This window comes from Vitis vinifera, chromosome 2 (genome assembly GCF_030704535.1).
Source record: "Vitis vinifera cultivar Pinot Noir 40024 chromosome 2, ASM3070453v1".
In the NCBI taxonomy this organism is placed as follows: domain Eukaryota; kingdom Viridiplantae; phylum Streptophyta; class Magnoliopsida; order Vitales; family Vitaceae; genus Vitis; species Vitis vinifera.
Window position 1 is genome coordinate 441,780 of NC_081806.1, and position 278,650 is coordinate 720,429.

General features: G+C 35.4%; 35 protein-coding genes, 1 long non-coding RNA gene, 3 other non-coding genes and 1 pseudogene across 61 annotated transcripts; 17 read left to right on the forward strand and 23 right to left on the reverse strand.

Annotated features, from left to right (window-relative positions):
• The first annotated feature begins 2,996 nt into the window (after nt 1-2,996).
• Nucleotides 2,997-13,012, forward strand: LOC100262101 (respiratory burst oxidase homolog protein A). Its single transcript, XM_002277493.5, has 14 exons — nt 2,997-4,048; nt 4,188-4,347; nt 4,515-4,563; nt 4,979-5,092; nt 7,198-7,620; nt 9,687-10,070; nt 10,204-10,299; nt 10,648-10,763; nt 10,987-11,154; nt 11,260-11,416; nt 11,633-11,830; nt 11,911-12,039; nt 12,557-12,635; nt 12,721-13,012. The coding sequence occupies exons 1-14, from the start codon at nt 3,400-3,402 to the stop codon at nt 12,828-12,830; spliced, it is 2,832 nt and encodes a 943-aa protein (XP_002277529.1). The 5' UTR covers nt 2,997-3,399; the 3' UTR covers nt 12,831-13,012.
• A 3,122-nt stretch (nt 13,013-16,134) lies between these two features.
• Nucleotides 16,135-16,680, forward strand: LOC104881120 (late embryogenesis abundant protein At1g64065-like). The gene has a single exon (XM_010660169.3). The coding sequence runs from the start codon at nt 16,135-16,137 to the stop codon at nt 16,678-16,680; it is 546 nt and encodes a 181-aa protein (XP_010658471.1).
• A 3,100-nt stretch (nt 16,681-19,780) lies between these two features.
• Nucleotides 19,781-20,407, forward strand: LOC104881121 (late embryogenesis abundant protein At1g64065-like). Its single transcript, XM_010660173.2, has one exon. It carries the CDS (start codon nt 19,781-19,783, stop codon nt 20,405-20,407), a length of 627 nt encoding a protein of 208 aa, XP_010658475.1.
• Nucleotides 20,408-22,618: 2,211 nt separating this feature from the next.
• LOC100241699 (late embryogenesis abundant protein At1g64065-like) lies at nt 22,619-23,533 on the forward strand. The gene has a single exon (XM_002272606.4). It carries the CDS (start codon nt 22,738-22,740, stop codon nt 23,377-23,379), a length of 642 nt encoding a protein of 213 aa, XP_002272642.1. The 5' UTR covers nt 22,619-22,737; the 3' UTR covers nt 23,380-23,533.
• Nucleotides 23,534-29,046: 5,513 nt separating this feature from the next.
• Nucleotides 29,047-30,074, forward strand: LOC100246818 (late embryogenesis abundant protein At1g64065-like). Its single transcript, XM_059741398.1, has one exon. The coding sequence runs from the start codon at nt 29,162-29,164 to the stop codon at nt 29,795-29,797; it is 636 nt and encodes a 211-aa protein (XP_059597381.1). The 5' UTR covers nt 29,047-29,161; the 3' UTR covers nt 29,798-30,074.
• Nucleotides 30,075-39,111: 9,037 nt separating this feature from the next.
• LOC100251951 (probable membrane-associated kinase regulator 2) lies at nt 39,112-41,195 on the forward strand. The gene is made up of 2 exons (XM_010660192.3): nt 39,112-40,726; nt 40,823-41,195. The coding sequence occupies exons 1-2, from the start codon at nt 39,433-39,435 to the stop codon at nt 40,927-40,929; spliced, it is 1,401 nt and encodes a 466-aa protein (XP_010658494.1). The 5' UTR covers nt 39,112-39,432; the 3' UTR covers nt 40,930-41,195.
• A 392-nt stretch (nt 41,196-41,587) lies between these two features.
• LOC100257079 (glycosyl hydrolase 5 family protein) lies at nt 41,588-44,364 on the reverse strand. Its single transcript, XM_002272498.4, has 3 exons — nt 43,746-44,364; nt 42,253-42,853; nt 41,588-42,169 (listed from the first exon to the last, which is right to left on the reverse strand). Exons 1-3 carry the CDS (start codon nt 44,328-44,330, stop codon nt 41,718-41,720), a joined length of 1,638 nt encoding a protein of 545 aa, XP_002272534.1. The 5' UTR covers nt 44,331-44,364; the 3' UTR covers nt 41,588-41,717.
• Nucleotides 44,365-46,193: 1,829 nt separating this feature from the next.
• Nucleotides 46,194-48,718, reverse strand: LOC100262188 (glycosyl hydrolase 5 family protein). Its single transcript, XM_002272455.2, has 3 exons — nt 48,083-48,718; nt 46,955-47,546; nt 46,194-46,755 (listed from the first exon to the last, which is right to left on the reverse strand). The coding sequence occupies exons 1-3, from the start codon at nt 48,677-48,679 to the stop codon at nt 46,319-46,321; spliced, it is 1,626 nt and encodes a 541-aa protein (XP_002272491.1). The 5' UTR covers nt 48,680-48,718; the 3' UTR covers nt 46,194-46,318.
• Nucleotides 48,719-49,896: 1,178 nt separating this feature from the next.
• LOC100267356 (glycosyl hydrolase 5 family protein) lies at nt 49,897-52,330 on the reverse strand. 2 transcript variants are annotated; one of them, XM_019225937.2, is made up of 3 exons: nt 51,624-52,330; nt 50,961-51,552; nt 49,897-50,453 (listed from the first exon to the last, which is right to left on the reverse strand). In XM_019225937.2, the coding sequence occupies exons 1-3, from the start codon at nt 52,323-52,325 to the stop codon at nt 50,017-50,019; spliced, it is 1,731 nt and encodes a 576-aa protein (XP_019081482.2). In that variant the 5' UTR covers nt 52,326-52,330; the 3' UTR covers nt 49,897-50,016. The 2 variants fall into 2 exon arrangements, with proteins under 2 accessions (XP_019081482.2, XP_002272454.4); XM_002272418.4 differs by having other exon boundaries at nt 51,627-52,327.
• Nucleotides 52,331-57,702: 5,372 nt separating this feature from the next.
• Nucleotides 57,703-59,661, forward strand: LOC100245045 (glycosyl hydrolase 5 family protein). Its single transcript, XM_002272386.5, has 3 exons — nt 57,703-58,356; nt 58,428-59,019; nt 59,113-59,661. Exons 1-3 carry the CDS (start codon nt 57,781-57,783, stop codon nt 59,535-59,537), a joined length of 1,593 nt encoding a protein of 530 aa, XP_002272422.2. The 5' UTR covers nt 57,703-57,780; the 3' UTR covers nt 59,538-59,661.
• A 1,144-nt stretch (nt 59,662-60,805) lies between these two features.
• Nucleotides 60,806-62,842, reverse strand: LOC100250178 (glycosyl hydrolase 5 family protein). Its single transcript, XM_002272350.4, has 3 exons — nt 62,143-62,842; nt 61,475-62,066; nt 60,806-61,399 (listed from the first exon to the last, which is right to left on the reverse strand). The coding sequence occupies exons 1-3, from the start codon at nt 62,734-62,736 to the stop codon at nt 60,975-60,977; spliced, it is 1,611 nt and encodes a 536-aa protein (XP_002272386.2). The 5' UTR covers nt 62,737-62,842; the 3' UTR covers nt 60,806-60,974.
• Nucleotides 62,843-64,615: 1,773 nt separating this feature from the next.
• LOC100255348 (uncharacterized) lies at nt 64,616-67,794 on the reverse strand. Its single transcript, XM_002272311.4, has 3 exons — nt 67,257-67,794; nt 66,923-67,052; nt 64,616-65,226 (listed from the first exon to the last, which is right to left on the reverse strand). Exons 1-3 carry the CDS (start codon nt 67,680-67,682, stop codon nt 65,006-65,008), a joined length of 777 nt encoding a protein of 258 aa, XP_002272347.3. The 5' UTR covers nt 67,683-67,794; the 3' UTR covers nt 64,616-65,005.
• A 3,180-nt stretch (nt 67,795-70,974) lies between these two features.
• On the forward strand, nt 70,975-87,362 carry LOC100267262 (reticulon-like protein B2). 2 transcript variants are annotated; one of them, XM_059742216.1, is made up of 7 exons: nt 70,975-71,148; nt 71,888-72,043; nt 84,678-85,245; nt 86,057-86,237; nt 86,316-86,457; nt 86,805-86,874; nt 86,976-87,362. In XM_059742216.1, the coding sequence occupies exons 3-7, from the start codon at nt 85,050-85,052 to the stop codon at nt 87,143-87,145; spliced, it is 759 nt and encodes a 252-aa protein (XP_059598199.1). In that variant the 5' UTR covers nt 70,975-71,148; nt 71,888-72,043; nt 84,678-85,049; the 3' UTR covers nt 87,146-87,362. The 2 variants fall into 2 exon arrangements, with proteins under 2 accessions (XP_059598199.1, XP_010658515.1); XM_010660213.3 differs by lacking the exons at nt 70,975-71,148; nt 71,888-72,043 and adding an exon at nt 82,021-83,558.
• Nucleotides 87,363-88,334: 972 nt separating this feature from the next.
• On the reverse strand, nt 88,335-98,866 carry LOC100244958 (calmodulin-interacting protein 111). 2 transcript variants are annotated; one of them, XM_010660224.3, is made up of 16 exons: nt 98,022-98,865; nt 95,010-95,131; nt 94,816-94,904; nt 94,711-94,746; nt 94,288-94,381; nt 93,307-93,373; nt 93,107-93,204; nt 92,318-92,382; nt 91,650-92,146; nt 91,485-91,572; nt 91,215-91,355; nt 89,767-90,335; nt 89,385-89,523; nt 89,235-89,303; nt 89,001-89,126; nt 88,335-88,904 (listed from the first exon to the last, which is right to left on the reverse strand). In XM_010660224.3, the coding sequence occupies exons 1-16, from the start codon at nt 98,240-98,242 to the stop codon at nt 88,791-88,793; spliced, it is 2,535 nt and encodes an 844-aa protein (XP_010658526.1). In that variant the 5' UTR covers nt 98,243-98,865; the 3' UTR covers nt 88,335-88,790. The 2 variants fall into 2 exon arrangements, with proteins under 2 accessions (XP_010658526.1, XP_010658531.1); XM_010660229.3 differs by lacking the exon at nt 88,335-88,904 and having other exon boundaries at nt 89,070-89,123; nt 89,231-89,303; nt 98,022-98,866.
• Nucleotides 98,867-100,689: 1,823 nt separating this feature from the next.
• On the forward strand, nt 100,690-100,773 carry TRNAL-CAA (transfer RNA leucine (anticodon CAA)). The gene has a single exon. It is a non-coding gene; the product is annotated as a tRNA-Leu (tRNA).
• Nucleotides 100,774-101,254: 481 nt separating this feature from the next.
• On the reverse strand, nt 101,255-106,021 carry LOC100250094 (uncharacterized). The gene is made up of 4 exons (XM_002276893.4): nt 105,544-106,021; nt 104,634-104,786; nt 103,414-103,485; nt 101,255-101,998 (listed from the first exon to the last, which is right to left on the reverse strand). The coding sequence occupies exons 1-4, from the start codon at nt 105,691-105,693 to the stop codon at nt 101,330-101,332; spliced, it is 1,044 nt and encodes a 347-aa protein (XP_002276929.1). The 5' UTR covers nt 105,694-106,021; the 3' UTR covers nt 101,255-101,329.
• A 419-nt stretch (nt 106,022-106,440) lies between these two features.
• On the reverse strand, nt 106,441-111,568 carry LOC100260429 (potassium transporter 3). Its single transcript, XM_010660241.3, has 9 exons — nt 111,494-111,568; nt 110,251-110,494; nt 109,901-110,149; nt 109,750-109,800; nt 108,673-108,933; nt 108,534-108,586; nt 108,341-108,455; nt 107,757-108,011; nt 106,441-107,656 (listed from the first exon to the last, which is right to left on the reverse strand). The coding sequence occupies exons 1-9, from the start codon at nt 111,494-111,496 to the stop codon at nt 106,542-106,544; spliced, it is 2,346 nt and encodes a 781-aa protein (XP_010658543.1). The 5' UTR covers nt 111,497-111,568; the 3' UTR covers nt 106,441-106,541.
• Nucleotides 108,167-108,238, forward strand: TRNAG-UCC (transfer RNA glycine (anticodon UCC)). The gene has a single exon. It is a non-coding gene; the product is annotated as a tRNA-Gly (tRNA).
• Nucleotides 111,569-113,400: 1,832 nt separating the features above from the next.
• Nucleotides 113,401-122,695, reverse strand: LOC100265650 (calcium-dependent protein kinase 1). Of its 2 annotated transcripts, XM_010660258.3 has the most exons (9): nt 121,828-122,695; nt 118,706-118,849; nt 118,075-118,227; nt 117,128-117,240; nt 116,848-117,015; nt 116,555-116,682; nt 116,313-116,412; nt 113,863-113,964; nt 113,401-113,680 (listed from the first exon to the last, which is right to left on the reverse strand). In XM_010660258.3, exons 1-8 carry the CDS (start codon nt 122,522-122,524, stop codon nt 113,881-113,883), a joined length of 1,587 nt encoding a protein of 528 aa, XP_010658560.1. In that variant the 5' UTR covers nt 122,525-122,695; the 3' UTR covers nt 113,401-113,680; nt 113,863-113,880. The 2 variants fall into 2 exon arrangements, with proteins under 2 accessions (XP_010658560.1, XP_002272270.1); XM_002272234.5 differs by having other exon boundaries at nt 113,401-113,964.
• Nucleotides 122,696-132,000: 9,305 nt separating this feature from the next.
• LOC100243329 (aluminum-activated malate transporter 9) lies at nt 132,001-135,417 on the forward strand. The gene is made up of 6 exons (XM_002272193.4): nt 132,001-132,572; nt 132,755-132,895; nt 133,003-133,272; nt 133,358-133,497; nt 133,601-133,747; nt 134,584-135,417. Exons 1-6 carry the CDS (start codon nt 132,269-132,271, stop codon nt 135,187-135,189), a joined length of 1,608 nt encoding a protein of 535 aa, XP_002272229.1. The 5' UTR covers nt 132,001-132,268; the 3' UTR covers nt 135,190-135,417.
• Nucleotides 135,418-136,963: 1,546 nt separating this feature from the next.
• LOC100248452 (GDT1-like protein 1, chloroplastic) lies at nt 136,964-152,298 on the reverse strand. 7 transcript variants are annotated; one of them, XM_002272155.5, is made up of 15 exons: nt 152,040-152,298; nt 151,759-151,843; nt 150,059-150,355; nt 149,243-149,296; nt 148,575-148,636; nt 148,099-148,167; nt 147,546-147,597; nt 147,302-147,376; nt 146,497-146,626; nt 146,269-146,339; nt 145,922-145,969; nt 144,830-144,892; nt 141,833-144,461; nt 140,526-140,601; nt 139,547-139,619 (listed from the first exon to the last, which is right to left on the reverse strand). In XM_002272155.5, the coding sequence occupies exons 1-13, from the start codon at nt 152,204-152,206 to the stop codon at nt 144,369-144,371; spliced, it is 1,266 nt and encodes a 421-aa protein (XP_002272191.2). In that variant the 5' UTR covers nt 152,207-152,298; the 3' UTR covers nt 139,547-139,619; nt 140,526-140,601; nt 141,833-144,368. The 7 variants fall into 7 exon arrangements, with proteins under 7 accessions (XP_002276602.1, XP_019071903.1, XP_010658581.1 ...); XM_010660285.3 differs by having other exon boundaries at nt 141,833-144,507; XM_019216364.2 differs by lacking the exons at nt 139,547-139,619; nt 140,526-140,601; nt 141,833-144,461; nt 144,830-144,892 and adding an exon at nt 145,608-145,820.
• Nucleotides 152,299-154,009: 1,711 nt separating this feature from the next.
• LOC100253560 (dirigent protein) lies at nt 154,010-154,856 on the reverse strand. The gene has a single exon (XM_002272108.4). The coding sequence runs from the start codon at nt 154,769-154,771 to the stop codon at nt 154,193-154,195; it is 579 nt and encodes a 192-aa protein (XP_002272144.1). The 5' UTR covers nt 154,772-154,856; the 3' UTR covers nt 154,010-154,192.
• Nucleotides 154,857-156,322: 1,466 nt separating this feature from the next.
• On the reverse strand, nt 156,323-157,418 carry LOC100260335 (dirigent protein). The gene has a single exon (XM_002276441.4). The coding sequence runs from the start codon at nt 157,337-157,339 to the stop codon at nt 156,779-156,781; it is 561 nt and encodes a 186-aa protein (XP_002276477.1). The 5' UTR covers nt 157,340-157,418; the 3' UTR covers nt 156,323-156,778.
• A 2,424-nt stretch (nt 157,419-159,842) lies between these two features.
• LOC100265552 (disease resistance response protein 206) lies at nt 159,843-160,612 on the reverse strand. The gene has a single exon (XM_002276412.5). It carries the CDS (start codon nt 160,507-160,509, stop codon nt 159,952-159,954), a length of 558 nt encoding a protein of 185 aa, XP_002276448.1. The 5' UTR covers nt 160,510-160,612; the 3' UTR covers nt 159,843-159,951.
• A 3,461-nt stretch (nt 160,613-164,073) lies between these two features.
• On the reverse strand, nt 164,074-164,820 carry LOC100243235 (disease resistance response protein 206). The gene has a single exon (XM_002276394.5). The coding sequence runs from the start codon at nt 164,739-164,741 to the stop codon at nt 164,184-164,186; it is 558 nt and encodes a 185-aa protein (XP_002276430.1). The 5' UTR covers nt 164,742-164,820; the 3' UTR covers nt 164,074-164,183.
• Nucleotides 164,821-168,687: 3,867 nt separating this feature from the next.
• On the forward strand, nt 168,688-169,720 carry LOC109124358 (uncharacterized). The gene is made up of 2 exons (XM_019226624.2): nt 168,688-168,764; nt 168,873-169,720. The coding sequence occupies exon 2, from the start codon at nt 169,027-169,029 to the stop codon at nt 169,705-169,707; it is 681 nt and encodes a 226-aa protein (XP_019082169.1). The 5' UTR covers nt 168,688-168,764; nt 168,873-169,026; the 3' UTR covers nt 169,708-169,720.
• Nucleotides 169,721-177,297: 7,577 nt separating this feature from the next.
• LOC100263862 (cation/H(+) antiporter 18) lies at nt 177,298-183,758 on the reverse strand. 3 transcript variants are annotated; one of them, XM_059742243.1, is made up of 5 exons: nt 183,602-183,738; nt 181,941-182,207; nt 181,114-181,361; nt 179,083-180,084; nt 177,298-178,972 (listed from the first exon to the last, which is right to left on the reverse strand). In XM_059742243.1, the coding sequence occupies exons 3-5, from the start codon at nt 181,312-181,314 to the stop codon at nt 177,785-177,787; spliced, it is 2,391 nt and encodes a 796-aa protein (XP_059598226.1). In that variant the 5' UTR covers nt 181,315-181,361; nt 181,941-182,207; nt 183,602-183,738; the 3' UTR covers nt 177,298-177,784. The 3 variants fall into 3 exon arrangements, with proteins under 3 accessions (XP_059598226.1, XP_002272080.1, XP_059598224.1); XM_002272044.4 differs by lacking the exon at nt 181,941-182,207 and having other exon boundaries at nt 183,602-183,758; XM_059742241.1 differs by lacking the exons at nt 181,941-182,207; nt 183,602-183,738 and adding an exon at nt 181,463-181,535.
• Nucleotides 183,759-183,809: 51 nt separating this feature from the next.
• Nucleotides 183,810-187,124, reverse strand: LOC100241588 (cation/H(+) antiporter 18-like; annotated as a pseudogene).
• A 1,025-nt stretch (nt 187,125-188,149) lies between these two features.
• On the reverse strand, nt 188,150-192,590 carry LOC100248364 (cation/H(+) antiporter 18). Its single transcript, XM_002276310.4, has 4 exons — nt 192,378-192,590; nt 191,027-191,260; nt 189,591-190,592; nt 188,150-189,509 (listed from the first exon to the last, which is right to left on the reverse strand). Exons 2-4 carry the CDS (start codon nt 191,213-191,215, stop codon nt 188,340-188,342), a joined length of 2,361 nt encoding a protein of 786 aa, XP_002276346.1. The 5' UTR covers nt 191,216-191,260; nt 192,378-192,590; the 3' UTR covers nt 188,150-188,339.
• A 1,097-nt stretch (nt 192,591-193,687) lies between these two features.
• Nucleotides 193,688-198,202, reverse strand: LOC100253481 (cation/H(+) antiporter 18). 4 transcript variants are annotated; one of them, XM_059742250.1, is made up of 5 exons: nt 198,040-198,185; nt 197,492-197,662; nt 196,981-197,229; nt 195,057-196,058; nt 193,688-194,975 (listed from the first exon to the last, which is right to left on the reverse strand). In XM_059742250.1, exons 3-5 carry the CDS (start codon nt 197,167-197,169, stop codon nt 193,803-193,805), a joined length of 2,364 nt encoding a protein of 787 aa, XP_059598233.1. In that variant the 5' UTR covers nt 197,170-197,229; nt 197,492-197,662; nt 198,040-198,185; the 3' UTR covers nt 193,688-193,802. The 4 variants fall into 4 exon arrangements, with proteins under 4 accessions (XP_059598233.1, XP_019071933.1, XP_010658648.1 ...); XM_019216388.2 differs by having other exon boundaries at nt 196,981-197,319; XM_010660346.3 differs by lacking the exon at nt 197,492-197,662 and having other exon boundaries at nt 196,981-197,319; nt 198,040-198,202.
• A 15,872-nt stretch (nt 198,203-214,074) lies between these two features.
• Nucleotides 214,075-218,033, forward strand: LOC109121643 (F-box/kelch-repeat protein At3g61590). 7 transcript variants are annotated; one of them, XR_009467483.1, is made up of 4 exons: nt 214,075-214,379; nt 215,198-215,253; nt 215,523-217,596; nt 217,666-218,033. XR_009467483.1 is itself a non-coding variant. In XM_059742257.1 (2 exons), exon 2 carries the CDS (start codon nt 215,543-215,545, stop codon nt 216,761-216,763), a length of 1,221 nt encoding a protein of 406 aa, XP_059598240.1. In that variant the 5' UTR covers nt 214,075-214,379; nt 215,523-215,542; the 3' UTR covers nt 216,764-218,033. The 7 variants fall into 7 exon arrangements, 1 of the variants encoding a protein (XP_059598240.1); XR_009467484.1 differs by having other exon boundaries at nt 215,198-215,238; XR_009467481.1 differs by lacking the exon at nt 215,198-215,253 and having other exon boundaries at nt 217,649-218,033.
• A 90-nt stretch (nt 218,034-218,123) lies between these two features.
• LOC100258622 (uncharacterized protein At5g41620) lies at nt 218,124-223,915 on the forward strand. Of its 2 annotated transcripts, XM_010660357.3 has the most exons (5): nt 219,360-219,473; nt 220,134-220,227; nt 220,326-220,476; nt 221,182-221,307; nt 222,205-223,915. In XM_010660357.3, exons 3-5 carry the CDS (start codon nt 220,399-220,401, stop codon nt 223,744-223,746), a joined length of 1,746 nt encoding a protein of 581 aa, XP_010658659.1. In that variant the 5' UTR covers nt 219,360-219,473; nt 220,134-220,227; nt 220,326-220,398; the 3' UTR covers nt 223,747-223,915. The 2 variants fall into 2 exon arrangements, with proteins under 2 accessions (XP_002276152.3, XP_010658659.1); XM_002276116.5 differs by lacking the exons at nt 220,134-220,227; nt 220,326-220,476 and having other exon boundaries at nt 218,124-219,473.
• A 2,071-nt stretch (nt 223,916-225,986) lies between these two features.
• LOC100854951 (uncharacterized) lies at nt 225,987-228,350 on the forward strand. The gene is made up of 3 exons (XM_003631325.4): nt 225,987-226,256; nt 227,621-227,753; nt 227,841-228,350. The coding sequence occupies exons 1-3, from the start codon at nt 226,000-226,002 to the stop codon at nt 227,895-227,897; spliced, it is 447 nt and encodes a 148-aa protein (XP_003631373.2). The 5' UTR covers nt 225,987-225,999; the 3' UTR covers nt 227,898-228,350.
• LOC100262093 (uncharacterized) lies at nt 227,632-230,065 on the reverse strand. The gene is made up of 6 exons (XM_019225308.2): nt 229,706-230,065; nt 229,444-229,613; nt 229,236-229,338; nt 228,827-228,943; nt 228,572-228,744; nt 227,632-228,282 (listed from the first exon to the last, which is right to left on the reverse strand). Exons 1-5 carry the CDS (start codon nt 229,961-229,963, stop codon nt 228,697-228,699), a joined length of 696 nt encoding a protein of 231 aa, XP_019080853.1. The 5' UTR covers nt 229,964-230,065; the 3' UTR covers nt 227,632-228,282; nt 228,572-228,696.
• A 3,631-nt stretch (nt 230,066-233,696) lies between these two features.
• On the reverse strand, nt 233,697-235,207 carry LOC132254995 (uncharacterized). The gene is made up of 2 exons (XR_009467485.1): nt 234,269-235,207; nt 233,697-234,101 (listed from the first exon to the last, which is right to left on the reverse strand). It is a non-coding gene; the product is annotated as an uncharacterized LOC132254995 (long non-coding RNA).
• Nucleotides 234,589-234,770, reverse strand: MIR319C (microRNA MIR319c). Its single transcript, NR_127795.1, has one exon. It is a non-coding gene; the product is annotated as a microRNA MIR319c (primary transcript).
• Nucleotides 235,208-242,540: 7,333 nt separating the features above from the next.
• LOC104881174 (BTB/POZ domain-containing protein POB1) lies at nt 242,541-246,996 on the forward strand. The gene is made up of 6 exons (XM_010660413.3): nt 242,541-243,073; nt 244,221-244,367; nt 244,630-244,751; nt 244,838-244,901; nt 245,099-245,378; nt 245,928-246,996. Exons 1-6 carry the CDS (start codon nt 242,812-242,814, stop codon nt 246,739-246,741), a joined length of 1,689 nt encoding a protein of 562 aa, XP_010658715.1. The 5' UTR covers nt 242,541-242,811; the 3' UTR covers nt 246,742-246,996.
• On the forward strand, nt 246,665-248,945 carry LOC109121387 (uncharacterized). The gene is made up of 4 exons (XM_010660404.3): nt 246,665-246,777; nt 247,032-247,124; nt 247,244-247,287; nt 247,366-248,945. The coding sequence occupies exon 4, from the start codon at nt 247,862-247,864 to the stop codon at nt 248,735-248,737; it is 876 nt and encodes a 291-aa protein (XP_010658706.1). The 5' UTR covers nt 246,665-246,777; nt 247,032-247,124; nt 247,244-247,287; nt 247,366-247,861; the 3' UTR covers nt 248,738-248,945.
• Nucleotides 248,946-250,241: 1,296 nt separating this feature from the next.
• On the reverse strand, nt 250,242-252,268 carry LOC100241717 (6-phosphogluconate dehydrogenase, decarboxylating 1, chloroplastic). Its single transcript, XM_002275934.5, has one exon. It carries the CDS (start codon nt 251,960-251,962, stop codon nt 250,478-250,480), a length of 1,485 nt encoding a protein of 494 aa, XP_002275970.1. The 5' UTR covers nt 251,963-252,268; the 3' UTR covers nt 250,242-250,477.
• A 970-nt stretch (nt 252,269-253,238) lies between these two features.
• Nucleotides 253,239-274,815, reverse strand: LOC100244944 (uncharacterized). The gene is given in 23 exon segments (XM_059741666.1): nt 253,239-253,587; nt 253,693-253,945; nt 253,947-254,072; nt 254,249-254,554; nt 254,649-254,863; nt 256,247-256,541; nt 256,751-256,915; nt 256,997-257,584; nt 257,772-257,858; nt 257,942-258,262; nt 258,594-260,694; nt 265,929-266,046; nt 266,133-266,372; nt 266,447-266,510; nt 266,871-267,176; nt 267,273-267,487; nt 268,993-269,287; nt 269,431-269,595; nt 269,664-270,248; nt 270,401-270,487; nt 270,568-270,888; nt 271,225-273,295; nt 274,365-274,815. Coding segments are annotated over 22 exon segments (9,012 nt in total). The 5' UTR covers nt 273,265-273,295; nt 274,365-274,815; the 3' UTR covers nt 253,239-253,468.
• Between the last annotated feature and the right edge of the window lie 3,835 nt (nt 274,816-278,650).

Genomic DNA, 278,650 nt, shown 5'->3' on the forward strand with positions numbered 1-278,650 from the left:
TCATTTCAAATACAACATCACTCCAAATCTATTCAAATCATATCATTTTAAATGAAGTGGACTTTTTTTTGGGCATTTTTTATTTCAGGGGTTGGTGGATAATGTTTGCTACGTGACATTTATATTAGTAAGGGTTGGTTATGCTTTGGAGTTATCTTATGGAAGAAGTCTTTTGCTTTGGTTGGGAAGAGATTTGATATAAACAAATCTCATAGTCTCCACACGCCCATATATCTTTATCTACCATTCGAGGAAAATTTGAGCATAACCATCTTTGACCCTTTTTGGCCATGGTTTTGAATTGTAAACCCTATTGTTTGTTTCTTTTTCTTATTTGTTTACCTATGTTTTGAATTTTCCTTCCATTTTTTTCTCGATGATGTACTCCCATCGTAAAAAATCCCGATTAATTTAATTTTTATTTTCAAAATTTTAGTAAATTTACCATTTTTTAAACAATTTTTTCGTAACTATTTCCTCATCATTGAAAAAAAGTTTAATAAAAGTTCAATGGACTACTATAAGTCTTGACCTCCTAAATACTAAGAAATTATGTAAACGGCATGATTTAATGGTAAACGATCATTAAAATTGTTAAATTAGGTGATGTTTGAATATGCTTCTTATATATATAATTTTTTTAAAAAATAAAAAATCTTATATAAAATATAGTTTGTTTTTTTTTCAAAAATGTAAACTTAAAAATTTTTACTTCCTCAAAATTTTAAATTTTTTACCAGAGTTTTGTTCTAGTAAGAGTTCTTGAATTTTGTATAAAAAATTCCATATTTAAAAATTTTGTATAAACAAAAACATTATTATGGCTGCTTTAAGTGTTAAAATATATTCTTATTGTAGGGATCAAAGGTTGGGTGTTGTGAATGACTTCACGGTTGTGACTTCTTTAGACATGGTTTTTTTTATTTTTATTAGACCTTACAGACTTGTGGTGACACAAAATTGAGCCCATTCCCTTATGTCAACTAGGATTGTATCATTTAACTGACTTCTTGCACCAAACTTTTGTACTAGCCGGTATTATAGAATTCCAAGCCGTATTGAATAACGTCTCTGAGAAATATTTTTTTCCTTTTAAGGGAAGTGATGTTTTTCGTTTCAATAATTGATGCAAGTGCATTGACAATACGTCTCAATACTCTAGTTTTCAATGTTAGGAAGCTTGTAGGTAATTTTGATATAGTTTGGTAATAGATTTGGTTTTTTTAAATAAATATGATTTAATTACAAACAAATTTAAAATAAAAGAAATTATATTTTCAAATATATTTGATTTGCTAAAAAACTCACGATGGTCAATTTTAATATAGTCAAATAATAAAATCGATATTCTTTCGAATGTTAAAATACCACAAATTTGATCACAATTTGAATTTGTATTACTTTAAAGTTTAATTTCATTTATATATATATATAATAAGAATAAAAAAAAGATTTTATTAAGTTGAAGATTATTTCTATTATTTTTTTTTATGTATTTTGAAAATGTTAATTTTAAAAAATTTAAAATTACATAATTAATTAGGTGTTCTAACGTTTCGAATGTTAAAATACCACAAATTTGATCACAATTTGAATTTGTATTACTTTAAAGTTTAATTTCATTTATATATATATATAATAAGAATAAAAAAAAGATTTTATTAAGTTGAAGATTATTTCTATTATTTTTTTTTTATGTATTTTGAAAATGTTAATTTTAAAAAATTTAAAATTACATAATTAATTAGGTGTTCTAACGTTTCGAATGTTAAAATACCACAAATTTGATCACAATTTGAATTTGTATTACTTTGAAGTTTAATTTCATTTATATATATATATAATAAGAATAAAAAAAAGATTTTATTAAGTTGAAGATTATTTCTATTATTTTTTTTTTATGTATTTTGAAAATGTTAATTTTAAAAAATTTAAAATTACATAATTAATTAGGTGTTCTAACGGTGGGCTGATTTGGGCAAAGCCACTCACTTGATGGTCTTTGGATGGGCTTAAAATAGTTTTAAAATCATACCTAAACACAAAGACAAGACTTTGGAAAAAAAAATATTAATCATGCTAAAAATGAAAATAAAATTTCCAAAATATTTTCTTCTAGAGACACTTTCATTAGTCATAGCCACCCACGTTAGTCTACTGATGGGCTTAAAATAGTTTCAAAGTCATACCTCAAGCAAAGAAAAGAGCTATCATCAATTTGAAAAAATAAAATAAAATAAAATTTTCAAAATATTTTCTCTAGAGACACCTTTGATTATTACTTTTAAAAAATACATGTTAAAAATTTCTTCCAGAGACTTCTTTCATATATTTATCCTCAATAGTTTTAATTAATATTTACCTCTATTAATTTTAAATAAAATATTATAGATGTATAAAAGAATTATAAAATATTTAATATAAAAAGAGAATATAGAATCATTATGGTAAGAAAAACAATCACTTGACATTAAAAAATGAGATATAAAAAATTGGAGATTCAAAATAAATTAATTATTTGGAATTAATATTTTTTATAAAAGTTAAAAAAATTATTATTTTTATAAAATTTTTATTTTGATTTATGTAAATTTTTTTATTTAAATATTTAATAAAACTTTCACAATGTTACTATTCTTCTTTAAAAATTATAACTTCAATAAAAAAAGGGAAAATATTGCAATCATTAATCAAGACCTTAATAATTTAAATTAAATTATTTACTCATGCTAAATCTTGACGTTGATTTAACAAACCATCTTGGTCGTAATTTTTTTCCCCCTCCTTTTTCTATAGGTCAAGTGGTGGTAGAAAAGGCTTCCAAACGTGCTTTTCACCCCATGGTGAAAGGAAGTTGACTGGGCCGACCCGAGGTGTGGACTCGTAAAACCAGGATGGGCCCACACCTCAGCCCAAGTGCCCAACCAAACAACACTGAGATATATTCTCATTTCTCTGTCCTCCTCGTCACTCCCCATCTCTTTCCTTTTTCTATATGGCTCCACCAGTGTAAACGCATTACCTCTATAAACATAGAGACAGAGACGGAGAGCCCTCTTTTTTGGTGGTCATATAGCCACAGCACCATTTCCAGAAGTATCCGAGTATAACAGCCAGAGAGAAAAAGCATATTGAAATTCTGTCGTCCTGGTCCCGACTCCCAACACCTCTCTCTCTCTCTCTCTCTGTGCTGCTCCAGCCTCAACTTTTGTTTTTTTCTCTCTCACGCAAAACATACAGTATACTCTCCCTGGTCATTGCTACGCGTACATGTACTTTCCAAGAGATTCTGAACGCGTTGGACGACTCTATTGCTTTAAAAAGTTTGGATAAATCATTGCTTGCTTTTGAATTTGCCTCTCTTGAATTGGCCGTGGGAAAAAGGGGTCTGATCAATCAATGAGGGGGTTGCCGAAGCACGAGCGCCGATGGGCGTCCGATACGGTTCCTGGAAAAGCGATGAGCGCGGGCTCGTCGCCCGCGACCGAGAGTGGATCGGCGGAGGAGTTTGTGGAGGTGACGCTTGATCTGCAAGATGATGATACGATTGTGTTGAGGAGTGTAGAGCCGGCGACGGTAATTAATGTTGATCAGGAGGGCAGTGCCACTCCGGCATCGGCGTCGGGGTCGAGGTCACCGACGTCGATCAGGAGGAGTTCGTCGAGCAGGTTGCGGCAGTTCTCGCAGGAGCTGAAGGCGGAGGCGGTGGCAAAGGCGAAGCAGTTTTCGCAGGAGCTGAAGGCTGAGCTTAAGAGGTTTTCATGGAGCCATGGCCATGGCTCGCGCGCGATGTCTTCTGCGGTTGCTTCCGTGCATAGCGCCGGCGGTCCAGGCTCCGGATTCGACACCGCTTTAGCGGCTCGTGCTCTCCGTCGGCAGCGAGCTCAGCTCGACCGGACTCGGTCCGGTGCTCAGAAAGCTCTTCGTGGATTGAGATTCATCAGCGCCAAAACAAACAGCGTTGATGCATGGAACGAAGTTCAGAGCAATTTCGATAAGCTTGCCAAAGACGGTTTTCTAAACCGTTCCGATTTCGCACAATGCATAGGTTTTATTCTCCTTCATCATGAAATTAAATACTCTCCCATCTTAGTTTTCTCGGCAAACAAACGCATCAAAAACCCTTTCACATATTCGATTGTATTTGTTGACTTCAATTTCTAAAATGTTGATATTTTCCGTCAAAGGTATGAAAGATTCCAAGGAATTCGCGTTGGAATTATTCGATGCTCTGAGTAGGAGACGAAGATTGAAGATGGACAAGATCACCAGAGACGAGCTCTACGAGTTCTGGTCTCAAATCGCCGATCAAAGCTTTGATTCTCGACTCCAGATCTTCTTCGACATGTACGCATTAAACAAAACAACAATAAAATTAATTTTATCAAATAATTAGTCCACCAATTTTATAATTATCAAGTCACTTGCTCCCAATTATAATACTGCATGGAATGGAACAGTAGAAGAAACAGATAAGGACAAACTCATAATTTTTGTCTAATCTTCTCCTACAGGGTGGACAAAAATGAAGATGGGCGCATCGCCGAGGAAGAAGTTAAAGAGGTAAATATATATATTTGATATTTTTAAAAAAATTTTATTTCATCATTATTATATAAAAAAAAGAAGTCATTGTTAGGCGAGATTCGGTGAGCCTAAACCGGCGAAATTTCAAAACTAACTACTCCGATATTACATGACCCTACGTTTCCACGTTGTGGAGCATTCCTATGGTTGTGTGTATGAGGAATTCAAGAATTCCTTACTCCACTGCTGTCGAGGTTTTCGGCTGGACACGTGGAAACATGGACTTGTTTTCTCCCCGATTTTCAATAGTATGGGAAAATGAAATACTATCATTTTTTGTGGAGTTGGTGGGGTTGGTTGGGGGCTTTTTGGTCAATTTCTTATGAAGAATGGGTTTTTGTTGGGAATTTTGATAATTTAATTTTATTTATTTACTTTTTTGAATTTGTAGATTATTATGCTCAGTGCTTCTGCAAATAAGTTATCCAGACTGAAGGAACAGGCGGAGGAGTATGCAGCCTTGATCATGGAAGAGTTGGATCCGGAGAGGCTCGGATACATAGAGGTGGGTCCTCCTTTTTGATGAAGCAAAATATTTAAACTATTTTGGTTGGCGTAGGAAATAAAAAATAAATTTATAGTTAAATGCCATGAAAAAAATAAGATTTTTTTTTTTTTAAAGATATTCTAACTCATTTCTGACAAAGACGGATAAAGTTTGGGAAAGTGTCTTTATCAATTATTTAATTATTTTCTTTTCCTTAAATTTTTTATCCCAAAATTTTATAATTTTTTATACTTTCCTTCCTCTTTTTCAAAGACATTTGTTTGAATAAAAATACCCTTCATCAATTTTTGTTACACCCATTTAATATCAAAGCACTTATTAAAAAATGAGGTATTTTAATCCATTTGACATTATATTTACAATAAAATGCTTAGTGATGAATATTTTAGCCTTTTGGCCTAAAGATTCCTAAAAAAATAAATAAATAAATAAATAAAATAAAATGATTAGTTTTTTAAGTGCATCTCTTATGTATAATTTGTAATCAAACCGGTGTTATTGTAAAATTGAAAAACACTAATTAAATTAATTATGTGTGGGAAGAAAGAGTCTAAAAGAAACAAAAAGCTAATATTACTTAAAATAGGACGTTTACTATAGTCTTAGAAGGAACTTACAAGAACCTTTCTAAAAACTCTCTATATAAAAACTACTCTCAACGTAAGGATTTTGAGCAAGTCAATGTATAAAAAAATTTGATGAACTTTTCCGAATGCATTAATAATTGTACCCAATTAATTATAAATTATTCATAGTAACTTGATTTAAGTTTAAATTGATCCAATAGTATATTTCGGAGTCCCATATCTTTATTCCTATTCAGCAAGCCCTTCAGCCTTTATAGGCACGAATCGCTCGGCTATAATAATAATTTTCTTCCGTCAGTGCGTACTTCCCACCCTAATATTCTTTTATGATTCATGCATCTGCACTGATGAATTCGTCCATCGAGCTTTAAACGTAAAGTGGACTCCTTAGTAGAGGTGGGTCCCCTCTGTTTCACCTTGTAAGGCGCAAATGTGTGAGGTGATATTTTCATACATATACTTTTGTTGTTAGTATGGTGTTTTTATCCCAGCCCATTTAAATAATTATTGCTTATGATAGGGTCTGCTTTTGAAATTTGGTTTCTTAGTTAAATTTCCATATCCCATTAGGGGATTTGGCCTGTATTTTAATCGGTCGTGTTGGACTTTTCTCCTAAGTCCTTTGCTGGATGACCAATGACCAATGACCAAATCTTCTCACATCTGGGTAACCGCGTTGTTGAACACGGAGGCGATGATAGAATAAATTGCACTCTTTTAGAAGTTTTAATTGAATTGAAAAATGGTGTCCACTAGCAATCGTGGTTGTTGAACAGCTCTTTTGTTTCTACTTATTTTAGTTTCTCTACATTTAGCTAATTCTGTCTCCTATAAATCAATAGACGACTGTGGAAATTGAAAGGTATAAATATATATTATCTAATAATTAATGAAGACAGCTACAATTATGTCACAACGTAACCTACATTCTAAAGATTTCAATAAAACTAAGTCATAATACAACCCATGCTGCATGTCACTGCCACTTTGTATTTATATATATTTAAATATATACCACTTTCATTATTATAATGTCTATCTCCCATACCATATTCAGAAAAATATGCTGACTGCTCATAGCCTTAGACTTCTGTAATATTGATCCTAGTCTTGCTATTTTCCATCGTGGCCAGCAGGCTTAGCAGGCTGGATAACTCCTATAATGTGCTATCAAGGAAGTGTAAGAATTCATGGTTAAACTAGTTCACATGAACCATGAAAAATTCAAGAAATAAATATATGATTATAGAAGTGCAGTGACCCTTCTGCCAATGGTAATTTGAACTCATATTCTTGCCACATGGCCGTTCTAACTGACACACAGCCATGGGTTCCCATGTGAACTTTTGGGTTGATCTTTCAGCTATATTTTCCCCTCAATCATATACACGTATCCAACGCGTGCTGGATTGTCCGGCAGTTCTGTAATGAGTAGACATCATTGCTATCATTGTTGTCTGTTGCTTGATTCAAATTTCTGATGAGTTTGTTACATGGTGGTGGGTGATGATGCAGCTATGGCAACTGGAGACGCTACTCTTACAGAAGGACACGTATCTGAACTACAGTCAGGCACTCAGCTACACGAGCCAAGCCTTGAGTCAGAACCTGGCGGGGCTGAGAAAGAGAAGCTCAATACAAAGAATGAGCACGAAGCTGTTGTATTATCTACAAGAGAACTGGAGGAGGATTTGGGTTATTTGCTTATGGGTTCTGATCATGGCTGGGTTATTTATGTGGAAGTTCTTTGAGTACAGGCAGACGAAGGCCTTCCACGTCATGGGTTACTGCCTCTTAACCGCTAAGGGCGCAGCCGAGACCCTCAAGTTCAACATGGCTCTCATCCTCTTGCCTGTTTGCAGGAACACCATCACTTGGCTCAGGTCCACCAAGCTGGGCCTCTTTGTACCTTTTGACGACAACATCAACTTTCACAAGGTACGACTCTCCCTTCACTCTCTCTACTTTTCTCCTTCTACGCGTTAATGTTAGGCCCATTGAGTAAAGTCCCTCTGCTTTGAAAGTCAACATGATGGTCTAATCTCAGCCGTCCCTCCAGGAACCTTCATTGCCCACGCAGCAAACATTGACTAGCAAATAGGTTCTTCTTTCCATTAATTAGCCTTCACTAAGAGTGTGTGCATGGTCTGCCATTATTTTAGTTATTACTTTTCGTGTGAGATGATGATTGGTAATAAAAAATTAATGAAAATAAATCTGAGTAATTTTTTATTATTAATCATCGCTTGTCACAATAATTAAGGACAGAGAAGTGATAATAGAAAGGTTGGCGTGGTATTTTATTTTAGTACTTTTTTTTACGTAGAATATGACAAAATTAGCTGTGAAATAATGAAATGAAGTTACATTTTTGATTTTTCAATTTCCACTAGGCAAGTGAGAAGAAGAAAAAAGGGAAAAAGGACACGTCCCACCATTCGCCCCTTATTCTTACACCAGGGAGAAAAAAAACGTAAACCTCAAGAAATTTAAATTTATGAAATGATTTTGTAGTCAGTGGAAACCAGAATCATTGACTTTTTTGATAAATTCTGCCGGAACCAAAATTGAAGGGGAAAATTTTTTTACTATAGTGTAGACTAAATTTTAGAGGTGCATCAGTGCATGTGCCGACCGCTGACATGTGACGACCACCTGTCGGCTCTCTCTCTCTCTCTCTCTCTCTCCCTATATATATATATATATATATGAAATTGTTAGACAAATGTGTCACGATTGATGTCCATAATGTGGTTGAAGATATGTTTGGATATGTACATCTGTGAGTGAATCCTCCTTCAATAATGTGATCACTTTTCTTTAAAAAAGATAGAAGATAAAGATTCAGGTCCTTGATGACCCAACAAAGAGCAAAAGGGGAAGAGACTAATAGATAAAAACATGGTCCGCTTCGTGGCAAGTTTAAAAAGTTGAAAAGAAATTTAGGATAGGGAGGGATTATCAACCTTAGATTTTTCTAATTTGTGGGTTCTCAGTGGCCCAGCTGGAGATGGTTTCGTGTACCTGCAAAAAGTAATTTCCTCTTTATTTATCCTTTTTTTTTTCTTTGTGTGTGTGTGAGCGCGTACTTGCTTTTTGCAAGATACAAAGAATACGTAGATAAATAATATTTTTCCATTAGTTTTTCAGAAGAAATTCATGGTAGCATGCCCATGTGAATAGCATGGCTTTTATGCAACTATTTCTGCATCATAGGTCAGAAAACCTAATATCCAACTCAACCTATTAAGAGCCTTTTAGGAGGTCTTTTTATAGGGTTCAAAACTTTTTGAATATGTGGTACCCTATTATCATACCTAAACTTGGATTGGCGATTTTTCAAAAATAATACATTACTAACTAAAAGAATCATAGAGAACAACTTCCTCTAGGCTATTATTTGAAAAAGAGAGTACGTGCTCTTATTTACAGAATCCAGAGACGAGTTATTTAGCATAACCAAAACCTGCAAGGAGGTTGAAACGTAGAGGTGGAAGTTGTCGAGATGTTGAGCTAGAAACCTGCTCTTGCGGCTTTTGCTTCTCACTAATAACTTTCAAAGCAACTTTTAGTTTATATCTAACCACTGCGAGATTTTTTTCTGTTTTTTTTTTTTTTAAATGTTTCCAATGAAAACACTATAACGAAAACATTATAAACAAAAGTGGTGCACATTAAATAGAACCATTCCAAATAATCCCCCTTAATTTTAATTTTTGAAAGGTGTTCTTCTTTTATCATATAACTAATTTAATTGTACACTTTTTTTTGTTCTTGGAGTTTGTGATAATGTAATCGTGATTCGTGAATAGTGCCCTCCTAGAACCATGGCTTCCTGAACCTGGTCTATCTTAATTGGATAACCATGCTTAGAAATTTTCCTTCTAAATTCTTGTGATTCTGTTAACATCAAATTCAGCGTTTTGCCTAATTTGGGTGACACCTCGACTTGCATTTCTATTTCACCTCTTTGTTAATGACTTTGTCTTCTGTGCTCTCTACAGACGATTGCTGGAGCCATTGTAGTTGGTGTTATTCTCCACGCGGGAAACCATCTTGCATGTGATTTTCCAAGACTTGAAAAGGCAACCCAAATAAATTATAACGATTACTTAATTGAATTCGGATCAGATAAACCAACCTATGCAGACCTGGTTCGAGGCAAGGAGGGTGTGACTGGAATTCTAATGGTGCTTTTAATGCTGATTGCTTTTACGCTTGCAACAAGGTGGTTTAGGCGGAGCCTTGTTAAGCTACCCAAGCCCTTTGATAGGATCACTGGCTTCAATGCCTTCTGGTATTCGCACCACCTTTTTGTCATTGTCTACATCTTGCTGATCATCCACGGAACTTATCTTTATCTTGTGCACAAGTGGTACCTCAAGACGGTATGGTTTCAATACCCTTTTCTTTGTCATCTAGAATTACCTATAATATAAGGGGTTTTAATGCCTATCAAACCCCCCCCAATAAAAAAAAGGAAAGCATTGGCCATTGAGATAATTAAGTTTGTGCTTGCAGACATGGATGTACCTTGCAGTTCCTGTCTGCCTATATGCAGGAGAAAGGACCTTGAGATTGTTTCGGTCTGGCTTCTATGCTGTCCGGCTTCTTAAGGTGAGGACAACATCTAAACCTCCTTAGCATATTAATTTGATATTTGTGAAACTTGTGAAACTTGTGTTGCAGCATATTCAGACTACTAGCACCATAAAAATAGACAGAAATTTAAATGAATGCCGTATGGGTTGCAATTGAATCAATGTGAGGTCTGTGTGCTTCATTTCTAGGGCAAATAAATAGCCGTTCTATATTTATATCAATATGTATGCCTTGGACCTTTAATATTTAATGATTTCTCTGACTTGCCCTTCTTAACTTCATCCTTGTGGCACCCTTGTATATTGTCCCAAATATGTTTAATTATTTGTGTATAACCTATTCTTCCCATTGCAAAATTGTCAGGTTGCTATTTATCCAGGAAATGTCCTCACATTGCAAATGTCCAAGCCCCCCCAGTTCCGTTACAAGAGTGGACAGTACATGTTTGTTCAATGCCCTGCAGTTTCTCCATTTGAGTGGTAAATCAATGTTAACCTCCCAAAATCTTATTTTTAGTGTAAGTAGTTGAACCAGTAATATTTGCTAGGATGAAAATATATCTAGAATTTGACTATAGATTTTTTAGGAGAAAAATGGAGAACCATCATGAATCTTCAAAGGTTGCCCTATAGGCTGTATCTTTTCACTGGTTAGTTTTCTCCCGGCGTTCCATGTTTTTATGCTATGATTTTCTATTCCCAGGCATCCATTCTCTATTACCTCAGCTCCTGGTGATGACTTCCTTAGCATTCACATCCGGCAACTAGGTGATTGGACACAAGAACTAAAAAGGGTATTTTCAGAAGCATGTGAGGCTCCTATAGCTGGGAAGAGTGGGCTGCTCAGAGCTGATGAAAGTACAAAGAAAAGGTTTGTTTCGTGTTTATACTGATAAATTCTTCACATTTTGATCTATTTTGGAAGGCTTATGTACTTCCGGTGATTGTTGCCTGACAAATTTTCTCCTGGTTTCAGTTTGCCAAAACTCTTAATCGATGGGCCTTATGGAGCTCCAGCACAAGACTACAAGAAGTATGATGTCCTGCTACTTGTTGGACTTGGAATTGGAGCTACGCCCTTCATCAGTATTTTGAAGGATTTGCTCAACAACATTGTCAAAATGGAGGAGCAGGTAATTACTTATACTCCAACTGATTATGAATGCGATCAATTCACTTCCTCAACTAGCAAAATCCCTTCATTCATTGCCTTTATGCTTCTACCCTATCTTGATTAGTCATAACGATGGCAATATTTTGAGAAAAAAGATGAGATTGTGCCTGAAATTTACTACATCAATAAGCTTCTCATTTGAGAGAAAAAACAAATCACAATTTCTTCTTTTCAGGATTCAGTATCAGATTTCAGTAGGATATCAGACCAGAGTGCTGGGACTACTGATTCTCCCTCCCTCAATAGGATCTCCCCGAAAAGAAGGAAAACTTTGAAAACCACCAATGCTTACTTTTACTGGGTAACCAGGGAGCAAGGTTCATTTGATTGGTTCAAAGGGGTCATGAACGAAGTTGCAGAGCTTGACCAAAGGGTAATATGAAAGACAAGGTCATTAATTTTAGTTGAATTTCATGACTTCGTCCATTGTTAACTCTGACATTTTGGATTCAGGGTGTGATTGAGATGCACAACTACCTAACCAGTGTGTACGAGGAAGGAGATGCCCGGTCAGCTCTCATCACAATGGTCCAAGCACTCAACCATGCCAAGAATGGGGTTGACATTGTGTCTGGCACCAGGGTATGGTCTTCAATTTCTTTCTATCATTTTCATTACATTACCAACTTAGACCCCTTGAGGCCATTTAAATTCTTGTGCTACAAAGCTTTTGTGGCGTGCCACCTAACACCAATAATTTCTTCTAGCGATCATTAGCCAGTTCACAACACTTCTGCATATATGATACATTAAATTGTGCCTTCACGGATTTGGAATAATGTATATTATGCTCTCCAATACACTCTCTCACATATTGTTCATATGTGGTCCTAGACCGGCATGTGGAGAGACACATAGGAACTGAGACCCCATTTATACAAACAAATCACAGACAACCTTCCTCGGGTTGTATCCACAAATTAGGGACATAAGTTCCAACATATAACCTCCTGTAAAACCTGACTTTGATACCACGTTGGACTATTATTTTTTTAAGTTTTTAGGATTTGAACCCATAATGCTCTCCAACACAATCAAATTATCTGTCATCTTCGTATCCATATAATGTTAACCAACAGTGCCCAATTTCAATTACCAGGTTAGGACACATTTTGCTAGGCCTAACTGGAAGAAGGTTTTTTCTAAAACAGCTACCAAGCACGCTAATGCAAGGATAGGTGAGCCAAATTTTATCATTAAGCCTTTGGAGAAAAAAAACTGATATTTTGTATTCTTCTGATACCATTATTGTGGTTTTAACAGGAGTTTTCTATTGTGGTGCACCAGTCTTAGCCAAAGAGCTCAGCAGGCTCTGCTATGAGTTCAATCAAAAAGGTTCCACCAAGTTTGAATTCCACAAGGAACATTTCTAAAAAAATCTGAGGTGTACATACACCCCCACTTCAACTCTTCCATCTACTCCTAAAACCCTTCGTCTTGAATTTTTTGTAATAGACTTGAAAGGCAAACCCATATAGCACGAAGCATTTGTACAGTATTGGGTAGAAAGGACAAGCAGAAGAAAAGTATATCTATACGATTATTTTTCTGTGTATAACTAGCTAGCTATATATATTATACCAAGCACAACCAGAAAAAAAAAAGGTGATTCTGGTTGGTGAGATGGCTTGGAATCTGAAGGAAGAGATCAATGTGACTCTGCATTATAGGCGTGGACCCGATGAGGCTGGCAGGTGGCGAACCTCAAAATGGGAATGTGGGGCTCTTGACGGTGGGTTACAGCTACAACGCGAGGTTGACCAAATTGATAGGGGCTTTTTTTTTTTTTTGGGGGGAATTAATTTCCATCTAGAATTATTATGCAATGTGGAAATGAATTTCGCTTCAGCTTTTTCATTTTATAAATGGGCAAAGTGAGGGTTAGTAACAGCAAAAATTTGATTGTTTCATTATCTTCTAAATACGATTTGATATTTGATGGTGTAAAAGGATGGGCTTATTTACTAATTAAAAAACCCTTTTTAGCATGAAGTTGAACTATATAATTAATATTCAGCATTAATTATTAACTAAACAAGCTAGCTCTTTCTTTTTTTCTTCTTTTTTTCCACTGGGGTAGTCAATGATATGGTTTGCTTTATATGTACCTTTGACGCTATCAAATTTGTTCCACTTTGCTTTCGGTTGGTTCCGGTGAGTTGAGGAAGAGGAAGTAGAGATAAAGAACTAAGAAAAATAAAATTGTCCCCTATTTTGAACTATTCACGAAACTTATTTATTTTTAGTTCAAAGAACATAAAATAGTTTTATAACTCAAAAATTATATTTGAAATTTTTTTAATTGAAATTTATTTTTAAAAATTTGTTATAAAAATATGTATATTTTTTTAAAAATAAAATTCAGGTGTTTTTAATTATTTTGTGTATAATATTTTGAAAAATAATTAAAAATATAAAGAATATTTTAAGAAATTTTCAATTATATTTAAGTTTATTGTATATCATGGAGAACAAATAGAGTTTTTTTTTTTTTCCTCCATATTTTAGTTTTCAAATAGATTATTTTTTCTAAGAAGCTGTTAACCGATAAGGGGGGCCTTTCTTTCAAATACATTTGTTTTTTCGTTGCCTCTTCTCCTGCTATTAACTTACACATAGGTGGATCTGTCTGTCTTGGGCCTGGAGCAAATGAATTTTTTTACAATTTAATGTGGGCTGTAGTGATTTGGGCTTTATTAACCCATTGTTTTCGTCCAACTAAGATCGGATAGTGATTAAGGCCCATTTAGGAGAGCAGTAATTTTCTAGTAAAGCAGGAATTTTGAGTCCAATTAGTTAACACTTATCTCATGAAACTATACTTTGAAATGACAGCTTCAATAGAATTAGAAATCATAGTTTCAAAAAACGATTATTAAAGACGTGATTTCTAATTTAAACTATTATTTTGAAAGTGACCCTAAATATTTATATTTTTAATGACCACAAGGACTAGTAAAAATAAACCTGTCTATAAAATTAATATCTCTTTCATCTTTAATCTTACAATATTAGGGTTTTTCTCTAGTTTACAACTCCATCAACGTTGTTGTTGACCAGGTCACTCCACACTAAGCATATGATTCATATTAGCCTTTGCCTGACTCTTTCTGTCAACTACCTATTTGGGCAACAATTGAAGCAAGAATATACCGGGTCTTAATTAATTAATTAATTTATTATTATTATTATTATTATTATTATCATTGTTCTCGATGCTTCATGTAAAAGCCGATTTTGTTTACAACTTGCAGGCAAGCTATGAAGATTGGTTATCAACTCGGGATGAGTGTTGAGTTGGTTGAAAGGAAGAAAGCGAGCAGTGGGCAGGGGTTGTTGCCACCCATGTCCATGACATCTCCAGCTTTCATGTGAACCTTTTGTTACATGGAATGCATGGTTCAAAATCTAAAGCTTACAATTCCATTGGGTTCTACTCCCAAACTAATGAGTGGTCTAGAAACTAAAAGTATGTTTTTAAATGCTTAAATAGACACTAAAAGTATGTTTAATAGTTTTTTTTTTCAAATATTTATAATGAAAGTAATTTTTAAAAAACCCATTAGAAGTTTTTATTTTTTTGACAAAACACAACATTATAAGTGATTTTTAAAATTTTAAAAAATATTTTAAATTTATTTTCAAAATTAGATTTTTCTTTAAAAATACTTTCGGCTTATAAATATGGAAGGGAAGATCATTTTCACGAGGCACGAGAGGCCAACTGCGCCGATGTTAAAAGCCATGTCCCGCAAGGGGGCCAATTGTAGAAGGTGAGCCCACCTCCATAGTTATCCGTACACCTGTGTTAGGAAAGAGTCCAGACCGCTGCTCTACTCCCATTTCTTAACCATTGCCTTCAAAGTGTTAAACTACTCCACCTTTCCTATGTTGATGGTGAGACACAAGACTTGTTCCCCCACAAGCTACGCGTGATTCTTATTATTTCATATCTATCCCCTCTACAACACTCGCAAAACTTTGCGCTTTGCCTTCACCTGCCGGACAATAGATTGTTTCTAAGAAAAATACAATAGCTCAAGAAATAAGATCCCACATTTCATGTGGGGTGTGTTAGGAATTTGTTGTTAGCCCGGGAAATAAGTTTAAGGTTGCGTTGGCTTGCGATTTGGTATTTACTCATAAAGTAAGCTTAAATTGTTTGAGTCCAAGGTCGGGTTGGCTCGAGATTTAGTTTTAGCTCGGAAAATAAACCCGAAATGATTGTGTACTTAATCTAGTTGACAATTAAGATAAAATTGCTAATACGAAATAAAACCTGCTCGACCCAAGCCCAATCGAGATGAGTGAACTTAATAATTTTTATTTGTTAACCTAAGAGGAAAGCTACCTTGTCCTTGGTTATCCCTTGGAAACTTCTATTATTATTATATAGTCACAGATCAGGTACACGCTAATGACCAAAGCAAACAAGAAAAATTATCCATGTTTACACCAAGACTAACTTGACCATGTATTGAATCTTTTACACTCCGCTGCCTCTATAAATATAAACCATTCCTTGCCTCCAAGACCCACAACTACCCAACTGCTTTAAGTTCTTTTCCCAACGGTTCCCAGCTCAAAAGCAAGAAAAAAACAGACCCAAAAGAAAGAAAAAAAAAAAAGAAGAAAAAACTTCTTCAATTCTGCTATTCACCAAGTAAAAGTAGAATCATGAAAAAGGAAGGCGGGAAAAACACAAAATGCATAGCCTATGTTGTAGCTTTTATAGTGTTCCAGACCATAATCATTCTGGTGTTTGCACCGACTCTGTTGAAGATCAAAAGCCCAAAGCTCAGGTTTGGCAAAGTCGATGTTGAGAGCTTCAGCAACAGCACTTCATCTTTCACCATGAAGCTACAAGCTCAAGTTGCCGTCAAGAACACAAACTTCGGCCACTTCAAGTATTCAAACAACACCATCCCCATCACATATGGGGGTGTAACAGTTGGGGAGGTGGTGGTTCCCAAGGGCCGAGCCAGGGCTCGATCCACCAACAGATTCATGGTTGCAGTGGAACTTAGCTATGACCAGCTTTCAAGCAACTCCACCCTAGGAAATGACATCAATTCTGGGCTTTTGCCTTTGGTGAGCCGGGCCAAGTTGCCTGGGAAAATACATCTGATGAAGGTGATGAAGAAGAAGAAAACTGCAGAAATGTACTGCACCATCAAGGTCAATTTGATGAATCGTGTCGTCCAGGATTTGAAGTGCAAGTGACAGTTCTATATACTGTGGTTGTGTAATTTTAGGCTTTTTTTTTTCTTCTCCTTTTGGAGAAATGGATTGTAATAGGTTATGGTATTACTTATTTGCTTTGATTTTTTAGGCTATTTTGTTGTCACATGATCTGCATATTCTTTGTATCGATTGTGATTTTGTATTATTATTTGAGACTATTTTGATTATATGGTTTACTTTGTACTACTGTTTACCTCTGCTCTGCTCTGCTCTCTCTCTCTCTAAAATTGGTATCTGGTTAGTTCAATAACCGAAAACTAGATTTGCCATGCATTTATTTTTGAAGCATGAAAAAGAATAGTATCAAACTAAGAGGTAGGTAAACTTTTAGTCTGCAGTGCTTTATTATAAGTGTTTAATTAGAAATGTTTTAAAAAAATGGTGCAAATCCTTTACCCTATGATGCATTTTTCAAAGCATGCGTTGGGAGATTTTGCCTCCAAGATGCCTTTATGAGTGTCAATTACTGACGCCAACCCAACTCAAAGATAGGTAGAATTCAGACCTTTACTAGTTTCTTGAATTATTTAACATTAAATTCAGTTGCTTCGCGCCTAACCTTCAGACATGAGTACATGTATAGATAGATGCACACACAGAGCTTACAGTCCCCAAACCACAATAGAGTTTGTCTCCACTGCCATTTACAAATATGGACATTGGGTAGGATGAGTTGAGGAAATTGCCTTGATCAAAATATTAAGAGAATTGAACAAATAATCTTGCTGAAATGATAAAAACCAAGAACAAATGAATGAGTATAATCCACCGCCATGTAGTTTGGTAGAAACTTCTGTGGTGATTAATATTCAGTCAAGAGTTTTTCCCAACGCGTTTTGGATCCATGGAAAAAACTATTTAATGTCTACATGACCAGAGCTTCCTTGATGAGGTAAATATATTGTACAATTTGGCTCTTCACTAAAAAACTAATCTCATGTGTGTTGTGCATTCGTATCGGTGCTAAAGTGAAGTGGCTAAAGTGAAGTGACCCAAAGTGGCCTCCTTAGGGTTCGAACTCAAGACCAAGGCTCTTGTGATGATACTCAGATGGTACCAGAAGGGCAATCATAAAGGCTTTGGTCTTGAGTTCGAATCCTGGGGACGTCAATTCGAATCCTAGGGATGTCACTTTAGTCCCAAAGCGACCCAAAGTGGCCTCCCCAGGATTCAAACTCAAGACCAAGGTCCTTGTGGTTGCCCTCCTAGTATCATCTGAGTAAGTTGCTCAAATACGTAACAATGTGTACGTATACCAAAACTTAATCATTTCCTTGATTAGGTATTGTCATTTTTACATTGACAACTTGACTTTTCCACTCTAATGATTTCAACTTAAGTAAGCTATGTCAGTTGGAGATTTCTATTAATGGCTCTTAGCTGACATGATATAAACTATTTGGTTAGTAAGAAAGTCTTTTTTTTTTTAATATGATATGATACCCATATGATATAAATAAACTGACATAAAATGATACCCATTTGATGAATAACACAATAGGTGAAAATACTTACATGGTAAAATCCTCTGATCACAAGGGAAAACTTAGTGAGGTAAGATTGAAAAAAATATACACTATGAAAATAAAATTATGAACTCTTTCCTAATTAGAATGAGAGAATATAAAAATTTAAATGAATAAAAGTATTTTTTTGATGAACAGCATAGGGGGTAGAGGTCTCGTTTTATAACACCAAGAAGCTCCACCTTTTGTCTCCTAAACAATATGAAATGTCTTCAGTATTAACAAAGATAACATATGTTTCTTAATTAATTAATTAATTGAAGACATTGCGTAACATATCATGTACTATTTTTAAACTCATAATCCATAATGTATTTGAAAACACTTCTTCTCATGACTCAAAATCATATATATTATATTTAAATCATGTAACTAGCTACTACTCTATTTCCCCCGTCATTTTCCTTGAATTTGGATATTTACACCATTAAAATGTCCAACAAACCAAGGCTTGACGATGATTTGTTTTTTCCATCACTTTTATGAGTTACAGTCCATTATTAAGAAAATTTGAAACTCGAAAGAGCTTATGACCAGAGCTTATGAGTTCCATCACTCTCCTGGCTTTATTGAGTTGCAATGTGTACGTGCTAGCTGTTGATATCTTGGGAGGTCAAGCTTTATGAACCATTCCAATTTTCCCTTGTCAGGGATGATTTACCAAAGTCTCTGCGAGACAAAAACATCTTCAGATTTTTCTTTTCCCCTTGCAATAAGCTCGTAAAAATACAACAAATCAATCAATGAAAACCCCAATTATATAAATACAAAGACTTAAGTCAAAAAGATTTTAAGCGTAGAATTAAAAATACTTCTTAATGTTTTGAACCACTTTTCGTACTTAAAAATAGTTTTTTTTTTTAATAAAAATTAAGTATTTAGAAAATTTTAAAAAAATTTAGAAATTAATTTAAATAATAAATACATTTTTGCCTATATCCAAATCAAGTTATCAATTTTCCCTAAAATTTTTTAATTGTAATGATACTAATAAAAGTGTTACAAACCACAAATATTTTAATTAAAATCACTCTTAAGCGATTAATTAAAAAGAATTGAATCTTGCAGAAGCAACCCAATAAGGCCAAAAAAAAAAAATTATCATCTTCCAAATGGTGATACCGTACACCTGAACTAATGGGGAGATATTAGTTCATGCCAGTTGCCAAGGGACAGAATCGAAGCTTCATAGAATTATTTAGATTCACGTCTTCACCTTTTCCATTATAATAAAAAGGACTGGCCACAAAAGTCACGACCATCTAGAAATCAATGATTCCAACATTGTACGCGTTTTACATCGTAAATAAAAAGTAAGATAACATCACCTCAAAATTCCCATTTCACTCCCAATTTTCCAGGAAAACGAGGTGTCGCCAATCATACTCCACTTCACCCGCAATGCTCCACTATATATATATATATATATATATGTATGTATACACCTCTTACAACACTGCAATCCCACAAGCATTCAATCCATCTCAGAGGGAAAAAAAGAATTGCAGACTGAAAAAAAAAAAAAAAGGGGAAAACAAAGGAAAAGAAAGAAAATGGCTGAGAAGAGTCTGCAGGTATACCCCTTGGCACCTGCTAATGGGAATCCGAGGAGTGATGAAGAATCAGCTTATTTACACTCCAAGGAGCTGAAGAAGAAGAAGAGGCTCAAGTGCTTTGCATATATCGTTCTTTTTGCTGTGTTTCAGACCCTAGTCATACTCACTTTCGCCCTTATCGTCATGAAAATTAAGACCCCGAAAGTCAGGTTCGGCACGGAAACAGTCCAGGCCAGTAACCTGGTCATTGGCACAGCGGCATCTGGTTTCAATATGAGTTTAGCGGCCAAACTCACTGTGGAGAACACTAATTTTGGGCACTATAAGTTTGATCAGACCACCGGCACCATCACGTACGAAGGCGTGAAGGTGGGGGAGTTTATGATTCCTAAGGCCCGTGCCAGGGCTCGTTCCACAAAGAAAATTGATATAGTGGCGGATGTGAATTCCAACACCCTTAACAGTGATCATGGGACTGGGTTTTTGACACTGAACAGTCAGGCCAAGTTGACCGGAAAGGTGATTCTGATGAAGGTGATGAAGAAGAAGAGGTCTGCAGAGATGAGCTGCAGTTTGGTCATTGATGTGAACAGAAAGGTAGTTAGTAGTGTGATGTGTAAGTGAGAAAATGGAGTTGATTTTAGGGGTTTGGGCTTATGGAATTTTATTTCCGTTTGTGGATATTTGATTCCAGTAGTGTTGCTGTTTTTTTCTTCACTCAATGTTTTTGAGTTTGAAACAGTCTTGGTATGTGTAATATATGAGCTTGTTACTGGGGTTTGATTTCTAGTTCACCAGTCTTATGTGGTAATAGGAGGCGGCTCTGCTCTGACCCCAACCTTTAATTTCAAGTTCTCAACTTCAACGGTGTTTTGTGACGAGCAAACTAATCAAGTTTGAAATATTAGTAAACATAGATATATTAGTATTTGGATTTTACGGATATATTAAAAATATCAAATAAATATAAATGATAAAAAAAAAAAGGATCAAATACAAAATAATCAATCCGATATTGGGTATATATCAATAAGATGAAAGTAAAATTGGGTGTATGTGACATCTTGAGTACTTTAAAAAGGTATCCTTTGATATTATAATTTTATTCCAAAGAAAAGGAGGAAAATTTTTTGTATGGTAGTTTATTAATGGAAATTATGTAGGTAGACTGAGCCACCCAAATGAATTTTTCCAGTGTTCTTATGGCCTAATGAGGGAGATTTAGAAATATCATTTAATAAAGAGATTTTAGGGTGACTGATGACTTGGAAGTCAGGCCCATGGTCAGGGGGCCAAACCCCTTTCTTTCTAATTTTAGGACCTACCTGCCAAGCCAAAAGCTCTCTCCTTCTGAATTAGCAAAGCAGTTGACTGCTAGACCTGTTCCAAACTAATTGTTATCATCGCCCAAGTATGTAACTGTCTTCAAGTTTGGTTAATTGAAGTTAATTTAGGCTAAGTTGAGCTTGGCTTTTGGACTATTAAGGCAGAGCCCCTTTAAAGTAGAGGAGGCTTGAGAAATAAAATGTGTTCCTTTCCTCTCTTACACCAATCCTTTCGAGAAACCTTTTCACCAAAGAGCAAGGCCCTCGTAAATGAGTTCCAACAAAAGTTTTGACCTTGTCAAGGTTAAAACTTTAGAAAAAACATTCGATATTGTTTTGATGCCCTACTAAACTTTAAATCATGATGATCAAGTATATAATTAATTAAATTTGAGTGAGATATAAATCCTATTAATAAAAAGAATTTGGATGATCTTTAAAATTGTTTAAAAATCTTAATTTGAATATTTTATTGATAAGTTTTCTGTCTTAAATTGTGAATAGAATTACGAATAAAAGAATCATTTAAAAGTTTTACAACACAAGATTCTTTATCTTTATTTTTATAAAGAAAATTGAAAAACTTCAAGGCATAATCATTTTTGAGAATAAGAGTGCGTTTGAGAATGATTCTAGAAAACGTTTATAACATTTTTAATACTTGAATGATAAAAATTTTAAAGTAGTATAAATATTAAAAACACTTCCTAAAATAACTATCAAACGAATTCTAACTCTTCTATTGTTTAAAAAAGAAAAATATATTTTTTATTCTTTTTTATTATTATATTTTTAATAGCAATTTTTGGATCATTAAAAAACTCTTTGAAATACTCCTTCCATTTTTAAAATATTAGATGGGTCGGATTAACTTATTTGAACACCAAAACCCATTTCTAATAAAAATAAATTAAAATAAAATGCAAAACAATGATTGAGATGTAGGTGATTTTGTATGTATAAGATGCCAATTATTGAATATAAAACAATAGGATTATAGTGGTGCAAAGTGCATCCACTAGGTCTTGATTGATAATACTTTTCTGGTACCAAAAAGGAAATATTCGATACCTTAAGTTTTTCCCGAAATTTTAAGTGTTTGCTTTGCCCTTGATCCAATCACAAACTCACCTATTTTCGCTGGCATATCGATGAGGGCAAAGATCGGATCTATACCCTGTTCTTTCCATTAAGAACAGAGCTCAGCCGGACCTCCCAGAAGGGCAATATATGTCGCCCAATGGTTGGCCGCAAGAGACGAATCAGCTTTGAGGAAAAGCATACAAAAGGTCAGAGAGCGTGCCCATCTTCATCAAGACTTTAATCCTAAATTATAAAGGCCATTAGAGGGTTAAAAAAATATAAACATTACAACAACCTGAAATCACAGAAAAAGACACCGCCATAACGCACACGGCCCACGACCCAGTCAGATCTATTCAACTCCCACGTATCCACGCGGTCGTTGGCGCACTAAATTATAGATAAATATATACATGTGGGCGCTCTTTACGTTTTACATATCTAGGTGACATCACAACTCCACGCAGACACTTCATTCACAGCCCTTCCCTGCTCTCAATCCACCCAAAAAACCGAACCCAGATCACCCTTTTTCAATCTCAGATCATGCCTGAAGACAACCAGTTCCAACCCTTGGCGCCTGCCCGACTCCATGGTAAGAGCGACGAAGAGTTCGGTGTTTTCAAACCCAGAGCGTCCAAGCCGCCGCGGAGGAGCAGTAAATGTCCGGTGTATGTCCTTGCGGGGCTCGTCACACTGGCCGCGATTGCATTAGTCTTTGCGTTAGCCGTCTTGCGGGTAGAGGCTCCCGACGTTGAATTAAAATCTGTTGCAGTGAAAAATCTAACGCATGGAACTTCACCATCGCCTTCTTTTAATGTAACGCTCACTGCAGAGGTCTCCGTTCAGAACAAAAACTTTGGTGCCTTCAATTTTGAGAACGGCACAGCAACAGTCCTGTACGAGGGCATGGTGGTCGGTGATGAGGAATTTAGCAAGGCTCACGTTGAATCGAGGAAGACGAAGAGGATGAACGTTACTTTGGATGTGAGATCAGATAGGTTGTGGAATGACAAGAATCTAAGCAGTGATATTAGCTCCGGGAGTGTGAATCTGACCACCTATGCCCAGGTGACCGGAAAAGTACGGGTTATGAAGGTAGTTAGGCGGCGAACAACGGCGAGAATGAACTGCTCCATGACTCTTAATCTGACGAGCAGTTCCATCCAGGATTTAGTATGCAGATGATTGTAAGTATGACCATCAGTTTTGGAGATTGAGATTCATCTTTTTCCAAGAGTTTTTGGTTGAGACTTGTGTAGAGTTAGCGTTCATACATGTATGTATTTTTCAATGGAACAGAAACTTGGCCCAAGTGCTGCTTGGTCTGCCAATTCATTGATGATGGTTGATGGGTATACCGTGGATTCTATGCATCTCGTTTATCATTTCTTCGTAAAGTTATCTAAGACTTTATTGTGAATTATATAAACCAAATTATAAACACTATAAAATTAAGAAAAATAAATATAATTTCTTAAATTAAGCGAATGAAAATATTGAATAGAATGGATTTTTACTATATATTATGGGTTTGATTCTATGTATCTCTTGTTAAAAATTGTGTTCATGGAAGAAATGAAAGAGCTGATGGAGCTTCAGACATGACCAGGTAAGGTGAATAGTCGGTTATTAATAATGGTTTTTGAGGTATACCATACATATGATACAATGAGAGTCCAGGCATAATGTTGATAAGGGTTTTGGGCAATGTACTCATGGTTTTATCCAATGTGCAGTTGCATGTGATGATGATTTTCTTGTATCTAATCAATGTGGTTTTGTCTTACACTGCCATTTAATTATCTTCCAAAAACATCCATTTCAATCATGAAACGAGTCACTGTCAAATTGGCCCAGCCGACGTGAAATCTAGATTTATATCATTCAAGCTGTCTGATCAAGAGCCTTACTCGATAAGGGACCAGCAAGAGTGCCATGGCCTTGGTAACTTCAAATTCCATACCAGCATCCAAATTGGCCTCAAAGGATGGCAATACTGATGGGAAAATTCAAGTAGTATTTATAACGATCTGTCCTCGATCATCCTCGATCATGTAGATACTAAATTGGTCTCAAAAGATGGCAGTGCAGATGGGAAAATTTAGAGTACTGTACTTATAGCTATTCGCTCAAGATTAAAAGAAGAACAAATATATATACTACCGTAGCATTATTACCACAAAGGCTTTCGTGGAGATTTCAAAGATGGTTGGGTGACATGACATCAAAATAAATACACGCAACTTGTGCTCCTGGATATTCAAAGAATGAGATTTCTTCATCGTCCTTCGTCCAATCAGTTTTCTTGATTGGTCTATGAGTTGTTAGCAAGGGTCCACCTACCAGCCATATAATCAATTGAGCCTTCACAAATATCTGAATGAGTCTTCTTTTGTCCCCACTTGTTCAGGCTTAAATAAAGGCACACAGCGATTGACCTTGGCAAATAAGAAATATATATCTATCCCATACAATATCAGGTGCAGATCTTTTCGAATTATTAGTGCTTATCCACACAATAAACAGAGCCCCTTGCTCCTACTACTTTGGGTAGAGATGGTCCTAAAATGGCACCAGTTATTTTGAATCTCTTTATGCTGACTTCTAGGGGCATCAGAATTTCAAATCATTTTAGTGAAATTCTTCAGATAATTTGGTGAGCTCAAAATCACTTTGTTTAAAAATATTTCAGGAAAGATGTAAGAGGAATTTGATTTTATTAGCACAAGGGAAATTGACCTTTACAAAGGATAATTTGTCCCTTTCTTTACTCTTATTAACGAAGCTAAATTACTTTTGTTTGTGCTGTGAGAAGAGGCTTGACTTCCATCCTTTCCTTCTGTTTGTGCTTCTTTTGGGTAATCCCTCTGTTTGGATTTTAGGTTTCTTCTAGGAAGTTTCCAGTTTCCTTGATTGGATTTTCCCTCTTTTTTAGGAGTAAGAGTATGGTGGTAATATGATATGCCTTAGAACTATAATTGCTTGCTGGTTTATGCTTGCAATAGCTTTCAGAAAAATGGACTCTGGGCCATGCTTATCACGTACCTTGTCAAGTTTGAGTTTTTTCAACATACCTGAGAAGGAAAATTCCAAGAAAGATGGTTTAGACTTTAGAGATACTAATTCCAAAAAAGTAGAGCTGAAAAATAAATGTTCCATTAATAAGGCTCTCCATAACATAATTCCAAAAAGAGACTCTTGACTCAAATGATCATTATACCCTTTTATTTTTTCTTTTTATAAACATCTTAAACAAAGGAAATCTATCGATCTGAAATTTGAAGTTCGATTGAGGAGAGCTAGAGAGAACGATTAACTAGTATTAGAGGGTTTAACTCATCATATTTTAAACAAACATCAAATTTAAACCAAATTACAATAAAATTGATATTTAGGATTTCAATGTTTACTACCTTTTAAATAAGAAGAATCCACTAGAAATAAGAAGTTGGTGTTCAAAATGGAGGAAATAGAGATTAACAGGTGAGATGATGGGGAAAATAAATTGTTGGAAGCGATATTTTCCCAAAAGTATGACATAGGTTAGTTTAATGTCATGGTGTCAGGTACTTGAACATTAGCTTAAGACATTTTCTTTACCCCTTCTTACCCCAAAAAAAATAGTGTCACTTTGTATCTTTGAACTAATAACCATCTTTCAACAAAACTAACCTCTTCCATCCCTTGGGACCAAGAAGGAATAAAAGAGCAATATCCACTCGTTGCCTATTGACTTATTAATATATATATATATATATCCTTGGGAACCAAGCTTTTTGCTCATTTTTATGAAATTCTTCATTATTTCCAACATGGGTCAACAACACATCAACGAATTATCAAATATTTGCCCAAAAATTTTCAATACCCTTTCATATTTCCCAGTATCTCTTGCAGATCATCAGCTTAAACAAATACTCACTTTAAACGAGTAACTTGCATCCAAAACTCAAATTTCTATTTCAATTTTCATATGTAAATTATTTGCTAAGTATTACCACAATAATAATAACAAATTCAGATATAAAAAAAAGTTATCCAATACCGTCCTTAAAAAATAAATTTCATTGATTTTCACAAGTTAATTATCCTTTTTAATTTTTACCATGTGAATTAAGTCATTAAGTTACTTAATTTCTTACCAATAATAGGTTAATTTAATTCTCAATTCACACAACAAACTGCAGTCTGAAGGCTTATTAATAACGAAGAAATACAAAATTTTAAAGAAAAAAAAAATTGGAATTTATAAATCCAAAAATTTGAAACTCACTGATACTAATCCAATTAATTCCCATGTCAAGTATTTTAAAGAGTAAAAAAAAATATATGGATAAAAAAGGTTAAAGAGAAATATGAAATTAGAAGGTTTAATTTTTATAAATAAATAAATATATATATATATATATATATATATATATATATATATATAATAAAGAAATCTGAAAAACAAGGTTCAGTAAATAAATTACTTAATTTAAGAAATATGGAAAGAAGGCATTTAGTAATGGGAATATGAGAATAAGTAAAGAAATAAATTATTTGAAATTTTTTGTAAAAAGAATAATATACACTTAAAAATAAAGATGAAAAAAATAATAGATATTAGATAATAAAGATGTATGGAAAAAGAATGCATAGGACATTTTAAGAATTTTAATAAATAACTTATATAGTTTGTTTATAAAAAGTTAAAAGAAATATGCAAAAACAATAGGAATTTTTAGTAAATAGACTATTTAATTTTTTTTATTTATAAATGTTAGCCTAAGGGTTCTCCTAATCGGGTTTTGATGATAACAAACCATGGTTAAGTAACCAATTGGTTTAATATTTAAGAATCTCAGGTATAAACTCGAAAAATTCATCAAAGGACCAAATGGATACAAGATCGACATGCTTGGAAGACTTGAGATCATAGGAAATGAATGTAAGATGATAGCATAAGTGCACTTAGGATGTTCATACCTTTTCATGCATCTTAGAAAACTCGGTTTATTATTTAAAACTTGATTTTATTTAAAACCTGAGTTTTATCAAACATACCTTAGGCAAATTGATTCAAAAGTGGTATATTAACTCACCTAAAGACCTTGCCTAAGTATTGCAAAAGAAAGAAATAAAAAAGGATAGGTTTTCGAGGTCAAAAGGCTCAACCGGTCAACCGGTTGAGGAACCGGTCGACCGGCTGAGGTCATCCAGTCGAGAAAGGTTAAAAACCTTTTCTCTCTCCCAGTAGCCTTCTTTTCCTGGTCGAGGTCCGGTTGAGGCAACGGTAACCTGTCATGCATTAAATGCTCCAACAGCTAGTGAACCGGTCGACCCCTAGCTCGACCGGACGAGGTTGCCTTTTATTGTTTTTTACTCCCGAGCTTAGAAACTTATAAATTGAGAGCTACTTTTCATTTATTGATAAGAAAACTATTTCATTTAAAGCCTACCTACCTGTTCTTGATCAAAAAGCTCTCATTTCTTTCTTAGTGCATCAAACCATCACTTGCATATTCTTAGTGCACTCTTGTAATTCATCCTAGTTTTTTCTTGTACTTGAGTCATCCTTAAGCTAGGTTGAGAGTTTCATCTTTGTGTAAACTGAGTGTGAAAGCCTTCAAGTGGTTCAAATCTTGAAGAGATTGTGTAAGAGCCCATTGGAGCCGGAATCCAAGTGTAAGAAGATTGAAATCTTGATTGAAGCTTCAAGTTAGTGGAACCCTCACTCGGTTAGGAGATTGAGGAGAGTGGACGTAGGCAAGGGAGTGCCGAACCACTATAAACCCGAGTTTGAATTCTCTAACTTTATCTCTTTCCTTTATTTATTTTGTGCATATATTATTGTGTGGAAAAAGATTTTGAAAAACCCAATTCTCCCCCCCTTTTGAGTATTTTCCTTAATTATTCATAGCCTTTGTTTTATCAATAAAAATGAATAATATATCATATATTAAATAATAAAGAAATAAGCAAGAAATAAGGAAAAATGATGCATAGAAAATAATAAGAATTTTTAGTAAATAAATATTTAATTTATTATTAAAAAAGTATAAATATATATATATTAAAGAATAATGAGATATGGAAAAAAATTAGATAAATTATTTAAATTTTTTATAAGAAGGAATAATAAATAGTAAAGAAATGAAGAAATAGTAGATTTAAATAAATATGAAAATATAATAAATAAATTGTTTTAAATTTGTTTCAGAAATATTAATATATATTAAAAATAAACAAATACATATATTAAAGAAAAAAGAAAAAATGGTTTACAGAGACATGATAGAAATCCTCAAGAATACTTTAGAAAGAAAAAAAAAAAATAGTCTACAAATATGGATGATTCTAAGTGATATAGATTTCTTCATGAGTTCCAACATGGGGCATCACCAAATTATCAAATGCATGCTTGTGTAGAAATTTTCAACACCCTTTCAGATTTCCCCATGTCTCTTGCAGATCTATTAAAAAAAATGCACATATTAGCTTAAACAAATACTCACTTTTAATTTTTTTTTTTTTTCTTAATTTGTCTTGCATCCAACACAAATACAACCCTAAGATTGAGTATATGGTCAATTATTCAATGTGAAATCAGAAACAAATGAAGCAGACAAATACCTGGCCGTGCCAAGCCACGCCTTCTTGTCCAATGAAATTGGCTGGGTCTCTATTATTAGACCACGAAAGTCTCCTTCAAGTGTATTATATGATCCCATCCCTTCAACCCAAGAAGCTTCTGTTTGATTATTTTATAATCACTCCCTTTTATTTCATTTCCGTATAAAAACAAACTCCAAATTTCCTTAGAAATGAAGCCTCTTAGTCAACATTCAAAGCCGTGCAGACGCGTACATAGACTCCATTCTTCATTCCATTTTTCTACCAAACCCCACTGAAAATTTCAGGGTCATTTCGTGATATCATCAGGATATATTACGAAAAATCTTGGTCACCCCTCTGAAACTCTGGCATGGCTGAGAAGGATCAGTCCAAACCCTTGGCCCCTGCCGGCTACAATCTCCGCAGCGATGAGGAAGAAGCCATGTCCAGGGAGCTGAAGAAGCTTCCCCCGCGAAAATATATCAAGTGCTGCGGCTGCATAACTGCTCTCATACTAATCCAAGCTGTGATCCTCCTAGTTCTGGCTTTCACCATTTTTCGGGTAAAAGATCCGGTGATAAAAATGAATGGTATGAGAATCGGGCCGCTAGAGCTCGAGGATAGTACCAACCTGACGCTGGTTGCTGACGTCTCAGTGAAGAATCCCAACGTGGCGTCATTCATATTCAGCAACGCCACCACCTCCATCACCTACAATGGCACCGTGATCGGCCAGGCTCGAACCCCACCAGGAAAGGCCAAGGCCAGACGCACCCTTCGGATGAATGTCACAGTGGAGATCATTCCCGAGAAGATAATGGCAGTGACGAGGCTGCTGAGCTCCCGAGCAATCAATATTTCAAGCTACACTAGAATCGCAGGCCGAGTGAAGATAATCAAGATCATTAAGAAAAATGTTGTCGTGAAACTGAACTGCACCATGATGGTTAACCTAACAAGTCGAGAGATTCAAGGTCAGAGCTGCAAGCGGCATCTTTGGATATAGATTTTCCTTTTTTTTTTTTCTTTTTGTTGAGGGGTTGGTGGGGGGGGGGGGGGGGGGGGGGGGGGGGGGCTTTTAAGGTTTAGTTTTGATTGATCGTTGTGATGAAATGATTCAACTTTTTATAGGTTTTCTGTATTATATATGAGCAGATTGCGAAGAGGGCGGTCTTCATATACAGAAATTGATTACTACTGAGTTGTTAATGAGCTCGAGGTTGGCGTTTGTGTATAAATATTTTACCAGGAATATGGAATGATTCCCAGAGTAGTTCATATTGCGAAGATATTCCAGTACTAGATTACTGAAAGGAGCTGGTCTCTATTGTTTATCAACTTTATTGCAAGTGTGAACCTAGGATTTACTGAGAAATGAGAATTGATTGTGTGCCGATGGGCTCACCCAGTGGCTTACCGTGTAAGGTGGGGAGTCGAATAAAGAACCGATGGAAATTGAAAGAATTTGGATATCCATATGGCCAAGTCTCGTTTTATTTTTGGCTTTAGTGGGAACATTCGGAAACCCTGCTTTCTTTCTTGGAAAATCAGAGGAAAAGAAAATACAAAAAGGGGAAAAAAGGAAAATATGAGAAAGTAGAAAAGGTGAAAAAATAAATTTAAAATTAATAAATTATTTTATATTTTTATTCAAATTTATTTTACCTATTTTTTTTTATTAAAATTAAATAATTTAAAAATATATATAAATTTTTAATGAATTCTAGTTATATTTTATTTTTTTTCAAATCATATACGACAAAATTATTATTTTTAATATTTTTTTCTTAGGACTTTTATGAAATGGAACATAAGATCTGAGATCATGATTTTTAGGAATTTTAGTATTTTAAAATTTTTATTAAATGTGGCATAATATCTTATATAAGTTAAAATAAAATTGTATGAGAAGAAAATTTGTTCTGCCTTTATATTTAATTAATTTTTTTAAGGTTATAATTAGCTCTTTTCATGAAATTTCCAAATTAAAATTATCAAAAAAAAAAATTAGAAAAGCACCATGAGATTAATGATTATTTACCAAATTGAGCCACGCTGCATCATAAATTAAATTATTATGAAGCAAGGATGCGATGCATCCTATCAAATTTAGGATTTGTATTATTTATTAATAAAATAATAAGACATAAAATAATAAAATCCAAATTACAAAGCAATAGAACATTCTTGGAGACGTGGTTTTTTATGATTGGTGGTAATTTTTGGGTTGGGTATAGAAAAAAAAAAAAAGACCCTTGTTATTAATAAAATTAAAATATGGTAGACTGATAAAGATAAAAGTAGGAAATAAAAAAAAATTAAAAATTATTTTATAGAAAGCTGTTTCAATGGAGGGAGGCAAAGTGGAAATTTGTGAACAGTGTAGAGTCAAGTCAATCGTGTGGAAATCAAAGGCAGACCCCCAAAATTCGAAGGTGGATCCCACCTTAAACCCTTTTCCAAGCTTGAAATTTCAAAATTTATGGCTCAATGTTCTTGGGATGGGAGGCCATTTTCTTATTCCGTCATCATTTGATGTGTGAAGGAGGTACGAACATTTGATTCAGATTCGTCCAGACTTTGTTGAAGTTTCTCTTTCTATGACCCACCCAGCTTTTGCCAATTATTAATCATTTTTAGTTTTTAAAAAATTCTAGTTCTTGACTTCTTGTTAATTATTTTTAATTTATATTTTGCAAGACAATTGATTTATTTTATTTTATTGGATTGGAATGGGCTGGTCCAGGTTTGATTTCTTGAGCCCATTGTGGGCTGATGAATCCACAAAAGACCAAGTCTGAAATAACGGCTTGGGCCGTTTCCAGTCCTTTTCATAGTGGCCGGCTTGGGCTGATGAATCCACAAAAGCCCATTGTTATTACTTAATAAAGTTTTTTTAATAATTTATTTCAAATAAGATATTTTTAAGTGTTTTTATAGTGTATTTGAAAAATAATTAGAAATAGAGAAAATGGGTTTGCTAACTTTTATATTATATTTAAATATATAATACTTTTACATAAAATAAAAGTGTATTTAGTCATGTTTTTTCAAGAAGTGTTTATTTTTTAATCTTGACCAAACGTCTTATTTTCCTTTGAAAAAAATACTTACTAAAAATACTTTTAGAAAACTGTCAAACGGACTCTGAAATTCAATTTAGACGTAGAATTTTGTTCCAAACAAATGACCTTTCAATTTTTTAAGAAAAATTTCAACAACTCTTAAATACATAAGTTGACGAAATTTGATGAAGAGTATTTTGAAGGGGTTAAAACTTAAAAGCATTGGTTGGAATGAGAGGTATGAAATGGATGTAAAGGACGAATGAGTTGGAACTTGATTCCCATATGAAAAGAATCTAAGCACATGAGAGTTCAGAGTGCAGATCAACAATGGTGGCTCCCATCCCACCTCTAAGGTCTTTGTATTCTCAATGGAAATTTTGGAGTCATTCACATTTCAGTCAGCAATTAATGATTGTGAATCAATTGACATCAGAGTTTGAACATCTCCATTCTCTTCTCCTCGGTAATGTTACAACATCATCCTTAACTTCAATTCAACAAGAACAAATTGGATATTGGAAGAGTGGAAATTTTAAATTGGTGAAGACTTTAACTCATATTTGTGAGTGGGCAGTTGTTGAATTGTCAATTTAAGCATTATTGTTAGGTGATAGGTCAATTTTTTATGCATAAAACCCAGTTCAAACCTAGTTTGATCCATCTTATTTAAGCTTGAGTGATTAGTTTAAATGAAGCAAAAAGCATAACAATCATTTTTTTTAATTAAGATATTATTAGAGTCATGCGTGTTTGACAAATAGAGACACTTTATGGGATTAAATAAACAAACTCTCACACTTCTTGCAAGCTTTGGCTTAAAATAAACATCTTTATGGGCCCCAAACAAACACCCTTTACTAGTTCAAATGGACAAACTCCTACACCCTACTATTGATAGTTAGCTCGGCTCTATTATTGATATTTCTTGGCTAAATATTATTTTCTTTGAGCCCAAAAGTCACATGGCTTAAAAATTGATGACTTCCACACGCATTTATGATTGTGCATTTGTTGAATTGTCAATTTAAGTATTATTGCTAGGTGTTATATCAATTTCATATCTATGCATTTATAAAGCTTGGCTTGATAGCATATGAAAAATTCAAACTAAAGACAAGCCTGGACAGGTCGTATCTATTACAGTCTATTTAGTTTAAGCTTGAATTATGGGCAAATAAAAAAAATAATCAATTTCTTTTCATATAAATATTATTGAAACCATGCACAATTGATAAATATATATACCTTACAGGGTTAAATAGACAAATAAGCATACTCTAACTCTTCTTGCAAACTTTGGTCCAGATCAAATACCCCTTACAAGCTTTAAGTCCAAAATAAACTTCCTTTACTCGTTCAAATGGACAAATTCCGACACCTGAGTACTGATGGTCAACCCAATTTTGATATTGATCATTTTTATATAAATATTATTTGCTTTAAATTCAAAACTAACATAATTTGAAAGTTGATTTGCATGTTTAAAAGGAATATATTAGTGTCAAAAAGTTATTTTCTTGACAAATTAGGAATATCACAACACCTAATATTTAATCATAAAATTAAGCATTTTCTTAATTTTATTCATTCTTAGGGCAGTTTAAATTCATTCAACACCATATCTCATACACAATAAATAAATAAATTAAATAGCAATTATATAACCCCACTTAAGGTAATGCCGTATCATTGATAGTTGTCTTTGTACTTGAACAAATGAGAGAAATAAACATCAATCATACTAGATTTGTTGCCAAACATACTGGCACTCAAATAGAATGAGATACCATGTCACATTGTATGTCAAATTGAACCAACAATAAATTAAAGGACACGAGGGGCATGATCAATCTTGGAAGCAGAGAGAATTTATGGTATTGGGAGAAAGCATGAATGTTGGCATTTTCTCCATAATGTACCACTTGGTGCATGCACTCATCCATTTGAAACTTCCTATCACCTCTTTTTCTTTTTCTTTTTTTATTTCTTTTCATGGAAGGGGATGGACAATTGGTGATAGTGCATGTACCATCTTAAAGAATGTGAAGAACAATCCCTCTCACATGGTGGCTTTTGATGGGGGTGTTTGTCCCTTAATGTAGTCACAATTTCCATGATTGCCTAAAGCATGTAGAGAACATCTCCTTGTATATACCTTCCAAAAGGCAAAAAATCAAGTGTTCTGTTCATGAATTTGGTGTGTGCTCTTGAGATTCTTCAATATTGTGATATGAAAAGATCAAACATAGAAAGAGTATGTCTTGTACATTCAATACCAATGTGTATGGAAGAATTCATGAACCATAAATTTTGTAGGGTAGTAGACAAAATTCAACATCCTTTCATTTCAATGTTTTCAAAATAGTTTTGTTATAACCAAGGGGCATGAATCGTGGCTCATGGGTGTGACAAGAATGATTGTTTCACTCACAATGTCATCTACATATATAAAATTAAAATTTTATTTTTCCTTATAATATGAAATATTACAAGGGTTAGGAATTTGATATTCTCTTTCTAAGAAAAAAATTTGTTTAACCAATTTAATGGTATCCTTGGAATACCATCTTCACTCCAAGGTAACAAGTGAAGTGAAGATCCAAACAAGAGAATTGAGGTATTTATTGAATTTGGTAAGGTAAGTTATGCCATCTATACACGTTTTCTGATCATTGTGCCACAAAAGTTAAACTTCCGGAAACATGGACCAACAATATGTATCAACTTAAAGTAAAACCTCGAGCTTTCAACCTATCTATCACCATCAAAATTACAACACATTATATGTACTTCCCTAAACTTTTACCTGCCATGCCCCTGTTGAAGAACTGGCCACCATGAACGCTGGCCCATGGAAGGCTCCAAGAAAATGATGACAAGTATAGGTAATTTCTAAGGACACTCGACCCTGCTCCACCAGACCTCCCTTAAAGTAAAAGAGAGGTAAAGCAAATAACAAAGCCGATTAAAAAGCCCAGAGTTTGGCGAAAAAATTGTGACAATTTACTGAACCCCACACCCTCTTTATAAAGAAGGGATTGACACATTTGAGTGGTACCAGGATAGTTACTACCATTTAAGATGGGCTCACTTTGTGGGTCACTTTTAGGTATGGTTTTCAAAGAGGAAAATATCACTGGTTTGGTCCACATACCACAAGGTTGAGCAATCAATTATCATCATTCCAATTGGGAAAGCTCCTTCATGAACCTATTCCATGGTGGGTCACATACCATTAGTTCTGAAATTGAAAGACATCATCAACAGTCTTTATCTCCATGTATTGAAAGCTCCACCAATCATGTTTGAATTCAAACTCAAGGTCAAAACTTTTCTTTCTTTTATTTTTTTTTAAATTTTTATTTTTTATTTTTTGGGTTTTGGCCCCTTTGACAAGACGGCGATTGCATGCTTGCATGTATGCCACGAGCCAATTGGGTTGGGTGAACCACTGAAGTGTCCCATGGCCGGAGGGTTTGGGTCGGAGCATGCCCTCTCTTTTGTAACTTTCTTTTTGCTTTTTATCCTTTCCATTTTTTTTTCCAGAAATTTGGTCCTAGGCCCAGTTACAAAAGCTCCCATCATAACCAGTCTGTTGATTTCATTCTCATTTGGCATAGTCTTTCATTGTTGCAAGCCACCGAATTGGAAATTTTCATTTAAAAAAAATTTTTAACTCTAAAAAAGAATGAACTATTTCATAGCATATACTTCTTAAATTTAGGTCAAAATTTTTCATATTTTCAATTATTACTCGAAACATTATATAAAAAATTATTTATTTAAAAAAAAAAACCAGAAAGTTGAGTCAAAAAACAAAGATAAGAAATGATAAAAGTAAAAATGAATGCAACTGCAAAGGAGATTGCTAGCAAGACTAGCTACTAAACAATCATACAAGTAACCTACCAATTATTTGAGTACGAAATCTTGACCGTCATCCCTCGTTTAACTTTCACATTGGGAGACATTATTTCAATCTTCTTCAGATAAAACTAGTAGCCTAGTGGGCCCTGCACAAGCAGCACAACAACAAATCCAAAAAAATCAGGAGGGATGGAGGGAGCGGGCCATAGCCGCATAGGCATATAATCAAAGTTTGGGAACTCAAAAAAGGCTCGGAAGAGAGAGAGAGAGAGAGAGAGAGAGGGGGGAGGGGGAGGCTCGTGGGTGTCAACAACAAATCAGAGGAAAAGAGAATTGGACATGTCTGGAAAAAGAAAGATGAGTGGCGCAAAAAATGCCAAATTTGTGATTAGCATCATTATTTGTTGGGAGTTTTATAAGGAATAGTTGTATGCTTTTTTGAGGATCAATGAAATTGTATTGTTGTGGGTATGTGTCGTAGGTGGGTCATCTAACAAATAAGACAAAGATTTAAATAAAGTATGAGCCCAAAAAGTGCCCTCAATATCACAACACCTTAATAACCCTCCCTCTAACGAATGTAAAAATCCCAACTTCCTCCATCATCTTATTATAGATTATGAGTTTATACACCCGTCAAGATATTAAAAATCTCGACTCACTCGATCTAAGTTCATAAACCTATTCAATTTTAACTTAGTTTCTATTTGGATTAATAGCTAAGAAATAAATATTAAAAACGGTATAAAAGAAAAGTTGAGTAATGATAAAGAAAGTGTGTATTTAATACTTTTGTTATGTTATCTTAGTGTGATGATATGTTGCAACCTTTTATTTAATAGGTTGATTTTTTTTTTTTTCTTATTTGCAAATGGAAGGGAAGATAAGATGAGACCCCACATGAGAAAAATGGTGAAACCCCACTTAAGGGCTCAAGTAAGGGACAGCCTAACCTTATTGTAGGACCTTTTGACCTGCTTTTTATAAAGGAAATGCTGCCCACATTGAAAAAGATGGGAGACCTAGCATGCCCACCTTTCATTTTCAGGATATCTTAGACTCCCAAAAACGGCAACCCACATTTATTATTCTTTTTATTTTTCAAAAGTAATACATTTTTAGTTGCCATTTTTTTTAAAAAAGTATTCCACGTATTAAAGTTAATTTTTAAGGAAATATGGAAAAAAAAAGTAAATGGAGAAGAAAATTAAAAAAAATTAAATTAAAGTTTATAAATCATTTATATATATATTTTAAAACTTATTTCACTTATTTTTTTATTATTTGTATAAAAAAATCAATAATCTATAAATATATAAATTTTAATTATATAAAATATGATTTTTTTTTCCTTTGTTGGTAGTCTATTTTCACTTCTAAGATTAGCAACAAATGCAAAAAAATGACTAAATGCGAGCATGTGATTAGAAACCCCAACAACTAAAGATCCCATCCAACAACGATGACCCAACTAAATCTACATTCAATTATAATTGTAGGAAAATAAATAAATAAATAAATAGAAATTGCACCTTCCAAGGCAAGGCAATATCTCCAAATTTGGGAAGCTTCCTCACCCAAACAAATATATGACTTACAACTCCAAATTCGAGCACCTCCTGTCCTAAAGATCTCGTCAATTGAAAACTTGAGAGCAAAATGCGAAAGAGGAAATGAATTATAAACAAGACATGTAAGGTCAATATGTAGTACCCCTTTAACGACAAAGCTTTAATTGGTGTCTCACCGTGTAGAGGACAAGCTAATGTGGGTGGTAAGAACTAAGAAGCCACTGAACCAGAAGTCTTGTGTCCTCATCTCCTGCAATTAAGCTCTAATGTCAGTATTCTATTATTCTCTGACGCATTCCATGGAAGTGATGGGATATTAAAAATTACAAAATAATAATAAAATATTTAATCCATCGAGTATGAGAAGGTGTGACATGCAATGGGTACCTTCATAATTTTTGGAATTTAATGAATTTGATTATTTCTAAGTTTCTTGGTCTTTTTGGACTTAAAAGATTAATTATTTGGTTTAGAAATTCAGGGAAGGTATTATAATGATTACATTATGAAGGAAATCTTATAATTTATCATTGCTATGATTTATTTGAATAATTCAAAATCCCATAGAGGGTTTTGATTTTATTATTTAATATTTAAGTATTCGGCTTAATTGTAGGGAAATCTCTGAAGTCTGAAAATTCCAAATAAGAAGGGGAATGGATGATGTTGAATAAAAACAAGAGGTCAAAGCTTTTAACCCAAAGCCTGCATGCAAGCCACGTGACTCATAGACTCAGTTGGCAAATTAGACTGAGAAGGCGCAGTACGCGGTCCTTTTCGTTTAGAAAAAGCAAAGTGGGCGAACCCAATGCCCTCAGGCCAACCTCCCCTTTCCTCTATCATCCCTTTATTTTTAATTATTATTATTATTATTTTATTTATGGCCTGTAATGTGCTTTTTCCCCTCTCCAGCTCTCCTCTTTTAGGAAATTTCGCTCCTCCTCCTACTTTTATTCTATATTCCACGCTCTCCCCCCACCTTTGCCCATCACCCTTTCTTTCACTTTCACACCTATAAAGTCTCAAGACTCTTAACCCACCCATAAAAATAAAAGCCATTCTTTGGATTCCACAAAAAATATGATAAAAAGCTTCAAACGTATCATAAATTTGAGAATATTTTGTTTTATTTTATAAATTAATTTTAAAATAATTATTTAAACCCTAGCCTTTCATTTTGATCAAATTAGGCATAAATTATATCATTATTATATAAATTAACAATAAAATAATGTGTATTTAAATCCCGCGATAAAAATGTTAAGTGGTATAATTGTTGTTTTTCTTATTTTTATTTTCGTCGTCAAGTAAAATAAATAAATAATTTTTTTGCCATCAAATTATCATTTATTAATTATTAAAATGGTGAAAATAATAATTTTACTAACAAAAAAGTGAAAAACTCACCCGCCTAATAATTAATTATTTAACAATTTTAAAGTTAAATTTTTGAATTTCAAATGAGGATGGCCAAAATTGGAAAGGCACAAAGGGTGGAAAAGTGCGTTTAAGATACACAATTCAATAGTTCATGAAGCAGTTGAAAAAGTTCAAAATTTGGAAAAAAAAAATACTTATATTATAATATAAGCACATTTTATAAATGGATTCCGTTGGATAATGGCATTAAAAAAATATGGATATTTTTAATTTGATTTTTTTTTTGGTTTTTGTGATTGGTTGACGGGGAAAAAGGACACAAGGAAACTGTGGAATCAGATCCGTAGACGAGTCATGTCGCTCTCCCACGATATAAACTCTCTCTCCTTTCCTGATCACTCTCAAAATGTATAAAAACTGGACTGACGTGCGCAGACTGCCCTCACATGACTCGCCTGCAACCACGGCATATCAAAGCTACGAAACGCGACAAATTAAAAGCGAAACGCCTCTCTCACCACCCCCACCCACTCGTTTCTCTCTCTGCTAAAAGCATCCCCAAAGCACACATTTTTTCAGTACTACTCCTACAGCTACTCTGCATTCCCATTCTCTCCTACCTCCTTCCGTGTCTCTCTTTTTCACCCTTTCCCTTTACTTTTTCACCTCTCTCTCTGTAGAGGGTTTTTCCTAGGAAAAAATCTAACCAAATAAATTAGCTGCTTACTTCTGTTCTGGCTCTGGCTCTCCCGACCATGGAAGCTTTCAGTTTGCTCAAGTACTGGAGAGGCGGTGGGGGTGGGGGTGGTGGTGGTGGTGTGGCTGATGCTGTTAGTGTGCGCGCTTCCGGTGCTAATGTGCGCGCGGGGGCTGCTGGGACTACGACCATTGTTACTGCTGTGAGTAACCAGGTGGTGGAGACTGACGACGAGGAGGATGATGACGGGCCGTTCTTTGACTTGGAGTTTGCTGTCCCTGACGAAGAGGAGGAGGGGGAGGGGGAGGGAGAGGGAGAGGAGGGGGTTGAGAAGAGCAGGGGCAATGTGGAGGAGGGAGAGGAAGAAGAGGATGATGACGTGGAGTCCACCGGTACCGAGGGGGAGAGGGAGTTCAAGTTCACGCTGTCGTCATCGGGTTCGAGCGGCGACCGGACGGATCCAAACCTGTCGCTGTCTCCCTCTGATGATTTGTTCTTCAAAGGGAGGCTCGTGCCGATTGAGCCTTCCTCGCTTGTTTTCAACTCATCTGAACCTAACTCCAAGGGAAATCAGTTTCCGGTTTCCTTGTTGAAGTCAGCCACTAAGTTTCGGGTGTTCATGCTGGGGTTGAAGAAGTCAAAGTCGAGCACGGTGGAGAAAACGGAGTCCAATGGATCTGCTTCCGCCACTCCTAAACAGGACAAGCAGGAATCGCAGGGACAGCCGCAGCCGCAGCCGCAGTCGCAGTCGCAGCCGCAGCAGCAGAAGCAACAAGAAAGCAAGTTTTTCACAGTGAAGTTCAAGGTGGAAGAAGTTCCGATCATGTCTCTGTTCACCAGAGACAACAGTTCTCGAAGCTCCACCGGTACTACTAAGGCGCAGAAGCAGAACTCCGACGAAACTGCTTCAGACGAAAAGCGATTCTCCAAGGACGTAATGCAGAAGTACCTGAAGATGGTTAAGCCGCTCTACGTTCGCGTCTCGAGAAGGTACGGCGAGAAGCTGAGGTTCTCCGGCCAGTTGAGTTTAGGTTCAGGAGCAAAGCCAGGGCCTGCGACGGCCCCGGCGGCAAATCAAAAAACTTCTCCGACTAAGTCGAAGACCGAACCCGACCAAGACGTTACCGAAACACCGGCGATCAACGCAAAGAGCCAGAAACAGGGGAATATACCCGCCGGACTACGCGTGGTCTGCAAGCATTTAGGGAAAAGCCGATCGGCCTCGTCGGCGGTAGCAGCGGTGCCTTCTGCGCCTTGTCAGAGCAGAAGACGCGATGATTCGCTGCTGCAACAGCAGGATGGGATTCAAAGCGCGATTCTCCACTGCAAAAGATCCTTCAATGCCTCCAGAGGTATCAGTCACCATTCCGCATCACATTTAAAGTTTAACATCCATTAATCCTTACAAATTCGAAATAATCAACTTTAATATAATCGTTTGTTTCCAGATCTAGATTCCTCTCTCCTGTCCCGGTCCGTGAGCGATCCATCACATGAGAAATCCCTTGATATATCAAGAAACTCCTCCGAACAACTCAAAGACGTTAGTCTCTGAGCTTCCTCTGTGTTTACAAGAACAGGAAAAAAAAAAGCGGGAAAATGGTGCAGATTGATGTTTTTTCAATTTTCTCCCAATCATTCTCAAATCAAAAGAGAAAGTTCGAGAAAATGAATTATTATTACAATCTGCTTCCCACATTATCCCGGTGCTCTGTGTAAAAATTTTTATTAATTTTTTTTCTTTGATCATGACGATCAAGTAGCAGTCTGTAAAGCTTTATCTTCCCATGAAAGTGAAAATAGAACGAGATCTTCGTTGTATCTTTGTAAATGAGTATGAAGCACGACTCCATATGATTTCGCATTATCACCATTGGCATTAACACCAATATGATTTGATATCATGGGGTGCTCCTGGGTCTGCAAATCGAGGCAGAGTGATCTGAAATGGTGTGTCTGTAGTGGTCAGCGATTGAGGAAAGTGGCGACAAAGACGGAAACAGTGAAAAAGATTTTCTCTTTCCCCCTTTTTTTAATTTTCCTTCCTTTTCCTTTTTTCCTCTCAAAGGAAGAGAAGAAGAGCCGAGAAGAGGAGAGCGCAAAGCATCTCTCTTGCACGGCAAAACAACAAACGCTCATTTCTCTCTCTACGCTGTCTAATCATCTTGATTTTGGTGAACGCATTGATGTTGATGCACCTTACCCATCTCCCCTGATAAAACATCGGAGATTCATTTTGTCTCCTTGCGCCGTTTCCATTTATTTATTACGGATACAAAATCTGAAATTATTAAAATGAGTCTCTTTTTGCTTAATTGTTTCTTGCTACATGAATGTGAGAAACTAGGGCAGATTCGAGGGGACGAATTTAAACCACTGCCTTTGCGGATTCGTGAGGCAGTCAAGATCGGAACCATCTCCATCTTGTAATGCACATATACACGTCCTTGTTAAAATTGAAGAGGAGTTTGAATTTTTCCCATCCAAGCACAAGGGCTTCCCCTGCTCATCCATGGCAGCTATGTGGAGTTTGGACTTGGAGATCAGTTTCCACCTCGCCTGGGGGCTGCTGCAGTCAGTTGAGAGCTTCGCAGGAAGCCCGTCCCCAACCGCCTTCAGACACAACCCGCTGCCCATCAGCCTTATCGCTCCTCCATTCCCGTCGTGGCTCCATCTACTTCCCTTCTTGCAATTCCTTCCATGAATCTGGTCCTGGCCCTCTCCCTTAACGCTCACGCAGCGCCCGCTTCGTGGGTGGAAAATTAAGTGGTACTTTGGAACGTTTGAATTGGGATCTACAATGGATTGAAGCTTAAACTATTAGAACTATTAGGTAATAGAACAATGGAATGGTGCATGATGAACTTTGAACACAAACCTTGTAAAATGTCTTGCAGAATCCTTATCCTCTTTAGGAATTTGGGATTCCTGGGCTTGTCCCAGTTGTAATCCAGCACCCCATAAGTCTCCTCCTGCCCCACAACCCCATCTCTGTAGTAATAGCTGCCCTGCAAGGTCCAGAGCGCCCAGTCCAAGTCCCTCTGGGCGACGAACGCAAGGAAGCAGCCGAAGAATCGGTTGTCTCTCGGGTTCACGCCTCTCAAATCTATACCAAACTCACTCAGAAAAAACGGAGCCGGGTTCGAACCGGTGCCCACAAATGCGGCTCCTGACTCGAACCACTCGGTCCGATTGTGGCAGATTTGATTCAGTGGCTGCTCAGTCCACTCCACACCGCCTGTGATGGAGCTGAAGGAGTACCAATGTGCCTCAAATACTACCTTGTTGGGAAGCTTTAATTTCAGGGGCTTTTGCTTCAGGAAGCTGAGGTCAGTGTCGAACTCCAACCCTGAAACAATGACGAGAAGATTTGGGTTGATGCTATGAATAGTTCTGCCTCCTTTTCGGATTTGTTTATACCAGATATGTTCTGTTTGGTTTGGGCCTCGTAGCTCGTTTCGCATGCTCATGGCCACCACCTGTTGTGAAATTGTGGGAAATGGAATCCAAAATTCAGTAAATAATTGGGAGATTACATTGATTCTGTGTTTGGCTGCCGAAAATTCGAGAAAATGTGAGAAAACAAATTAGAAGGATGGAAAAAAAAAAGAAGAAATTATAGAACAATGAAAAACAATTTTAAATTAATAAATTTTATTTACATATTTATTTAAATTCATTTTATTATTATTTTATATAAATATTAAATAATTTAAAATTATATTTGTTTAAAGAGAACCAAAATATGATCATCATAGCAATAGTCAATATATTATGTTAAAAATATTAATTGGGGGAATATGATTGAACGAAATATCAAAATTGGAAATAGCCCTAATAATAATAACAATAATAATTTAAATATATATACATATAAACATAGGATATATTTAATAATCTTAATTTTGACTCTTATTTTTAAAATAAAAAATTTAAAAAAAAAATATTTTCAATAACTTTTAAATAATTTTAAGTGATTTTTTTTTTAACATTTTTGAATATTCATGCGTGATAGTGTTCATTTAATAAAGAATAATGAAATGATAAATATTTTTAAAACAAGTCACAAAAAAAAGAAAATTACACTTTTATTTTTATTTTTTTAATTTTTGGTATCAAACTTAAAATCAAAAACAAAAATGTAAGCAGATAATAAAAAAATTGGTTTAAAAAACAAAAGAAAAAAGAAAAAAGAGAAGAATACAACCAAACTCACCCCCTAAATTATTAGTCTACCCCATCAAATTTCTAGCCCACAAAAACCCAACTTTCTTCTTCTTTTTTCTTCAAAATTTCATTAATTTAAAAAAAGATGCCATATTCTGCAGAAACTCTTTTATGATAAAAACAAAACAAAACAAATCCTTGTACCTGAGACTTATCCTTGAACCGATGGGCCACTTTGGTTAAACCCTGCAACCATTCCTTGGGATGAAAATATTTATCTCCAAAGAACCCATTCCCATCATCTTCAGCACAGCACCACTTTGGCTTGCTCACATGGTTATCAAGCACCACCATCACTCCATGCCTTCCAAGCTCATCTACCACTGCCTCATAGGCTTCTACCAGACTCAGATTCAACAGCTCAGGATTGTTCCTAGCCACCCCTTCCTTGGCCTCACTCAGGCCCAACTCACCAAGACTCTCCGCCACACTCCGGTTCCCATAAGACGGCCTGGTAAACATGTAGGTCGCCCATGTGAGGCGGACGCAGTTAAAACCCATGGCAGTGATCCCACCAGCAATTTCTCTCAGTGGCCTCTTGTGGAGACCCTCCACCACCATGGCCTGCAAGTGGGAAATCCAATTCACACAGGCCAGCTTCACTCTTTGGCCGGACGCATCGTCCACAACCCATCTTCCTCTGGTGGAGAGAGGCAGTGAATGAGAGTCTGAGGCGAAGAGAAGAAGAGAAATGAAGAGAATGGTAGCTATACTTCTTTTCTCCTTCATCTCTCTTTACTGATATGTGTGATTCCAGTGGGGGTTCTGATTCTGATTATATAGAAAGAGGGTTTAATTGGATAGGGATTTGAAACAACTGGGCAGTGGGCACAATGTGTTTGAGCCACGTGCATGGTTGCAGTCCATCAACCCTTGTCTCATTTGGGTAAAATGCCAAAGAGATACCAGCTTTTGTGGTCCGAGTTTTGTAGAAGATTCCAAAAAATAAATTGTCATTTTTTGGGTTGAAGGGTGTCTTATGATTAGATAAAATATAAAGAAAGAAATCAGATGAATAAAAAATTAGTCAGAGATGCTAATGGGTTCAGTATCACATAATACCATGTTGGATGAAAATAAGAAAGTTTGTCTGGTGAAGGTAAGTTGGTGTTATTTTGGCCAATACAATGTTTATTTTGGAAAATATCAATGTTCTTAATTGTCATTTCTGTCATACCATCCCATATTATTTTTCAGATAAACTCATGAGCAATTTAAAAGGAAAAATCTAAAAATAAAAAATTTAATGAATGATAATATCATCCATAAAGTTGAAAGCATTATCATTTCCATGAATCATGCCTCATCTTGTGTGCCAACCTACCTCAAATCAAAATAGGTAAATTTGAAAAACCCTCACCCATCATCACTTGGACTAACAAAGGATTTGGACCCATAATTTCTAGGATTAATTTCATGAATTTTGGGTCAAACCGGTATTTTGTGCATACATAATGTGGATATTGGCTACTTTTGAAATTTATATGTAAATTAGTCTTTTTGGATCCACGACAACTAGAGAATTTTTTTTTTTTTATTCTTTTAATTTACTCTACTTTCCCCCTTCTCTTCATCCCATTCTCACTCGGACAAAATTGAAGCCTTAATTGTTGATTGAGGCTTCATTTTAACTGAAGCCTTCATCAGCAATTGAGACTTCAATTTAAATTTGGAAAAAAAAAATATGATATGACTCCTCAAACACTAATTTGAACATAAATTTTGCAAAGGGGTTTAACCTTATATATATATTTTTTCTATAAAAAGGCTATTTTGCCCCAAAATTCTAATTTCATTCATTTTTCCCTAAATTTCGACTAAATACATTTAGCTCTATCCATTTAAAATTTCATTAAATATATTTCTTATTTTGAGTAAGGAGGAAGGTCAATGAAAATAACAAATAAAAGGAATAGAGAAAATATTTGATAAAATTTCAAATTATTGGAAACTATGTAGATTTAGCCAAAACCATAGAAAAAACTAATAAAATTAACCCTAATGTCTATCATAATCTCTAAGCCCATCTCTTACTAATAAGCTATAAACAAATAAACCCCAAAAATCTCAATTGCTTAGGAAGACACAACGTTACACAAACTATAGATAAATAAAATCCTTTGATCTCACTTACTTGGGAGACACAATAATATACATTGGTCCACGAGCAAACAAACTATAAAGACCTCTCATCGAATGATACCCTGATATCAGACATAGTGGACTACCAAATTTCAAAAATTTAAACCACAAACTATATCATCCGCTCCAACATAGACTCGAAGTTACTTGAAATTCATGTGATTTCATTAAGAACAATGTATAGAATAATAGAAATGTAAAATTTGGCCCCATACTTCCCCAAGGCCAGAAGTTAGGTTTTTTTTATTAATTATGTTAAAATTATATTATATTATTTAATTATGTTAGAATGCAATAGAAACAATTAGGTCAGTAAATAAAATAATGAAAATTAGAAAATGCTTATTCCTCTCTAAGTTTCTTTTCTTAGCAATTTGATTCATATATATATTTACCTCTATTCTTGTGGTATTTCTTTCTTATTCCTTATTTTCCCATTTACCAAACGCATCCTAAAAAGTACACCCCTTTATATTGAAAAATATTATTGTTTGATGCTAAACATAGTGAATTTACTTCCCTAAACAAAACCAATGGAAAACCAAAACAATTTTCTAAAATGTATAAAATCCAAACTAGGGTATATTTGAAGGGACAAGCTGAAACCAATTGCTTTGCTCCTCATGGTGGCAATTGAGATCACCTTCCTTACAAGCACATTTCCTGGTTACAATTGAAGAAGGGTCTGAACTTGAGGCGTCCAGGCACAGCGACTCGGTGTGGTCATGTTCATCTCTCACAGCCAAATGGAGCTTCTCTTTCGAAACCCTTCTCCATCTAGACTGTTGGCTCCGACAATCAGTAGAGACCTTCACTGGCCGCCCATCACCAACAGCCTTCAGACATAGGTTACTTCCCATCAACTCAATAGGCCATCCATCTCCGGAGTGGGTCCATTTTGTCCGGTGCCGGCAGCCACTTCCATGAACCTTTTTCTCACCGTCTACGTTCACACATAAGCCACTCTTTGCATGGACAATTACGTAGTATGGTGAAGCCTCTGAGTTTGGATCTGCATCACAATAGTATATAGTGTTCATAATATAAATCCATATATCTTGTAACCTTTTTCTTTTCGTGATTTAAAATATTCATAGAGATATTTGTAATAATTTTTTTATTTTATAAAAAAAATATAACATTACAATAACATATTAACCAATATTTTATATAATATCCTTTATAAAAAATAAACTTGCAAAAGCATATACCTTGTAACATTTCTTGGAGAATGGTTAATTTCTCTAAGAATTGTGGATTCCGAGGCTTCTCCCAGTTGAAATCAAGCACTGAGTAAACCTCTTCGAGGAAGAGGCTCCCCTGCCTGTAGTAATAACTAGCTTGCAAAGTCCACAGCGCCCAGTCGAGGTCCTTAGCAGCAACAGTGGGGAGGTAGCAGTTGAAGTATCGGTTATCAACCACATTGCCCATTCTTAAATCCATACCAAACTCACTTATAAACAAAGGAGCAGGGTTATCTCCCTCTGTAAGGAAACCTGCGTCTCTATAGAACTCTCGTGCTCGGTCTTTGCACTCCTGCTCCGGCGGCTTGTCATTCCACTGCTCGGTGGCGTCGAACGAGTACCAATGTGCCTCAAACACCACCTTGTTATTTAGCGTTAACCTGAAAGGCTTTTTCTTCAAGAAGCTGAGATCATTGTCAAAATTCAAGCCTGAAACGACCACAAGAAGGTTTGGATTGATGCTGTGAATAGCCTTGGCTCCTTCCCTCATGTATTTGTACCAGTCCTTCTGGTTTGAACGCTGGCCTCTAAGCTCATTCCTCATGCTCATTCCGATCACCTACCATGAAATCAAAATCAGTTGAAACTAAATATGAAAAGTGTTAATCAAACCACAAACTATATTAAAAATAAAGAAAATACAAAAGATTTTTAAGATAATTAGGTGATCAATGTGATCTCTATACCCACCAAGTACATCAATACTCAAGAATTAACTAATCAAATACAAAGTAAAAAAAATAAAAATAAAAAATAAGGTTATGAAGGTGAAGACTTTCCTTCTCCTCAGGTTATAATAGTGAGTGTTTTTCCTCTTCTCTCAATTACGGTAGCACTTTAAATTTTTCTCTTTAATAACGAGGATTAAAATACAATAAAACCTAACTCGTCTTTCAATAAAAATAAAAAATCTAACGATGATTTGCCCTTAAACTCTATGAGTGCAGCTCAATCCCTGCGAGCTCAATTGGAGTTCAGACTCCTAATATCCCTAGCTCAATTGGGAGTTCGACTCCTATTATCCCTGCATAAGGGAGCAAAGACACAATCGAACGGAAAGAATTCTACAAAACATGAACATGGTGAAAAACATACATGGGATTCGTCCTTGAATCTGTTGGCGACTTGTGACAAGCCCTCAATCCACTCCTCGGGGTCGAAAAACTTGTCCCCGAAAAACCCATTCCCATCCTCTCTTTCGCAGCACCACATTGGCTTGCTGACATGGTTATCAAGTATAAGCATGAGCCCACGTCTCCCAAGCTCCCCAACCACCCGTTCATACGATTCCCTGAGGGGAAGACTCAAGAACCGAGGATTCTGAACAGCGATCATGGCCTTGGCCTCAGTCGCATTGAGAGAATCAAGAGACTCCGCAACAGTCTTGTTGTAATAATCCACCCTCGTCCACAAAAAAGTAGGGTAGGTGAGACGAACACAGTTGAAACCCATTTCACTGATTTTATCAGCAATGTCTCCTATTGGCTGAGAGTGAAGCCCCTCGGTTATCATACTCTCTGTGTGTGAAATCCAATTCACACACTTCAGCTTCACGCGCCGCCCAGTCACATCGTCCACTATCCATCTTCCCTTCGTGGATAGAGGCAGTGATTCACATACTGATAACGTTGCCACCACAGAAAGAGAAATTAGCAGAAAGGTCTTCAGAGTTGTCCCTCTGATCATCTCCATATTTTTACTGTTGAATAATATTCTGTTCTTGAACTGAAATTCCTCACACCATATATTACTTATAGCAATCAAATGGAAATTAAAGATCTTTTTTTTTTTTCCTCCGGATTCTAGTTAACAAACAGATAAAAAGGCAAAAGATCAAGGGTTTGTAGTTATAAAGTTAAAAATCTAATCCAACAACTAGAAATTATCAACTCCATTGTACTACTCAAGGTGCGTGGGCTTTTAATGAGGCCATAATTTTTACGTGATTCCATGCTAATAATTATTGTAAAGATTTTATTCATTAATTAATACAAATTATTTAATTTGTAACGTTTTAATTGAAAAATACTTTAATTTAAATAAAAATGTTTAATTTTTTTTTTTATAGTTTATTATTCTTCAATAATTTTTAGTGATTTTTAAAAATTAACCAAACACTTTATTTTTATTAAAAAAATATACATATTTTTCAAGTATTAAAGAACATACCTTACCATTTCAAAATCATTAAATCACTTCAGGTCTTATCATTCTTTGAAATTCTTGAGTTAAATTTTTAGAAGTCCATACCTTTCATATTTCTTCCTACCTCATTTTCTTTCAACACCCACCTCAGCCCTAAGCCTCCCTAACCTAACCCTATCCACATTCATTTCCTCTCTTGCATATGCATATGCAATTTTTTTTCTTCTTTTTTATTAATTTTTTAAAAATTCACAGCAATATCATTATTTGTCGTTAGCCACTATTTAATATATGAACGTGGGTCGGTTAAAAATTCAACTCCCTATTTAATGTTTTCTAAAATAGTCGTGTTATCCTATTGGACAACTACTTTTAACATATATTTGTATCACTACGGGTACAAGAACATATAAAATAATCATTACAAATAACTTAAAATTATAATAATATATAAATTATTTTTCATATAATTTTGGCACCAAAACAATTGTTATATAACTTCTAAATATAAGAATATATAGAATTGTATACTTCCCTTATTTACATAGCTAGCATTCCGTAAATATTTCTTATATATATTTTTTTAAATGCTATAATCCGAGACATATATGTAAATTTTAGAAAGGATATTTTGGTCAAAAAATCATATTTGGTCAAAGTAAGAATCATTTTTAAGAAATTGAAATTTTAAGGAATAGAGGACGATGGCTTAATTCTTTTAAACAAATAAAAGGAAAAGAAACGTTAGAATTTTGGTAGGCGTATGAAAAGAATGTAGATCAATATGCTATTCATTAGTTTAGTAATTGTTAAAAAGAAAATCATGATTACAAAATACCTATCAACAATTTTCCTTCATTAATATTCAAAAACAAGAAGCAAAATTAAGCTATATTTGAAGGAACAAGCTTGAACCACTGGCTGAGAGGATCACAACCAGCCTCATTGTTTAGACAGGCACAAGCCCTGGTCAAAATAGGAGTAGAGTTTGATGAGGGCGTGGCATCTAGGCACAGTGGGTTCCCTTGTTCATCCATGGCAGCGATTTGGAGCATCGAGTCTGAAACCAATTGCCAGGTAGCTCTTGGGCTGGAGCAGTCATCAGAGAGAGTGAGAGGAACCCCATCACCAACAGCCTTGAGGCAGTGCTTACGGCCCAACTTCTTGATGGGTGATCTATCTCCTTCATGGTTCCATCTGCTATTCCTACTATTCTTCCTGCAACTACTTACAGAAACCACATCGTTATGTTTCACATTCACACAAAACCCACTCTGTGCATGGACGAGTAGGTAGTATGGTGAAACATTTGAGTTTGGATCTGCATGTTAAAATCAAGTTTTCAGCAACAAATGAAGAATATATGGAAGAGAATCCATCGAGCCAAGTAAATCATTGACACTGTAAACCATGGAGTAAACAGATAAGACATTTATTTGACAATGTAAAGGGTGTTGTACATTTAATAAAAAGCTAAAATTACCAAATCAATAACTTGGGTTAGGTTCTTATTTTTGGATTTAATTCAAAGTTGCAGATCTTAAGTTAAAAGTTAATCACTTCAAATGGGAAATCTTCAAAAGCTGTTTCACGTATGATTAATTACTTGATTAATACTAAAAAGTTTATTAATAATGTTAAACATTAATTAATAAAAAGTTGTTAACTCCCTAATATCACCAAATCAAGAACTTTGGGATAAGTTCTTGTTTTCGGATTTACCTAATTAAAAGTTGCAGTTCTGAAGTTAAAAAGTTACAGTTTCAAATGGGCCATCTTCAAAAGCTGTTAATATCATGTATGATCAAACACTTAATTAATAAAATACCTTGGAGCAAGTTTTGGAGAATGACCATTCTCTCTAGAAATTGTGGATACCGTGGCTTGCTCCAGCTGTAATCCAGCACAGAATAGGATTCTCCACCCCCAGCATGCCCTTGTCTGTAATGGTAGCTGGCTTGCAGAGTCCACAGAGCCCAATCCAAGTCCTTCTCAGCAACAGTGGGCAGGAAGCAGGTGAAGTATCGGCTATCAACCTGGCTGGTCTCTTGTAAGTTAATGCCATACTCGCTGATAAAAAGAGGAGCTGCCTTGTCTCCGGTGGTCAGAAAGGCTGCGTCCCTCTGGAACTCATCTGCCCGCTGGCGGCAAGCCCGGTTCGGTGGAAGCTGCTGCCACTGCTGGGTGAAGTCAAACGTATACCAATGTGCCTCAAACACCACCTTGTTGTTTAGCGTAAACCCGAATGACTTGCGCCCCAGGAAGCTAAGATCCTTGTCGAAATTCAACCCTGAAACTATCACCAGGACCTTTGGGTTGGCCTTGTGGATGGCTTTTGCTCCTTTTCGCATGTACCGATACCAATCCGGCACGTTAGAACGTGCTCCTCGCATCTCATTTCTCATACTCAGAGCCACCACCTAGGATTGAAGTGAAACCAGTTGTAATTTTATACTCAAGAAAATGAGAGAGCAATGTAAATTAGTACTACTACCTGAGGATTGTTCTTGAACCGGGTGGAGACGTCGGTTAAGCCCTTGATCCACTCCTTGGGGTCGAAGTACATGTCTCCAAAGAACCCGTTTCCGTCCTCTCTGGCGCAGCACCACAAGGGCTTGCTGACATGGTTATCAAGCACAAGCATGAGCCCATGTGCGCCAAGCTCATTGACCACAGCTTCATAGGCGTCGATTATCTGGAGATTCAACAGCTTAGGATTGTTTCGAGCTATTCCTTCCTTGGCTTGGGTGAGGTTGAAGGAATCAAGAGACTGTGCCACAGTCCTGTTGTTATAGTCGGCCCTCGTCCACATGAAGGTCGCATATGTGAGCCGGATGCAGTTGAACCCCATTGCTTTCACCGTCTCAGCAATGCGTTCTACGGGCTGGGCGTGAATGCCCTCTGTGACCAGAGGCTCCAAGTGAGAAACCCAATTAACACAGGCCATCTTCACGCGACCCCCAGCCGCGTTATCCACTATCCATCTTCCCCTCGTTGAAAGAGGAAGCGAATTGCAGAGAGTTGCAGACATAGCAAGAGAAATCAAGAGAATGGTCTGCAGATTGTTCTTCCCTTTCATCTCTGCAAACTTGTAACTTGCTTTGCTCCACTTGAAGATTCTCCCACATTTCGCAAAAGGCCAGCATAAATATAGTCGATAAAGCCTTCTCTGATTTGGGTAAAGTGCAGGCATATTAACTGCAGATTTCCATTTCAGTTTCTGAGAAACTGCAATCTCTCCAAAAGGCAGGTGGCCCGTCATCAACATAGCCGAAAAATAAAAAGGGGGCTGAGAAAAAAATTATGGGGCGTGTTGAAGAATATTTCCTCAATTAACCATCATTCATTTATGATATAATATGACAGCGCTCAGAATTGAAAAAAAAAATGAATTAGATTTATTTTGAATGAAAAATTAATTTAAAGAATTGTAAATTTCAAAAACTTCAAATGAAAAAAAAATTATAAAATTATATTTGGATCTAGTGGTTATATTAAATGTAGTGGGTGAGAAAGATTTTCAAAAAGACATATCAAAACAAAATTACGGCGGAAAATAATAAGATATCATAAAAAAAAAATAAAGTGAAAAAGCAAGATGGGGGTGAAACCGAAGAACACCAGCTGCTTTGTCTTTGCATTGGATGTTAGATAAGGTAACTTTTATATATAATAAGGATAATTGTGTTTTTTACTGAGCCTACAAATTAATATTTGATTCATATAAATTTATTATTTAAATTTAAAATTTTTAAAAAGTATTAAAATTAAGAAAAATGATATAGATTTGTTATTTTTTTTAAATTGATTTTTATTGACTAAAAAAAAATAAAAAAATATTAATTTAAATTTTATTTATTTTATAAATCTCAATAAAATTTAATTTAATTTAATGATTTAAAAAGAAAAAAAAATATTATTTTTAAAAAAAATAAAAATAAATTATTATTATTATTATTATTTAAAAATCAAACTGTAGACCCGTGATGGAGGGGTTTTATTTTATTTTTTTATTATTCTTCTGATTACCTCGGATTAAGCTGCATGGGGCGGCTAGATGGGACGGGGCGAGCTGGTGGTAGCAACCAAAACAGGACGACTAAAGAGAAAAATAGTTGATGGATGGGCTGTTTTGGCGACAGATGGGATGGGAAGAAGGGGCAAAAAGAAGGAGAAAAGCTTGGAGCAGGTGATCTGGGGCTTGGAGTGCCTTTGCTTAGTGAGTAAAGTAGCAGAAGACATCATAAGGAGCCATTTTGGGGTTGACAGCAAACAGGTTAGTGAATGTTATGCTTTCGAAATCAATTCTCATGTTTTATTTCCTCTTGCCATATGTATTTTCATGTTCTGCTATGTTATTATTTGTTCAAGAATTGACCCTTCACATTCTGGTGCATGAGATAAAATATTGGTTTTAATGTTTTAATATCGAGAAGCAAGTTAATGTGACTGTAAGATGGGATTTCCACTACCTATTTATACTATAAATATTCCCAATTCTTTTTTTTTCTACCCCACCTAGACAAACCAAACAATGGAAAATGGAGATGGGAGAAAATGAAAGGGAAGGGGTCTTACGGAGGGGACGTCTGAAAAGAGTATCTGGGTGAGAGAATCAAGGAGAGAAAAAAACAGGGGAATGGGATTTTTCCGGGATTGGGAGGAGGCTCTCCATATGAAAGCTGTGTTTAATTGATTCATCCTTGAGGAATATGGATGCATCATTTTCGGATAATCTCACGGGTTTCATTCTCGCCGCCTTCCACCAAAGCCAAGGATTTTCGCCTCTTTGGACAGGAGAAGCTGGTCCACACAGCTCTCAGCAAAGGAAAACACGCTGATGCATTTTTGTGGAGGAACAAGAAGATCTCGGTCGGAGTGCTTGGCGGAGCTGTGTAGAGATGAGAGGATGCTGGCAAGTCTGCACAGCGGGAGCATGAAACTCTTCTCTCTCATGAAATGTTACCAAGGCTAACTTCACTTTGTCTTTGATTTTGGGAGCAGCATTTAATGAGAGCACCATTAGAAGCCTCCATTTCCAGTTTTCATCATTAGTCAAATGTGTTTCTTTATTGTTTTATTATTTATTTATTTATTTATTTTTACCCATAAAAGCTAGTCACGGTATGAAAAGCTATCTTTCCTTGCACTACTCCATGCTCTCATTTCCATTATCCCCACCGACACTACCACCCACTACCAATCTCACATTTTTTTTTTTTTTTTTAATTCTTTCATATTTTGATGTTCAAATTTAATCTTCCAAATTTTTAATTTTCAAATTTATTTTCTAAAATTCCGAATTCTTTCAAAATTAATTTTCAAATTTTCAATTTCTCTCAAATTTAATTCCTAAAATTCTAATTCCTAAATTTAATTTTCAAAACTTCAAATTTTCAAATAATTTTCAAAACTCCAATTTTTTAAAACTTTCATTTTTAAACAATTCTTCAAAATTCTGATTTCCAATTTCCAAAACTCCAATTTTTATATTTATTTATTTAATCATTATTATTTTTGTTATTATTATCACTCCATTTATTTATTTTTAAAGTTTCGTCTTTAAATAATTCTTTCAAAATTCTGATTTCTAAATTTAATTTCCAATTTCCAAAATTTCAATCTTCACATTTATTTATTTGATCATTATTATTTTTCATCATTATTATTTTGTTTATTTATTTATCTACTCATTTTTAAAATTTCATCTCTAAATAATTATTCGAAATTCCGATTTCCAATTTTAATTTCCAATATTCAAAATCTCATTTTCACGTTTATTTATTTAATTATTATTACTTTCATTATTATTATTATTTTATTTATTTATTCATTCATTCATTTTTAAAATTCCATTTTTAAACAATTCCGATTTCCAAATTTAACTTCCAATCTTCAAAATCCCATTTTTCACGTTTATTTATTTTATCATTGTTACTTTCATTATTATTATTATTATATTTATTTATTTATTTAGTTATTCATTATTTAAGATTTCATTTAAATAATGGGTTAATTGATTAAAAGGGTCTTTCAAAACTCAATTTTCAAACCACTCAATTTTTAAATAAGATTTCATTTGGACAAAAATATCATCTTTCTTTTCATGTAAAAATAATCATTTCTTTTAAAACCTACGTGTAAATACTTAAAATAGAAAAATGCATTTATGTCAAGATGAATTACTTTTCTAGAAAAAACATGAAATCGTTAGATTTCCGATTTTCGGGATTATTTCGTCCCTTTTATTCAAATATTTCTTAAATAATTCCCCGAAATTCCGATTTTCAAATTTAATTTTCAATTTCTAAAATTCCATTTTTCATATTTATTTATTTAATCATATTATTTTCGTTATTATTATTATTATTTTATTTATTTATTTATTTTTAAATTTTCATCTTTAAATAATTCTTCAGAATTCCAATTCTTAAATTTAATTTCCAAAATTCCAATCTTCAAAACTTCCATTTTTAAATAATTTATAAGTTTCCAATTTTCATAATTTAATTTTCTTAACTTCAATTCTTAAATTTAATTTCCAAAATTCAAATTCTTAAATTTAATTCCTAAGACTCCAATTTTCAAATAATTTAAGAGACTCAAATTTTCAAATAAATTTTAAAAATCCGATTTTCTCTCGAACAGTTTTAATTCTACTCTGGTTTTCAAATAATCTTTTGTTTCTCTTGATTTTACATAAACAAGAATGACTTCTTCATAATTCTAAAACAATGGAATTTGTGAGACTAATTCATGTAAGATAAATTGGGTTTTGGTGGGACCCAACATATATGATTTTCTCATTGATTGATTGATTACTATGCTTGATTGGTTTACCTCATTCTATGATATGCATGCGATTATTCTGTGTTTGTACACTAACCTTGTCTCTTATGATACCGCTAAGCTTGTGACTAAGGTATGCCTTGTACCCAATTGTGTTTATTGATTTATTTATTATCATGCATGTCTCGCTTTCACACATTTGATCAATGTTCGGTATTCATGTTTAATCAATCAATTGTTATACTTGCTTCATCTTATTAGTATAGGCCCGTTTTTAGGGACTTAGAGGGGTATTACGGTCTTTATCGTACTTTCCCGATAAGTAACTTGACCTCCGAGCCCAGATTTGGTTTTTCACAGACCATGCTTTTACACAGCAGAAGTCACACTTAGGATTTTTCTTTCTTATTTTGTTTTCCCTTTAAAAATAAAACAAAAATAAGTGGTAACTCTAAGTCTTTAAAAAAAAAAAAAAAAATCAAATTTTCGCCAAACAAATAAAAAAGCAAGTTCGTCATCGAGTGAGAGTGCATGAGTAAAAATACAGGGTCCACACAAACATCTTGGAAAATATATATTTTTAAAAATATGTATGTAAAAATTAACTAAAAATATGTTAAAATAATTTTTTTTTTAAAATGATGTATTTTTAGAATATATTTTAAAAAAAAATTAGTTTTCTAAAAATTATAAATTTTCAGAATAATTATTAAAAAAATTAAGATAACAAGGTTTGTCAAATATTTTGGCAGAAAATACTTAAAATAGTTTTAAAGGGTATATTGGTCTTTTTATATTATTCTCATCAATTATGCAATTTTTATGAACCAAATCTTATTTTTTGAGCCCAATTGGGTCCAAAACACAATTGTTCCTATATAATTTTGAATTTTGGGTAACCTAAAATGGAAATCATAGTTTAGATGAGAAAGATAAGACCAAATAAATCAAGTTATATAGGTGCTTAATTCTCATTCTTTTGTAATGAGTTATGAAAACCTTTTTCGCTCGATTGAACCGTCTTCGATTGACCAGATCACTTGTATCTCTTCAAATGATTACTTCCAATACATGTATAAAGAACTTTTGACTCTTATTATTGTTTTTCCACTGACCTAAAATTGATTTTCATCTATCCGGAGAGTAGTTTTTAGTACACTATTGTTCAAAATCTTGCATAGTGCACCTCAATCTTAGCTTCGTTAGTATTCCTTTAATCAAATTGTAAAACTAAAAATTTGTTTCAACAAGTTTTTACACTTATGAAGATTTTATCATTGTAAAAAAAAATTTAAGTTTAAGTATGAAGTATCATTTAAGGAATTTAAAGTGTGAGAATTTGCTTAAGGATTCTTCGAAAATAAAATATTTCTTAAAGGAAATTGTAAAATTCTCTTAAAATTCAAATGTAAAAGTTTAAAGGTTTTGCCTTGAAAAATCTTGGTGATTTTAATATATTAAATTTGCTTTTCATCTATAATTATAATATATTAAAAAAAATTCTTCTACGCATGCTTGATCATGAACTTAACCTCAACGTTTAAGGACTTCTCACATACACAACTAACTAGCTAGCTAGATTTTAATATTTTTAAATGATTATTATTTTATAAATGGTATAGTTGTTGATAACTTTTTGATTTAATACGGTGACAATAACAGCAATTCCTTTTTCTTTAGAAATTGAAGACTACCCAACTACACTTTGTCTAGAAACAGCAATTTCTTGGATCAACAAATTGAAATCTAGTTGGAAATGTGTGATTAATAAGCTGGCATCTTACCCAAATTGCAGGAGGGCCTATCATTTATCCATTATATAGGTTTTGTGTGCAACTTCAATTCGTCAACCCAGAGGAATGAAAACTCTGCAGATCATTCTCTTGATCTTTCTCTCTCTGTTTGGAGCCTTCTGTTATTCACTGCCTCTTTCAACTAGGGGAAGATGGATAGTCGACAGCGAAACTGGGCATCGTGTGAAGCTGACCTGCTTGAATTGGGTTGCCCACACAGAAACAATGGTGACAGAGGGTCTTCACACACAGCCCATCAAAGATATTGCTGCAAAGGTGACTTCAATGGGGTTCAACTGCATCCGTCTCACATATGCAACCTTCATGTGGACAAGGTCAGACTACAGCAACAAGACTGTGGCTCAGTCTCTTGATTCTTTCAACCTCACACAGGCCAGAGAAGGGATAGCTCGGAACAATCCCCAGCTGTTGAATCTCAGCCTTCAGGAAGCCTATGAAGCTGTTGTTGATGAGCTTGGAGCAAATGGGCTCATGCTTGTGCTTGATAACCATGTTAGCAAACCAATGTGGTGCTGCGCCAGAGAGGATGGAAATGGTTTCTTCGGAGACATGTTCTTCGACCCCAAGGAATGGATAGAGGGTCTAACACAAGTCGCCAAACGGTTCAAGGGGAAACCTCAGGTATATATATTTAATTTCCTCTTTGAGTTTCTAGATTTGTTACTGATTTCAATCTGATAAATTCATAACAGGTGGTGGCAATGAGCATGAGGAATGAGATACGAGGCCCACGCCAAAACCTGCCGGATTGGTATAAAAACATGAGGGAAGGAGCAAAAGCAATTCACAGCACCAACCCAGATGTGCTTGTGCTGGTTTCAGGCTTGAATTTCGACAAGGACCTCAGCTTCTTGAGCACCACACCATTCGGACTGACACTAGACAAGAAGGTGGTGTATGAGGCGCACTGGTACTCCTTCGACTTCACCCAGCAATGGCAGACTCAGCCCCTGAACAGGGTTTGCCGCCAGCGCGCAGATGAGTTCCAGAGGGAAGCAGCTTTCCTTATCACCGGCGACAACGCGGCTCCTCTTATTATCAGCGAGTTTGGCGTTGATTTACGGGGAGTAAACCAGGCTGATAACCGATACTTCAACTGCTTGCTTCCCACCGTTGCTGAAAAGGACTTGGACTGGGCGCTGTGGACTCTGCAAGCCAGCTATTATTACCGAGAGGGGAAGGCCGGGCCTGAAGAGGTATATTCTGTCCTGGATTACAACTGGGACAAGCCCCGAGATCCAAAATATTTAGAGAGATTGACCATCCTCCAACAAACTATCCAAGGTATAGTGAGTAGTAGTTTGACAATTGACGTAGTACCAGAATCTTGATTACTGTCCTCGTCATTCACTAAAACTCTGGTCATGCACTATGCAGATCCAAACTCAACTACCCTATCGTACTACTTAATTGTCCACACCGAAAGTGGGTTTTGCGTGAACGTTGAAGGGGAGGACAATGTTCATGGAAGCAGTTGCCGAGAGCGGAGTAAATGGAGTCACGGTGGAGATGGGTGGCCCATTAGGTTAGTGGGTGGTGAGCTGTGCCTGAAGGCTGTTGGCGATGGAGTTCCCGTGACACTTTCTACTGATTGTAAGAGCCCAAGGGCTACTTGGAAACTGGTTTCAGACTCAAGGCTTCACGTAGCTGCCATGGATGAACAAGGGAACTCACTGTGTTTAGAAGCCACAAGTTCAAACTACTCTTCAATTCTGACAAGGAGATGTGCTTGTGTAAAGAATGAGGCTAACTGTGATCCTCAGAGCCAGTGGTTTAAGCTTGTACCTTCCAATTTATCCTAGTTTATACTCTTGGAAAAAATATGGGATTCATGTAATGATTATAGAGGAAGAAACTGGCTTGTGTGGCTTTAATTATTAATAAAAAGTGTTATTATTCTTTTAATTTCAAAACCATGTGGTTAAATGCTCATCTTTCAGAAGAAAACAAACAAGAGTAGAAGTAGAAAAAACCTTCCTTTTTTTCTTTTTTCCCAAGTGATATTATGATTGAGCTATATGCATTGTCATTTTCACTATTATTTTTATTGCTTTCATGTTTGGATGTCATTAACAAAAAAGTAAATATTTATATTAATCCTACCATGAAATTAATAATAATAGTAGTAGTGGTAATAGCAATTCTATCACTATTATTAAATTATTAATAATACTAGTGGTAGTAGTTCTATCACCATCATTAAATTAATAGTATATAATAATAGTTCTATCACTATTATTAAATTTGTGATATTAATGATAATAGTTGTAGCATGTTGATTCCCATTGTTGTAGTAGTTGCAAATTTTTATGTTTCTTTTTTATTGAATTTATATATATAAATTGAGCAATAGAAAGTGTGGTAGAAAGGTTATCTAGTTCTTTCTACCATACTTTCTATTGTATTGGATCTCATTCAATCTAGTCCACTTATTTCATTTAAGACTCGGAATTGTAATCTCTTTAATTTCTTTCAATTATTGATAATAATTAATAAATAACTCAAGTTTCATTCAAAATAATTATTTTGACTTACTATTTTTACTTAAATGATAAGTAAAAAACACAGTAGAAACTAATATGAACAGTGCAGTAGATGGTTAATCTCAATTCAAATTAAAAACAATCAACCTAAGTTTAACTCAAATCGACTTTAATTTAAGGTACTCAACTCAAGTTCAATTCAACTTCATTTTTGTAAACTTGAATAGATCATATTAGACTCGGGTTAGCTGGATTGATTAGTTGCATGATTCAAAATTCATATATAGTAATTTTTAAATTTATTTATATGTTTATACCAAAATTTAATTAATAAATAAGACAAAATTTCAAAGAGTAATTAAAAATAAAAATAAAAATAAATTTATGTATCTTTTTAAAAGAAATGAAAAAATATATGATATAATTATAATTTGGTATTTTTTTCTTTAAAATCTAAAAAGAAAATTATGTTTATTATTCAAAATAATCAATCTTATAAATATTATAAAAATATTAAATTGTGTCCGGGTTAGACTTGAATTATCTGAACCTCAATCCAAACTTAATTCAAATTGAGTTCAAATTGAGAAAACTTAGTTTAAGTTCAATTCAAATATTGAAAATGTTTCTCGAAACCCATCCAACATTATATTTGGTTGAGATTAGATTGATTATGGAAAAACCCAAGCCCACTCAAAGCCAGTTTCTTCCTCTATAATTATTACATGAATCCAATATTTTTCCCAGGAATATAAACTAGGATAAATTGGAAGGAACAAGCCTAAACCACTGGCTCTGAGGATCACAGTTAGTCTCATTATTTAAACAAGCACAACTCCTTGTCAGAATTGAAGAGTAGTTTGAACTTGTGGATTCTAAACACAGCGAGTTCCCTTGTTCATCCATAGCAGCTATATGAAGCATCGAGTCTGAAACCAGTTTCCAAGTCGCCCATGGGCTCTTACAATCAGTAGAAAGTGCCACGGGAACTCCATCACCAACAGCCTTCAGGCACAGCTCACTACCCACCAGCTGAATCGGCGACCCATCTCCGCTGTGACTCCATTTACTCCGCTCTCGGCAGCTGCTTCCATGAACGTTGTCCTGTCCTTCAACATTCACGCAAAACCCACTTTCGGGGTGTACAAGTACGTAGTATGATAAAGCAATCGAGTTTGGATCTGTATGCATGACCAGAGTTTTAGTCAAGGACAAGAACGGTAATCAAGACTCTGTCAAACTACTACTCATTATACCTTGGATAGTTTGTTGGAGGATGGTCAATCTCTCTAGATATTTTGGATCTCGGGGCTTGTCCCAGTTGTAATCCAGGACAGAGTATACCTCTTCAGGCCCGGCCTTCCCCTCTCTGTAATAATAGCTGCCTTGCAGAGTCCACAGCGCCCAGTCCAAGTCCTTGTCAGCAACAGTGGGAAGCAAGCAGTTGAAGTATCGGTTATCATCCTGGTTTACTCCCCTTACATCAACGCCAAACTCGCTGAGAATAAGAGGAGCCGCGTTATCGCCGGTGATAAGGAAAGCTGCTTCCCTCTGGAACTCATCTGCGCACTGGCCGCAAACCCGGTTCAGGGGCTGAGTCTGCCATTGCTGGGTGAAGTCGAAGGAGTACCAGTGCGCCTCATACACCACCTTGTTGTCTAGTGTCAGTCCGAATGGTGTGGTGTTCAAGAAGCTGAGGTCCAAGTCGAAATTCAAGCCTGAAACGAGCACAAGCACATCTGGGTTGGTGCTGTGGATTGCTTTTGCTCCTTCTGTCATGTTAGTATACCAATCCGGCAGGTTCTGGCGTGGGCCTCGTAACTCATTCCTCATGCTCATTGCCACCACCTGTTATGAATTCATCAGACTGAAATCTGTAACAAATCCAGAAACTCTAAAGAGGAAATTAAATATATATATATACCTGAGGTTTCCCCTTGAACCGGCTCGCGACCTGTGTTAGACCCTCTATCCATTCCTTGGGGTCGAAGAACATGTCTCCAAAGAAACCATTTCCATCCTCTGAGGCGCAGCACCACATGGGCTTGCTAACATGGTTATCAAGCACAAGCATGAGACCATTTGCTCCAATCGCATCAACAACAGCTTCATAGGCATCCTGAAGGCTGAGATTCAACAGCTGGGGATTGTTCCGAGCTATCCCTTCCCTGGCCTGGGTGAGATTCATAGAATCAAGAGACTGAGCCACAGTCTTGTTGCCGTAGTCTGGTCTTGTCCACATGAAGGTTGCATACGTGAGACGGATGCAGTTGAACCCCATTAAAGTCACCTTAGCAACAATATCTTTTATGGGCTGTGTGTGAAGACCCTCTGTCACCATTGTATCTATGTGGGCAGCCCAATTCAAGCAGGTCAGCTTCACACGACTCCCAGTTTCACTGTCGACTATCCATCTTCCCCTAGTTGAAAGAGGCAGTGAATAACAGAAGGCTCCAAACAGAGAGAGAAAAATCAAGAGAATGACGTGCAGAGTTTTCATCCCCATCTTTGCAAACATGTCATTCCTTTTGGTTGATGAATTGAAGTTGCTCACACTATCTCTATATATATAGATTGTGTGGGTGGATAAGGATAAAGGCCTTCTGTAATATGGATAAAATGCCATATTAATATATTATAGACCATATAATTTCCAATTAGCTTTCATTTTCCTAATCGAAGAAATTGCTGTTTTTAGAGAAGAGGGTAGATAGTTTCCAACTTTGAACAAAAAGAAGAAGGAAATGAACAAAATTTAAGTGCATAATGAGGAATATATTCTCACAATTTTTGTTAGGTTTATTAAAGTCAAAATAAAAATAAATAAATAAAAGAATAATATCAGTAATACATACCATATACCAAGTTTATTCTATTTTATTTTAATTGCACATATTTGATGAATGGAACTTGTTGCCATGTTTGGTCCGGTATTAACTAAAGGAGAAGAGTAATGGCAAAAATTATTTTCTCAACCTATATTTGGTTATAAAAAAATATTAAGAAAAGAAAAAAAAAATGTTAAGAGAAATGGTTTTCTCACATTCCACTTTACAAAATATAAAAGAAAATAAAAAATTATTTAAAGTTATTTAAAATTTTATATATTTTAAAATTATTTAATATTTATATAAATAAATAAAAAAGTAAGTGAAATGAGTTGGAAATTCTTTATATTGGAAAAATCAATAATTTAATAATTATAAAAAATTAATATTAATATATATCAATAATTTGCAAATGTGCTAATAATTGTTTAACTCCATTGTCATTTTTTTCAATATTTTCTATAGTTGGATATCATTTTTTCATATCTCAAATAGAAATTCTTTTTCTTTTTTCCTAAAATTACCGAAAAGTCAATAATTTAATAAAGTTAAAAGAATAGAAAATCAACATTAATAATTTGCAAATGTGCTAATAATTATTTAATTCCTTGATTATTTTTTTCAATATTTTCTATAGTTGGACATCATTTTATGTACCTCAAATTTTATTGGTAAGAACTCAATTATCAAGAAATGATATTTTATTTAGTGCTTTTTAAAGACGATATTTTATTGTTTCTTTTTAGTTTTTTCAGTAAGTTTTACAGTATTATTATGTAATTATCTGATAGGGATATTATTTTATTTTCTTTAACAAGCATCGTTTGAATTTCAAGTAATTAATTATGATTTATTTTCTTAAACCAATTTTAATGAACAAAATTTTAATTTCAAATTTACATTTTTTTTCTTTTGGAAAAAGGAAAAGAAACTTGTATCTTTACACACACACAAAATAAATAAATAAATAATAAATTAAATTAAAATTCTCAATTTTTTTTTCTTCCCAACAAACCATCCCCATTTATTATTTTTGCTTTAGCAATATCCAGCACAAGCACTAAATATAAGGTAAAGCAATATCTGTCCATAAAAATGTGATGAATATACAACAACTTGACCAAAACCATGAACAAGGTCAAACACTTGTCTATACAAATGTGATCAAACTATAAAGAAAGATAACAATGGATTTAGATTAGGTTGAAGTCATCAAATTAAACAAAAATAAATAAATAAAATCTAACTATCAAATAAAGTAAAAAGATCATATCTAAAAAAAAAAAAAATCATATTTAAGTTGTAATTATCTTTACAAGTAATCAAAGCATCAAGCAAGCAAGCCTCATTTCTCTGTTTCTTCAAGCCAAGACAAAACTGCACCTAATTAACCCTCAACTACACTTGATTCAACAACACGTGGTCGCAACCTGAATCAAAATCAATTCAGGAGATCGAATCCAAGGATTATACAAAGGCTTGTATTTAAATAAATTTGATTTTGACCACTATTGTTTTGTTCTTTGATTTTGAAGAACTTGAAACTTGTGGGTACATAAGGGATGATCATGAAAGAAGAAATAAGGTATTATTCATTTGATGATTGAGAGCACATAATCAAGGCTACATAAAACACATGCATGATCCCAAAATCCATTCATGCAAGAGTCTACATTGAAGGACAGGTGACTCTTTCAGGGTCACTACCCCTGATCATCGGAAACAGCTCAAATGGCATCCCTTGCTCTCTGCTGCAACCTCACCACTATCCCCGAAAATAGAAACAAAAAAAGAAGGAAAACACCATAGGCCACATTACCATTCCATGATCCTATCAATGGGTAATTTCTAAATCAAGAAATTAACTTACTAAGTCAAAAGAATATACTTTAGCTCAATGATGCATCAATCAAGTGGCCTTTTGTTAAGAATTGCTCAACAAAATCTGGGCATAAGTACTTATTTAGATTTCCTTTGGTCAGAAACCCTTGTTCCCATAATCTTACAAACTGGTTCATCTTTTGACCGAAGAAGCTTCAAAGCTGGATGAACTTTGAGGTCCCCCATAACTATCTTCTGCCCCGCATCCAACTCGCTTAGATCTACATCAATATATGGAGGGATGATATCTGCTGGACAAAGGTACTTAACAGTCCTTTTTATGGTATTCAAATATGCCCCTGTCAAAGCATAAAGCAAACATGTACTCCATAGTTAGATCAACAATAATCAATCAAAACAACCAAAACACAAATATATATATTTATATTTTGATGATCAAGGAACCTTCCATGGACAAGCCCTTACCACTCTACATGAGTACCCAAACCTTAAGGCACTGACCACACTCGCAACAACCAGCACCAAGTAAATCAGGGAATTAAACCAACAACAGGATTTAAACCAGAGGCCATGCGCCTCCACCACACATCCTAGCATTCACCCTAACCAATTGGGCCACACTAGCAGACTCCAAAACACAAAAATATTTGTTTAAGAGTAGCAAACATTCAACCTAAATTCTGGACAAATTCAGGGGCATTACCTCTGAACTAAATAGAATGAAGGATACCAACAAAGTACTCTCCTTTTGGCAAGAGCAGTCTTGACAAAGATAAATTGTAAGGTGTGAATTCCTACTAATAACTACTGTGTTTTCAAGGGCTTCTTTTCAATTATCACTTCTTTCATTTCACATGCATGGGACGCGCCATGCACCGTAGTCCAATAATAAAAAAGATGGGACTGAATTTATTAAGTCTAAACACCAATTCGATCAATTCTCCTAGTTCACCAGGACCAGTTTCCCATCATCATCTCTAACAGCTCTAAGGTTGTTGACTGAATTGAACCTTATTGAAGATATAAAATTGCTTGGTCATTACTTTGTACATCATTGTTTCAATATGTGTTTCCCATATACCCAAATCTTTTCATCTTTCCTTCAAACCTTTTATGCATACCTCATTCACATCATTTCATTCTGGCTGATGAGAAGTTGTAATGGTGAAGAAAAAGAATCTGTGATGAAGAACCACATTGGGATTATTTTAAGGCTCAATGTAATAATGGATGAACCTTACCACATAACATCTATGTAAGGCCACAACTTGCCTCACGGCAAAGCTAGTAGGCTCTCCCATACACCTAGAGTCCCACCAATAATGTCACCACTAAACATCTTGCCTAGGTAAAATCACAACAACTCACCCAATACCTAAGATAGATAGTTCTTCCCTTGAACTAAGCTTCCAACATCTTTGGCATCTGAGGATTTCATTTTTTGCATCAGCCCTAGTAAAACCTATGCTCAAAAGTGACCTATTAGCCAAACCAAGTAGTTAGGAGCAGAAGAGGAATTCTAGAAGTAACTTCAAGTCTCCAACTCCTCATACATAATGGGGTGACAGTTGAGAAGGTTCAATCATGTTCCAGTAAACCAAGTGAAAGGTGGTAGAGCATGGAGACAAATGCAAAAGATGATTTAGCTACAATTAGAAAATTTTCATGCTTTGGGTGGATATGGCTTGTATATGCCAAAATAGTGGGTTAAGATTCAAAGTCTTCATTAGCATGACTCCATCTACTCTACACAAAGAACCAACTTCAACTCCAACTTCATTTTAAATATTTGACAGTATGTCCAAAGAAAATTAATCTTGAGGAAACCCATAACTCTATCTCCCTTTATACATCAAGACTAAATACCCCCATTTGTATTGTTTCACAACCTCACAGTGTTGCATTGCTACAGCTATTCAGTGTTCACCAAGCATGACATATAATTAACCAAAGCTGACTTACTTGTGTTTTTATTAGAATCAAATCTCGAGCGGTCAAAACTACAAACACTTGATAAGTGTCAAAATGCGTTACCTTTTTTCAATCCAGGAGACACATCTTCTCCCCTAAAAACAAGAGGAACATCAACCTTCAATAATGCGTGAGAAGGGGCCCTTATAAAGGTCACATTAAGCACTGCATCCGTGCCTGCATGCAGATGAAGCTGAAAATATCGCAGGAAACAGAAATTCCAAATAATGAGGCCCAATTTCCGATCAACAGGTTTCAAAAACACTTGTTAAATCTCTTGTTTCAGAAGGCATGTTATATTTTGTCGTTTCTCCCAATCAAATCAAAATTTTAAGTTCTTCCCTGTTCCTTTTTTTTTTTTCTCTCAGCAACCAAACAGAACATCTAAAAACCGTACCTTTCGAGGCAAAACCCGAACTTTCTCGATGACCTCATTGGACTCAAAATGGGGTCCGACTTCGAGATCAAACAAACGCGACAAAAAGAAAGACCGGCCCAGGTGGTTGACGAGCTTTCGAATCTGGTTGGTCTTCACAGAAATGAGTCGCTTGTTGCCGCCGTGTTGACCGTCTTCTTGCTCGAACACAATGCTGGGGACGCGGCCGACTTTCCGCTCCTTGGCAGAGATGTTCTTGCCGGAGATGGTACGAGGGATGGCGCGTATGATTTCCGCGAATTTGGGATCGGGTCTAGGGAAGCCTTCCAGGTACGTAAGCGGTGGTGGTTCGAGGGGGTCCTGGAGAACCGCGGCGGCAGCAGATTGGGAGAAGTGGCGGAGGTGAAGGGCGTTCGTAAGGATTTGGCGATGGCGGTGGATCAGCATCTGGCAAAAACTCTGATTCGGGGAGTGAGGGAGAGCAAAAGGGGCTTAAGGAGGGTTTCTGAGGTGAAACAAGTGTAACTCGGACTCGACACGACTCGTTAATTAGGGTGAACCGGAGAGGAGGGACGTTTGATTACTATACATTTTTTTCCCCCTTTTTTTTGGGAAAAAAAAAAGGTTTTGTTAATTATTTGAGCGGTTGATTTATAAAATAAAAAACTAATGAAAAAAAATTAATTCACAAATCCCATTAATACATTAATAAAATATAATTTCTTTTCATGCACTTGAAAAAAAAATGAAATATTTCTATTAATAGCTTAAATAAAAACGAATTATTGAATGAACGAAAAACACTTGAGTGTTCGTTTTGTTTTTGGTTTTTTTTAAAAAACAATTGTTTTCATATTTTATATCATTTTTTTTTACCTTTTATTAATTTATCACTTGTTTTTAAAAAAAAATTATCAAATATATATATAAAAAAAATCTTTTAAAATCATATGAAGAAGCAACAACATCAATCTTACTCATCATCAACCGATCTAATGAAAGGAAGCAATAATTACTTTTAATGTATTGAAAATATTAACAATTGATTTTGAAATCACCTTCATTACTTAGATTTTTAATACTATAGTGCGTCATCAATATGACCCATTCCTCTATAGCAATATTTTTGTTAGACCTATTAGAATTAAGTTTAAGTTGCTATTTGAAATATGACTTTGATTATACTTATGGTTAGATAATAAATATCTTTGCAATTTTATTAAAAAAATTATTATTGACATTAACATTTAAAAAGTATGATAGTTCACAAAAACCATATATTTTTGTTGGTTTATGAAACAATTTGTATTGCAAATGATTTTTGAAACGGTGAATCTCAATAATGGAATACACTTAGTGGGGGGTGAATAAGTGTTGTAGAATTATTTAAAAATTCTCCCAACAAAGAATACATAACTTTAAACTTTCTCAATGTCAAGAAATTTATGTTCCAACAATTATTCAACAAAGTATAACATCCACAAGTTAGAATGTATGCACCAACACTCTCCCAACAATTTATAAATGCAATACACATGGAAATGCTTCACTAATCCTAAAAAATAAATCAAAAGAATAATTATCTCCTCAACTCATATTAATTTACTTCATGATATCATTAATCAAAATGAGTAGAAAAATTATTAAGGATATTTCATGGATCATTACACTTATATCACTTCATATTTCTTTCATTCAACATGTATGCCCAAGTAATCAATAATATAAAAATATAAATTAAATCAAAGTGTAGAGTGAAAGAAAGAGACAATTAACATCGGATTTTAATGTGAAAAACCTCTGAAGAGATAAAAAATTACGGGCTTACCACCGATTGAAAAACTTCACTATGAATAATAAAAACTGAGTACAAGGTTGTACCTAACTTAAGCCAACCAATCATTTCCGAACCACTTGACTAGCACCTTCACTTTCAGCTTCTCACATTCATCTTCCGGAATACACTTGGAGTCCGCATCAAGCTCAATCTCGGTCTCTTCTTGAATCCACATAAGAAGAAAATGGGTTTTTGCTCAAGAATGAAGAAATTAATCAACCTATTTATTGCTCAAGAAAATCTATTAAAAAACTAGTTTGAAAAACATTAAGAGAAGTGGATTTTCTTTGCAATAAAAAACCTCTTAATTAGGAAAAGAGATGAGAAAATGAAAAACACATGGAGTGCCTGCAACTCTCTTCGCGTTTTCTGTAGACTCTCTGCAGAAAATGAGAGAGGATTGCTTTTTAAAGTGTTAAAAGAAGCCCTTAATCTAATGATTGAGATTTAATATAAAAAACAAGTTAGTTGGATTGATTTGTCCCTACACTTAGATCGATTCAGAAACAGGGGAATAAAAGTCTTACACCAAAAACCATTTCTCACGACTTTCTAACACATTTAAATATTAAAAATAGGGTTGATTCACATTCAATCATCACACACTATGCTATATACTTTGGCCTTTTAGCAGAATCTTAGTCTTCAAAGTCAAGTAGTTCAAAGAGGAATTTGAAAGCCGAGTTATGGGACATTTAGGAACTTTGTTCGAAATTGTCAACCTAGCAAAACACTCACAATTCTCCTTATACATAGGGGGTATTTATCAAATCCAAATCAATAGAAAAGTTAATATATATATATAAAGGAAATTTCATAAAAATCATATGCATATTATTTCTTAGTCTCAAAAGATTTAAGTAAACATAATTTGGGTTTGAACAAATCATATGGTCGTGCTCTCACACTAATGCAATCTCATGTCTAATCATATCATGTCGTGATATTAACATGCCCATGGCACATTAATCCATTTCAAAAGAAATTACACCCTCATACTAACCTACCCGAGCCTCATCCTCTCATTTTAAGAGAGCCCTATGTGTGTGTTGTATTGACTTAGTATCGCGCTCTAATCATCGGTATCGTTCAATCTTACAAACCAAACCCCCCACTCTCACTAATTTAAATAGTGTTACGAGTCATTTTTCACCTATGTTGGAGAGACATTGGAAAAAACTTTTCCACACACCACCACATTGGATATTCCACTTAGAGAATGATTTTCCGAATAAAAAATTTCAAACCATTGAATATCTCAACTTTATTTTTTCGGCAAGTCACGCATGCAAATCATATAGCATGCGTATCATGTTGTGACAAGGCTCAAACATGCATCATAGCAATGCATCTCATATCTTCGAACCTAATATATGTTATTAGTTTTCTAAATATGCATATACAATCTTCAAATCTCTAACTCAAAAATCTTTAAATCTCCGATTCAAAAGTTTTGAAATCTTCATATTTTCAATATATGATATGTACGACAAATAACAAAATTTAATAAACTATGATATAATTTTTTGTATACGCGTGATATTTGCATCACATTTTTTTTATACGTCCTTGTTATCTTATATGTTATAAATTTTGTAACACGTGATAAAGGAAAATTTCACTTTCTAAATTAATAATTTGAAAATTCCTGGTAAAGTAACAAAATTTAATCCTATTGGACAATTAATACTTAGAAAGACAAAACAACCCCTGTTTTTATACCCTGAATGACATAATGGCCCTTTTAATACAGATCGCAACAACCGTAGAGACTTGGAACGTAAAAAAACTGACGCCAAACGCAGCTAACGCATATTCCATGATTCGTTCCTGTCCTCCAAAGCAGGCGGTATATGCCCGGGAACAAACCAAAAGAAGCTGCCGCCTCTATTTAAATGGACCAAAATGCCCATCACTCCTTTCAATCTGAAGCCACTTAGAGAGGCTTCAAAATTGAGGACCCACTGAGGATAAAATGGTCAACCTATGACAGCACAGTCCTAGTTGGTCAATAAAGTCTCTCCAGCTGGTGAATCCATAAAAGCTCCGACGAAGTTAGCTCTCGATCAATTTCTGGTAATTCCAATTAATTTCTCGGATTTTATTCCTTTTTTTGCTTTGTTTTTTCAATATGCTATTTGCTGTTTTTTATTCTTCTTGATTTCTGTTTATATTGTTGTTGTTATTATTTTTTTTTTTAAATTTATCTGTTTGTTTGCTGAGAAAATTTTGGAAAAGAAAAAGAGCCGGGAATCTAAAGGCAGTATTTTGGAAAACAAAAGCAGTGATCATATCTTTATCCACTTTATCTTTAATCGCTACTCTGTTTTTATCTCTAGTCAATTCTCAATATTTCTCGATGAAAAAATCACCAGCTCAAAACTCTTTATCAACATTTCGTGTAAAAGCAAATTGGGAAATGCATGATTGTCTTTCCTACTTTGTGGTTGACATGCCCTTCTGTGTTTCCCTAGTTGAAAGTAAGATTCAAATTTCAATAGTGTGGTGCTTCAGAAATCGTTGTGATGTTGATGGTAATCGGTTTGCCTTCTAAGTTATTAGCGGAAGTTGCTAACAAAATGAAAATTACAAGTATACTGGACAATATTGGAATCTTCTTAGGTTTTTAGGGGCAAATTTTTTAGGTATGTTAATGGAACAAATTCTTCCTCATGAATCCTTAGCTTTGAAGGATAGGTTTGGAGCAATGTTGTGAACACTGATTTTCCCATGCCAATTGGTGTGCAAAAATGTTTGGGCATGGGTTAATTTGTTGGACTGGATTTTAAGTGCTTTGAAATTCCATGCTTAACAGGAAACCAAAATGGAGAAACTGAAGTTCCAGATCTTTGAATTTCTTCAATACAGCTGCTCTCCTGTAACCGGCTCAAAACACTCTCCAAGAGACTCATTCCCAAAAACTAAGAGCGTCTTTTCAACAAGGGCATCTAGACCCTCTCCATAAGAACAGGTGAGCTTTCTTTCGACAAGTTAGTTCACAAATATGTACAATCTTGTTGCTTTAATGGCAGAGAGTATTGCTAAGGAGACACTAAGAATATAATGACCAATTAGCTCTAAAAATGGTAGCACTAAGACCAAGTTGGGTTCTAATAAAGATAAGAACAGCAAGCTTGAAGGTGAAAATGATAGTGAGCATGCTAAAGTGTACATGGTTAGTGATTACTACTCAAAAAGTGCTATTTGATAGCTTGTAATTAACTCTTTTAAACACTTTTGAGTAGTAGTTATTGCCTTTTAACCCAATTAACATGTTAAGGACCCTTGCAATCATTTCTAATCAAATTGTGTAAGTTTTGGTGTTTTTGTTAGTAATTTGATCACCAAAACAATCCAAGAATGAGGGAGAATTGTATATAGTTCATGGCAAAGCAATGAAGAGCTCAAATTCATGAAGAACCAAGCTTTGGAGCTCCATAGCCCTTTGCCAAAGTCGTTCAAAGTATGCAAGGAGAGAAGCAAGGAGAGAGGAAAAACAGAGTGAAGAAAACAGAGGACAAGCAGCTGCAGTCTTCTTGCGCACTTTTGGAGCACTTCCCGAAGTCCATTTTCTACATTCTATATACCATTTCAAAGCTCAGGAAGTCAAGAATCCAATGCTTCAAACGGTGCACGATTCGGAGTTGAAACGAAGGAGTTACAGCCATTGCAAGCAGATCACTCCAAAGTGTTGCGAAATCAGCCTTTTGTTGCGAGAATTTCGCAGCCTTTTTGTACAGTGCTATGGAATTCCTCCTGAAGCTACCCGATACATGCCGCAAGCTGGAACACTGAGAACCTCAAGGTGGAAGCCAATTTCGCAGCCCTGCGAGGTTAACTTGTTGTTGCGAAAATATTTCGCAGCCCTCTTGAGTGTCTGCGAAATCTCGCAGACACCATTTTCACCTGCGAAATGTCCTTAGTGCTTCCTGATATTTGTGCACCGACTCTTTTAGATATTTTCTTCAGATATTTTTGTATAAATTTCCATTCTTCTCCTTGTAAGCCACCAACCACAAGATTTCTTAGTTGGGAAGGTTGGAAAAACTCCTCTATATATATTCCCTTGCATCCATTGTAAAAGAGAGGAGGATCAGATATGTAATATATGTAATCCAATATATAGAATCAACGAACAGAGCACTTGCTCTGTTTTTGATATATATTCTTGTCTTCTCTTTCATTTTCATTTTCTAGCCAACCAAACTCTGAGGATTTTTCCACAGAGGATGAGAGGCTAAGCTTTTTGTCTCTTGGAGTGAGGAAAGCCGGGTAAGTTTCCACATGCATAATTTGGAAGTTTTGTTGTTTTAGTTTTTAATGAAGAGAAAGTGTGACCCGTTAGTGATTTCTATGTTTTTAAGTTAACTTAAAACGCCTTTAAATCACCTGGGCCAACACTTGGTAAGGCAAGTGATTTCCAACCATGGAAATGCACTAGTTTACCCCTTGCGAGCCTTTGGGAGGTGACTTGAAGGTAGGATTTTCTAGAATAGCCAACACTTGGTAAGCTTTTGGACTCCAAGGAGACATCCATTAGTTATCTCTTGCGAGCTTTTGACGGGAAGTCCAAGGTTAAAGATCACCTTGAATGGTAAGTGCTCGTGAGAGGCATGAACCATTGCAAGTTGCATCAGTGAGAGGGATTTAGTGTTTGAACCCATTAATGGGAAGCATCTGTACAGCACCGGTTGGAGAAGGAACTATATGTTAATTCTCTAATGCGAGGAAAATAAACAAGTGACCGGAACTCCCTTTTTGTATGAGGAATCTGAGCCTAGTGATCTGAACTCCAAGAAACATCTTTTCTTTGTAAGTAAAATCAGTTACTATTTTTTATTAGTTTAAAACCAAACATCTTTATGTTTTCTTTTAAAGCTAACCTTGAAATGAAAAGGCACCAATTCATCTTTGAATTGATATCATTTGTGAAGTGAAAACCCATCCCAGTGAACGATCCTAGAGCCACTATACTATAGTAGCTTTTTCTTTGCTACCCTAGTATATAGTGTTATAGGTTATAAATTTTGTTGATCACTCCCTCAATCAAGGAGCACCAGCTGGACACGAATCAGCTGAGACACCAATTGGGCACGAATCAAATGGCGCCGTTGCCGGGGATCGAACCTCGAATCAAATGGTGCCATTGCCAATGCCACTGCTAGGGACGAATCAAATGGCGCCGTTGCCGGGGATCGAACCTCGAATCAAATGGTGCCATTGCCACTGCCACTGCTAGGGACGAATCAAATGGCGCCGTTGCCGGGGATCGAACCCCGAATCAAATGGTGCCATTGCCACTGCCACTGCTAGGGACGAATCAAATGGCGCCGCTGCCGGGGATGGTGCCACTTTACAGTGATATCACCTTTTCAGAGTACTTGTGATCTTCATCACAAGTTTGGTGACTTTTCTTTTCCTTTTACTAACTCTTTTTATTTCTTTATTGTTCATATTTTAGTATACCTTTTATTTAGTTTTTAGTTTACCTTAATTTTCTTTCTTTGAATTGTTTTTCTTTTGTTTTCTTTTGTGTTCTCTGTTCTTAATTCACAAATTGCTAGTTGTGCATGCCATATTGAATACGAGATAGCAGAGGAAGCCATGAACTTCATGAGTTATGTGGCTGAAGTCTCAAGAGAATGGGGTGAACCAAATGCTAGAGATATGGGAAGAATGACGTCTCAACCTAAAGCTAAGGGTGAGATGTATATTTTGAATGATGGTATGAACATGAAGGCAGAAATTGCAGCTATGGAAAGGAGATTGGAAGAGCTAGAAATGACAAATATGCAACCAGTGCAAGCCATCTCTCAAACACCATTGCAAGCTATGCCTTGTGCCATTTGTCTATCATATGAGCACTTGGTGGATGAGTGTCCTACCATTCCAGCCAAGAGGGAAATGTTTGGTGATTGCAACACCTACAATTCCAATTGGAGGGACCATCCAAATTTCTCTTGGAAACCACAGCCACCTCAGTATCAGCAACCTGCTCAAGCACCACAGCAAGCCTCAAACCTTGAACAAGCTATGGTGAATCTTTGCAAGGTCGTGGGAGATTTTGTGGGAAAGCAAGAAGCCACCAATGCTCGAGTGGATCAAAGAATGGACAGAGTGGATCAAAGAATTGATAGAGTGGAGAGTACTTTGAATAAAAGGATGGATGAAATGCAAAATGATCTATCTCAGAAGTTAGATATTCTCCAAGATTCAATCTCAAGGCTTGCCAACCTCAACATAGTGCAAGAGAAAGAAAACTCTCCTTCTCAACCTTATCAAAATTCTATGAGTATCCATGAAATGAAGGCTAAGGAGGGAAAACCTTCACAAAAGAAGGAAGTCAAAGAAGTGATCACTCTGAGGAGTGGTAAAGAGGTTGATCTGCCCACATGCAAGCTAGAGCATAAGGTAGAGAGTGAAACAGAGAAAGAAAAAAGGGAGGAAATCAAAGGAAAGAAAAAGGGGAAAAGTATAGAGAAAGATGACTATGATTTTGATATAGATGAAGAACCACAGAGGATAGTCATCAAGGAAGAATTGATGAAGAAATACATGCGTCCACCTTTTCTCCAAGCTTTGTATGGGAAAATCATACAAATCAAGTCTCAATTGAAGGATGCAAACTTCATATGGGATCCGGGCAAGCTAAATCAGGAGCAAATTTTTTGATGGACTTAGTCTTTTTAAAGACTAGCTAGTCCATATCCTTTTGTTTTGTTTTTTTTAGTTGTTTTAATTTTGATTTCAATGCTTTAATTTTGATTTCAATGCTTTAATTCTGTTTGTTTTGATGTAATATAGGTTTTTGGATGATCAAAATCAAGAGGAATTGCAAAGAAATTGAAGAAAAAAAATTGGAGCAAAATCGGAGCAAAATTGGAATCAAATGGCGCCGTTGCCGGGGATCAAACCTCGAATCAAATGGTGCCATTGCCACTGCCGCTGCTAGGGACGAATCAAATGGCGCCGTTGCCGGGGATCGAACCTCGAATCAAATGGTGCCATTGCCACTACCACTGCTAGGGACGAATCAAATGGCGCCGTTGCCGGGGATCGAACCTCGAATCAAATGGTGCCATTGCCACTGCCACTGCTAGGGACGAATCAAATGGCGCCGTTGCCGGGGATCGAACCCCGAATCAAATGGTGCCATTGCCACTGCCACTGCTAGGGACGAATCAAACGGAGCGAAAACAGGGGAGAAACAGGGGTCTGCGAGATTTCGCAGCCTCTGCGAAATCGAAATTTTGCTGCCAAACCATTTCGCAACACTGTAGAAGTCTCTGCGAAAATTTTCGCAGCTGCGAAACCCATTTTGGCACACGAGTGCCACTTCGCAGCACAGGAGCATCCATTTCGCAGCTGCGAAACGCATTGCGAAGTGGTAAAGCCTGATTTCGCAACAAAAGTCCCATTCCGCAAAGGATTTCGCGGCTGCGAAAGCACTTTTGGCACACGAGTGCCATTCCGCAGCACAGTGACCCTCATTTCGCAGCTGCGAAATGGCTGCGAAGCTCCAAAGCGTGAAAATTCTCAATTTCGCAGTCAAAGCTCCATTCCGCAGGGTATTTCGCGGCTGCGAAGCTGGTTTTGGCACACGAGTGCCATTTCGCAGCACAGTGACCCTCATTTCGCAGCTGCGAAATGGCTGCGAAGTCCCAAAAAGTGAAAAATCTCAATTTCACAGCCGCACCCCCATTTCGGCAATTGTTGGACACATCTCGATCACTTTCCGAAGTTCAAATTATGCATGCAATATCTCGTTGGAAAGATTGGGAAGTCACGAGTCCATAGCTTCAAACGGTGCTCGATTTGGATTTGAAACGGAAAAGTTATGGCCGTTTGAAGATGACTGTGCAAACCATGAGCGGAAATGTCGCACCTCCATTTTGCTACTGTTAGATACATTTTTGAAGCACTTCCTGAAGCTCAAATTATGCATACCATATCTTGTTTCAAAGCTTGGGAAGTCAGGAGTCCAGAGCTTCAAACGGTATGCGCTTTGGAGGTGAAATGAAGAAGTTATGGTCGTTTGAAAACAAGCGCGCAAAGCTGAGTGAGAATTTCGCGGTTGCGAAATCACTTTTGAGCTGCAAAATGAGCTGCGAACTCAATTTTGGGCTGCGAAATCACTTTTGAGCTTTGAAATGGCTGTGAAATGATCTCCAAACTTTGAAATGGTTGCGAAATGATTTCCAAGCTTCAGAATGGCTGCGGAAATGCTCCAAGCTTCAAAAATGGTCTGCGAAAATGCCACTTTGCTGTGAAATGATCTCCAAGCTTTGAAATGGTTGCGAAATCACCTCCAAGCATCGAAATGGCCTTCAAATTGGAAAATTGACTTGCGAAATGGAGGAAGGTTTGCAAAAACACCTTGCAAAGCCAAGGGAAGTTGCTAAAATGCCAACAGAGCCCTACGATCATGCATCTGAAGAGGAGAGCCCTGCACACCCTGGGATCACACACACCAAACCTCTCACTCCATTTCTGACCTCCTTAAACCATCAAATCCCATAGCTACCAGCTGAGAGCTCCAGTTGAGGAGACTATGCCATCTAAGGAGACTACCTGAACAGAGGCCAAAGTCCTGATCCAACCCACTCAAGAGGCCATCACAGACACATCAGCTCCACAGGATCCTACCACTACTTGATCATCTCTTTACTTTTTTGTCTCTACTTATTATATTCCATGTTTTGATGTCTTACATTTTGGGATTGGATGTATTACTGATGATACATCATACATAGACATCAATTCTTGTTTAAACTTGGCATTTTTCTATTTCCTCTACTCACTAACTCTTATGTTTTCTTTGAAACATGTGGTTTCTCCTATACAACTCAGACTTCATGTCACTCATGAGGTACCACTTCCTCCCTATTTTTTAATCGCTTTTGTCACATTGAGGACAATGTTCAGCTTGGTTGGGGGGAGAGTTGAGGAAGTAAGTATTGTTAATAATGCTAAGTTATTTTGCTAATTTAGTTGCTTTTTGCTTAATTTTTAAATTTTTTGCTTTAAACTCCATGGATATTAAGGATTAACTCTCAAAATTAAATGAGAGAAGTCGAGTTTCAACTTGATTACATGAGTCTTAGAGTTTGTATTATGCTCTTCTAAAAGTTGATGAATTGTTGAAACTCCAATTGCATGCAAACTTATCTCTTCCACCTTAAGCTATTCGCACACACATACATTAGATTCCGGTTATAAGATGTGAAACTATCTCACCCTCTAAGCTTGAGAAATCATAATTTGACACCTTTAACCTCTCTTTAATAGTGTTAGGACACCTCATAAAGACCAATGAGTCTTTGAAAAAAAAAGAAAGAAAAAAAAAAGAAAAAAAAAATATAGAATAAACTTCTTTACTTGCCTTGAAACCTGAGCATGGTCCGAAGGGGTGGCGAAAGCCTTTAAAGCCTGGTGCCCTAAGCCTTTATTGGTTGGGAGTCACCGATCCTCTGCTTGTTACATGGGTGAATTGGTTAAGTTTAGTAAGTGAAAAGAATTGTGAATAAGAGGTGCGTTCCTAGCCTATCAAGAGATGGTTAATTTTGCTAAGCTTAAAGAAAGACTTAGGTTGGGGGGAGATGATAGTTATCCATACTATACTTGGAAGCTAATCACATTAACACTTAGCTTTTAGTGGAAGCATTTGATTTGGATCGTTAGAGAGTGGAAATTCTTTTGATGCTTAAACTTGCATAATATCCATTCTTTGTACTCTATGATCAAGTGAATGCTTTGACAACTCTTATTATAGGTTGAGTTTCACATCTTTATTGATCCATGGATGTCCATCATGCCACTCATATAATTTTTTGGAGTGATTTGCATGATCCCTTTTATGTATATTATTATAGTTACTTAGTTTTTATCTCCTTTATTGCTAAGGGACTAGCAATATGTCGGTTGGGGGGAGTGATTACTACTCAAAAAGTGCTATTTGATAGCTTGTAATTAACTCTTTTAAACACTTTTGAGTAGTAGTTATTGCCTTTTAACCCAATTAACATGTTAAGGACCCTTGCAATCATTTCTAATCAAATTGTGTAAGTTTTGGTGTTTTTGTTAGTAATTTGATCACCAAAACAATCCAAGAATGAGGGAGAATTGTATATAGTTCATGGCAAAGCAATGAAGAGCTCAAATTCATGAAGAACCAAGCTTTGGAGCTCCATAGCCCTTTGCCAAAGTCGTTCAAAGTATGCAAGGAGAGAAGCAAGGAGAGAGGAAAAACAGAGTGAAGAAAACAGAGGACAAGCAGCTGCAGTCTTCTTGCGCACTTTTGGAGCACTTCCCGAAGTCCATTTTCTACATTCTATATACCATTTCAAAGCTCAGGAAGTCAAGAATCCAATGCTTCAAACGGTGCACGATTCGGAGTTGAAACGAAGGAGTTACAGCCATTGCAAGCAGATCACTCCAAAGTGTTGCGAAATCAGCCTTTTGTTGCGAGAATTTCGCAGCCTTTTTGTACAGTGCTATGGAATTCCTCCTGAAGCTACCCGATACATGCCGCAAGCTGGAACACTGAGAACCTCAAGGTGGAAGCCAATTTCGCAGCCCTGCGAGGTTAACTTGTTGTTGCGAAAATATTTCGCAGCCCTCTTGAGTGTCTGCGAAATCTCGCAGACACCATTTTCACCTGCGAAATGTCCTTAGTGCTTCCTGATATTTGTGCACCGACTCTTTTAGATATTTTCTTCAGATATTTTTGTATAAATTTCCATTCTTCTCCTTGTAAGCCACCAACCACAAGATTTCTTAGTTGGGAAGGTTGGAAAAACTCCTCTATATATATTCCCTTGCATCCATTGTAAAAGAGAGGAGGATCAGATATGTAATATATGTAATCCAATATATAGAATCAACGAACAGAGCACTTGCTCTGTTTTTGATATATATTCTTGTCTTCTCTTTCATTTTCATTTTCTAGCCAACCAAACTCTGAGGATTTTTCCACAGAGGATGAGAGGCTAAGCTTTTTGTCTCTTGGAGTGAGGAAAGCCGGGTAAGTTTCCACATGCATAATTTGGAAGTTTTGTTGTTTTAGTTTTTAATGAAGAGAAAGTGTGACCCGTTAGTGATTTCTATGTTTTTAAGTTAACTTAAAACGCCTTTAAATCACCTGGGCCAACACTTGGTAAGGCAAGTGATTTCCAACCATGGAAATGCACTAGTTTACCCCTTGCGAGCCTTTGGGAGGTGACTTGAAGGTAGGATTTTCTAGAATAGCCAACACTTGGTAAGCTTTTGGACTCCAAGGAGACATCCATTAGTTATCTCTTGCGAGCTTTTGACGGGAAGTCCAAGGTTAAAGATCACCTTGAATGGTAAGTGCTCGTGAGAGGCATGAACCATTGCAAGTTGCATCAGTGAGAGGGATTTAGTGTTTGAACCCATTAATGGGAAGCATCTGTACAGCACCGGTTGGAGAAGGAACTATATGTTAATTCTCTAATGCGAGGAAAATAAACAAGTGACCGGAACTCCCTTTTTGTATGAGGAATCTGAGCCTAGTGATCTGAACTCCAAGAAACATCTTTTCTTTGTAAGTAAAATCAGTTACTATTTTTTATTAGTTTAAAACCAAACATCTTTATGTTTTCTTTTAAAGCTAACCTTGAAATGAAAAGGCACCAATTCATCTTTGAATTGATATCATTTGTGAAGTGAAAACCCATCCCAGTGAACGATCCTAGAGCCACTATACTATAGTAGCTTTTTCTTTGCTACCCTAGTATATAGTGTTATAGGTTATAAATTTTGTTGATCACTCCCTCAATCAAGGAGCACCAGCTGGACACGAATCAGCTGAGACACCAATTGGGCACGAATCAAATGGCGCCGTTGCCGGGGATCGAACCTCGAATCAAATGGTGCCATTGCCAATGCCACTGCTAGGGACGAATCAGTTAGCTTAATCAAGAAAAAACTATTGCTTGTGGACTGATGTGCATTATTTTGATGGCTCGATAGGGAACTAAACTAATAAATTTCACAAAATCTTTGTGCACTTTATCTGCATGTGTTCAAAACTGAACATTGTTTTAGTAAATCTTTGATCCTTTACTTTTCAAAAGGTACAAAGGCAATTTCTGCCTAAGGATTGGGTGGTAATCAGTTTTTGAAGAAAGGTCAAATTGACATTGTAATGGCTATTAAATAGCAGAGATAAAAGTAATTTGATTTTCAGTGTTATTTAAGGCTACACGGAGGAATAAAGGAGATATCTAGGTAGTGCAGACTGCAGAACTAGAAATCCTACTATATGGTGTTGAAATCATGGAGCGGCAATAAATATGTAGGAATGGAGGCCACAGAAGAACATTAGGAGGGTGTTATTATGGCAAGAACCACCCCATGCATAAAGAAGTTAAATTTATGCAGATGTTAAATTTATGCAGATATAACTCATGAGCTCAGTTCCTATTTAGATATTTTTCTTTTAGTCCTTATATCAATGACTGAAACATGAGGGTTAGTAAGTGTGAATTTTGAACTTAAAAGTATGATATCTGCGGTTCACCACATCTTTCCCCCACCCCCTGTGGCAGAGAAAAACAGGTGCTATTAACTGAAGCCCATAAACATTGCTCCCAAACAATAAGACAGCAATAAGATGAGGAGTCATTGAATGTCTGAGATTGATGTCAAAGTGTTTATGCAAGCTAAATCCTATGTCCTTCCAATTTCTTCTGCAATTTGTTTTCCTAATTATTTGAAACAGGATATATCTAATCTCCTCCTTGACTATTATTATATTTCCTTCAAAGAATGAGTTCAACTCTTGCTTTATGAAATGGAAGTGGCTTGCAAACTATATTTGTGATGATTTTTATGCCATCCATGGAACATTTGCTGTCCGTTTCCTCCTTTCATAATTATTACTCATTTTCCTAAACCATTCTTAACAATGTCATATTTGGAGTTCTTTTTTTTTTTCTTTTAATATAAAGGTTCAGCATATTTATTAGTGCCAGTTAATACCGCCTGAAAAGTTTGAAATACAGATACCAATTCTATTATTCATGTTATTGATGACAGTGGCAGTGGTTGTATTTATTAATTATATAATTTTCAGTGGTTGTTGACATATAAAGCCCATGTGTGCACTAAAAAAACGTATGCATTATGCAAACTACATGTTCCCTTCTTAATAGGTCTGAATATTGATAATGTGAGATGAAGTGAAATTCTGCAATTTGTCTTTATTTATATAGATGAAGAACATTTTTGTCCTTTTTTTGGAACAGACTTAGTTTTGCTATTCTTCAAACTACTTGTTTCGCAATCTTCATCTTCTAACAAAGTCATCTAGCATCTGTTTGGGTTCTTTTGTTCGTATTCCAGTGTCACATATTGATCCAAGTCTTTCCAATGCACGATTGTAGACAATAAAACAGGTCCTAGTTCCTTAGTTTCACCAACTTGGCTGAGAACATTCTATTGTTCCTTCATTTGTATTTTTTATCTTTTTATTTTTTTCTATGTACATAAAGTCACTTTATCAAGGGTTCTCATGTTCCTTATGCCAATTCTAGAATTCTGATTCCTTGTACTTCACCCCTAAGAAGGTACCAACCAATTCTGTTAATGGGTCCCTTTGGGTTAGGCCTAATAGGCAGTTGCGCTGATGAAATCCAAAAACTGACAAGCCAACCGATGAAATCATGATATTTACACTCCCCTTTCACTTGACATACCACATGACTCTGCATTCCCCGGCCTCAACTATCATTATTCTACTGTTTTCCATTAGGTCTCATCTTTAGTCTTGTCTTCTTCTTCATCTTCTTCTTCTGCATCAAGGTAAATGCTATAATTTGTAAGGTGAAGACCCACAGAGAGGCTTAATCCTGTCATTCACAATATAGAGGCACGAGTAGGATACTGCTCGTCTATGAGGATCCATGGTGTCCCTACTTATTTCTGTTTCTTCTACTTTTTCTCTTCCAATGTTTCTCTTTATTTCCTGGTGCATTAAGTTCTCTCGCTCTGCTGTGCCAATTTTGCAATGAATTGACCTCCCTCTTAGCTGTCCGAGACTCATGAAAATAAAAGGTGGCTCACTTTTGTTTTCTTTTCCTAACCAAGATTACTTTTCTTTCTGCTTACCCTTCAATAAACTTAGTTGACACTATTTGGAACATTTTCTATGTAACTGTGTTAGATTATTTTTAACATGAAAATAGTCATGAATTTGCATTTCTTATATTATGGCCTTTCTAAGCTGAAAACCACAGTTCTCATAGGCTTGTGGCTCGACATGACTAATCCCGTCTAATTTGTTCCCCAGATTTCCCTTGCTTTGGATCTATTATCCTTCGCTTCTTGCTGTTGTACTTATTCTTTTGTAGGTTTTTTGATGAATGCTTGTGTTCCATAAAGCTGCATGTAGGGCCATCAAAATTATGTTGAAGTCATCCGCATTCTTGTTCCGAAACAGCCTTTATTGTGATCATTTCTGAGAGGTTGGGTGAATTTGTCTAGTTTTCGAGTTTTTTATGCTTCTTTATCATTACCCAGTTGTCCACATCTTCCTATGTGATTGGATTTCACTTGGAAGAACTTGTGTGAATTTGTTCTCATACCTGCACCCTTTAGAAAAACCCTCTTGTGGGTTTTTGGAAAATCAAGGCACATTTGTGTTGATAAAAATTAGGTGGGTGGGGCGGGCAAACTTTAGATGACTTTGCATGTGCAGTGTTAGGTACAAGTGTTGAATTGTTGGGGTCTTTTAGGACAATGGCTTTTACAGGAAGGATGGGGAAAATACCATTAGGATGTGGTGGCTCTGTGCCCTAGGGCATACGCAGAACGTGCAAGTATGATGAAGGCATTTGCCATCACTCCTAATATGTTACCCCACTCTCTCTTGTAGGAGTTTCTTTTCTTTCAATACTTTCATTACATTCATGGACTGAAAACCATGGCCCAGGGATCATGGAGGATCTAGCGTGATCAAAGGGCATCTTGTGATGTTATTGTTCAAATTAGTAATTTTTTACTTCTATTTTCTCTTATATTTTCAAAACATGGGTCCTATAAACATTAGAAACTGAAACCACGATTTTAAATTATTTCTAAATTTGTTATAAAGTATTTTTTTAAGAAAAAAAAATTCAAACTCTCAAAGGGGTCATTGACTCTTTCGCATTTGTCATGATTGCATTTTCTTCTTTCATAATAATTTAATATATATATATATATATATATATATTAAGTTTAATAGGATTTTATTCTTTTGCAATGGTCCCTTTATTATTCATTTAAAAAATGACTAATTGATTTTTTTTTAAAGTTAATTAAAAATTTCTATATTTATTTGAATAATTTGTTAAAAGAATTTATAGTTTAAAAAAATTAATATTAAAATAAGAAAAATGTCATTTTTGTAAGAGTATATTTATATAGAATAGGGTCGATATTAGCCTAACCTGCACGGTATTCAAATATGGATTGAAGTCTTAATTTCCTTAAGAGCGAAGGCAACTGTGTATCTCATATTGGTGATAATCGGACGGCTATTATTTTCACGTGTAACGTTTTGGTTTGATGGATTATGTCACTCCTACACTACTATAACTCAGGATAACTTGCCTTACGACCGACTGGGCTGAATCTATCGCCACGTGGACAGAGGTAGAGTCGCGGCGTGTCCATCAAGGTGAAATCCAACGTCCGTTAAGCCTCGGAGCCATCAATGGGGCAGCTAGAGCTAACTGCTCTTCTTTGGGCTCTGGGTTGCTCCAGAGCAAGAGGCTCGGCACCAGGTTCGGACCCCCTCATTTTGAACGGCTGTGATTGCATCTATGCTGCCCACTCCTATTTAGTCTCTCCGCACAGAGTTGTTACGAAATTCAAGTGAGAATTTGGCCTTGGTCTCAGTCTCTCCTCTCTCGTTGCAAAACGCAGCGTTCTAGGGTTTTCTGATAGCTGAGCTTCTTGTAGTGGCGACGCAAATGGCCGACCACGAGGATTCAACTCCTTCCCCCGTTGAATCGATGATGGAGAAGATCTCCGAGAAGATCCACGGTCACGATTCGTCGTCTTCTGATTCCGACAACGAGAAATCGTCTCCCTCAGCTTTCAAAGCCAAGGTTTATCGGATCTTCGGCAGGGAAAAGCCTGTTCACAAGGTTCTCGGCGGTGGAAAACGTACGTAAAGTGTACACCATCGATGATCTTTTTTTTTTTTTTTTTTTTTTTTTGTGTGGTTGCTAGGAAAAAAAAATGCGGCTTGAGAAAATGGGAATTCGAAATCTGAACAATGATTTCTGATTAATTGTCAATGATAAGTTTTTCATTTTTTGGGTAATGTTTTCAAACCTGATTTTGATGACGGTCTGGGAAATTGCCGGAAAGGGAACGAGGGTTCGGAATCCAAACTCTAGTTTTCTGATTCATCACTGGTTCATGACGAAACATCTGGTTTCTTTTTGTTGTGGGTTTTTTGGATCTAATTTCATTGAGAGTGTCTAGAAACCAACCTTTAGAATTTGGATTCATATTAAACCCTAGTTTTATGATTGTTTTTTTATTACTTTTGTTTAAAATTTTGGCTATTTTTTATTTCTAGATCTAGGTATGTTCTTAGATCAGGCATGCGGATCGATAGTGGTTCTGATAAAGTTTAAACTTTTCGTTCCTTTACCAAAGCTGCTAGGGTTCTCACATCTTTTTGTCATATAAACATTCAAATTTAAATCTAAATAATTGTATGCTCGTCTCTTTGCTTAAAAAAATGGAAAAAAAAAAAAGGGTAAAATGAACATTCGAATCTCAGGTGTCATTCTGGCTTCCAAAATACGAAGACAAACCTTCATCAATTCGAACTGAAAAATCTAAAATCCAAAATTTTCTCAGCAGCCAAATGGGTGCCTGTTCCACACCGTGGGTCCATGTGTAATGTTTTATTGGAATTTGAGGGAAAAGCTCTAATTTAGTTCTATTTGCTCTTTTGTTGTAGCTGCTGATGTTGTTCTGTGGAGGAACAAAAAGATTTCGGCAGGAGTGCTTGGTGGTGCAACTGCAGTATGGATTCTATTCGAGTTGCTTGAATACCACCTGCTAACTCTAGTCTGTCATTGCTCCATACTCGCACTGGCAATATTGTTCTTGTGGTCCAATGCAACCACCTTCATCAACAAGTAAGATGTTCAGATTGTTGTGAGATTCTCTGATTTTAATATAATTTGTTATTCTTAGTTGAGTATATTGTACGACAGGGCACCACCACACATTCCAGAAGTCCACATTCCAGAGGATCCAGTTCTGCAGTTTGCCTCGGCTTTGAGGATTGAAATCAACCGGGGTTTTACTCTCTTGCGCAATGTTGCATCTGGCAAAGATCTGAAGAAGTTTCTCTCGGTATGTTGATTTCTTATAACTTGCTTGGGGAGTCCTACTTTGCAGTTTGTATATAACATTAGAAGTGGACCCCATTCCCTGATTGATTGGGTGAATTGTATTATGAATTTTTTTTTGGCATTCCTAGTTCCATATATCATGATTTAATGTAGTTAACATTAGAAGTGTTATTTGGTGGGAATCTCCCCATTTACTTGGACTCTATTCCCTGATTTGATTGGGTGAATCATATTATGAATTTTTTATTAGCATTCCTAGTTCCATATACCATGATTTAATGTAAACTGTTATCATTTTTAGATCGTGTTTTCACAATGTAATATGGGAATGGTGCTGTGATTAATCAGGTGATTGCTGGCTTGTGGGTGGTGTCAATTGTGGGCAGTTGGTGTAACTTCTTGACCTTGTTCTACATAGGTAATGATTTTTATTTTTATTTTTAAAAAAAATTAATTTATTGATTTTTTAAACATATTTAATAGTTTTTTGACATTGACTTTTATGATTTCCTAAAACAGTTTTTGTTTTGCTTCACACCGTGCCTGTGCTGTATGAGAAATATGAGGACCCAGTGGACTCATTTGCAGAGAAGGCAATGGTGGAGATCAAGAGACAGTATGCAGTGTTTGATGCAAAGGTGTTAAGTAGGATTCCAAGGGGTCCATTGAAGGACAAGAAGATTGCGTAAGAAGGGGTGGTCGTAGTTAGAGCCTTTTGATAGGGTTTTGACAGACATTTGGTAGCCATGTTTTGTGAAGGTGTCGTGAATTTTTATCCATTATTGGCTAGAACCCAATTTTTTATTTTTGTGTTTGTTCTTCCAGCGAGTTTGGGTTCACAATGTGGATGAACATGGATATTTGTTACACTTGCATTTGCTACACATGGGCGGTATTTACGTGATATATCTGCACCTCTTCTCTTCTCTGAATTATATGGTGATGATTCTTATTATATTTCAAATGGAATAGTTTCTTGAATATTGGGTCAGTTTCTCTTCCAGAGTGTTGATTGCCCCATTTGTCTGACTCTGAGTCAGAGCAGGGTTTTGGTTGTTTCAAACATCTGGTTCATGCAAAGCGTGTAAGCGTATTTAGGGTGAAACAAACAAGATTTAAGGTCTATTTTGGTGACCATCTGGACGTATGATTGAGATCCGGGTTTCTCATTAGATGTTTAGTTTTCCGCTATTTGTTTGCACGTTGGTTGGTGAGCATATTTCTTGTGTTCTATGGCATGATTCTTGTCAACATATATGTTTTATGCAACCTTCAATGTATTACTTGCCATAGCTTTTTTGGAGTTATTATGCCCAGTCCTCCTAGTTGGAAGGTTATGAATCTCTCAAGATTGGGCTACTAGACATGTGGGGATCATTTTGTTTACACTTTGGTGGCCATTGTGCAGTTGCAGGGAGGTCTGTTTGCACATTTTACCCCTGGAATGGATCAACTTTGTTTGTCTTTTTTAAAGTGTGTAATTAACCAACATGTTAATTGTCAACTTTCAAGGCATAGGCCCCTGAAAGGAGGTGTACCGTTTTGTGTGCACTTCTTGTGTTTAATGTTAAAATATCAGTGATTTTTTTCATGATTATATTTTACGTGGAGATTTCATTTTTTTTTGAAAAAAAAAAACAAAAAGAAAAAATGCATTCATGTATTTCACATAAAAGTTTTTATTTTTATTTTTATTTTAAATAAACAAGCATCCAAATATTGTTTATTTTTATTTAAGATAACAAATTGCCATGAAAGCCGTACCTACAGATGGATAGACTGAATTATTGACTCTGATTTCTTTGACATTGTTCGACTCAAATGCCACAATGACAGCTTACTGAACTATTACATAAAATAAAAGTAGGCTACAATGCGTAACAATACCACCATACACAGATAACCACCCAAGCAGGATGATTGTTCATATTATATATATATGTGGTCAGCATTTCCTAACTTACAGAACCATTAGAGATTAAAATAGGCTTGTACCATTACAACCATACACATGACCACCAAGCAGGATGGTTATTCATTTATATATATATATACATATATATATATATATTTTCCTAACACTATATTAGGTAGCGTAGCCACAGCTGTCTGGGGACATGGCCTATTAAATACAACAAAGCCCAAGTAGTAAATCCCTTCTCTCCCTCTTTCCTTTTTTTTTTTTTTTTTTTTTTTCCCCCTGGTTTCACCTTCCTTACCCTATGAGGTCTCAGGAGAATGGTTTTTAGTCATCAGCTTTCCTCATCTCCCATGGAATATGATGCTAAAAAGCAGTGTTTGTCCAGAATGAGATGGTTTTGTTCCGCCAGTTCGTTATAGGAAGTAAGATAATTGCTGCTTCTTCCTCGAACCTCCTTCCCCATACGAGTCGTTCCACTGCTTCAGCTCACTCATTATCGATCCCTCTGCAGCAAAGCTTGCCGCAACCTGCATCAAATACCAGTTCAGAATCCACAAATATTACAGAGTAATACACCTTCATCACCATAGCCACCACAAGGAAGGAGGGAGATGGGTTTTTACCTGATTCTTTGCGTGTCTGAAGTCTTCCATGTTTAATGGCCTCAGGGTAATTACTCTTTCCTCTGTATCTTCAAACACGTCATCATCGTCGGGACTTAGCCTTTGCTCAGCTCTCCGTTTTTTCTCCTGAAATGAGAAGTTTATTTTACCCAGTGTTCATGAGGAAAACAATCAGTAGGAAAAACAATTGGTAAATTAGTGGACCAGCTAGCTAAAATGGATGAGAATACTCACCAAATCCTTAAGTCTCTCTTGCTGTATTAACTCCCTGACTGGCCGATAAGCAGCTGTTGTGCACAGGTTCTGTATTAAAAAAGTTAAGCTGCAGTCAAGAACACCTGATTATGCATCAAAGCACAGAACCCCGTTCTGAGAAATACCAACCTTAAGATCACTTCCACTATATCCTTCTGTCATGGTTGCAAGCTCCTTGAAATCTAATCCTTCTGCAACTTTTTCTTTTGACAAAAGAGTCTTCATGATCATTTCTCTGTTCTCCACCGATGGTAGGCCAACCATGATCCTGGAAATCATCTTAGGCGTTAGTATAAGCATACATGCAGTTCAATATCATTGAATTCATTGACATTCATTCCTTGCTTCTAGATTTAATAGAAAATTCTAAAATTCTCTTTTCAAAAAATAATAATAGTAATAATAAAAATAATAATAATTTTGGCTTCTCCTCCTCAACCAAGAAAACATGGAAAGGTGAACTCAAACTTCCATTAAGGTGTGTGGAATGTTCTTGGAAATGCAGAGTTACCTCCTCTCAAAGCGTCTGATTATGGCTTCATCAAGGTCAAATGGCCTGTTAGTTGCAGCAAGAACAAGAATCCGCTCACCCGGTTTTGTCAAGAGTCCATCCCAATGAGTCATGAACTCATTTTTTATCTTCCGCATGGCTTCATGCTCCCCAACTCTAGTCCGCTGTCCAAGCATGCTATCAACCTCATCTACAAAAATAATAGTTGGGGAAACCTTGGCTGCCAGAGTGAACAAGGCACGAACATTCTTCTCATCTTCACCGAACCATTTGGAAGTGATGGTAGACATGGACACATTAATGAAGCTTGCTCCAGCTTCATTGGCAATGGCCTTGGCTAACATTGTTTTCCCAGTGCCAGGAGGCCCAAAGAGCAATATTCCTCTGCAAGGCTTTAGAAGGCCTCCTTCAAAAAGGTCTGGTCTACGAAGAGGAAGCATTACAAGTTCCTGGAGGGATTCTTTAATCTCATCCATGGCACCAATATCAGCAAATGTCACACCAATCTCACTAGCTGGGATGACCTCTGGTCTGATGCGCTTCTCAAATTCATTGTCAGGAGGAACTTCCTGTTAGGAAAATATAGCAGGCCTTTCAACGTTAAAACTACAAAAAAGGTAAGAAAATCAAATGCGATTGAAACAGATTATTTTTTGTAAATTAAACAAAATTAATGGTCATCTGTTAGCTACAATACAATAAAGTCAATCTTTGCAACTTCTTTTTCGTTTTTATCAAAGTTATTTGAGATTTTTAATTTTCTTAAAATTAATGGTCACCGGATAAAGTAATGTGTGCAAGTGTTTGTTTACAAGAAAGACATTCTCAGAATGAACTAACATTTGGCAAGTTTTATGAAAACAGAATTTTGAGTTATAACTAATCTAAACTTAAGCTATGATACAAAGCAAAAATAAAAGACTGACAGAATTGAACCTCAAGAACTCCTTACAGGCATGGTAAGAATTTCTAATTTTTTATTACACATTAACAACACATGAAACACGAGCAGAAGAGCCGAGTGAAAATCTGGAGCAAGTGAAGCGAACTGCAAAGAACCCCCTCAAACCTCCCCACCCCAACCAACAAATTTATTCAGTTTCATTTTTCTTAGAGGTCACAAATGGTGTAAATCTTTGAACTTAATATACAATCAGTCTCCCAAACTGTACCATCAGTTAATGAAATGACATTTCCTTCATCATACTTGGAATTCAGAGGTAAATATGCAGTAGAACTTCTTAAGGTTACCCAATGTGTAGTTTATAATTAAAACCAAGAGTAATAGCAATTGTTACTAGAATTTCCTATAGATTTCCTTTAATAGACATGCGCACTTTCAGATAGAGAGAAAGGCAATCTTAGATATTCTAAAAGTTAAAATAATTTCAACAGAGTGAACCCGACTAAACAGATCAAGGGCATAGCATTAAAGGAACTGAGATTACTGGAGCTTTTGATGCTGGGATTGGATTGTCACCCTCCTTTACTGCCACGATAAGTGACCCTGCTTCATTTTTGTTTTCTGGAGCTGTGCTTTCAGCTTTTGCTGCTGGCTTCACACCAGCACCTTCTTCTCCCCCAGCTTCCTGTAATCAATGAAGGAGAGGCATAAAGAGATTATGTTTTTCTTCAAGTAAGAAAGATAGCATTTAAGCACTCTACTAATTCAATTACTCCCATATTTCCATATGACCACAAGAACAAATATAACTAACCTTAGAAGGTTCAGCATGCGCTTCGAGTTTCGAAGTATCTTTGCTGCCAGACTTACCTTCCTGGAATAGACTCAACCCATGGGCCAAACTGTTTCATAGCCAAACATGATGAGTACCTACTAATTAACATATTGAGAAAACCATTAAAGAACACTATAATCTAACCTCTTGGATGAAATAACAAGTTTCCCATTTTTGTATTCATGATCTTTGTTATTCATCAAATGATAAGAAACTGCTGACACCACAATTTCTTCTATGTAGTTACTGAGAACCATGGTGTCTTCCAGGCAGATCGAATCAAGATCTCGACAGTCAAGATCATTCGCGGCAAGTACTTCAATGATGTGGTTTTTGTTATCCTGAAGCTGTATCATTTTCATATCCTCCTCCAGTTGAGTCTTCCAACTAACAAAGTGGTTTTCATCTTCAGGTGGTCTGATTTCAATGTTGTAAGGGAATAGAGCAGTAAGCCTCTGATCCACATCTCCGTAGTCATCATCCGGATCTATGATTTGTGAGCCAAGGATCAGTATTGATCCTGAAAGTTTGTTCAACATTTTCTGGAACAAGTTGTATATCCTCTGTGATCTAGATAGAAGCTTCTCAACATCTCTAATATATAGAACAAGTGGGCTGGTTTTTGAAACCGAAACCAGAACCTGCGAGTGAAGACAAAATTGATTGCTGCTCATCAATATCATCATGAAAATCTTAAAAGCTACATGATTTGCAAATTTGTGAATCTCATGACAAATCAATGGATGAGTAAAATGAAGCATTAGTTTCAGTGATTGTAGAAATTTCCAAGTTTTAGTCTGAAATGATATTACCTTGTAAAGGGACTGTATAAGAAGCTTCTCATCAAAAGACCAGCTGCTTGTGCGCTTGAGTGGTGCTAAAGAAATCAAGAGAAATCAAAGAATGACCAAGTAAGCAACCTGGTAAAAAGTGAAATATCACTAATGCTTTGATTTTGTTTGGACAGAAAATTAATATGTAACTCACCCACAAAGATTTGTCAAAAGGAAAAAGGAAAAAAAAATGGTTTGTTTATTCCAAAATGGAACAACACTGATTAGATGCATAGACATATGTTTTTCCATTAGCCTAATTGATTCAAAGACCATAAAGTATGCAAACTGGTAAAATTCATCAACCCTGTAAGTTATTCATGTTTGAAAAGTGGCTGGCTCTATAGCCATTTTATAAGATTATCCTTTAATTTGTTTCACATTTAATAAACAAAAACAACATTGATGGTGCAGTTTTTCGTCCTTATAGTTAAAATGATCACTTTTTTCGTATGTGTTATCACTTCTCACTAAATTCATTGCAAAATCATCAATTTGAACAATGTATTTTCCATGTATTAATTTTTGAAAAAGATTTTAGGTTATAATCCTATTTTTCATTTTCAACACACTCAGTTTAGCAGTCTCAACACATGGACTACATAGGGTTTCTGCAATTACAGCAGAATGGCAGTCATATAATAATATATCTACGGTAGAGTATATACATAAGTGCTCTACTATATAATGTCCTGCAGTTTCTTGTTGCAGATAGAATCAACTTCTAGGGGAAAATTATTTAAGAAAATATAATTTTTAGCAAGACACCTGGATATGGTGCAAATTGTGAGGCCATGTTATTCATATTAGCTGAGGCAGAGGCATTTCTCCGAATCTTTGGAGGATTGCAAGAACAATCTCTTCCCCTGAAAATCCAAGGATGAGATAACTAGAAAAGAAAATATGAAACCAAACAAGTTCCTTTACATTTTCCTTGTGGTCAATCAAGAACATCTACCATGCAATACCTCGATGCAATATCCATGCCACTACTTTGTCTTCGTAATGTGCCTCCAACAGAACTTTTGCTTAGAGCTGTGATAGAGTGAATTTAGAATTAAAGAATCAATGAGAAAAAAGAGCAATCAAAATAATAGAAAATCTAAGCATAACAGTGGTAAAAAAAAACATTATGAAACTATCTTATCATTTGTACTTATCAAACATCATAATCCTGCAGGCAGGAAGAGAACACAACTGTTAAAGTTGAATTCTATACCATGCATAAGACGTTATAGGTGATGCTGGCAAATTTAAGTCAAATACCAATCTACACTCCAATCTATTAATCCATCGAAACTGATGAAAATTCCATGAAGAAAATAGGAATTAAAGTACCGATTAGCTCAAACTATAACAAGAAATTATGACAGTGTTTGACAAACAGATAGGATTTGGATCCTGCTATGTGAACAGAGCTACAACAAACTATATATATGACCACACTGTGAAATAACCGAAAAAATGACAAGAAAGCAATTGCAAACTTAATGCAATATCTTATGGAGCAGTCGGCCACTTGATTGCTACTTGCAACATCTGGATGGAAGCAACAAAAAAAAAAACCAAAGATCGACTTGCAACATCTGGATGGAAACAACAAACAAACAAAGATCAACTGAACTAGGGCAGCACTCATACAGAACCTCCAGCATGCATAACTCAATGCTTCAACCAGAACTTTGCAATCATAAAATTTATTCCAATAAAGTTCCACCAAAGGAAATAGACTCTGAGAGAAAAAAAAAAAAAAAGGGACATGTGATGCATCATGTGACATGTGCTACTTAATTTACTTCCACATAACTGTATGGTTATAGAATTTACTATCAAGGAAATAGAAAAAAAATAACGAGTGACCATGTGTAGCACATCATGCATAAAAAATAACTTCTACAAAACATTCCCCTGCCCGTAGAATACTATAATAGAGAGTATATGTTCTATACCTTTGCTTTCCTCCATTTGTGGAATGAGAGAAAGTGAACCAAGTAAACTAGAAACCCGCTCTAGAGTTGTTGTTGAAATAGACCTTTTCATAGACTACAAAACAAGTTGGAGAGAAATAAACGGCTTGAAGTTGATTTGTTCACTAATCACACCAACGGAAGCACAATTGAGTGTAATAAACGTGCATTTGGTGCAGATGTGGAGGGTACAAATTTAAAAAAAATAAAGCGCATCATGTCAGAAGAAATGATACTTTTTTACCCAGCTCCTCAAAGGCAATGGAACTATGATGGAGTGACAGCATTTGTTAGCCTTAGGGAACTACCAGAAGGAAAAAGAACAAAGGAAAGGGAGGACCTGAAGATCCAATTTCAAATACAGCACAAGAAGAAATTCCTCAGAATAAGGTAAGAAGAGCTTACAGATTCTTTGCTGGCACTACCATATTTGTTCTGAATCTGCAGACCCAACAATCAGATCATCAGTGCAATTTGAAACCAAAGGAAAACTCCAACTGGTTAGCTCACCTTCAATGAAAAGTCTGTTACATCTAGCAGCAACAGCTTGGCTTCAAAATAGTGTGCTAAAGCCTTGGCAAGCATTTGCTGGTAAAGTTCTTCAAAATGAGAAATGTAATGATCATTTTTAGTTCAAAAAATAAATGCATTCATATGTTCACATTCAAGTCTGGTCAAACAACAGAAAAACCCAAATTACGCACCTGCTGGTCCTGAGAGCAAAATAGCCCGACTTGCAGGAGAAAGGTTTCGTGTATACTTGGAGAATTCAGCTTGCTTCAAGTGGACATAGGCAGCACTCGTTAGTAACACCCGTGTTTGCTCACTGTTACCACAGTCAACAGGGACATCAGACTAAAAATAATAAGATAGGAGGAGAACAATCTTAAGTTGCATTCAACCCTCAAGGTTAATATCTACTGTTGAGAATGAGACGGCCAATAATGCAGATATTATTTGGTTCAAAAATTGGCTACACTTGAGGCTCCTGTAAACTATAATTGTTCAGTGTAGCGTCAGCACACAGGAAGCACGCATCCAAATTGAAACTAAAGCACATGTCCAATAGTGTTTTAGAGACTCACAAAGTAACTCTGATCCTATTATGTAAAGAGTTTTTTTTCTCCCTCATCAAAATAAAATTATTTTCATGAGGGGTTACAGGGAAGGTTAGGAAAAAGGTTATCATACTCCAAGAGGGCACTATGGTTATATAATAACATCTATTATGGGATAATGAAACATAACTACACGCTGACACAACCAAGAAGATCAAGAAGTTGACCTTGTACAAGAAAGAGGACCAGCAATTCATTAGAAGAAAAGGAGAATATAAATAAATTCTCAAAGCTAATATCCTTATATTCAACTTATTAAACGATCCATTTAAGTTCAATGCCTATTCAACAACCATCCTCAGAATTAGGAATACAACAGTGGTCCGGGAATATATTTAATTGGCTAAAAAGGCAAAATTGGAGCCAGAGGAGAAACCATCAGATTTTGGAGTCCATGTTCTGGAATCTCAAGAGACAGTACACTAAAACTGTAAAACATGAGAGCATCACTCCCACATTAACATATAAAATATAGTCCAAATTCAGAATTATTAAGCTAATTCTTTCTAAGAAAAAATTAACTTTTAGGAACCTGGTCATTCTAGAGTGTATAAGTAATAACTCTATTACCTATCAACTAATGAATCCACAGAAATATCTTGGTACCCAGTTAACTATTCAAATATGTTTCCATCTTGACCATAATGAAGCAAACTTCATATCATACAAAGTTCACCTCATTCCAGAAATAAATAAATAAATGAAGAAGTATTTACATTTAGTTGCTTGTGATACTAATGTACTTTGAGGTTAAGAAAGGTCAATTTCAGATACATGGATCACCATTACATAACCAGTTAACCACCAATTACCCACTTGCAACACTGCTACCATCTCATAACTGTTCTTCCCTCCTTCGCCACTCTTCTCATTCACCGAAGAACTTTATTATCCCTTGGAAAAAAATATATATTAACCATACACTATACACCCATATACAAAAAGTGAAAGTTAGATATACAAGCTCATAGTCAACGTCGTCATGTTATGGAATTTCTATGCCTGTGCCCACAGCTCTTTTAAGCACCTTACCATTTTCCAATTCTACAGTTCCATATTTCACTTTAAAAAGAAGTGTTTACTACAAAGTCCAACGATTTAAGTAGCTTTATCAAGGTTGCAACTTCACAATCAAAGCCTAAATCATTTTCAGTTTTACACAATTAAGGTTTGACAACAATTGTTGGTAACACAGTGAAATCATCTCATCCCCTGGTAATTAGAAATTCAAAAATTCAAGGCAGTAAGTAGTTTAAGATAATCTGTGAAATGCAACACAAATGCAAATGAATTACCTATAGAAGAACAAAAAAAAACGCAAGAATTTGGAGAATGCTTTATCATTCTTAGCATATACAAGAAATGTGGGCAGTTACCCCATCCTCCAACAAACACATGTTCACAGCAGCATAAATTTCTATTTATTTGGTTTTGAATATTGAAAGCATGGACCTAATATGGCCTTATCCATTTAGCACCTTCCTTGAGCAGTCAAACCAAATAACTCACTTTGAATAGATTACGAAAATTTACAAAAACAGGATCCCATCTATCACCTATTGAGTTCTACTTCTACTGTAGATTTTAGTAAGATGTATAAGTTGAGGAATCTTATGACTAGTCATCATAAATGATCCACTTGCCCCGAAAAGACTTGACCCATTGGGGAAATCCCAATTCATTGGTCCTTTCGATACAATCAAATAGAAAGCCCCAAGGGCGCCATATTCTAGGAGCCCAAATTATGTGATTGAATAAATCCTCCCCTATCTGTTACGGGTCGAGGCCTCCTTCTCCTGTCCCTTCTTCAAACCCCAATTCGTATTTTTCATAGAGAAATCTTTGATCAACGATAGAATAAGATCCATTTTGCATCATATCTAAGGGATTCCTTGGTTCGGCCCGAAGAAGCAATGTCACTCGATCATTATCAAATTGACTGCAATCTTTTTCTGTCCACGAGGATCCACCGGAGTGCCTTCTACTTCTAATAGGGTGTGAACTAGATCAGAATCATTCTCAACAAGTCCATAAGAAGTGATCCCATTTTTTTCATCGGGTCTGGGTAGAGACCAAAGGGCTTGAGCGATTCAGCAGAACAACTCAAAAGATAAAGAAATATCATTAATTTCTTCGTATTCGTTCCAAGTTCGAAGTACCAGTTGTCCAATCATCATTCCAAAAACAGAACACTGTTCTGTCGTCCAATTCATATCCGCAAATAAAAAACTACTATATTAAGAAAGCAAATATCTCGACCTAATAAAATTACAACGAAAGGCAGGGGATCTTCGAAAGGTAGCGAGAAATCCAATTAATATACGAAGACTAAAAAACAGCAACATACACGAGAATCGGGATTGCAATAAGTTAAACAGTAAACAATTCAATAGTGTAGGACAATCATGCCATAAATATCTACAGACCATAACTATATATATATATATATAGAATAAAATAGGAAAAAACACACTTTCATTCTCGATATCTCGTGATGCTCATACACATGTAGAAACGATAACACCATAACTGATTGAATAATTAAAATGAGAATTGAACTCTGTGCGCAGGATAGGAAGGTAGGAATTCTTCGCTCACCTGAGGTAATATGGAAATTCATCAAACGTGACCTTGCTTTCTCTGCCCTCAACCACCTGTCTGAGCAACTCCTGCTCCATTTTCTCGGCGGTAAGAGCGTCCGAAGAACCAGAACCAGAACCAGTCCATCTGCTCACAGTCTGGCCGGAAGCTAATCCGAGTCCGACTCCAACTCCAACCCCGACGCTCAACGCCGACAACAAAATGTGTTTCTGTTCCATCTCTTTTCCACTATCAGAAACCCTAACTCCCTTCTTCGAAACACTAAATAGATATATATATATATATATATATATATACACACACAAACGTAACTCTTCTCTGCGTTTCCCACTCAAGAAAACTGGATCAATGCTTCAAAAAAAAGATCATATCACTTCGCCATTGAACTCAAGAAAAAACATCAGAACAGAGCCAGACCAATCCGAACCGGACAGCTAACATCATCAAGAAAAAACCTCGAAAATTGACATGAAATTCCACAAGTTGTTCACCGAAAAACTAGAAAGAGCCGATCATTTTCCCTTGGTTTCCGACACCATAAAATCCAACAACCTCCGATCTGCGCGACGTTCCTCCACCGTTTCTCTCTCTAGGTTTCAGTTTTTTGGTTTTTCTTTTCTCTCTCTAAACTTCTGGTAGTTTTATTTGTTTCGCTTTGCGCACCTATGTATGGATACCGAAACAAGCGGATCTATAGACCACAAAAGTCGCCGAAAAAGGAGTTAGTTGAGAGAAAGAGGGCGGCGGACGAACGCTGAGAAGGTGATGGTGGCGGTGGTGGAGATGGTGGTGAAGGCAGTTCCCGCTTTGTCAGGCATGTCCCTCGGTTTTTGAGTTTTTAAAGAGAGAGACAGAGGATTGGTGACTATTGACGGGTTTTCATCACGTGTCGCTTGTCCTGACGTTGACGGTTTGGAGTTCAGAGCTTGACGCCCCTTTGACGCTTTATTTTTAGCCGTTAATTTTTACTTTTTTTTATTAGGTGAAGAGAGCGACATGTACTTGGTACAATATTACAAATTTTGTAATAAACCGTCGCCTGATGCGCCAAAACGCCTACTCCACCAGCTTGGCCACATTCATTGACCAAATTCTCCCCCTGTTTTTCCGTAAAATCACGTATATACCCTTCCACTTTACGTTCAATTGTTATCTATATATATTTTTGCATGTACACGTGTTCGCTACCGAGAAGCCAATGGCACACTCAGCACTTCTTGTTTATTATTTAAAAATATATAGTAAATTATAGATTCTACACACCCTATGTAACTCTTAAATATGCTCAAATCTCATACTATTATAAAAAAATTTCATCAAAATTTGATGAAAATTCTATATATTTGAAGAGTTTTTTTTCTTTTTATGATTTATTTAGATTTGCTTAATTTATTTGCAGATTTATTAAAAAGGTTTCTTCATAAGAAAAAAATAAATCTTTACAATATAATATTTAATATTTAATATTTAAAGTGTGTTTGATAATGATTTTAAAAAATATTTTTAATTTTTTTAATACTTAAAATATTTTATATTTCAAATATCATAAAAATTTAAAATACTTTTTAAAATTATTATCAAACACATCTTTAATATAAAAAAAAAATATTTTTAATCTTTTTAATATTTAAAAAAATTTATATTTTAAATATCATAAATATTAAAATCACTTTTTAAAATCGTTATCATACACATCAATGGTACTTTTCCATCTCTGTTTGTAATAGATGAAAAGACGTACTATTTTTGTTAATGGGAAGAATTGGTGCAAGGGATGGGTGGAGGGAGGAGCATTGGGATCCAAGATGGACTCTGATGTTGCGATGGTAGTGTGGGCCAATGGGGAGGAGGGCGCAGGCGATACAAGCGTCCATCTGCATGAATCACTGACAGCATCTGCGGCAAGCGTTGCCCCAATGCAAACCAAATGGTCCACCGCACCTCCACTTCACGTGGCACGCCGCAGGTAACACATGGCCTCTAGCCTCAGAATCACTTAGCCCACCCACATGCTTGTGCTTTCTTCGGCTGAACTCGAGGCCCCAATTCCAATGCATGAATTCGAAACCAATAGAAAAAGGACTTCCAACTGACATAGTTTTCAGGACCCTTAAGCCATTATTGGCATATATGTTGTGTGAAGAACACACTTGTGGATAGAGTAAAAACAAACGACTTTGGCATTTATTTGCCCTGTTTGCCAAATTTGTCAGCCATCAAAATGATACTAGGTGGGATACACACACGGCCACGATCTTCCCGATGAATCTTTGATACAAGAAGACAATTACATGTCAACTAATTTTTCATATTTATTCGTATCAAGAGTCATTTAAATAATTGAGGAAAATAGACCCAATGCCCCAGTATACCAAAAAATCATGCTGAAATCTGAGGATTTTTTGGGTTGTCTCCATCTTCAGATGTTGCGTTTGTCACTATGTGTGAGAATAATTGAGAATGTTCCAAGTCACCTAGTGTAAAGAGGATGAGACTAATGGTGGAGACGAAGCTTTTGGCACCTCAAAATCAAAATACCAGGGCACCCACGGGAGAAATCCATTCTTCAGGAATGCGAGCATTCCATTCGACCTTATTTGATACCAATTTCACTTACAAGCTTTTTGATAGAGAAATAACAAAATTTTTCATAAATGACAAACAAGTCAGGATGGCCGAGTGGTCTAAGGCGCCAGACTCAAGTTCTGGTCCTCGAGAGAGGGCGTGGGTTCAAATCCCACTTCTGACAAATTTTTTGCCCCCTCTGCATGCTGTAATGCTGGCATGTGAATTGGCTTCCCTTTCCCTCTATATTCTATAATGTGTTTTTCCTCAAATTCTCAATCTTGGCCTCAAATCCCCCTCTTCCTTTTTTTTTTTCTTCATTTTTTTCCCCTTCTTCTACAATTCTCTCTTTTTTTCTCCCCACAATTCTCAACCTTGGGCATCAACTCTATATACTAAAATGTTGGCATGCAAACTCAGCATTGGAAAGTTGCCCTTCTTTTCCCTCTGTATAGTATAATGCTGGCATGCTAGATCTCCTAGGGCCTCAATATTAATTCCTATTCCAATTTTTCCTTGATCAAAGAACCAAAAACAGATCGGCAGATTGATCATCTTTGGTAATATTGGGCCGGGCAAAATGTGACGACCAGCAAATGAATTACAATTACTATACAGAAAACCATGGTGATTTTATCCATACAGTAAGGAACAACACATAAAAATTGGCCACATTCTATGCTTCATTTAGATGAGATCAATCAATCAGTGTACATAAAATACAAAGCTAAATAATAGTGTTACTTCATCAAATCTAAGAAAACAAAGCCATTCCAGAGGCTGTGCAACAGCATTGATGGCAACAGGTTCCTTGACCGTGCAAATATGACACCCATCACCACCCCGAGAAATATAAGTGGTAGCATTCTCTGTACATTGAAGTGTGCTAGAGCAAACGCAACCGAACTCACCAGGATTGAGCACCACACGGGCATGTATTTGGTCAAGGATGGGAGGAGGAAACCCCGAAAGACGATCTCCTCCCACACTGGGGCACACACTGAAACCACCAGTGCATACAGCCCCATCGCCACTGGATCCCGTGCCATGATTGACTGCTCAACGCTTGAGAGTGTAACGGGTGTGGATGGGAGAAGGGGCAACAGATCAAGGTTGAACTGTGAGAGCCGGTTGACCAGGGGGAACATGAGGCACCCTATAGCAACATCGGCTAGCCAGTTCCCTCTCAGGCTGAACCTGAACCAGTCAGATGGGAGGGGAGAAAACCGAGAGAGACAGCGATGGAGAATTGCAATTCCTGCAAGGCCTTCAGCTACATCTGTCAAGAGGCTGTACAGTGCTTGCCCTCTGTATGTTAGAGATTCCTTGCTGAAACCCACCACATGAGCTGTGAATGGGATCATCCATGATCCCACAAACCAGAATGATACAATCCAGAGGAGCATAACCTGCATTGTTGTAAAAATTTCTCATTGTTTTTCTTTTGGTCATTATTTTTCGTACAATGAATTGATTTCAGCATTAAGGAGGCTTTCAAGATAAAAGGACTTGAAGTAATGGAAATATGGCTCCTAAATGAACATAGCTCCACATAACATGATTCTGGTTACATCCATAGAGTTTTAATGAGTTGTAAAGCAGTCATAAAGCGAATGTATTTGAAGAATGGTTGTCCAATGGTGACATCTAGGCCTTAGGGGTGCAGCTTGGATGGGTTGGTCCGATCCAACCCAACTCAAATCAGGAGTTTTTTCAACCCAAACTTATTTTAGGTTGGACTCGGGTAAAGGTATGGACAACCCAAGCTTAACTTGAATCCAATTTAATATTTTATAATTTATATAATGCTATATAATAATATTTTACTTATTTATTTATTGAGATTTTAAAGGAAAAATATCAAATTATAATTATATCATATCAACGATTCATAAATTTATTTTTACTTTTTTTAATTATATCATATAAATGATTTTTTTTGCCAGTTATATCCTATAAATGATACATAAATTTAACTACATCATATAAGCGATCAAATCATACTATCCCATTTACCATTTATTTTTGTATAAATATATAGAAATTTATTGTAAAAAACATTGTGCGTAGACTTTGAATCATGCAATCTGACCAATCTGATTAATCTGAATCTAATCCAACCAACTAGAACTCAACTTGAGCTTAGAAAAATGAGATTGAGTTGAGCTTGGGTTAGAGGTCGAGTTAGATTGGGCTTACATTGATTGTTTATTAATTCAGGTTAAGTTTGGGTTAGCCACTAACCCAACCCAACCCCCCAAATTGCAGCCCTACATCTGGCATACCACCTTCCAAATACAAGTGGATATATATAGAACAGAGGTACTTGTTAAACTCCAATGAAAATGTGAATTGAAACTTCATCAAAGTATGTTTGGGCACGTTTTCAAAAACGATTTTTGAGAATAATTCTTAAAAAGAGTCTTCAATTGTTTTCATGAACAAAATTCTGTTTAGGAACATAAATATGAAAAAACAGTTTTCTTGGTTTTATTCTCCATAAAAGTATTACGCATTATGTGCAATGCAAAAATTTTCAAAGTATTCTCAATATTTTTAATTGTTACCCAAAACACTCTGCAAAATACAACTGAAAACACCTAAAATTTGTTTTAAAAAACTAACTGTTTTCAGAACTAATTCTCATCAAACTATTTTCTATCAATAAAACCGTTTTTAAGAACAATTTCCAAACATGACCTTAACTTCTATATTTTTCTTTACTGACAATGCATCCCTATTAATAACTAACAGCAACAGAAGCTTAGAGTCTAATTGCATTTCATAAATGAGCCCTCAGAAAGGATAAGTGAGAAAAATGTACCTGGAGTATGGTTTCTGATGTCCACGGAACAACCCATGGCTTCCCGATTACTCTTAAGATTACATCAGCAGCCTAAAACATGATCAAGCCCATTAATCAACATTTTAAGACATCCTAACAATTCTGTCATATGCTCAAATTTAATTTTTCTGTTCATGGCAGATAAATTCATACAAGCAGTCAAAATCTTTTCTTGTCAAGACAGAAGAAAACATATCTTCTTTTGCATAACAGGCAGTAGCCCATTTGGTTAGCAAGAAGACAGAGGCAAAGAAAGGAACGTAAAATCCCACACCTACTTATGCTATATTTGGTTCTAATAAAGTACTAAGGAAAAGGAAAAAGAAAAATGGTAATGAAAATGATTTTCTCTAGTTTGTTTTACTATGGTTATGTTTGGTTTTTGGAAAGTACGAAGGAAAGAATAAAAAAACTAAGGAAAATGATTTTCTCATTTTTCGTTTTAATATAAAAACACTAAAGAAAATCAAATATAATTAAAATTAATTAGAAACTTATACATTTTAAAATTATATAATATTATGTAGAAGAGTTAAAAAAAGTTAAATAAGTTTGAAGTAACATATAAAAATAATCCATTGACTTTAAATCTATTTTTTTATTTTCCTTCACCTTTTTTTTCTCCTACTTTTCCTTTCTATTTTCTTTCAAATTTTCTGGAAACCAAAAATAATTTAAGCAAAATACAAAAAAATAAAAAATAAAAAATCAAATATAATTAAAATTAGATAGAAACTAATGTATTTTCAAATTATTCAATCATTACATATAAGAGGAAAAATAAATGAAATGAGTTTGAGAAGCATATAGAAAGAATTTATTGACTTTTATTTTTTTTTATTTTTTGCCTTTAGTTTTTCTTTCATTCCATTTTTCCTTTCTATTTTCTTTCCTTCACATTTTTCCTCAAAATTTTCAGGAACCAATCATAGCCTTAGCGCTCGGGTGGTCTCCAAAATTTCCTCCTTTAGCTTCATATGTTCTTGGCAACCAAACTAAAGATAGCAACAATATGATAAATTCTCTAATGAATACATGTAAGCTCCATGCAGACTATCTATCAAATAAAATCCTCCTAAAAATGTAGAGAATTCTCTTCTACTGAGAACCTCTATCTATGTTCATCTGTGGCACCCAGAACTAATTAATATCCCAAAGCCACAAATTTGAGAAAAAAAATCAGTGAAACAAAATATTACCTCTCGGAAACTTGAAGCCCAATCCTTTTGGACAGTGCTTGGTTTATTGAATTCGGGCTTCACCAATTCTCCTGACAGAATATCGTCTATAGATTCGGACTTGGGAGTTTCCGAAGAAGAATCTTCATGCCTAAAGCATGAAATTTTCCATTTCTGCGAAGATACACCAATAAAATTGCAATGTTCTTGACATGAAAGAGTATTCAAACAAAGCACTGCAAATTCAATAATTTTCCTCTGTTTTTTATATTCAACAAAGACTAATACAGCTACTTTCTCAGCAGCCAAATGGGAAACTAACATGAAAAAATAACTCAAATCCACAACTCAAGTCATATTCTCGAAAGCCAAACACGAATGGTTAAGGAAAAGCTTTACTGAGTTTTCTATTCCAGCAAAGATAAGGGAATAAAATTTCTGCCTTAAAATAATAGGTAGGCACTACTTCAATGACACGCCTCATCTCAACAAAGAAGAATACAACTATTTTCTCATCAACTAAACAGGAAGCTAACAGGAAAAATAATTGAAACCCACAATTCCAACCTTAATTACACCAAACATTCTGAAAAACCAAGCACAAATAGATAAAGAAAACCCTTCATCCCTAACTCATGAAAATATCCATTCTTGCGAACTAAAACCAATTAAATTTCTGCCTTAAAATAATAGATAACCAACCACCAATTCAATTAATTTCCCTCTTTTTCCTCATCTCAACACAGACTAATACAACAAAATTTTCCCAGCGGAACCGAAAGCTAACACGAAAAATCAACTGAAGCCCACAATTCCAACCTTAATTCCAATTCACATTCACCAAACACAAACCGATAACAAACAAATTAGAACCAAACGAAAGACAAAAAGAGAGAGAAGCAAAAAGGACTCAAATTTAAGAAGTGCTTACGCTCTTCGGAAACTTGGAATGAGATTCAGAGATCCGAAAACCACTGGAGAGAGGATAAAGGGTTCCAGGGCGGTTTGGGAGCCTGAGGCGGGAGATGGTGGGTGGGAGTGAGGGGCATCGGGAGAGAGCGTGAGAGCATGAGCTCCACATGGGTTCAGTTCCGGGTGGGCCAGAGATCCGAACCCGGTTGCGGAAGGGCGTGTGGAGCTGCTGAATCAGGGACGTTGGACACGGGTGGTGGACATGGGTGGTGGAGGGAAGCTAAAACCCTAATGCGATTCAATCCGGTAGTTTCGGATTCTTCAATTTCGTGTGCGGTGTGACAGTTGGAGGCGACCTACTGTTCTGGTCAGAGAGACACCGCGCTGCGAGGTACCGCCCTCCAAACGACGCCGTTTTACTCTGGGTCTCGGATCCGTGACCATAAAAACGCTGCGTTTTGATTCCTACCCACCACAAGGCATTAGAGCCCCCATAACGACTATTTTTTATGGGTGAGGTTTATTTATTTATTTAAAAAAAACATTATTGAAACAAGAAATTGTGGGTCCCATTCCCTGTCCCATGGAATCAATCACAGAAAGTTGCAGATACATTTCCTGATTGCTTTACGACCACTTGTATACTTTATACTCTTTCTTTTGTATTCGGTCACATTTATTTATATTTGTCTCACTAATTTATTTATTCATACAATAATATCAAATTGTAAGTAGGTACTTTTTTAAAAATAAAAAAGAAAATATTTATATTTATATTTATTTCACTTTGTCATTGTTATATTTATCTTTAAAATATAATTATTAGAATACAAAAAAAAAAAAAAATTAGGGAAAAATTTAATGATAGTATAAAGAATGTCAGTCATTAAAAAATATGAAAAATATGAAGAGTGAAGGAAGCAAATTAGAGGAATTTAAAGAATGCCCATCTCTGTCATGAAATCAATAAATTAAGCATTACAAAATGTACCATGGATGCAAAAAGCTTGAGCAACCCTAGACATAATAGTTCATCCCTGCCATGATCAAGCTGATGTGGGGAATGTGCAGGGCCACACCTGGGGATCTGCAGTTTCTACGCAAGAAAGAGTAGGCTACATCCACAGCCAACTTCTTCAAGAACGATGAGTTTCTTCTCGCCTTTATATAGGAATGCCCTATCACATATGCCACTTCTGCATGCTTCGCTTCCACAAGCTCCAGCAGCTCTTCTTTCACGTGTGGGTGCTTGTAGTTTTTGTCCAGCAGCTGGTACCGCACATGCCGCCTGCGGCTCAGATGGGCTGGTACTTCCTGCTCGTACAAGGCCTGGAGTCTCCGCAGAGTGGCCGACTTGCTACTGCTCAGAGCGGCGGAACCGGTCCAGCTGCTGCTTCCGCTGCCGTAGCTTTCTCCCAGATTAGCAGATTCTGACATTACCATTCTCATTCCGGTCTTCTCAGAGGTCCTCACGACTGCCAGTCTGCCATCCACCGACCCATCTGGGGTTCTCGAGCCTTCTGATTCCAGTTGAATGAACTCCGCTATGCTCATCACCAGGTTGTACTCAAAATCTTCGTTACTCTTATGGACATCTTTGTAACCATATCGGATAATGCATCTGTACATCTGATAAGCTTTGGGTCCAATCCGGCCGATGAGGTAGCGCTCCTTATGAGAGATGTAAGGGACGTGAATGGTCTTGATGCAGACGAAGACGATGACCTGGTAGAAGGATGGCAAGTTGGTGAGGAAATGGGAAAATGTGGCTGGTACCCCAGTTGCCAATTCAGTGTAGATGACGCCTATACCGGGAGTCCTGATAATCCCAAGACTGGGGCCAAGTGAGAGAATCCTTTTCATGGGTATCCTGTTCTGTTGATCAGATAAATACTTCCGCCTGCTGCCATAGTGCCACACATACATAACAGCAAGGAAGACTGAAGACAACATGATTGGAAGCCACCCACCCCTATGGATTCTCATATAAGAAGATGAAAGGAAGATAATCTCCATTGATCCAAATAACAGTAGGAATGACAGGGCAAGCACGAGAGTCTTATGCCACACCAGGGTAATGGCCAGTGTCATCAACAATGTTGTCACCAATGTCACACTCATATACGCAATCCCTGATATTAAAGGCATCATAATCTTGAGGGACAGGGGCCATATAATTAATTAACATTTTGATTAAAAAATTAAGGTATGTTGTAACCAAGGAGGGCTTACCATAGGCATTTCCCATGAGGGTTGTGTCTCCAAAACCAAGTGTGACAGTCAGAATGAGTATCATAAGGATCCAGTTTATCTCTGGAATGTAGATCTTACCATGGATCCATCTTGATGTGTGTACAATCTTGACACGAGGGAAACATCCTAATGCCTGACATTGTTGAACAATTGAGAACGTCTCGGAGATTGCCGCCTGACTGGCAACAATCCCAGTTGAAATTGCAAGAACAAAAACTGGCCAGAACAAGGGCTCTACAAAAATGGCAACAACACTCTGTAAAACAGTTGATATGGTGATTGGTTCAAATATATAACATTTTATATGAAGTAGGGGCAGGTGCAAGTCATGAGAGTTTTGAAGAAATTATAAATGATTTAATTGCTTTAAGAGTTGAAACAACAAGAAGGCGTTTGTAGTCCAACGGTTAGGATAATTGCCTTCCAAGCAATAGACCCGGGTTCGACTCCCGGCAAACGCATGAGAGACTTCTCCTTTTTAATTTTCCTCTGATAACATTTTTTTATTCCCTCTGATAACAATTTTTAGAGCATCTATTAATGTGCGATTTTTAGTTTTTTACCTGGTACAGAAGCATAGAAGCTTATATCTACTGCAGAAAAGTTCTTTGAAAGAAATGCAGCCTGCCCCGTGTATTGAAGCATTAGACACGGGTAAATGACAACAAAAAATGCAACCTGCAATTATGACAAACCAGTAATATGAGAAAAAGAAAACAACATCAACCACCTGCTGATGGCATTGACTCAACATACCCTCATGGATGTAGCTGTGAATTGGCCAAGGTCTGCAAACATAGCTTCAGTTCCTGGAAATGAAAAGAAACATCTACATAAATCCAGAAATAGTAAAGCTGAATGAACAAGATGTCAATAGATTTTGACTGCCAGTCACCAGTAATACATAGAAAAATTCCTCCAAGGGAGATCCATCCATCTTTTCCCGTGTTCCTGAAGAACTTGTAAATGTAGTAGGGCGAAAGAGCCTGGTAAATTCTTGGGTTCCACTTGGTGATATTGTAGATGCCGAGAAGGGCAACAGACAGCAACCACAGGAGCACAATGGGTGCAAATGTGATGCCCACCCTGTGGGTGCCATGGTGCTGCCGGACGATAAGACAAACCAATACAAAGCAGGTGATAGCAACCACCATTCCTGTGTAATCATAGAGCTGAAAATAACTTGAATGACGATATAAGGAATACTAGGATTTCTGTATATAGGAAGAAAAAAAGGTTCCAAAAACTCTCCCCCATTAAAAATTAAAAACAACAGAAACAGAGAGAGAGAGAGAGAGCCAAACAATTCCAATGCACTTTACTTCTATTATACTCAACATTGTACTATTTTTTTTCTGTCTCCAAGATATATCAGCAAATGGTTTGGAAGCTTACAAAACGAATTGATGCCTACAGTAGCAGTGTCGAAAAGTTTTTTTCTTCTGTTAATTGGAGAGTAAATATTAAGCGTCTACAGATCTCTATCCAGAAAAATTGACCATGTTATTCTCCCTCTCGTAGTGTACAAGAGACCTCAGAGACCATGTTATTCTCACTTATACCTTATAGTTTATAAGTGATCTATAGATTACTTTCTTTTCTATGAATTCAGGTTCCACCCATATCATTGTTCATGGGCAGCCATACAAGAGACCTCGGTATTGTAGATGCTATTCTCTCTCTTCCATTCTGTGGGTTTTTGGCTTCCTAGTGCAATCCATGCATTGCATCTGGATCTCTGCCAAAGATGGCATTCAATAGGTTTCCAACACTCTGCAAGTACTTTTTAGGTGTCATTATATATGTACAACATATTTTGTTCCTCTTTTCTCATCAAATTTAACACAATCCTATTTCTAACAGATGAGTTCAAGAGTGCTTTAAGTATGATAAGGGTTTTGGTTCTATATTCAAGAGCATTAGACTTTAAATAAACCAATCATTCTTTTTTTTCCCCCCCTATAAAACTCACTGTCATCTGCATTCTTGACTCGAACTTTCAGCCCTTCAATGGATGACAAAACTGCAAAAGATTAAATATGCCTCAGCATGGGCATGAGAAGATGAGATGAATGAAACTCTCCAGGTTTTGGATTCAAAAAGATCAAAGACAGTTCAGTTACCAGTAATTGAAGGAGTGATGACACCAATAGCTATCACCATAGAAGCACCAAACAAAACTACAAGGAGTAAGCCAGTCCTTGTGTTTTTATGTTTCTCAACATATCTTTTGAATACAGAGGGAGGTATGTTCCTATTCGAGTAACGTGGACTAAAATACGTAGAAAGGTCCTCATCTGCTGCTTGATGATTAGGAAGCAAACAAAGCTTTGCATGTCTGCAGAGAAGCGAGTATAAAGCGAAAGTTCCTCCTGTTAATGACCCCATCAATGATGGCCACAAACCCATCAACTAGGGAAATAAAAACATGAAAGTTCTTGTAACATTCTTAAGAAAAATTCTTAGTTCTTACCTTCACCATTATCATCTACACTCAACATGATGACAACATACTTGAACAATGGAAGGAGCATGAAAGTCCAAAAGATCAAAGAACATGCCCCAAACACTGCATCTTCAGTTTGATAATGTTGCAGCCAACCAGAGAATGTAATTTTATACACATAAAGCGGGGAAGTACTCAAGCTGCCAAACACAATCCCCAAACTCTGGTATGCTAAAAGAAGAACACGCTTGTGTTGATTCCTAATTTGGGCCTGCTTGAACAGAAAACAAACATGTAATCCATTGCTTCCAAGCTCAATAGAAATATACACAGCATTTTAGGGCTGAAAACCGTAAAATCTTAGATACTAAAAGAGCAGCACATTTATGAGATGATGCCTTAATGCCCAGAGTTCCATAGGAATTCTACATCCTGCTCACCCATGATAAGGAAAAAGAAAAACACTAGATTTTACACGCTATAGAGACAAAATCAATATAAATACTAAGACAACTTAATCTTTCGATTAGCCACCAAATTTCATCTGATCTTAGTTCCGTTGGGATATAGTATTGACATTGTGTTTGTCCATACTCAATGACCCTTAACTCTCTAAAGTAGCCCGCGGCAACAGATACCCTTTTTCTCCACATTCTTCCTAGACTTTTCTATAATTCATAAGAATATCATATATTCCCATTTGAAATGGTTAGTGCCAAACAGCACTTCACCATCCTAGTATATCGCCGACATTTTGTTTGTACGTATGCCTCAATGACCTTTGAATTTCTAAAGTTTCCTACAGCGTATACACCACAGCATTCTTCATAGATTTTTTGACAGTTCATAATAAGTATCATACTTTTCCACTTTAAATTCCTAATGCTAACAACACTATCTGCAATTTTCCGTATTCTTTTTCACATAGACTTTTGATACAGATCCACATCAATTCATTTGAACAATACAGATCCCACATTTTTTTCCCCTTCAATCAAGAACAAAAATATGAATAATCACACAAGCAAATGAAAACTGATTTTCCAAGATGAAGCCCAAGCAAAAGAAATTCAGTGCTCGATCGGGAAAAACAATTCAATGCAAAAAAACAGAAAACGAATCAGCCCCCGTTTGGTTTCTCGGAAAAGAACATGCTGGGAAATGGCCATCATTCTCAAGCCATTCAAGCAATTTTCTTGTCCTTACTCTGATCCGAAATTTTCCCCTAGAACCAAAGGGAGAATTAGGGTTAGGGTTTTGAGTTGAATACCATGGGTGGTTTGAAGGAGAGAGAACTAGAGAAGTCTGTATCAATGTGAAGGTCTTGGAAATCCAACCATGGGAAAATGAGAATTATATATAGGTAACGGTTTCGTTGTAACTGACCCACATCTCCAGCGTCTTTTCTTGTGGGCCTGACTTGGTACAAAGGAACGAGTTAATGGGCCCATTTTGCGTTATTGGTGGATCTTATGAGTACAGCCCATCATAGGCCCATATACGAAAAAATAATTAAAATGGTAATGACAGTGATTATAAAACATATTTCTAACATTTTTAATATTTAATAAAAATTTCGAAGTGTTATACATGTTAGAAACACTTCCTACAATTACTGTCAAACACACTCTTAGCCTCCTAATGAATTTTAGGGCATACTCTTCAAAATTCAACGTCTATTTTAAGAATGATTCTCACAAAAATGATATTTTTGTTGTACTACTTGTGTGACATTTTTTTATAAACTTATAGAGAGTTTTTTAGTATTTAGATATTAACTAAAAAAAATTACTTATGATATTGTTTTTTGTAATATGTTATATAAGAAAAAATTTATTTTTGAAATAAAAATCTATTGAAAAAAATTATTTTATGTAATTTTCTAAAGTTTTAAAAACGCTTGAAAATTATTTTTTCATATATTTAATTTTTATTAAAAAAACATTTTGAAATATTAGAAACTCCTAATCCCCTACAATTACTCTCGGATGGATTTTACTTCCCATTGATTCAAATAAACGGGTTGGTAGATTTTACTATTTTCTATTTTCTGTAACACTTTCTAGGCTTGAGGTTATGTTTGATTTTTATAACTTAAAAGCATTTAGAAGAGAGAAAAAAAAAAAAGATTGAAGAGAAATGATTGTCTTATGAGTCTGATGAGATGTTATGAAAAAATGTAAGGGAAAAAAAATTAAATTTATATTTGGTTTTAGGAAAATTTTAAAAGAAAGAAAAATAAGATTAAAGAAATAATTTCTGATATCTAGTTATATAATAATAATTTACTAGAAGTTCATACATTTTCAGATTATATAAGAAAAGTAAAATAAGATAAATGGTTTAAAAACATGTTAAAATTTATTTTTTACCTTTTTCTATTTTTTTAAAAATTTCTTTTCCTGATATTTCCTCTTCAATTTTTTTTGGAACCAAATATATGGTATATGGAGAAAATAAATATTTGAAAAATATTTCTCATCAATTTAAAAAAACCCATCTGTAATCCTCGCTTATAATGTAAATTCAATGGGATGAATTACATCACAATAATATTGAATAAGATGAATATCATGAATAACAATATCTAAGTCCCAAACAATAGAAAGTTTTAAAAACCTATCCTCACTTTTATTTAGGAAAAAACTTTTATGACTTTTATCTCTTTTTTCCTTCAACATTCTTTTTTAGTGAACTCGTCTCAAAACAAGTAACCAAAAACACTATATGTTTTTCCACCAAAACATTCTTCAAGAACTATTTTTCCACCAAATTCCAAGACCTTCACATGGTACATGCAACTCGCAAGAACTACAAAATTTGGACCCCTCGTCAACCTCGACAAGAAATAAGGCAAAAAATTGCAAATCTTCCACGCCAACTTGGAACTTTTCCAGTACTAACAGTTGTCTGTTTGATTAAGATGTGTACGATGAATTGATTTCAAGCTGTTTGAATCTAAGCTAGTTCAAAGCTGCTTCAGCCACGATTCATAAACCCCCTTCAAGCCTGCTAATCGTTCCAAAATTAGCCTGTCAATAATGAACCTTCCACTGAGCTCGAATCAAACTATCTGGGCTTCACTTTCCGGGCAATGGCAATAGCATGATCAGCCAAGTGAATTTATGACACTCCCTTTCTATCAAACTCAGCAGGCAATTCCAAGGAACCAAGCAATAAGTTGAAAGTAAATATTACGAATATAATTGGCAAAGTTACATACCCTTGTATAATTTACATAAACCATGTCCCTCAGAATGGCAGAAATATGCAAACAAAATAAGAAAAAAAAATTGTAAACTACAAATTCACCATTTTCTGTCCTTTATTGTTGGGAGGTTGGGTGTGGATGGGAAGGTCCTGGCGGCGCTGTAATACATGCTCTAACATCGTTACAGAAGCTCACATTTAGCACCTAAAAATGAATTTGCTTCACTACAAAAACAGTGTAATTATCCTGCAAAATCATGGCAAACTCACACATTTCCGGGTAAAAGGCAGGCACAACAAATCATAACTTCAAAGAACCTTTCATAGTCCTGTTTAGCTAATATGAGATAAAGATGTGATCTAAGCTGCATCACGGCCCAGTCACATCAACAAACTAGTTGAGAGATAATTCAACCCAGCAAAACATACCAGCTCGATGGGATGACCTCATTTCCGACGTCTGTTTGTGATCAAATCCGGGTTTCCTTTCCTCATCATAGCTGCAAACTCTTCATAGTTGATTCTTCCATCCTACAAAAGAAGCAGGGAACACATTATTTGTGGAACAGTCTGTTTATCGTAAATCTTTTATATTTATATCTCGAAAAGGAGCGTGCAGAACATGTATCAGCACATGTTCCATGATCTTCGCCTATCAAAACAAAATAGAAGTAAAAATATGGCATTGTCATCAAGCTCATGCAGAATATGAAATGAAGGGGGTGTCCACATGGCAATGCTGCTTTCAGAAAAATTCTTGTCCATTAAAACAAAGGGCATCTGTTTCTTTCAATTTTAAGGAGTTTCTGAGTTTGTTATAAGCAGAGAACCAATCTTATCCGATGCTCTAATTTTCTCCCATCTATGAAAACGAGGGAAATTTTCCATGAAAACAAAGATTCTCTCAATAATTAACTCCCAGAGACCTGTCAAAATGTATCAGTATTTTGTAACCCCACACCATTTATCATTATAGCTATGAGTCATCAAAATAGGAGTTCTGTCAGCAATATGAGAAGAAATAGAAAAAGAATGATTGCTAAATATGGTCAGTTAAATCACTCCTTAACAGGAACCATGCTCATGACCTCCATGGAGAAATTTCTCAACTGCCATATACAAAAAATGACCACAGACCTTGACTAACAATACCTGTTTCACCCCTTCCATTTAATGTTAATGTGTCTGGTATTTTGGTACTTTACATCTATACACACACACACACTCACAGAGAGAGAGAGAGAGAGGGATTAGAAGTAAAGCATACTCCAAGCATTACAGCGAGTATGAGATGGATTCTGTTATGTTTTACAGTGGTTTCTGGCCCTTTGAACAAAAGCCAGCTCATCTCAGCAGGAAGGGAGGAGGATCTGGAACAATTCCCATGCTGTTTGGTTGTGATGTCCGTATTTAGCTGCTGATTTTTTGGGCTTGTCCTTGGGGGCTGCATCTAAGTCATCTTTGGCATGGGACTCTGTTGAGGAGACATTCATGAAGATGTTGGCCTTTTGGAAGACACAATACTAGTAAAAAATGGTAGACTCACAATCGAAAGTACCCTTTCTTGTCTCTCCATTTACTATATGTCCTCTATAATGATGTCAAGAAAGGTAAGTAGACTTAAAAGTTGAAGAGATTTCCAATGAGAGGGTAATTCTATTGTTCAACAAATTCATCTGGTTTGGTGAGAAACAGTTTGCTTCAAAATGGATAAGGGCAGTTTGGGTTATTAGAAGGCCCTTGATCCTTAAAAGAGCTTTGCTTGGAAAGTGGCTCTAGAGATTTGTTAGCAAGAGGGACAATTGATGGAGAAAATTTATAATGGGAAAATATGATGAATTGGAGGGACAGGGTTGTAGCATGAAAGTAGGGAGAGGGTTATATGGAGCAAGCCTCAAGAACAAAATCAGAAATGGTTGGAGTAACTTCTCCAAAATATGCATATCAGTAGGGCATAGACTGAGGACCAAGTTTTGGGGTGATATTTAGTTTGGGCATACCCCTTGGTAATTCACTTTCAGTGTTGTTTATCACATCAGGTCACAGAGATGCTAGGGTGGCACACTGTTGAATTATAAGACATGGTTGGACATTAGTTAATAGGTGTTCCCTGTGTAAGTGAAAGGAGGAGACTGATTCATACTTGATCTATTATGGATGAGTTTCTAGTTTGTGTTCTTTGACTCTTAGGTGGTCTACCTGTTTGGGGTGTCTTGGGCTCTTTCATAGGTAGCAAGACCAACATTGCTTGACTGGCATCAGGTTCAAGGGTTAGAGATGTAAGGTGGTATAGAACATGGCCACTTTGTGTTTGCTTTTCACAATTTGGTAAAAGAGGAATAAGAGATTTTCGAAGGTTTGGAGCAATCTTTGTTGGTGAAAGATTAGTTTATAAGAACTCTTTTCTTGTGGTTTAAACTTTAAAGGTGTATTGATGAAGGGTAATTTGATCATTTTAGACTTTATTGGTAGTTTAGGATTGTGTTAAATTAGTTGTTTTGTATTTTTCTTTCTTTTGTTGGTCTGGTGGGCCTCATGTGGTTCTTGTGCACTTGGGTTATGCCCCCTCTTTTGGTTTGGTGCCTTTACCACTGATATTTTCTTTGTTTTTGCCTATATTGGATCACAACCCTCTTTTGGTTAGGTGCCTCTACTATTGATATTTTTATTTGTCTACCATAGAAAATAAGTAAATTATGACATAACATGATAAAGAGCAGTCCCAAATTAGGCATGTATTGCAACCATATCTCTAACTAGCCAACTTCCATTAATTTCTATTGGTATTCCGGCAAGCATATAATCATGTTTAATGAGAATGGTAGGTCAGAAATAAGATTGTTTCTTACTAACATAAAAGAAGAAAATTAAAAACATACGTGATCTGTGTCAACTTCTGCAATGATCTCCTTTATTGTTTTTTCATCACCCATATTATACCTCTTTAGGGCATGCTCCAATTCTTCCATTGTAATATACCTAACAATGAGAAGCAGGAAACAAACCAAAAACTTAGAAATCAGTATCATTAGACTATTTACAACAAGATGGGAATACAGTTATTATAATTATGTAATCATTAAGAGATAAGAATAAATTGGAGTCCAGGAGGGAAGTTTACCCGCTTTTGTCCTTGTCAAAATATTCAAAAGCCCTATATAAGTGGTCCTCTCTTTCCATTCTATTCATATGCATTGTGGCTGATATAAACTCGATGTAATCAATTGTTCCATTTCCATCCACATCAGCCTGAAAAAGGAACCAATCTTGTTATTTTACTTGAGCCATGGACAGATCATCAAAATGCTAAGGTGTACAAACAAGTGTAACATATCTGGCAGCAGCCACAGAAGAAATCAACTGCAAGAATACAAACACATTCACATAGCAAATACATAAGAGAGGAGAAAATACCGCTTCCATCAACTGCCTCACTTCAGATTCAGAAAGCTTGGTACCCAATTTTGGAAGACCATTTTTCAACTCCTCATAAGTAATTGTTCCACTGTTATCAGTGTCCATGGATTTGAACATCTCCTTCAAGCCTATGATTTCTTCTTCAGAAAGATTTTCTGCAATTACCTGGAAGGAAAAGAAGTAGAATTCCTATTATGATTCTAGGAGCAGTGGAGGTGGGAGCAGGAGCAACAGGAATAGTACATGTATTAGTAGTAGTGGAAGTGGATATTCTTACCTTTAGAGCCACTTTCTTGAGTTTGTTCATGGCCCTGAACTGCTTCACTCTAGTTAAGACAGCAATATCAATGGGCTTATCAGATGCCCCATCTTCTTTCATCCATGGATGATCTGTATCACATTTATGGTGCTTCAGATAGATTCACAAGAAAGAAACTCCATGGAATGGGAACAAATGACATATACAGAAATGCATGAATGCGTATTTCCACAAAGGGCATTTGAATTGAAGTATTCTTGGCTCTAGAGAAGAAAAAATATATTGACTTCCTAACCCTTCATGGTATAGAAGACATAGTCCACAGTTGTTTAGTTGACACTCGCTATACAAATGATAACTAAGAGATACTAAGCCACATATTGACAAGATTTTAGATGATAATTATTACGAAGCCCCACTCATTCAGCTTCACATATTCTTCTGATGGTCCCAACAAATGTGGTGTATTAGATGGCTAGATCAGTTTGGGCAAATTTAATGCTTAGGAAATTGATTTATTTGTCACTTCTAACTAACCGATCCTACAAGCAGGAGGGAAGAATTCCACACAATCTCCATGACACAATCCCAACTATAGACTCAGAGGATCACATTAGGTTTTTCCTTTTTTCTTAAAGCAACTTTGAACCTTCAAAACATTAACATGCTCCATATGCATAGCAGCAAAAGGGCACTTCATGTATTTCATATACCAGTACAACATTACTCTAAAATATTTAGCATATAGCCAACTTCAGTATCATGCATTAGGCACACAACACTGTGCCCTTTATAATGGAAAGCAGATCTGTAATTTAGTGCATCTTCTCTTTTTTTCCTTTTTGGTAATATAGATACAACAGAATGAGGATTTTTCAGAGTCATTGTTTTAGAAACCTTGAGGCCATTCTTAGTTCCGACAAACAAATTCATATCTATACAGTTTTTGCATGGTTGAAACTTACTCAGGACATCAATTGCAGTAAGTCTTTCTTTAGGATCAGCACGTAGCATCTTCTTCACAAGATCTTTAGCACTATTTGATATGGAAGGCCAAGGATCTGACGAGAAATCAATATGTCCTCGTAGAATAGTGTCAAAGATACTCTGCTCATTCTCTGCATATGAATGACAAGTGAAAAAGAGAATATTTTATGTGATAGACTTTAATCAGCAACATTTAGATTGATTATCTGAAATAGAAAAGAAAAATAAAAATAAAAAGGAAAAGAAAAAGAGTGTAAAAAATTGACAAATCCGAACATTGTCATATTTTAACCACCCCAAAGCTCATACTGTATACTTTCTTATTGTTCATAAAAAAAACAGTTTGGTTAATGGGAGTAAGTGGAAGAAGAATAAAACAAAAATAATGCAAAACTTCTAATATGCTGTTTGTATCAGTTTACTTTGTATTCACATTATAATTATTAGCATTTCAAGTTTTAGCTCTATATCACATAGGAAAGTCCTCCACTTAGTGTGATTCTTTGCCCCCTTCCTGGAAAAGGATGAACTAATGACAATAATCACAAGGATAAGCTCAAAGATAGTAGTGAACTCCAAAGTCTCCTTATTAACAAATAAAAAACATACCTCCCCAGAATGGTGGGACCCCACTAAGTAGAATGAACAGTATCACCCCTGCACTCCAAATATCAGCCTCAGCTCCATAACTTCGGCGCAACACTTCGGGAGCTACGTAATATGCACTCCCAACTAGGTCTTTAAATACATCTCCTGCATTCACACAGAGCATCTAAGTTCAAAACCATCACAATGAACACCACCCCCAAAAATGTTGAGAAAAAAAATGGTAATGAGGCATGCCAGTAACCTTTAATAACCAATCACATGAAACAAGAAAAATGAGAATGAAAACTATAAACTGAAAAATAACATTAACTAGTATAAACAAAAAAATTTGGCATCCATAAGGTGCTTGTAGGTGGTTTACAGAAAATGTCATATTGATAATGAGGGGGCAAAAGATAGATAGTGAGAGGGCTGGAGCAGGAAGCAGAAACAACTTCAAATAGAAGTTCAAACAAGTCAAACAATTAATCCATTACTAATATATGTATATATATATTTTTTTTGATCAATAATCCATTACTAATATATTGAATACCAGAATGAACAAATTAACAGGAATTTTTGGTTATTTCTCTCACAAACAGTATCAAAGCTGCTTCTGATTTTGGATGTGCTCAAAACCTGAGGTTTAAATATTTTAAAAGTAAAATGGTCTAAGCAGGCAAATTTTGAGGAGAGAAAAAAGGATTTTGTAAAAATTAATCCACTCTTAGCACATTATCAATCTTAGATGAGCTTGAGCTTGTAAATCATCAGTTTTCTTTTTAACAGCTTTGTTGTGATATATGATGAATTCACAGTTCCTCTAGGTCTCTGTGCCTCTTAGTAACTCCTTAAAGGATGATATATCAAGTCCCCAATTGTAGCTGAAAAATAAAAAAGCACAAAAAATTACAGCTGTCACACATCATTAGACAATGCAGAAAGAATAATTACTAAAACTTACAACAGATACGTGAGCTTATGCAATGGGTTTTGTGGTTGTCAAGATGCCTAGGTGGTCACCGAGAAAAAACAAAGGTATTTAGAATCAAGCATGACCTAAGAGATGTCCAGCTAGAGCATTAATGTGCAGTCTTTATATAAAGATGATCCAGCAATAACAAAGCATTCCAAAAGGTTTTCTATGATCAAGACAACAATATCAAAGGAGAGGGGACTTCTTCCCTGCCACCAATACCTCCACAATACCAGGACAGCTGCCATCATCACCAATAATCATCTCCCATCACCATGAGCACCGCCATCGATTTGTTGGGATTCAATATATTCATTCACATTGTTTCTCATCCCATAAGGAGAAATCTACCATGGCATGTCACCTTATGATATTTTATGGAGATACTTGCACGCAAAATTGTGGGCGCATGTACGAATTTATATGAGTCAACTTGATTAAGGACATTGTATTTAACTTTGGAGTCATCCATCCTGGACATGTTTAGATGTATGTGAATCATTTAAGATGAATATGATGTCCGATAAACTGACATGTAAAGTTTGAGGTCCCATTAATGATGACTAGAGGTGCCACCACATACGATGTCAATGCATATTACCAAAAACTTAAGAAACTGTATGTGACGTGGAATTTAACAAGTGAAAGAGAGTGAGAAGCAATTCAAAAATTAAGAGATGTAGGGATAAGATAGGGTAAATTTCATGAGTATCATTTGTCTCTATGAGACTAATGGAGAGAACAAGTTTCAAAGAGCTCTTTGCTATACAATTATATAGGGAGATGGAAGCAATGTCCCACTATAAACAGCCTCATTTCTTTAACTTTTATAGGTAAATAAAAGATTAAATTAATAAGCAATAAACAAAAATAGGATGCAAAAAATGGACTCCTTGCACAAAGCACCCAAACAAAAAGGAAAAAAGTGCAAAAATGGACTCCTTGCATTACACATAAATAAAATCTATAAGAGACTTTTTTTTTATCCTTTACAGTTTTACTGGTCCTACACAAGCAAAATCTTCATTAGCAAGTTTTGCTGCAGTCACCCTGACCACACTCAACCATTGAAGATTCCTTGTTTTTTCTCTTTCATAAAGACCAAAACAAAAAAATTAGAGCCTCATTTCTCAGATATGACCGGACAACTGTAGCCAGGGAATATATTTGTTTTTTTCAATAAATATTGAATATAATTGACTCCCAGCTTGAATTTAACTTGGGTTTTAAAAAAACAATGATGCCTAAAATGTATCATTTGCATACAACTGTCCGTTTGTCTTTCCACCCTATCCATTTTTTTTACTACTTCCAAAAATATCTTTATTTTTAGGTGGCTTTAAAAAAAATGTAAAGTTTGAATATGTTCAAATTAATGAAATCAAACTAGAAATTGACACAAAGTGTCACTTAGATTTTAGATTTCAGATAAAGTTCTTCTTATATTCAGACAAAATACCAAAAAAAAAGACTTAAATAACAAATGAAAGTTTCTAAAAGAAAAAAAACAGGGGCTAGTCACTAGAAAATAAGAGTTAAATAACAAATGAAAACTTCAGACAAAAAAAACAATCAGGGCCTAGTCACTAGAAGCTTTGAAGCACATTTATACAAGCTGCCTTAAACAAATCAGATAGCTAAAATTGTCACGGTACATATTCCGAGAGGGTTCTTTCTGGGCGTATATCTTAAGAATCTAATGCTTTCTGAAGAATCCAATAAAAGAGAACAAACTTCTAAGGTCGCTCCACTGTTTGAGGAGGATGTCCATTATTATATCATAACACATCTCAAATTTAACACGAGTGGAAAGTTCCCTCACATTTTCCTAACCAACAAAAGAACAGACAAAATGGAACAAATTGTGTACATTTTACAGTCCATCCAAATGATTGGAGAGGTATTAATCTGTTATGCAAAATTATTCATATAGAAGTAATAGACTTGTTGTTGAAGGGAAAAAATAATAATAATAATAATAATAAGGACCATTCCACTAACAACAAATAACGTGTATGATGGAGAATCTGAGGCACGTTCATCCCAGAATTTCAAGTTCCGAATCCTCACTACCAAATTCATCAAATGAACTTCAATTTCAACTCAATCAAAAGCTCCAATTTCACATTTAACAAAGCATAAACAAGAGACAAGAATCACACACCTGGTTTAAAGAAGACCGAAAGTCCAAAATCCGTGGCCTTCAACGGCGAATCCTCCGCAGTACTCAGGAACAAAAAGTTTTCAGGCTTCAAATCCCTATGCATCACTCCCATGGTATGGCAGTTGTGAACCACCGTCACGATCTGCCGACACAACGCCGCCGCGGCCCGCTCCGAGTAATGACCTTTAGCGATGATCCGATCAAATAGCTCGCCGCCGGCGCAGAGCTCCATCACCAGATTCACAGAGTGTCGATCCTCGTAGGCGCCCTTGAGCTCCACGATATTGCGGTGCCCGGTCAGGTGGTGCATGATCTGCACCTCCCTCCGCACATCCTCGATGTCATCGCGGTTCACCAGCTTCCTCGTCGCGATCGATTTGCAGGCGAATTGCTCCTTCGTTTCCTTATGCGTCACCAGGTAGGTCACACCAAACTGCCCCCGGCCCAGCTCGCGCCCAAAAATGTAGGTTTGTCGAACATCCTCCATCGGCCGGCCGAGTACTCGACCGTTGCCTGCAAGAGGGCGATGGACGACAGGGGCGGCCGTCCTAGGCGGCGGAGGGGGGGAAGGGGAGGGAGGGCGCACGTTGAGGCCATTGGAAGAGTGAGCATGAGATGAGGGGCGTACACCACCATCTCGACCGGCGTTTATCTGAAACTGCGTGTCGCCGGACGGCAGTCCGTTGCAGTTACCCATTTTGACGACAGAGTGTTGGGAGTCAGCGGAAGAAAGAGTGCTGTGTAGATGGAAGCGGGTCTGGTCCCAAGGGGAGGAGTATAAAATGACTAAAATACCCTCATCCTAGAAAAGTAGGAAAAATTAAAATCACGCGAGAATCGTGCATTTTATTTATCCCGCTACACATGCCGCCTGAGGCCGGCCGCGGCATTCAATTGATATTAATAATATTACGTGTTTGTTTGGAAATTATTATTAAAAATAATTTTTTGTTATTTTAAAATTAAAAAGTTATTTTTAATTTGAAAATATATATTTCTTAAAATTTTAACTAAAATTGGTATTTTAAAAGTCTATTCTAAAAAAGGTAAAATAGATTGTTTTTATAAAGTATTTACTATTTTCATATTTCTGTTTTTATAATTTTTAAAGAAATAATTAAGACAGTCCAAAATTTTGAAAAAAAAAGTAAGTATTATAATATTTTATTATATATTTATATTTAAGAAGTAAAAATATTGAAACTTAGAATTTCTTTAGTTTAAAATTTAAATATGGTATTTTTGTAAATAAATATGGTATTTCTTTAGTTACATTTATTTTTAAATTTTATAATAAATAAAATTATCCTAGATTTTTTTTCCTTCCATCTTAAAAAGAAAAAAAAAAGAACTTAGGAAAAGGAAAAGAAAGATGATGAACAGGATGAACAAAGATTTTGAGTTTGGGAAGAAATAAGGATGTGTTTGTAATTTCATATAATTAATTTTATTCAAAGAACTTATATTTTAAAAAAGAACTTAATATGAAAAGCTAATAAATGTTGCTTCTTACATAGCTCTATTTTGGCTTACATAAGAAGGTTTTTTCATATTTAATAAGTTTTTTTTTTATCATATTAATATTATTTTTAAAAAATAATGATTTTGACTTCAATTTTAACTTTTAATTAAAACAAAAAACAAAAAGTTATCACAAACAAGACTTTAAAAGTCAATTTAAACTAAATTGACTATTTTATAGAGTTGATGGACCCTTTAAGAACATTGTTGAAGTCAAATACAAACTTGAAGAACTTAATATTAACTTGATAGACAATCCACAAATGTATGTGGATCAGGGATAAGAATCGTAAAGTACTTAGTATTGGCTACTACACTGATTAAATATTCATATTTGAGTTGAACCTCACCCAACTATTTATAATATGAGTATTAAATCATCCGGTATAAGTATCATCATATTTTGATTATAAATGTTCAATAAAAAAATATCATACAAAATATCTAAATTCCAATTAATATATATATATATTGGATTTTTTTAAATGAAATCTTACCCATAATCTTCCATCAATCATAGGAATAATGTTAGACTTTCTTAAATGGATCCAAAAATCAGGCTCGTAATATTTTAGGATTTCCATTGATCTAGTTTTCCTTTTTAATTGTCATTAACAATCATAAATTATGACATTGATTTTGTAATGGGTGAAGTAAATATAAATAGAGAATTTTCGTGATTAGGTCTTTGAGCATTCGATCTATTCAAACATATATATACCATTGTTTGAGATTGATTAAGGTTTTAAAAACACTTCAACCAATCTAATTTGATTTTTGGATTCCCAAACCATAAATGGTTGGAGGTATGTTTCGATTGTTCCTTTATTTCCACATGCTATTAAAGTTTTAAGTATGATTTAGATTGGTAATATATGCTTTTTGGGCATGTTTAGATTGGTTTTAGCTTTAATATACAAATGATTTCAAATCTAAATATTGGTATCATTGCATTTTGAGTATAAATGCTCAAACAAAAAGAAATTAAGCAAAATATATGTATGGGTGCTAAAATCGTAGTATAAATATCATTACATCTTTTGATAAAAATAAAAATAAAAATCATAACAAAAAATAATTTCAAATAAATGCATTTGTTGGGAATTGAATCCAAGTATATTGCTTCAAAGGAAATTATCTTAACTGCTGAATTATGAACACTTCCTTAGAGGTATTAAAAAGTTTTTACTCTCTCAAATTTTAAATTTTTTAAATGATTGTTAATGGTACATACTTTTTGTATATAGTTACTACTTTTATATAAGATTATTACTATTTTTTGTTTTTAAACACAAAAAAATATGAAATATATTAAAATGACACATGAATAAGAAGAAAAATGTAATGAATTGGAGAAATTAAAATAAAATTTACATACAAATTTAATACTTAATTTGGAACCATTAGTACTTCAGCTTTTCCTAATCTCTTCTACCACGTAGCACTTATATCGCTAATAAATTATGTTAGGATTTTACTTATATCAACCTAATATAATCACCTTTAAGGAGGTGAATAGGATGATGACTACCTTTTGTAATTTTAAACTATATGAATGCAAGTGACAAATATATGTAATTATAAAAAAAAAAATTACATATAAAATAAAAAATATAGGAAAGAAAGAATGCGAACTCAAGATTTTATAGTAGTTCAATGCAACCTAACATACATCCCCTGTACTCAAGCTCCTAATTGAGTGAAATGTCTTCTACCTTCTTACACTTGGATTACTAAGAGTGTGTTTGATAGTGATTATAGGAAATATTTAACATTTGTAACACTAGAAATTTTCATCCTTCAAGTATTTAAAAATGCTAAAAACACTTCCTATAATCAGTACCAGATGTGCGTTTGGAGTGATTCTAAAAAACGTTTCTAACATTTTTAACAATTGAATGCTAATTTTTTTTTAAGTTTTATAAATATTAAAAGCGTTTCCTAAAATCACTACCAAACAGGTGCTAAGTTTCAATGAAACTTTACAATTTTTTACACCTTCAAATTTTAAATTTTTAAAAAATGATTGTTAAGGATAAAAGATAAATACATACTTTTTGTATAAAATTTCATAAATAAGAAGAAAAATGTTATTGAGATGGAGAAATTAAAATAAAATTTCCATTCATGCATATTTGAGTAGTAAGATAATTTAAGTATGAATATTTTAACAAAAGAATGTGAAATAAAATATCTATATATGGGTTATAATTCATTTAACCATTCATGATTCAAAGTGTTAAGCAATCTATCAAATAAACAAAATCTATACGAGAGTTGGAATCATAATTTTTCTTTTCTTCTTTTCATTTCAATTTATAGAAAACAAATATGATAATTAAAGAAATGTGGTTTTGCACCAAATTTTGGTGCAACTCGGGTCTCATTACTTCTATTCACTTTATACTCCTCTCTTTTGTCTCACTTTCATGACATATGAAGTGACTACTTTATAGAGTGGACGAACTCTTTATGAAAGTTGTCGGTCAATAGAGACCCAACAAACCCAATCTAAACTTAATAGACAATCTACATATGTTTGTTAATGGGGGATTTGAATTGTGAAGTACTTATAATCAACTACTATGCCAATAAAACATCCATAAGTTCTAGTATCATTGAAATTTGCATACAAATATTGAAATAAAAAAAATTAATTAAGAAAAATTCTATACAAATCATCACAATATATAATATCATTATGTTATATTTCACATGCCGGGAGTTAAACCCGGGTCTATTGCTTGGAAGGCAATTATCCTAACCGTTGGACTACAAACGCTTCCTTAGAGGTATGGAAAAATTACTTACTCCTTCAAATTTTAAAATTTATTAAAATGATTGTTAAGGATAAAAGGTAAATACATAATATTTTCACAAAGTTTTTACTTTTTATATACAATAATTACTAAAACATAAAATATATCCAAAGGACACGTAAATAAGAAGAAAAAAAATTACTGAGTTAGAGAAATGAAAATAAAAATTCCATTCATGTACATTTTAGTAGTTAATTAGTTCGAGTTTGAATATTTTAATAAATAAAAAAATGATCCAAACTATCTATATACATAAGTATTCATGATTTGGAGTTTTAAGCAATTCATGGAATAAATAAAATCTATGTGAATATTAGAATCTTAATTTTTATTTCCTTTTCCATTCAATTTAAAGAAATCAAATATGACAATTCAAGAAATGTGACTCTGCACCAAACTTTTGAGCATCATGTGTGCCATTACTTTGATTCACTTCATATTTCTCTCTCTCATCTCAAATTTCATGGTATATGGAGTGACAAATTTACAAAGCGAATGAACTTTTTATGAAAGCCATCAGTGAATATAAACCAAACAAACTCAATATAAACTTGGTGGAAAATTATCATATGTTTGTTGATGAGGGGTATGAATTGTGAAGTACTTATCATGAGCTGCTACACCAGTTAAACATCCATGTTCGAGTTCAACAATTCATAATTATAAGTGTTAAATGATGAAGTATAAGTATTATTATATTTTTAGTATGATGGTTCGAAGAAAAGATATAAATCCAAATATAAAAAAAAATAAAAATTCAAATATTAATATCTTTGTATTTTGTGTATCTAAATATTGGTATCATTGTATTTTGAGTACAAATGTTAAAACAAAAAATTAATAATCAAGCAAAATTCTATACAAATCATAACATATTTGCATGCGTTTACCGGGAGTCGAACCCAGTTCTATTGTTTGGAAGGCAATTATCCTAACTGTTGGACTACAAACGCTTGAATATCTATCTTGCTTTATTTAGTTTTACAAAAATAAATGAATATAAAAATATTAATATGATATATATAAAAATATTAATATGAAACGTAAAAAAGTATTAATTTGATATGTAAAAAAACTATTAATTTGATATATGAAAAAAATATTTATTTAAGAGAGAAGTACTACATAATTAATGAAGGAAATTAAAAATTTGTTAAACTCTTTAAAATGATTACTAAATAATCATTTGGAAATCATTATGTTAAAAATCATTAACTTTATTTTATAAAATATTATTAGAACATGCTTTTTTTGTCTATATCCAAATATTAAGGGTTTATTTCATAATTGTTTTGGAAAATAGTTCTCAAAAATTCATTTTGGAGTACAATTCTTAGAAACAATTCTTAATTATTTTTAGAAATAAAATTTTGTTTAGAAACTCAAATATGAAAAATAAATTTTCTTGACTTATTCTTTATGAAGGTATGTTATATGTTAATTATGTACAATGCAAATTTTTTCAAAAATATTCTCCATGTTTTTAATTATCCCTTAGAATACTTTATCAAAAATAATTGAAACACTTTAAATTTATTCTTAAAAAAAAATGCTTTTATAATAAATTCTTGAAAAGATTATTTTCTCTTGACTGATGGTCAAACATGTTTTCAAAGTTAGAAAATACATGTCTTAAGTTGTAATGACTTGCTCCCTCCCATTAGATATTATTTACTTTGAACCTAATGAATTTTGTGACTTTAAAACAAGTCTATGGGAATACGAAAAATTTACTATACATATAGTGTCGAAAACTTCTTCCATGGGATTGTTAAACCAATGAAACTTTAGAATGTTGTATTTTATCGGATTATAGTTCTAATAACATTCTATACTAATCTACTTTCTCTTTTATAGATATTGTCTACTCTAATAGATCATCGGGACTTTAAAACATATTCATATAATTAAAAGAAACTCACTATATATATCATAGTTTTAAAAAAGAATCACTTATGAATATTCTATACCTATAAGATTAAGAAACTCATTATAGAAAACAATTTTCAAGAAGAATCGTTTATCCGATGTAGGATATCTATAAGTGATTCATTTTGAAAATTTCTTTTTATCAAATGTTTATGCATATTAGAAAAAAGAAAAAAGAAAAAAGAAACTTGTTTTCAAAAACGGTTTCAAACATACATGAAGTAATTCTAGATAAGACATGTGTTTCCTATGTATAAGAAATTCTCTATTTCCTACATACTAAAAATGGTTTAATAAAAACGACTCCAAAGAGAAAGGGACCGTCTTACCATCAAAATGATGCCAATAATGGATTTATGGGTATCTATCATTTAGGCACCCCACTTCACAGTGGCCCTGAAATAGTATAGTTTAGATCCCTCCATTATCCACTCTTCTCCATCAAGCATTCTCTATAATGGAATGGTTTTCACATGTGCAAAAGGAACCCATAAAAAGACAAATAAGAAAAAAGGCACAAACTGGGGAAGGTTCAATCCATTAATCTAGTCCTCAAACTTTTGTATGCAACCCTAATGTCCATGCAGTAGAGGACTGGAATCATGGTAGTGAAAGATGTGGTCCAGTTGCATCCATGCCCCATATGTCACCCAAAGTTCCGGGAGTATAGAATTGTTGGACACATGCCCCAGTGACTCGAGAGCATCCAATTCCACAAGGCATTGGGGGTGCAATTTGATTCAATTTTCATCGCAAAATTTGTGATTCCCATCTGGTGATTATTAAACTAACGGGTTGTTAACCAAACCACGTACACCCCAAAACAAAAAATAAAGAAAAACATAAAATTTTGATCATGATTCGATGATTATTGTGATCTCTATGTCTATAAAGTACACTGATACTAAAAAATCCATTAATAAAAAAAGGGGTTATAATGGTGAAATTCTTGAAATTCCACTCAATTGTGCCACACTCTTTAAAATTTTTTAAATCATAATAGTATTGAATATATAATAGGAATAAACTTGTTGTTCATCACATAAAAAAAATCTCTAGGGGGTAGTTCAACCCTATGAGTTGATGAAACAATTCGATGTAACAAAACTCATTTAAATTTCACAATCTAACACGAATCTCATTATAGTATTTCAAATCCCGCATCAAATAGAAAAAAAAGTTCATGAAATAATTTATGTATAGACTTCTTTTAAATTTGCAAACGTGTTTTAAAGTGATGAGATTCATTTGACCTTTAAAGTCGTGACGTGTAATTTGTTCTCATTGCTTTTTATTTTTACCCTAGTTCGTTTTATATGCTTAAAGTTAATTACACATTCTTAAGGATTGAGATCGCATAATGTTATTCATACTGTAAGCCAGCTCACCCTTTATTCTCAATAACCAAACAGCTGCAGGAAAGTAGTTTCTGCCTTTAGTGAAGTGTAGAAGTGTGGATGGATTGATGGTTTTAAAGCATGAAATCACAATATCAATCACCAAAAGAGTTATGAAAATCATCTTCATCAGACAGACTCTTTTCATTGGTTTGGAAAGAAAGATCTGAAAAGCATTCAGACAACTTCTAGTAGCTAGAAAGATGAAAAAGCATTGGTAGGATGAATCCGCCATTAAAATGTGAAAAAGACTCTTCACCCTTTTTGGTTTGGTAGGGTAAGAAAATATTATCCATGATCCTACTTTAAAAGATTCGAGCATATCAATCAGCAAAACTATTTGGAACTTATTTTTAAAAAACAGTAAAATATTTTCTAATACAAAAAGTATATTTAATAAATTTATTTATTTATAAATAATTTTAAGAGTAAATTTGAGATATTTTCAAATATTTTTTAAATGTATTTTTAAACATCTAGAACTTTTACATTTATGCTACCTTCATTGAAACTAATCCCAATGTTGCTACAGATAATTTTATGCCACACAGAACTTTACACCCTATTTGCAACTATTTTTATAATAGTTTTTTACTCTCCAAAATAATAAAAATAGGAAAAAAAATCTTTGACATCTATAAAATTGGTTTTTATTTTTTGCTTCATAGAAGATTTTTTAATTATTTTTATTTTTTTTTCAACGACTTTTAAAAAATAATTATATTAATATAAAGAATGATTAAAAATAAAATATTAAATACAAAAATTATTTTTAAAATATATTTAATAACATTAAAAATGGGTTAATTAAAACATTTCAAGTTCCTACTACACTTTTGTTTTACAAAATAGAAGAGAATGAAATTAAAAAAATATTTTTTAAAATTATTTTTTAGAATTGTTTTCGAAACTACTTATTTTAAAAAACATTATTTTTATTTTCTCACTCAGCCTAGTTCATGGATTTTCTTTAATTGAAATTCTGCAGAATTTGAAGAGGGGAAAAACAAAAAAAAGAATAGTACCGCCCCATAGAATTAGTGCCATTTCAGACTTTAGGTGCATCTCCTAGTAGAAAATATCATTTCATATCTCATCCATCTGGACCCTCTACCAGTTAAAAGCTTTGGAGCTAATCACTAATGAATCGAATGGAATTGGAATACAATCAGCCTTAGTTTATATAAATGTTTTCAAAAAGCTTGCCTTCATTGCACTTGCACCCTAGGCCATGGTCAAAAGGTTCTGCACCAATCAGTCATGTTATCAAAAAACACGCATCCCCTCCATCAATCGTCATCTTATGCCTTGAATATATTCCTGGACTCGATATCCTTTTTGGACAACACTCTTCCTTAATTTGCTTTTAGAGAGGATTTTTGTTCTCTTTGTGCGGTTCCCGAGGTTTATACTTCCTCCCCCGTCCGTTTCGGTTATTTGGAGCAACATTATTGCATGGCTAACACTTGAGTGATCAAGTCCTTTAGTTTGCTTAACAATTAAACCTCATAAAGGTGATCAAATCTTCTTTAAGTAGAAATGTTGGAAGAAAAATTGGAAAAGGCCAGGATGTAGCACAAGCTCATGCTTGCATTGAGGTTAAGGAATATTAAAAGGGGCATAGGAAAAAGAACTTACTAAAAATGAAAGATGAGATGCTTTAGGGTTTTACATGTAGAGGAGACTATAGAAGAACAAGAGAGAGATGCTGAGAATAATAATCACATTGAAGTGAGATAGGGAGAAGAGGGGAAAAGATGAGGTGGTGAGAGAAAATTCTCCTTACATGCATATATATATATATATATAATTAATTAATTAATTCAACAACTTGTGTGCATTACTTACTTTTCTCATACAACTCAGCTATGATTGAGCCAGTCTCAGTCAAGGTAATATTCTCATATAAAAGAAGATTGATGAGGAGGCCAGGCTTGAAGTCCAACCTCTAGTTTTAATCAATATTCTTCTTTCTCTTCAATAATTTTGAGAAGCTCTCCAAACACAAAATATTTTAGAAATTAATAACCATACCCTGATCACTATGACACGTGTCTTGAATATGATGGAAGTACCCACCCCAAAAGCACAATCTTCTTTTCAACCTACACTAAAAATCAACTTCCCAGAAACCCCCCAAAAAAGGAAAAGAAGAAGTAAAAAAAAGAAAAAAGGTGTTTGCATGGAAGCATTTTTTTTTTTTTTTTGGGCTGTGAATCATGTACATATCATGCAATATTCTTGATCTTTGATCATCACATATGGCTATGGTTTAAAATTTTTGATGCAAGAAATTATCATATCAGTGATGTATTTTGGTAGGAAAAAAAGAAAAAGAAAAAGAAATACACAATTGAAAACTGCATTGCCATGGGCTGTGTGATTCTAATTCTCCATCCATGCAGCATTATTGAGTTTAAGCATCTTTTTATCCGTAGTAGTTTTTAGCTTCATCTTTTCTTCTATTATTGTTGAATTATTCTTCTTCTCTATATTTCATACCCTGACTAGACACGCTTTCTACTCCTAGTTGCACCACCAAGTTAGCCAAACAAGCCTCAAATCCTCCTCTTTAAATCACTCTTCTCAGCTTCACTGTTTTTCCACCTCCAACACCTTCAACTCTCTTCTCCTCCACGAGCTCCGGCCAGCGTTGCTTAAACCCTAGCTCCCACAGCTCCCCTAAGGGCATAGTCTTATTGCCTTTCTTGAGAATCTAATAAAAGTATATACTAAGGGGACTTGGAAGAGGTGGTTGTAGTAGTTTATTGGAGAATGAATGGAAAAAAGGGTAGTTATGAGATCAACATTCCATCAACTACCAAGGCTAAACAGCCTGAGAGCCGGAAGAAATCTGGTGGCGGCGGCGGCGGTGGAGGCTTCTCCTTCAAAGGTTGGATGTGGAGTGTGTGGGAATTTGGAAAAGAAGATAGCAACAGAGTAAAATTCTCACTAAAGGTGGGGCTTGCTGTCCTACTTGTGTCTTTGCTTATACTATTCCGGGCACCCTATGATGTGTTTGGCACCAACATCATCTGGTCCATCCTCACTGTTGCCATCATGTTCGAATATACAGTTGGTATGTATATATATGCCAATAAATAAACTCGATAACTACATGCATGCTTACATACCTATATATATATATATACACACACACACAAATTCTCATACCATGTTAGTCTAAGATTTTGCGATTAATGGAAATGGACAAAAAATGTTTATTGAAGTAGACTTATTAGTATGATTTTTCATGTTAAGGGGCGACGTTTAACAGGGGATTCAACAGAGCGCTTGGAAGCGTGCTTGCAGGAATCTTTGCCATTGCTATTGCTCAGCTAGCTCTAAGTGCAGGCAGGGTTGCTGAGCCTTTTATCATTGGTGTGAGCATCTTCCTAATTGGTGAGTGTCCGGAATTCTGAGTTCAATCCAAAATTGAATTGATCATTAATATGAAAGTAGTATATACGTACTAATGAGGTGATTTGTTCAACATGGTATATATGCAGGGGCTATTACATCATTCATGAAGTTATGGCCATCTCTTGTGCAGTATGAGTATGGGTTCAGGGTCATACTTTTCACCTACTGTCTGATCATAGTCTCGGGATATCGGATGGGGAACCCGTTTAGGACTGCCATGGATAGGCTGTACTCAATTGCCCTTGGAGGGATTGTAGCAGTCCTGGTGAATGTGCTTGTTTTTCCTATATGGGCTGGGGAGCAGTTGCACAAGGAGCTGGTCAAAAGCTTTGATTCAGTGGCCGATTCACTTGAAGGTAAGAACACTATGACTAAACCCCTTTACCAGATTTTGGTTCCTTTAGAACCTACTATTAGAATCCTCATCTGGGTGTTTTTCAGAATGCGTTAGAAAATACTTGGAAGATGATGGCTCAGATCATCCAGAGTTCTCCAAGACTGTCATGGACGAGTTTCCAGATGAGCCTGCATACCGGACATGCCGAAAAACATTGAACTCCTCTGCAAAACTAGAATCCTTGGTACTTACTTTGATAGTAAATATGTTTCAACATAATTTGTATGATTTTGATATTTGGGTACTAACAGTGATGATTTTTTTTTTTTTTCGGTTCTAACTGTTAGGCAAATTCAGCAAAATGGGAGCCACCACATGGGAAATTCAGGCACTTCTTCTATCCATGGTCAGAGTATGTCAAAGTTGGAGCAGTTTTAAGATATTGTGCATATGAGGTTATGGCACTGCATGGTGTTCTTCACTCTGAGATTCAGGTCTTGCCTCCCTTCTCATTTCTATCTTGTGTTTTCTATGCAACTCTACAGGATCATATAGTATATTATCCATTCCCCACTTGACAGCTTACATGGAGTAGACTATCCATAGTGAATGACAGAAAAATTTTGATAATTAGAAAAGGGAAAATGTGAAAGAAGGTCAGAGAATCAAACTACTGGGAAGAAGTATTGATGTGTTTTGAATGTTGTCCACTTAACAGAATCAGAACCCTTTCCCGGATGCTAACCTAGGAATATACCAAAACTTTCATTACTAGGTCTAAATTCCTCATCACGAATAAGCTGTGGAATTCTAACAGGCCAGAAAAGGCAAGCATGAAAGGAATATGTTCGAGAACCCGACAGTTGGCTATTATATGTTGTGTTTGTTCCATTGTTTCTTTCTGCTGGAGGTCCTTTCAGGGGAAGTTGCCTGGAACAAGAATGTTGATTCACTAGGTGCCATGGTCATTCTAATGACTCGGTCCTAACCATATTTGATATTGTCTGTTTTGGCCTCTAAAGGTAATTACAATTTATAAAGAACTTTTTCCCTTATCTGATAGGATATCACAATAAGCAAGCGAACAAGCGGGTGACTGAATCACCAATCAAACTAGACATTTGGTAATTAGGAGCTTCTCTTCATAGCCGAGACCACTTAATCATGTACGTGTTTTGAAGTCATGAGGATCCTTTTAGTACAAAATGGGCAATATTTAGGATCGGGTTATCACAGACATACAGTGAGACTCATACAGGGATCAAAGCTAGGAAATTCCATGCTTTATGGCTAATTAATTACTAAAAGATTTTTTGTTGATTTTCTTCAGGCCCCATACAACCTTCGGCTCACATTCCAATCAGAAATCAAAGAAGCAACAAGCCAGGCTGCAGAGCTGGTGAGGTGCTTGGGAAAAGACGTGTCGAGCATGAAGCAAAGCATCAAGACTTCCCTACTGAAGAAGGTTCACAGCTCCACTGAGCGTCTCCAATATGCCATAGACCTCCATTCCTATCTCCTCACATGCCATTCCGACCCTCCTGACACCTCTTCCAAGCCTCTTTCCAAGCTCCTCTCCCATGCCGTCTCCTATGACCTCTCAGACCAGCTCAATGACCCCAATCCACAGACACAAGACACACCTTCCGGGACTCTCCCTCTCCCACTAGTGACGGCAGAGTCTTACCATGAGATGATGAGGAAACAGATGAGAAGGCTTCATTCATGGCCATCCAGAGAGGTGGACGCCTTTGAAGAAGACGGTGGCCTCTGTATGGACACCCTGCCGAGGATGAGGGCACTGGAGAGCACTGCAGCATTGTCCCTTGCCACCTTCACTTCCTTGCTGATAGAGTTCGTGGCTCGCCTTGATCACTTGGTTGAAGCAGTTGACCAGCTTGCAGTGATGGCCAAGTTTAACCATGAGAGCCTATAATCATATATATATATATAAATTTCTATGTACAAAATTTGATATATGGTACTTATGTACCAGGAACACCAGAAGACAAAGAAGGAAGAAGAAGGTAATAGAGGGGGCTGTGTCAGTAACCAGAAATAAAGTTGAGAAATTGTCAAAAGAAATGTCCTGTATCTGAAGAAAAGATTTATGCTATGATTTTGGTATATATATATATAGATTTTTTCACGTGTTTAAATAACCATGTAAAATTGATTTATTAATTTTAAATATGTTTTTTATTTTTATCTTTTAAAATTTTCCCCACATTTGTTTTTTCAAAATAAACCAAATATGAGATGGTTGAACATTTTTTTTTTCTCTTTCCCTAGAATTTTCCTGGAAGTGGAACCAAAGATAAAATTAGATGAGAAAACCACCAAGAGAGTAATAGAATTTGAACTAAGAGGAACATCCTTGGAAGCAGATCATAAAATTCTTGAAAACCAGTGAGATGGATATTCACAAATATTTGTCTATGTTTCACAAATATTTGCATCAATCCTAAAGTTTGCAGAAGAATTAGCACCAGGGGCATCATAAAATTCATGGTAAAGACTTTGAAATGAATGGTAGAGCAGGGCTTTGAGCTCCAGGCTCTGTTTGTTTCATGGGAAAACAACAGAAAGAAAAATAAAAAAATGCCCATACTGTTGGATGATGCCGTTCATGAAAGTAATTAAGGGCCATTGGGGAGTGGTTCTAAGTGGCAACTATCTTATGCCCCGTCCGATTGAGTTATCAAAATGTGATTTTTTGGTACTTATTAAAAATATATCATACTTTATACGAGATATATAATCTCATTATTTTATTAACCGATCTTATATGTTGTACCTTTATTTAATGATTAAGACTTCAATATACTTTGAAAGGTCGAAGCTAATTGAGTATTATAAAATTTTTCTTAGAAGTTTTGTGTCGACGACTTCTATGAAGCGAGATATCATAAAAAATGTGATTTACTGATTTTTAAAAGAATACCTATCAAGTATTAGTCCAAAAACCACTTCGACTAATTCTCTTTATTATTAAAAGTTATTTTGTATCTTAAAACTTTGTTAAAAGCGAATCAGTCTTGGGTTATCTGGAATCTAATCTCTTTGATTAGATACTACGAAAAAAAAAGTCACTGACTACAAACATGGATAGCTCCAGTCTCTGAATTTTGTGATGGGTTTCTATTAGATTCAAAAGAATTTTCAACTACTAATCAAATCATTGAAGACTTAAAAGTCCTTAGCCCTATGTAATCTTTTAATATAAACAATTAATCCCGACCAATTATTTCATTAGGTAAGGTAAAAGCATATGCAGAAGTCAATAGAAGAACAGACATGAATGTCAGAGTAGGACCAAATTAGGTATATTAGTCAAGGGTGTAAAAAAGTATAATGTGATCAATTTTTCAAAAAAAAAAGAAAGTTGAATCAAGATTGAACCAAACCAAGCTTATTTAAAGTCAGCTTGATTTGATTCAAATAATAAGTTGAACACATTAATTTAGGCCTCCACTTCCTTTTGTGGAACGTCCAATCGATAAAATCAGTTTTCAAAATTCTAAAGCCGATCTTTATGAATCGGTTTGACCGGTTTTAATTGAGTTGGATTGATTTTATTGGTTTTTTGGGTGTTCACTTACACGGTTACACCTGCAACCTTGGCCTCACTACCTCACTAGTTTCACTATAGACGAGTGGTTAATTAAAGTTGGAAACTTGATAGGCATGAAGCATTGAGACAAGGGATATGGCGCTAGTAAAGACCTTATTATAACTGACAATGGACCGACCTTACAGATGTGCCCTCAAGAACCTGATGGACAAACATATAAATATTTACAAGAGATGAACACTGACAACCCAAACTAGTAACTATGTTCTACTTGCTTACCCCTTATTTGTTTTCTGAGGGTGAAACAAATTACTTGTAGGTTCTTCCCATTTAAAACAATGAATGAGAAACTAATTCTCATATCATCAAACCAGTGGATAAAACTAATAGCAAACGACACAAATATGCAGAGAGAGCCTCCGCCAACTACAGACACTAGATATTGAAACAAGGGTGACTAACTGTCTTACATCCAGCTCTGGGGCATCATGTATGGTTTCCTAGGTTCAGATGGACCGCCGCTGATGAGGGTTTTGCTGTCACTTGGACTGAGACCGGGACTGCCTGCCAGCATGGCCATCAGACTTCCCCCATGCACCCTACCTTCTGGAGCTAATACTGGAACTGGTGATGGTCTTACTTCTCTGGCTGGGAGGTGAGGTTGTGGAAGTCCTACTTGTTTCAATTCAAGACCAGTCCAGCCAGCTGGGTTCACTATGCTACTCCCCATCATCTTCATGATATCGACATTCATGTCTTCAGTAGCGACAACATCTTTCATCTTCTCAGGCTTGCTGGGTGAGGGGATCTGGACAGTATGTGCCAGAGTGGCACCCCCGTGGACTCGCTTGTCTTGCACCAGGGCATTGTGTGATGCACAGAGCCCAGTCTTCCCCCTGGCAAATGAACTACAAGGTCCATCTTGGCTGCCAAATTGTGACCCAACCTGACCCCAAGAGCATCTTTTCCCTCCACCATGTGCCTTGCAGAAGTCCGTGCTGCCTTGTGCACTCTTGCCACAGCCTTCAGATTTGCATCTCTTGCCCCCTCCATGGCGGACGCAATAGTCAGTTCGTCCCCTTGCGCTCTTTGTGCATTCTGGCACTGCACACCTCTTGCCGCCCCCATGTGCCACGCAGAAGTTGGTCCCTCCATGAACACTCTTTGGGCAAATCCCACCACCTTGAAATGAACACCTTTTCCCTCCACCATGCCCCTTGCAGAAGGGGGTGCTCCCTTCTGCGCCCTTGGTGCAACCTGGAACTGTGCACCGTTTTCCCCCACCATGGGCCTTGCAATACATTGTGCTTCCTTGTGCCCCTTTTGTGCATGCTGGGAACTGGCAACGACGCCCACCTCCGTGTGAGATGCAGAGACCTGAGAGGCCTTCTGCACTCTTCGTGCAGTTCTCCTTCTGGCATCTCTTCCCCCCACCATGCCGGATGCACAATCCTGATTTCCCTCTTGCAGCTCGAGTGCAACCCTCATGACTGCATCGCCTGCCACCACCATGAGCAATGCAGTAATCTGTTCGTCCTTCTGCACTCTTTGTGCACCCAAGGAATTCACATCGCCGGCCACCCCCATGTGCCTTGCAGTACACTGTACGGCCCTCAGCTCCCTTATGACATCCAGTTTTCTGGCACCTCCGACCACCTCCATGGGCAATACAAAGGCCAGAAGCACCTCTTGCTCCCTTTCCACATCCCTTGAACTGACAAGTCTTTGAACTAGTGCTGCGTTGTGGTTGCTGCTGTGTTATCCCGGAAGTACAGGTGACTGAGCTTTTTGGTGTTGTTATTATGCTTGATGAAAGGTCCGGAACTGGGGAAGTTGGGTCCATTCTTTGTGGAATCTGATGGGAAAATAAGCTAGTCTTTTTGATCAATGGAGCATGCAATGATGATGACAAAGAAGTCCCTGGTTTCCATGGAGATGATGTTGAGCCTTCATCTAGATGCGCAGCTCTGGCAACTCCCAGTGGCATATCCATGGCGTGAAGTAGAGTAGAGCTTGCATGGATACTAGTGATATCGGATTCGGCAGGCCCAGTAGAGAGACTCAACTCCAGGTCAATATCTGTCTGCAGTTCCAGTGCTTTCAGACTTGAGCCAGCATATTTCTTTGTGCTGGGTGTTTTCTCGTTGCCTAGATGCAGAGTGAAGTCCAATTCAAGATCCATAGAGGACTCCTCTTCATTTTCTTTGGCTGAGGACATTGTAGTGCAAGCAGTGGCTGAACTCCCTTTGCTGTCTGAGGAACTTGATGAACGCCCTAGCCCAAGAGACAGTGAAGAACCAACTTGCTGGCCCCTGGTTCCATCAATCAAACTCCACTTCCGTTTGACCCCCTTTGATGCAGTCAAGTCAGGAATCGAAGAACTGGGGGAATCAAGTCGCAGGATAGTATCCATGCAATAGTTGGCTCTGGCTCCTCCAACTTGCATGGAATTGCCCAGATTTTTGAATGCATTTGAGGAATGGTTAGCAGCAAAGCCCAAATTCTGGAACCTGGAGTACATGAAGCGAGAGCTAAAATGCAACACTTATTTCCAAACTAAATCTAAATTGTAAGACAACAGTCTGCCTGACTTCCGGGGTAAATAAAATTAGCTACAAAAAGACGAGGGTTAGATGTCTCTGTAAGAGCACATCCCACCCCCACTGACAAATCCTGAAGTATCACACCGATCCATTTCCAATAAAGAATTAGTCTCAACTTTTTCCAATCAGCAACAAGCCAAGATACCCAAACTGAAATCCTTCACAACAACATCATGGCAGTCAATCATCCTGTATCAGAACAAGTCAAACTGTTACAGAGGAACACTAATGCCAGAATGAAAGAAATCACAACTAGGTTGCAGATTTTGGACCACTTGGTTGTTTGGTTTTAAGCAAAATTATGGAGTAGATATGTTTCTGATTAGTTTCTGATTCAAACAATCCTCATGGATCAGCCATCATATTGGTAAAAAGTAAAATAACTAAAAATTTCATTTTAAGCAAATGGCCATGATTACAGAAAAAAGACATGGAAAATCCCAATTATTCCTAATAAAAAATCAGAAACATAAAACATTGATGAGATCTTGTGTTGACATCTCATTCAAAAACAAATATGGAAAGCCTAAAAGCACATGGATTTCTAAACCAATCACGATAATATCATTAGCAAATTCATTTTGTCTTCCAGAAATACCATAGCATTTTTTCTTACATTTCCAAATTTGGCCAAAGAAAAAGGAAACTACATAAAAAGTGAAATGGTATTTTCTTGAAATTAACATTCTTTATACCACCATCCTTATTCCCTGTCCTGAGCTTGACTCCATCTTAAATTTCAGGCTCCAAGGAGCATTTTCAAAATGAAATTAAACAAACACTTACAATATTTGAAGAAAAATGTTCTCTTAAAAAGGGAAAAAAATAAAATAAAATTCTAAAGCATTAAACAATGGACTGGAGTAGATTTGGAGTAACAGGGAGAAAGAAAATTGAAACGTGGTAACTAAGATAAATAAATATAGAGCAAGAACACAAAGATTATATCAATCTTACTCCATAGAAAACAAGTAAGAAACACATTTTCTTTTTTTCCTTTTGGTTTAAGAATAAAAAAAACTCCAAGTGCCATCCAAACTGTATAGACATAGATAGAGGCTACAAAGATTGAGAACAAAAGACAGCTACACGGACCTCTATTTATACTCAAAAGAAACAACATGGGCTGCTGATCTCAGTGCATGGCAAAAGCAGCTAGGAACCTCGGGATCTGATATTCATGGAATATGAACAAATCAGAATAAAAAACAGAATCAAGTGTCATAATGAGATAAACAAGAAATCAAAGATTAACAGCATTGAATGAAAAATAAGATAAATTTGAAAGCAGAGCATCAATTTTGTGATAGTATTGCAACTAATTATAAATAACAAATTATCCATAATTCAATTCTGAAAATATTATACTGCATGATCATTTCCCATCATTTCCTTTTTCCTTAAACAGAAAACTGAAAAGGATATCTTTTTAGCTGTTCCTTGCAATCATTTTGCAATTAGAAAATATTTAGACAAGTTCCAAGAAGGAACTTCAAATGCATTCCCTCATAACTCTCATTTTCTTCACTTTTCAAAAACATCAAGCTTTCAATTTTCTCTTTCCCTTCTTCTCATCTAAGTCCCAGCAAACACACTGAGCATAAAGGCAAATGAAAAGAGAAACTAAATCCAAAACAAAATCACAAAGCTTGAAATCTACTATGTAAAAAATCAATGCTAAAATAAGATATAATAGAAAATTTAGCATATTCATAAACAAAAAGATCTAAAATCCTCAATAATAATTAAAAAAAAAATCCACATCAGAATTTAAAAAAAAAGAAAAAAGTTAACAGGTAAATCAAGTGACAAAATGAGATTTTGAATAATCCCATGGTGTTTCATGCGAATCAAGTCAGATGCAAACAGGCAGTATCATGAATCCAATAGAAACCAATTTACAATTCAAATTAGAAGCAATTGTTAAAAGATATCTTAATCAATACTAACATCAAAATCAGATTTGAGCTAAACCAAATCAGAAAACACCACCAAACACACTCTGAACCATCCATCCCCTGTTTGGTTGCCGAGAAGATGCAGGAAACCAAAACTGACACCAGCACCTCCAATCGACAGCTAAAACCTCAAATAAACCAAACCTAGCACCCCCCCTCACCTCAGCTAAGATAAGCTTCCTACACTTTCCATCAATTAAACCAACACAAAACATTAAAACAAAAACAAAAAATAAAAAATAAAAAATCATACTCTCTTCCCCTCTCTCCCCTCTCCCATAACCTCCTCGGGAACCAAACGTGGCCAAACCGAAACAAAACACACGCCACAGCAAATTAAATCTGAAACACGCAGAAGCTTCAAAACTAGATCGAAAATCCAGGTATTGAAACAAACGAAAGACTTGAAATTGGAAAAAAAGGTCAGAAAATCCAGGAAAATACCTGAGAAATTGAGGAGCAGAAAGCAGAGAGAGGAGAGAGAGGAGGCTTGGAGACCCTTAGGGCTTGAGCGCCGGCGCAAAGGTAGAGAACACACAGTAAGATAGATAGAGGGGGAGGGAAAAATAAATAAAAGAAAAATGACGGGTGCCAAATACGGTGAAAATAACGAATCTATATTGCTGTCTAAAAGGAAAAGTCGCTTTGCTATTTTTGTTGGCTTAGGATAATTTCATATTTATCGCTCACTCCCATAATTCCCTTTTTCATATCTCTTTAATTTTTCTATAAATTGTAAAAAAATTAATAAATAAAAATTTCCATTTTTACATCCACTATTCTATAAATTAAAATAATAATAATAATAATGATAAATTCCTATTTCCAAATCTTTAATAAAAAAAATAATAATACAATATATTTTCAAGGAGTAAACACAAATTAAACAATTACCTAACAGTATTGAGATGATTAATATCCGGAAATAATTGAAGCACGACACACTGCAGCGACATTGACTTAAAAGAGAGGAGGCTAAGAAAAACAGTGGAAACCGTGGGGGGAGGAAAGGTCAAGTCCATAGGCGTGGCGATACGATATCGGCTGAACCCCCAACCCCCGATAAACGCGCTTCTCCCTCACGTCAATCTCACGTCAGTTCTCAGCCGCGTCTCGTCACCGTTCTTCGTGCACCGCCTCCTGGCCCCACCCATCTTCTCACCACTCGACACGTCTCCGTGGCTCCCCACGCTTGATCTCCTCTCAGAATAATTCCATTGACCGTAAATGTAAAAACATGTAAAACGATGACATGTTTCTCCAAAACCTGTTTTTGTTTTCGAAAAGCAAAGTGGTGCAGCATATTGGGTTTTGACCGTCCTTTCCTTTCTTTTATTTTATTGTATTTTTGGAAGAGAAAAAGAAAAAAAAAGGGGAAAATATCTGAGCTTTGTCATTTTCCAATTTCCTGTATGGGGAAAACGGAGGAGGAAAAAAAGAGTGGTGGTCAGGCGATCTGCAGCGCACATTACATTTAAAATCTAGGAAAAGTCAATTCGCTTCCAAACGGAAAAGTCAAAGAACTGATTCTCTCTCTTTCCATCTCTCCACCGTCCAATGTTGACACGTATGACACCACAGTCAACCTCCACCGCCCGATTCACCACTTCTCTGACACTTAAAAAAGGATCCGGCGCCCACCTTTTTCCCCGAAACCGTCTTATTTTTCTATTGTATCTCGCCAGCTACGTAACGTTTTTGTCTTACGCGGTTTTCCGCCGCTGGATTAGCCTTCGGTGTGTTCCATATAGGAGTCAACGGTGTGGATCTGGGGAGGACGTGGGTCTGCGAAGTTCGCGTGGCGTTTTAAATTTATTCTACATTTCTTTTTAAATTTAATTGATTTTCTGGGGACTTTCCAATGAAGAATATTCACTTTAAGATTCGGGTCTTGGGGGTCGCACGTGTTGAGTCTCATGCACGTGCAAGTCATGTGACAACAACCATTTTGTTCAGTGGGAATATGTCCACTTACCCCACAAGATCTCTCCTCCAAACATGCATCCAATAATTTAATTTTATATGTAATCATATGAAATAAAATAAATGGAAAAATCTATCAAAAAACTCATTTCCCGTAATTTAATCACCATCCGATTGCACTAAATCTTTATAACATCTATAGACATCTTTATAGGATCATGCTGCTAATTGTAATCATACCAACGTGGAAATGCCACATCATATCATAGTGAAAATATGAATATTACATTAATACCATACAAAAAAAAAAAAAATACCACTAATGAAAAATTAATGGTAGTATAACATTCTCCAATTAAATTTTCAATTTGATGCCATGACTGCCACCTCCCCATTTTTTTTTTCTTTGGTTTGAAAAAGAAAATTTGAGAAAGAAGAAGGAAGAAAGAAAAGAAAGATAGGATTAGGATACGGGTGAGTGAAGGTAGAAATAAAGAAGATGTGGGCACTGCTATCCTTTCGCATAAAAGTTTTACTACAAAAGTAAAAATAAAATGGGGGTGAAGAGAATTTTAACAATTTTCTTTAAAATAATCAGGTTGAAAAGTGGGCAATGTATAAAGTGTGGAGTCATCTTTGGCATCAACTTTTTGGGGCCTTATGGGTGGGCAAGGTGGTGCCACATCTAGGGACATATGGCCACCTCTTTCTCCACCCTTCAATGTTGTAGCACATCCTATTGTTTTCAATTTTTCATTCTCACCTTCCCCACCCATCGTCTAAAGTACCATCTACTACAAAGTACAAGATAAAATTTATAAAAGAATTCCTCCTCACTCTCCTTTCTGGCAGCATAAAATATGGAATATTTAGAAATCAAAGTAAAAGAAACAAAGAAAGGGAACTTCCCTTCTCCCCTTTTCAGCAGCATAGAAACCCAGAATATTCATTGCTGATATTTTCCTTCTCCATTCAATGATTTAGATGGCTTTGGGCACTGCTTCAAGTTTTGAATTGTGGGGGTGGACTTTGAATGAATGAACGAACCCAGAAACAATCATATAGAGGGAAGATTTTCAATCACATGAGAATCCAACACTGGAATGAGATCAGTAGGAGAAGTTTGACTCTTGGTACCACTTTTGATACACTGCAGAAAGAAAGATGGAGGCTGAAAAAAGTCGAAGCCGTATGATCTGAAATAGGATAGATGACATTGAGGCTTTTCTCAGGTGAACTGAATATGGCCTAAATTCAAGCATTTCAGGCATCTGGGTCAAACATTTTGCTTAAGATTGGTGTGAAACCAGTTTGTTGAAATTGAAATTGTATCAGAGATTCATCGAGAAGGGAAATAAAAATATCATACTCTCATGCTGCCGTTCAATAACCTTGGGCTCTAGGTTGTCAGAATGAGAAAGCATTCAGCTACCCTTCTAATGAAATTTGAGTTATACTACAAATTCTATTCATTTGATGGTGAATAAAAATGAGGGTATTCACTAGTTTCTAACTTACTATCTCAATCAATGTTACCGCAGCAAAGATGAGAAAAAGAACACCTCCAATGTAGGCGATAACCTGAAAGAGGAACAAAGGATGGATTTAGTCTTTCTTAGGCATGAGATGTATCCAAGAAAGGAACATTCTTAAGAGTACTAATTATCTCTGAGAAAAAACTATGTGCTTTGCCATTTAAGAAACGCAATAGCAGAAAAAGACTAGACATTTGTGTTGGAAGGGTGAGAAGAGCTATTACCCTATGTGCATAGCCCCCCTTATTTGGTGCTTACTGCTTCCAACCGAGGGTGACTCATGGGGCAAAGTATCGGTTTCATGAAAGGCATGTCCCACCAAAAAGACCTTTTCTGGGACATGTCTCCCTAATGTTGCAAGCTCTCCAAAGATGTTTTATAAGTTCAATAGTTACAATTTTGGAGTTACTCATTTTCCACCAGTGAAAATAGAATGGCTGCATTGCATATAGTGGTAACTGGACCTCAATGCACTTCCAGCCAAATATTTAATTCTCTTTCTGTTTTGTTTTTACGTTTCAATTGGAGGAAAACTGAATCATCATTAGAAAATTTATTTTCTACCAAAAGAAGAAATTTACTGGCTGGATCTTATTTAGTGGTATATTTTAAGCAACATCAAACTGTCACTACTAGAACACAATCAGCTTTTGGGAACTTGAAATAGTTTATGAATTGGTGGTTTGATTAGAGAGTATGGAGTTAGAAGGCAATTATAACAGTATAATGAAGATTTCATAATAATCTTAAAGAGACAAGGATAATTCTAGACCAATCTGGGATATTAGAAATATATTTCACATCTAATAAATAAGTTTAATGCTTCTATGGATAACTGAAAACAATTCATCAATTATTGAACTAAGGGATTAAATTAGGTTACATTTATTATGAAAATGATAGAAATGGTTTTCCATACTTGCAGCAGAGTCAGGGAGGCCAACTTTTTCTTTCCTCCCTGCCTGACTTGTGTACTTCTTGCAACCAAGATGGGACATGAGAGAACAATGAGGAATCATGTGAAGGAATTATGTGTTCCAGCTAATGAATGAAGTACAACAGTAAAAAAACTCACCTTCTCTGATAAGAATGTTCCCAGTAAAGAACCCCCCAAAACAGCAAGCTGCCAACAAGAAACCAAGAATGATTAGTCATATTAAATGATAATTGAAGTAGAAAGTATAAGGGAAAAAAAAAACATCTCTTTCGCAGCCTCCAATAATAGGTATGCATACTATATAACATGTGCAGTGAAAATTTCACAATTGACAACATTTTGTAATTTTTTTCTTTTTTCTTTTTACATGTTGCTTCTACTTTAGCAAGTATGTCACAAACTCCAAAATTGGAAATACTGCCATTGTAGCTTGTATTTGGTGGCTGCAAAGCAAGCTAAGATTCTTTTGTAAGTTTGGAAGTTACCAAAGTTGCCACTCCATGACCAGCCAATGCTCCTCCAATGACTCCAAGAGGTGAAGATGCTGCAGCAAGTGCTGCATGGGAAGAGAAAACTGTGTTAGCACATAGGATATGAAGAGGAACATTTGCATCGAGAAAAGGATTAATGGAAACCAGATGTCATGTGTAGAGGCCACATAAGACCAGTAGGAAAGACTCATTGCAAATATAGTTTTTCAGTTCATATAGTACCTATTGTAGAGAAAAATGATTTGTCTCCCCATTCAGCAACAAAAACTAGGAGGAACGTGCTAATGACAGTGCTAGCAGAAGATAAAATCCCAGCACCATTTCCCGAAAATTCTGAAACTGCAATCTCTGCCTGGTTCAGCATCCGAACACGTAAGAACAGTTGTCATCATATCACTATCCTGGGAAAAAGAATTGCAGGGGAAAAGAAGAAGGTACTACCAAGAACATCACTTTGTTTGGGTCACCTAGCCACTATCCACTCATAGATTGAGGAATTGCTTAGCTACTTTATAAAAATTTGGGCTACTAGAAAAAATCCTTACTTTTGCAATTGAATATTAAAAAAAAAAAAAAAAAGTAGGAAGAAAAAAGGAAAAAAAACAAACACATTTCAAACAAACAAGTATATTGTGTCTCCCCCCTCAGTATAAAGACAAGTTTACCACAAGGTGGTGACTGATATTAATGGAGATCAATAATCTCAATTGAGATTTCATTAGAGAACTCAAGAAATAAGTTTCTCACTACATAGAAGAAAACAATGATGTATTTTTAATTTTTACACGTCAATTTATTTAATGGAAAGCAACCTATCCAAAAATTTTAATTAAGGGAAAGAAGTTAATGTTCAATAAAGGAAATGGAAGCATTAGCAATTTGATAATTACATAGCATATAAAAAGATTTCTCATATAACAGATTCTTCTGCAAGTCCATGAAACTTGTTTGAAAGGGTCAAAACTCTATGTCCAGTTTCCATGACAAGTTACATCTGAACAGATATATACCAAAAACAAAAGTTCACCTCCTTCTGTTCTTCTTCTGCTTTTAAACCATTGCTTGAGTTGGCTTCAAGCAAGGTTGAAACCCCAAAGTACACCTGCAATTAGTTAAGATTACTAAATGCATATTTCAACCAAGAAAAAATTCCTAAAATTTTGTGCATGTCATCATACACAATAAACTTTGCATGTGTTTGACCAACACCGCATGTGCCTGAATGTAGTGGAGTTCATCCACTATAGTTAGAATTTGGAGAGTGAAGTTACCAAAAGACACACTGCTGCAATATCATCAATGGGCAAATCAGTTTCACCAAATCTGCAATCGTTGGGTATGTCAGACTACATTAATAATTGACAGAAACATCATTTCATAATGTATTAATAACAGCTGACTGATGGAACCATTTGAAGTAAAAAATAGATAAGAAAATCCTGGGCAATATTTACAGAATAGAAAATCTAGAGATCTTCCTAGACCCCAGGGATGGCCTACCAACAGCATACAAACACATGTTAATAGTGGGGGATCATTTTGTGGATCACAATCAGGCAAGTTCTTGCCATAAAATTGATGGGATTCAAGTGAGAATAACCATTCCATTAGTTTAATTTTTCCCAGAAGGTACTAAGAAATGGTATCAACAGTCTAGAAAAACTCAGCAAGGTGGAGGTTTCTTCAATATTATGTCTCCATTGCATCTGCATGTCTGCTGAGTTTGATAGCATGCAGTTTATAGAATATCCACCAATATTCACCCATTACCCAAATCAAATGTTTGTAAGTTTCTATATTAGCTGATAAGCTCATTTTAAATACCTGAATGGAAGAATCTCATCAACATAGTGAAAAGTCCGTCCAAGAACAACAGATATGATTGTCATTGTCCTGTCCATAATATATAAACATTAATGATTTCAAGGATAAGAAGCTTTTATCTCCATTTCAAGAAAAGCAGATTATCATGCTCTTATCAGAAGAACATGATAATACTTTTGAAGAAAAGAAGGTTACATGCTTGGTATCAACTTCAATTAGTAAGTTTAGAATCCTATGCATCACTATAATTTTGAACAGCGTCACTAGGAAACCATGTGGAAAGCTGTCCCAAGGTAGAGGAGGTCACTTTTCCATATCCATTTACCTTGGCACTAGCAGTCTGACTGTCCGTACACTCCACAAAGTTGTTTAAAGTAATAAAGATATATATGATATATACCCGAAAAAATTTAACCAGCAGAAGGTTTAGAATGCAAAAAAAATCTAAATCACATTGGACAAACAGAACGACATACGCAAGAGCACCAAAAGTCCCAATGAAGACAACAGCACCAGAGTTCCTTGCTGCTAAAAGTGCCTGCTCAGGACATTAAATATCTAATTAGGAGCCATCAAACTTTCTATCTTCAATATATTTTAAGTATATTATAGACATCTATTAATGACAGAATGAACCAAAAGACAAAAAACATGTAAATGATCTTCTTTTAACTTCCAGTTTTTCCTGTTAATCGGGATTGGACTCCTTTCTTTTATAGGAAAACCAGGATAGACCTAACAGAATCAAGGTTGAGAACATGAGCAATAGCCACTTGATAATACATAAACACTTGTAAATCATAATGATACATTAATCAACAGGCATAATGATATACTTCTGAGCAATAGAACTCATAGATTACTCCCTCTCTCTCTCTCTGTTTTTCCAAAATTTTTTTCCAATTGATGGCCAGGTGCCCTTTTAGTTATTTTTCTTAACTGAACAAGCAACAAGGGTAACGAACAATTGAAAAGGTGCCCTTTTTTTCTTCTGTGTGATTGAGAAGAATATTGCCTTATTATCTTGATGCACGTTGAAAACAAATTTTGCTCCTAATTCATGCAAACTTGCATGCATTAGTACACCCAATTCAGAAACTAGCATCTGAAAAAGCTTGTTAAACGTATTGTGCTCCACTCTTACCGCAATGAAAAAGGTCTTGTCCCCCAGTTCAGAGAAAAAAATCAGCAAGAATGCCTGGAAGAAAAAGAATTGCATTAGCCATTAAGGTCAGATTTCTGTTATGAAAAAAATGATTTGGGCAAAATGAAAATTATTAGTGCTTCTTGTGGAATTAATTTTGCGGAAATAAAAGAATGAACAACTAATGGTCTAGTCCTACAACAAATGAAACAAATAGCTTCAGAACATAACAAGTAGTCCATATTAACACAATAACAACTAAAATACCAAATGTATGTTCATTCCTTATGATGTGGTGAAATCATAGATAACTCCATCTCATAAAAAGAATAATTTGAGTACATAGATTAAAAGATGAGGAGGTTGATTCCATCTCACAAAATTTTCTTCAAGGGTTCTTGGGTCCCGTTGTGTCTATTTCCTAATATCTGTCAATAAAAAACTGGTCAATGATATAAGAAGCCCACTTTCACCATTTTTAGAAATTACCTATAAAATTGCCTTTGACTTTTCTGAATCACCTAAACAGGAATTGATAATATAGTATGAAGCTGGTATCATATTTATATGGAGGAAAACAATGAATGAAAATATGACATACCAAACAACTCAAAATTGTAGAACCATTAAAGCATAAAAATTTCAAACATTTCAATTGTTGGGGCAATAAAGCATCAAATTTTAAATATTTAATGGATGAGTCACTTTATGTTTCAACATGATCTCTAGTTTAAGAATATGCATCAATAACAATTTAGACTTTACTTACAATAACAAAAATGCCAGTTGTAAAAGTTACAGGGAGATTTTCCTAACTGAAACAAAACCTGTGCTAATGTCGCCCAGGTCCCCTAAATAAGAATTCAGCTGCAATCCACTAGCAAAATCTGAACCAGCAACTGCCTGTTGAGAGTCTTGGAGTGTGAGAAACCCAAAGACCAGCATAAACTTCAGCAAACCACCCATTGATGTATCTAGAACTGGGATACTTCTAGTTGTGTGATTTTCCCTTTTATAGTTAATTTTTGCAGGTGACTTGTCTGAAAAACCAAAGTCATCCACATTGTGCAACAATTGTTTACTTGCTTTGCCATTCCAGCAATACCTCAACTCCTGCACCAAAATTTACATTGTCGATGACCATGTCTATCATGAAAACAAGGCTGCCATATTATCACCGAGCCATAATATTGTACAGTAAACAGTACAGATAAATATAATTAGCAGCCTCCCGTATTGGTGTGGCAAACCTCTCACTCAACTCATTGCAAGAAGGAAAAAGATATAATTTTCCCTTTAAAGAAAAAATTAACTCTACAAAGATAAACATATGCACTCCAACTGGAAAAGGAAAGTTTAATCAGTATCTGCAATGCAGGAACATGTCACCAGGGTATCCAGATCATTGCCTGAGATTCATTTCTTCAATTTTAGAAGTTTTGGTCATTCTTATAAGTAGAAATTAAGTTAGTCTAGGTAAACATACTGGGTAGAGTGATTTATAGAAGGCTTTTTCTTGTTATTGAAGTTTCTTTAGTCACTCACAGCATGATTAGAACCAGAGAGCATCCAACTAAAAGCATCTGGATGCATTAAATGGTAAGGTATCCTTCTGGTACATATGTGGTTCCAGCTGACAACAGGATAATTGAGATCCACAGGCAAGGTAATGGCAAAGCAATCATGTGGCATGTCAAGTCTAGCATACTTGAAAACCATACACTAAACTAATCAGCTGATGATAGCCACCCATTTGATTGCATTCCCTTAATGACACAGGTGGTTCTCGATGGAAATTGAATAACACCATCATATTTTTGTTAGCATTTAAAAGAATAAATTGATGGATGTTGAAATGCACCCTCTATGTTATAAAAAAGTCAAGCAAGCAGCCCAATATGAAATGAAGTGGATTCTTAAGATCATCAAATCCGGCTGCTTAATGCATCTCTTGGTAGTATTTGTGCTCAATTGAAACATTCTCTTTTAGAACTAAAGCTCTATTTGGGAGACCTTCTCATATGCTAAAAGAAGTATTTGAAGGTTAAATAATAACTTCTCAAAGTGTTTGGATGGAACCTGAACCATGTGTCCCACACTTTCTAACATAATTTATCCACATTTCAAAAGGGTAGGGAGACACGTGCTTTTCCTTAAACGATATGCAAGAACCATATTTTATTTAATTAAAAATTTTAAAAATATTTTATTCATCCCTGTCTTCAATAGAAACATTTTTAAAATACAATATCCAAACATAAAACTCAATCACTTCTACCCTTAATGCAAAAGTTAAAAGCTATCCCAAACAAGGCTTTAAGTCTGCAGCAAAAGCAATTATTAAGTATCACCACTACAATGGAGTGAAGTGGCAACTATCTAACTACACAGAAATCTGTTTTTTACTCTACATTAAAACAAGAGAACAACTAACAGATAGTGAAGTTTTCAACTTCTCTAAATGTGGGTTTTAGAAAATAAAGAACAAAAGGGCATATGGGTGTAGTGAAAGTTACAATGCCATCTGAATTTTCCCAATCCTTTTCAAGAAATTGCCCAAACAACTTCCCACATGTGTTTTCACCCCACCTTCTGGAGAACCTGCACCCAAAACCAAAAATCAAGAATCAGCTCTCACTTTCTAGAATTTCAAACCAAACCCACAATTTTTAAAAACTTGCCAATCTAATCCTGCCAATTTTCCCGGGAACCAAACAGTTCAAAAGGTTTGAATTGTGTCTCTTGCACTGACAATTCAAATAAAATACTATCATGGGATGCCATAAAATGAAGTTACCTTGAAAAAACGAGACGTGGGTATTGATGGGAAAGCTTTGAATTGTGTTCCTTGACGCGAGAATTCAAAGAAAATAAGTAAGAACTGAAGAATTTGGGAGGTTTGGGACATGGAGAATGAAGTGAATGTGTCCTCAGAACGCTCTCCGAGAGCGTTATGGTTCGCATTCTCTCTCTTCCCCTCCCTCCCTAGTGGTAGCTTTTGATGGATAAGCTATCTGGGCAAAGCGCCACCACCTTCTCACCTTCTATCTGCTTTGAAAATTAACCGAATTTTGCTTTTTAAATAATAAAAACACCTTTCACCAGATATTTTTGTAAAACATTTTCTTTCAGAGCTGCATCGGGCCCAAGATGTCCCCTTATAGGTAAGTTTGGGCCAGGCGTTGTAAACCAAAATTGGACCTTTCTGAGCCCAATTTTGATCCATAAAGTGGATGGCCCAGGATAGCCTCGCCCATGTCTACCAAAGGAGTAAACGTATTTTTAGCAAGGATGAAAATATCGGTAATCACGGATATATCGGTCTTTAATTTTACGGATATATCGGTGGATATTTTGGAAAAAAATATCGATAAACCTAAAATTAATCAAAATTTATAAAAATATAAGAAAAACTTCATAAAAATGTAATTAGAAGTATAATAGATATTTTAAAATTGTTTAATTAAAGAATTTGATATATGTATAATATGATTTATCATATTTGATAATAATATCGTATACATTGATAAAAATATGAATTTTATAAGTATACATTTATTATTAAATTATATTATAATATGTCTAACTTAAAAATATATATTAATATTAAAATTATGATCTTATTTAATTCAATTGTATTAAATAATATAAAATAAATTTTGATATATGTACAATTTTTAATATTTAATTAATTCATTAATGATATTGAAAACATTATGAAGAAAATTATCATGATAATTTTTATATTTTTGGTAATCAATTAAAAGAAAATTTTTTATTTAATTATAAAATAATTATATTTAATTTGCCCTCTAAAATATTCTTTACATGATGACTTTAAATATATATTTTAAGTACAACTTATTTAGCGAAGGGCAGGCTTGCCCTGGTGGTTGGATGTGTTGAACCCCAAACTTTTTGTTTGGAGTTCGAATCCCTTTAACAGCACAAGAGAGATAATTTTGAGGGTGCATTGTAGCACGCCTTGAGAAAAATCGCCGATTTTTTCATCGCGAAATATGGTGTCGCCCACTCCCAATCGACATTTTCCTCTTGATTTTTAGCATTGTTTTTTTGGGTAAATTATAAAATCATCCTCATACTTTCACCCATATTTCAAACTAACTTCTAAACATTTTTAAAGTAATCTCAAACGTCAGCCCTATAATATATCCAAATTAATAATTAATGTTGAATAGGGTTATTTTGTTAAGATTTTTTAAATTAAGAAATTCATATAACAAACCATAGACAAATTAGACGCACCCAAGCTTATCATATAAAAACTCATCCAAATGTATATGTAATTATCATATGAGTTTTTTCCATCAATTTTCGAAGGAAAATCTTTAATAAAATGGACTATTTAGGGGTGACATTGCTTAAAAAAAAGTTTAAGAGCTAAATTGGAATATGAGTACAAAGATCATTTTTATAATTTACCTTTCTTTTTTTTAATGATTTTGATGGTATTTTTGGTAATATAAAACAAATAATGTGATTTTTTGGGACACCACATGTAGCACAGCAAATCCAATATTTGCTTGAGATGATTTTTTAGACTTTAAAATTTTTTATTAAAAGTTTAATTTTTGTAAAGAAAAGCACTTATAAGCCTTATAAAATTACTGGGATGATTGGATTTGTTTTCTAAACTTTTTACTTAAAACAATTTGCTTTGACTTAAATAGAAATAAAATTATTAACTTAATGTGGTATTAAGCTTTCTTTATTTTTCTTCGTGTTTTACAAATACATTCAAGAATAAAATCCAAATTAGAGATTCTTCATAAGAAAGTGAACAAAGAAGTACCACGAGATAATCCATAGATTAACTCACTACATACCATCATCAACTGAAATAAACCAAAAAAAATAAAATTGCAAACCTAAATTCATTTTCTCACCAAATTTAAAAAGAAAAACTAAAAAAATAAAATAAAGAACTTGTTACCAACACTCATACAACTTGACATCAACCCTAAGCCTGAAGTAAACTTCTCCCTCAAAAGCATCTGTCATCAAGGTGGCAATCCCTCTAGCCATGAAGAAGTCACCAGTGCCACCAATCACTGAGATGTCCCTGGTCTTGTTCATCAACGGATCAGCCCCAGCAAAGTTTATGCTTCCCTTATGGTAGGTGGAGTTGAAGACAAAGGAGAAGCCAATCCAAGCTGTGAAAATGTCCTTCTTGTCATAGATATAGAAGCCTTGAGCTCGACCAACTGGGGTTGAGTGCAGGTTATTGTCCAGAGTAATGGGGTCATCAAACACCACCAAGTCACCAAAATGGTTTTTTCCGGCCAAAATGGTGGTGTTGGCCCAAGCTGGTGCCCCCACAATGGCTGCAGTTGCATTGTGGGAGTTCTGGCCATTGTAAATGATGTCATGGAAGTAAAACACCAGCCTCTTGCAGGGGCGGCGGTGCTTGATTCCCAGGCTGGGTGTGGCAGTGGAGGTGGAGATGGAGATGAGGAGGAGGAGGAGGAGAAGGAGGAGAGCTGAACTGACCTTTGTATGAGCTCCCATTTCTAGTGAATTCTATTCAAGAAGTGTGTGACATATTGCATAGGTCTCATACTTATTGTTTATAAAGGGTGTCCAGGTGAAGTTTAATTCTTTGATAAAATATGGTTGAAGGTTGGTTTTATGTATCTTATCCTTTGATTTAATAAGTCCTCGACCCCCCTCCATGATGACTTCGTGGCCACGACTAACATGATAGCATGATCATTTGAGTACAGCATGCTTCAGGACCCCTAGAATATCCAGACTCTATCCTACTGACTCAAAAAATTAAAAATGATGAGATCAAGCTGTTGTGGTACTGGAGCAACTTGGCTTCTAAGTCTCAACCAAATGATGATTTTCGGAATGATTTCTCGAAAAGTGTGACGTCAAATTTTATAAAAAGATTTAGGTTATTTGATTGCATATATGATGATCAAAATCCAATTCATAAATTGGTATCCTGAGTCAAGATCATATCTTCAAGTCAAAGCCTCATGTTGGGAAAAAAGATTGTTGGGCAGCAACAATGTCTCTTTGGCTGAAGTCTATAGGATGTGATTTTTACTGGATATTAATTGGTTTTTAAACGTGATTTTTATTGGATATTAATTAATTTTCAGATGAGATGTTGAACGAGAATTTCCAAGGTTTTTTTTTTTTTTTTTTTACACTAATGAAAATTACTCCAATCACAATCATTTCCAAGTAATGGTTTCATCCATTATTTTCAGCTCCATTACTACTTTTTCCCCTCAATGTCTCCCTCTTTTGCACATTCACCTACCTCTATTATCTCACCATTTTTCCACATTTAGCTGCGATGGACCCATTCTGAAATTATAATCGATGATTAAAATGGGTAAACTCAGTGATGATTAAGGCTAAGATGCATGCATCACCAGATTCACCACCTAACTCATCACCGGATTGTGTTGGTTGGTAACTAACTCCATGTGACCTAATCAGATTTTGTAGCAGGTGAGTCCTCCTAGTACTACAAGACAAAGAGAATGGTTGGTGCTATTCATGATATAGACACCATAAATGAGTGGTTCTGGCACACCCACTGCCCTTGCTTTAAACACCCAGTTTGTCAAAATTGTGATAATTGTATGTAAAGTTGACCTCAGGAAGGTGATGATGGAGATCCTCTCAATTCTTTTTTGTAATTTATTATATTTTCTCATGAAATTGAGAAAGTTATTAAGAATAATTTTATAAATATTTTAAGTGAAATTTTTCTATGAAATAGTAATAAACTTGTAAAAAATATATATGGTGGTTAGAGCTGGGAGGAAGAATAAAAATGTTGATTAAGAAAGCTTATGATCTAGGATGTGAATAAAGGAGTAAAGAATCATGAGATTTTTTGAAAACCCAAATAATTAAACATGATTCCAATCAATTATTATATTCTCCATGACATAGTGAAATGATTCATCATCATCATGGATGCATGTATATTGGATTAGCCATATTAAAACCTAGCGCACTTTTATATAGAATATTGTTTTATTATTGTTGTATTAACTAACATTGTTTGCAAGTGAGGGTAATTTTATGAACAAATTCAACAACCGGCACACACCCAATTGGATCTTCTTATATAGAAATTATCAGATAATTAGCATACTAAGTTTGACAGAAGACAAGAATGAGAGACTCAGATCACTGGAAGATAGAAAAACAGGCTATGGGATCTGCTTATGATCAGCTTATGCTTACATTATTCAAAGCATGCATTATCAGATAATTTTATGAACGAATTCAACAACCGGCACACACCTAATTGGATCTTCTTATATAGAAATTATCATATAATTAATTAGCATACCAAGTTTGACAGAAGACAAGAATGAGAGACTCAGATCACTGGAAGATAGAAAAACAGGCTATGGGGTCTGCTTATGCTTGCATTATTCAAAGCATGCATTGAGCAAGTGGGCGGCCTAAATCCAATAGAAGGTATTTTAATGCTGAATGCTTGATCTTGAAGCTCCATGACAATGGCATCAGTTTCAGCCATTACCAGCACTCATACAACTTAATATCCACACAGAGCCTGAAGTACACTTCCCCCTCAAACGCATCAGTCGTCAATGTGGCTATGCCTCTGGCCATGAAGAAGTCCCCAGTGCCACCCACCACTGAAATATCCCTAGTCTTGTTCATCAATGGGTCTGCTCCTGCAAAGTTTATACTTCCTTTATGCTCAGTAGAGTTGAAAACAAAGGAGAAGCCAAGCCAAGCAGTGAAAACATCCTTCTTATCATAAATATAGAACCCTTGCGCCCGTCCAACTGGGGTCGAATGCAGGTTGTTATCCAAAGTAATGGGGTCGTCAAAAACAACCAAGTCCCCAAAATGGTTTTTTCCTCCCAAAATGGTCTTGTTTCCCCAAGCAGGAGCCCCAACAATGGCTGCAGTTGCATTCTTGGAGTTCTTGCCATTGTAGATAATGTCATGGAAGTAGAAAACCAGACTTCTGCAAGGTCTTCGACCCCGAACCGGGCCCTTCCCCATTGCAGAGGATCCAAAGACAATGAAGATAAGGAAGAGGGCTGAAATCAAGTTTTGGGCTCTCATTGTTTGCTTGTTTGAAGGAGTATAGAAGCTTGCAAGAAATGGAAGAAGTGAATCGTTTAAGTACACGGGAGTTTACATTATCCAATCTCGTTATATATATAGGTGTTCTAACTGCTTGTTTTATGACAAAGTATTTCTGATGCTTTAACTTCAAGCTTTCTGTTGATTACTCCTCAAGAAACTATACACATTCTTTAAACTGTTATCTTTCTCTTAGCTTCGTCTCTACTACTCATCAATAGAAATCTAGGACCATGTATTGGTTCCCACATAACGTAAAGTTTCCACAGGGATGGATAGATACATGAAAAATGGAAACCAATGGATACTGCAGATAATTAGGAGTTTGATTTGCATGTATGATTGCACTTACAACCATAAAAAAGTAAGCATAATTGTGGGCCTTTTTTGCACGGGTAAAATAATTTTTGTAAGTAAATAAAAAAAAATCATTACAGCAAAAATAATTCTAAAATTAACGCTATTCATGATTTCTATGATTTCACAGTAAAATTTATCTTTATAAAAGATGGATCCAATGTAAAAGGCGAACTCATCATTTCAAATGATAAGTTTAATATATAAATTTTCAATATAATCAATAAATCCATATTTTTAAAAGAGGGTTCAAACTTCAAATTTCAAACCCATCTCACAGGGAAAAAAAATGCCTCAGAGGGAGGAGTAGTCCATTACCTCTTATGCTAGGGACACACAAGAGTAAGAATGGTACCTGTATAAACAAAGCCTCGAGTGAATGTTGTCCCTGTTTAAGGGCAGAAAAATAATGATTCATTTGTGAGACTTTGCTTCGTTTACATTCTTCTCACTCCACCTTAAAAAGCATCTATATATACAAGAAAAGCCACAACCTTATTGTTGTGAGGAACCTGCACCAAGAAGATGTGTGATATCACAATTATGGGATTGTTTAATTTTAAAAAAAATTATAAAATAAATATAAAAATATGATAAATTTATTTATATTGAAATTTGAACCCTCTTTTTATATTTGCTTGTTTGGATGGAGTGTAGACTCGACTAAAGTTAATAGTATACACAAATGGAGTTTAAGACTATAATAGTATTTTTGAAGAAAAAAATGATCAAAGTAGTTCTTCTCCTAAAATATTTGTCAAATTAGTCTTTACTATCACATGCTTATTCACGTGATTTTTTTGCTAATTATGGTTTTAAATTTAAAACTAAAATTGTTACCTTTATATACACAAAATAAAAAAAATAAAAAAAATTGAATTTGGTGTTGTACAAACATACTATTTTGACAAATATTTGAGATTAGATAGTGAATTTTTTTTTTTTTTTTTTTTCACAAAAAACCAAGTTAAAACTCCTAGGATGTAGGATCGCTCTCCATCTTTGAGTTGGTTAACAAACTCCTACCAACTCATTAATAGCCATCAGATATGATTGATTAGTACTCAAGTAACAATAAAATTGTGCCAAACCCCAGGAATGGGTCATTTAATAGTATTGAATGCCATAAAAAATTCGACCTTCTTGTTATTAAACTTAATCAAACAATTAGTATCAAAATCGAGGATCATAGATTTGAGTCGCAACAAAATCATGTGGGGATTCTAAAGCTTGGATTTGGGCTGCCTAATTGATGGGGAGGATTAAAATTTGAGTGAGTCAATTCACCCAGGTGAAATTAATTTACATCCAAAGCAGCACTTTTACACCTGTCTTCATCCCAATTCTCCATAAGATAAATGAGTTAATGGCACTTTTGCATCGATCTTCACCCCCTTATAGTAAATGGCATGACCATTCCCTCAAACTTTAGGCTGAATGTCCCAATCAAGCCAACTTTGCACCTATAATATCGGTTACTGCTCAACCATGCATATACGTGAAATTCCATCCAAGGGTAGCAACTTTACATTAATTTTCATCCCCATGTAATAATTGAGTGAATGATCTTTTCAAGCAGGCATGACCAGCTCCCTCAAACTTTAGGCTGAAGGTCCCAATCAAACCCAAATTTTCACACCTATTGGTTATTGCTTGCAATCTTATTCTACTTAATTGGGAGGACGCCATTGGCCACTGGGTTGGCAAGAACTCAACTACCCCATTACAAAGAGATGAAGGTTTCATTCTAAGCTCCTAACATGTTCTTTTTAGTCTGAAAGTTTTAGTTGGTGGGCGCTCCCGAGAAGAGAGGGTGCAAACTTCACTAACCAATGATTTTTCATTTTTAAGTTTCTAACAACGTATATGTAGGAAGACTGCATAATGGATAATATCTACGTGAAAAAGTTAAGTCAGTATGTTACATACAACTATCTTTTCGTCATGAATTGGTTGAGGGATGATGAGACAGTCTGAAGACTATGCAAGCATCAGCACATGGTAAAAGTTGATTTAGTTGATTCAACAAATCCTCCTAACGAATTCATAATCAATCCTTTTGTGGTCATTTTTCTTTGGTGTATAACCTTTTTCCACCTTATGGTCCACTCAATATTCTGAGAAATTAAATGAGAAGTTGAAAACCTTTATTTACTAAGCATATGCTGATCATCAGTACATTCATAATGAAATAAACCACACACTCCTTATTTTTTCATAGTTTTTTCTTATCTTCACCAGCACTCATACAACTTAATATCAACCCTAAGCCTGAAATATACTTCACCTTCAAATGCATCAGTCATAATAGTGGCAATTCCCCTATGCATGAAGAAGTCTCCTGTCCCACTCACCACAGTAATGTCCCTGGTCTTCACTATAATGGGGTCAGCTCCCATGAAGTTCAAGGTGCCCTGAAAGTCTGTGCTGTTGAGAACAAATGTGAACCCCAGCCAAGCAGTGAAGGTGTTTTTGGTGTCATATATGTACATGCCTTGTGCTCTACCAACTGGTTTGGAGTGGAAGTTGTTGTCAAGAGTAATGGGGTCATCAAACACCACCACATCACCAAAATGGAACTTATCTGCCAAGATGGTAAGGTTTCCCCATTGGGGTGCACCCACAATTGCAGAAGTGGCATTAGCTGCATTTTGGCCATTGTAGAGAACATCATGGAAATACAAGACCATTTGCTTACATGGTTTGTATTGCTTCTTCTTGCCCTGATAGGCAGAAGAAAAAGAGAGGATGAACATCAGGAAGAGAAGAACTACCAAACTCCTGGCTCCCATTCTTCTCCTTTACTCTCTAAAACCCTAAAAAAGGAGGAGAAGAAAATTGTAAAAGCTATAGATGACTGATCAGCTTGGACTTGTGAGTGGCTTCCTAGCTCTATAATTGTCCTTATATAAGCATTTTTTCAATTGAGTCTTCTGTGGAAGATGATGGCTTAAAACAAAAGCTATCTTTTTCACTTACAGTATTTCCAAAAGTAAGGCCAAGAAAGAATTATTTAGCCGCCCCATTGGACTTCTCATCTTTCAATTTTCTCAAGTCTGCCGATACACTACCGCACTACCTACTACTTCTGAGTTATCAGCACCAAGTTATCCTAACATTAATTACACATTTAACCCTTGTTACATTTTTACTTCATTTCCCAAGAGCTATAACAAGAAAGGGTTTAGGGTTTAGGATAAGGGAATCATTCCTTTTATGGGATTGTAAATATTCATTTCACACTCGGAATGAACTCCAACATGGGTCTTAATTATTTTGAGAAATCTCATTCCTCCAAATTAAGGAAGATATCGATTCCCTTTCTTTTGGGAATGGGTATTTGATATCGAATAGGTATCCTAGATTATTATTTTTTTCCAAAACATAATGCATTGTTTCCAAGGCTTTATTATAATTGTGAGCCACACATCTGTCAAGTTTGGACAAGAGCAATGAACTTGATGAGATATATATATATATATATATATATATATATATTGACTGTCGAATTGGAGAATCTTCCAAGCTAGCTGGCTATGCTCTTTTTTCCTAGGCCATTGACAGTGATCGAACAAGAGTGGAGACTAAAGCTAAAACTGTAGGGTTCCCTGGAAAGGAATGCATAAAGTCTGAACCCACCTTCCCAATAGGTTAATGCAACCAAAGCTTGGCGGGATAGTGTGAAGATTAAAGTGTATTGGTTTTAGGGATTAGAAATGGCTTGGTTGAAAGTATGTTATAATGAGGCAAATACAAATGGTATAGCATAAATATTTTTATTAAAAAAAAAAAAGAAGTATTTTTGAAGAGAAAAAAAGGAGGTAATTTGATAAATGAAATATTTTCTTAGTATCTCTAGTTGTATTGACAAGCCTAGCTAAAGCTTCATAACCTCAAGTCCCACCAAGCAAACACAAAGAGGAAGGCAGCCCATGTGACCTCCAAAAATTAGAAATTACTTATGGAGTACCCATTCTTATCAGGCGCCTTAGAAAATATGAAATAAAGGCAAGTACAATTACATTTATTTATTTATTATTTAAGGTAAATAAACCAATCATACAATAAGGTTTGGTTTGAAATTTATTTTTTTTTGAAAACAAGATTGGAAAATAATTTTTAGAAGCTATTTATAGTTTATATGATAAAAGTCTATTTGAGAACTCAAATATTTTTACTTATTTTTTTTATTTTTAAATATATTTTAAAAATAACTTTTATCTATAATATTTTATTTTGAATTATTTTTTATATCTGTATAATTATTTGTTAACCATGTAAAAATAACAAAAAACAATTAAAATTTATTTTCTTAAAATTATTTTTTGTTTTTTGTTTTTTATTTTTTATTTAAAATAAAAAATTATTTTCGAAGGTAACTTTCCATGGAACTGTGCATGAATTTCATTTGATAGTGTCTTATTTTGGAATCTTAATTAACTATATTGACAAAGGCAACCACCTAGAAGAGTAGTATAACCTTTTATGTCATTTAGGAGTCGTAATTTGTGTTGCTAGATCGTGTTTGTATAGTATCAAAACCCGAGTATTCTATTACATAACTCAACCTAAATCTGACGTGAATAAAAATTGTGTCAAATACTACATAATTATTAAATAGGTAATAGATCATATAACTTATTTAATCTATCTAATAATCAAGTCTTTATATTTAATAATTAAGTTGAGTTGGGTATTATATATGTAATTAATGTTTCAACCAAACATATTTATGGTTTAATTGACTTATTTTTTGAAAAACAAATTTAAAATGAATGGAATATAGATTAAATAATTTAAATATGTATATAATTAAATAAATAATAAAATTATAATTATATGAGTCAATTCAGATTAAATTTATATTGTACATATTAATCCAAAAATTACTTATTTATTAAATAAATTATATAAATTTATATGAATTTAACCCAAATTCATTCAATCCTTATCCAAATCCTTGAAAAACGTACTGGATTCCTGTGGTGATTACTGAATGTGTCAAACTTTATCACCCCGTCATTCAATAAAATTTCCAAATGGGATAGCCACTTCGCATGGAAAGAATTACACTCCGTATGTTTTTCTGGGCACCCTCGTAAAAGCAAACAGACAAAACAAACCAACGTGCCCAGGAATTCAAACCAAGTAGACTAGTTTATATCCTGTATCCCAACATTCAACCGATCCCATCTCATCAGCCTGCACTTTCCTTGAAATTGTGCGTGAGAAAAAGGAGGAAAAAATGCCTTGACTCCTGCAAAAATCCCCAAGAAAATAAGTGGAGAGAGAAGTACAAATGGAAACAGTGGAGCAGTTTCCATGGGGAGAGAAATAGAGATGAAAATTCAAAATGTTTCTACATCAATCATTGTGGTGATGGGTTGGAAAATAGAAGATGTGGGACTGGAAAGTGTGACCGTGAAAATTGTAACATGTTACATATCCAAAATGCCTTTTCAACGCTCGCGTGTGGGAAAATGTAGGGCCCCAGACCCTTTAACTCCTTTTCACTACGAGCTAGCTAGACTAATGGCTCAGCCACTCCATTATGGATGGCCTAACTGATGGGGAGGATGAAATTTTGAGTGAGTCAATATTCACCCATGTGAAATTAATTTACATCCAAAGCAGCACCTTCACACCTGTCTTCATTCCACTTCCCCTTAAAGATAAAGAAGTTAATGGCACTTTTACATCAATCTTCACCCCCATAGAGTAAGTGAAATTCCATCCACAGGTAGCAACTTTACATTAATCTTCATCCCCATATAATAATTGAGTGAGGTCCATTCAAGCCCAATTTTTCAATCCTATTGGTTATCACTTGCAATCTTATTCTACTTAATTGGGAGAATGCCATTGACAACTTGGGTTGGATAGAACTCAACTACCCCATTACAAAGAGATGAAAGGTTTCATTCTAAGCTCCTAGCATGTTCTTTTCAATCTGAAAGGTCTAGTTGGTGGGCTCTCGAGAAGAGAGGGTGAAAACTTCACTAACCAATGATTTTCATTTGTAAGTTTCTAATACTGTATATGTAGGAAAGCTGTAGAATAGACAATATCTACCTGAAAAAGGTAAGTCATTATGTTACAACCTACAACTATCTTTTCGTCATGAATCGGTTGAGGGATGATGAGACAGGCTCAAGGCTATGCAAGCATCGGCACATGGTAAAAGTTGATTTAGTTGAGCTATCAACCTTAAGGAAAGATGGCTTTTGTGCATGCATGGTAAAAGTGGATTGATTCAACAAATCCTCCTAACGAATTCATAATCAATCCTTTTGTGGCCATTTTTCTTTGGTGTATAACCTTTTTCCACCTTATGATACACTCAATATTCTGAGAAATTAAATGAGAAGTTGAAAACCTTTATTCACTAAGCATATGCTGATCATCAGTTACATTCATAATGAAATAAACCACACACTCCTTATTCTTTCATAGTTTTTTCCTATCTTCACCAGCACTCATACAACTTAATATCAACCCTAAGCCTGAAATATACGTCACCTTCAAATGCATCAGTCATAATAGTGGCAATTCCCCTATGCATGAAGAAGTCTCCTGTCCCACTCACCACAGTAATGTCCCTGGTCTTCACCATAATGGGGTCAGCTCCCATGAAGTTCAAGGTGCCCTGAAAGTCTGTGCTGTTGAGAACAAATGTGAACCCCAGCCAAGAAGTGAAGGTGTTTTTGGTGTCATATATGTACATGCCTTGTGCTCTACCAACTGGTTTGGAGTGGAAGTTGTTGTCAAGAGTAATGGGGTCATCAAAAACCACCACATTGCCAAAATGGAACTTATCTGCCAAGATGGTAAGGTTTCCCCATTGGGGTGCACCCACAATTGCAGAAGTGGCATTAGCTGCATTTTGGCCATTGTAGAGAACATCATGGAAATACAAGACCATTTGCTTACATGGTTTGTATTGCTTCTTCTTGCCCTGATAGGCAGAAGAAAAAGAGAGGATGAGCATCAGGAAGAGAAGAACTACCAAACTCCTGGCTCCCATTCTTCTCCTTCACTCTCTAAAACCCTAAAGGAGGAGAAGAAAATTGTAAAAGCTATAGATGACTGATCAGCTTGGACTTGTGAGTGGCTTCCTAGCTCTCTACTTGTCCTTTTATAAGCATTTTTTCCAATTGGCCCCCCTTCTGTGGAAGATGATGGCTTAAGAACAAAAACTACCATTTTCACTTACAAAATTTCCGAATGTAAGGCCCAAGAAGGGTTAGCCTCCCCATTGGATTTCTCATTTTTTCAATTTTCTCAACTCTACCTATACACTACCTACTACTGAGTTATCAGCACCAAGTTTGACCGTAGGGGGATCCTAACAATATTGATTACACATTTAACAATTATTACATTTTTACTTCATTTCCCAAGAGCTATAACAAGAAAGGGAATCATTCCTTTTATGGGATTGTAAATATTTACCTCACAATTGGAATGAATTTGAACATGGGTCCTAATTATTTTTGAAGAAAAAAAATGAGGTAATTTGATAAATGAAATATTTTCTTAATATCTCTAATTGTCTTGAGTCTTGACAAGCCTCGAGTCCCACCAAGCATTTACAAAGAGGAAGCCAGCCCATATCCTCTAGGGTAGACCCAAAAGTCCTCTCCCCACAGAATCAAAGAAATTATAAGTACCATGTGACCTATAAAAATCAGAAATTATATATATCAATGTGCGTGGCCAATTATTCTCTTCATCACCGACTTGTATCATTCCCTTTTCTGGTTGAGTATTGGTGGGGTTAGGTGTTGATTTTGATTTTGGGTGATGTGGCCCTAGTGAGAATGGACCGACTTTCTGTTTTTTAATGGTTGGTAAGCTCCTCTTGTTAAACTTGTACCATTTATCTAAAGTTTATATCTTTATAGTAGCTTGGTTTGAAAATTCAAAGTCAATAGAAAATTTATGGGTGAGATTGTAAGCCACCAGAAAATTAGACATCAATGTCTATGAACACGGCACGTTGACTAGGCTAAATTGATATTTTTCTTGAATTTTAACTTTTTAAAGTATGAGTCTATTTAAAGGTAATTTTGAATGATGAAAAGTGTTTTAATTTTTTTTTTTTAAAAAAAAATCATATCTAAAAGTGCTTATAATATAAAATCACCCTAAATCTCCTAATTTTTGTAGGCTTACTATAAATATTTGAATGTTTTTTTTTTATTTATGGCTACATCTATTTTTTTTTTAATACTATATCTATTTTTAATTTTTAAATTAATAATAAAAAAAATAAAATAAAATAGCCGATGAGATGACATAAAAAAAAAAAAAACATTTACTTAATTTCTACTGACTTTCCTTGATTAAATACATTTCATTCTCATCAGAGTTGAATGAAATTAATTTTAATATTTATAATTCACATTAAAATAAATTTTATTTATTTTTATATAATTCATAATAGAGTTTAAAAAATTTTAAATAAAGAAAAAAATAATTTTATATAGATAGATTTAATAATTTTTTTATAAAAATAATTATATTTTTTTGGAGTGAATTTTATAAAATATATTTATTTTTATTTAAAAAAAAAAAACTAACTAAATAAAATGATTAGTAAAGGCGGTGGGTTGGTGAGGAAAAATTAAACAAGTGATGTACTAAGCATAACCAAAAAGTCCCACCTTTCCCAATGTGGATTTGTGTGACATTAAAAAAAATTATTTATTTTATTTATGAACAGAAAGAGGTTTAAAAGATGTATTAAATTTTTCATTCACATAATTATTGGTCAAATTAAAAATAATTTCTAGGTGGAAGACTTTTGAAGTTTCAAAAAGGAAAATAACGGATTAGAATTTGTTTTAAAAGGAAAATATCTTATTTTTTTCAATAGTCTAATAAATTAATTTTAATATATCTATGATTAAAAAAGAATAGATTAATTATATTTTTTAATCCATTAAAATAAATTACTTCTAATACAAAAATTAACGATTTTATGATAATTAATAGTCCAATAAAAGAATATGATAATTTATATGACCTTCCAATATAATATATTTATTTGTGAAAACAAAACAATTTTAAAAAGTATTTTTACTTTATTTTTTGGATTCGATTTTAGTAAAATAGAAATATGTTAAGATATTGATAAAAGGCTTAAGTCCCATCTAATAACTTGATGGTTTGAAATTCTGCTTTAAAATATTTATTGATATTTTCGATATATTCATAAAATTTAATATATTTATAGCCATAAAAAAGTGATTTTAAAATTAATAGAAGTATTTTTTTTATAATTATTTAGATATGTTTTCTTTGGAAATTATGTGTTTAATAAATTTAAAAAAAAATTGTAAACCAATGGAGAAAATATTTTTAGTTTTTGCTAATTAAGAAAAAAAATATAGATTTCAAGTGAGAATTGTTTCTTAAAAAGGGCAAAAATTGGCTCTTAAAGAGAAAATAATTTTTGTTTGGATTCTTCTTTTTTTTTTTAAAGAATTTTTAACCAATCATCTCTTCAAAGATGAATTTTCCTTTTTAAGAACTTTTAGAAATTGTTTGAATTTTATCTATTTAAAAAAAAAAGAGGAGAAATCATCTCTTCAATAGAATAATGCCTTAGATTTTTTTATTATTTAAATATAGTTTGACATTTAATTTGAAAAAAAATAAAATCTAAGGCATTATTCTTATAAAAGAAAATTCGTCTTTGAAGAGATGATTGGTTAAAAATTCTTAAAAGAAAGAATCCGAACAAAAATTATTTTCTTTTTAAGAGACAATTTTTGTCATTTTTAAGAAATAATTCTGGTCTGAAATCCAATTTTTTTTCCTAATTAGCAAAAACTAAAAATATTTTCTCCACTAGTCTACAAAATAATAATAATAATAATAATAATAATAATTTATTAAACACATGATTTTCGAAGAAAACATATCTAAATAATTACAAAAAAAAAAAAACTTCTAATAATATCAAAATCACTTTTTATGGGCATGAATTTATAACAATGTTTATAAAAAATTTCAAACACCTCATTTTTAATTGTTTTATTTACAAGATAAGCCCTACAACCCTCAAATGGTCAAACTCCAAACAGCCCGATCGGCCCCCAAGAGCCCGACCGCGCTCCTAAAGCTCATCAAATCAAAGTTTCTTCTTCCTTCTGAAGAGTTCCTTTTTGAGTTTTTACCTCCAACCAAAACTACCGACAACAAATAATTGTTAAATTAATGCATCTCAACCACTTCAACGTGTCCACCCGAGAAATCAAACATACTTATATAACTTCGATAAAGGACAATCATATCATTATACGATCTTTGTATCTACCTCTAAAATATTTATAAACATATTTCTCACAATTTTTCTTATTTTTTAAAAAAGAAAATATAATATTATAATAAAATATAAATATAAGAAATCTTGTATGTAGTATTCTTTTTTTATAAAAAAAACCTCTATATCAAATTTGGAATTTGAGACGTTACTAAGAAGGGAGGAGTATTTTTTAATGTTTAAAAGTATTTTCTTATAAAAATTGGGTGTTTGATAAGCTTTTAAAAACGTAAAAATGAATGATTTATGTATAATCACTTGGCTAGTGATTCTTAAAATGATAATTTTTTATTTAATATATTATCAGAAATTTTTCTTCAAAACTTTTCTAATGAAATATTATTAGTTAAAAAATACTATATTTAATTAGATCACCCTCTAAATATGATATTGTAGACCCCCCATGAGAGGGCTTATGTTTTTTTTTATTATTATTATTTTTATATATTTCTTTTCTCTGACCACCCCGGGATTTATGCTGATGGGGGCGGCCAGATTAGATGGAGAGGCAGCGGGTAGGTCAAGAGAACCAGGCTGGCTGACTGGTGGGTGATGGGGGGGAGAGCAAGTTGAGGCTTGCTAAGGAAGCCAAGGAGAAAAGGAAGGAGAAGGGGGGATTCGCAGAGGGAGTTTTGGGAGGGGGAGCAAACAGAAGAGGAAAAAGGGCTTGCCAGCGAAGAAGGAAGAGTAGAGGGAGGTCACGCGGGAGGCTTTCAGGTAAGAATATCTTGAACTTGAGGCACCCACATTTGCTAATGTCTGGTATATTTTCTATCGATCTGTGAATATGTCTCTGTTGCTTGCTGTGGGCACTGAGGGCCACAGGTGTGGTTCTGATTGAATGGGGTCACTTGAACGAAAGGCTCTGTTCTCTTTTGTTGTTTCTCGTTGATGCCTATTTTTGTGTACATGCATGGCTATCCAATGCTCTGCCCAGAATTCATTTTTTTAATACCCTAAAATTCCCCCGCTCCCGTGCATGGAGCTTTATGTACACGGTCGTCTTCGCCCTCTTATCCTCCACTTCTTCCATAGTGTCTATACATATCACCTCTCTTCAAGACCCAGCTTCCAGATTTTCCTTTCCCCCATCACCTTTTCTCTCTCCGTATTATCACCATACCCATACCATGCCCGTTTTCCATTAACACCTACCCCGGCCATGGGTTCTACTACCATGCTTCTCGCCCTATTCTTCCTCTCCTTGCTCACCATTGTGCCCAAAGTTCAAGCAGCCTTCACCCGTGACTCCGCCACCAGATCCGCCACTCGCAGCGTTCTCATCAGCTGCGTCTCTCCCAGCAGCAGCAGCCGCGCCTTGAGGTCGCGAGCTGGTTCTCCCCGACGCCGGCATGTGGTTCGCCATGCATTGCTCCGACCAGGTGAGCAGCCGCGCCAGTCGTCGCCGACGGCGGCAACGTCTCTTGGTGCCGCCGGCAGTAAGAGCTCCATCGGAGGGCGACTTCCAGGCGGGAGGAGGAGATGTGGAGAAGACGAAGGCTTGGTTTTTGGGCTTGGGCTAAGGCTAGGCCCAGTTTTGAGTTTGGTTTTGGGTTTGGATTATGAAGGCTTTGGGCTTGGGTTTGAATTTGGAGCCCAGGCCCAAGCCTATGCTGAAGATGGGGCCTTTGACTTGAGCCCATTTCTATTATTGCCATAATTATTATTATTATATTTTTTTAATTATTATTGTCATTATGATTGTTACTATTATTATTAATCATTATATTTATTACTATTATTATTAATCATTATTATCATTTATAATTATTATTATTATTATCATTAATTACTATTGTCATTGCTATCATTATTATTATTATTATTATTGTCATTATGATTGTTACTATTATTATTAATCATTGTTATCATTATATTTATTATTGTTATTATTAATCATTATTATCATTGTTATTATTATTATTATTATTATCATCTTTTATTATTATTATTATTATAATTAATTCAACATTTAAAATATTATTATCATCATTATTATTAATTCAACATTTAAAATATTATTATTATCACTATCATCAATCCAAACTTTCAAAACCCTATAATTATTATTACTAACCCAAATTTCCAAATTTATTTATTATTATTTATTATTATCATTAATCCAAATTTCAAAAGCTATTTATTATTGTTATCCTTATCATTAAACCCAAACCTCCAAGATCTCATCATTATTATTATAATTAACTCAACTTTCGAAATTTATTTATTGTTATTATCATCATTAATCCAAGCTTTCAAAAATCTCATCATTATTGTTATTATTACCTCCACTTTCAAAATCTTATTTTCATCATTATCATTGATTAAAACTTTCAAAACCTTATTGTTATTATTAATTCAAACTTTCTAACTTTCAATTTCCGAGCCCAATTTATAAAAATTCAACCTTCAAATGATACTCCAAAATTCCGATCTTTAAAACTCAATTTCGATTTCCGAAAATTCTCATACTCACTTTAATTTATTTAATTATTATTATCTTATTTATTTATTCTAAAATTCCAATTTAAATTAATTCTTTAAAACTTCTGATTTCCGAATTAAATTCCCAATCCCAAAAATTCTCATATTCCCACTAAATTATTTGATCATTAGTATTTTATTTATTCATTTATTTCAAAACTCCATTTTAAATCAAATTCTTTAAAACCGTTGATTTCCGAATTAAATTCCCAAACCCGAAAATTCCAATATTCACATTAATCTATTTAATTATTTTATTTTATTTATTTATTCTAAAATTCCATTTTAAACAATTCTTTAAAAACTTTCGAATTCCGAATTTAATTTCTATTTCTGAAAATTCTAATATTCACTTTAATCTATTTAATTATTATTATTTTATGTATTTATTCTAAAATCCCATTTTAAACAATTCATTAAAATTTCCCACTTCCGATTTTAATTTCTAATTCCAAAAATTCCGATATTCACATTAATCTATTTAATTATCTTATTTTATTTATTTATTCTATTTTAAACGATTCATTTTAAAACTTTCGATTTTCGAATTAAATTTCTATTTCTGAAAATTCCAATATTCACATTAATTTATTGTTATTATTTTATTTATTTCTTCTAAAATTCCATTTTAAACAGTTCATTTAAAACTTTCGACTTCCGAATTAAATTTCTATTTCTGAAAATTCCAATATTCACATTAATTTATTTAATTATTATTATTAAACAATTCGGTTAAATTTTCCATTCCCGATTTTAATTTCTAATTCCAAAAATTCCAATATTCACATTAATTTATTTAATTATTATTAATTTATTTATTTATTCTAAAATTCCATTTTTAAACAATTCATTAAAATTTCCGTTTCCGCTAATTCCAAAATTCCAACATTCACATTAATCTATTTAACTATTATTATTTTATTTATTTATTCTAAAAGTTCATTTTAAACAATTCATTAAAATTTCCAACTCCCAATTTAATTTCTAATTCCAAAATTCCAAAACTCACATTAATCTATTCAATTATTATTACTTTAGCTCTTTATTTCGAAATTCCATTTTAAACATCCTTCAAAATTCCAATTTCTAAACTTAATTTCCAATTTCCAAAATTTTAATTTCTTTCAAATTTAATATCCAAAATACCAATTCTTAAATTTAATTTTTCAAGACTCTAATCTTAAAATAATTTTCGAGACTCTAATTTCCAAATAAATCTCAAAAACCCAGTTCTCTCTCGAATAGTTTTAATTTCACCCCGATTTTTAAATAATGTTCTATTTCTTTTGATTTTTACACAAGCAAGAATGATGAATCTTCATAATTCCGAAATAATGGGATTCGTGAGATTAATTCATGCAATATAAATCGGTTTTTGGTGGGGGCCTAGCATATGTGATTTCCTTATGATTGATTGATTGTTTGTTTGATTTAATTGTCATGCATGATCGGTTTTATTTCGCTCTATGACATGCTCAAAATTATTCCTTAATGGTGCGCTAATCTCACTTCTTGATAGCGCTTTATGGATCACTGCCCAGGTACGCATCCACATCCACCCTAGTCAGTTTCTGTATGCATGTTTAGATTCTCACGTGTGCATGATCACTCTGAGTATTCATTGATTCCCTCGTCAATTGCCATTGATTGCTTTATTTTATTAGTAGAGACCCGACTTTAGGGACTTAGAGGGGTGCTACGGTCTTTACCGTACCTTCCCGATAAGTAACCTGACCCCCGAACCCGATTCGGTTTTTTCACAGACCACCTTTTCCAAAGTAAGGAGTCACACTTAGGGTTTTTCTTTCTTATTTTGTTTACCCTTTTAAAAATAAAACAAAAATAAGTGGCGACTCCGAGTCAACTCTTTTTAATAAATAAAATCATTTTCAAACCAAAATCGAGTTTCGCCATCGAGTGGGAAACGCATTGAGCCGAAATGCGGGGTCCACAGATATATTTCATCTCAACCCGAAGTCAAGAAAATAAAAGCAAAAAATCAAATAGGTATGAAACTTAGGATTCCTTTGGATCATGGAGAGTTAGGAGCAAGAGAAAGAAAATAAGTAAAAAAATATGACAAAAGTAAAAATAAATAAATAATAAAATGTGAGCAACAAGAATAATGAAATATTAATGCTTGAAGGATAGGATAGGAAAGGTGAGGAGATCCAAAGAAAAAAGGTAGGAGAGCCGGTGATACTTGTCCCACAATGGGGACAAAAGACTTGAAAGCACTTAGAAAGAACTTTCGAGATGGACCAAAAACTCTAGAAAACTTATACCCAAAGTAAACTTAGAATCTGTTTAGTGATGATTTTAAGAAGCATTTTTAATTTTTTTAATATTTAAAAATTTTTATTTTTTAAAATATTAAAAATGTTAAAAACGTTTTTTATAATCAATTTCAAACACACTCTTAAACTCATCGCTCTATAAATGTTTCTCAGTTATACAATTACTCAAGTTTGAGCCTCATTAATCTATAAAACTCAATAAGAAATGCTTTTATAAATAAGAATGACAAGGCGGGTTTAGGATGCCTCCATCCCAACCCCGCCCTGTTAATTCAAAACAATTCTTATCCCCTTTCTATTTAAAAAATTAAACAGGGCAGGGTGGGACGAGGCGGGTATTATAAATTCCCATACCCATCCCATTTAACTTTTTTTTTTTTTTTAAATATTACTTTTAAAATTTTTAATTACATTAAAATAAATATATTTTATAAATAATTAAATTATTATGTTTTTTACAACTTATTTTATTATTATCTATATATTAAAAATAGTAAAATAAAAATTAAATTAATTTAATTTTAAAATTTAAATTTAATTTAATTTTAAAATTAATTTTATATATAATTGAGGCCGGGCGGGACAAAACGGGCCCGAACCTGCCTTGAGTTTTTAAAAAAAAATCTCAAACTCGTCCTAAACTCGTTTATTAAAATTGAACTCCGTCTCATTAGGGATGTGATGAGGCGAATACATGAAAAAACTCACGCTATTGTCATCCCTATCTATAAATCTATACTAGTCAACTTTTGCTCTCCATCATATGCTCATGGAGATATAATGCACTACATGGTGGTAGACCCCTCAATGGTGATGCACCCTTCCTTTCAATCTTGTCAAATTGAAATTAGTGTATCGAAACCTATGGAACCTCAATGAGCCTCTGACTCCATTCATCAAACACATCCATAAGAAATGAGATAATAGTGTATGCAAACCATTAAGTCTAACACCATCTCATAGAAAATCAATTTGATGTTAATACTATCAAGTATTAAAGATGTTAAAACTTTTCGTTGAATGACTAGATGAACTTAGTAGAAGTGGACAACTTGCCTTGCCCTAATATTTGTAGTCTTTCTTTGAGGTTCCTTGAGGAGCTTAAGTTTAGTTGGGTGGGATTAAGTTTTTTTTTTTCCCATCAAAGACATACGTCAACACAACTATTGTGAGAGTGTTGAGTTGGTGCCACCCATTCAAATGTGGTGAGGTCTATTGATGCAGTAAGGGTCAAAAGGTCACCTCCATGAATTGAAAGAGGTGACACTAACAACCTAGCTACCCCCTTCCCTTGTATGATAAAAGTGATACCCAATCACCTAAATGTGTTGAAGTATACTTTTTCACCCTTTGTCGTAGGCAATTAGTCCTGCAAGGAAAAAAAAAAGTTATATTTAGCATATATTTCCTTTACTTCAAAAAAAATGTCTTAAAAGGGCAATAATGACATATAAACCTTAGGTGAGAGCAAGATTGACATTTGTGAAATTTGTTAAATGCTACCTTGAAATATGAGGAAGCAAACTTTACATAAATATATAAGTCAAGGCATATTTAATATGAATATATGTTATTATTAATGTGTTTGACATATAACTTAAAAGTGAAGAAAAAACTCATTTTAATATACACACAAGTGACATCTAACCTAACATGGGATACAATGTTGAGCCCACTTGTGAGAATATTAAATGCATAAAGTTATGCAAATAAAGAATTATTGGAATGAGTCATTAATAATGCAACATGTCATATTACAACAACATGACATATATATACGATAAATTTCTTTATACTCATGGGTATAAAGAAAGTTTATCGTATACTCATCTATGAGGAAAATCCTCTAAGTGTCTACACTTATGTCAAATGCAATTTCAAGTACCTGACATAAGATACATTGATGATGAGCCCACATGTGGAGATATGAATCACATAGAGTTATGCAAATGAAGAACCATTAGCAATGCAACATGTCACCTTACTACGACATGACATAAGCTATGTTCATATGGAGTGTACGGAATTAGGCATTAATAAAATTTAATAATTTTTATGTCATGTTTTTAGAATTGTATCCGCTTGTATATGGAAAATATCAAATTTAGATACAAGAGACTTTAAGTGGATTTCTTCCTATTTTATTTTCCCCTATAACAAAAGATTTTGGGATTCTTTCATATTTGATTTTCTTTTCTTCATACTTTATATAATCCGAAGGAAGCCAAAGGCTTGCTAACTTTATAAAGAAAGTTAACATACTAAATGAGGAACCTTTATGTTGAATTTATCATCTCACAGTTTCATAATCAAAATTTTCTTAGTCTATAATCTCATTCTTGATAAAACCCATCTTCTTTTATCTCATTTGTGTGACTTTTTATTTATTTTTAAGTAAAACCCAAATAGTAATTTCTTCATTGATTTAGGCATCCATGGTGGTGGGCTCTTTTCATACTTTCCTTTATTTTCCTTTATTTTCCTTTTTTTTTTTAATTCCCTTTTAGAAAATAATAAAAGAAATTAATGCAATAAAGGTTTTATGGGAAGATCAAGAACATGGGTTAGAACTGAAGTCGGATACATATAACACACACAATTGATTCCCTAAATTTTTAGAAAATCAAATCCATATCCATTGTGTGACAGTCTATCCATGGCCATTGCTAACCAAGTGTCCCCATCTTGGATTGAGTTGGAGATAAAGGACTAGCAACACAGACCCATCACATGCAACTCCTTTGGGAACGTAAGGGGCCTTTCATAGCCTACCCATCTCCCATTTGTCCTAGTTTCAGAAATAGTATGGTCATTAGTTTGATCTCCAGCACACTGGTGCATGCTCAAAGCCCTAATTCTTCCTAGCTATGTAAAATGGCTGCCTCATGCCTTTCAGTTTCATTCAACTCAGTCACCCCTGCATGCGCACATGGATTGCATTATGTTTACTGGCTTCGAGTACTTGGTAATTCTTTTTTAGAATACAAAATCCAGATTACCTTTTGGCCATTGGGTACTGCATGCAAAATTTCATATAAGATATAAAATATTTTATTCTATTTTTTGAAGTCACAAAATTGTAGTTCTATGTGGTTTTGAATTTTTCTAAAACATAAGACTATAGTTGGTAACGATGATTTTAAAATTATCTTTAATACGATAATCGTCAATTATAATTTTAGACTTAAATTTAAAACAGTAATTGATAATTACGGTTTTGATCCTTTTTTTAATAAATAAATAAATAAATAAATAAAAATAAAAACCTCATGACCATAATTACTAATTATGGTTTTGAGACATCCCGGATGAGAATCACTAGCTTGGAAAGTATTTTCAAGCTAGCAATCTCTCCTTCGCCTAGCCTTGAAGTTGCTGGTCACAAGTGGTGCATGCATAAGAGTATACCTTGGAATGTCGAGAGAAAAAATTCAAAGAATGCAAGAAAGCTAGGGGAATAAGGAATTGATTATATATATATATATAATGGGTTGATCTGAATTTTGACAGTACTTGTGAAGACCCTTTTCCTCATATTACAATAGTTGCTCTATTCAGCTTGGCCTAAAAGTTCCATTCTTCATCAATGTCTTGAGGCTAAATGTGGAGATTATGTAAGCAAAAAATAAAAAAAATGGATAAATGGATTTAAACTAAATTGATCATATTGGTTCCATTTTCAATAATAAAAAAGGTTAGTTTAACTTAAGAATTTTGAAAACCGATCTTATTAGTTCGATTTTCAATTTTCTTGTTTCCTAATCGATAAAAATTAAATTAAACCGATATTCTAAAACTTATATATAATTATTGGATATTTGATAGGTTTTTTTATGTTATATCCTATTAAAATAACTCATTATTTTTATATTATGATCAAATTAATTCTAAATTCAATTACTATATTTTTAACATCAAATTCAAATTAATTTGAATTAATTTTAAAAATAAATTAAACTTAAAACATAATATAAACTCAAATTAATGTGCCTTGGGTTTAAAACAAAAACAAAATCTACAACTGGGCTAACACTAAAAGCTTGTGAAGTTGGCCTAATCTGCCTGAAAGCCTCAAAAGCAACATTGAATGTAAGTTCCTTTACACCTTGTGAATCATCTTCTGAGAGATCTCCATGAGCTGCATTGCCTTTAGACAGCCAACAGGGCAGCTAACAAATTCAAGGTCTAATTGATAATTTAACTTTGTAAAGTACCAACTCATGTATATATATATAGAAAGACTCATAATCAAATAGAACACTTCACTCAATTAATCCCTTTTGTGTTTGTTAATGGAGAAGTCTGGTAAAAAAACACAGCCTTCCCAATGACATTTCTGATGTCCTAATCTTTCCTTATTTTGTGGGGAAAGTTCTTGAAGTCCAGCTTTTTAAATCCATTTCTTTACCTCAAACATAATTTTTAACCATTCACATTCTTTTGTTCTTTTGGTGACAAAGCTATTCGGATTTGATGTCCTGAAAAGAACTTCATAAATTCAACCATCAATTAAAAAACCAGTCAGCAAGAACAATGCATCCAAATATTTGATACAAATATACTACCAGATGATTCAACTCATAACAAAGTACCCAATAAAACAAGAAAACCCCACAAAAACACAACCCAAATAACACAATATAACACCCTTTTTATTGACTCTTTTGGAGGGATAATCATGGCCTCAGAGCTGTGTCCAGCTTGGCTGCTCTGCCTTTTTATTTAATATTTTTTGGGAGGAAACCATGGAGCATGCACAGCCAGGCAGCTTATGCTTGATCCTTCCTTGTTCTTTTCCACATAAAACAATGGTTCAAGATTGTAAGTCTACAGAGAGCTTGGCATCAAGGAATCAAATGTGATGTAATGTTGAACATCAAACTTGAAATCCAGAAGTTAACTAGGAGACAACTCAGAATGCAGATATTCTATTCAAGCTAAGCCAACAAAAGCTAATCAGTTAGATTCGGAATCAGGCAATCCTTCCTCCAGGTCTAAGGCCAAATTTGGAGATACACTACCATGGTACTGTTGGATCACCAAAACTGATGCCGCTGTTGAGAAATCTGTTGAAGCCAACAAACTCCCCAAAGGCCCCAATTCTGGACACTCGCTTCTCCTATCTAGAGGAAGGGGAATGGCCGCCTTATCAGGAGCTCGACCCACCAGGAACAGGTTGCAGAAACTAGCCTCACGAATTGCAGCAATGGTTTCTGCAGCACTTCTGACTTCTTTCTCCTCATATTTTATGGAGCCATCTTTGGATATCTTCTGCTTGAGCTCAGCGAGACACTCCTCATCAGGTTTGGAATTTCCATCAACTAACTCAATCCCCTCTGCAGTCTCATGCTCAACTAAGAAGCGAATGACCATTAAATTGATACCAGGATGCTCAGCCATGCGAATCCCATAAGCAAGAGCTTCACGGTCATCATGGCCACCAAAGAAGAGTACTGTGATGAAATAAGAAACATTACTTGCTGATACATGGGTGGTACCACCAAGCCCGCGGTCTACTAGGATCCCAACTGAGCAGGCTGCATGTTCAAGAACCCTACGGTTAACCCAACGGAAGTCTGTTCGTGTAGTCTCAAGTGAGCCATCCACCCTCTGGTGCTTGTGGAATGGTAGAATGATTATAGCAACCCTCTTCCTATCAGCAGTGGTACAAATGTCCTCGTGCATGTCAGATATTGAAGATATGGAAGTCATTGGCCGGACAGACACTTGGCTTAGCTGCTGGAAAGCCTCAAAAGCCACAACAATCTGGTTGGACTCTGATCGAACACCCTTGTTCCAAAAGGGTAGTCCATTCTTCCTCACCTTGTGTACCATCATTATAGCTGACGATCTCTCAGAGAACTCCATTAGATGCATTGCATATATGCAAAGTCCCTCATGCTTGTTGGTCCCCCTTGAGGCCTCAAAGAGATTTATCATTGATGGGATATTTCTTGCACCATGGAAACATGCCATAATTCTAAGCTCAGTGTTTGTGTTTTTCCTTTCAACTGTTCTTTGCTTGTGGTCAGTGTTTCTTTCCCTTTTAGCTGGCTTATACACAGCCACGACTAGAGGTGTGGTGATAAATGTTGTAAAAAGAGCCATTAGAACCATTATGGCAAATGTCTGGTCATTTAATACCTGCAAATTCAATCAGAAAAAACCACAGGATGATGTATAGCATATGATAAAATTTTAAAAAATCAAAGCTTCTCAACCTTCATTAGTAATGAAAAGGACAATCATATTACCTTTCGATCTTTACCAATGTTGAGGACAATGAGCTCCACCAAGCCTTTACTGTTCATTAGGAACCCCAGTGCCAGAGCTTCACGCAGAGGCATTTTGAATGAAAGGGAAACCACAACAGTGCCCACAATTTTCCCAATGCAGGCTGTAAATATGACCAAGACCAGGAGAGCCCATGACTGAAGCCCTTGAATTGTAGCTACATTGGTTTTCAATCCACTGGAGACAAAGTAAAGTGGCAGAAAGAGGCCAGATACAAGATCTTCAACTTTCTCCAGAAGAGCGCTTGCAAATGGCCCTTCCTTTGGGACCAGAATTCCAACCACAAAAGCCCCAAACATGGCATGGATCCCAATGGCATCAGTAACAACCCCAGCTGCCAGAACAACAGCTAATGTAGAACATATATACATCTCATCCACTGGCTCACCTTCATGGCATCGCCTGGCCATCCATTTGAATATTGGTGGGAGAATGAGACTCGCACAAATAACAAAGCCACACCCACATAAGAGAACCCAGAATGGCACAATGGGAGACTGTTTACTGCCAGATAAGGAAATAGCAAGAGCAAGTAGAATCCATGCAGCCACATCATTAACGGCTGCAGCTGACATTGCCATTCTGCCAACATCAGTAGTTAAAAGTTTCAGCTCAGCTAATATACGGGCTAAGACAGGGAAGGCAGTTATGGAAAGTGCGACACCCATGAATACAAGAAAGGAGGTCCCATTGACCCCTTTGGCTATGGTTTCTCGGAGAACAAATGATGTGCCAATTCCTAATGCAAAAGGGAGGCTGATTCCGGCGATGGCAATTCCAAGGGCTTTCTTTCCAGTTCGACGAAGAGACTTAGGATCCAACTCTAGGCCTGCAAGGAATAGAAAGAACAGGAGTCCAAGGTTGGCTAGAGTGTCCAACACTGTGAGGCTTTGTGATGGGAATACTGCGTGCAGATAGCTCTCGCTTCGACCCAGAGCTGATGGCCCAAGTAGTATTCCTCCCTGCCAAATGAGCAGCAGAATGTAAGGTAAAATTTTCAAGGTAGTCAGTATTTAGCATAGGTAATAACAAATACAAAATTGTGATTTGAAGAAAATAAATCCCGTTCTTGGAAAATTTGTGAGAAAATGTTAGCTAAAAAAATAAAGAGGAAAAAAAATATAAGAAATGAAAAGTGAAGGAAAAAAAAATTAAAGTTAATAAAAAAAATTTCAAAGATTTTCTCAAACTCATTTTAATTGTTTTTCTTATTTTATATAGAGATAAAATAATTTTAAAAGGCTAAGTTTTACCATGGAAAATATAAAAGAAAATTATATATAATTAAAATTAATTAGAAATTAATACATTTTCAAACTATTTAATCTTTATATAAAAAAAGAAAATAAGTTAAATGAGTTTGAAAAAATATTTGAAAATAATTTATTAACTTTAAATTTTTTTTTTTTCACTCAAATTTTCTCTTAAATTTTCTAAAGACCAGACATAGGATTAGCATTTTTTTTTTCCTTAGTGCTTTCCTAGAACCAAAAATAACAAAATTATACCACCCATCGCATGGCTAAGTTAAAAATCATTTTTCTTCTTTAGCAGCCACAAGACTTTGAACTACAGTAAGTTAGCAGGGTCAAGAAGAAAAATATTCAGACTAAAATCAAAACTAAATAGTACTCTTTTGCCTAACTGCTTGCAAATAAGTTGACCCTAGGAATCAAAAATAAAGATATCCAACAGCTAAGTATTTGGACATTAAACAAAGTGATGTACATGATTCAGATGTGTGACTAAGTTCAGAAAATGAGAGTAAATCCAAACAAGATATTTTATTTTGGATTTTTTGTCTTTTCCATCTTTGGCATCATCGATTTTCTGGGTTCAAATGCAAATACAGCTGGCTATAAACTGAAATACTCCAATACTTGACTTCTACGCCATAACTGTGGGAATTGAATTATGTTGCAATGAGAATAGAACACCACAATTGCAGGGGAAAGAACTAAGTTTACATGGCATAAAAAGGAAGAACATACCACAATCTCTGCAATCACTCGTGGCTGCCTTAGCGGTCTGAAAAGATAAGCAAGACCTCGTGTAACAACAAGCACCAGGCAAATCTGCAAAATGGCAAGAGGGAGCGCAAAATGAAGAGGATTATCCCCTTGAAAAATGCCATTAGACACCGACTTCATCGGAGATGGACATGCATGCCCAGCTGAAGAATTGGTAGCCATTACACCAAAACAACATCAACAGAAACCAGCAATTTTCACTTCAGCCTCTGTAGAGAGAAAAAAACATCTTATATCAGACTGCAAATTCCCAAAAAAAGACAGAACTATACAAGAGAAAGACCACAATACAGGGTATCTCACTGTTTACCAATAACTACTAGAAAATGAAAAAATAATTTGTATTCCAAGCAACCTCTCCAGTATGCTTCTCTAACACACTTGGTGGAATACCTTGCAACTTCGCCTTTTATGTAGGAGAAGCAAAGCAGAAAGCTTTAAGTGAGTGAATGGCATCACTCCTTGCTAATAAGATATATCTACAGGCCCCATAAATTAGATCAACCATTTTTTTTCCTACTCAGTGAAGCTAATTACACAAAAAGACTTCTAATTTTTTCTATCAATTTTATAAAATAGTTCTATTAGAACCTTTTTTCCAGTTTTAAAATATTTTAAAATATATATATATTCGAAAATATTTATAAATTTTATGCACCCCAGAAAGCAAATCTAGGAATAATATGAGCAAGGATTCCTATCAAACAAACAACTACTTTGTTTTCTCCTTTCCGTACTAAAAAAGAAATGGGCTTCAACTAAAGCCCTCTTGAAAAGTGGTCTTCAACCTCTGAATCCGGCGATGCCAGCGAATACTGCCAGAACACCGGTAGTAAGGAAGCACCGAACTATTTGATTGGCGCCAGAGACGACTCCAGCCTCTGACTTCGATCAGATCTCGGGAAAAGAGGTAAAAATTTGGAATTTCTTGATTGCAGAAAAACACACAAAAACTATGAATCCTTGATGATGAAAACGATGGAGTATGAAACTGTTACGACCACCTCGACCACGGCTTCCAACACGTTTGCCACGAGGAGCTAGTTGTAACAAACCTGATCAAGAGAATAAATATGGTTTTAATTCGAGGAAAAACCAGACCTCCCAATAGCAAATTGCTATATAATATTCTGATTGTCCCCATTGATATGCCGTGAAGCTCTATAAATAGCTTTACAAAGTTAAACAACTTCCACATCCCTAAACCAATCATCATAAGGATAAACACTATTCCTAACCAAACTCTTAATACTTCAATCTGATAACAATTCAGATTGCTATTATTATCCTAAAACAAATAAAAATAAGATAATTAAATAAAAAATAAGATAATCCTAACACAATCCTACTCAGTAACTCCTCTGCCTCGTGAATACAACAACTCCTCTTGCTAGTGGACAACATTCCACGAGGAGTTATGGTGATTCTTTGTTGTAACAAACCTGATCAAGATAATAAATATGGTTTTAATTCGAGGAAAAACCAGACCTCCCAATAGCAAATTGCTATATAATATTCTGATTGTCCCCCATTGATATGCCCGTGAAGCTCTATAAATAGCTTTACAAAGTTAAACAACTCCCACATCCTTAAACCACTCATCACCTAGATAAGAATAAACATTATTCCTAACCAAACTCTTAATACTTCAATCTAATAACAATTCAGATTGCTATTATTATCCTAAAACAAATAAAAAATAAGATAATTAAATAAAAAATGAGATAATCCTAACACAATCCTATTCAGCAACTCCTCTGCCTCATGAATACAGCAACTCCTCTTGCTAGTGGACATAACAGAAACTGTGGCAAGACTCTAGCCCTTCTGACTGGAACTGAACTTTTCCTTAAAAAGTTATGGGATGAACAATTTCAAGGACTCACAAAATCTCCATAATTTGCTATTTTTTGAACCTTTCTGATGAAAAAAAATGTAATTTTGGAACCTAGGGCGGACTGATGAGATCTGTGGGGCTCCACTTTGGGATATTTGTGCTGGAGATGATTCAATCCAAAATCAAATCCCAGACAATGCTAATGAAGATGATGATGAATCGATTGAAATGAAGCGTGGTTGTTTATCTCAAGATTTAATGTAATGCAAAAACTCAGATAACCCTAATCTCATCTTCATCGTCTCAAAATTTAATCAAGAATCTGGGAGAAATTTTCCTGGAAAAAAAAAATTCTAGGCAAAGCTCGATTCACAGTTTTGATCATGATTACAGCAATACCAGTTATAACGTTGAAGACGAAAGAAAAGCTTCCTGGAACTTCCTCGAATTTTTTTGGGAAAAAAAAAATCTGGTAAAGCTCGATTCACAGTTTTGATCATCACATATACAACATTACATCAATATCAGTTACAAAGTTGAAGAAAAGGAAAAAGAGAAAGAAAGAAGATGAAGAAACCAAGCGAAAAGGAGAAAAAAATGTCAAAGACTCACCCAACGGAATGACAAAGTGCTCTCATGGATTCTCCACCCTCATTAGTGATTTTAAGTGCAAATCTCCTATTTGATTTGAACACCAACTGAAAATTGGATTTGACTTGAACACCAACTGCTTTATGAAATGCCCTCAAGATTTTGGGAAACTGAAAATATTTAATTGGATAATATCTTACAATTAAGTCAACTTTAATCGCTGATCATCTTGCCTTTTAAAATACTAGTTCATTAAAATAATATCATTTTTTTTTTTACAAATAATACTTAATTAAATTTGTTTATACCAAGAAATCCTAATATTCCATGGGCTCAATCCAGCAACGAGTTGACCCTCTGGCTTTCGACCCACAACAAACATGGTGCAGCGGCGGTATTCACGGATGATTTCGATGGCTTCTGCAGCATTTTTTACGACTCTTTCTTCCAATTTGACCGAGCTGTTGTGTGACGTCTTGTTCTTGAATTCAGCCAGGAAGTTTTCGTCCAATGAGGAGTTGGAGTAGGGATGTGGGTCAGGCGTGAGGGCCTCCTGGGTGTCTGGGTGGAATAGGAAGCGAATGGCTACTAGACTGATGCCGGGATGCTCAGCCATGCGTGCGCCGCACTAGACGGCTTCACGTTCGTCGCAGCCCACTTGGACCGTTCCACCGAGGTCGCGGTCGACTAGGATCCCAACTGAGCATGGAGCATGCTCGAGGACCTTTCTGTTGACCATGCGGAATTCACGTCTTCTAGTCTCCAATGTTCCATCAAATCTCTCTGGTGCTTATGAAATGGGAGGATGATGATCGCCGCCCTTTTCCTTTCAGCACTAGTGCAGATGTCCTCGTGGATGTTGGACAAGGCTGAAATTGCTGTCATTGGCCTGATAGACACTGTGCTGAGCTGCCCGAAAGCCTCAAACGCCACAATTAATTGGTTGGAACCAGAGCGCACGGCCTTGTTCCAAAAGGGTAGCCCATTCTTTCTTGCCTTGTGAACCATCAGTATTGCAGATGACCTCTCTGACAGCTCCATGAGGTGCATTGCATAGACACAAAGTCCTTCCCTCTTCCCGGTTCCACGTGAAGCCTCAACGAGATTGATAATTGTAGGAATGCTGTTTGCACTCTGGAAACAAACCAAGATTCGAAGTTCAGCATAGGGGTTCTTCTATCAATTGTTCTGTGATTGTAATCGGCTTTACTTGTCCTTTTAGCCGGCTTGTATACTGCTATAACTAGAGGTGTTGTGATAAAGGTTGTGCAGAGAGCCATGAGAACCATGATGGCAAATGTTTGATCATTCAATACCTGCAAAAATCACCATTGAAGTACAAGTTAGAAATAAACCATTGCAACAAATCGGTGATTGCAATAAAGCTTATGTTCTACCTTTCTCTCTTTACCAATGTTGAGGACGATGAGCTCCACCAAGCCCTTGCTGTTCATTAGGAACCCCAGAGCTAGAGCCTCCCCCCGAACAGGCATTCTCCAACTAAGGGAGACAGCAACGGTTCCTGCAATCTTCCCCAAACAGGCTGTAAATATGACCAAAACAAGGAGACCCCACGATTGAAGCCCCCTAATTGTGGCCACATCAGTCTTCAATCCGCTTGAGACAAAGTACAACGGAAGGAGGAGGCCAGATACAAGAGTTTTGGGTCAAAATGGCCCATTTTAAAAAAAAAAAAAATTGTAACATGTAACCACTTTTTAAAACTTATATTTAAATTGGTCTCTTTTATGCCACGTAGGTACAATATCATTAAAAAATATATTTTTTTTATCATTTTAGTTAAAACCGTAGTTGGCAACTGCGGTTTCATATTCTACGGCTTCATTTTTTAACTAAAGCCGCAGTTGACAATTACGATTTCATTTTTAAACCAAATCCGCAGTTATCAACTGAGGTTTTAATTAATTTTTTTAATTTAAAATTGAATTAAAAATTATTAAATTACAATTTATGATTGAAATTTAAAAAATATATTTAAATAATAAATTATTTATATTTAAATTTAAAAATCTAATATTGCTTCAACAAATATAAATTGATAAATAGAAAATATTATAAATAAATGTTTTATTTATTAATAAATTAATAATCTTAAAATAATACATTTATATAACATATAAATAATATATAAAATTGTAATTTAATAATTTTTAATTAAATTTTAAATTTAAAAAAAAATTAATTAAAGTCTCAATTGACAACTGTGACTTTAACTAAAATGATGAAAAAAAATATTTTTTAATGATATGATGCTTCCAAATAAACTAATTTGAATATAAGTTTCATTTTTAGATGTTACAATTTAAAAAAAAAAATAAAAAAGGAGGGTCATTTTGACCCAAAACTCCATATACAAGGTCCTCACTTTTTCCACAAGAGCACTTGCGAAAGGACCTTTGGGGACCAAAATTCCCATCACAAAAGCACCAAAGAGTGCATGAATCCCAATGGCATCGGTAACAAACCCAGCTGCCAAAACAGCAGCTAAAGTAGCACATACATACATCTCATCCACAGGCTCACCCACAGGGCAACGCTGAGCCTTCCATCTGAATATTCGTGGGCCAATGAGTGAACAGCAAAGGACAAAACCAAATCCACACAAGAACACCCATAATACTATTATGGGGTAATGGCCAGTACCAGAGAGAGCAATGGCAAGAGCAAGTAGAATCCATGCAGCCACATCATTGACAGCAGCAGCAGACATGGCCATTCGGCCAACATCAGTTGTTAAAAGCTTGAGCTCTGCAAGGATACGAGCCAAAACAGGGAAGGCAGTGACAGAGAGAGGGCCACCCCCATGAATACAAGAAACGACCTTCATCTACACCCTTGGAAATCGTTGCTCTGAGGACAACAGATATACCAACTCCTAAAGCAAAAGGAAGGCTGATTCCCGCAACAGCAATGCTAAGAGTTTTCTTTCCAGTGCGACGGAGGGAGTTGAGATCTAACTCTAAGCCTACAAGGAATAGAAAGAAGAGAAGACCAAGGTTTGCCAGAGTATCCAACACTGTGAGGCTTTGAGGTAGAAAAATCGTATGCAAATAGTTTTTGTTGCGACCCAGAGCTGATGGACCAAGCAATATTCCTCCCTGCCAAAGTGCAAATAAAAGTTTATTTCTCCACCATGCAATGAATACACAGAATCTGTGCTTATAAAATAAGTGCAAGGAGAACAGATTTGAGTGATTTGGTAGATATTTCATCTATTGATTTATTTGAAGCATCGGTCTTTCAAACTTGAAAAACCATAACCTAAAAGAACAACAATGCATTCAAGGTGAAGGATATAGTAAAAAGAACTTACAATAATCTCTGCTACCACACGAGGTTCTCGCAGTGGCTTCAGAAGAAAAGCAAGACAGCGAGTAACCACAACTACAAGGCATATCTGCACAATAACTAGAGGGAGAGCAAAATGAATGAGATTATCCCCCTCGAACACCCCATTTGATGTGGCCTTGGTGGGTGGTGGGCGGTGGGCGGTGGGCGGTGGGCAAGTCACATTTGTTGCCATTTTTCACCGAAACAAAGCAGAATTCAAACAGATGAAAACTGCCACTTCTCACTTCATTTCCCGCATCATATCACAATCAAGCCATGAATTCCAAGCTCTAGACCAGTCTTCAAAACATAGGCAGCCAACAATCGTCTTAAATCGCATTAATTTATGAATGAAGTGCATGTGATGAACATCCAAATATGGTAATGAAAATGAAGTGGTCAATGGAAAAGTCATCACCACAGCCTGTAAAATGCCAAAGTCTTTGTCATGCTTGGTTGAGATTAAATATTTTTTTTCAAGTATATCAATATTTTTTAAATTTTTTGTTCCTTTTGCTTGCCATGTGTCTTAACCCTATTGGCTTAAAAAAGTGGGTATGTTTTAAATGACCTTTATAATCAAACCCCCAAAAAAAATTGTAAAAAAGAAATGGTGAAATTGGTTGAACTCATGGGTATGAAGGAAATTGGGAGAAAGCATAAAAGTTATGTAGTTTAAACTTTAAATCCATACTAAATATGGAAATGGAATTCAATTCAATGCACATATTTCTAGCCTTTTCTAGGCTTCCAAACAAAGTTATTATTAGAGGGCTCCTCGCATCATAAAGTAATATTTTATACAATTTTGGCACTCTTTGGGCCATTAATAACATTTGTATATCTCATGACAAAGATAAAAGATACTATTATGCTGATTTTTTTATATTATTTAATTGAATAGTTAGGGAAGGTATATATACATATAATTAATTTTAAAATGATTTATTTTTTATTTTCTCATTTTAAACTAAGATAAAATTATAAAAAAATGATAATATCTTATTTATTTACAAAATGTAATTAAAATATTTAAATAACTTTTATCAAAATAAAAAATTATAGGGGCAGTGTGGTGGGATGGGTATGGCAAATTCTGAAAGGTGAGTGGGATGATTGGCATCCTGCCTTGGTTTAGTTTGAGGTAAACATAACTAAATAAATAATGACAATTGGATTTGATTTGAACACCAACTGTTTTATGAAATGCCCTCAAGATTTCGGGAAACTGAAAATATTTAATTGGATAATATCTTACAATTAAGTAAATTTTAACATCCAACGCCTTTTATTTGTTTATACGAAAGCAAACTAGACTTGATGTGGAAAGAAGAAATCCGAATGTTCCTTGCGGAAGGTAGAAAGCTAATGGCGCTTTTAACAGTTTTCCACCACCAGCCACCACTTCTTAGGAAATATCTGAGTTTGAAAACGACCTGGGTTGATATTGCTGCACAACAAGCACTGATGCAGCTGTGGGAATGCCACCACAAGTCAGCAAACTGCCCACCGGCCCCAGTTCCGGGAACTCGATCAGTGGACTCAATCCAGCAACGAGTTGACCCTCTGGCGTTCGGCCCACAACAAACATGGTGCACCGGTGGTATTCGCGGATGATTTCGATGGCTTCTGCAGCATTTTTTACGACTCTTTCTTCCAATTTGACTGAGCTGTTGTGTGACGTCTTGTTCTTGAATTCAGCCAGGAAGTTTTCGTCCAATGAGGAGTTGGAGTTGGGGTTGGGGTGTGGATCAGGCGTGATGGCCTCATCCAGGGTGTCTGGGTGAAATAGGAAGCGAATGGCCACTAGACTAATGCCGGGATGCTCAGCCATGCGTGCACCGTACGAGAGGGCTTCACGGTCGTCGCAGCCGCCAAAGAATGGGACTGTGATGATGGAGGAGACGTTGCTTGCAGATACTTGGGCCGTTCCACCGAGGTCGCGGTCTACTAGGATCCCAACTGAGCATCGAGCATGCTCGAGGACCTTTCTGTTGACCACCCCGAATTCACTTCTGCTAGTCTCCAATGTTCCATCAAATCTCTGGTGCTTATGGAATGGGAGGATGATGATCGCTGCCCTTTTCCTTTCAGCACTTGTGCAGATGTCCTCGTGCATGTTGGACATGGCTGAAATTGCTGTCATTGGCCTGATAGACACTCTGCTGAGCTGCCCGAAAGCCTCAAACGCCACAATTAATTGGTTGGAACCAGAGCGCACGGCCTTGTTCCAAAAGGGTAGCCCATTCTTTCTTGCCTTGTGAACCATCAGTATTGCAGATGACCTCTCTGACAGCTCCATGAGGTGCATTGCATAGACACAAAGTCCTTCCCTCTTCGCGGTTCCCCGTGAAGCCTCAACGAGATTGATAATTGTAGGAATGCTGTTTGAACTCTGGAAACAAACCAATATTCGAAGTTCAGCATTGGGGTTCTTTCTATCAATTGTTCTGTGATTGTAATCGGCTTTACTTGTCCTTTTAGCCGGCTTGTATACTGCTATAACTAGAGGTGTTGTGATAAAGGTTGTGAAGAGAGCCATGAGAACCATGATGGCAAATGTTTGATCATTCAATACCTGCAAAAATCACCATTGAAGTACAAGTTAGAAATAAACCATTGCAACAAATCGGTGATTGCAATAAAGCTTATGTTCTACCTTTCTCTCTTTACCAATGTTGAGGACGATGAGCTCCACCAAGCCCTTGCTGTTCATTAGGAACCCCAGAGCTAGAGCCTCCGGAACAGGCATTCTCCAACTAAGGGAGACAGCAACGGTTCCTGCAATCTTCCCCAAACAGGCTGTAAATATGACCAAAACAAGGAGACCCCATGATTGAAGCCCCCTAATGGTGGCCACATCAGTCTTCAATCCGCTTGAGACAAAGTACAACGGAAGGAGGAGGCCAGATACAAGGTCCTCAACTTTTTCCACAAGAGCACCTGCGAAAGGACCTTCTTTGGGGACGAGAATTCCCATCACAAAAGCACCAAAGAGCGCATGAATCCCAATGGCATCAGTAACAAACCCAGCTGCCAAAACAGCAGCTAAAGTAGCACATACATACATCTCATCCACCGGCTCACCCTCAGGGCAACGCTGAGCCATCCATTTGAATATTCGTGGGGCAATGAGTGAACAGCAAAGGACAAAACCAAATCCACACAAAAACACCCATAATGCTACTATGGGGGAACGGCCAGTACCAGAGAGAGCAATGGCAAGAGCAAGTAGAATCCATGCAGCCACATCATTGACAGCAGCAGCAGACATGGCCATTCGGCCAACATCAGTGGTTAAAAGCTTTAGCTCTGCAAGGATACGGGCCAAAACAGGGAAGGCAGTGATAGAGAGGGCCACCCCCATGAATACAAGAAATGGACCTGCATCTACACCCTTGGAGATGGTTGCTCTGAGGACAACAGATGTACCAACTCCTAAAGCAAAAGGAAGGCTGATTCCTGCAACAGCAATGCTAAGAGCTTTCTTTCCAGTGCGACGGAGGGAGTTGAGATCCAACTCCAAGCCTACAAGGAATAGAAAGAAGAGAAGACCAAGGTTTGCCAGAGTATCCAACACTGTGAGGCTTTTAGGTGGAAAAATCGAATGCAGATACTGTTTGTTGCGACCCAGAGCTGAAGGACCAAGTAATATTCCTCCCTGCCAAAATGAAAATCAAAGTTTATTTCTCCACCATGCAATGAATATCAGGTTTTCCCAAACAGCAGTGTGGAGTATATTAGAAGTACCAAGAACTTCTAACTTCAAGAAACCCCTTTAATCCCAGAAAACAAAAATGTCAATACAAAATTTATTCCTTGAGTTTAATTTCTCACTGTTATTTTAAAGCTGTTAGTGAGAAAAGCCAGTTACAGTTTTCTGTTCTCAAAGGCATAAACCTGTTTTTCCAAAACATGTCTGGGAAATTTTGGACAAAAAACAGCCTTCTTAGGATAGTTCTAAAAGGAAGGGCTTAAGGTAATTATATAAATACTAAGAATAATTGAAAATAAAAAGAACTTATTTGGACGGAAAGAGAACGAATTTTGAAGATGAATGCATTCAAGGTGAGAGATAGAGTAAAAAGAACTTACAACAATCTCTGCAATCACGCGAGGCTGTCGCAGTGGCTTCAGAAGAAAAGCAAGACAGCGAGTAACCACAAGCACAAGGCATATCTGCACAATAAGTAGAGGGAGGGCGAAATGAATGGGATTATCCCCCTGGAACACCCCATTTGATGTGGCCTTGGTGGGTGGTGGGCAAGTCACATTTGTTGACATTTTTCACCAACAACGCATGAGAATTGCCAATTCTCACTTCACTTCCTGCATCATTCCACAATCAAACTATGAATGCCAAGCTCTAGCCCACCTCACTATTCCTCTTATAAATCCATTCATGAATCATCATCTGATAAGATCTGGAAAATGCTTTTAAAAAGCTAAAGAATTTGTAAAGACATTTTTAGAAAAAAAATACTTCAAATAGAAATATTTTCAAATCATTATTAGTTGGATCTTCCTTGTTTTGAATTCTTTATAGGGATTGATAATTATTTCTTGATCTTTATCATTTTTCATAATTCTTTCCATATTTAGAAATATTTTCAAACCATTATTAGTTGGATCTTCCTTGTTTTGGAGGATTGATAATTATTTCTTGATCTTATCATTTTTCATAATTCTTTCCCTATTTAATCTTTTATTTTTCAATATACAAAAATTTAAAAAATAAAGTACAAAAAAAAAAAACCACTTAAATTTGGTAAGTAATTGACAATTACCTGTAATCAAATACTCGATATTAACAGTAAATTAAGAAAAAGTGGGTCAAGAATTTGATTTGATCAGATTTCAGAACATGGTGGATTTTGACAGTCCAGCCACGAGGCACAAGACCCCACAACTTCGGCTCCAAAATTGTTGCCACGTGGCTTTATGACGTGTCAATGCTCAGCTTCCTTCCATTTTTGTTTTTGTTTCTATTTTAGAAACAAGGTTTGACCTTGGGATGGGGTTTCTGTCTTTTCAGAAAGACTATTTAATTGAAAGTCAACATCTGCCTTGCTTCACTCACCCGAGAAATTTGCATGCATTAAATACAAGATGACAATAGTACCCTCCAAAGCACATTAAATTTTCAATGCTTACCTAATTGTCACTTATCATTATCAAATCGATATATAAAAAAATTAAAAAAATTCAGTTTTCTAGGTCATGTTTCTTAACTGAATGATGTTTTAGAAACCATTTCATTAAAAAATATTTTCGTTTCGACTAGGATTCTCATATTCGATCAAATTTTCTATTTAGAGAAACTAATAGAAAACAAAACAAAAAAAAATGAAATGGAATGGAAAAGGAAAGATTTTTCTCAGATCCCTCCTCATTTCTCCATACAAGCACATATCCAGAGAGAAACGCAGAGAGAGAAGACAATGACCTGATCGTCATCTTCGTCATGGAAGGAGTTGTTTCTACCATATCTTCATCATCGTAACCACATGGACGCTTCTAGATCGTTCTCCAAATCTCCGAGAAGAGAAATTGCAGAAGCTTCTGGGTCGTTCCTCAAATCTCCGAGAAGAGGAATTGCAGAGGAAGAAGAGAGAGAAGTTGGGGTGAGTGCAGGACGGAAGATGAAGTCGAGCGACATTAAATAGAATCGCGAAAATCAATGCTATGACCATATTGCCATTCTTGATTCGCTTTATTTGCAAAAATACCTCGGATTTGTTGGCGACACATTCCAGCCGTCCCTTGATTTTGGGAGATCTTGGTTAGGTTGGGAGAAATTTTTAATAATTAAATAAAAAATTTAATAATAATAATAATTAAAAAAACAACTCTACTGTCTTGCTAACAAAACCCACCAAAAGAATTTTTATGAAGGTAAAAAATATTTTAATATTTTATAATTATAAATTAAAACTAAAAATCCATCAAGTAGATCAAATAACATTAACTCTATCTATATAAATTTATATCAAATAAAAAAAAAACAACATTATCAAAATAAATATATATATATATATATATATATTCAACATTATCATCAAATAAATTAAAAATCAAAAGGCATTATCTTGAAAATCCATAATAAAATATCAAGATAATTTAATTGATGACGAAGATATTGTCCGTTGTTTTAGGTTTGAGGGTTGTCCATTTTAGGTTCGATGACTCTCACGACTTTAAAAAAAAGGTGTCTACAACTGGGGATTTTTTTCACTATCCGTGCGATTCTGAGAGAAAAGGACAAAGAGAGGGGGGTTGCACCAGAAGAAGGAAATAAAGAAGAGAAAAACGACAAAAATCTAAATCTCAGAAGGGAGTTGGGAGAAGTGGGTGGGGTCAGCCCTGTTGTGGGAAAAGCTGCTACTGGAGGACCAGTCCTTCCTTGGAGCTGTTTGGTTGTTTGGGCATAATCTTTTTCCTTTTTCATTGAATCTTTTTACGGTTCCTTTAGTTGGTATTGAAGGTGTAGAGAGGATCATGGAATCCTGAAATGTGGATACGGGGTCACATCGTGCCTAGGATCAAATAATTGCCCTGTCGAGCATGAAATGACAAAACTCTCATTTGGTCCCATTTATTCATTTTATTTTTCATTCACCCTACTCTCTTTACGAGTGAAAAACCTCACAAAGGAACGAAGAACCTCTTTAGAGTTGCGGACTTTGTTTACGATATCTTGCATTTTTCTGCATACATTATTCCTTTAATCTTTCCACGTAAATTAGACAAATAATATAAGAGATGTAGAATCATTATAATCATGCCATCAAACCTTGGAATAAAGGAGATATAACTTCATCTCGGGATCACCCAGGCCAGAATAATTTTCCAACATTTTCCACAGCCGACACTACTCCTCGGAGAAAATCTCCGAGTTTGGAAAGGACCCGGGTTGATACTGCTGCACAACAAGTACTGATGCTACTGTGGGAAAACCAGGAGAAGTTAGCAAGCTGCCCACTGGCCCCAATTCCGGGAACTCGGTCTTTGGGCTCAATCCAGCAACGACATGACCCTCTGGCATTCGACCTACAACAAACATGGTGCAGCGGTGGTATTCGCGGATGATTTCCATGGCTTCGGCAGCGTTTTTTACCACTCTTTCTTCGAATTTGACCGCGCTGTTGAGTGATGAATTGTGCTTGAATTCAGCTAAGAAGTTTTCATCCAATAAGAAGTTGGGGTTGTCGTGTGAGTCAGGGGTGGGTGCCTCTCCCTGGACGTCTGGGTGGATTAAGAAGCGAACGGCCACTAGACTGATGCCGGGATGCTCAGCCATGCGCGCACCATAGGAGAGGGCTTCGCGGTCGTCGCAGCCACCAAAGAATGGGACTGTGATTATGGAGGAGACGTTGCTTGCAGATACTTGGGCGGTACCACCGAGGCCGCGGTCGACTAGGATCCCAACAGAGCATGGAGCGTGCTCGAGGACCTTTCTGTTGACCAAGCTGAATTCACTTCTGGTGGTCTCCAATGTTCCATCAAGTCTCTGGTGCTTATGGAATGGGAGGATGATGATTGCTACCCTTTTCCTTTCAGCACTTGTGCAGATGTCCTCGTGGATGTTGGACATGGCTGAAATTGCTATCATTGGTCTGATAGACACACTGCTGAGCTGCCCGAAAGCCTCAAACGCTACAATTACTTGGTTGGAACCTGAGGGCAGTCCCTTGTTCCAAAATGGTAGCCCATTCTTTCTTGCCTTGTGAACCATCGATATTACAGATGACCTCTCTGAGAGCTCCATGAGGTGCATTGCATAAACACAAAGTCCTTCCCTCTTCCCCGTCCCACGTGAAGTCTCAATGAGATTGATCATTGTAGGAATGTTGTTTGTACTTCGGAAACAGACCAAGATTCGAAGTTCACCATTGGGGTTCTTTCTATCAATTGTCCTGTGCTTGTAATCTGCTTTACTTGGCCTTTTAGCTGGCTTGTATACTGATATAACTAGAGGTGTTGTGATAAAGGTTGTGAAGAGAGCCATCAGAACCATGATTGCAAATGTTTGATCATTCAATACCTGCAAAAATCACCATTGAAGTACAAATTAGAAATAAAGCATTGCAACAAATCAGTGATTGCAGCAAATCTTATGTTCTACCTTTCTCTCTTTGCCAATGTTGAGTACAATGAGCTCCACCAAGCCCTTGCTGTTCATTAGGAACCCCAGAGCAAGAGCCTCCCGAACAGGCATTCTGCAACAGACGGAGACAGCAATGGTGCCTGCAATCTTCCCCAAACAGGCTGTAAATATGACCAAAACAAGGAGACTCCATGATTGAAGCCCCCTAATGGTGGACACATCAGTCTTCAATCCACTTGAGACAAAGTACAACGGAAGGAGGAGGCCAGAAACAAGGTCCTCAACTTTTTCCACAAGAGCACTTGCAAAAGGACCTTCTTTGGGCACAAGAATTCCCATCACAAAAGAACCAAAAAGAGCATGAATCCCAATGGCATCAGTAACAAACCCAGCTGCCAAAACAGCAGCTAAAGTAGCACATATATACATCTCGTCCACTGGCTCACCCTCAGGGCAACGCTGAGCCATCCATCTGAAGATTCGTGGGGCAATGAGTGAACAGCACAGGACAAAACCAAATCCACACAAGAACACCCATAATGAGATTATGGGGGAACGACCAGTGCCAGAGAGAGCAATGGCAAGAGCAAGTAGAATCCATGCAGCCACATCATTGACAGCAGCAGCAGACATGGCCATTTGACCAACATCAGTGGTTAAAAGCTTGAGCTCTGCAAGAATACGGGCCAAAACAGGGAAGGCAGTGATAGAGAGGGCCACCCCCATGAATACAACAAATGGACCTGCATCTACACCCTTGGAAATGGTTGCTCTGAGGACAAAAGATGTACCAACTCCTAAAGCAAAAGGAAGGCTGATCCCTGCAACAGCAATGCTAAGAGCTTTCTTTCCAGCGCGATGGAGGGACTTGAGATCTAACTCCAAGCCTACAATGAATAGAAAGAAGAGAAGACCAAGGTTTGCCAGAGTATCCAACACTGTGAGGCTTTTTGGTGGAAAAATGGAATGCAGATAGTGTTTGTTGCGACCCAGAGCTGATGGACCAAGTAATATTCCTCCCTGCCAAAATGAAAATCAAAGCCTATTTCTCCACCATGCAATGAATACAGAGAATCTGTGCTTATAACATAAGTGCAAAGAGAATAGACGTGAGTGATTTGGTATATATTTCATCCATTGAACTAAATGAAGATTAAAGTGCACATAAGCCTATTTATATCTTTGAACCACCTTTCTTTCAAACTTGCAAAACCGTAACCCAGAAAAACGAGGAAACAAACCGTATTTACGACATGCTTATTTACGACATGCTCATCTTTCTTTTGGAGAAGCTGTGTTGCAAGAACAATAGTGGCAAGAGTTTCCTAGAACTATCAAGTTTTCTCAAACAGCAGTATGGGTATGCTAAATATTCCTAGAACTTCAAATTTCAATAAACCGCTTCAATCCCAGAAAACCAAAATGTTAGTACAACTTTTATTTCTTGAGTTTAATCTCACTGATATTTTCAGAAGCTGTCACTGAGAGACCTAGTATCTAATATAATATGGATCAAACAATATCAGATAAGACCCAATATGTGGAAAGTACTAGGATTTGCTGAAGCAATATAACATTTTGAAATCATCTGCAAATAACATATAATTCAAAAGCATAAAAAGATTTTCCAACCATCACTATAGAATGAATTTTCACAGCTTTTTCAACTGCAATTCCGCTAGAGAAAATGGATATCATATAAAACTCCTTATAAAAGGAAACATCCAGATGCCAACCAAAATAAGGGGTTCAAAAAATTAGATACAGAATACAGTTGGGACCATGAGAAAAAAAACAAATTGGACAGAAAGAGAAAAGTGGCACAAAGAAGCTTATCATCAACATAAGCTTATCCCTCCCATTTTCCATTGATCCAAAAACCAACATAGTCTAAAAGAACATCAATGCATTCAAGGTGTGGGATAGAGTAAAAAGAACTTACAACAATCTCTGCTATCACACGAGGTTGTCGCAGTGGCTTCAAAAGAAAAGCAAGACAGCGCGTAACCACAACTACAAGGCATATCTGCACAATAGCTAGAGGGAGGGCAAAATGAACGGGATTATCCCCCTGGAACACCCCATTTGATGTGGCCTTGGTGGGTGGTGGACAAGTCACATCTGTTGCCATTTTTCATCAAAACAAAGCACAATCCAAATAGATGAAAACTGCCATTTCTCACTTCACTTCCTGGATCATATCACAATCAAGCTATGAATTCCAAGCTCTATACACTAGCCTTTAACACATGGGCTGCCAACAATCCTCCTAAATATGCACCTATGAATAAACTCCATGTGATAAATACCAAAATATGACTATGAAAATTCAAAAAAGCAGCAAAAAAAAGCCACATAAATTTGGTATGAAATTGACCATTACTCATAACTTTCTAAAATTGTTTATAGCCCACAAGCTTGTAACAAGTTTTGAGAAATAAAACTCCACTAACTTGATATTTAACTCAACGTTTGACCTTCATGATGGGCATTTCTGTCTTTTCACAAAAAACATTCAATTAAAAATCAGTCTCTGCGCTTCACACTTCGATCCAAATTTTGCATGCATTCAATACAAATATGACAGTAGTGCCCTCCAAAGCACATCAAATTCACAGCTTCCTCTGCAATTCCTCCACTCAAAAAATCAAAAAGAATACTCAATATTGAAAAACAAAATAAATTTTCAAAATTTTTTTTAAAAAAAATATGTTACAAAAAGGATAATGTTAAATTCTTTTCAGTTTTCTAGTTTCCAAACACTCTCTTGCGATTTTCCAAATTGGTTTCTGAGTCACAATGAAAAGATCTCATCGAATGAGGAAAATATTTCCATTTCAAGCAAAATTCTCACATATTGTGACTTCTTTTCAGAGAAACTAGAATAGAACAGAAAAAGGGAAATGGAAGTCGGAAATTCTCTCAGATCTCATCTTCCTCATTCTGTGTACATGAGCAAACATACATCCAGAAAGAAAAACATAAGAGAGAAGACAGTGACCTGTTCATCATATTCGTCATGGATGAAACACCATCGTCATCACAACCTCATGGAAGCTTCTCGATTCAACAGTGAAGCTTCTAGATTGCTGAGGGATTGCAGAGGAGGCGAGAAAGAGAGATTGGAGTGAGGGAACGAATCACTCTGGAAACCGAGAAGCCTTACATATGAATAGAACCGCGAAAACTGATGCAATGACCATATTGCCATTCTACAGTCAGTTTATTTACGAAAATACCTCGGATTTTTTTTTCTTGTGGACCCATTTACCCATGGAGATTTTCTCAAACCTCTATTTTATCCAATGGTATTTTAGGAAATAAATATGATTTATCGCTGTCATGGTCTTGTGTTTTCTTTTTTTTTTTAAGGAATCACCAATATTCAGGATAAATTCTTTTCCTTTTTTTTGGGCATTTCTCCTGTTTTATATTATTTTCATGGTAATATTTTTAAAAATTAAGGCTTGTACACAATTTATTCTTAAAAGCCAAAAAACTTGTTAGAAAAGCAATAAGAATTATAACAAAAAAAAAAAAAAAAATCACACATACACAGTTGACAACCAAAAAACTATTTTTTGTTTTTTATTTTTAAAAAAGAAAAATCAGATATTTTCATAAAACATCTTTCACAATATTTTAAGAAAAAAATTATACAAACATATATAATAATTAAAAATAAAATATTAGATATAAAAATTATTTTTAAAACATATTTAAAAATATTAAAAATAAGTTAAAAATATTTTAAATTTATAAATAAAATTTTATTTTACAAAATCAAAAAACGATTTTCAAAAACTGTTTTTAAAAATTATTTTTTAAAACAATTATCAAACTCTAAAAATTTTAAAATATAATTTGTTTTTAAAAAACAAATTTAATTTTTTAAAATGTTTTAAATAACAATTAATAATATGATACGATGAAATATTTTTTAAAATTTTATATTTCATATTAATATATCATACTCGTACCTTTACAAGTTTCAAGTAAATCAACCTCGATTAATAAAAAAAATAATGTAAAATAGTTGTTATTATACATGTGAATGAATCCACACTGTTGTCATTAGCTGTTCCCTCCTTCCAAAGATGTTTTCTCCTTTTATAAATAATCTATCATTAGCATTGCTTCTAATCTGATTGGACGGCAAGAAAGTGAATGGGAAAACCATTATCTCATTACCCGTAGATTTATTGAGTTGACAGAAGTGAAGGTTGCTTTATCAATAATTCAGGGTGGAGGTTTTGACATAGGAGAAGCAAATGGCACCACATGTTTGGATCCCGAGAAAAAATAAAAGAAAATAAAAAGATTTAAAAAAAAAAAAAAAAAACTGCAAAGAATAAATGGTGGGGTGCGTTGAACTAATGGCCTAATGGGTGTCCAGCGAGGTTGGAAGAAAGCATAAAGTTACATAGTCTAAACTTTTAATTGATATTTAATATGGCACATATTTCCAGCCTTTTCTGTGCTTCCAAACAAAGTGATTAGAGAATTGAGCTTGAATACGTTGCTTCTTTAAAGAGGAATTGAGACATCTCCTCCATGGATGGGATCTGCTAGCTAATATCGTCTTGATTGTCTAAATCAGTTATGGATTCAGATTAGATTAATTAAAAAAATTAGGACTTGTTTGCCATGTTTTTTAAAACTTATTTTTAATTTTTTTATTCTTTAACTTAAAAACAATTTTTAGAAATAAATTTCATAAAATATAGTTAAATGGACCAATGTTTTTCTTTTATTTTTAAAAACTAGCGAAAATAATTTTTACTTATTCTTTAAAAATTGTTTTTGAGGGGTCACCATTGCCTTCTACTCGACACGTAGTGCTCCCATGGGTTAAGTGCCCTTCTACTCGACACGTAGTGCTCCCATGGGCTAAGTGCCCTCCTCACACACTCATCTCTATCCATGCCCAATCGACTCAAGAACCATGCTACTTTCCTAATGGTTGCCCATGCCTTCTGGTCTGCTTGTGGTACAGCCATAAAAGGTGTCAATGTTAAGATATGGACTCACACATATTTAACAATGGTACATGACTAAGCTATTCGCCTTTAATATTTATTTTATATCAGTTTTCCACAGTATGGGCCACCTTATGTGTAGAGCCCAAAGTCATCACGGGCCTTAAATGATGGGCCTAAGACTCGTGAGACCCAATAGCCAAAGGGTATGGTGCCTAAGGCAGGAGGATATAAATCCATAGTGTGTGTCTGTTCATTAAGATGACATCAGTTTTGGAATAAGAACAGACCTGTCTCTTTTCGGCTCCCATCATCTAAGAGAATTCAGAAAAAAGATGGTGCCCTCCATACCCTTAGAAGATCCATACTGCATTCATCATCGGAAAATAATGGACTCAGGTATGTTCTTAAACAACAATGGAAGACATAATTTGAATGTTTGGTATACATATATTTTATGTTTGTATTGTTGGTGGTAATGGAGATAAAAAATGTTTATCAATTGGTATCAGAGCCTCCCATTTTTCACCAAAAACTCTTATTAAATTAGAAACAACAGAAAAAATCTGGGGCAATTTCAGGAGCCGTTAGGATGCCGTTCAGACGTTCAAAATGGATGCAGTTTTAGCATCATTCTGGTGGTGTTTTCAGGCATTCAAAAGGCACCATTTGAGGCGTCGTTCAAGCGCCATTCAAGGCACACTTTAGGCGTCATCCAGGCGTCCGTTTCAAGCGCCGTCTTCAGGCGCGCTTCGAGCGCCATACCAGGCGTTGTTCAGGCGCCATTCAAGGTGCGCCTCAGCCACCATTCCGACGCCGTTCAAGCGCATTTGGAAACGCCGTTTTCAGGTGTCGTTCGAGGTGCCATTGGAGGCGCCATTTGTAGCGTCGATCAGGCACCATTAGAGGCATCGTTCAAACACCATTAGAGCGTCGTTTTGGAGGCGCCACTGAAGCGCCATTTTCAGGCGCCATTGAAGCGCCATTTTCAGGCGCCGTCACGGGCGGTGTTCATACGCTGTTCAGGCGCGATTAAAGGCGCTGCAGGCCTTGTCTGCCTTGCGCCGCTGACGCCGACTGGAGCAACACCATTTCAAACGTCATTTTCAGGCGATCTAGACGACATGCAGGCACTGTTCTTCAAGCGTTTCAGATGTCGTTGAGAAGCGCCGATTTTGGGCACTGCAGGCATCCGTTCCGGCGCCGTGTTGGCGCCACTGATTCCCACCATTATGGCGTCGTTTTAACGTTGATTCTAGTGATCGGAGGAGGTGCTATGGCGTCGTTTGGTGGCGTTTCGCCGCCGGCAGCTTGAAGATGGCTCCGGTGCCGCTATTGACGTCGTTGTCGATTGGATGCAAGAAGAATCTCTTTTACAGCGTTTGAAATTTCCAAGTTTTTAAAATTATGCCATAATAAAAAATGGATTAATCAGAGAATTAAATGCCTATACTCCTATTTGTGTTGTGGGAAATTTATATTATTTATGCTGCATGTAAAGCAATCAAGTACCTTTTAATGTCTTATGAATCATGCATAAAATGGGCCACTAAATCATACATTCATGAATAAAGCCTTATGAATGGTTATGAATTGTTATCTAGGATTGCGTATATACATGGGTTTGTGCATAAAAATTTTTCTTTTTGATTGAATTATTGCTTACTGTATTTATGTTTAATATTTTAAAATAAATGAATTATTTATATTTGTTGCCAAAGTAACTTGTATTATGTAATTTTATTTATTTTGAAATGTGTAAGCATGTTATTATTGTATAAAATAATTAACCCAAATGAGAATTATTTTTTATATAATAATAAATAAAGTAATCATGAATATGTGACATATAAGGTTTATCTTGCATTCGATATGTTAGTCCAAAGACAAACATATTGTTTTCGGTTTTTTATTGTCAATATTTATGAATTAATTTGTAAAAGGATGTCAATTACAAGTTGATATTTCCGTCCAAAGACTGAATATTGATGTTTGTGCTAGGTATCTTGTTGTATGTCCACATGCATATATATGTTTAAATTTTATTTATTCATGTATGTGTGATATTTATATGACTGATTGTGAGCTTCATTATTATTTCAGTATCTTCTATATATGCAAATGTCAATAACATTCCTGTACTTAATGGCACAAACTTCAAGAAATGGAAGAAGCATGTTATAATTATGTTCGAGTGCATGGATTTAGACTATGCGTTAAGAATGGATCGCCATTCAGATCTTACTAGTGTCAGCACTGTTGAGCAAAGGTCTGCTATGGAAAAATGGGAGCGATCCAATCACATGAGTCAAATGATTATGAAGCACTCAATTCCAGAAGCTAGAAGGGGTACAATACCTGAGGAAACCCAAGTCAAGGCATTCTTGGACCAAATAGCAAATCGATTCGCTGCAAACGAAAATATTAAGACAAACACTATTCTTAGTAAGCTTGTCTCTATGCGGTATAAAGGGAAAGAGAATATAAAGGAGTACATTATGGAAATGTTTAATCTTGTGACTAGACTCAAGGCACTAAAGTTAGAGTTGTCGGAAGACATACTCGTGCACTTGGTCTTGATCTCTCTGCCTACACAATTCAATCCATTCAAAATCAGTTACAACACTCAAAAGGAGATATGGACTTTGAATGAGTTTATTGCTCAATGTGTATAAGAGGAAAAGAGATTGAAACAAGAGAAGATAGAAAGTGCTCACTTGGCTTCCACATCTTAGGGATTTGGTGCCAACAAGAAAAGAAAGAGGGATAATAAAGGAAAACAAACTGCAGTTTCTGAGACATCAAAGCAGAAGGTGCAGAAGAAACAAGATAAGGAGATCACTTATTTCTTTTGCAAAAAGGCTAGTCATATGAAGAAGACATGTACCAAATACGATGCTTGGCGTGAAAAGAAAGGTACACTTCTCAACTTTGTTTGTTCAGAAATTAATTTAGCTATAGTGCTTATTGACACTTGGTGGATAGATACGGGTGCAACTACTCACATAAGTGTCACTATGCAGGGTTGCCTAAGGATCCGAATGTCAACTGATGGTGAAAGATACATCTATGTGGGAAATGGTAACAAGGCTGCAGTCAAGGCTATTGGTATTTTTAGACTACAGTTGGACTCTGGATGTACTTTGGATTTGGAAGAGACTTTTGTAGTACCGTCGTTTAGACGGAATTTAATTTCTATTTCATGTCTGGACAAATTTGGATATTGTTGTTCATTTGGAAATGGAATGGTTAGTCTTTATCTAAATTCAAAGGTTATTGGTACAGGTAGTCTAACAAACAAATTATACAAATTGAACATAAAGGCCACTAATGGAAATGAAACCTTGCATTCAAGTAATTATGGCATTAAGCGAAAATTAATAAATGAGAATTCATAAATGTTATGGCACAAGCGTTTGGGTCACATTTCAAATCAACGGATTCAAAGGCTTGTGTCAGAGGGAATTCTTGATCCACTTGATTTCTCATACTTTCAAGTCTGTATAGAGTGCATTAAAAGTAAACAAACAAATATGAGGAAAAAATATGTCAATAGGTGCAGTGACGTCTTGGAATTGATACATACGAACATTTGTTGTCCATTCCCTAAAGCTTCTTGGAATGGACAACAATATTTTATCACGTTCATTGACGATTACTCGCGCTATGGCTATCTTTATTTGATTCATGAGAAATCTCAGTCATTGGATGTGTTCAAGAATTTCAAAGCTGAAGTTGAGAACCAACTAAGCAAAAAAATAAAGGTTGTCAGATCTGACCGTGGAGATGAATACTATGGTAGATATGACGGATCAGGTGAACAACGTCTAGGGCTATTCGCCAAATATTTGATGGAGTGTGGTATCGTTCCTCAGTACACCATGCCAAGGACTCCAAGCCAAAATGGTGTAGCAGAGAGGCAAAACCATACTCTTAAGGATATGGTAAGAAGTATGATCAGTCATTCCACCTTACCAGAATCACTTTGGGGCGAAGCTATCAAAACTGCAGTTTACATTTTGAATAGAGTACCAAGCAAAGCAGTAGCCAAAACCCCATATGAGTTATGGACTAGCAAGAAACCTAGTATTTGGCACTTGCATGTTTGGGGTTGTCCAGGTGAAGCTAGGCCTTACAAGCCAAATGAAAAAAAATTAGACTCCAGAACAGTGAACTGCTACTTTGTAGGGTATTCTAAAAGGTCGAGAGGTTTCAAATTTTATGACCCCCCATCTAGATCCTTATTTGAAACGGGTAATGCTAAGTTCATTGAGGATGTTGAGTTAAGTGGGAGAGAACCATTAAAAAATGTGGTCTTTGAAGAGGAATTTGTTAGTATTCCTACAACTAGACATGGTCATATTATGTTTGATGACACTATTTAGAATGTACAGTTGATAACAGAAATTCAAGACACACCTGAAATTCCTCCTGCTCAAGTTATGGAACCGATTCAAGTTCATGTAGAGGTAACTCAAGAACCTCAAGAACCTCAAGTACAAGTGCCAATGAGGAGATCCACTAGAGAAATGAAAAGTACAATTTCAGATGATTATATTGTATATCTCCAAGAACATGAGTTTGATATGGGTCTAGAAGACGATCCAATTTCAGTTAGTCAAGTCAAACAAAGTTCTAACTCTAAAAAATGGATAGAAGCCATGAAGGAAGAGATGAAATCAATGAAAGACAATGGTGTTTGGGACCTAGTAGAGTTGTCTAAAGGTATAAAACCGATTAGTTGTAAATGGATTTTTAAAACCAAACGGGATTCAAAAGGCAACATTGCTAGGTATAAGGTACACCTAGTCGCAAAAGGTTTCACTCAAAAGGAAGGCATTGATTATAAGGAGACCTTTTCACCAGTTTCATCAAATGACTCCTTTAGAATCATCATGGCACTTGTAGCTCATTATGATTTAGAGTTACATCAAATGGACGTTAAAATTGTGTTTCTTAATGGTAACATTGATGAAACAATATAGATGGTGCAACCGGAGAACTTTGAGTCTAATGATTCAAAGCAACTTGTATGCAGATTAAAAAGGTCCATATATGGTTTAAAGCAAGCATCCCGACAATGGTACCGAAAGTTTGATTAAGTGATTACTTCATTTGGTTTTAAGGAGAACACCGTTGATCAATGCATATAGCTCAAGTTCAGTGAAAGCAAATTCATTATCTTGGTGCTATATGTTGATGATATTCTACTTGCAAGTGGTGATGTGGGACTTTTGCATGAAACCAAACGATTTCTATCTAGTAAATTTGATATGAAAGATCTTGGTGATGCATCTTTTTTTATGAGTATACAGATCTAGGGATCGTTCAAGAGGTATACTTGGGTTATCACAAAAGACCTACATTGATAAAGTGTTGAGTAGATTTGGTATGAGAAATTGTGCACCAGGAGACACGCCTGTAGCAAAAGGCGAAAAATTTAGTTTGCACCAATGTCCGAAAAATGAACTTGAGAAGAAGGATATGGAGAGGTTTCCCTATGCCTCGGCCATAGGAAGTCTCATGTATGCACAAGTTTGTACGCGTCCGGATATTGCGTACATTGTTGGAATGTTAGGCAGATATTTGAGTAACCCAGGTATGGATCACTAGAAAAAGGCAAAACGGGTTATGCGGTATTTACAAAGAACTAAAGACTATATGTTCACATACCGTAGATCCAGTCATTTGGAAATCGTGAGATATTCGGACTCTAATTTCGCGGGATGTCTTGACAGTAGGAGATCCACTTCAGGCTACATCTTCATGTTGGCTGGAGGAGCAGTTTCATGGAAAAGTGTTAAACAAACACTTATTGTTTCTTCCACCATGGAGGCAGAATTCACAGCTTGCTACGATGCATCAAACCATGGGATATGGCTGCGGAATTTTATCACTCAGTTGCGAATTATTGATGGGATTGAGAAACCATTGAGAATCAATTGTGATAATAAGGCCGCATAATTGTATTTTAAGAACAACCGAAGTTCGTCAAAGTCCAAATACATTGACATCAAGTTCTTGATTGTGAAAGAAAGAGTTTAAAGTCTTCAAGTATCGATTGAACACATAAGCACAAACTCCATGATTGCGGATCCGCTCACTAAGGGTTTGCTACCCAAAGCATATCATGAGCATGTCACACGTATGGGTGTTGTACACATTGATGATGTGCCAGTATAGTAGGAGTTTGTATTTAGATTTTGTATTTGTTTTCTTGATGTGATATCATGTTGTGTTATCTATACAGACCTTGATTTTAAAAGACTATTGTGTTTGAATACTCTGAATTGAAATGATGATTTTCAGAAGCATTTTAGCATCAAGTGTTGAAAGTGGAATTTGACTATTTTTTAGTCATAAAGTGGGACCAATTGGAAATAGACATATTAGAAATCACATTCTATGTAATTTCCATGCTACACATCCATACTTAATCCATGTTGCTAATTTTGTTAATATTGTGATCATTGATGGGTTTAGTTATAATTATGATTAACGAAGGTCGTTTTGATCCTACATTAGCATAACTGGTAGACCGGATTGTTTAAGGATATTAAGATAGAATAACAAAATGAGCTCAATAAAGTCCTATCATGAACATTGTTTTGTAATATATGTGGTTCAAGTGGGAGATTGTTAAGATATGGACTCACACATATTTAACAATGGTACATGACTAAGCTATTCGCCTTTGATATTTATTTTATATCGATTTTCCACAGTATGGGTCACCTTATGTGTACAGCCCAAAGCCATCACGGGCCTTAGATGATGAGCCTAAGACTCGTGAGACCCAATATCCAAAGGGTATGGTCCCTAAGGCATGAGGGTATAAATCCATAGTGTGTGTCTGTTCATTAAGATGACATCAGTTTTGGAATAAGAACAGACCTGTCTCTCTTCGGCTCCCATAATCTAAGAGAATTCAGAAAAAAAAAATGGTGTCTCCACACCCTTAGAAGATCCATACTGCATTCATCGTCGGAAAATAATGGACTCAGGTGTGTTCTTAAACAACAGTGGAAAGCATAATTTGAATGCTTGGTATACATATATTTTATGTTTGTATTGTTGGTGGTAATGGAGATCAAAAATGTTTATCAGCCAATGGGCACATGTCATGGGTGAGCCGAGGGCTCACCTATCCATGTCTTCCACCCATTGTTGCCCATCACGAGGTATGCGAAGCAGAAACATAAAATGTGTATGAAGTTTTTGAAAGAAAGCATTATCTAGACAAGTAATTAAAGAAAAAAGGTTTCAATAAACTTTGTTTGTTTTATTTCACTTTGTTTTTTAAAATTATTTTCAAAGAACGGCGGTAAAACAATGTTAGAAAATTTTTAAAACAATTTTCTATTTTTTAAAATAAAAAATTATTTTCAAATCACACTATCAAACAAAACTCTTATTTTTTTATATCTAAATTCACAAACAAAATTTTGTTATTAAAAATAATTGAAAACTATTTTTTTAAGACATTGTGAAACTATTAGTATATATACATATGTGGTTGCATAACAAAAAGATTTTATTAAGCTAATACTATGTTCAATCTTTTTTATGGTACGTTTGATTTGTAGGATAGAATATGTACATCTTAAAATACCATATTTCATTAAATAGGACATGTGTATTTTATTATATGATTTTTAATGAAATGCGATATTTTAAGACAACATATTTAATGAAATATATTAAATTATATGTAAATTTAGTTTGTACAATAAATAAAAATAAAATGGAAATATGTATTTATTTTCATTGTTTAAAATAAAGATTATATTGCATTCTAATATTTTTCTATTTAAAAAATATAATTTTTCTTTTACATTTAATAATATTTATTATTAAATTGATATATAAAATAATATATATATATTAATCATGAATTTATTTTTATAATAAAAAATGATAAAAATAAATAAATTTATAATGCATAAAATATGTATTTTCTACGTCTTAAGTTGTGATTAATATATCTTATATGAAAAAGATATAAAAAAATGATAGTTAATATATCTCATCACTTATCCTATCTTATATTTGATTGAATATATGATAAGTGATAAAATAACTTATCGTATTATATCAATAATAAAATATGAGATAAAATATTATATTATAATAAATAGAAAATGTATAGCATAAGATATGATATTTTTAAATATTATATTCATTGAGTATGATATCCTAATGTTGCATATTTAATGGGATACAATATGTTATGTTATATTATATTTATATTTATTTCATGAAATAAATAAATAAAATAACATGAAATATATATTATTTTTCATTTTTAAAGTAAAAATTATATTATAGTTCAATTTTTTCATTTAAAAATGAAATTTCTCTTATATTTAACAATATTGATGATTAAAATATTTAAATTTTATAAATAATAAATATAAATAATATTATTTTGTAAATAATTTTTTAGTTTTTTTAATCATAAATTTATTTTATAATAAAAAAACTATCTTTGCAAAATAAGTATATAAAAATAAAAAATTAATTAAATAAATAAATTTATAATCCATAAGATGTACATATCTCATATTTAGCACAAGATTAATATATATCCAATATAGAAGCACTATAAAAAAAAAGTGAATAATGTATCTCACCATTTAACATATCCCTTTGTTCGATTGAGTATATGATAAAATAAGTGATGAAATGATTTAGCTTATCTCGTCACCAATCAAACATGGGATAAAATATAATACTTCATTTCTTATTTTATCATGTGTTATATCCGGTCAATCAAACATGACTTTAATGTATTGTTAAATGATTAATTAGCTTAAAATCTAAGTTATTAAATAATGGACTAATAATGTATATCAAGCCAATTAATTCTAAATTGTGACCCGATTTTATATCAAATCTTAAAGATTTTGAAAGCAATTTTTAATAATACAAGGTAAGTCCATATTCTTGTATTAACCAAAAGCTTATCCTAAACACACCTAGTAGCAAATAAATTAGTCGAAATAAATTTTTGAATATAATATAATTAGACATGTAAATGGGCCGGACGGGCCGGAGGCCAGTCTTGAGACAACGTAAAATTTTATTTTCCATTCCAATGGTTGATTATTTTATAAATATTAAAAAAATAAAAACTTTTTCAGTCGGTTCGGGTTAAACCCAGATTTCAATGATTGGATCAGCCAATGGGTTGGGCTGAAGATTGAGAAAAATACCCTAGACTTAAAGTCGTCGAGTAGGGCTCAGACTCGGGTCGGGTCAAGCTTTAGCTCGAAAATTTTAAACGGAACCGCACTGGATTTTAGCCAATGAGTCAAATATATACTCCTAAGCACAGTATCCAAAAATACTTCTAATTTTATTTTTTTCAAAAAAATTACATGGGATATTTCATTTGTTTGAAACACACTTCTAATTTTAAAAATAACGGATTTTTTAAAATAAATTTAATTTTGTAATGTAATAACAAGAATGGAAGACATCGAAAAAAAAATAACTTTGAAAAATTATATAAAGTGATATAATTGGGATCGGATGATGTGTCTATTTAACGATATTTACATTGTTAAATTCGGAGGATTCATACACATATATAACACATACATATTTACTATTAAGAACTTTTTTTTTTTATTTAGTTTGCGATATCACAATTACCTCTCATGTAGATACAACTTCCTTTATATGATTTATGAAATTATAGGGTAAAAATAGCGAACACTTCTTTTGAACCCGAATAAATCTCTACATCAAAGTTGGAAATCAACTTTGATACTATTTATAACAATCTGCTCTTAATCATGTAGACATGATTTTAAACCGTGAGAACTCTTTGATGCAAAATGAATAATATTTACATAATAAAAAATGGGTTGTTATAAAAATTAATAATAATTTTAGGTCTACAATAAAAAATAAAAAAAAAATTATCAAAGATTTAATAGAGTAAATTGTTTTGAATAAAAATTTTGTCTAATAAAAAGGAAAATTATTTCCAATTCTCCAATTTTTAAGATTAAAAAACCAACCTATAACTCGTTGCATATTTTTATGAAGAAGTTGCACTATTTATTTATTTAATTTTTTTAAAAAATGTAGATTCAAAGAAAATTGTTCATTTTCATTAGAAGACTTAATTCCAAAAATAAAAATAAAATCAATCTAGATACCTCCCAGGAGACCGGATAAAGGATAAGAATGGCCCGCACAAGAAGCATCTCTTCTTCATCTTTGCCACTTCATAGATTTGCAGGAAAAATAAAATAAAATTCTTCTAATATTCAACAAAATGATTCCTTGGTAGTTGATGGGTATTTTCAAACAACAGTTAATTAAACACCATAATCATCGTTCTTTATATTCCATTATGATGTCCCTTGATTTTCTTTTATTCATAATAATAATGATTTTAAAATAAATTTATCTCAAATGAAAGGAATATCCTCTATTTTTTTATGAAAAATATTAAGATATCATGTTCCTATCTATCAAACTTCAAATATGAGTTATTGAAAATATATGATAAAAATCTGTTTAATAATGATTTTATAAAGCGTTTTTAATATTTTTAATACTTAAAAAAATTTATTGTTTAAATATTAAAAAAATTAAAAATATTTTTAAAAATCATTGTCACATACACAATTATAATACAATTATATGAGATTAAAAAAAAAAAAAAAAACGAGACAAAACATAAATGAAGGAAACTAGAATTCAATAAGAACGAGATCCATATACGATATAAATGAATATGATTCATGTATAAGATAATTTGACAATTGCCGACACCCACGATGCCCCACCCCTCCTTTTTTTCTTTAAAATGAAAAAAATATTTAAAACTTTAAGTGCTTTCAAAATAAAATATTTAAAAATAAATAAAATATTATAATTTTGTATAATTGGGAAGTACTTTTTATTGTTTTATATGTTAAAATGGTGAAATAAAAATTTAAATTAAATTATATTTTAAAATTAATTATATATATAATAAGATAGGAGATATGAGATATGGGGACAAAAGTCAAACTTGCAAGTTAAAAATAAAAAAATAAACTTGACTTTAACTTGTTTATTTCAATTTTAAATTCATTTTATAATCGATGAAGTAAAATAAGTACCTGAAAAAACCTGACTTATTATCTTCCCAAGTAACAGGACTTGAGTTGCACACATAACTTCATTTTATCGATGATCCGAAAAAATACACTTTGACATTGTAATGTGTCGTATACTTTTATTTCTTCTCGAGGTTGATACGAGGAGTCCTTTTCATTTCTTAAGAAGCAAACAGAAAAGTGAAGCCTGATTGGGACTATTTCAATGGTCCCGTTGCCCAATTGATTGAATTATTGTATTTGAACTCCACATGAAACTAATACCAAGTGGGTGTTTGGTTTATATTGGAGAATCGAAAGACTCGATGGGGTTTTGGTGGCTCATATGGATTTGGACAAGTGCCAATGGATGAGTTTTGAAAGTTCTTAAAATTTGTACGTATGTGCCAAAATGTGAATTTTCCCTCAGTATTTAAGTGTCAAATACTAAATCATTATAATTTTACTAGAAATCAAATTAAAATAAACTAGTTTTCCTTAAATAAAAAAAATGTTTTTATCTTTGCATTTGTGGAAAGAGAGGATGCTAATTATATCAATCGTTTCATTATTTTTATCACTTTGTTATGTGATAAATTATGATTAAAATGTAATGACTTACTATCAACCGTGTAGATATTGTCCGCTTTGAATTCAAAAGGACTCTCACAACTTTAAAACGCGTCTGTAAGGTTACGAGGAGTCCATGCTTGTATAACTTTTTCCTCTATCCGATGTAGGATGTCACAAACGCCCCCCATGCAGACATAACATTTTTGTTGTGTCATACGAGATTGTAGAGCTAAATAGACAAACACCCTTACAGAGCCAAACAAACCCTACACCGAGGTCAGGGATCGACTCTAATACCATTTATAACGATCCACACTCAATCGTGTAAATATTGTCCGTTTTGGACCTAATGGAGTACTCACTACTTTAAAACGCGTTTATAAGGTTAAGAGGAGTCTATACTTATATAGAGTCAGAAACTTTCCGCTTATTTGATGTGAGATGTCACAAAATGGACTCATCGTAACTGTACAGACGTGTTTTAAAGTCATGAGAGTCTCCTTGGGTTTAAAGTGGACAATATCTACACGGTTGTGAGTGGGTCGTTACCAATGGAATCAGAGTTGATCCTCAACCTCGGTGTGGGGTTTGTTTGGTTCCATAGGGTGTTTGTCTGTTTGACCCTACAATCCTGTGGGATACAACGATGACGTTGTGTTTGCATGAGAGGTATTTGTGATATCCCACATCGAATATAGGAGAAAGTTTCTGACGCTATATAAGTATGGATTCCTCGTAACCACATGTTTTAAAGTTATGGGTCCAAAGCGAACAATAGATATACAGTTGGAAGTGGAGTCTTAAATAAGACATGAACAAACAATTGAATTCGACAAATAAGAATAAATTTATGGTTATCGATCACAACATCGATTTTGATATGTATTGAAAAGTATGATCAATAAAAAGGTGCACCATTTATATATTTAGATTTTATTAATTTATCTCTTAACATTATTTTTTATATCTTAGTCTCATTTCTTTATTCAAAAATCTAGAATTTATCAGGTACTTTAAAAAATCAGGATAAAAAATCCGACATCTACCATGTCAGGACCATAAATTTTTGCAAATTATATTTAATTATTATTTATCGTTTAAGTAAATAATCATACCCGTAAGTGGTGTTTGTATTTTTTCTCCAAAAAAACATTAATGTTGGACACTACCATTTGATTACATGACAAATGTTAATTAAATATAAAATGTAATGTTGGTGGTTTTTATTTTATAGTAATTCACTTTTGTTTATTAATAAGCAGAAATGTTTGATTAAAAAATAAAATAAATCTTAATTAAGAAAATAACAGCTCATTCCATTTTTGTTTTCTTTTACTTTACATTCAAAACATGTATAGAGAATATTTTTGTAGAAAAAATTGTGAGGCCTATTTGAGAACTGTTTTTTAAAATAGTTTTTTTTTTTTGTTTTTGAGAACAAAAAATATAAAAAATACGTTTCATAATTAAAAATTGTTTTCTATTTTCAAGAAATATTTTTTAGTTGTTTTCACTTATTTTCTTATTACTATTTTAAAAAATAATTATATACAATGATTAAAAATAAAACATTAGATATAAAAATTATTTTTAAGAATAGGTTTAAAACATTTTAGGTTTCAAAACAAACTTTTGTATTACAAAATTCGAAGAACAATTTTTAAAAATTGTTTTTAAAAACTATTTTTTCGAAGTGTTTTAAAAAACAATTACTAAATAGACCTTAATTTTTCAAGAAGATAGTTATTTTTCTAATTTAGATATTGTTTTCTTCATTTTAATTAAATAGTCTTAGAGTTTCGTTTGACAATGATTTAAGGAAATGTATTTTAAATTTTTTAATACTTAATTTTTTTTGTCATTTAATTGTTAAATAGATTAAAAACATTTTTTGGGATCACTACCAAACGTAACTTGAATAAATTGGTAGTTTTTTTTAATTTAAAATTAAATATAAGCCTATTTTAGAAAAAAAATTTCATTTACTTTATTACTTCTATGCCATTGGTTAATACCAATTTTTTTCTTTTCTTTTTAAAGAATTCATATTATTAAATTACATTGAAATTTTTTTAAAAAGAAATTAATTAAAAAAAAATGTAAGATAAACTTATTAAAAATGTAGGATTGTGTGTCTAACTCTTAGCAGGCAGAGAAAACTTTGAAGAAAAGAAAAAGAAATGAATGTAAACGCTCAACCCACTCGCTATGTGGACGCGTGGGTTTACTCTCCGCCCATCTCCATTCCAATTGGAGCGTGTTCCCACGCTCCGCGGAGAGATTGTGGGTCCGAATTTTCTCCTCGGCCCAGACCAAAAAACATCTCTCTCCACACGCACGGCCCAAGGCCCACCAACCCCTTCATCTCTCTATCTCTACCTCTCTCTTATATCAGTGGGTTCTCTGTCTTCCAGAGCCCCTCTCTCTCTCTGAAACTTCCTCCCCCTCTCTCTCTAAAGGTTCCTCTCTCTCTCTCCCCTGCCGCCGCCTCGTTATGTTTCCGGTTGAACCGGACGTATTGGGAACCGCCATTGATCTTTCTCTGTAAAAGAGGGCTTGTCATTGTGGGGGAGTTTTGGGATAAACCCAGGAAAAGTCTTTATTGTCTTCCGTGTCTTCCGTTTCCCTTTGAATCTCTGGGGCCTTTTGATCAATTGTTAAAGACCCATTTGCGTAGAAAAGATATTTAGGTATGTTCTCCTGAGTTCTCCAATCGATTTGTTTTTCTGGGGTGACATTATTTTTACATGGAAAAATGTGGTGTTTGTTGAATTTTTCTTTTGGTTTTCGTGAGACGGATGTTTTTTTTTTTCCTTTTAAAAAAAAAAAATTGTAATCACCTTTTCTCCATTATTTAATCGGTGAAATTTGTTTACCCTGTTTGGTCGCTGAGAAAATTGAGGAAATGGGGAGAAGTAAAATTCTGAAATCTTTCGTGTTTTCTTGTGGCAGTCAAATGGGTGAGCGGAAGTTTTTGTAAGTAACTGATTCAGCTGAGCCATGTAGTAGAATTAGGATTAGTGAAGCGGAAATTTTTGTTCTCTCTGGTCCCAAAGTGACGAAAAATCAAAGATTCAACGTTTATTTTCTCCATTTTCTAATACTTTCTCGGCTATCAAATGGGTGTATCTGTGCTTGATGTTCAACTTCTTGTGGAGTCGCCTCCGGATTCATATAGAAAAACTTGTTGTTTTCAGAATGTTCATTCTTCATCTATTTCTCTTAGCATCTGCTTATTTCTTCTTTTATATGGAAGTACAGGTGTGAATTGAAATGATTTGAATGAGTCAAACTTGTTTTATTCTTTGTTCACTTCTTTAATGCATGTTTTTCTACAAGTATTAAGTGATTTTTCTTAGTTTTTCTATTTTTTGTGGTTTTATTTTTAAATTTGTTGGTTCTGTCATGACTTGAGATTGGGTTCTGGTTTAATTTCTTTATTGAATATGAATATCTCATATAAATTGAAATGATCTGATCCCCTCCATGTACATTTGTTCACATTCAGGTACAGAAATGCATCATTTTGAACATAAAGTCAATTTACAGGTGTCTGCTTTGAGTGTATGATTCTTCTATATGTATATTTTTTTTGTTTCTAATTGTCTTATCAAACTTCTCAGCCATCCATAACAGATAACAGATAACGTCCATAAGTTTATTTGTGTTAAATGCCTGGTTTTATCATTATTTCTTCTGGTTATTAAGAATCTGATATGAACATATGCTATATTTTGATAATAATTAGCTTATCTGATAGATTATTTGGGCCTTTATCTGAATGTGATTTTGGGTTTCTTTTGTGGGTGATCTTGATTTCTTCATATGTACAGTGCTGTAGGAGAACTTGATTATGGAAGGGGAAACATCCTGGATTGACTACCAATTCGATGATAATAGAACACAAGTGCTTGATTTGCGAGTGTTTGATTTGTACCCGGAGCTCAGTGATGATGATAAGAGTGATAACAATCTCGTTTCAATTGATTCAATCCTTCCTGATGATTTACTTGAACGAATTCTAGCGTTGCTGCCGATAGCTAGTATTTTCAAGGCAGCTGCTGTAAGTAGAAAATGGTGTGAGATAGTGCACTCTAGGAGATTCTTATGCAATGCTTCAAGGGTCTTGGTGCCGAAACCTTGGTACTTCATGTTCACCGGCTCTGATGAGCCCACTGGTTATGCTTATGACCCCATGGATCGGAAATGGTATAGCTTTCAACTCCCCCTTATTGAGACATCCAGCTGGTTTATTGCTTCATCATATGGTTTAGTTTGCTTCATGGACAATGACAGCAGGAGTGAGCTATATGTTTGCAACCTAATTACCAAAGACCACAGGAAACTTGTGGAGCCTCCAGGCCAAAAATTCTCTGATTATAGTGCTCTTGCAATATCGGTGGACAGTCTATCACACAGCTACACTGTTGCAGTTGTAAAATCTAAGCAAATCCCTAATAATTTTGTTCAGTGGAATCTTTCAATCCATTGTTATTCTTCAGAAACTGGGATGTGGGTATCTCCTGTTATGGAACTGATGACAGGCTGGAGAGGAGGAGATGACAGTGTGATTTGTGATGGGGTATTGTACTTCCTGGTTCACTCTACAACTTTGACCGGGAACCAACATGCTTTGGCCACTTTTAATCTTTCTAGCAGACCTTCCAATGGTTTGTCAATTGATAGTTTTATCCCAGTACCTTGCTCCCTCACCTGTGGCAGGCTGATGAACATGAATGGTAAGCTTGTAATGGTGGGAGGAATTGGGAAACACGATCGGCCAGGTATAATTAAGGGGATTGGCATCTGGGCTCTCAAGGGGAGGGACTGGGAGGAGGTTTCTCGCATGCCTCACAGGTTTTTTCAAGGATTTGGTGAATTTGATGATGTTTTTGCAAGCAGTGGCTTTAATAGTCTTGTATACATTCAGAGCTATGGAGCCCCTGCTCTGCTTGTGTTTGACATGAACTTGAGACAGTGGAAGTGGTCACAAAAATGTCCTGTGACAAAGAGATTCCCCCTTCAGCTTTTTACTGGTTTTTGCTTTGAACCTCGGCTTGAAATTGCTCCCTAATTGTGCATCTTCAATTTTTAGAATCTCCCAGTGGTGCTGATAAATTTCAGTCCTCGCTGTCCTTGTTTCTTCAATTGTTTTCACATCCAAGTTTTGGATAAACAAGTTCACAAAAATGGTTTAGTGGTAGAAGTTGTTCATTCATAAGATTAACAATATCTCTTTATATATCTGCATTGGCACTCTTAATTTCTTCACAGGTTGGGAATTCTTTCCTTTGGATGCAGACTTGGAGGCAGGTGCTTGTTTTAACTCAAAACTCCCATCCCAAAGTTGGGCTTGACTTTATATCTCAACTCAATAATATGAAGTTCCATCTCTTTCTGTCTCAAGTTTGATATTGGTTCTAAACCTGATGATTGATTTTCTACGCACTTCAGAGCTATTTAGGTATGAGATAATAATCGTTCTGTGGCTAGTTGTCATGGTTGATTTTCTTGGAACTTCAAAGATATTTAGGTTTGGGATAGTGACTGTTAGTCGTGTGGTCTTGTTTCTTCAAAAGTGGATGCTATGCTATGTTCTCCTTGTGTATGATCCGGGGCATTACTCTCAAATGTAGGCGAGGGTTTATGACTTTATAATAAACAGAATATTTTATTATTTTTCCCTATAATTTGATCTGTTCACTGTGAAAGATGATAACAAGTGGTCCATGGAGCCATACTCGCCGGAAGGCAGGACCCTCTTACCTTGGTTCGACCAGGTAATTCCCACTGTCGATCCTTGGGAAAATCTGAGCATTTTGAAGGAAGCTTTAAGAAGATGAAGACCACACACATTGAAGGGCCTCAAATGCAGCTTCTCCTTCAAGAGCCTGACAAAACCGACAGGTATCTAAATGATTTCAAATATGTTTGCCTACCATTGTTGACCTTTAAACAGTCCTGAGGAATCTGCAGGTGGGGCTTTAATTTTGGTGAATTTAAATCCTTCCATGCATCCATCCTTACTCATTTCACAGAGCTTCAAAGTTGGTTGGTTGGTTGGTTGATTGGTTTGTTTTTTAGTCGGGGGGATCTTCTCTGTGATATGCAAATGGTTCCTGTGTCAGAAGAAGTTAATACACTTAAAGCCAATGTAACCCTCCTAAATGTCCTCTACCAACTCATCTCCAGGCTATATTCTAATTGAATCCTTGTATGTAATAACAATGGACATTGCCATTTAAGGGGGTTCATAGAACCAGCCCCTCCAGGACTACTGTAATGCATGTAAAAATACCATTCACAGATATAATGCAGTTTTGTTCCAGACAGTTAAACCTGTACTTCCGAACCTTCTATTCAATGTGCCACCCCATAGGTTGGGGGGACCTCTTGAATTATCTCTTAATTTTCTTTACCTATGGGTTCAGCAGGTATGCATGCTCTGTCCACCAGGTCTCGAGATTTGAGAATTTTAGTCTACTCCATAAGTCGGGCTCTCTGAAAAAGGCAAGAAAAACAACGGAAAATTTTCAGTCTGTCCTGCAAAAAACTTTACCATGAATTCACCATGTTTGCATTCAAGAAACCACACCGGAATTGTCTGTCTTTGAATTCCAGAAAATTGTGGCATTAAAAGGCGAATGAAGTGGACGGGAACCGTACAGTATGTAAATTTGCTCATAAAACCAAGCTTGACCTCTATAAAGCCTATTGCCTCTACCGACAGAAATTCCTGGGCCACGATACCATGGACCATGGCCTCTGTTTTAATGCTTTTTCCTCTTTGCTTTGTGTCTATGCTTTGGATGCATTACTGCAGCTGGGGTCATCCGTATACCTTCCCAATGCCCCAAACCTGTGAAAACTTACTATGGTGTTCACACCTATTGTCACTTCCTGGGACATTGGGAAATAAATAGGAGAGAGAAAGGACTTTTTTATGGAAAGATTGTAGATTTGGTCTTGGTTTCAAATCAAACTACATCATTGAAGGTAAAACCAAATTCTGGTATGGAATTTTTGGTAAAGATGAAAAATAGTAAAGATAAAAGAACAGTGTTCAGTCAATCAAATAATATCAGATAATCATGGGGAAGTTTAGAACTATAATCTGAGGACAGATGTGGACTCAATGGGACAGAGGTTTGGCAGGTGAGCTAGTTGGGTCCACGACATGTCATTGAATCAAAGCACGCTAACTTTTCGGCTAGGAAATTTCAGAGCTGGAGGAGATCACAAAAGAAAAGACAATAGACAATTGAAGCAGACAACTGAATTGAAGATCCAAGAAACAGCAATTCCCAAAAGCAGAAGAGGAAAAACAAAAAGAGGAAACTTGAAGAGATGGAAAGTAAAGGAAGAGTTCTGGGAAGTGTGGAGAAGGAGAGAGAGGGAGAGTAGAGATGAAAAGAGGAGAAAAAAGTGAAGAAGAGATAGCAGAAAAGAAGGAAAATTTGGGGGTAAAGGTGAGAAAGAGGGTGTTGGTGGGGAAAAGAGCGGGGCCTAGTACTCCATCACCAGCATGGAGACTTGGGCCTGCGCAAGATAGCATCATTGTGAATAAAGGAGCTTCTATTTTCTCTGCTAGAAAGCTTGCTGCCACCCTCTGGGAAATTCACCACTTCCTTCCTCTTGCTAAAATGCACAGGGGTGGTGGTGGTGGTGGTCCTCCTCCCCCTCCTCCTCTTAAACTGCGCCACCGCCACCACCTCCACTACAGGGACAAGGGTCTTGATCTCCCCACCTTACTGACTGACCCTTTTCCTACTTCTCCTGACCAGGTCCATTTCTCTCTCTTCTGGGTTTTTGGGTTTGCTCAATTTCCTTTCTTCTGTAGATGTTCTGGGTTCTTTTCACAGCTTTGATCCATCCTGTATCTGGGTCCGATCATGCTTGGATTATTATTATTGCTTGATGGGTTTATTTATTCCTTGATGAATTTTAATGGGTTCATTTTGTTTTCCTGTTTTTCTCTATTGTATTGATTCCTTTGTATCGATTAATTGATGGATTTATTTTATTTATGAATGTATGTGTAATTTATTGTTTCTGTAATGGATTAATTATTGTTTGATGGGTTCATTTTATTTCTCTGTTTTTCATTATATTGATGCATATGTTTTAGGTTATGGTGTCACCCTGCTGAAATTGGCTTTTGGAATTTTGAAGTTTTTTATTGGCCTTCACTAGAAACATTCTTATGGTATTCCATTGCCTTCTTTTGTTTGTTGGTTTGGGTTCTCTTTACAGCTTTGGCCCATCTTGTATTTGGGTAAGATCATGTGGATAATTATTTTTATGGGTTTCTTTTGTTTTTTTCCTTTTTCTATTGTACTGATGATTCATCGAACAGTTTTGTTTTATTTTGTTCACATGTGTGCTTCAGTTTATGGTGTTTCTTGTTCATCTGAAATTCTGAATTCGGTTTTAGAATGTTATAGGTTCCAATTGGCTTTCACTGAGCATGACCTTGCCATTCTCCATTTGGTTGCACAGAAAACAGAGAAGTATAGAAGGGAAACTTTGAATCTTGTGGTCTGTGTTGTTTTGGTTTCGAAAGCATGATCAATTCATCTTAATTAGGTCAAACTGTTTTATTAGGCTTAGCTGACTGGAGGTTGTTGTTTTTTCAGGTCTTATGAAAAATGTGAAGGTTAAACTTTGTAATTCTTTTCGTTTCTATCTCTCTCTTCAATCAATTGAAGCATGAGGATTCTGATAAACCCTCTTTATTGTTCTCATTGGGTTGTTGCTGTAATTTGTTTCGGCAAATTTTCATGGCTGGTTTGTCTCATTTTCTTGCTTTTTCCCTAGTGTCCTTGTTGATCAAATTGTATTTCTTATATGCTATTTTACTTTCATGTTCTCATATGTCACCATTTTCATATACATGTTTTACCTGCTTGGTTGTTGAGAATATGCTGGAAAGCAAAAAATTTAAAATTTTGAGCCTATTATTTGGCACCCAAACAAACAGAATGCCTCCACCTGTCTGGCCCTAATATTACTGTCTCGCTTAGTTGTTGAAATTTCCATTTTCAAAGACAGCAAGAATATAAAACATCAAATTCAATATTTATATTTTTTTTCTTTTCCTTAATTTTCTCAACTGCTAGAGTGTCAGGTATCACTTTCATGGTTCATTCCTGTCTTGATAATTGTATTATTGTTGTTATTATTATTATTGATTCTGTTAGTGCTTCTGGATGCCTTCTGGCAGTTCACTGGTTGAAGATTTTTCGTAATTAATTTTCAAATTTGAATTGCTCCAATTTGCATGGTTAAATGAAACAGTTGGTAAAATGGGTGGGAGGTATAAGTTATTGGTATCTTTTTCAGACCTTGCCCCATCTAATGCTAAAGAAAACAAAACATATTATGTTATTCGGGTATAAGATACTAATGTTTCCAGGCATCATGGGGAGATGGTGCTATACAAGTAGGGTGTTTTCTCATCTGCAACTAAATTTTCATTCATTCCCACTGCAGCCAGCAAGTGCAAGCAGTTTGCGGAGGCATGTTGCAACAACATTGATGCAACATCGTCGAGCAAATGAAAGGAACAGTCGTGCTCTGCAGCCTGTATCTCCTGCAAGTTATGGTAGTTCCTTGGAGGTGAGCATAATCATATATCAAGTTTCCTTGTGAATTTCTTAATAGGGAAAATATGATGAGGACAGGAGGAGGTGATTGCCTTATAAACTGATCTTTTTTTTTTCCTTACAAACTCCTCTGAAGCTAATTATACTATAATCTAGTTCAAATAGATGGGACCAATTGACTCTTTTGGTGTCATGTATTTGGTAAAAGCATTGGACCAGCATTGGCTCAGACTGACTCTGGATTTTTTCCCATCCTATAATCCGAAAGGAATAGGTAAACAGGTTAATATAGGGAATATTTGTTCCATGGAAATTGGATTGATTCATTTCCTCCATCATCACTGACCTGCGCATTGTAGGAAATGGGAGGCTTCATCATAAATGATAGCATTGAAGCAAAGACCTTACATAGAACCCTCGAATTGAACTTTTACAATTCATGGTGGCGATTGACACCTATTTTCATTTACTCTTGTACATTTGTACCTTCAACCAGTTTGTAAGAGGCAATAAATTTTATGGAAGAAGCTTCATTGCCATGGAGGCAATTATCCAATAGCCTTTTCTTGGGCAGCAAATTGTTAATTGCTTTAGTATTTGTTAGTAAATCAAAAACATTGCTTATGAAACCCCCATAGTCCGTAATCAACTTCGAACCCCAAATGGTGAAATGGAGCTCAAAAAGACATCAATTATTTTACATCCCTTCAATCTATAGCATGTTCTTATAGAACTTCATCCAAAAATACCACTACTTTTTAACTTTTCTGTATGATACATGTGTACTCTCATTTTGTTGCAGTCTTGCTATTATTTATACAATCTAGTCACCAATTGCCCATCTACCGCAAAACCTTCTGTGCCGCCTACCTTTGCCTCTCATATATCTTCAGTTGCCTTTTTCTTGCAGGTGGGACCTTATAATCCTGCAGTCACTCCCACCAGTTCTTTAGACTTTAAGGGGGGGATCGGTGAATCAAGTTATAGCCTTAAAACATCAACAGATCTCTTAAAGGTATTGAATCGAATATGGAGCCTGGAAGAGCAGCATGCATCCAATGTATCACTAATCAAAGCACTGAAAATGGAGCTGGGTCATGCTCGTGCCAGGATTAAAAGGTTGCTTCGAGATCAGCAAGCAGAACGGCATGAAATAGATGATTTGATGAAGCAAGTTGAAGATAAACTGCTTAGGAAAAGTAGTAAGGAACAGGACCGAGTCAATTCTGCAGTTCAGTCTGTGAGGGATGAACTGGAGAACGAGAGAAAGTTGAGGAAACACTCAGAAAGCCTGCATCGTAAGTTAGCTCGCGAACTTTCTGAGGTAAAATCTTCTTTTTCTAATGCTTTGAAAGAGTTGGAAAAGGAGAGAAAATCACGGGAGTTGTTAGAAGACCTCTGTGATGAGTTTGCTAAGGGAATAAGAGATTACCAACAGGAAGTGCATGCCCTAAAACAAAAATCTGACAGTGACTGGGCTGGCAGGGCTGATCACGATCGTTTGATTCTCCATCTTTCTGAATCATGGCTTGATGAACGGATGCAGACAAAGCTAGTAGAAACTCAACTGGGTTCTGCAGAAAATAACCCAATACTGGACAAGTTAAGCTTTGAGATAGAGACATTCCTTCAAGCTAAACAAATGCATACTTCTAAGACTAATAGCAATATGTTGCCAAGAGAACCAACGAAGGAGAGATATCTACGCCGGAATTCTCTAGAATCCGTCCCTCTACATGATGCTGTGAGTGCACCTCAAGATGCAGGTGATGAAGAAGCTTCTGCCGGAAGTGATACAAATTGTTTCGAGCTAAACAAGCCAACCACCAGCAACTTCAAACCACATGGAGATGAACCTGAAGCTCATACTGATAGAATGATCAAATCAAAGAAAAAGCTTGTCCCCCATGAAAGGATCAAGGGTCGAAATCCATCCAGCTTGCAGGTGAAGTTTGAGGAACAGATGGCTCGGGCCATGGCCTGCAATGGAAACAAGACGACCCAGGTTGTGGACACAGATCAGCAGAGGAAAATCAGTGAAGGGATCCCCTTGGAAGCAAGCATCACCCCAAAACCTGAAAACTGTGAAGCTACAGAAGACAGATCTTATGAAAGAAAGATTAAACACGATGCAATAATCCAAGAGCCAAACTTAAACTACGATATCGATAGCCTGATAAGGAGCCAGTACTTGTCATCAGAAGCTGGCAACATACGTCCCGAGAATGACGATGACTGCTGTGAAGCTTCCTTTGGTAACTCTGCATGGAGAAGCCATGGAAGTCCAGTCCGAGAATGGATGGTGAAACTGACATCTCCAGATCTTGACATACCTGAGTCTTCTTCAAAATTGGCCCCCAAGGAGAACACATTGAAGGCAAAACTACTTGAAGCAAGACTAAAGGGTAAGCGCTCAAGATTAAAGGCTACAAATACCAAAGGTTCCCTGTAGATTTATCAGTTTTGTTTAAGTTAAAAAAGCTTCAAAGATGCTTAGTTATTAGGCTTATGGGTTCGGCTGGATCTGCCCTTTTCCCCTTTGAGATTTGTGTTTTTTGCTTACTGGGCTCTCAATCTGAATATTTGATGTGTTTGAATATATAGCTGTATCTTGAATTGTATATGCAGTAGTGTTACATAGCCATATGTATATATATATATATATATATATATATATAAATCTCTTTGTGCAATAGGATTTATGATATTTGGATCGTTACCTGCAGCTGTAACCTTTACCTCAGAAAAAAACCTAGGAAAGAAAATAAGAATGTCAAGGAGTTATATTTTCATGTTTGGTTTATTATAAAAAATATAAATGAATATCAAATTAAGTATAAATCCTTTTTTCTTTTTTATTCCTGGTATAAACACATGAAAAAAAATGAGGTGAAAATCGAAAGAAATGAAGTGAAATTTGAAATGAATAAGGTTAAGCTATAAATCAATGGACCCATTTGTAAGGTACCTATTCAACTCAAAATATTCTAAGGACTCGTTTCTATTCATGTAAATATTATAGAAACATGTAAATATTATCTATCCTAAGCTCAAATGGTCCTTATAACTTTAAAATATATTCATATATTCATATGTATCATCATGAAACTGAACAAACTCCCACACCAAGATTGAGGGGTGTCTATATGATTAACAGAAGTTTATACATATATAGTATCGAAAACTTTTTCGTCAATTTAATGTGAGATATCACGAGTATTATATGATAAGTAGTAGTCTTCATACCTAACCCTTCGGTAACTAAACCCGATGTATAAGTCTTTTTCTATTTAAAATCATATTTGAAAGGGATTCAAATTGATTATGCATCATTAAGTTGTTTATTGGTGAGATCCAAAGGTAAAGACACAAGATTGATACTCAATTTGAATGCAAAATGAATAGGAAACTCCTTAATTTTCTTGTTTTTAAAACTTAAAGAAAAATTAAAAAGAGATATTAAGGCTTTGTTGGGTAATTATTTTCAAAAACGATTTTTTGTTTTTAAAAATAGAAAATAATATATTTTCAAAGAATATTTTTTTAGTTGTTTTTACTTGTTTTTTAAGAGTTATTTTAAAAAGTAATTATATAAATATGAAAAATGATTATAAATAAAGCATTACATATAAAAATTAATTTTAAAAACATATAAGTCAGTTTAAAAAATACTTAAAGAGTCTTCATACCAACATATTTAAAAATTATTTTTTAAAATAGTTACAAAATAGACCTTAATACTCAATACTAGACATATAGATGGGTTAGGTTTAGGCAATTATTAATGAGATTTAGAGTGTGTTTGGTAGCAGCTTAAAAATACTTCGAGTTTTCATACCGACATATTTAAAAATTATTTTTAAAAATAGTTAGCAAATAGACCCTAATACTCGTTACTAGACGTATAAATGAGATAGGTTTAGGTAATTATTAATGAGACTTAAAGTCTATTTGATAGTGATTTTACGAAATGTTTCTAACATTATTAATACTTGAAAGATAAAAATTTTCAAATTTAGAAAGTTTGAAAATACTTTCTTAAATCACTATCAAACGTAATATTATAATTTGATTAATGGTAATTTTAGGAAGTGATTTTAATATTTCTAAAATTACATTCAAATACAATTTTAAGTGAGTGTCACAATCAAGTCGGGAATTTAATTTTTAACTTGACCCCAACCCTAATCCCAACAATTTAACAAATATAATTAGGGGTTTCAATAATAAAAATGGATAGTTGGGGCATAGTCATGTTTGACACACCATAATTTTGGAAGGATCCAAATCCTAAGATCTATTTATTTTAGGATATTTTTGGAATTAAAATAGTTTGTAAATACATAATTATTTAGAATATATTAATTATTTCTTTTTTTTTCTCTCACATAATAGGAATAAAATATTCTTCTAAGAAAGAAATAATAAGAAGGTTTGAACTCATAATATTTTGTACCCAAAACAAACAAGCTATCATATTATGCTTAAGGCAATATTACCTATGAACATTAAAAAAAATTCATCTTTAAAAATATCTTTTTTATTTTCTATTATATAATTATCAAATATATTTAGTATTTTTTAAAATTTTAAAATATAATTGAAAATTATTTATATCGTTTATTTTTTAAAATAGTAAAAATAGAAGTATATTCCACCTAAGTTCCCAGAGTTTACGACTTTTAAGGGAATAGGTGGTTGTTCGATGAAACGGTGTCGTTTTGATGTGGCCATAAAACCGCAGTCTCTCTCGCGGAGCTCTGGTTTCAGAGGCGCCTCTCTCTCTCTCTCTCTCACTTCAATGGCGGCTTCATTCAGATGGATTCTTCAACTTCACAAAGACGTGCCCAGAGCGGCTCGGTTCTACTCAGAAGGCCTGGACTTCACCATCAACGTCTGCACTCTTCGTTGGGCCGAGCTCCAATCTGGCCCTCTCAAACTCGCTCTCATGCAAAACCAGAGGTTCCTCCTCTTTCTCTCGATTTCTCTTGTCACACATTTCATAAACAAAAGCAAATTACATGTGCCCAGATTAGTCTTCATAATCTATGCCTTGTTTCTGTTTGATAAATTGTCTCAAACAACTACTCTGCCATGTATATAAGTTTTAGCTTACTTACCATTGAAGAGCTACTATTTTTTGAACTACCTAATTGGTTGGTTTTTATACTTGGTTCGTAGGAAATGAGTTTGATGTGGAAGATCCATGTACTAGATTACCCACATTCTCCACTATAAGAATTACATCAACATTTGCGTGTTGTTTTTGGGTGCTGAAATTTTATGGTCGACTGCTTGTGGTGATTGGGTTTCCTTAACCATGGATATGGGGTGCATCATGATGGTGGGTATTGGCCCGTGTCTGAAAATAGTGGGGTGAAAAACCAAAGCAAATCAAATGGCGAATTTTTTGACTTGATTAGTCTCCTTTCATGTTGATATTGAATGATTTTTGTAATGCGCCTGTTCTATATTGGATGCGGAGCTTGAATGTGGTATGGTGTAGGTGGTGATTTTTTCTGCTTAGATTTCAGGTTTTTTTTTTTTTTTTCTTCATTTAGATTATTTGTGTGCTTAGTAGGGATAGTTTTTTTGGTGAATGGATGATTGTGGCGTGGATCATAGTGTGGGGGAATTGAAAATCCAAATTATCCAATCAAATTGGTGTATGAGTGATTTGGGTCTTAATGACAGTCGCCAGAAGAGAAGGCTCTGTGTTTTTTATGGGGAATAGTGAGATGCAGTGATAGGAAAACTTGGGGAAGTTTCTGCAGTTGAGAGAATGCAAATGGGTCAAAAACTTTGCTTGGAAATTTGGGTCTTATTTGCATTTGTAGCCAAAAGGTTTCCTGGGAAGTGGGATCCAAGAGTGGGGTACAAACTAAATTTGGGTTCTTTCTCTACACTTGGTTCATGAAGGAGGATACATTTGGGGTTGAAGGTTGTCTGCCTCTCTTTAAGGCTGGTCGAGGATGCATAATCAATTATATTAAAATGCAGGTGCTGAAAGCAGCTGGGATATAGTCTAAAATGCCTTGGTGCTGAAATTATCTCACTTCATCTGGAAACCAACATATCAGGTTTCAAACCAATTTGGATTCATTCCCCCAAAACAATATTTGTTCCAAGGAAATTTACTTATGAGTTACCTTTTTTTTTTTTTATTGATTGGTTGGCTATTGGATATTTGGGCATCAAATATCTTTTGCTTCTCTTCTTGTTTGGTTTGCCTGATGAAAAGGACTTCACAAAATTTTTCTTTTCATAAAGATTCATCTGCGTTTTGACTCTAATTCAACGAGCCAGCTGCTAACCTGGTTTCACAGTGACCATGACATGCAGAAGGGATACTCGTCACTCCTATCATTCACAGTGACTGACATTAACAGTACAGTTACAAAATTAATGGCATTAGGAGCTGAACTGGATGGTCCCATCAAATATGAGATCCATGGAAAGGTAACAGTCTCAATATCCATAGATGTCTTCAACCTAATATTTTCTTGGCCTTGATAGGGAGAATCTAAAAGTGCCTTGTGCTATCAGGTTGCAGCCATGCGATGTATTGATGGTCACATGTTAGGCCTCTATGAAGCTGCATAAGAGCTTTAAAAAATGAGTCCCTTCTATATGCACAACTGAAGTAGGCGGCCAGGGGCTTTCACTGCAACATCTTGGACTCTTTTAAAGATATTGAGAATACATGAGAAATTTCTCCTTTCTTCAGATTCCCTTCAATAACTGATGGTGCTTGTTTGTCCAGATCAAGTACTTCTGTACATAGTGTTGAACCTGAAAAATAAGGCGAAATGGTAAAGAAGAGTGATGACAAAGAGGAGGTATTCATATCGTCCTCCAAAGTACCGGTCATGTAGATGGGGTATTTTGCATCTTCACTATCTCCAAGAAGCAAGAGGAAATCATCTTTTGATTGTTTTGGTAGCTGAGCTGCTCTTTTTTGCCTGCTTATTGAGTTCTCATCATGTACCTTCATTGCAACAAACCCATGATTATTATTATTATTATTTTTTAAATGAAATTGACTTGTTAACTCCATTAAACAATCCCTTTATATACTGTTTTCCAAGTCTGCATTTTGGTATGGAAGCTATATACTGCTGTACCAAGTAAGCCTATTGAGGTTCTGTTACCCTGTTTTTTGGGTTATTAAACTGATCTAGGTTCATGGATGTGTGGTCTGTTTCTGATATGGTGAAAAACGCAAAATTCGCCTTTGTTGGTGGCAGCCTCCTACACTGATGCACCATATCACTTACCTGCTGAACTTGAAGGTGAAGATACATGTTTGCATGGAAGAATGGTGTTGCTCCAATCTCATGAACTGAAACCCGGTTCTTTGATGCAGTTTCAACATTCAAAATCCTGTGTGTCTTTATGTCAATCAAATTGTGTAACTATGTCCAACAGAAGCTTCTGCTGAATGAATCCTCTGCAGACACATGTCAAAATATCAAAACTTTCCGTAATCTACATTATTTTAAAGGTTCAGGTGAAAGACTTATATCTCTTACACTCGATGCATCATCAATGTTTGTTGCTTCAAGCAGGTCTCGAGATATAAAATTCCGCCCTACTCCAGCAGCTACAATCTCCTCTTCAGATGGGGGTACTGAATTCAGTGTAAATGCCTAAAGTATAACCATTTTGCAGGCATTTAGATTTGCATCATTCGATTTCCATAAAGTGGTTCGATTAGACTCAACTGAAGACACAACAACTGGTGTAGGGTACCACCTCAAAGACATCCAGGGTCAAAACCCATGTGATCTGATATTTTTATACATTCATTTCAATCATAGGATAATTTTGATTTTGACCAAGCATTTCTGCTGGGTCCTATTTTTCAGGTTGTGGGTCACTAGCAATTACAATCCCAGGTTCCAACCACCTATGGATATGATATAGATGGGGAGAATTTACCAGTCCATGATTGTTAAAGCCGAAGGCACAGCTTGGAAGCTCTCCAGCATATGTGTAAGCAGTGAAGGACAGTCCATTTGACAAAGAACCCCTGATCAGATAACTGAAAGATCACACACAAGAGGTTATATATACTGAAACCTTATGAATCATTTTCATCAACCAATTCCTCATCATACTCTTCATTGAAAATGAAATTAGAACGTACTTGTGCCCAACTATAGCAATGTTTGCATCATCATTGTGTGCAGCAATGGCCATGGAGTCGCTAACAACAAGCACGTCAGAGCAGTCTTCTGAGGTACCACCTGCACTAGAATTCATTGCTGCCTTGGGAAGAAATGGAAGTATTTCCTTCCTGAAGTTGATTGATATTATCTGTATGCATATGAACAACTTGAATATGACACTATAGAGTATATTACATGTACACAATAAAATTTTAGTTAACCCTGAAGTAAGACCGGTACGTCAAGAACAGGCATCCCACTTCCTTCTGCAGTCCCCAGGAGCTCATCCCAGTATCTCGGAAACTTCCTCTGGTTAGTCTCTGAGAGTGTTTTGATGATTGAATGTGACTCTGGAGTTTGAGCGAAAGGGAGGAGCTGCTGCTGAAGAATAAGGTCTGTGGCCAACCTGCTTGTTATCCGATTAGCGAATCTCTGGCCTATCAACAACCCCATCACGTAAGCATCTCTACAAGGCCCAACTTCAAACACCTCCAACATTTTCCTTCTCTACTACACCTCCCTTTCACTCTCTGGATACCTTATCGTCCTCTTTTGCCTTAGGTTTTGTTTGGTTTCAAGGCCACAAACTCAAAACTTTCATTTGGCATGCGAACCTTAGAAATGACTATTATCATCACTTTAAAATGACCCTTTGTTGACCCTTTCATCTGAATTTACAACCTATCCCATGGTGAATTAGGCTTGGTTTCGACTGTATATTTTTTCCCTTTTTTCCCTTTCCTCTACTGGTGTGGGGCAGACTCTGCAGAGGGAAGGCATACTCTTCCGCATGAAGTTGTATTTGCATGATATCCTGTGTGAGGACCATTGGACAATTGGGCTGTGCCTGGCACATTAAATTGGAGGGCTGGGCTGAATCTAATGCCTTGGAATGTTCACTGATCCAAACGAAACGAGTCAGCATGCCATCATGAGAGCATCACCCATTTGATGATTTTTCTCTCTCCACAATTGATTTAGTGAAAAAAATAGTTTTCTAGCATATGGGTTTAATCATTGAAATTGAGTTTTTAAGGGGGGCTATATTCCATTAAACTTTTTGAGTTTCTATCTATTTGGTTCATTTTACCAATTTTTAAAAATAATCATCAATTGTTTTTAATAATAAATTTTTATTTGGGAATTCAAATATGAAAAATAGTTTTTTTTTATTTTTATTCCTCATACAAGTTTTATCCACTTGCATATAATGTAAATATTTCCAAATTATTTTTCACACCTTAAATTGTTTTTTAGAATATTTAAAATAAAAAAATAAAAAGAAAATATTTTAAAGTAGAGTTTTACAAAGCAACCCTCCTATAGTCCCTTTCAAGATGAGTGTTCATCCCATGACATCACTTATAAAGGTTATCAACCCACCAACTTAAAAAATTATTGCATCATAAAAACATATCTTTTAAGGATATTGTCACCATCCTTAAAGTTATAGACAACCATAAAAACATGACCCAACATCTAACTCATCTTACACTTGGATTCACTTATATTTGTCATCACCAAGCTGCAAGTTGCAACTAATTCAAAAGAAGGGTTGATGGAGTGGGGAAAAAAAATAAAAAGACAGAGCCTCTGTGCATGTCAAAATTATAATGAGTGGTGGAGATAACACTGTACCTTTGTAAATGTTACAGCAGGCAATGAGGCAAAAAAAAAATAGCAGTGCCATTAGTAATGTCAACCACATAGACACATCTATGATGTATAAACTGAAAAAAATGAAAAAAGTCACTGAAGAAAAGGCCCTACAAAGGTCCAGATATCCCATTGTTTACTGTCTCCAGTCTGTACCACACTCTCCAAACTGAAATATGAAGCTAATGATTCTCAACATGTTGGTGAAAAATTCTGAGAAAGAGGACCAACTGAGTGGGGGGAACAGTTGAAGAGCAGCCAGCTAGCTTGCTTACTCCATTTGGAGTAATGGGTCTTCAAATATTAATTGGTAATAATTGAATTATTATGGATGAACACAAAGTCATGCATGCACTTTACACTTGGAACTTTCCTGAGAATTGGGAGGACAATCTTGATACACAATTTTTGTTGCTGTAGCAATCAAGCCTAATGTTGTGTGGAACATTCCCTTTTCTGAGAAAAAGAACAAGGGTTCCACACTTTGTTTGTGATCCTGCCCACTGTGCATGCATCATCTCAAAATTCCTCCATCCACAAGTTTTGTTCCCATAAACTTCGTCATAGATTCGTTTAAGTCATAGATTAACATGATAACCAAAAACAGTAGTATTTTCATCATTTATCATCCTTCCATATGAACCCAAAAAAAAATCTTCATGAGATTGTTTAAGCTTTTATTTATTGAGTTAATGTGCAAATCCCGTAAAACTGAGTGTTAGGGTTGTAACTAGCTTAGCACAAGTAGCTACTTAACTGCTCTAAATGTTTAAGCAATTTAACTTCCATTTTTTTTTTCTTTTCACCTAGATAGAGAGTTCTATACATGTTGAATGAAATTGAACAGTCCTATTTTATTGAAGGTGATCCATGTTGAGAGAAACTTCATGATCTAAATCTTTTCTTCTTTTTGTGCCATTAAAAGATTTCCAACTTCCTGGAAGTTGTTTTCCAAAGACAGCCAAATTTCTAGTCTAAATTAAAGAGATTTTGTTTCATATCTTAAGGTGATGCTAGCTGGATAAGACATTGTGATTTCATTCACACTTAACCTTTTCCAAATGGGTTGGAACATCTAGGCCCCAGAGAATAAAGGAAAATCATACTTTGTTTACACTCACATTATAAAAACCCATGTGGGAATCTACAACTTTGAGCACCAAAATTTATTCCAGTCACACGTGGCACCAGTAGGGGAATGACAAATAGGCAAAGAATTCCCATTTCAACAAAGTGCAAATTATAAAAAGATGATGACCAAAAAAAAAAAAAAAATTATTGTTCTTGTGTTTGTTAAAGATGGAGCAGTGATCAATCATGGGTTTTGAAGAAAGTTGTGCAGAAAGATTGTATCCTTATTTAGCATAGTGTAGTGAAGCTTAGAGAGGTAAATGGGGTAGAAAATGAAGAGATGAGAAAGGGTTTTCTGGGTTTTCTTCTTCTTTCTTTCTTTCTCTTTCTCTTTTCTCTTTCTTTTTCTCTCACCCCACACAAACACACACCTCGTAGAAGAAGAAACATCTGATGGTGGGAGGTGTTTTTGCTTCAGAGATTCGTTTGGGGAAAGGAGAACCACAAGAGAAGAGTGCGGCACCTGTCATTCACTGCTCCTTATGAGGAGTGAGGCACTCACTAGAGGGAAGAGAACCCACCTTTTGCGTTATCTTTTGGGAAATATATTCATACATTTATAATAACAAAGCTACAAGTTACAACCCCACTTCATTTTGGAGTGTCCTCCCTCTCTCTCATCTTTTTCACGCTGAATTATTTTAATTTTAGGGTTTAGGTTATCAACTAATAAGCCTCTGGAGCTCATGCTCATAGGTGACATGACCATATTTCACACTTCACCAAATGACCACTTTGCCACCTCTGGAGCCCATGTTTCACCCTTAACCCCACACTTCATTTTGAAGTGTCCCCTCTCTCTCTCTCTCTCATCTTATTCATGTTGAGTTATTTTAATTTTAGGGTTTAGGTTATTATCAAATAAGCCTCTGGAGCTCATGCTCATAGGTGACATGACCATGTCTCACACTCCAAATGACCACTTTGCCACACTTCCTATGCTTAAGGCCTTTTTCCCCACTTCCAGGGCAGTGCCTCAATGGGTGTAAAATGGTTACAGGAAAAAAAAAAATGGCAACACAAAGAAATGGTCTTCTGAGTTGTAATTTTTATTAAGCAAGTCATACTGAGTCATGGCGTCAAAAGAACATGCATCATCTGACACTGACTCACAAGCATTCATCTGGCACTGCCTCAAGAAAATCCTCTGATGAAATTAAGGAGAAAACCTCAGGGCAAAAACAACCCAGGTTGCTGCTCCGGCTGCCTCTTTCCCAGGTTTTACTTTCAGTGGTATTTATGGATGGGAAAGCTACCAGGAATAGTCAACAGGCATGGGAACAGAAACATTGTCATACCTAAACACAGGCAATGAGATGAATCCTGTGTTTTTCCCTTTTTCACTCTGACACATTCGCAAACCCATCCCACTTTATGCTCATTTTCCACATTCAAACAGAGGAGATCAAGAGAAGAAAATTGGAGTTGATTACAACCCTCCATTAAATCAAAAAACACATTCATGGGAATATGAAAATATTAAGGAGCTTTCATTCCACTCATATAAGCTTGAAGGTAAAAATTAAACAATAAAAAAACATTTAAGTTAAAAGAAATTACAAAAGGAAGGAGAAAGAGAGAGGGAGGGGGAGAGAGAGAGAGAGAGAGTCTCTCAAGAACATTTTTCCCTTGCACCACTGTTGGAACTTCAGCAGAAGAGGATATTTGGGTAATTGCACCCTGTGAGAGACATGTCTAGGAACTTGTTGCAGTAAGAGAGCAAGACCCAAGAAGCAATTGTCGTGGAGCGTGAGTTTGCAAGGGACATGCGTTGCCGCCCTTCAACAGCAATATATCACAATCACATCACTTCAGCAAAACCCTAAAACCCTTGTTTCCGAAGTTGAAGCTGTTCATACAAGATGCACCATTAGATGATAAAACTAGACATTTTAAGGAAAACCCATCTCTTTCAACTAAAATACGAATCCCACTGTCCAAACAGGTGGAAGCTGGTTTTTCAATCTCTACAGAATGAAATGAAAAGAGAAACCTAGGGTTTAAGAACGTGCATACCTTTGTAGATTTGAATAATATGGAGAAGGAAAAGCAGTAGGGATTTTAAGCAGGAAACTAAAAAGGCCGAGGATTGATGGCTACCTCTGTAGATTTGATTGATATGGAGAACCCTTTACAAGACAAGGAACAAAAGATTAATACTAAAAAAGCTAAAGATAATCTTGAAAGAGACTACTAGTCCAACTACTAAGCATTACCCCCAAAAATCGATATATGTTTAGTGGCTTAGACCGTGTGGAAAATATAATAGAATTGGTGACAGTACAAAACCTTTGTAACAAAATATTATTCAAATAATGGAAGACAGATTTGGATAAGATTGCAGTGAAGGGAGCTCCCTTCAGTCCAAGCACAGGGAGCTTAAGATCCAATTTGTCTCCCGCATCATTCAATCATTTACTGGGTAGTCCTTAACACAGTATTTGGATGAATGAGTCGGCAGCTAATTCAATCCTACTGCCACCCATGAGTGGACTGAAGAAAGCTCTCTTCAATGTAAACCATCAAGGAACCCACCCACCAGAAAATACACATAAAATTTACATTAAATAGGCAGATCTATGCAACTTCCAAATGAATAAATGAGAGAGAGAGAGAGAGAGAGAAAGAGAGAGCAGTGGACGCAAAGATCTCTAAGACGACTCATAAGGTGGAGGGATCAGAGAGCTAGCTTCTTGAGGAGAAAGCAAGTGTCTCACAAAGGATCCTTGAAGGATGGAGAGATCTTGCAGTTTTCTTCTTTTTTTTTCACTACTATCACTGCATCAACCAAGCAGGTCATGGACCTAAGAGCGGAGGAATGGCTTTATATAGCTAAGAGAAAGGCAAAGACCAGACAACTATATTGTTAAAATAAATACAAATACTAAACAAAAAATTTAAAAGAAAAAAAAATGTTATTCATATTCTTCCTTCCATGTATCCTCCTCCAATCCTTTGCATTATGCACAGCCCATCACTCCCCCTTTGCATATGCCTTGGCTTTTTAATAAGATTTAATACATAACACTCATCACCTGCAACTGTACTTACATACACCCAGAAACCCTAATTACCTTATGGGTATACTTTACATGAATTAAATCATGAGTTAACATCCAAGAAAAAACCCCATAATCTTAGTATATCAGTATATGCATATGTGCATGCAGATCACATCCACATATAGCTCCCAGTGAAAAGACAAAGCAGCCCACTACCACCATCCTTTCCCTGATATGTAAAAAGGGCAATTTTATCTTGCATCACTCAATTTAGAATGAGGTATAGTTCATGAGTTTGGGGAAGCCATGTCACTTTCCTCTGTGTACAGTGCTTTTTTTCCCCTCTTTCTTTTTCACCTGGGTTTGGTTAATTGAAAGCTGCCATCCAGTGCATATACGTATCCATGAGTCCAAATTATGCCGTTTGTTCAAAGAGAAAGTTGGCGTGTGGACTGGGGCTGTCAAGTTTAAAAGATTTTCCTAGAAAATTAATTAAAATATTTGTAATGACATCCTATAGATTCCAATCAAAACCTACATGTTTCTAGGGTTTCCGTTAAGGCTGAGAAAGAAGACTCCTTTGGATTGACAGGTCCTGATGTAGCCTTTTTGTTTTGTATTATTTATATGTGTAAGTTTTTGTAGTATAGTTTATAGCTAGACCTAGCTAAATAGGATATAGAAGAACATACATAAAATCCTGTGAGTGATTAACATCGACATATATATATATATATATTTATATATAATAGTATGAAGTATACCACGTGTGTGAGAGACTGAATTGAGTTCTTGAACCCATATTATATGCAACAAAACCCAGTTATAGTACCACACATCAACATGCCATATGATTGTAGCATAGATGAGCCCACCGAAAACCTAATCCATTGGCAATCAAAATGTAAAGCAGAAGACATAGGCATCTCTCAGATTAATAAATTGGGAAAAAGCATCAGATCCTATCATATACCCATCTCTGGCCTCAAGGTTTGAGCCGCTAAATCTGCTTGGATGAGGGTTCTAATGCCTTAAACAACCTGGCAGGCTGGCACAATGGCCTTTGATCAGTAGTACAATGCCTTTTACTGAATCCTTGCTTATGTGATCAAATTCTAAATTATGTGTCTTTTTTTATTATTTATATATAGAGAATTAAGTTCATGCTGTCCACTTCGAGAAGCCTATCGGAGGTTGCCCACTTGCCCATAACTTGACTAGGGCTTCCATACCTGTACAGCCAGCTTAATTCTCAAAGTGAATTGCTGGTAATTGATTCCACCCATAACCATAAAGGTTTTTTCAAATTTTTTTACCATGATGTAGCCATTAACATTGGTTGAATTTGCAGGCAGTACTTTACACCTATATGCCATTTCCATATCCCAAAAGATCTGTGGAAGGGTCCACTCCTCTCTCCCCTTCACACCAGTGAAACCGCAATCACCTTGTATGCAGCTCTTTTGGTAAAAACCTTCAAGAAACTCCCACATTTCTATCTTCAAACTCCTCTAAAACCCATTTATATTTCTAGGTCTGTAGTTTATTTCCCCTAATGAGGAGAGCCAGTGGTGCAAATATGCATCTTTCCCATGGTTCCAAGTTGGGTGGGTGGTCTGGAAAGAAGTATATTCCTGGTTATACCAAATGCCCATTTGTGGATTATAAATAAACTAAGTGATCAAGAATTTTTGAATAATTAAACTAATCTGGAAACCTCATTAAAGGGTTTGAAAACACGAGAATTTAAAAAATGAAAGGGAATCGGTGGATTGAGTGAAGAGACAGACAGTAGGGAGTGGGGGTGGAAGAAGCACAAGGCAATAGGACTATGATGGCAATGAGGAAATAACAAGTTTTTGTGGGGAGAAATCACATCAGATTCTGAGTCACTACTGAAATCACTGTCTTGTCAACACAAAAAGGCTGCCTCCTAAACGGTACCCTCTCCACACCTTCCCCTCTCCCCACAGTCCCCAACTTCCCTTTCTCATTACCCTTTCATTTCATTTCCTGTTGTCCAATCACTACTTTTTTTTTTCCTCCCCTTCTCTCTTCTATCATCCATCCATCCATCCACTTGCCTGTTCTCCTCCTCTTATCCCTGTAATCTTCCCCCCAACCCTCTTTTTTTTCTGGGAAAAATATAATGTATTACCATTTAGTTCATCCATTTGGTTGGAACCTGGAATTCTTTTAATGGGTTCAAGTGAAAATGAAAATTGGATAAACCCAACCCACTTCATTGAATCTTTAGTTCATTGTAATTTATTAACATGCAAATTGCAACATAATATTTGATTGATTATGGTATGCAGTTTTTTTTTTTTTCAAAAGCTAAATTTAGATTACAAGATAGAAATATATGGGCAGGAGGTCAACCAGGCATTGTGGGATCAAGTATGGGTTTCATAGCTGTAATGCACACTCAAAAGAAAAATGGAATATTATATGAAAAAGAACAAGAAAAATGCCATTTGAAGGAGGTCTCCAAATTGCCTGAGATACATATTTGGGCAAAAGTGTTAGGTACCTAGATGATAATAATTGAAGTTATTTTTAATAATAAAATTCCTGTTAAGGACTTTAACATAAAATATTATTTTTTAAATTTATTCTTTTGTAAATATATTATACACATACCTATAATATAATTTTTATGAAATTTTTTTAAAATACATTAAAATGGTTCTAAGAAATAACTTGTTTTAAAAATAAATTGAAAAAAAAAAACTGTTTTCAAAAATAAACACTGAACATGTCCTATATTTCATAAATTTGAATAATAATTTGTTAGTCCTATTTGAACTAGTTATTTTGACTAATTTTTACTAATGTATGTATCTTCCACAAATTTGTGTACAATGGAGTAATTCAACAAAAATATTTTGTCAAGAAATATGTTTTGTAATCCATTACTCCTAGGAAAATCATTTTTATTTTTTATTTTTGAAAATATTCAAACAGTTTATCACATAAAATTCCTTTAGATACAAGTCTCTTTGGGCATATTGGTTATTTTTATTTGGATGAATAAACAGCTATGAAACCTATTTTCATTTCATCACTAGAAAGTTCTTGAAGCAAAGATATCCCATGTATCTGTCATATAGATTTCCTCTCAACTTAGAAAACATATTTAATTCAAAATTTACAACTTTTTCAACTACTATGACTACTTATTCCATTGTTTAATGTAATGTTAACCAAATAAGGCATGAAAGATTTTCTTTGTTTATTCATTACCAACCACACTAATCTTAGATGGTTGTCTATTGTTTTAAATCCTTCATCTTTATTTCAAATCATAAACTTCAGTCTCATCCATGGAGATTTCGACTGTTATGGGATCTTTCATAGATTTAATGGGTTCTTTAGGAGACAATCAAGGGGAATAAAGGTTTCATCTATTTGCCTATTTTGGTGCTTAGCTAAACACCCTTTTACCTATTTTGGTGCTTAGCTAAACATCCTTTTAGGAATGGAGTCCATCTCTCTTATGGAATTTTTAGTGTATAAAGCTTTTTTTTTTTTATTCTCTTAGTTATTATATATATTTTTTCTTTGTTATTGTATGGAAATCGTAGTCATTGTGTTTTTATGCATATAACAAAATCATTGTTCATAATTGTGTTTATATGTTAACAAAAAAATATAGCTCGTAACTACATTTATAAAACAGCTTTTATCTCATGTTTTATTGTATCATCAAAATTTGTATTTATTTCTATTCCTTTTATCTTTTTCGGGTTTTATTTATTCCAATCAGTGTAGATAAAAAAATGTATAACAATGGGAGTTTTTTTTTATTCAAAATTGCATTAATAATTTTTTAAGCGTATATCTCATGTCCAAGTGATGAAAAATTGCAACATATTAATTTAATATGCATTAAACTTTAATACATAGAGTTAAATCCGAATCATTGAATATAAATACAAAAATATAGGACTATTTTTTCTCCTTGACTATGATATTTTTTTTACTAAATAAAAGCCTACAGGTAGGGTGCCCCTCATTTTTGTCGAACCCTTTTTGATATATTCTTTTCTTGTCCATAAGAAAAAATCTAATCAAATTACTTTGAAATGAGATTAAATTATCTTTCAGAACATATTCATTAAAAAATTATAGTATTTTGTTTTCTTTCTCCTTCCAATATTGGACAGACATGGCATGTGTCATGCTTCTATATATGAAGAGAAAAAAAAGGTTGATAAATGAATTATTAAGGGTGCTAAACAAGCTAATAAGAAGTAGAATATGATTGAGACAAAAGCATGGGGACATACAAAACATAATGCAGAAGAGATGCTCCCTCCATAAACGGGCGAAAGAAAGAAAGAGAGAGGGAGAGAGGGAGAGAGAGAAAAGAAAAGAGATGGTGACAGAGAGAGGTCAGGACTGAGAAGGCAGCAGAAAGAAACAGAAGTGATGAGAGGAGAGAAGGGGAGGAGGAGGAGGAGGAGGCAACCACACCATTTCATATCAATTCATGCCTCCATGGACAAATGGGGTTGTCCCATGAATGACCTTGTGTTTCTTTTTATTTTTTGCCCTTTTCTTCTCTCTTTTTTGTTTTTCTCCTTTCTTTCTTCCTATCATCTTGTTGGTTTAAGAATCCTTTTTTTTTCTCTTTGTCATAATGGGGTTGCCAGAATCATTCATATCAGCCACCCCACATGCTCCTTTGGCTCCTTTTTCTCTCATTCATTATATTCCTCTCTCTCTCTCTCTCCCTCTCTCTCTTCTGCATCTGCACTTGCACTCATCACTTGTTGGGCTCCAAACTTAGTTGCCTGAACACACCTCCTCTCTTTCTGCACATCATTTCTATATATGGCCAAATTTAAAAACAACTCGTCCTCTAAATCATTTAACAACCTGCTTGGTTTTGTTGGAGAGAGGTTTCAAATTTTCCATGTAACTCTCAAATGTTTTCAGACTCAGTGCAATCCATTAACTTATGTTGAAACACTCAAAGTTCCTATCATGAGAAAATGGTTGTTGTTATTCCTTATTCCTTTACTAGTCATTAGATTTTTCAATCAAAATCACGGATTATGGATACAACATCATGGACATGAGTATCTTTTTTAGGTTGACCCTAGATTCTTCAAGATCATGGGATCATGGACTCAACACCCATACAAAAGATAATGGATAACATATCATAAACTAATCGCCAAGTAACAGCTGGTCCGTGAATCATTCTCGCTCTCATGTTTCACATTTTACGAAATTAAATTGTGACTCATGCAAGATCATTCTTTTAGACATCATATCCAAGTTTCAACAACTTTATTTGTTATTAATTTTACTAAATGATATGCGCATTTAAATTTATTTCACTCATTTTTTTTCTCATCTATTAAAAAATAAATAAATTTTAATTTAAATATACATTTTATAATAAATCAAATATAAGAAAATTACTTTTTTTGCTTCTTCGTTTTTATTCCTTATAGTCTCCAAAACAACCTTACTACAAGACAAATGATGGGGATCATGGTGAGAGGTACCTCATAGTAGTACTGATGATGCACTGATAGTGGTAAGTTGGTAACAAAGTTGATAATGATAAAAAGAAATGGAAGAATTTTGCTTTTAAAAGTCACATTTTTTATTTTTTTTATTTTTTATTTTCATAAAGTGGTATCTATACCTTATGTTCCCCAAAAGTAATTTCTACATGGCAAACATTACTTCATATCTTTTAAAAAATCATAAATTAAAAATCTTATGGTATCATTAAAAGAAAACTTAGATTCATTTCTAGATTTCCAAGTGAATCATTCATTTTCAATGAATTTAACTATTCAATAGCATCCATGGTAATATGAATGATTATTGAAATGAAAGAATGGATTCTATTCTGGTTTAAGAACAGAGGGTATTTGAGGTTAATGTTAATTAATCAAGATTAGCGTTACTAAGCGATATGTAAGAACTTAGGATATCGTAAAAATTGTACTTAGGGAATGATAAGTTATTCCAACATCACTTAGTCACTTCATCTCCTTATTCTAGTTATTTTTAATTCTTATAAATGGGAATCGTGAATTTTTCTAATTAAAGGTATTATTCCATGAAAAGTGTGTTTACGCACGACAAAAAAAGAATGTTTATTTATAGTAAATTGATTGATGATTTGATTAAGTGAATAGTTTTCTAAAGTCCACAAATGGAAGAATTAGGAATTATTCTAAGTGCATGAAAATAATTCAAAATTTGCATGTTGGGATTATTAAATTATCAAATATTAATTCCTTAAAATAATTAATAATATCTAATTGTGGAAATGAAAATTATCATTTATCCATATAGGGTTAGGCCCATATCTCAATGGGCCTAGCCTATACGATGGTCTCCTTTCTTGAGAATGAGCCCAAAATGGGAGACCTCCAATCATGAAGACCCACACCATTGCCATGGCTGGTAAAAAAAATCACAATTCCAACATCGACATTGTCCTTTCCTCCTTCATATTTAATTCACTTTCACGAGAAAGTATCATTTTCATTCCATATGGATTAGGAGATCATAGGGTCTGGCTCGGACCAACTATAAAACCTTATTCAATAAGTAGAACATCAAAAGTTAAAACCAAGGAGTTGGATCAAGAGTAGGGAAAACTCCTTGTTCCTACTTCTCGTGTCCATCACAATCTGGGCTTGGCCCAATGACGAATCCTATGGCCGCAACTGGTTGGACTGGGGCCAAAGCCCAATTGTGGTGGGCGGCCTTAACTGGATTCTGGGCCAGTAGCCTGAGAGTCCGTACCCAGTACGTAAGAACATTTAGTACATCCTTATCCACTAACCTCCTCATGTCGTTATCGTTTTCAGTAACTTGTCTGGTTCTATATTATGAAAAAACTTATTTTCCAAATATATTAATTTTTTTAAAAAAAAATTATATTATTTGTGCATTATAAGTAATGCCCAAAATTAATTTTTCTTTAATTAGAATAAATAGTAGCAGCCCATTTGGACGTTTGTTAGGAGGATTTATAATTGTTTCCTAATATTTCAAATTGTATTTTAATAAAAATCACTTTTAAAATATAAAATACAAATAAAATGATTTCCAAATAATGTGAATTTTCAACAATTAATTTTTTTGGTTATTATCGAAATTTTCTTTTAATTTAAAAAATATATGTTTTTATATATTTTTTCGAACTCATTTTTTTTCTATAAAAATTATTATTATTAATTAAATAAAAATCTGTTTCTTTAAGGTAAATAATTAAATATCCATAAAATTCCATCGTATCAGAATGACAAAAATAATCAAATCAAATCACGATTACCTAATTCTATTTTCAGATGATGATCATCAAAATAATTTGATAGTAGAATAGATGAGCATCCTGTAGTCTGAAACTCGCTCACACTGATACAAATAGAAATGAGAGATACACACAAGACAAATTCCAGCTCAATTCATCGTCTCAATCTCTTAGCTCTCTCACCCGATTCTCGCTAGTCGCTGCCGCCGTTTCGGATCTTCCCGTATTGCTCGCCTTTTTCTTTCTGGTCATTTTCCCGGGCTATGAAGGATTCCAACGTTGACCTTTTCGATCCTCGTACGATTATGGACTCAGATTTATCACCGTCCGGCGTGGCCGGAGGATCAGTATCCGACTCCGACTTCGCATTTGCTTTCAACGACAGTAATTTCTCCGATCGACTTCTGAGGATTGAGATCATAGCCGATTTGCCGGAGAGTAAGGGCGACGGCGAGGGGTGTAACAGTATTGCTGATTGGGCACGGAATCGGAAGCGACGGAGGGAGGAGATAAAGAAGGAAAACGGTAAGTGGAAATTATATCTGTGGCTAGATTCAGTGTTGGTTTGTGATGGAAGGGAATTAGGGTTTGTTTGGTTTGTGAGAAAACAGAGGAAAATATCTCCCGTTTCCCTCTAAGAGGAAACTTGTATGTTGCTTTTCTCTAGAAACAGATGGGGTTTTATGTTATCTTTGTTGTTTGGGTTGGCAGAAATGGGAAACTTGGACTCAGGCGAGCGAAGTAGTTGTTTTTGGCTCATTTGACAGAGGGTTTCGGTTTTCTTGGGCCAAACAGGGGAAATCCTCAGTTTACAAATGTTTTCTTTTGTTTTTCTTTTGTTCAGTTTTCTTGGGTGCCAACCAGGGGAAAATTCTGAGTTTGCAAATGTTTTCTCTTGCTTTTCTTTTGTGCATTTTCCAGGCAGCCAAACGGAGGGGAAGTGGGTTTGTGTTTAGCCGGATTTAGGGTTGAGAATGAACTTTGAGGATGTTCCCTTATAGCAGAAATCATAGCGAACTTGGAGGATCAGCCCATCACTATCTTACGCATAATTCACCAATCATGTTTATAGGCTGTGAATTAGTCCATATTATGCCTTGAGAATCACGCTTGACCTTGAAATCTAGCAAAGCTGAAGGAAATATCATTTTCCTATTTCTTTACCAACACTTGTCAACAATGTTGTATGGTCAAGTTTAGAATTTGGTTCATTTAACTAGTCTATACAATCTAGCAATGGTTATGCTCTTCCATTATTTATGTATTTATCGGCATTCAGTGCAGTTTTAAATAATTGTGGAACTGCTTCTCTTTGATTGTTTATTTGAAATTCCTTAAAATTCATAAAGAACTTCATAAGTAATGAAGTATCTCCTTGTGTGAAAAACACACACATATAATATATAAACCTCGATGCTTTGGGAAGTAGTTTGTTATTACTAAGAAGGGCTAACTTTACAATAATTGCTACTAACACTCTGTTACTGTTTATTGCATTCCTATTTTTCTGGTACGGGTTAAACATATGGAAGAGTGCACTCTCATCGTATGTAGTATACTTTGCTTTGTGGAAATTTGAAACACTTTATACACATGACAAAGTGTAGTTTTCATTCCCGTATGAATTTCAATTTTACTGATTTAGACCCGAAATGCTTATTTTGGCCTTTAGCTGTTGATGTTCACCATGAGGAGCAGATTTTAAACTGTAACATGCCGGATACAGAGGATGGTGTGGCCTATGAAAATCAAGACGAGGAAGCTGTGGCTATGATTGAGGAATCCCCTCCAGGTGTTGGAATGAATTTGAGCCAACATGGTACATGTTTTCCCTTTTGCTTCAATTTTGAGTTCTTTTTTCCAACCCTGAACATCCCATGTGAATCTACTGTGAGCCTGTTATTATTGGCAAGAACCCTTCAGAAATCAATCCCATTCCCACCTTGCTTAGAGAGAGTCTGAAGTTTTTGCTTTTCTAACAATATGGTCTATTTCTTGGTGGTGGTTTTGAGTTCTATATCAAATTGATAGTCAATTGTGCATTATGGGTTCCAAGATTGATTAGATAGATACTTTTGCAGGTGATGAAGCTGGCCATAGCTCTGATTCATCCTGGGGAATGGACTGTTCTACTGTTCTTAGAGTCAAGACTCTACACATTAGCTCTCCAATTTTAGCAGCTAAGAGTCCATTTTTTTATAAGGTGAGCAGTCCTTATCTATTTCTTTTGGCTTCTATTCTTCCTTGGCTTTCTTAATTGACATGTTGGTTTTGTGCCTCATCCTGTAGCTGTTTTCAAATGGGATGCGAGAGTCAGAGCAGCGACATGTTACTCTTCGAATTCATGCATCTGGTAAATATACAAAAACTTTGAGTCTGTTTTTGTATGACAACTGGCAAACTTGCTCTGTTTTCATATGTGGATCCCATTCTTTAAATCCAGTTGTAACACTGAAACTCATTTTGGTTCTTTTAGGCTTTTAAATTAGAATTACACAAATTGAATTACTGTTGCTGATCTTTTTTTTCCCCTTATTTTCCCTGGAGCAGAAGAAGCTGCCCTAATGGACCTCCTGAATTTTATGTATAGTAATACTTTGTCAACAACCACACCTACTGCATTGCTGGATGTGCTGATGGCTGCTGACAAATTTGAGGTTGCTTCATGCATGAGATACTGCAGCCGGATGCTGCGGAACTTGCCTATGACTTGTGAATCTGCCTTACTGTATTTGGATCTTCCTTCTAGTGTTTTAATGGCTGAAGCAGTTCAGCCACTGACAGATGCTGCAAAGCAGTTTCTTGCTGGACGCTACAAGGATGTAACCAAGTGAGCTGCTTGTCACTTGGACTCTGTTTTCTTTCTGATTGATAGCTTTGGTTTTTTTTATTTTATTTAATTAGTTTTTTTTCTGTTTTTGGGAGATGATCAATTGCTTGATTGAAGGTTTTTAAGTATCTTAAAAATATTTTAAAAATTTTTTTAGTCTCCCATGACAACCCCTTTATTTCACTGTTATTATGTTTCTTTAAATAATAAACCTCCACTCGATCTTCTTGTTCTGCAAACTCGTCAACTTATCATGATATGCTTTTTCTACTTTTGTTCATCATATGAATTGGTAATGAAATGCAATCTTGTAAAGCAGTGCGACATTCCTGGCCTGGAAAAATTGACAAAGACCCTGAAACCTTTTTATTTTTTATTTTTCTTTCTTTCTTTCTTTCTTTTTTTTTTTTTTTGATACTTGCATTGCTCACCAACATGCGGCATGAGTGGCAGTGTCCTGTAGTTGATTTGGACCCTTACTGAGTGTAATCCTAATGTTCTATTTGTGATCTGTAACTGATGCTAATGGTTTGCTGTGTTTCTAATCAGGTTTCAGGAAGAGGTCCTAAACTTGCCGCTGGCCGGAATTGAGGCAGTGCTGTCCAGTGATGATCTCCAGGTTGCTTCTGAGGATGCTGTTTATGATTTTGTACTGAAGTGGGCCCGGATCCATTACCCAAAACTAGAGGACCGACGAGAAATCCTAGGTTCCCGCCTTGGCCGCCTTATCCGTTTTCCATACATGACCTGCCGGAAGCTGAAGAAGGTTTTGACTTGCAATGACTTCGATACTGAACTTGCATCGAAGGTCGTGCTGGAGGCTCTCTTTTTTAAGGCTGAGGCACCATACAGGCAGCGTTCCCTTGCTGCAGAGGAGGCTAGTTCCTCCTATCGTCGTTTTGTGGAGAGGGCTTACAAGTACCGTCCAGTCAAGGTGGTGGAGTTTGAACTGCCCCGTCAGCAGTGTGTCGTGTACCTGGACTTGAAGCGGGAGGAGTGTTTGAATCTGTTTCCAGCTGGTCGAGTTTACTCACAGGCTTTTCACCTGGGTGGGCAGGGATTTTTCCTGTCAGCCCACTGCAACATGGACCAACAAAGCTCATTCCATTGCTTTGGGCTGTTTCTGGGAATGCAAGAAAAGGGATCTGTCACATTTGCTGTTGACTATGAGTTTGCTGCAAGATCAAAGCCAACTGAGGAGTATGTGAGCAAGTACAAAGGGAACTACACATTCACAGGAGGAAAGGCTGTTGGATATCGTAACCTGTTTGGTATTGCTTGGAACGCTTTCATGGCTGATGACAGCCATTATTTCATCAATGGTATCCTTCATCTACGGGCTGAACTCACGATCAGGCAATGAGTCCTTTGCAAAGACTGGTCTCACAAATCTTAAAAAGTAATTTTCATGTTAACAGCTCTTACTTTTTTAGATGTCAGAAGGGCTTAAGTACATTTTGGTTTTAGAGACTGGATAGCTGATAGTCGATCTAATGTTTCTAGCTTAACTAACCTAGGTTCCCTTCTGTAACTTTCTTCAGTTAGAAGACTATCAAAAATGTTTAATCTTGTATGTGGCGTAATTATGTATATGAAATCCTCTATATCTAATCTTTCATTTCCACTTGTCATATTTCCTCCTACTTGTTCCAGTGTCATTATAATATTTGCTTCAGAGGAAGACAGGATTCATCTGCTTGAACCTCCTTTCGTTTATAGTCGATTATGCTCCATGTTTTTCCACTGGTGAGATGTCAACAGCTAATAATTAATTTCTTTCCAATTCGTGATTGTGATGTTACTCTGTGAGGGTTGTTTTCTTAAGTCGTCTTTTCAGTTGAAACTTCAATCTTGGATCTCCACAGGTGAGAATCAGGGGAGGTTTTTCTCTGAGAAGTGGGACTCAACAGTAAGTAAACTTCAATCTTTTGCTGTTTATTCAGTGAAATCTGGAGAATATCTGAACAATAAGTTTTCTGTGGGGCAGGGTCAATGGCAGAATTCATAATTAATGGGCGCAAAAGGTGGGGAGCTGCAGCATCATTGACACCCTAATTCCATCATTCCCTGTTCTAAAATTGCTCCCTAGCGAGGAGTGGAGCAATCAACGGACAAATCTGTGGGCCTAAAGACTCAAAACCAAGTAATCCAGTATGGTGGTTATCATTGCTTCCCCAAATGCTAAGTGCTGAAGCCTTTTTGCTTAGCAAATGACCTTTTCAAATGGGTCCCATCCCAAGCATGGTTTGCTCCCTCTTCCTCGAAGAGAATCATTTCAATGATCCAACCCCTGACTTTCTTCCCCTAACTTTCCTGAAAAAGTTTTCCCATATCCCCACCCCCATCTCCATAGCTTCTCCATTCCATCTCAGAGTCCCGTCTGTTCCTAGTCCTGGACAACTTAGCCAAGTTTCTGAAGCTCCTGTAATGCATGGTTTTGATACCGATGATTCATGTAGGCAGGGTTGTTTAAACTGGTTTTGATGGGATCAAGCATGAGCTGGTGTTTCGTGTGGTTGATTCTCACCTTTTTCTGTGCATATGTGCAGAGCTCAGATGAAGTTGCTAGTGATTCTCTAGATGCTTTTGTTCAGGAATTTGCTCTAAGGACACTTGATCATCACCGGCCTCACACAGGTCCCCTTTACAAAGCTATCCTTCCTGCTAATCTATCAGGCATGGAAGTTTCAGTTGTGCAGCTCAGAAGCCGGCAACTCTGGAGTAGAGGTGCCAAATTCAGCAACTTTCGCATACCATCAAGAACTATGCCTGTGCCTCATGTGAAGAGACTGGTTCTCATCTATCAAGACCTGGGCAACTGGTCTTCTTACTACTATCCTGTCCCAGGTTACACCCTAGTCAGCTCTGTTGTTGGCCTAATAGCTTATGATGCATCAAATTTGGATGCAAACAGGATTGTGCAGCTTAGCCTCAACACCATGGGAAAGCCCATTTCAGTTCATTTCGGAAAGTTGTTATTCCCCAGAGGGAGGAAGTCTGAAGCAAGATGTGCTGCATTATGCGCCAATGGTACAGTCTACCTTAGTGACATGAGCTTGCCCAGTGTCTGTTACAGTCGTGAACAGGGTCATTTCTCCATTGTTATTCCAGTGAAGAAGAAGCAGAAGTGGAAGAGCTCATGGGTGGGAGGTTTTGCAGTTGGATTCGTGGGGCTGGTAGTGATGAGTTCTGTTGGGATGGTAGTTCTTAGACTTTCAAAGCAGAAGAGGATTGCAGAAATGGAAAAACAAGCAGATGAAAGTGTGGTCCTTGGGATGATCTGGATCGGTGGGAGTAAAATGCCTTCTGCAACAGTAACAAGAACTCAGCCAGTCCTGGAGAATGGAGGTGCCCTATAACTCTAATTCCTCTTTTCCCCTACCTCTCTGTTTCTCTTATAAATATTCTTAATCTCCTCTTCACAAGTCTCAGATTTAATAGATCCATTCAGAGACGATTTTCCCTTGAATTTAGCCATAAAAACCAACAGGGATTTCATATTTACTAGATCCAAACAATTGTAGGATGTTTCTGATACAACCAACATTTAAATTTTCATATTTTTCATTAGAAGGTTGATGATATGCTAGTGGCATTAACATCACAAGTAACTATCAACAACCCTAATGACCTCCCCTTTTAAAGGCAAAGAAGAGCATTGCTCTGTTACCCACATGCCTTTCACACTTCACAAACTCATAAGCAACAACCAATTTCAAGAAAAGTTCATATAAAAATTATTGAACAAGCAATGAAAAGCCAAAAATATTCACCAACCTAAAAATAAGAAGTGGAGAAAAAACGACGACAAGTCAACCCGGTGAATCTCTAAAAAGTTGATAGGAATGCAAGGTGACCCACCGAGTCACCGGATGGAAACACTGTAATATGTTGATATTCTCTCTCCCTCTGCTACTTCAAGCTCCTGCTTCAACCTATTATCAGCCGTGCATAAGAAAGCAATGGGTTTAATTCTACATAGAGAAAACCAACAGGTTCCTTTCTTGATATATTCTTGCATTTCTGAAAAAAAAACTAGTATGTTTCTCTATTATAAGAATATTACAATTGATTGAAGCCACCGTGTGAGACATTAAAGACCCTGCTTTGCAGAGATGTTGGGGGGAATTCGACCTTGTTCTTTTTCTCCTGTATCCTAAGATTTTGGTGCTACACATATCTCCTCAACATTACAAACCACTAGACGTGTCATCACCGGTGAATCTGAAATCAACAATTAAGCATCCAAAGACCAAACCAGTAAAAGAGACAAGCGAAGCAAGACGCAGAACCCACGGAAGAAGTCATCAAGGACTATGCCCATAGTCTGACCCATCCCTGTCCAAACTTAGAGAGTTGTTTTCAAGGGTTTTCATAGAATTGTCGCATCAAAACACTCGGATAGATCCAAGCATTCACAGACCAACAAACCCTACGAACCCACTTCTGCCTTCTGCTAAGAATGTGTTTGGTATGCGAAAATAAGACCAGAAAAATGATGGATACGGAGACGAATCACATTACATGTAGAAGTGAGGAATCAAAATCCCAGTGAGATTTGGTTTCCATGTTAATGAATTTCTTACTCTCGTTCCCATTCTAAAAAACAATTCAAGCACAGTAATGAATGAGAAGAGAAAATGGAATTGATTTCTCGTGGCCATTCTCTATTCCAGAATTCCAAACACGACTTGATTCCAATACAAGCCCAAATTATTTGATATCTTTACAGATTCAACAGAACCATGATTCTGCATTTTGTAGGATATTGAAAATATGCAACAACCACCAACTTAATATTAGACATGAACACTTCTATCAATATGCAAATCAAAGACATGTTAAAGGTAAAATACTAAGAAGAAGACAGGAAACTCTTTATCTTCTCTACTGGAAGGGAAAGAAAACATTTGGCATTCATTTGGCCAGCATAACTCAAAAGGCATGCACTACTTATTAGCAGCTGAAGAACTGCAAGGTCTAACACCAATTGCACTGCCTAATCAAAGGACTACTCAGCAAGAAATACAACCCGGATTCGAATAGAAAGTTAAATAACATCCAATTGGAACAAACATGGGTGACAGCAACAGAAATTCTCATTTCAGGGTAGCAAAACCAGCATCACTCTTTCGAGCAAGTTTTGTCCATTCGGTATGAAATGAGCCTGGGCGATCAATCCTCTCATAAGTATGTGCCCCGAATAAGTCCCTCTGAGCCTGCACAAGATTTGCAGGAAGCCTTGCACGCCTATATGTATCAAAATAAGCAAGACTAGCACACATTCCAGGAGTACTAATCCCTGCAGAAATCGCCAAGCCCACGACTCTCCTCCATGCTGCCTGCCTCTGCACCATCTCCCTTGCAAACTCAGGGTCCACAATCAAACTTGCTAAATTTGGATTCCTCTGATATGCCTTCTTGATTCGGTCCAAAAACACTGCCCTTATGATACACCCACCTTTCCAAATCCTTGCCAACTCCCCGAAATTCAAATTCCAACCCTTCTCAACACTCTTCGCCCTCAACAGATTCATTCCCTGAGCATAACTACAAATCTTTGAGGCATACAATGCCTGCCTCACATCATCAATCAACCTCTTCTTATCGACCCCACTCCTGGCAAACCCCACCTCATCCTTCAACCCCGCCTCGCTCAAAACCCCAGCTGCAGCCTCTCGTTCCTCCTTCAAGCCGCTCAAGTACCTACAATCCAAAGAGGCTGCAATAGTTGGTGCTGCAACGGACAGCTCCGCGGCCTGCTGCACTGTCCATTTTCCGGTCCCTTTCATCCCCGTCTTATCCAAAATCTTATCCACCAATTCCCCATCTCCATGCTCGTCCTTCACCTTGAAAATATCAGCTGTAATCTCAATCAGGAAGCTCTCAAGCTCTCCCCTGTTCCATTCACCGAAAATGTCAGACAATTCGGAGTTCGACAACCCTCCAACGTTCTTCAACACATCGTAGGCTTCCGAAATCAACTGCATATCGCCGTATTCAATCCCATTGTGCACCATTTTCACGAAATTCCCCGAACCCCCTTCGCCAATATAGGTAACGCAGGGACCATCATCGACCTGAGCAGCCACTTTCTTCACAATATCCTCGATGTTCTGATACGCCTGATAAGATCCACCGGGCATCAACGACGGGCCGTGGCGCGCACCCTCTTCGCCACCGGAGACGCCCATGCCCAGATACAGAATGCCCTTGCCAGAAGCTTCCACAATCCGGCGCTCGGTGTTCTCGTACCACTCGTTTCCACCGTCAATAATACAATCCCCGGCCTCCATGTGCTCAGACAAAGCAGCAATGGTTTGGTCGACGGGAGCGCCGGCCTTGACGAGGATAACAATGGATCTAGGCCGTTGGATGGAGAGCACGAAGTCACGAGGCGAGTAGTGGCCACTGAGAGGTAGATGGCCTTCGCGGTGCGCCCGATCTAGCGTTTCATCCACCTTGGAGGTCGTCCGATTATAAACGGAGATCGGAAACCCTTTTTCGGCGATGTTGAGAGCTAGGTTTTGGCCCATGACGGCCAGGCCGGCGAGGCCGATTCGTGAGAGAGTGGAGGCTTCCATTTAGGGAGAGCTGAGAGGGACGTTTGGCAGCTGAGAAAGATTCAGAGCAAAAGACCGAGCGTCGATGGAGATGTACTCTAGTATGTGTATAAGAGGGGTGTTCTGATTCTGAGAAAGTGAAGTGACGGACTCGTCGAGGGAGTGAAAGGGCAGCGACCGAACCACCAACGAGAGGGTGTCGTGAACGTCGATGCCTCCAATGTCAAGAAAGAACTGCCAAACGGCGCCGTTTTGGAGGCCCAATGACCAACTACCCCATCATTGAAATATCTATATCTCTCCTCTTGTGTTGGGGATATGTAAAAAATATCTAACAACATATTAAAATCAAAATATATATAAATATATTACAAACATACAAATTTTGAATATTTGTAATAAATTGATTATATTTAGCTATTTTCCAAATTTCTTCAACTTTTTTAAATTTCGAGTCTATTAAAGTTGCGACAAAAAGGTCATTTCGCTATTTAGATAGAATGAAAAACGTGGAAATAGTAAAAGTTTCGTAGGGATAAAACAACCTCTTCCTATGGTTGTTGGAATGTGTACCATTAATAACTTTTGAGAATAATTTAAAAAAAATTGTTATACAATGTTTTATAAAATAAAAGTCTATTTATAAATTTAAAATATTTTTAATTTATTTTAAATATTTATAAATATATTTTAAAAATAAAATTTATATTCAATGTTTTATTTTTAATTATTTTATATACTTATATAATTATTTTCTAAAATAATTTTTAGAAAATAAATAAAAACAACTATCCAAAAACACCTTATTTTTTGTTCTTGTTTTTGGCTATCAAACAAGTTTTCTTGTTTTTCTATTTTATTTTAAAGAATAAAAAACTGTTTTTGAAAACAGTTACGCCTAATTTTCCTTGCTCCTCTTTTTGAAACTATAAAATGGAAGGTTTTGTGTCATCGTGGAGCAAAGGGAAAAACAATCCAGCCTGTTTGCCAATGTTTTTGAAAACAACTCTCAAAAACAGTTTTTAGAATAATTTTTTAATTATTTTCAGAAATAAAATATTGTTTAGGAACTAAAATATCAAAAACAGTTTTTTTTTTTTCCAAAATTGTTTTTTTTGGGTATAGAACTGTTTTACGTTTTAAAGAAATAAAAATCTGTTTTGAACTTCCCAGCTTCCTGGTAAGTTGAGTTTCTCCTCTTTGCCACCTACTTTTCTTTGCTGGAGAGTAGAATATGGCTGATAGAACTAAAAGCGGTTGTTTGGCCTTTGGATTCTCATATGTTTGGGAGCAGATATACAATTGTGCAAATCTTATTGCTAAATGAAAAGACATTCTGTACAAATTTGCTTTCTCAATTTATGTCCACAGGGTTTCAGTAGTAGAAGACATTTTCTATGATGATACTGAATCTTACAAGTTACAACACCTTAGAAATTTTTTTCTGGGATCCCAAACAGAATCAACAAACTGGGTATAGCTTCAAAGACATATCCATACATGAACTTACAGGTCAAAAGCATACAATTAGTCCCCACAAGCTGTAAAATTCGAAGCCCGAGACCAGTATTCGTGGACGAGCTGCCCAAACAGCGATCCTTCCTTGTTTATCAGCTTTGACACCTCATCATACTCTACCAATTTTCCTGTAGAAACAAAACCAGCAGTCATTTGAATCAGTTTTTCTAGCTTGTGGATGAATGAAAAGAAGATTTTCCTGGTGGATGGGGTTGAGGATCTGTAAAACTCACCATCACTGATGGTAAGCACCATTGTGCAGTCCATCACAGTTGGGATTCTGTGGGCTACAGTTATTACGGTGCAATCTGCAAATTCTGTTCTTATGGTCTTCTGGAGAATGGAGTCGGTTGCATTGTCAATGGATGCAGTGGCCTCATCAAGGACTAGTATCCGGCTTTTCTTCAGTAGAGCACGCGCCAAACAGAATAATTGTCGCTGGCCCATGCTCCAGTTTGATCCGTCTTGTACAACTGTAGAGTGTAGACCGGGTTGTTAGCAAGGATTTTTAGTCCAAAGAATAGAATCCTTTCATCATATATTTCTCACCTAAGGAGTCTAGGCCCTCATCCTTCTCTTCAACAGCTCCACGAAGCTGACATTTTCCAAGAACCTTTTGTTCATTCACAAGAAATTCTCAGTCTCTTAGACAATTGTTTGAGTATGAACAAGAAAATACTAACAACGACAGCAAAATAAAAGGTAAGGCATTTAACGGTTATGAATTTGTATCATATCATACTTGGATTCTAAAAAATAACAACAGCAATGAATTTATGGGAACTTTACCTCCCATATTTCATGATCAGTATGCCTTGACAGAGGGTCCAGATTGTATCTTACTGACCCACTAAAAAGAGTTGGTTCCTGTGGAATGATCCCAAGACGTGATCTGAGGTCATAAAGGCCAATTGTGGAAATATTTAGGCCATCTATAATTATGTGTCCCTCTGTAGGCTCTACCAAGCGAAACAATGTGCTGATAAGAGTTGTCTTCCCGCTACCAGTCCGGCCAACAATCCCAATTTTCTGCCCTCCTTCAAATTTGCAACTAATTCCCTGAAGAACTAGAGGACTGTTGGGTTGATATCTGACCTGCTTGATGTCATTTTATTGATACATTAATCTCTATACATTTCAAAATTGTAGAATAGACACAGATACTTAAATTCTTGTTGATGTCGTTTACCTTCAAATCACAAATTTCCACTTCACCAATAGCAGGCCAGTTGGGTGGAGGTCGATTATATTCTATTACTTCAGGGGCTTCACTAGGAATATGCATGTACTGTTCTAGCCTTTCGACAGAAATGATCATATTTGCTAGACTGCACTGGTTTTGGACAGTAAATACAAGGAATACATTCAATGAAAGACCGTATGACAATGCCATTCCAACAAATCCTGCCATTAAAACATCGATAACCAAAATGCCCATTAGACAGCAATTCCATACATGGATGTATGCAACTAATATTTGTTCAAATATCATATTGACCAAGTTAAACCACCTTCCCAATGTAGGAAAGACTGATTTCCTTTCAGATTATGCATTGATTTGTTTGTATGTTGATTGTGTTAGAATTATGAAATTGTGGTCACTTTGTTCATGATAAATCTGGAGTTCATAGCATGTTATCAAGAGAGTTGGATGCAAACTTGGATGATTTGGACCAATCACAATTGTCATTGTTAGAATTTAAATGTCTTTTTTCTCTCGATCAAGTTCTTCTTGGTGTCCATCTACACCTAGAATCTGGAGGGTGGAATAATACAAAACTCTGATAGTTTCTTTGAAGAAGGACGCTACCAACAATTAGAGATTGTGATTCAAGTTACAGAGATGTTCCACAAATATTAATCTGAACTATAGTTTTGTTTTTTATCCTACAGTCATAACACTTGAGGCCAAATAGGAAACTAAGATAAGTAGTCACCTATTTGCTTATGGTATATATATATATAACTTTTCAATGAGAAGCTGGGAAATTTGGTGCAGAACCAAGGATGTTCTTCCCTTCCTTTTGCAGTTACAATTACAAATGCATACTAGGAAGCAGCCATAGGACGGCAACAGGTAGTTTTGCTTACCTCAGTTTGACCCTAGGGTTGATTCAAAAGTTGTGCCCTTCTAATATTCTTAAAGCAGATATTTCTTGTTTATCATTTTCCTGTAGTACATCTTGCCCAATTAAAAATACTAACAGCATCCTGTTGAAAGGATAAAACTTCACATGGTGAATTGCTCTCACACAAAGTTATGAAGGGCCATTTGGTTAAATATGTGATATACATTTAGAGAGCTAAATTGATTAAATCGGAGCAAGATGAAGAGTTTTAAGCAACAAGTATAATAAGTTGAAGGTTCTGCAGTATGTCTCTAGGTGATATTGTGTGAGCTAGTTCAAGTCAGATCAGTGACCCTGATGACTCCTATGAGAGAACTGTTTGTTACTGCAAGTTCCAGATGTTAAAAGGGATAGAGGAAGACTGGATGTAACTGGTAACATGGTTGGAAATAGTAGAAAATACCAAGAACTCATACTTGAACAATGAGCTGTCTTACTTTTGGCTGAAATGTTACAGAATAAACTCAAATCTCAAGGGTTAAACTATAAGCTAGGCTAAATTTCAAATGGGGCTTGTAGGGAAAGGAAATATTTATGATTAGAGCTTAGAGAAATGACAATCAGGAACTGCACAAGCACCAACTAACAAATTCAAATGTAACTGAACTTTATAAAACAGTGAGACACAGTTGTATATTTCAAGATAATGAACACCTACCTGATTTAGAAGCTCCTTCAGGAAGCAAAGTCAGGGCAAGGGCAGCAGATGAGAGAGCAATTGCAGATATTATTTCAAGACGTTGGATATACCATTCATTTGCAGTAAAATTATGAAAGAGAGGACTTGCATTTGTGTCAATGAGGTCCAAATTCTTCGAAAAGAGTCTATCTTCCTCCCTGAAAGCTCTGATTGTCATAGCTCCAGCAACAGACTCAGCAAGATGGCTAGCAACGAGAGACTTAGTTGTGCCACTGATTCGCATCAACTCTTTTGCGGAAGCAAAGTAGTAGCTCTGATAGGTAAAATGAAAACAGACATTATCAATTGCTATGCAGCAAAGAGAAGTAAAAAATACTGCACCAAGGCACACCTAAACAAGACTGGAAGCAGCTGCATGAACTACATTTATTTGTAAACATCAGATTGCAAACTAGTTGGTTCATATCTGCTTTAATCTGTCAAAGATCTGCAAAAGAACAATGGTGTTGGGGTATATGTTACCTGAATAAGTGTCGTTAGATAAATTGTGGGTACAATGACAAACAAGAGTTGCCAGGCAAAAATAGCTACCACTCCAAAACTGGAGTATGTAGTCACAGCTGCCCCAACAGCAAAAGTTAATTTGAAGGCCAAATCAAGGTCAACCACACTCAAATCAGAAGATACCTATAAAAGAAAATAAGAGAATAAGTTTCATGTCTTCTGTAATTTGCATTAAGTTTCACACTGTAATTTGAAGCATCTTACCCGACTGAGTATCCTTCCCAGAGGTGTAGAGTCATAAAAGAACATTGGTGCTTGGAAAAGAGAGCTCAGCAGTGTAGAAAAAATAGATTCCGATGCTCTAAGGCCTAAAACAACTATAAAAATGGACCTGAAGAACAAAAAAATTATCATGCTAAATCCAATCACTGTATATACAGTAAGCAGTTTCGGTTTGCTCACGCTAGGATTCTGGATATCTGCAGCTAACCAATAGGATTGTATCAACTGTCCAACCGTAAAAATGAGATGGAACATAGTAGACAATGAGAAGTACAAGAAGCCCTTGCTCTGTTTCAAGTACTGTATATAAGGTTTGAAGCCAGTGTCTCCCGTCTCTCTTTCTTCTTTCTTAATTAACTGATCCCCTGAAGTTTCTCCAAACTCTTCTTTGGTGTAAATTGTCTGGATCTCTCGCTTGGAAGTATTGGGTTTTTGGGATGAAGCATGATCTTGTTGTCTCTCAGAGCCAGCAGTTCCTTTGTGTGCTTCAACAAGGTCCCAAAACTCTTGACTAGAGTGCATCAACTGGTCATAGGTAGCAGCTTGCAGGATTTCCCCTTCAGACATTAGCTGCCAACAGAACAGTACTTATTTGAACTTCTTGATTCAGAAACAAATTTGTTTCCCTGATAATGCCTAGCAGACTATTGAAATTACTTGTTAACAAATGAAAATGAAGTCAACCTTCATTTCTCTGAAGTGTAAGGGAACAAAAGTTGGGTTAAAGAAGGATATCTAAGAAAGTAGTGGTACTAACCAAAACAGAATCGAATGCAGGAAGGAAGTCTACTTGGTGGGTCACAAGTATGACTGTCTTGCTTGATAGAGCTCCCATTACATATTCCTGGCCATAAATGGCATTAGCTTTCACTCTGAAAACAATAAAATTTAGCAGCATAATCACTGGGGAAAGAAAACTGTGCTTACATTAAACAGACTAGCTGCAGTATGAGCATCAACAGCACTGAATGGATCATCCAGGAGATATACATCTGCATCCTGATACAATGCACGTGCAAGTTGAACCCGCTGCTTCTGTCCACCACTTAGATTAACACCTCTTTCTCCTATTTCAGTGAGGTCACCGAATGGAAGCATCTCGAGGTCCTTCACTAGGGAACACTTTTCAATCACCTCCCTGTATCTGTATGGGTCCATGGCAGACCCAAACAGAATATTTTCTTGTATAGTCCCTGTTTGGATCCATGCTGCCTGAGAGACATAAGCCATCTTTCCATATGCTTGAACCTGGAAAATAGGAGTCCAGAAACTGTATTGAGACATCAACTCTTCCATGTTACTATCAAAAGTCTCCTAAAACTTCTAGGATTTTCCATGAAGTGATATCTATTAAGTAAAGTGCATAATCAGGAAATAAAACATTATAAGTTTCTGTGTTTAACTTCATTTCCTTGTTTCTATTTAAGAAACTGCCAAGGAAAAAATTCAAAATAATACATTGTTTGAATATTCCTTGCCAGTTGTTCATGGTAATCCCAGGAAGATTATTTAGAAAGTAGCTGTTGAGTGTTTAGTGTATGGACAAGAAAAAGGAAATGGAATTGAAAAGAGGACTTACTTTGCCATCGACATGTGGAACTTCTCCAAGAATAACAGCTAAAAGCGTTGATTTACCAGAGCCAACCTCCCCACAAATAGCTACTTTTTCCCCATGTTTAACCACTAAATTTATGTTCCTTAATGTGGCCCTTGTAGAGTTATTATCCCATGAAATTCTGTCAGCCTTGATAAAAATGGATTCCTCTAGTTCCTTACCATCAAACATCTTCTTGACATGTCTGCCATCCACCTCAGGTGCCTCAAGAAACTTTACAATCCGAGTTAATGAAACCTTTGCTTCAATGAATGCTGAAACAACTTCAGGGATTAACCTAATTGGCTCCTGAACAATGCGTAAACTTGCCAGAAATGTAAAAGCACTACTTGCAGTGAGAGGAATTCCTAGAAAGTAACATGCCCAGAAAGTAGCAGCTGATCCAAGAACAGGACATGACCAAAACAGGACCAATTTTTGTGCTCTCTTCATTAGAACTGCTGATAGCCACTGAGATTCCTCTTTCCTTAACCCTTCTATAACATTCTTGAAGTGTGTCTCCCAAGCATACAGCTTCAGAATTTTCATGTTTATAAGTGATTCTGTAAAAGCCTTCAGCTTCCTGTCCTGTGCTGCCATGAGCTTTATCTGATACTTAAGTTGCAATTTGCCCAAAGGAGAATTTACGAGCACGGTCAATAATATTGCAAGTAGAGGAACAACAGTAGCCAGCCCCACTGAATAGTAAACAATAAGTATCGCAAGACACATCTGGAGGCTTGTTGACCATACCTGGTGAAGCCAGTATGGGAATTCACCTATTCTGTAAGTGTCTACAGTAACATAATTCATTATCTCACCAGAGGAATGAGATGCCTTTGCAGTGTTTGAGAGTCGAAGCTGCTTCTGATAAATGGCTGCAGACAGCAAGGATCTCACTTGGAGCCCGATTAGTCTAGTTCGAAAGAACCATTGCCTCTCCAATAACGATTCTAAGCATTTAGTGAGGAAGAGTCCTCCTGTCAGTGCATAGCCCTCATACTTAAAAGCTTCTTTGCCTTCAGCAACCATAATGAAGGCCCTAACAAACAAAGGCCCAGTAGCCAGTGCAAGCACCTTGATCAATGCAAATAAGCCTGTAATGAAAATCTCTTTCCAATAGCAAAAGAAGATCGTTGTCAACATTGAAGGAGGATCAGATGATTCTTTTTGCTTCTGTTTGTTCTGTTGTTCCAAGAACATGGAGTAACACGTTTCTGCTCGATCTTCCCTCCGTAACAGTGGAACGTCTCTATCCTCAAGAGTTTTCTTCTTACCCTTCTTCAGCAATGAATTTAACCACCAAAATGACATTCTACTCAGAAATCCAGCTTTTGCAAAAGGAGTTAAGTTGTCTTCTGAATTAATCTTACTGCCACCACAGGCTTCTTCACATGATAAAGGTGTATAGAAGGCAGCACCATTGGTATCTCCTTTAGTTTCTGCATATTCTGGTGTCCAAAAAGTGCAGAACAGCAGTAGAATTGCTCCAGGAAAAGATAAAATATCTAAAACTATCTTAACCAATTCTGCATTCTCCACAATGGGCTCCCACAAAGATTGAAGACAAAGAAAGCCAGCAAAAAAGAAGGCAAATATTGAACAAAGCCTCATCAAAGTGATCTCTGCAAGTTGATGCCTTTTAAACCACACAGCTACACCCAGCAAAGACCATGTGAAGCCTTGTGATAACACCATTAAACACCGATACAGAGGTAGAACAATATCCTCATTACTTGGCTTCTCTGCCACCATCCAGAAACCAAAACCCAAATAAACTAAACCCAAACCACCGTTAAAAATGGCTGCTGAATTTGGCATTTTGGTAGAGCATCTAGACTTTTGGGAGGGTAAAAGCTTTGTCGCTGATGCTTTATAAGTGAAGATAAGTAACACTATGAACAAGAGCAGGATATCAACAGAAATGACGAAAATATGATTGATACATGAGCATGGACAGATGATTGCTAGAAATCCAGAACTACATATCTTTCCAACTTTTCTCGAACACCCAGAATTTCCACAGAAAACATCCCAGAGATCCTCACCCATGTTGTGCCTTATTGCCCTAACAAAGCTGCAGTTATGAAGTAGAAAAGAAAAAAGGATTATATGTTAGATTTTCAGAAACCAGGATATATAAAGTCTGAAGTGCATGAAAAATGAAACCACACAAGAATGTAAAAGGTTGTTCTTGGTTGTGATTCTACATTTGATGTATTATCTGTATATTTCTTTAGGAGATTTGAACCTTAATTTGTAAAAATTATGGAATCAATCTTTGCTGCCTGTTGGAACTTGGAACTACCACCACTTCAAAATTATAATCAATTTGATATGGGAAAACAGGTGCATACCTACACACTTTTTCTTTGCCATCAAACAATGAACAAGCATATCATCTCATAGATATCACACATTTGTTTTGTTAAATTCTTTGCTGATTACTGCAGACTATGTGGTCTTCTGTTTTTCCACTGACCAAACACACATAAAACCTCAATGAATCTGTTCTCTCAACCTGGAATCTGACTTGGGGAACAAAAACAAACAAAAAGTTATCTCATGATAGATTGCACATTAATTTTCAAAAGTAAACCAGTCTCTGATTCAAGCTTTTTGGAGGTGATACAGTAATGTTAATAAAGTAGAAACGGTAGAAGAAATCAATGAAGTCTCCATAGAAACTAACCCTCTTTCTTTGGTAGGTCCTGGTTAAAACTTTTCCTGTTGAAAAAAATGGAAAAGCTAAAAGCATGATATAATAAAATCGAATCTCTTTGGGGAACAAAAACATAAAAGTAGAGTGCAGAACAAATCAAGCTCTAAAGGCAACACACCAGATGTAGAAATATCAAGACTTCATATAAACAGACAAATAGCTAGAATGAAATATCCAGAATACCCAAACAGAACCCAGAAGAAAAAAAACCAGAAACACTCACAAATCCACTGATTCAGCTCAGAGAAAAGGGCATTCACATCACAGAGAAAAAACCCATTAAGCTGAACCCAAGAAGAGACAAAAACCATCTTTATCAAGTCCAGGCAAGCCAAAGGGGCTCATGCAAGTTACTTACTGATTCAACCCAAGTACTCAAAAAACACCAAGTACAAACCATACAAACAACAGATGGAGAAAATGATTATGAAGTTGAATCATATATAGAGAAGTCAAATGGGATAATCAAGTACTTGTTTGATGTTTTAGGCTTTTAGCAACCAGCATAGATCATCCAGATTCACACCCTGCCCCTGCAAAAACAAATTATTTGCCTTTACTATAATTATTTACATGAAAAATGATTTTGCAATAATGAAATAGAAAATGGGTCTTTCATAACAGAAATTGACCAAAGGACAAGAAGCATTTTCAGTTCATTTGTTATTATGTGTGTGCAAACAACTCAAATGAATCAATGGAGAATGGACTCTCCTCCATTATTACTTGAAATTAACTGTTTGACTAAAATGCATGAAACATTTGGGTTTTCTTGGGAGATACCAGCTTTTGTTTTAAATCATTAAAACAGAATGCCAACAGCCCAAATATAAAACAAGCCACCCAAGTTTCAGAGCTCTGAAAATGGACTCTCTCCAAATTTCAAATCATGATGACCATGATTTTGTCCAGAAGCTTAGCAATTTCAAAACCCCACCTGTATACAATGATGCAAATTGAAAAAAAATATTAAAAACAGAAGGCTTTTCAAAACATGTGAATCACAAGTTTTCCTCTGTCCCTTCTCCATTACTTTCATGATACTAGGCTTCAAGTAGAAGCTTCCTTGTAACTTGTAAATTTTATCAAGCTTTTACACCTGTCTAACTATTTTTATTAAAAAAAATAATAGTAATATAAAAATATAAAAAATGTTGTTTGTGTCTTGTGGGGAAGCTCTGTTTTGATTCATATGTAAATTACTTTATTTAATAAATTTTTTGTAATATTAATATTAAATTATACTTTAATTTCATTTTCTACTTTAAACTGAACAAACAATTGAAAACTCCGACAAACGGGGCCTTAGACCCTGTTTGATTGACTTATGAAAGTTCAAAAATATTTGTAAGCTGAACAAAAGTTATTTAGGTAATATAGTTAAAAAGATTTTTGTTCGAAAAGAATTTAGATTTAAAATATGAAAAAATCACATTTCTTAATATTTTTATTATTTTGTTGGTATTTTTGGGAAATCAAACATTATCTAAGGGATTGAAGGGAGAATGTTTGAAAGGTTTAAAATTTTATAAATTAATTTGAAAAATATATGAATGGTTTAGAATTGTTCTTAAATATGGTTTTTGAACTTAAAAATAAGTTTGGATAATTTTTTATTGACAATAATTTTTTTTAAATGAAAAATATATCTCTTTCTATTTTATTCATAGTACTTTCATATAAAATAAGTTAAAAAAAAGTGTTTTTCATTTGAGTTCTTACATAAAATTTGGTTCTTTAAAAGGATTAAGAGCTATTAGAAATAATTAACAAATAGACTTTTAGTTACTAGAATTTTATTATATGCATATAAGTAAGGATGAAAATATCGGTAATCACGGATATATCGGTACTTCGATTTTACGGATATATCGGCGGATATTCTGGAAAAAAATATCGATAGACTTAAAATTGTTAAAAACTCATGGAAATGTAAGGAAAACCTTATAATAATATAATTAGAAGTATAATGGACATTTTAAAGTTGTTTTATTGAAAAATTTGATATACATATGATATAATTTGTAATATTAGATATAATTATATCATGTCGATCTATAAGAAATGTTAATTTTGTAATTGTTCTCATTATAAAATCACATAAAATACTTCATTTAATTAAATATCAATAATTTGTACACATTAAATAAACATATTTCATATTCAAAATATACTAGTTCATGTTAATTAAATAATTTAACATGTTAATTAAATAATTTAGCTAAGTTAACTAGTTTAAATCACAAATAATCATCTAAAATAAACATATCAATTTATAATTAAATAATCAAATTAACCTAAGTTAATTCAATAAAAATTAATTACAATTGAATGTAAAAATAACATTAAATCATCCATATTGCAAACATACTAATTAATTGAAAATACATGAATTAATTACAATTGTAAACAAAATTAATTACAATTTAAAACAAATATACCTTAAAATGATTAAATAATTGAGTAACCTTTATAAAAATTGGAGTAATGAGAGAGCAAATGAAAAATGAAAGTAAAAATGGATGAAATAGATGAAATTTGGGCTATTTATAGAAAAAATTTGGGCCAAAATAGTCGTTGGAACATTAATTTACCATTGAAAATCAATTTTGGCTGTTGGATAAAAAATTGGGAGTAATCTGGCCGTTGGATCGCCATATTACCATTGGAATTACATCTAGGCCGTTGGATCAACACGGACGTGATCTGGGCCGTCAGGTCACATTGCATGAAGGAGGGGAAATATCACAAAAAAATCGGCGATATATCGTCGATATTTTGTCACCAGAGGAGATTTTTAAAAAAAATCTCCAATATATTTCCCTGAACCGATATATCGCCGATATTTTGGCCATATTTACGGAAATATCTCCCCTCCGATTTTTCTCTACAAAATATCGTGTCGACGCCTCCCGATAGACAATATATCTCGACATTTTCCTCCTTGCATATAAGTTAAACTTTCACATTAAATTGATTTTGAGTCAATAAAAAGTAGAAGGGGAAATAAAAAATAATAAAAGAAAATAAAATATAAATTTAACTTAATAATTTTTCTTTAAGAATATGTTTGGTTTTTAAAAAGTTTGAAAGAAAATATTAGGGAAATAAATTAAAAAGAAAAAATAAAATAAAAAAAATAAAAAAATCAATTAAAATTAATAAATTATCTTTATGTCCAACTTTAAATTTTTTTTTTTTTAACTTTATAGTATAAATATTAAATAATTTAAAAATATGTGAATTTTTTACTAATTTTAATTATATTAAAATAAAACCAGAATAAAAATAATTTAAATATTCAAATTATTTTTCCATTTTTTTCCTACAAAATTTTAAATAATTTTAATTATAATTTATAAATCTAAAACTATATTGGGTTTTAAAAAGTATTAAGTGATAAACTGATAAGAATTTTTTTTTCTTATATTTGGATTTAGTGAAAAAACCGGTAAGGAAAAAACTAAAGGGAAAGAAAAGGGAAGATGTTAATGATGATAAGGACAAAATATTAATGATTTCGAGGATAAAATATTTCCAACCCTTAGGGGAAAATATTTTCTTAGGTACCAAACACCGTCCCAACAAAATTTTTAATCTTATCATCTTAACATGATCTTTGGGTCCTCTTTAATTTTATTTAAATACAAACTAAAATTATAAAAATAATTATGTATAGGGGCTATAAATAAAGAAAATATATTACAATAAATTATTATATATTACCTCCCTATAAATAATATATATATAACAATTATTAATTCAAGTTGAAAATATCTTGCATTTAATTATTAAATATAATTTATTTCTTAAAATAATTTAGAACGGTTTTAAAACTATAGGCACCCATATTTTTTGGACATTGATATAAAACGGCATCGTTTCTTGACCGTGACATAGGTGCGGCCGTACGGGCAATTTCCTCTTCTCTCTTCATTTTTTTCTATCTTTTTGAAACTAGTCATATAAAACGCAGCGTTTTGTGGCAAGGACTCGAATCGCATGCAGTTGATAAGTCTGCAACCCGCAGTGCACAGGACACTGTCAAAAAGACGCATAAGGATCTGCTTTTCTCTTCAGCAGAGAAGACGAAAGCTGTGTGGTAAGTTCTTTCAGTTTTCTTCTCTTTTCCACTCGATTTTCTTTCTTGATGAATTGAACTCAGCTGATATGGTCGAAATATTCCATATTTTCAAATATTTTTTGCGCTTTGAATTCTTTTTCTTTTTTAGATGTATGATTTCTCAATTTAATCTAATATGTGAAATTGTATGATTTGAATTCTGTTTGAGAGATGGAGAAGTTTCTTATGAGTAGTTGTTGCTTCTTTTTTTTGGTAATTGCATAATGATGTTTTTTAGAAACCTTCCAACTTAGGTCATTGGGACTTCTTACGAACATCGGAATTGTGAGATTGAAGCAAAAGCTGTTGTTGGAAAATCGTCTTTCCTAACAATCTGAAGAAGACGATGTTTTGAAATGCAATTTATTATTCCTTACTGATACTATCTAGTAAGCAGAAGAATAAATCGAAACCCCAATTCCTCATACTGAAAAAGCAAACTATTAGATTTCAAAACCTGTTTAAGTTTCAGAGCCAATCTTCGGAGGTGTTTCTGCCATTTGAAGAGCGAGACCAGTACTCCTTGACAAGCTGGCCAAACAGCGATCCCTCCTTTATCAGCTTCATTGGCTCATCATACTCTACCAATTTTCCTACAGAAGCAGAAGCGCAAGTTATTTGAATCGGTTTTACTCGATTGATCCCAACTAGAATGAAATGTTCCTTCATAGAAACTCACCATCGCTGATAGCAAGCACCATTGTGCAGTCCATCACGGTTGGGATTCTGTGGGCTACTGTTATTACAGTGCAGTCTGCAAATTCTGTCCTTATTGTCTTCTGGAGAATGGAGTCTGTCGCATTGTCAATGGATGCTGTGGCTTCATCGAGCACTAGTATCCGACTTCTCTTCAGTAGAGCACGTCCCAAACAGAATAATTGTCGCTGGCCCATGCTCCAATTTGATCCGTCTTGTACAACTGTAGGGGAGACAGATTGTTAGCAAGAGTTTTTGAGTCCAAAGAATGGTACCTGTGTGTATTATGCTTCATACCTAAGGAGTCCAGACCCTCTTCTTTCTCTTGAACAGCCCCTCGAAGTTGACATTTTTCCAGAACCTTTCACACATTCATGAGAAACAATCTTAGTGTAGGATATAAAGTAAATTTATCTTATTAGGAATCTGTTCTTTTTCAAGGCACTACCATGACAAACATTTGGTATGGAAAGAAAATTAGGAGGTATTTAACAGCATTCTAAAACATCTTTGACTTCCAAAACACAGAATATCAGGAGCTTGATCAATGGAGTTCAAAATTTAACAGCGTTTAATTAGTTTGATAGTGTAGAAACTGCCATGTCTATGCACTTAAGAGTGAAGCCTGCTTCATATCACTGGCAGAATCTTTTAGAAATCTGTATCATATCATGATTGAATCCTAAAATTAGCAACCACAACAAATTAATAGGAAACTCACCTCCCATATTTCCTCATCAGTATGCAGTGATAAAGGGTCAAGATTGTATCTTACAGATCCGCTAAAAAGAGTTGGTTCTTGTGGAATGATCCCAAGACGTGATCTGAGATCATGAACCCCAATTGTGGAAATATTTATGCCATCTATAATTATCCGTCCCTCTGTAGGCTCTACCAAGCGAAACAAAGTGCTGATAAGTGTTGTCTTTCCACTACCAGTCCGGCCAACGATCCCAATTTTTTGTCCTCCTCCAAATTTGCAACTAATTCCTTGAAGAACTAGAGGAGCATTGGGCCGATACTTGACCTGCTTAATGTCATTTCATCTACTATATTAATCTCTATAAATCTTGAAGTTGTAGAACAGACACAGATTCCCAAATTCTTATTGATTTCACGTTACCTTCAAATCATAAATTTCCACTTCACCAATAGCAGGCCAACTGAGTGGTGGTTGATTGCTCTCCATGACGTCAGGGGCTTCGCTAGGAATATTCAAGAACTGTTCTAATCTTTCAACAGAAACAATCATATTTGCTAAAAGGCACTGGCTTTGGACAGAAAATACGAGGAATGCATTCACTGAAAGACCATATGACAATGCCATTCCAATAAATCCTGCAATCAGAACATCGACAACAAAAATGCTTGTTAGACAATAATTCCATTAATGGTTGTCTATTACTAAGATTTCTTTAAATATCAAATTGACCAAGTTATTTTTGAATATCAAATACTGTGCATGTAGGAAATTAGTAGAAGGGTTTTTCTATTAGATTATGCACTGATCTGTTTCTATGATTATTTGTAAGAATGGTGGGCTATTTAGCTCACTTTGTTCTTGATATAACCCAAGTTTCTAGTTATGATGTTGAGAAAGTTGGAGCTAAAATGGGTTGATTATAGTGATTTTTTATTACTACCAACAGGGCAGCTATTGTTTCATGATCTACAAAGCCCTATCTTGTATTCATTTCACTCTACTCAAGGTCAAGTAGGAAACTAAGATAGGTAACTTTCTGATTTAATGTTGGATATTTTTATTGGATTATAGGTCGTCACTGAATTGCCTCTAAATATTTCATCCTTTTGAAGTTCCTTTTTTCCAGTGAGAAATATGAAAATTTAGTGGAGGCCCTTGGTTGTTCATCTCCTTCTTTTTCCATTAAAAACATATGCTAGCTAGCAAGCAGTCATAGCAGGCAACAGAAAAACATTTTTTGTCTTGAGGTTTTGATCCTTTTGGAGAATTTACTATTTGTGCCCTTAATCAGACACTTCATATTTATCATTTTCTGGTTGTAGATCTTACCTACTGAAAAATCCTAACATTATCCTTTTGTGACGATCAAAATGCACAGGTTCCCTTAGGTTAAACATGTTACAAACTTCTAGGGAGTTAAACTGTTGAAATTGGAGCAAACAGAGAGTTTTAAGCAACTGCAATGACAATGAAGGTTATGGCATGGACCTTCTAATTTAGCGTCCATTCTCATTGGTCATATGGTTAGCCTGTTTGAGTAAATTCAAGCTATCTTGGATTTTGCCTAGTTTGTTGCATCAACTAATGGATAGTTGAGCATGCAAAGTTAGGGACAGGAAGGACCAGTAATTTCGATGGTGTCTTGACTTTGCAGTTTGGTACCCTCATGGAACCCTCTGGGAAAGAAAAGGATAAAGAGTATTTTTGGTGTTTTTCTTTTGGAGATGGAAGGTTTTGTTATTGGCATCCACAAATGGGGTAAAATGGCATATCTCTAGATGATATTGGGCCTTCTAGTTCAGGTAATGCCAGTGATGCGGGTGGCTCCTATGAGATAAAGCTTTAAGTTGTGACAAGTTAAAAATAGAAAAGGTTGAGGGGAAGGCTGAATGTAACATGGGTAGAATTCATAAAATAGATCAAAATCTCACATATTGAATAAAACTTGTCTTACTATCAGGTGAAATGGCTGGATAAGATCCTTGTAATTAAACCAAGATTGTGATTCAAATGGTACTTTATGATTTCATCTTAGAGAATTGATAGTTAGGAATGCTCAAGCAAACTAACAAATTCAAATGTAATTGAGCTGTATAAACTAGTGAGAAACAATTGTATATTTGAGATGAAAAACACCTACCAGCTTTAGCAGCACTTGTGTGAAGCAAAGTTAGGGCAAGGGCTGAAGATGAGAGAACGATTGCACATAGTATTTCAAGGCGTTGGATCAACCACTCATTTGCTGTGAAACTGTAGAAGAATGGACTTGCATTTATGTCAATGAAGCCCAAATTCTTTGAAAAGTGTCTATCTTCGTCCCCGAAAGCTCTAATTGTCATAGCTCCAGCAATGGACTCAGAAAGATGGCTTGCAACAAAAGACTTGGTTGTGCCATTGATTCGCATCAACTCTTTTCCAGCAGCAAAGTAGTACCTCTGGTTGTTACAATGAAAACAGACATGATCAATTGCTGAGAAGCCAAGAGAAGTACAAAATATCTTACTAACAAGACCCTAAATGAGGAGGGAAGCAGCTGCCTCTGCCACATCCATGTAAACATCATACAGTAGTGTATTACCTGGATGAGTATACTTAGATAAATTGTTGGTAAAATGACTAACACAAGTTCCCAGGCAAGAATAGCCAATGCTCCAAAACTGGCATAAGTATTCATAGCTGCCCCAACAGAAAAAGTAAATTTGAAGGCCACATCAAGGTCAACCACACTCAAATCGGAAGATACCTGCAAAAAGGCAATAAAAAAATAAGTCTTTTGTTCTTTGTAATATGCATTTATTTTAAGCATCTTACCCGACTGAGTATCCTTCCCAGAGGTGTTGAGTCATAAAAGGACATTGGTGCTCGAAAAAGAGAGCTCAGCAGTGTAGAGAAAATAGATTGTGATGCCCCAAGGCCTAAAAGAACAAAAAAAGACCGGAGCAACAAAAAGAGTGATAAGCTTAATCCGATCCCTGTGTATACTGCAATCAGTTTCAATTGGCTAACACTAGAATTCTGGACATTTGCAGCCAACCAATAGTTTTGCACCAACTGTCCAACAATGAATATGACATGAGATAGAGTTGCCAAAAAGAAGTACAAGAATCCCTTGCAGTATTTCAAGTATTGTAGGTAAGGCTTGAGACCAGTGTCTCCCGTTTCTCTTTCTTCTTTCTTAATTAACTGCTCTCCTGATGTGTCTCTCAATTGTTTCTCGGTGCAAATCTCCTGTATCTCTCCCTTCGGAATTTTAGATTTCTGGGTAGAATCATGCTCAGGTTGCATCTCAGAACCAACTGTGGCATTGTGTGCATTAACAAGGTCCTGGAACTCTTGACTAGAGTGCATCAGCAGGTCATAGGTAGCAGCTTCCAGGATTTCCCCTTCAGACATTAACTGCCAACAGAATTGGTCATTTGGACTGCTTGATTTAAAAGCATGTGTTACTCAAGGATTGCCTTCTAGATGATGGAAATTACTTGTTAAGAAAGGAAAATGAAGTCATATGAGAGTTAAAGAAGGATATCCAAGAAAGTAACTGTACTAACCAAAACTGAATCAAATGCAGGAAGGAGGTCCACTTGGTGGGTCACAAGTATGACTGTCTTCGTTGATAGAGCTCCCATGACATATTCCTGGCCACAACTGGCATTAGCATTCACTCTGAAAGCAATAACATTAGTAGCATTATTTGAGAAAGGAGAACCATACATACATTAAATAGACTGGTTGCAGTATGTGCATCGACCGCACTAAATGGATCATCCAGGAGATATACATCTGCATCCTGATATAATGCGCGTGCGAGTTGAACCCTCTGCTTCTGTCCACCACTCAGATTAACACCTCTTTCTCCTATTTCAGTGAGATCACCAAATGGAAGCATCTCAAGGTCCTTCACTAGGGCACACTTCTCAATAGCCTCTCTGTATCTGTAAGGATCCATAGCAGACCCAAACAGAATATTTTCTCTTATGGTACCTGTTGGAATCCATGCTGTCTGAGAGACGTAAGCAATCTTTCCATAAACTCGAACCTGGAAAAGATGGATCCAGAATCCGTATTAAGACATTTGTCTACGTAAGACTCCTAGAACCTTTTGGGGCTCATGAAGTTTTCTACCTTCCCCTTTTCCCTCCATGATGTTAATATCTACCAAATGAAGTGTGTATAAATCAGGAATGATGCATTACTTCTTTCACTTTTTAAGTTTGTTTTCTTTTGTATTCCTAGTTAGGAAACCCTGAAAGAATATAAAAATTCCCTGCTTGTTTGTTGTTATTCCTCTCAGTACAACTGTGCATAAAGTAGCTGTTGAGTATTTATTCTAGTCCATGGATGAGGAAGAAATGGAATTGAAAGGGGTACTTACTATGCCATTAACGTGTGGAACTTCTCCAAGAATAGCAGCTAATAGTGTCGATTTGCCTGAGCCAACCTCTCCACAAATGGCTACCTTTTCCCCAGGCTTAACCACCAAATTTATGTTCCTTAGCGTAGCCCTTGTGGAGTTATCCTCCCATGAAATTCTGTTGCTCTTGATAAAAATGGATTCCTCCAGCTCCTTCCCATCACACATCCTCCTTACATGTTTGTTCTGCAGCTCTGGTGCATCAAGAAACTTTGCAATCCGATCTAATGAAACCTTGGCCTCAATGAATGCTGAAATGACATCAGGGATTAACCTAATTGGCTCCTGGGCAATGCGTAAACTTGCCATAAATGTGAAAACATTGGTAGCAGAGAGAGTAGTTCCAAGAAAGTAGCATGCCCAGAAAGCAACCACCGATACTACAATGGGAAAGGACCACCACAGAATCAGACTGTACCCTCTCTGTGACAGAACTGATGATAACCACTTGAATTCCTCTTTCCTCAACCCTTCTATGACATTCTTGAAATGAGTCTCCCAAGCATACAGCTTCAGAATTTTCATGTTTGTAAGTGCCTCTGTGAAAGCCTTCAGTCTCTTGTCCTGAGTTCCCATGAGCGTTTTCTGGTACTTGTGTTGTAACTTTCCCATAGGAGAGTTTGCAATTACAGTCAATATTACTACAAACAGAGCTGCTATAGTTGCAAGCCCCAGACATAACTGGAGGCTTGTTGACCATATCTGGTGAAACCAGTACGGGTATTCACCTATTTTGTAAGCATCAATGGTAACAAAGTTAATGATCTGACCAGGGGAATACGACCCCTTTGCAGCATTTGAGAGCTTAAGCTGCTTCTGATAGATGGCTGCAGATAGAAATGATCTCACTTGGAGCCCAATCAATCTAGTTCGAAAGAACCATTGCCTCTCTGATAGCGATTCTAAGCATTTAGTAAGGAAGAGCCCTCCTGTCAGTGCATAACCTTCATACTTAAAAGCTTCTTTGCCTTCAGCAACCAGGATGAAGGCTCTAAGAAACAGAGGGCCAGTAGAAAGTGTTAGCACCTTGATCAATGCAAAGATGCCAGAAATCAAAATTTGTTTCCACTGCCACAAGCATATTGTCGACAAAATGGAAGGAGAGTCAGATGACCGCTTGTTTTTCTGCTTGTTCTGCTGTTCCATGAACATTAAGTAGCACATTTCCGCTCGATCTTCCTTTCTTAGCTGAGGAATGTCTTTGTCCTCAAGGGTTTTCTCCTTACCCTTCTTCATCAACGAATTCAACCACCAAAATGACAGTCTACTAATGAGCCCAGCTTTCTCAAAAGGAGGTAAGCTGGCATCTGAATTGATTTTATCACCACCACTGCCTCCTTCACCAGGCAAAGGTGTATAGAAACCAGCACCATCAATTTCTGAATCAGTTCCTGCATATTTCGGTCCTGAAAAAGTGGAGAGCATCAATAGAATTGCTCCAGGAAAAGATATAACATCTAAAATCATCTTGACTGATACTGCATCGCCCACAATAGCTTCCCAGATAGATGTAACACATAGAAAACCTGCAATAAAGAATGCAAGTACTGAACAGAGCCTCAGCCCTGCAATATGTAGAAGTTGATGCCTCCTAAACCTCACAGCTAAACCCAGAAAAAACCAGGTGAAGCCTTGTAATAAAATCGCTAGCCAGCCATGCAGAGGTAGAATGGTGTTCTCTTCACTCAGCTTCTCTCTCAAAATCCAGATTCCCAATCCCAGATGAACCAACCCCAAACTACCATTAAGAAAGGCAGCAGAATTTAGCATTGTGGAAAAGCATAGAGACTGTTGAGGGAATAAGATCTTCATAGCTGAAGCTTTATATATGAAGATAAATAATAAGAAGAACAAGAGGATGATGTCAATAGAAATGACCAAAATATGATTGAGACATGAACATGGACAGATGATGGCTAGGAACCTAGAACTGCATATCTTTCCAATTTTACTCAAACACACTGAATTTCCACAGAAAACAATCCAGAGACTCTCACCCATGTTGTATCTTCTTGCCTTCACAAAATTGTAGCTGTAATAAAGTAAAGAAAACAAAGGGTTATTTATTAGATTTTTGGTGTTCTAGACTTGGAAGTAGTAGTAAACATGAGAACCAACAATGCATGCCTAATAGTTTCAATTTTCAGTGGAATTTAGAAGTTAAATTTATCATACAGGACTGATCTGAACTTATTTCACAACCCCAGGTGCCTAAGATCAGGAGAAAGATTTCAAGAACAACTGAACTGAAATTGAAGAGAACTGACTGTAGATATTGAACATGAGAAATTGCAGAAAACAAATAAGGTGAATGGGATCCCATGGAGATGAATGAAATATGAAAGCAAAAGGTGAATGGGATCCAATGGAGATGAATCAAATATGAAAGCAAAAGAAGACGTGAACAGGATCCAGGTAACTTGTGCAAAACCCCACATTTCTCTGTTTGATTGTTGAGAAAAATGCTGAAAAATAAATGAAAGCCTTCGATCTAATTAGAAGTAGGGGATGGAGTGGTAGTTTTAACATTGCAAATCTTCTTTTTCTTTTACCACGAGTCTCAGTAACCAAACACAACCCACTGAGATTCATTGACCAAACACACTAACAACCTGACTAGGTCTGTTCTCTCGAGCTGAAAGGATGAACGCAAAAAAACATAAACCACAAGATCAAACACCAACCTTAGGATACGTTGGACTATGATGTCAAACCAAATCAGATTTTTTTATTTAAGCTTTCTGGGAAGGGGACTCTTATAATGATATAGTAGAAAAGCTTGCAGAAATGAATAAAGTTGAATGGAATGAACTTGTTCCTTTTCTTTCAGTCCTAGCTTGCACCTTTCCAGGTTCCACATTAAAAGCTAAGTACCCCATAATAGAATCAATTCAAGGAAAAGAAAGAAGCAAGTCAGACCTCGCAGAAGATAACGCCAGTGTGGTTTTTCAATCATGCACACAATATCCAAATAATGAAACCTTGATGCTAACAGACAGCTAAAATTTCAATCCAAATTCCAAATATTGAACAAAGACTTGAGCATTCAAGGTAGAAAACCAGAGCCCAGAAGAGGAAAATAGTAGAAAATTAATGCTCACAATGCACTGAGTCAGCCCGCCCAAAAGAAAAAGAAGCATCAGATCAATGACCCAAGAATTCGAAGCAATTAATGAAGAAACAAACAGAAAGATGGAACCGCTTCAGAGAGTAGAAACCATCTTGTACCAATTATAGAAAACACAGAACATGTGGGTGGAGAAAATATCATGCTGAAGAAGAGCTACAAAATCCATATAGGTAAAAACCAGCATGGGCCATCCAGAATCTCAACATGCCTCATCTAATCATTCTTTTTTTTTTTTTTGTTTCTTTTCATTTTTTAATGAGCATAGGTCATTCAGAATCTCACTCCGTGGCTCCGCCTCATCAAATCATGGGTGTTCTTTTCACCCCCTTCTACACCTCGCTGCTCTGTTTTCTTGCATGATATATATGTGTTGTTTCACTGAAATGACAAAGTGAGTTGTTCTCTTGTTTCGCGATGTAGTTGTTAGTTGTTAAGAGAGAAGATTATCAAGTCTGTGTTAAAGTGCCAGTGATTTTTTATTAAAGGGGAAAGGGTTATATTAAAATATGACATTAAAACTTCAACTAATGTAATAAATACTATCAGAAGTCTCTTAGCGCAACCCTACGCCTACTACTTAATAATTTAAGTTTTTAAAACGATTTTCTAAAAAATCATTTTCAAAAAAATTTTAAGGATTTTTTTTTAAAAAAATTAAAATTTTGAATCATTTTGAATCTATTTTTTACCTTTTCAAATATTTCTTAAAAATAACTTTTATTTACAATGTTTTATTTTAAAGCATTCTCATATTTGTATAAATATTTCTTAAAACAAATCCCAAAAATAATTAAAAATATGTTATAAAAAATACTATAACAACCCCATAAAAGAATATTTTAATAAATCACCAAACTTGTGTTTTTTGAGTCTGAAAAATAATTTTTTATTTTTAAAAAACAATTTTTAAACAAGCTTTAAGCTTTTAAGCTGGCATCAGCTTCTGAAACTAAAGGTTGGTACACATTATTATACAATTGATGAATAACTTATACTTTTGGTTTAAGTTGTAGCTTAATATATTATTAGACTCTTGTATTTCAAAAATAAAATATATGACAAAACCAGATGTGGATCAACTCTTTCTAATTTTATAACATGAATTCTGAACAAATCATTAATTGATTTAGTTAATGAAATGACGATTGTTTACCAAACCCCCTATTTTTGTGTTGGGAAACATTTTCTATTTTGAAGTCTACATACATAAGGTGATACGAATCAAGAGTATGTTTGGTAGTGATTCTAAGAAGTGTTTTTAATATTTATAATACTTGAAAATTTTCATTTTTCAAGTAATAAATGTTAGAAACACTTCCTATAATCACTGTCAAATGCACTCTAAGTAATACTTCAAATGCATCCACACATGCTCAGCCCTTAATTAGTTGAAAATTTTAAGATATTGATTATCTTTTCAAAGCTTTCTGTTTTAACCCTTAATATATATAATTAAATTAACTCTTACTCTATGTTTAATTCCTTAAAAAATTTGAGGAAAAAAAAGACTTTTTTTTTTAAATCAATGTTGATCTTCGTGCAATTTTTGATGAAGAAATTATAGAAAAACAAAAGAAACATACAGATTTAATGTGGTTCAATGAATTGCCTACGGGAATAAAGAAGAAGACTTTCACTATATGTCAAATTAGGATTACATAATAGGATATTTATACTAATCCTTAACCCCTTGGGGTTATCCTGCACTTGGAAGAAGAAGTAGAAAAAGGAATAAATATAGCGATAATTTGATTCTTTGCCGCCGTAGTAAGTAGTAAATAGGAGAGAAAATAGAATTTGTTTCTTCGTCTTTACAAAAAAAAAAAAAATAGGAGTAATTAACTGTGACATGTTCACTAAAAAAAAATCCTTTAATGAAATTTCAAAATTACCCAATACCCTTGCACCCCCCAACCTATTATTTGCCTTTGTCCATTTTTTTTCATATATGTCTTTCCCTTGATATGAGTCACGACAATTAATAGATTATTTTTATTTATTTCTTCAAATCCATTTTTTTTATATGTAAAAGATAAAATAAATTTAAAAATATAATGGTTTGTTTTATTTTAAATTTATTTGAGTGATTAAATTAGGATAAAAAATAATATAAAAAAAATAAAAAGAAAGAAAGAAAGAAAGAAAGGTTTCCCCTAAGAAAGTTTTCTGAAATAATTTTTGAGTGAAGAGTGTTTCTTTTGTTTTTTTCACACATTCACTTAGAAAAATCTCTCTTTTTTAATAGTAAAGGTAACTTTATTTTCAATAAAAAAATTATAGTGAAAGGATTAAATAATTCTCAATTTTAAAATACTCATTTTTAATAAAAATACCTTTATCTTTTAAAAGGGATATGTGGATGAGGACAAATTTTGAATCATTTCATTCCTTTTAAAAAATTCTTTTAAATTTGGTTGAATCTTTTCAACCGTGTGCTAAATTAAATTGTGGACCTCGACCTTTCATATTCATCCATACATTGAGAAAGACTATGCCTCCTATGTCTACCAATCAAGATCATGATACCACGCAGCTGGATTTTTTACCATTCTAACTTTACAAAATCCTAGACTAATAAACTTTAGAAAAATAAAAAATAGATATAGATTTTAAAAAGTTAATAAATTATTTTGTTTATGCTACTTTACTTTAAGTTTCTTATATAAAAAGTAAATAATTTTAAAATATATAAAATTTTAACTGATTTTAATTATATTTGATTTTTTTCACATTTCTTATTATAAAATGAAATATGAGGAAATCATCTTTGTTAATATTTTTTTTGGGAACCAACCATAATATTTTAAAGTATATTATACTTAAATCATTGAATAAGAATATGAACATTAAAGAAGAAGATACAAATGTATAAAAGGATTATGATATAAAATAGTGGGACAAGGTATAAAATAATAATGTTAAAATATTTGGTTTTTGTAGGATTATAAATGAGATTAGAAAATATATTTTTAGATGAGATATTATAATCCCATGAATATATTTAGTTTGCATGTGAAGTAGGATTTTTAAATCTTATTTTGGGGACTAGAAAATATTATTAAAAGAACTTATTTACCTAATCTCTAAATGTAGCAATGAAATTTACTCATATTTGATTCCAATAAAGTATTAAAAAGAGAGAAAACCAACCACAGGGAAAATAATTTTTTTTAAATACAAAAGTAAATTAAATATAATTAAAGTTAATTAAAAAATTATAGATTTTTAAATTATTTAATCTTGGCAAGACCAATAGGCAAAGAACAATTTTCAAAAAGGCTCTCCAATAATACACAATAATGCAAGTTAATTAAAAATCAATTTTTTTTATAATAAAATCAAACATGAATAAATAATTTCTTATTTTTTTTTTCACTTTCCTTATAACTTTTGGGGAATAAAAAATAGCCTAAATATCCAAATTATAAAGGGAAAGAATAGGGGAGATGTTAATTATGACAAAGGCAATATTAATGATGGTAAGGACAAAGTATTTCCGCCCCTTACGAGGGAATATTTTCTTAGATACCAAACATTGACGCTACAAAATTATTAATCTTATCATCTTATGATGATCTTTGGGTCCTCTTTATTTATTTATTTTTTATTTAAATACTCAGTGCAAAACACAAACTTTGCCTATTAATTTTATTCTTAATATAAAATTATAAAAATCATATATAAAAATAAAAATTATTATGTATAAGGGTTATAAATAAAGAAAACAAATTACAATAAATTATTATATATTACCTCCCTATAAATAATATATTTATATATAAAAATTATTAATTCAAGTTGAAAATATCTTGCATTTAATTATTAAATATAATTTATTTCTTAAAATAATTTAGAACGGTTTTAAAACTGTAGGCACCCATATTTTTTGGACATTGATATAAAACGGCATCGTTTCATGACCGTGACATTGGTGCAGCCGTACGGGCAATTTTCTCTTCTCTCTTCATTTTTTTCTCTTTTTGAAACAAGTCATCATAAAACGCAGCGTTTTGTGGCAAGGACTGGAATCGCATGCAGTTGATAAGTCTGCAACCCGCAGTGCACAGGACACTGTCAAAAAGACGCATAAGGATCTGCTTTTCTCTTCAGCAGAGAAGACGAAAGCTGTGTGGTAAGTTCTTTCAATTTTCTTCTCTTTTCCACTCGATTTTCTTTCTTGATGAATTGAACTCAGCTGATATGGTCGAAATATTCCATCTTTTCAAATATTTTTTGCGCTTTGAATTCTTTTTCTTT

Bases quoted from the DNA above. Each gene is read 5' to 3' on its own strand.
- LOC100262101 (XM_002277493.5), top strand. From the start codon at position 3,400: ATGAGGGGGTTGCCGAAGCACGAGCGCCGATGGGCGTCCGATACGGTT. The intron at 10,071-10,203 runs GTATGGTTTCAA...TTGTGCTTGCAG, and splicing joins ACAAGTGGTACCTCAAGACG to ACATGGATGTACCTTGCAGT. The intron at 12,040-12,556 runs GTATGGTCTTCA...TTCAATTACCAG, and splicing joins ACATTGTGTCTGGCACCAGG to GTTAGGACACATTTTGCTAG.
- LOC104881120 (XM_010660169.3), top strand. From the start codon at position 16,135: ATGAAAAAGGAAGGCGGGAAAAACACAAAATGCATAGCCTATGTTGTA.
- LOC104881121 (XM_010660173.2), top strand. From the start codon at position 19,781: ATGGCTGAGAAGAGTCTGCAGGTATACCCCTTGGCACCTGCTAATGGG.
- LOC100241699 (XM_002272606.4), top strand. From the start codon at position 22,738: ATGCCTGAAGACAACCAGTTCCAACCCTTGGCGCCTGCCCGACTCCAT.
- LOC100246818 (XM_059741398.1), top strand. From the start codon at position 29,162: ATGGCTGAGAAGGATCAGTCCAAACCCTTGGCCCCTGCCGGCTACAAT.
- LOC100251951 (XM_010660192.3), top strand. From the start codon at position 39,433: ATGGAAGCTTTCAGTTTGCTCAAGTACTGGAGAGGCGGTGGGGGTGGG. The intron at 40,727-40,822 runs GTATCAGTCACC...GTTTGTTTCCAG, and splicing joins ATCCTTCAATGCCTCCAGAG to ATCTAGATTCCTCTCTCCTG.
- LOC100257079 (XM_002272498.4), bottom strand. From the start codon at position 44,330: ATGAAGGAGAAAAGAAGTATAGCTACCATTCTCTTCATTTCTCTTCTT. The intron at 42,854-43,745 runs GTACAAGGATTT...ATTTCACAACAG, and splicing joins GGTTCAAGGATAAGTCTCAG to GTGGTGGCCATGAGCATGCG. The intron at 42,170-42,252 runs GTTTGTGTTCAA...AATCCATTGTAG, and splicing joins TCTGCAAGACATTTTACAAG to ATCCCAATTCAAACGTTCCA.
- LOC100262188 (XM_002272455.2), bottom strand. From the start codon at position 48,679: ATGGAGATGATCAGAGGGACAACTCTGAAGACCTTTCTGCTAATTTCT. The intron at 47,547-48,082 runs GTATGTTTTTCA...ATTTCATGGTAG, and splicing joins GATTCAAGGACGAATCCCAT to GTGATCGGAATGAGCATGAG. The intron at 46,756-46,954 runs GTATATGCTTTT...ATTGTGATGCAG, and splicing joins TCTCCAAGAAATGTTACAAG to ATCCAAACTCAGAGGCTTCA.
- LOC100267356 (XM_019225937.2), bottom strand. From the start codon at position 52,325: ATGCCTGCACTTTACCCAAATCAGAGAAGGCTTTATCGACTATATTTA. The intron at 51,553-51,623 runs GTAGTACTAATT...CTTCAATCCTAG, and splicing joins TCAAGAACAATCCTCAGGTA to GTGGTGGCTCTGAGTATGAG. The intron at 50,454-50,960 runs GTATTTTATTAA...TTTAACATGCAG, and splicing joins TCTCCAAAACTTGCTCCAAG to ATCCAAACTCAAATGTTTCA.
- LOC100245045 (XM_002272386.5), top strand. From the start codon at position 57,781: ATGAAAACTCTGCAGATCATTCTCTTGATCTTTCTCTCTCTGTTTGGA. The intron at 58,357-58,427 runs GTATATATATTT...AATTCATAACAG, and splicing joins GGTTCAAGGGGAAACCTCAG to GTGGTGGCAATGAGCATGAG. The intron at 59,020-59,112 runs GTATAGTGAGTA...TGCACTATGCAG, and splicing joins CCTCCAACAAACTATCCAAG to ATCCAAACTCAACTACCCTA.
- LOC100250178 (XM_002272350.4), bottom strand. From the start codon at position 62,736: ATGTTTGCAAAGATGGGGATGAAAACTCTGCACGTCATTCTCTTGATT. The intron at 62,067-62,142 runs GTATATATATAT...AATTCATAACAG, and splicing joins GGTTCAAGGGGAAACCTCAG to GTGGTGGCAATGAGCATGAG. The intron at 61,400-61,474 runs GTATAATGAGTA...TCATGCATACAG, and splicing joins CCTCCAACAAACTATCCAAG to ATCCAAACTCGATTGCTTTA.
- LOC100255348 (XM_002272311.4), bottom strand. From the start codon at position 67,682: ATGCTGATCCACCGCCATCGCCAAATCCTTACGAACGCCCTTCACCTC. The intron at 67,053-67,256 runs GTACGGTTTTTA...CGATATTTTCAG, and splicing joins TTCGGGTTTTGCCTCGAAAG to CTTCATCTGCATGCAGGCAC. The intron at 65,227-66,922 runs GTAACGCATTTT...ATGCTTTGACAG, and splicing joins GTCTCCTGGATTGAAAAAAG to GGGCATATTTGAATACCATA.
- LOC100267262 (XM_059742216.1), top strand. From the start codon at position 85,050: ATGGCCGACCACGAGGATTCAACTCCTTCCCCCGTTGAATCGATGATG. The intron at 86,238-86,315 runs GTAAGATGTTCA...ATTGTACGACAG, and splicing joins GCAACCACCTTCATCAACAA to GGCACCACCACACATTCCAG. The intron at 86,458-86,804 runs GTATGTTGATTT...GTGATTAATCAG, and splicing joins ATCTGAAGAAGTTTCTCTCG to GTGATTGCTGGCTTGTGGGT.
- LOC100244958 (XM_010660224.3), bottom strand. From the start codon at position 98,242: ATGGAACAGAAACACATTTTGTTGTCGGCGTTGAGCGTCGGGGTTGGA. The intron at 91,356-91,484 runs GTTAGTTATATT...CATTGATTACAG, and splicing joins CGCATGCTGAACCTTCTAAG to GAAGCTGGGGGAGAAGAAGG. The intron at 89,127-89,234 runs GTGAGTATTCTC...TTCTCATTTCAG, and splicing joins AAGAGAGACTTAAGGATTTG to GAGAAAAAACGGAGAGCTGA.
- LOC100250094 (XM_002276893.4), bottom strand. From the start codon at position 105,693: ATGTGGAGCTCATGCTCTCACGCTCTCTCCCGATGCCCCTCACTCCCA. The intron at 104,787-105,543 runs GTAAGCACTTCT...GTATCTTCGCAG, and splicing joins ATTCCAAGTTTCCGAAGAGC to AAATGGAAAATTTCATGCTT. The intron at 103,486-104,633 runs GTAATATTTTGT...ATCATGTTTTAG, and splicing joins GGGCTTCAAGTTTCCGAGAG to GCTGCTGATGTAATCTTAAG.
- LOC100260429 (XM_010660241.3), bottom strand. The intron at 109,801-109,900 runs GTAACTGAACTG...AATCTTTTGCAG, and splicing joins CATCACTCCTTCAATTACTG to TTTTGTCATCCATTGAAGGG. The intron at 108,587-108,672 runs GTGACTGGCAGT...TTTCATTTCCAG, and splicing joins AATTTTTCTATGTATTACTG to GAACTGAAGCTATGTTTGCA.
- LOC100265650 (XM_010660258.3), bottom strand. From the start codon at position 122,524: ATGGGTAACTGCAACGGACTGCCGTCCGGCGACACGCAGTTTCAGATA. The intron at 118,850-121,827 runs GTGTGTGATTCT...GTGTGAATGCAG, and splicing joins TTCGGTCTTCTTTAAACCAG to GAGATGTATTTAAAGACCTA. The intron at 118,228-118,705 runs GTATGTTTTTTA...ATTCATATGCAG, and splicing joins GGTCCCACCATTCTGGGGAG to AGAATGAGCAGAGTATCTTT.
- LOC100243329 (XM_002272193.4), top strand. From the start codon at position 132,269: ATGAATGGAAAAAAGGGTAGTTATGAGATCAACATTCCATCAACTACC. The intron at 132,573-132,754 runs GTATGTATATAT...TTTCATGTTAAG, and splicing joins CATGTTCGAATATACAGTTG to GGGCGACGTTTAACAGGGGA. The intron at 133,273-133,357 runs GTAAGAACACTA...GGTGTTTTTCAG, and splicing joins AGTGGCCGATTCACTTGAAG to AATGCGTTAGAAAATACTTG.
- LOC100248452 (XM_002276566.4), bottom strand. From the start codon at position 139,348: ATGTACTCCAGGTTCCAGAATTTGGGCTTTGCTGCTAACCATTCCTCA.
- LOC100253560 (XM_002272108.4), bottom strand. From the start codon at position 154,771: ATGGGAGCTCATACAAAGGTCAGTTCAGCTCTCCTCCTTCTCCTCCTC.
- LOC100260335 (XM_002276441.4), bottom strand. From the start codon at position 157,339: ATGAGAGCCCAAAACTTGATTTCAGCCCTCTTCCTTATCTTCATTGTC.
- LOC100265552 (XM_002276412.5), bottom strand. From the start codon at position 160,509: ATGGGAGCCAGGAGTTTGGTAGTTCTTCTCTTCCTGATGTTCATCCTC.
- LOC100243235 (XM_002276394.5), bottom strand. From the start codon at position 164,741: ATGGGAGCCAGGAGTTTGGTAGTTCTTCTCTTCCTGATGCTCATCCTC.
- LOC109124358 (XM_019226624.2), top strand. From the start codon at position 169,027: ATGGAGCTTTATGTACACGGTCGTCTTCGCCCTCTTATCCTCCACTTC.
- LOC100263862 (XM_002272044.4), bottom strand. From the start codon at position 181,314: ATGGCTACCAATTCTTCAGCTGGGCATGCATGTCCATCTCCGATGAAG. The intron at 180,085-181,113 runs GTATGTTCTTCC...CTCATTTGGCAG, and splicing joins GAGTGATTGCAGAGATTGTG to GGAGGAATACTACTTGGGCC. The intron at 178,973-179,082 runs GTAATATGATTG...TTGAATTTGCAG, and splicing joins ACATTGGTAAAGATCGAAAG to GTATTAAATGACCAGACATT.
- LOC100248364 (XM_002276310.4), bottom strand. From the start codon at position 191,215: ATGTCAACAAATGTGACTTGCCCACCACCCACCAAGGCCACATCAAAT. The intron at 190,593-191,026 runs GTAAGTTCTTTT...TCATTTTGGCAG, and splicing joins GCGTGATTGCAGAGATTGTT to GGAGGAATATTACTTGGTCC. The intron at 189,510-189,590 runs GTAGAACATAAG...TGATTTTTGCAG, and splicing joins ACATTGGTAAAGAGAGAAAG to GTATTGAATGATCAAACATT.
- LOC100253481 (XM_010660346.3), bottom strand. From the start codon at position 197,169: ATGGCAACAGATGTGACTTGTCCACCACCCACCAAGGCCACATCAAAT. The intron at 196,059-196,980 runs GTAAGTTCTTTT...TCATTTTGGCAG, and splicing joins GTGTGATAGCAGAGATTGTT to GGAGGAATATTACTTGGTCC. The intron at 194,976-195,056 runs GTAGAACATAAG...TGATTTTTGCAG, and splicing joins ACATTGGCAAAGAGAGAAAG to GTATTGAATGATCAAACATT.
- LOC109121643 (XM_059742257.1), top strand. From the start codon at position 215,543: ATGGAAGGGGAAACATCCTGGATTGACTACCAATTCGATGATAATAGA.
- LOC100258622 (XM_002276116.5), top strand. From the start codon at position 219,096: ATGAAAAGAGGAGAAAAAAGTGAAGAAGAGATAGCAGAAAAGAAGGAA. The intron at 219,474-221,181 runs GTCCATTTCTCT...TTCCCACTGCAG, and splicing joins TTCCTACTTCTCCTGACCAG to CCAGCAAGTGCAAGCAGTTT. The intron at 221,308-222,204 runs GTGAGCATAATC...TTTTTCTTGCAG, and splicing joins GTTATGGTAGTTCCTTGGAG to GTGGGACCTTATAATCCTGC.
- LOC100854951 (XM_003631325.4), top strand. From the start codon at position 226,000: ATGAAACGGTGTCGTTTTGATGTGGCCATAAAACCGCAGTCTCTCTCG. The intron at 226,257-227,620 runs GTTCCTCCTCTT...CTGGTTTCACAG, and splicing joins GCTCTCATGCAAAACCAGAG to TGACCATGACATGCAGAAGG. The intron at 227,754-227,840 runs GTAACAGTCTCA...TTGTGCTATCAG, and splicing joins AATATGAGATCCATGGAAAG to GTTGCAGCCATGCGATGTAT.
- LOC100262093 (XM_019225308.2), bottom strand. From the start codon at position 229,963: ATGTTGGAGGTGTTTGAAGTTGGGCCTTGTAGAGATGCTTACGTGATG. The intron at 229,339-229,443 runs GTACGTTCTAAT...GTGATCTTTCAG, and splicing joins ATTGCTATAGTTGGGCACAA to TTATCTGATCAGGGGTTCTT. The intron at 228,745-228,826 runs GTAAGAGATATA...ATGTGTCTGCAG, and splicing joins ACATTGATGATGCATCGAGT to AGGATTCATTCAGCAGAAGC.
- LOC104881174 (XM_010660413.3), top strand. From the start codon at position 242,812: ATGAAGGATTCCAACGTTGACCTTTTCGATCCTCGTACGATTATGGAC. The intron at 243,074-244,220 runs GTAAGTGGAAAT...TTTGGCCTTTAG, and splicing joins GGAGATAAAGAAGGAAAACG to CTGTTGATGTTCACCATGAG. The intron at 244,902-245,098 runs GTAAATATACAA...TCCCTGGAGCAG, and splicing joins TCTTCGAATTCATGCATCTG to AAGAAGCTGCCCTAATGGAC.
- LOC109121387 (XM_010660404.3), top strand. From the start codon at position 247,862: ATGGGATCAAGCATGAGCTGGTGTTTCGTGTGGTTGATTCTCACCTTT.
- LOC100241717 (XM_002275934.5), bottom strand. From the start codon at position 251,962: ATGGAAGCCTCCACTCTCTCACGAATCGGCCTCGCCGGCCTGGCCGTC.